At 40.7% G+C, this 206914-nt stretch overlaps 16 protein-coding genes and 2 long non-coding RNA genes across 21 annotated transcripts; 13 read left to right on the forward strand and 5 right to left on the reverse strand.

Annotated features, from left to right (window-relative positions):
* Nucleotides 1-6434: 6434 nt before the first annotated feature.
* On the reverse strand, nucleotides 6435-30223 carry LOC137198534 (zinc finger protein 850-like). Its single transcript, XM_067612419.1, has 5 exons — nucleotides 28231-30223; nucleotides 22631-23883; nucleotides 18458-18725; nucleotides 12949-14157; nucleotides 6435-10030 (listed from the first exon to the last, which is right to left on the reverse strand). The coding sequence occupies exons 1-5, from the start codon at nucleotides 28511-28513 to the stop codon at nucleotides 7956-7958; spliced, it is 5088 nt and encodes a 1695-aa protein (XP_067468520.1). The 5' UTR covers nucleotides 28514-30223; the 3' UTR covers nucleotides 6435-7955.
* Nucleotides 30224-30627: 404 nt separating this feature from the next.
* dnai2b (dynein, axonemal, intermediate chain 2b) lies at nucleotides 30628-37259 on the forward strand. Its single transcript, XM_067612912.1, has 12 exons — nucleotides 30628-30886; nucleotides 32041-32202; nucleotides 32365-32486; nucleotides 32574-32716; nucleotides 32801-32914; nucleotides 33210-33349; nucleotides 33474-33596; nucleotides 34270-34493; nucleotides 34617-34752; nucleotides 34850-34996; nucleotides 36418-36645; nucleotides 36951-37259. Exons 1-12 carry the CDS (start codon nucleotides 30704-30706, stop codon nucleotides 37008-37010), a joined length of 1782 nt encoding a protein of 593 aa, XP_067469013.1. The 5' UTR covers nucleotides 30628-30703; the 3' UTR covers nucleotides 37011-37259.
* Nucleotides 37260-37353: 94 nt separating this feature from the next.
* LOC137198939 (putative transcription factor ovo-like protein 3) lies at nucleotides 37354-39525 on the forward strand. The gene is made up of 2 exons (XM_067612964.1): nucleotides 37354-37670; nucleotides 38209-39525. Exons 1-2 carry the CDS (start codon nucleotides 37478-37480, stop codon nucleotides 38898-38900), a joined length of 885 nt encoding a protein of 294 aa, XP_067469065.1. The 5' UTR covers nucleotides 37354-37477; the 3' UTR covers nucleotides 38901-39525.
* Nucleotides 39526-40327: 802 nt separating this feature from the next.
* LOC137198941 (RNA/RNP complex-1-interacting phosphatase-like) lies at nucleotides 40328-43215 on the reverse strand. 2 transcript variants are annotated; one of them, XM_067612968.1, is made up of 3 exons: nucleotides 43005-43215; nucleotides 42705-42731; nucleotides 40328-41533 (listed from the first exon to the last, which is right to left on the reverse strand). In XM_067612968.1, exon 3 carries the CDS (start codon nucleotides 41493-41495, stop codon nucleotides 40656-40658), a length of 840 nt encoding a protein of 279 aa, XP_067469069.1. In that variant the 5' UTR covers nucleotides 41496-41533; nucleotides 42705-42731; nucleotides 43005-43215; the 3' UTR covers nucleotides 40328-40655. The 2 variants fall into 2 exon arrangements, with proteins under 2 accessions (XP_067469069.1, XP_067469068.1); XM_067612967.1 differs by lacking the exons at nucleotides 42705-42731; nucleotides 43005-43215 and adding an exon at nucleotides 42087-42245.
* Nucleotides 42352-49687, forward strand: LOC137198897 (zinc finger protein 271-like). 2 transcript variants are annotated; one of them, XR_010931702.1, is made up of 3 exons: nucleotides 42352-42631; nucleotides 45340-47747; nucleotides 47905-49687. XR_010931702.1 is itself a non-coding variant. In XM_067612905.1 (2 exons), the coding sequence occupies exons 1-2, from the start codon at nucleotides 42364-42366 to the stop codon at nucleotides 46986-46988; spliced, it is 1917 nt and encodes a 638-aa protein (XP_067469006.1). In that variant the 5' UTR covers nucleotides 42352-42363; the 3' UTR covers nucleotides 46989-49686. The 2 variants fall into 2 exon arrangements, 1 of the variants encoding a protein (XP_067469006.1); XM_067612905.1 differs by having other exon boundaries at nucleotides 45340-49686.
* A 2049-nt stretch (nucleotides 49688-51736) lies between these two features.
* LOC137198899 (gastrula zinc finger protein XlCGF57.1-like) lies at nucleotides 51737-57087 on the forward strand. The gene is made up of 2 exons (XM_067612907.1): nucleotides 51737-52430; nucleotides 54237-57087. The coding sequence occupies exons 1-2, from the start codon at nucleotides 52148-52150 to the stop codon at nucleotides 55739-55741; spliced, it is 1788 nt and encodes a 595-aa protein (XP_067469008.1). The 5' UTR covers nucleotides 51737-52147; the 3' UTR covers nucleotides 55742-57087.
* Nucleotides 57088-58060: 973 nt separating this feature from the next.
* Nucleotides 58061-62863, forward strand: LOC137198887 (zinc finger protein 26-like). Its single transcript, XM_067612892.1, has 2 exons — nucleotides 58061-58403; nucleotides 60404-62863. The coding sequence occupies exons 1-2, from the start codon at nucleotides 58106-58108 to the stop codon at nucleotides 62578-62580; spliced, it is 2475 nt and encodes an 824-aa protein (XP_067468993.1). The 5' UTR covers nucleotides 58061-58105; the 3' UTR covers nucleotides 62581-62863.
* LOC137198919 (zinc finger protein 391-like) lies at nucleotides 59809-72289 on the forward strand. The gene is made up of 4 exons (XM_067612935.1): nucleotides 59809-60023; nucleotides 63544-63952; nucleotides 69551-69862; nucleotides 70558-72289. Exons 2-4 carry the CDS (start codon nucleotides 63766-63768, stop codon nucleotides 71493-71495), a joined length of 1437 nt encoding a protein of 478 aa, XP_067469036.1. The 5' UTR covers nucleotides 59809-60023; nucleotides 63544-63765; the 3' UTR covers nucleotides 71496-72289.
* On the reverse strand, nucleotides 65449-67282 carry LOC137198907 (tripartite motif-containing protein 16-like). The gene is made up of 2 exons (XM_067612923.1): nucleotides 65678-67282; nucleotides 65449-65576 (listed from the first exon to the last, which is right to left on the reverse strand). Exons 1-2 carry the CDS (start codon nucleotides 67060-67062, stop codon nucleotides 65570-65572), a joined length of 1392 nt encoding a protein of 463 aa, XP_067469024.1. The 5' UTR covers nucleotides 67063-67282; the 3' UTR covers nucleotides 65449-65569.
* A 69-nt stretch (nucleotides 72290-72358) lies between the features above and the next one.
* LOC137198965 (uncharacterized) lies at nucleotides 72359-74232 on the forward strand. The gene is made up of 2 exons (XR_010931716.1): nucleotides 72359-72392; nucleotides 72739-74232. It is a non-coding gene; the product is annotated as an uncharacterized lncRNA (long non-coding RNA).
* A 3243-nt stretch (nucleotides 74233-77475) lies between these two features.
* npr1a (natriuretic peptide receptor 1a) lies at nucleotides 77476-119281 on the forward strand. The gene is made up of 22 exons (XM_067612882.1): nucleotides 77476-77747; nucleotides 84302-85038; nucleotides 90029-90219; nucleotides 90487-90600; nucleotides 92458-92635; nucleotides 103406-103500; nucleotides 103997-104132; nucleotides 104409-104493; nucleotides 107097-107217; nucleotides 107307-107381; nucleotides 107515-107592; nucleotides 107944-108048; nucleotides 110333-110404; nucleotides 110625-110784; nucleotides 111243-111398; nucleotides 114394-114562; nucleotides 114914-115060; nucleotides 115174-115297; nucleotides 116185-116253; nucleotides 116565-116739; nucleotides 117214-117312; nucleotides 118772-119281. Exons 2-22 carry the CDS (start codon nucleotides 84324-84326, stop codon nucleotides 118918-118920), a joined length of 3213 nt encoding a protein of 1070 aa, XP_067468983.1. The 5' UTR covers nucleotides 77476-77747; nucleotides 84302-84323; the 3' UTR covers nucleotides 118921-119281.
* Nucleotides 119282-120864: 1583 nt separating this feature from the next.
* Nucleotides 120865-139294, forward strand: ints3 (integrator complex subunit 3). Its single transcript, XM_067612884.1, has 29 exons — nucleotides 120865-121212; nucleotides 121828-121911; nucleotides 123227-123310; nucleotides 123398-123511; nucleotides 123611-123695; nucleotides 123781-123847; nucleotides 125133-125274; nucleotides 125390-125519; nucleotides 125722-125819; nucleotides 125907-126098; nucleotides 126185-126272; nucleotides 128398-128477; nucleotides 128608-128699; nucleotides 128784-128890; nucleotides 130094-130213; nucleotides 130773-130902; nucleotides 131329-131383; nucleotides 131550-131653; nucleotides 132094-132258; nucleotides 132626-132779; nucleotides 132860-132928; nucleotides 133043-133118; nucleotides 135018-135131; nucleotides 135308-135356; nucleotides 135457-135624; nucleotides 137338-137438; nucleotides 137522-137594; nucleotides 137685-137841; nucleotides 138632-139294. The coding sequence occupies exons 1-29, from the start codon at nucleotides 121129-121131 to the stop codon at nucleotides 138707-138709; spliced, it is 3060 nt and encodes a 1019-aa protein (XP_067468985.1). The 5' UTR covers nucleotides 120865-121128; the 3' UTR covers nucleotides 138710-139294.
* A 1846-nt stretch (nucleotides 139295-141140) lies between these two features.
* On the forward strand, nucleotides 141141-142579 carry LOC137198946 (C2 calcium-dependent domain-containing protein 4C-like). 2 transcript variants are annotated; one of them, XM_067612979.1, is made up of 2 exons: nucleotides 141141-141230; nucleotides 141824-142579. In XM_067612979.1, exon 2 carries the CDS (start codon nucleotides 141828-141830, stop codon nucleotides 142452-142454), a length of 627 nt encoding a protein of 208 aa, XP_067469080.1. In that variant the 5' UTR covers nucleotides 141141-141230; nucleotides 141824-141827; the 3' UTR covers nucleotides 142455-142579. The 2 variants fall into 2 exon arrangements, with proteins under 2 accessions (XP_067469080.1, XP_067469079.1); XM_067612978.1 differs by lacking the exon at nucleotides 141141-141230 and adding an exon at nucleotides 141235-141325.
* Nucleotides 142580-143822: 1243 nt separating this feature from the next.
* Nucleotides 143823-168278, forward strand: gon4la (gon-4 like a). The gene is made up of 26 exons (XM_067612875.1): nucleotides 143823-143912; nucleotides 149702-149988; nucleotides 150302-150528; nucleotides 150795-150869; nucleotides 150987-151037; nucleotides 151607-151660; nucleotides 152710-152805; nucleotides 152887-152979; nucleotides 153297-153458; nucleotides 154744-154984; nucleotides 155252-155353; nucleotides 155565-155605; nucleotides 156299-156414; nucleotides 156499-156688; nucleotides 157326-157412; nucleotides 158447-158624; nucleotides 159705-159855; nucleotides 160479-160626; nucleotides 161053-161169; nucleotides 162378-163202; nucleotides 163297-163389; nucleotides 164707-164904; nucleotides 164996-165139; nucleotides 165295-165566; nucleotides 166255-166357; nucleotides 166436-168278. Exons 2-26 carry the CDS (start codon nucleotides 149727-149729, stop codon nucleotides 166547-166549), a joined length of 4140 nt encoding a protein of 1379 aa, XP_067468976.1. The 5' UTR covers nucleotides 143823-143912; nucleotides 149702-149726; the 3' UTR covers nucleotides 166550-168278.
* A 1595-nt stretch (nucleotides 168279-169873) lies between these two features.
* On the forward strand, nucleotides 169874-177933 carry pdia8 (protein disulfide isomerase family A, member 8). Its single transcript, XM_067612933.1, has 13 exons — nucleotides 169874-170160; nucleotides 170476-170554; nucleotides 170834-170951; nucleotides 171056-171163; nucleotides 171767-171896; nucleotides 172449-172562; nucleotides 173089-173214; nucleotides 174035-174217; nucleotides 175679-175787; nucleotides 175911-176039; nucleotides 176318-176397; nucleotides 176476-176533; nucleotides 176737-177933. Exons 1-13 carry the CDS (start codon nucleotides 169997-169999, stop codon nucleotides 176824-176826), a joined length of 1488 nt encoding a protein of 495 aa, XP_067469034.1. The 5' UTR covers nucleotides 169874-169996; the 3' UTR covers nucleotides 176827-177933.
* A 1175-nt stretch (nucleotides 177934-179108) lies between these two features.
* On the reverse strand, nucleotides 179109-187825 carry LOC137198886 (NLR family CARD domain-containing protein 3-like). Its single transcript, XM_067612891.1, has 9 exons — nucleotides 187724-187825; nucleotides 185340-185447; nucleotides 184758-184845; nucleotides 184043-184271; nucleotides 182012-183809; nucleotides 181643-181816; nucleotides 181350-181522; nucleotides 181016-181185; nucleotides 179109-180917 (listed from the first exon to the last, which is right to left on the reverse strand). The coding sequence occupies exons 1-7, from the start codon at nucleotides 187765-187767 to the stop codon at nucleotides 181432-181434; spliced, it is 2532 nt and encodes an 843-aa protein (XP_067468992.1). The 5' UTR covers nucleotides 187768-187825; the 3' UTR covers nucleotides 179109-180917; nucleotides 181016-181185; nucleotides 181350-181431.
* A 1176-nt stretch (nucleotides 187826-189001) lies between these two features.
* On the reverse strand, nucleotides 189002-192887 carry LOC137198961 (uncharacterized). The gene is made up of 4 exons (XR_010931712.1): nucleotides 192828-192887; nucleotides 192383-192460; nucleotides 189215-189353; nucleotides 189002-189113 (listed from the first exon to the last, which is right to left on the reverse strand). It is a non-coding gene; the product is annotated as an uncharacterized lncRNA (long non-coding RNA).
* Nucleotides 192888-198305: 5418 nt separating this feature from the next.
* cct3 (chaperonin containing TCP1, subunit 3 (gamma)) lies at nucleotides 198306-206525 on the forward strand. Its single transcript, XM_067612926.1, has 14 exons — nucleotides 198306-198425; nucleotides 201235-201296; nucleotides 201719-201769; nucleotides 201906-201968; nucleotides 202062-202158; nucleotides 202291-202408; nucleotides 202836-203022; nucleotides 203121-203270; nucleotides 203940-204072; nucleotides 204169-204250; nucleotides 204330-204510; nucleotides 205618-205863; nucleotides 206062-206193; nucleotides 206277-206525. Exons 1-14 carry the CDS (start codon nucleotides 198398-198400, stop codon nucleotides 206367-206369), a joined length of 1623 nt encoding a protein of 540 aa, XP_067469027.1. The 5' UTR covers nucleotides 198306-198397; the 3' UTR covers nucleotides 206370-206525.
* Nucleotides 206526-206914: the final 389 nt, after the last annotated feature.

Consider the following 206914-nt stretch of genomic DNA (forward strand, 5'->3'; position numbering starts at 1 on the left):
CTGAACTAATATTTTTTATTCCCAAGAGAGGAAGACAGACCTTATAACCTTATAACTCTCTTTTTGGGTCCTGCTTATCTACTAATTTTCTACTAACTTCTAATTTTAGAGTACATTCCTGAGTGACTTGACATTGGTAGAGACCTTGTCAGCCTTTTCTTTAAACCAATGCCTGAATTTAATGTGAAGCAAGGACCTGATCCCTACTTGAACCAGATAATGGTGAATAGCCGAAGACTTCAAGAATAATTATATAACTTTGATAGGTGTATGATAATCTATTATTAATAGATATTAAAATTCAATATTATCACATTTTTCATCATATGACAACATTGCCTTGTCTTCTTAACACTAAAGAGTATGGGATGTTTCATGAACTGCATTCAAACTTTTGTAATTTTTGTGTTTTGAAGTAAAAGTTATGTGGAATTCATATTTGAAGCCATGTGGTCTGAATGTTTAGTCACTACAAAATGTTATGTTTACAGTCACCTACTCATTGTTTACTATAATATATTGTTTGACAGTTAAAAGCCCCCTTAGTGTTCAAATCACACTTCGAGGCACAATTTTCCAATGATTTAAAGTTCCTACTCTCATTTTTAAATTCCTTATTCTTATTTTGTTTTATTATTCCATTTATTATGGATTATTAGGATGTTTTGCTATGTTAATAAATGTTTTCATTTATCTTTAGTCATTGTGGTTTTTTTTGAGCGCAGCGGACAGAGGTCACTTTTGTTTTGAAAAGAGCTTACGATTGATCAATTAAACATCCTAACATGAGTTCAATTGAAGAATAAAAGTAGAGATTAAACCATACAATTTTAGTCATTGGACATCTGGATTTTAAACTTTTAGAGATATGAGTTGAGCAAATGGAAAAGCCGGGGCCCAGTGCGCTGGTAGCTTGCCCAATTCCTGTCTTGAAAGGTAACAGGGAAAGAATGGTGAATCAATCAATCAATCAATCAATCAATTTTTATTTATATAGCACCAAATCACAACAAAAGTCATCTCAGGGCACTTTTCACATAGAGCAGGTCTAGACCGTACTCTTAAATTTACAGAGACCCAACAATTCCCCCATGAGCAGCACTTGGCGACAGCAGTAAGGAAAAACTCCCCTTTTACGGGTAGAAACCTCAAGCAGACCCCGGCTCTTGGTGGGCGGCCATCTGCTTTGACTGGTTGGGTTGAGAGAGAGAAAGAAAGAGGGAACAATCATAACAGCAACAGCCAGGGAAGGATGCCAACAGGACTGTGAAGGACCGCGAAGGCTCAGCCCAGAACCCAGGATTTCCTGTGAGATGAGAAAGCACAAAAAAAATCTGGGGAAGAAGTAAAGTTAGTGACATGCATTGATGTTACATGAATGCATACAGATGGAGAGGAGGAGGAGGAGAGAGGAGCTCAGTGCATCATGGGAAGTCCCCCAGCAGTCTAGGCCTATAGCAGCATAACTAAGGGCTGATCCAAGATGAGCCTGGTCGGCCCTAACTATAAGCTTTATCAAAAAGGAAAGTTTTAAGCCTACTCTTAAACATAGAGAGGGTGTTTGCACCCCGGACCGAATCTGGAAGATGGAATTTTGATTCTTTTGAATATGTGGCTCTTCAGTTGAATTCCCCCCCTTGAGCTTTATTTCTAAATATCCACAGGCAACCTAAATACTGTGTTACCTTTTATTTTACCTAGTTATTGTTGGTGATTTTAACATCCATGTTGACAACCCCCAGGACTGAGGGGCTAAAGAACTGTATTATGTTCTTGATAACTATGGACTGATCCAGCATGTGACAGAGCTCACACACAACAAAGGGAAACACTCTGGACTTAATCATCTCCAAGGGTCTGAACATTTCTAAGGTTGTGGTGACTGATGTTCTCTTCCACACTCGCCCTCTCTTGGGTCTCAGTCAGTGATCTTGTAGATAATTTCCGTTCGAAAATTACAAATGTCCTCGATGCCATTGCACCCACTAAGGTGAAGGTTGTCTCTGGTAAGAAAAGATCTCCATGGAGAAACGCCACACCGGTCAGAATAGAGAAAAAGAGAGTGTTGAAAAGCTTCTACAGATTGTCAACACATCTCTTCTCTCAGGTGTCTTCCCACAGGCTCTGAAAACTGCTGTCATCAAACCACTCTTAAAAAGGAACAATCACAAATAATTGACAAAAAGCTACTTTTCAACAGCTGAACAACTTTGTGGCACTAAACGACCATTTTGATGTCTTCCAGTCACCACAGCACTGCGTCTGCTCTTGTTAAGGTCTTCAATGACATACACTTAAACACTGACAGTAGCAGAATTACAGTATTAGTATTACTGGATCTCAGTGCTGCATTTGACACAATCGACCACAACATATCACTAGACAGACTGGAAAACTGGGTGGTGCTTTCTGGCACAGTACTGAACTGGTTTGAATCCTACTTAAAGGACAGGGACTACTTTGGAAACCTCACTTTGAGTTTCTTACTATTACTTGAACCAAATATGTAAACATATCAGTTTGATTCAACCCAAATTGAGCTTTTATTTTGTTGTACTAAATGCTTTCGCTTTGCATTAAGAAAGAATGTTATTCATTGCTATCTGTTTTGGATTATGGTGCATCTGTGGATATACGTGCACTGATGTGCTAACGGGATCCTGTCTACCATTCATCTGTTTATCACATGTTCATCACTGTAATCTGTACAGGTTAACATGGTGGACCTCACTAAAAATATTGAGGAAAATTCATATGATTTCTGGTGGTTCCTCTGCGGATGACAATAAAACTTAAACTTTTACCCGTTTCATCTTTCTTGATAGATAGTTTTCCAACATTTGAACTTACAATTTAAAAGTTTAATGATGCATGTTGTTTGTTACTGACTTTGTCTTAAATACACAACAAAACTAGCTTTTTGTGATTGCAATGAGAGAGGGTGCGAGATGGAGAGGAGAAAGAAAAGAAGTCTCAGCTGTGACACTTGTCGTCAAATCTTTTACCCCAAACTGAGCATGTGCGAGAACGCAGCTTTTCTAGCTTATTGTGCTACATATCACAACCTCTTGACTTTGTACTGAAGTTCTTTGAGAGATTTATAATGTTGTACAAAGCCAAGAGGTTGTGATATGTAGCACAACAAGCTAGCAAAGCTGTAAACACATGTTCAGTGGCGTCTGCCTTACACAGAACTACTCTCTGGAGACTGAAAACGTGATGCTGTTATTAGTCTTTGGAGCCATTTCTAAACCGACTAACATGACCAAACTTCATTATAAAGAAACATGTCACCCAGTGCAGCAGTGTGACTCATTGACCTGTTTTTAATAGCTTTTGGACAGAGGAATAAGATATATCAGGCTTTGGATAAACACACAGTACTTGTTAAAATCAGTTCATTGTTGGTTTGGGTCCAAACATGAGATTTGTTGACAATACAAAAAATATAGAAAATCACCAAACTTATTCTTTAACATGCCACCTGTATCTGGATATGTTATCTGTATAAAGGATGTTAATGCACTGTGTGAAAGAATGAGTTGTGATCAGATCTCAGCAGAGTTTAAATGCCGTACAGCGTGATTACCTACCTCTGTCTCTTCCTGCTCAAGCTAACCACAGTGCCCGAGGATATAACTGCGATCCACGCATCACTAGCGTACCGTGATTCGGGCAGACAGGTGGAGGACCCAGATGCAGACTCTACGGACTGGCAGGTAAATGTGAAACTTTTAATGAGGAATCAAAAAACACAGGTGTACAGGTCATAATGGGGGCTCGGTCCGATTTCAGGAAAACAAAATCAGGCACGGGGAAGGCAAAGATGAGGTCCAGGAAAAGCAAAGCAAACAAAGGAAAACTACACACTAGAAAACAGGCTGGAACACTAGACACAGGTACTAAGACATACTGGCACTGACAGAGGGGAACACACAGACTAAATGCTGAAAAGGGAAGGATAACGAGGGACAGGCAGGAAACAGAAAAGGGCAGGAAGTGAGGTATCTAAAACGAGAGGTGAGTCTATCAAAAATAAAACAGGAAACGATGAATGAATGTCATGAAACAATGAAAAGCATTATCTAGGGAGTAGGTGCAATTACTGAGCGGGAACAGGTGAGCTGGTGGGTGTGGTAAGCAGTAAAGAAAGTCTGGGGGCATCTGGTGGACAGGTGGAGAAATTGCAGTTCTATTCCCGGCTCCTCCAGTCTGCATGTCGAAGTGTCGAAGTGTCCTTGGGCAAGACACTGAACCCCAAATTGCTCCTGATTGCTGTGACATCAGTGTGTAAATGTGTGTGAATGGTTAGTTCCCTCTGATGGGCATGGTAGCCCCTGTACCCATTCAGCGTATGTATGAATGTGTGTGAATGGGTGAATGTGGCTCGTAGTGTAAAAGCGCTTCAAGTGGTCGGAAGACTAGAGAGGCGCTATACAAGTATAGTCCATTTGCCATTTAAAATACATACAAATAAGCAAAACAAACCCAAAATGTGTATTGGAGCCTCAGCTTTGTCCAAACTCACAGCATTACAGTATTACAGTTCTTCCCATGGTGCTTTCAGAAGGTTTTGGATTTTAACCTAACAGAACTTTCCTGGTTTCCCTTCACAATCACTGTCAACACCATCTTTAATATCAGGTTCAAACATCTGTTCAGTTTGGCGTTGATGAAGCTGTGAGGACTCACCAACACACTTACGGTCTATGACGCTCTTCTTAATCTTCAGTCACAATAACTCCTGTGTGGATGTGGACTGTCATGTGGTATATTGGATACCGGTCCGGGTATCATCGGATAATTCGTAATTCATTTGTAATTCAAAAACCAAAAAACGGTAAATCTGTTATTTGTTTCAAAACAAAAAACAAAAAAAAACGTTTTAGGTGTCAGAATCAAATAATGAAAAAACAATCAAACGCGGCCCGTTTTTGGTTTCTGCCGAGTCGTTTTATCGTTTTTCCTTTTTGGATTGAATATCCAGCACGTCTGCGGACATCAAGCTAATTCGTTTTTGAGTTTGAAACCAAAAATGGAAGTCACATGGTTTTTTACTTTTTTCATTTTAAACCAAAAACGAAAAATGAAATCACGTGATCTATTCCTTTTTTGTTTCCCAACGAAAATCCAGAAAACCAAATTCAAAGGACCGGGCAATTTTGGTTTAGAAATCAAGTATTTTTGTATGATAGCGGAAGCGGCTACATTAGCCTACCCATGATCCTCAGCGACCGTTGCTATGGTGAAGACGCCGGCGACAGCCTTAACATATAGTCAGGATAACATTATGTAGTACTGCAGATTATTGGTTATGATCGGGATCAACGTACTTTACTGTACATTGAACTGTAAAGAAAATAATGTTGCTAAGGACAAAGAAACGAAGTGTATGAAATATATGAAGGTGACAAGAGAATAAATTAAACATAAATAATTAATAAATAATTACATGATGTAACAGTGGAGGTTGAATAAAATGCACAATCTAAAGTCCAGTTTGATGAAAATTACGAAAGTGAAAGTGTAGGGTTTAAATGAGGGATGTGACATGTAAAGTTCAGTTTTATCCCGTTTATACACACGCGCGGCTGTCGCTGGCGTCTTCACCATAGCAACGGTCGCTGAGGATCATGGGTAGGCTAATTTGGCTGCTTCCGCTATCGTACAAAACTGACAAAAATACTTGATTTCTAAACCAAAATGGCTCGGTCTTTTGAATTTTGTTTTCTGGATTTTCGTTTGGAAACAAAAAGGAATCGATCACGTGATTTTGTGATTTTTGGTTTAAAATGAAAAAACGAATTAGCTTGATGTCCGCAGACCTGCTCGATATTCAATCCAAAAAGGAACAACGATAAAACGACTCGGCAGAAACCAAAAACGGGCCGGGTTTGATTGTTTTCCTCTCCATCAGCTTCTGTTTCCATCTGTTCAATTTGTCTTTGATGAAGCTGTGAGGACTGAGGTTTCTCTTGGTCATCTTCAGTCTTCACAGTGACAGGAGTGAATGTGAAGTCTTCTTCTTCTTCTTCTTCTTCTTCTTCTTCTTCTTCTTCTTCTTCTTCTTGATATTTTTTTGGCAGTTGGCAAATAAAACAGTTCATTACCACCACCAACTGGAACGGAGACAGGCTCAGGGCTGTAACTACACTGTACCATATTCTACTAATAAGTAAACGAAATTATCATTATGTTATCATGCTCATACTATCAAGTTTGTTCCCCAAAGCTAATGAAAAGAAAAACTGAGAACACTGGTTTCTAGAACTTCTCTGTTAAAGATTGTGTAAAACTTTCTATAAATTAGAAATATAACCTCTGTCCAGATTAAAACAACAGATGTTGCTGTTGACTTTGACATCCCCAATAACACCAGTGTGATCAGCTGTGTTTGTTTTATTAATAAAGGAGAAATAGGAAACTCAACCAAGTTATTTTTCTAAAACAAACTTTACTGACAGCAACTTAAAACTTTAAGATATATAGTAAACTATATAGAACCACACACTGACTCGTTACAATGTAGATTCAACACATTCAAACATCTGTCAGGCCAACTGATATAATCTTATACAGGAAAAAACAAAATAAGTCACACACTCAACGAATTTAACTGGTAGAGAATTAAAAATATTCACCAAAACATAGAATCGAAAAGGTTTGAGAAGTTTCCATACCTGAATTGTGAATGTGTTTCTGCAACAATAACTGAAGTATATAAGGGCTGGGTGATATGATGTTATATACCACGAGACAACAGAAATGTTGTTCACCCTCAGACATTTTTACACTTTATTTTTATACCCTGGTATGTCTGGTGGTTTTGGTCCAGTGTGGCCAAATTAATGTGTATGACTTTTATTGCAGTTTTGGATTTATAGTACTGTTCTATCAGTGTGAAGGATTTGTCTGGCAATTTTCTACATTTTTCTTATCGTCAACAAATCTCACGTTTGAGATTGAAAACACATCAATGAGCCACACCACTTGGTGACACACTCCTTCGTCCCTAAAGAGAACACTTACCGTACTTTGTTTAAAAAACAAGATAGTATTCCTAAAAAGTTATCTTATCACTATTTTTACTCTTTGGAACCATTTCTAAACAAACTAACATGACCAAACTCTTCTGGATGCAAACATGAGATTTGTTGACAGGAAGAAAATAATAGAAAATCACCAGACTTATCCTTTAATTTGTTGTCATCTGGTTATTTTATCTATACATGTCATTTATACCATCCATCTCTACTTTTAAGTGGAAATATGGCAGTGCTATTGGTCAGTTCATCTGCAGAGCAGCCACCCCACACTAACTGCTAACAGGTAACAGCTACATGTCAAGTCTCATGTTTTACCTGTAAAGACTGATCATCAATGTGAAATCATCAGGTTTATACACAGTTAAAGAAATAAGTGTGTATCCTGGTCATAGTTTAGTAACACTGTGGAGCAAAAGCAAAGTGCCGATCCCTGGATTAATTTTGTATGTTAATTAAAACTAAGAAATGTGATATAGCAAACCATCCAACAATAACTGAAACTCCAATCACTGATTTTTTTTTTTTTCAGATTGTCTGAAAGTGTGTACCATTTTTAAATTGCAAGCTGAACACAGATACATAATATATGTTACACAGCAGTTAAATTAAAAGAAAGATTCAGCCATAAGATTCAATGTCTGTAAATGAGATTTTGACAATCGGTTAATATTTTTACATTATTAAAAAAAAAAAAAAACAGGCACTGTGGGAACATATTGTATGATCTGTGTGCAAAGAGTAAAAAATTGTGGCACTGAGAGCAGTTGCAATTTACTTGCAATAATCCCCAAATAGTAGAGGGAAAATTTGAAAAGTGAAATATCTAATATAACTAAACAAATACTTAAAAGAAACAAAATTCTTCCTTAAGAAGGGTTTGGCTTTCTTCCTGAATGTCACAATGTGTCTCTAGCTCATTTCTCTTGTTTCTTCTGTATGATATTTCATGTGATTATTGAAGCTTTGCCTCCAGGTAAAGCTTTTCCCACACACTGAACAACTGAATGGTTTCTCTCCTGTGTGTGTTCTCATGTGCACCTTCAGATGTCCACTTTCAGTAAAACGGTTACCGCACACCGAGCAAACAAAAGGTTTCTCTCCGGTGTGGATTCTCAGGTGTTTTCGTAGCGATCCACTGCATGAAAAATATTTCATACAAACTGAACAGCCGAAAGGTTTTTCTCCTGTATGAATTCTCATGTGTTCCTGCAGATTTTTCTTGCGGCGAAATCTTTTACCACACTCAGAGCAGCTGAATGGTCTCTCCTCAGCGTCACATGTACTTTTGCTTTCGTGGACGTCGTTTTCCTGTAGAGAGTCTGACTGAGGTTTCTTGGTCTCCTTGGAATCATCAGCAGTGACTTCAATCTGAAGTTTAGAGGAGTCTGAAGTTTGTGAGCTGCTGGCCGGCGGCTCTGCCTCTCTGTTCTTCAAGATTTGATTTGGATGGAGCTGGGAAGACTCACCAGCACACTTGTGCTTTTTGAGGTTGTAACGCCAAGCAAATCTTTTGCCGCAAACACAGTACAGGAAACGTTTCTCCTCTGTGTGGACGGACATGTGGTTGCTCAGATATCCCTTCTGTGTAAATCCTTTATCACAAAATGAGCAGCTAAATGGTTTCTCTCCTGCATGAGTTCTCATGTGTATCTTCAGATTTTCTTCACCAAAAAATGTTTTACCACACTCAGGACAAATATATGATTTATTTTCAGTGCTACGTCCCATTTCACTTAATGGAACTTTGTTATTTGTCTGAAAGTTTAAACCTGACTGAGGTTCACTGGTCTCCATCCAATCATCATCTTTGTCTTCAGCCTCAGAGGAGTCTGAAGTCTTGTCATCACTATCTGATTGTAAAGGTCTTTCTGGATGTGAGTTCCTGGCTGGTTCTGATCTTCCACAGTCTTCTCCATCTGCTTTTGTATTCATCTCTTCAGTAGAGCTGCTGGCTGGAGGCTCTGAACCTCTGTTCCCTTCAGTTTGGCTTTGATGAAGCTGTGAAGACTCACCGACACATTTGTGGTTCTTAAGCTCATGACGATAAACAAATTTTTTGTCACAAACACAGCACCGGAATCGTATCTTCCCTGTGTGACGTGCCATGTGTTGTATCAGATATCCCCTTTGGGTAAATTTTCTTGCACAAACTGAGCAACTAAAGAGATTCTCTTGTGTATGAGTTCCTGCGTCTGTCTTCAGATGATAACTGTAGCAAAGTCGTTTACCACACTCAGAGAAGTTCAACGATTTTCCACCAGTACTGCATCTCATACCACTTGCAGGTGAACTGATACACTTATGGCATTCGACTCCTGAGTGCCAAACAAATCTCTTGTTACAAACGCCACAACTGTGTCGTTTTTCCCCGATGTGGACCGCCATGTGTTGTATCAGATATCCCTTTTTTGTGTATTTTTTTCCACACACTGAGCAACTGAAGGGTTTCTCTCCAGTGTGGATTCTCATGTGTGTCTCCAGAAATCCATTTTTCGCAAACCTTTTACCACACTCAGAGCAGTTAAACGGTTTGTCAGGAGAATTACATATCATATCGCTTACGGGGGCTTCATTCTTTTCCCTGATGTCCTCCCAGTCATCACAACTGACTTCAATCTCAGCTACAGACATTTCTGAGGCCTTGTCATCAGTAACTGGTTGTAAATGTCTATCTGGATTTAAGTTCCTGGCTGGTTCCTCTCCATCAGCTTCTGTTTTCATCTCCTCAGCTTGTCTTTGATGAAGCTGTGAGGACTGAGGTTTCTCTTCATCATCTTCACTCTTCACAGGGACAGGAGTGAACATGAACTTGGTGATATCAGCCTCCTCCAGCCCTTGAAGCTGCTCTCCCTCCTGACTGGTCCAGAGTTCCTCCTGTTCCTCTTTAATGTGTGGGAGCTCTGGGTCCTCCTGGTCCAGACTGGAGCTCCACTCCTGCTGCTCAGGGGGAACCTCTTCTTTACTCTCCAACAGCTGCTGGACGTCTGCAGGACAGAATTAAATACAGACACATTGACATTTGATATGGAAAGCATTGTCACTCAACTGTGAAATCTCCTCCCTCAATCAAGTTGTGTTTATTAGATATCTAACAGATAGCAGGCTGACTACATTATGATCTTCACTTAATATTAGATCAGTAATAGTCTAAAATAGCACAAAACTGACCAACGATTTCTTCAAAATAAATGGGAGTTCAAGCCTATTTGAATATTCTCACATTCATTTTAATGGATTTTCAAAAGAAGAATATGAAACTAGAAGAGTGCGGCTCTCTGCCAGGGGTGTACGGTCAAGATGGTGGTGAAGATAACAAAAAACAGGGATTTATTCATCTCATATCAAACTTTAGTGGATTATAACAGGTATGGAATTAACCTGCAGATGCTCCAGTTCAAGATGAGACCTAACTTTTTTATGGATGTCAATTTTTGAGCAACGAAAAAGGCCAAAATGTGACCTGCAACAGACTAGGTAAGCCTTGTTCTTAGTCTAGCCGATTGCAGGAAACGCCTTTTGTTATGTCGTAACACATTTCGTAAAATGGCAAGGAGTGCTGAAAAGATGAAAGTTTAAGCTTTATGACATTTGGTACCGATTAATTTAAACGCACAATATGTGATTTCAGCCGCTAGGAGTCTCAATCAAAACAATCATTCGGGATGTTTTTACCTGCAGAAGTCTCCTCCTCTACAGAACAAATGGACCCGGAGATTACAGGTAAAAACACTGAATAAAGCTGTTTCACCTAAAAAAATCAGTGTTTCTCCGACGATGTACGGCGACCACCGGACGTCCGGTACGGGCTGTTAGCTGAGCTGCTGCTAACACTTGTTCGGTTTATTTCTCTTATAACTTTAGATCCAGACGTTCGGTCGGTTTCTCCTGGGAGCTGAATTATCCGCAGAGGTCTCCTCCTCTCCAAAAAACGTACACGCAGATTAAAATCGTTAAAATACTAATTAAAGCTGTTTTACCTAAAAAATCAATATTTCTCTGACGATGTTTGGTGACCACCGGACTTCCTGGAAGGGCTGTTAGCTGAGTTGCTGCTAACGTTTGTCCAGTTTATTTCTCTGATAACTTAAGATCCAGACGTCCAATGACTAAAATCCTTCTTCCAGCTAAAAGATATAGTTAAAAACCACCTAAATTTATCATGAAAATGTGGCTTAAAACTGAATAAAAGTCAATTTATAACTGTTTGTGTGGAACAACCACAACACTGATGTATTATCTTGTATGTGTGTAAGTTACTCTTTGATAGACGCCATTGTAGTGGACAAACACAGCACCGCCGTATGCATCTTGTGCATGTTTACTCTTTGGTAGAGGAGGTATGACGCCATTGACAGGCAACCAAATGAAACGGTCCGTTACTTTGATTAAATTACAGATTTCTCTGGGGTTGAAAATTGTTGGAAACATTTGGGATAATGTAAGTACACAACTCAACAACATATATAACATAGGTCTAGTTGTTTTTATACATTTTAATGTGGAATAATTACATATTATACCTTTAACACACAGCCAGGAGGGTTTTTTCTTGGACTTCACCTCTGGATAATAAACTTCAATAACTGTGAAAGTGGACTTTTCTCCAGTGGATTCAAGAAAAGCCCCAGTAGTACAAAGAAACATTTAAAGGATAAGGTTGGTACCATGTGCAGAGCAAAACCAATGATGAACTCCTCCTACTAACAAGCATTGAAATGAAGAACGCAGCACTGACATCTCATCATCAGTATCAGGTTGTAAATATCTATCTGCATCTAAGTTCCTGCCTCTCTGTTCTGTCGTCTACAGCCATGTTAGAGTCGTATGTTCTGAGTTAAGTCAATAGCTTTCCACTAGCAGACTTGTAGCAGAGGTTAACACTGCTAATGTTCCAATAACGACGGGACTTCACAACAAGATATGAACATTTTAAGGGCTTTTTCCCAGCAGAGCAGTTTTGAAATATTGCAGGTAAGAATGGTGAACAGCCAAAGTGAGCTGCTAGATTGAAAACTCCAGGCTCTTACTTACATCACGCCTTCAACACAACAACTAGGTAAACAATGCTTTTAATGTGTTGTTTGGAAAACTTCTTATAAACCAGTACATTTTCTGAAAAAGCTGGAGTAGATGTTCAGATGTTTAGAAGAAAGTAAAAGATGGATAAATGAAAGAAATTAAGAAACAGTTGAAGCATAATAATAATAATAATAATAGTAATATAGATTACTGTACATACTCAGGATCATAGTCTGTATGCATTTCCATTTATCTTATTGTATTATCTATGCTCTTTTCTTTTTCTTCTATCAATTGCACTTTTCCTGGACCTATTTGGCTTTCCTCTCTACTTTATATTTATTATTGTATGATTAGTAAATGCTGGTGTTGTCTCATCTTAAGAATTTCAAAGTACAGTTGACTGCTATATTGTTATATGTATATAACAATAAAAAAAAAATACTTTGAAACCTTGGTTCTGCTGTCTCATTAGTGTCACCATGCATTAAAAGGAACTAAAACACATCAATGTTCTAAAATAAATTCTATTAAAACTGTCAACCTAAATTACACACACAGAACCATAAAACTGACATTCATAATGATGATTTATCATTTTTATTTTTTTAGTTACACTGGATTCAACACATTCAAACACAGAATCTGATGCAGAAAAAAACTAATCAGATAAAATATATAAAATAAAAGCACTGTTATTCAGAACTGACAAAAAGAACGAAAACTACTTTTGCAAATGCTTTCACACCAGCTGTTGGATCTTGACCAGTTCACATATTTAAGTCATTACATTGATCACATTGATAACTGCTGTCTGATGCAGAATCATGTGACGTCTGACCAACTGACAACAACATGGATCATGAATCCACGGTTTGTATTTATCCCGTGAACGCCGCGGCTGAATGGTGTCTCCGCGTGTGGGTTTTCATGTGTCTCCCGACACCTCCTCTACATCTAAAATGTTTCTTACAAACTGAGCAGCTGAAAGGTTTTTCTCCCGTATGACATCTCATGTGATCCAGTAAATGCGCACGCTGAGCGAATCCTTTATGACAAACCGAGCAGCTGAACGGTTTCTCTCCTGTGTGAGTTCTCATGTGTACTTGCAGATTTCCTTTTTGAATAAAACCTTTACTGCACACCCAGCAGCTGAACGGTTTCTCTCCTGTGTGGATTTTCATGTGTTTGTGTAAACTGTCACTCCACGAAAAAGCTTTCTCACAAATCGAACAGCTGAAAGTCTTTTCTGCTGCCTGACGTTTTATGTGTTTCACCATTTTACCAAATGTGATGTCGCTAAATGAAGAGTCTGCAGCCTTGTCGTTAGTACCAGCTTGTAAATGTCTATCTGGGACTAAGTTTCTAGCTGGTCCTCCACAGTCCTTCCCATCAGCTTCTGTTTCACACTTGTGTCTTTTCACCCCTGAGAGCCAAGTGAAACTTCTGTCACAAACACTGCAATTGAATGGTTTCTCCCCTGTGTGGCGCCCCATGTGGTAGATCATATTCCACTTCTGTGTAAATCTTTTACCACAATATGAGCAAACAAACGGTTTCTCTCCCGTGTGAGTTCTCATGTGTCTCTTTTGAAGGTAGCTGTAGCTGAATGTTTTACCGCACTCAGAGCAGCTAAATGGTTTCTCACCTGCACTATCAGGAACTTCATCACTCTTGAGAGAGTTTAAACCTGACCGAGGTGTCTCCTTCCATTCATCATCGCTGTCTTCAGTCGCAGTCTCAGAGGAGTACAGAGAACTGTCATCACTAACTGGTTGTAAATGTCTATCTGGATCTGGTTCTGATCCTCCACAGTCCTCTTCATCAGCTTCTGTTTCCATCTGTTCAGTTTGTCTTTGATGAAGCTGTGAGGACTGAGGTTTCTCTTCATCGTCTTCACTCTTCACAGGGACAGGAGTGAATGTGAACTTGGTGATATCAGCCTCCTCCAGCCCTTGAAGCTGCTCTCCCTCCTGACTGGTCCAGAGTTCTTTCTGTTCCTCTTTGATGTGTGGGGGCTCTGGGTCCACATTGGAGCTCCAGTCCTGCTGCTCAGGAACCTCTTCTATACTCTCCGACAGCTGCTGGACGTCTGCAGGGGAGAGTAAAGAGGGCTTAAGAAATTTCATTTTGACTGCAGCTTCACAGCAGAAGGCGCCTACACTGACCTGTGATTGCTCTCCGGCTCGCTGTAGCAGCAAATGTGATGGTCTCCTTTCTTAACTAAGCTGCGCTTTGGGCTAAACACTGTTAGCTAAACCATGCTAATTTGATTAGCTCGTATAATGACTGATAGGGCTGTCACTTTTTCAAAAAGTCAACAAGTAATTCGTTTGAATTAATTGGAACACAACTCATTTACCGTAATGTGTCTGAGATACAATTTACTGTGACTGTCATCAGCATGTACGGCAGCGATGTCTTACCGTTCAATACAGTCTTTATATTTTCCTGTGTGATGTCAAACAGCTGCACTATGTGTGTTGAGATTGCACTGTGAGACGAGGTTGTAGAGTTGAAGTTGCTCCTCCGGTTTGACGCCTCCGCTGCCTCACTTGTGTGATAAGCTAGCTGCTGAGTCTTCAGATTTGATGTCACTGTAGAGTAAGGCAGCTGCTTTTTACAAAACAGCCCTATGTTTGCCTCCTAAATACCCTCAAAATATTTCTACACACTACTTCTCAGATACTGCGGTGACGTGATTATCCGATCAGCGCTGCTTTGTTCGCTACGGTCATCCTCTATGTTATTTATTATCTTAGTATACTGATAGGTTAAAGAGCAATAGGTCAAGCTCTGCTGGACTGCAAGGTAAACTGCTTCCAATGGTCTGTATAGTTTAAACAGGTCATTATAGTTCAAATATTTAATTTCAAATAAAAGCTTGGTGAACACAAAAGAGAAACCAGAGTTGAAAGAGCTTCTGATGTCTGGGAGAGTGGTAAATGGTAAACCGGTAAGTTAAAGCAACACTGAACGGAGGCTCGGACAGAAACCGTCCACCAATGTCGTTCAGCCAAAGTTGGAAACACAAACATGTTTAAACCATTTGTGAGGGCACAAATCCAACGTGTCCATTACCGGACTCAACGCCTGCTGTAACGTTGCCTCCCCGTGCAGTCAGTCCATCGCGCCTTCCCCCACGTGAATGAGCAGGACTTGCAGTCGTCCAGGAATTATCCAGTACCCGGGCAGCCGCTTGCACCGCTGATGAATGATGGATGAATTGATCTGACGGTCAAAAGCTGAACTTTCCAGTTAACTCCGCTCCTGCAGACTGGTCAAAAAGTCCCCCAGCGGATCATCGTCGTCATTTTTTGTGGTATTTCTGATTCAGTAGTTTTAGTTATGTTCGAGTATTTTTTATCTTACATTACTGGAGCTGCTTTTACCTTCTTGACGCTGGTCTAGTTTGTGTCTTTCAATTTTACATTTGTTTTCATTATATTTTGCTGCCTTATGAAGCATTTTTCTAAGCTGGGTTTGGAAAACTGCTCACTAAATGAAGTTACATGTTAGACATACTCATCTTCAACTGATGACCAAGTAAGGATATTAAATCCTATTGAAACTGAGCTGTAATAATATGACATTTCAGCTGAATCTGAATGTAAACTGATTATTTATTTGTCTTCACAATTTCAGTACAGGATTGTGGACCAAGTATCTACACATCCCTACTATCATCATTTTTAACCACATTATAACACAATATTTATGAATCAGGAAAGAAAAGAACACAAACTCACAGCTTTTAGAAGCTGGAACAAGCATATCTTTGGCATATTTTCTTAAATTAAAATTAATTATTGTGAGTTATTATAGTGAGCAGTGATCAGTGGCAGAGAACTTGGTTTTATTTGAAACCCCTGGTGAATGCAAACTCAACACTTCATGTTTACCTGCTGTCTTCATTAATTCAGTAAAACCATTCAGTGAATTCATAATATCAATTTCACACAACAGCTTTGTCCTGTCACACTCTTTCTCACATAAAACACAGTTTAGTACGGAGCCAAGGAAGGACCATGGAGAAAAAATAACTTATTTGTGCTCTTGATTTAATAACTCTAATAACTCCAGTGTACACCCTCACTGTGGATCACTTGGATTTAATAAGGTTTTATTTTGACCTTTGACTAAGATATGTGGATATACTCAAACATATTCTACAGGATTACAGACTTTTTTTTACTGTAAGAACTTCCTCTTCCTGCTGATGTCGTCTAGTTCATTAAAACTCAGCTTCAGGGTTCAGGATTGCTCACAAACCTGAAGTAAATCAAACAAGTTTTACTTTCTCTTCATTCAACAAGCATCATGTCTTCTTTGTTGCGTCCAGCTAACTGAATGTATCTGATTATTACTAATTATTAAATTGAGAGCACAGTTTAGTTTTTTGTCTCTGTCTTTCAGGTTTCAGCCATGCAGCGCAGCAACCAGTGCTGCTCATAGTGATGGTGAGTAGAAATCCAATACAGTCAGTTAAAAATGTGACAAAAATACATACGGAAAAAGAAAAGAAGCAGGAGGTCATACTTTGCAATCCAGAAAACTGTAGAAAAAGCAAAAAACAATTTTACCTGCATAAGAAAGGATGCAGTTGTAATAACCAGAATGAAGGTTAAGGCATAGTGGGCTCTGATTGGAAAACAGCCAGACGGTAAATGAGAGCGTGAAGGCCGAGAGTCAGGAAGGCGCATCTTCATCAAGCGCAAGAATTACTGACACCAAGAGGAGGAAACTGGAGAAACTGGTTTTACCCTGGATAACTGGAGTAAGATGGAGAAAGTGCTGGGATTTCTGTGCAGTGTTAAGATTATACAACAAAATATAAAGAATCGTCAAAAAGAAACAACCAATGGCAAACAGTAGAGGGCAGCATCTAGTCTGCCTAACACAAAGAAGAAGAAGAAGAAGAAGAAGTCATGTAGGGCTAATCTGCAGCTACGGTTAGTCCCGTTACTTTAGCTACCATCAGGCTTTGTGTTGGGAGGTTCATGGGAGTTGTGGCTATTTCCTGTGTAATGGTTTCTGCCTACAGATAACCGATACCTCCACCGACAGACGGCTGTCCTCTGACTCTGACCCAGATATCGAATGTAGTTCCCAAAATCTACAGACGCGTGACCATCCCAGCCTTGCTCAGGGAACCAGATTCAGCCTGGCTTCTATAATCACCAGCTGTCGTTGAACCGCTACTAGCGGGTCTATAGAGTCCAGTATGTCCTGACAGCCTGCGTCACAACGGAGTGTGTTGGTGCAAATAGGTGTTGGAGGTTTGAAAGTCAACCAAGATGGCCTCCTAACAGGACATCTCTGGAGGAGGTCCACTCTGTCGGTCGAGGGCACTCAGCTTCAGAGCCCTGATCCTAACGATGTAGCCAATTAAACCCCTAATTATAAAACACTCAACCTAATATTATACTGAAATCATACTTCTATCATATGTACAGCAATATATTAACCTCAGTGACTGACCCTGAGCCATTATCACTCTATTATTCAATTAACAGTTTTTACCTTTACAAAATTCAATAATTTATAATCTAAACAATTTCAAAACTAATATCAGCCTCTTAAAGGAACAGCAGAGGACCTCAGAGACGAGCACGAGTCAGCAACTTTGGTTGGAGTGTATAAAAATACAAACCAGTTTTATTTGGTTTAACAAAGCAAGCAATCTAAGACTACAAAAAGTTAAATACAAAAATCTTATGCAAAAAAATCAAAAGTGTAAACAGAGTCTCCGAGAGATCCATCAAAAGGCCCTCAGGAAGAAAGGAACCAACTCCCCGGAGCCTCTCTTAGCTTTACTTTTTATAACTCTACAACTTCCTCTTATTTGTATTACATATCGTCTATCTTCAGGACATCTGACAACTTCATGCTGATGTTACATGACTTTACAAAAAAGTGAACTTTTCTTTACCTGTCACCTGCATCAGAGTACATGGAACTTTTAAACTTCTTCTTATTCACATTTTGAGACAGTAAGTTAATGAATGGATGTCTGCAAGGTGCAGAAACACAAACACAGCTCCTCTGTTAAGTTTTTGATGTTTGTTAGTTCAGGACACGTTGCACAAATTGCATAAATTCCTCAGAAATGGTGCAAGACATTCAGTTATGTTAATTTGTCTCCAATTAAAATTAAATAAAATAGTTTGAAGTAGGCTTGAATGGAGTTTGTCCCAGTACACACAGTAATATCTGTTTTATTTACTACTAAAATAATGATGTTTTCACATTTTACTATCCAGAACAGAAGTTTAGAACAGATGATCTCAGATTATTGACAAAAAACTTTCTGGATGTCTGCGGGCTGATGCTAGCTATCGTTAGCATGTCTGATGTCTCCGGTGCTTCCGGTCCGGTGTGTCGGGACTGACCTGCTCTGAGCAGCTTGACTTCGGGCTTCAGCACGGCATCGAGCAGCCTCCTCTGGCGGCAGATCTCCCGCTCTGACCGCTCCACTCTGTCTTCGTACTCCGCCACGGTTTCCTCCAACAGACCGACGATCTCCTCCGCAGCCGCCGTTAGCCGCTCGGTGAGCAGCGCTCTCAGCGGGATTTCTGCCGTTTCTTTTCCTTTTTCCATCTGCAGCAGAAAGTCTTCAGCGGCAGCGCTGATCCGCTCATGTACCGACACCCGCAGCAGCTGCACGGCGCACATTTTCTCCTTTTCTGCGCACTTTCAGCCTTCCAGCGGACAGATAACCGGGAGGCGGTGAACAACAGTAAACAGACTTTACGATGGGTTCCGCGTCGATGACTGTTCGCTTCCTGCAGAGCGAAGCGGAGGAGGCGAACAGCGAACTCTACTGGACTGGAGAAATATGTTTCTGACTTAACTGAAAGATCATATCTGACTCAGATCCATCTAAGTATGCATAGTATATTTCTTCCGTCTTTCCTCTCCCATTAATCATCTCACGACCCCTCAGATTTATCTGCTGACCCTTTGGAGGGGCCCGACCCCTAGGTTTGGAACCACTGGACTAAACTAGCTAACTGTATATAAAGTAGTGTAAACTAGCTCCACCTCCAGCAGCTACAACAGTAACATGCTGCTCTAACACTGATGCTTCACTATTAATAATCTAATGATGTCATATATAATAATATATCAGTCAGAGGGACCAAACCACTACTTTTACTGCAATACTTTAACTACATCAAGCTCATAATACTTATGTACTTTTACTTCAGTAAAGGATCTCGGATACGCAGAGTGGTGAAAATGTAATATTGTGCGTTATGAAGGGATCTTCAGGAATGATGATGATGATGATGATGATGAATACAACAAGAGTTTCACTGTTCATTTAGGCTCCTGACTGTTGTTTTAATACAGATTTGAAACTGTGGGGTTTCTAGGGGTCCTAGAGGTTGTTTCAGGGGTTTTATTTTCCCACCATGTAACACTGAACTGAAATAAAAAAACTAGAAGAATATAGAATATCACCGGATTTACTGTATACTTTAATCTGCGGTTAGTTCAAGTGAAGTCGGCTTGTTCAAATAAAAACAGCAGAACAACTTCCTTCCAAACATGTTAATACCCAACAGTCTTTCTTTCCCCAGACATTGTCTTCTCAGGCAGAGAAACATTCAACTTCCAGCCAACTACTTTAAATGCTTTACATCTTTTACATCTTAAAATAAAGCTTCATACACAAAATCTTGAGATCATTTTTTGTTACTTTGTGTAATTACATGTTATGGTTGATGGTGAGGTCTTTAAACGTTTTATTCTTCTGACTTATAAATTTAACAGTTTTTGGCAATATAATGAATCATTTTCACAAAGAAGTTCTTGTCAGTCGTCGACAGTTGATCTTTGGGTTTGAGTCAAAGTAAACTGCTGCTCTTCTTCAAGTCCTCCAGCTGTTTGTTTGACACAGTTTCTTTATCATTTGGACAACTGTATTAACATCATGAGTCAACAGTTCTCCAGAATTTAGGAATGCTGCAAAGATGTCCTGATCTGTGACAAGTTCCAAAAAAAAAGGGCAGACAAATGTGCACAGAGGTGTTGAAATACAGAACCTTTGATATAAAGTCACAAGCTTCCTCAAAGACATTCTTTAGATCAAAACTTAAACTTCATGTGACCACTTTTGTCCGAGATGTAACTGCTCTGTCCACAAATCTGTGTTCAGTCTACAAAATTAATACACATACAGTGATTTTCCATTACTGGGGCTTAAAAGATAAGTCTGGTGATTTTCTATATTTTTCTTATTGTCAACCGATCTCATGTTTGGATGCAAACCAACAATAAACTGATCTTCTAACAAGTATTGTGTTTATGATATATCTTATTCCTCTGTTGTTGTCCAAAAACTATTAAAAACACGTCAGTGAGTCTCACCGCTGCACTGGGTGACATGTTCCTTCATTATGAAGACTTTGCTCATGTTAGTTTGTTTAGAAATGGCTCCAAAAACTAATAACAGTGACCACATTTTTAGTCTCAGGAGAGTAATTCTGTGTAAGGCAGATGCCACTGAGCATGTGCGAGAACGCAGCTTTGCTAACTTATTGTGCCACATATCACAACCTCTTGACATTGTACTGAGGTTCTTTGTTGTACAAAGCTGAGAGGTTGTGATATGTAGCACAACAAGCTAGCAAAGCTGTAAGCACATGCTTACACAGAACTACTCTCTGGAGACTGAAAACATGATGCTGTTATTAGTCTTTGGAGCCGTTTCTAAACAAACATGAACAAACTCTTCATGATGAAGGAACGTGTGACCCAGTGCAGCGATGTGGCTCATTGACATGTTTTTAATAGTTTTTGGACAACAATGGAGGAATAAGATATATCAGGCTTTGGATACACAAACAATACTTGTTAGTAGGTCAGGTCATTGTTGGTTAAGATCCAAACATGATATTTGTTGACAATAAGACAAACATAGAAAATCACCAGAATCATCCTTTAACGACCTGTAACATAAGTGGAACCTTTGAGAACTTGTTGGACTATGGTGGTCGGGTCAGATCATTGTAATTTGCATACCGGGAAGAATCAGATGACCTCATTCAAAAGACAGCAGCAGGACAAACATCATTTGTCCAAAATGTGTTCTCCATTATTCTTCATATTAAAAAGTTGATGTACACACAGAAGTTGTAGTTGTTGTAGTTGAGATAAAACAACAGAGCCAACAGAGAGTGATAGCTGCTTGGCCAATCAGAGATGAGAGCCCTGGGAGCACATCCCCTCCTACCGCAAGTACCTGCAACTTAATGTTGTACCACCTCCAGAAGGGTGCCAAAATTCAGCTCCTGGAACTTGTCTCCAAAGCGGGTGGAGGACAGTGGAAACAGCAGAAGTAAAGAGCATTAAGTTACAGGTTCCAGTAATGGAAACATACCTACAGTATGGTTACCAGTGGGGCAATAAACTTACAACAGCAATTATTTGGGTGCGTTGTAACTGTGACTGTGTTTTTTGCATTGCTAAACTCCCAACTGATCAATTCTGAGCTTTTTTTTATACTTCTTTGTTAAGGTGTTAGATGTGTAGCTACCAAAGCTACACTATAGCTAATGTGTCAAAAATTCAAATCCACGTTGGGATTTTAGCAGCTACAGAGATACCACATGGAGACAACAAGAGCTGTGATTGGTTAGCTACATTCATCTCATCTTCATGTCTTTGGACTGTGGGAGGAAACACAACCGGCAGCAGGTGGATCTGAATTAGTTATATTTAGTATTCATTAGTATTCATCATCGAAAATGAATTCATTACAACAGCAAGCCCAGCGTAGAGATAATATCTAGAGTTTATATCAGAGCAGTCCTTAAAGGTTACAGCAGTAGAATAATATACTGCTATGTTAGTAATATTTGCACTACGACAGCAGCACATGATCATATTTTATGATTTGGTTGCTATAAATGATCTTCAGCAGTAGGAGTAACCAGTGAATACTGTGTTAAACAAGGCCTTCAATAATTAATCTACTGGTGATACAAATGTGTGCACACCACAACCAAAGCCACTATTCCCATTGGCATGATTCATCGTGTCTCTCTTCTCTCTTCTACACAGTCTTCAAATGTGGCCGTTTAGAACAGTATAAACACCTTTGCCTTCAGATGTGGTGGGACGACACGTCACCTAGATTGTTTAAAGCAAACTGAAACCTCTACAAGTTCGGCTACCTGAACCCAACACACGACTACCTGGAAGAATCTTCTTTATTTGACCAGTATATTTCAGCACAGGGCCACCATGACGAAGGCCCAGCTGTTATTCTGATCTGGCTCTGGATACAAGAGGCACCACCGCAAAACCACAGCACTTTGTCTGGACGTTACACCACATATCTCATATTCTACATTAGCAATTAATGTATTTTGATCACTTAAATCACTGATAGCAGTCTTAATCTAAAACTGTTGGATAATGAACATCCCTAAATGAGGGAGGCCAGGCATGAGTCAGAGAAGCTTGATAAACATGAGCCCTGATGTGGCTGCATCCCTCACCACCTCACTGACTCAAAGGGTTTCATCTTTCCTCCTGAGTGGTGAAACACGTCATGACGTGTTCGCTGGTTCAACAGTCTCAACTTCATGATTTACTTTGGCTGAAATTGTATCCGAGGACTCGGTCACTTGACTGTCTGCTGTGTGCAGCTTCATGTGTCTCTTTAGATGTCCCGTCACAGTAAAACGTTTTCCGCAGACGGAGCAGCTGAACGGTTTCTCTCCTGTGTGGACTCTCATGTGAATCTTCAAGCTCCCCTTTTGAGCACAACTTTTACCGCAAATATTGCAGCTGAACGGCTTCTCTCCCGTGTGGACTCTCATGTGTTTGGTCAAGTCTCCTTTTTCAGCACAGCACTTTCCACAGAACGGACAACTGTACGGTTTCTCTCCAGTATGGACTCTCATGTGTTTCTTTAAGTCTGTTTTCTGAGCACAACCTTTACCACAGACAGAACAACTGAACGGTTTTTCCCCAGTATGATACTTCATGTGTCTGTTAAGGTGTTCTTTCACATGAAAACTTTTACTGCACACCGAGCAGGTGTATGGCTTCTCTCCTGTGTGGATTCTCATGTGTCTGGTCATGTTTCCCCTCCCACTGAAATTCTTCCCGCAGAATAAGCAACTGTACGGCTGCTCTCCGGTGTGACACCTCATGTGAGCCGTTAGTGATCCACTATCTTTAAATGATTTATCACAACCAGAACAAGGGAATGGTCTCTCGCCTGTGTGGTCTCTTATGTGTCTATTCAAATTTCCCTTAAGGCTAAATCTTTTACCACAATATGAGCAGGGAAAGGGTCGCTCCTTCACTGAAGATCCAATGTCACTCTCAGGGGCTTCACTGTTTTTTGGACTCTCAAAACCTGACTGAGCTTCATTTGTTTCTGTCCAATCACAATCACTGTCATCAGTTTCCGTAGAGTCTAGAGAGTTGTCTTCACTAACTGGTTGTAAATGTCTATCTGGATGCGAGTCCCTGTCTGGTTCTGATCCTCCACAGTCCTCTCCATCAGCTTCTGTTTCCATCTGTTCAGTTTGTCTTTGATGAAGCTGTGAGGACTGAGGTTTCTCTTCATCATCTTCACTCTTCACAGGGACAGGAGTGAATGTGATCTTGGTGATATCAGCCTCCTCCAGCCCTTGAAGCTGCTCTCCCTCCTGACTGGTCCAGAGTTCCTCCTGTTCCTCTTTAATGTGTGGGAGCTCTGGGTCCTCCTGGTCCAGACTGGAGCTCCACTCCTGCTGCTCAGGGGGAACCTCTTCTTTACTCTCCAACAGCTGCTGGACATCTGCGGGACACACTGAAATAAAAAATACAGCCACATTATGGAAAATGTAAGTCTGTTATCCAAAGCTACTGTAGATATAATATTTTATCAGGATTTCCCGAAGCCTTTTATAGACTAATCCAGCAAGTGATTTATGTCTTACATTCTAAAATGACATTCATGAGCTGCCAGAGCTCAACTGAACACATTTCCACAGCACTGAAAGCAGTCGGTCACTGGTTGGTCCTTTGTCAGCATGCTGGATTTACTGGATATTTCTGAAAGTCAAACAGATTTCATTGGGGCAGAGGCTTGCGGTCTCAGTTTGTTGTTGGAGGACTGATATAGGACTATTATCTTGTGTTTTTTGGGTGTTTAGTAATAATAAAAGGTATTTATTTGTATGTATTTGCTTACCGCTATCAAACAACTCGATAATTTTAATGTCATTTTATGAGGGTCTAAAAAAATCATAACAAAACGTATTAAACTTATTATTTTGTTACTTCTGTCTTATTACAGGTTAATGATCAAACAGGTATGTAACAGTAATGAACATTCTGGTCAAGAATCTTCGATCATGTGGGCATGCCCATGATGGGTATGGTACTAGCTAAAAAACCTTTTCTAAAAGACTGGAAGACACCAACTCCACCGTGCTTCAGAAACTGGTTGCATGAACTTGTTTTGGTTGTTCACATGGAGAACCCTAACCCTAACCCTAACTTAAAATGTCAACAGAAATGGGAAGAATCCTGGGGTCCCTTTTTGCAACATCTGGACTCAATTTGACTGTATCAGTATTCATATATAGATTGGGTTTGTGTTTTTATAATCATATATTTGATGGGTGGCAAGTAACAATCACGAGGTTTCGTGTCCTTGATCCATGGTTAAGATGAAATGAAGCTTTGGCGCAAGTTCAGTAAGGAAGATCTCTATCTTCACAATATCTTCAAATATCATGGGTGAACAGTTCTTTCTGTTCTATTTCTCAGTCACTTCTATTTTCCCATCCTTTCATTCTCAATTCTGACGTCACCATACCTGACAAATGATCTTTCTACCCGTGTTCCTTTAGCCAGTCAGAATCTTAGTGCTGCTCTTTAAATATCATTGGGGGCTCAGGAGGTAGAGCGGGTTGTCCACTAATCAGAAGATTGGCGGATTGATTCCCGGTCCAGTCCACATGTCAAAGTGTCCCTATACAAGATACTGCATCAGCACCCTGCATGGTAGCTTGCTGCCATCGGCGGGTGAATGTGACTTGTTATGTAAAAGCGCTTTGAGCAGTTGGAAGACTAAAAAGGCGCAATATAAGTGCAGTCCATTTACCATATTTCGGACCGACTATTGTGCAATGGTGCTATTGCATCTAAAAGACTCGTCAGCGCGCTCTGTTACCATTTCAGCATGTCCAATTCAGCTTTTGGTGGATGAGGCGGAGATCACTTAAGAAAATCCTGCTGATACTTTACACATCGTAGGAGGCATCAAAAGACGAGCTCTGCCTTTGCCCCTCTACAACTCTCCGCAAATCCTCCACACCAGCGCTGCCGACATCTAAATCTTGCAAAGCAAGCGATTGGCAAACGCTCTCCAGAAACCACTTCAAGGATTCATGTTCAGTCAGCCTCTCTGTGCCCCAAACTACTTTACAATTCTCGGCCCGCCGCCCCTCACAGCTCCTTCTCTGACTTTCCTTTCACCTGTTTGAGCATATAAGGGCTTCAGGTGCGCATGTAAACTACAGAATAATATAATAATACATGTAGCCTTGCGCATAAATATGTATTTAAAAAAAAAAAAATGCCAGTGGCAATTCAACCATCTCAGTGGCAAATCGGCATGAAGTCGAATTCAGTCAGTCAGGTTAAACTTTGGACGTAGCCTAGCCCACAGCGGCCCAGCATCCTGGTTCCCAAAGCTTTGGATGCTTTGTTGAACAACTTCCATCCAATAAAAAAATTGGTGAGTAGTTTCTCAGACGAAAAAATGCTTGGTCCCTCTAATCTGGATTTTCTGGGTAGTTATAAGGGGTGGAAGTATGAAAAATTAATTGATAAAAACGGGGGTGATGAAATGTATGTGAACTGAAAAATAGAGGGGTAAACATTGAAGTGAAATGAAAAATAGTGATAAATTATCAAGTGATTTGATGAACTTCAAGCTGATTAAAACAGTTGTGATATGATGAAAATAATATGAGCCATGTCTCATCATTTATCCCAATCTTACATTCATCATTCACAACACAAAATTGTTGTTTATCATTCAAGGAAAGTGGCCTCAAGGGAAGTGATGAAAATGCTTATCAATTAATAATGGAAGTGATGAAATCTATGTCTATGTCTTGATTGACATTTTATTTGAAACAGTGTTGCTCTTATAATCAACCGGGCTGTGTTCATCATTCACAATACCCAACTGCCATTTATCGTTTACAGCAAACGATTGTTATTACTTCTGCACAAAATGTCTATCAAAAACCCACAACCAGTGACTAACTAATGAGTTTGTGGCCCTCAACTTTCAGACATGACCTTCTGGTGAGCTTAGATATAGAAACTATGAGAGGTGCCTAAGCACAAATAGTGGGTTTTTACAAATATTTTAAAAATTACTGTTTTCGGGAAGAAAAAAAACATGTCAAATAACAGCATGCAGGTCAGGACTCGGAGCGTAGCGAGGTTACGTTGCTGTCTCCGTCTCTCTCTGTAAATAGCTGCCAGTCTTTCTGTCTGGCGCGGTCGACGTTTGGCTGAGTGGTCAGCGTAGTCGTCCGTAGTCTGGGAGACCTGGGTTCAAAACCTGGTGTGAGGATCCTTGTTCACTAAGTAGTTTATCGAAGAGCACTTATTTCAACACTTTAATATCCTAAAATTATAAGTGTAATAAAAACAAAAACAAGATTGTTACACCTGTAGTCTATTACACTCTCCATTATTCATAGAATGGTTTCTATTCTCCACATGGATTTTTACTTCCTGCATAGATGCATTTCTTGACTGCATACTTTATTGGCCTTTATGGGTTTCTAAGGAGTGGTGATTTTGCAGACTCTTCTAATTCATTTAATCACAAAATCAATGTTTCATTTTCTGACCTAACCTTTCCTCCTAAGTTCTACTGTTTATTTCCTAAGCATTACAAACATAAAGGTGCTTGATTCATTATCATTGCTCACACTGACTCTCCTTTCTGTCTTCATGTTGACATTTTAAAGCTCAGAAAATCCTGATCATCTCCTCTCTTTTAAATCCTGGTTTATTCCATAGACCGTATAGAAATAATGGACGCAGCCACTGTGACGTAACCCATTGGTTTGTGGACTCCTGTTTTGAAGCCTCAAGTTTGGCATTTTGACCATCGCCATCTTGGTTTTTTTGCTTCTTAAATGTGGTTTAAGCCCTCTGCAGTAATCAGGCCACTCCCTCAGGATAAGTGCTGCCACTTCCACAGCTATTCAGGGAATTTCACCCTCTTCTCTCCAACAAATGGGCAGCTGGTCATCTTCAGCGTACTCCACATACATTAGACCTGACTCCGATGTCATCCTCTTCGCTCAAAAATCCCTCAAGCCCTGAGACTTACGGGGTAAGTTGTGTATGTAGCAGGTGGTGGGTGCTCATTTACGATTTCATAATGAACTTCTATCCCTCTCCCCAGGTGTAAGTGCATGTGTGTGTTAGTTTAAGTTTTAAGTCTCCGTCATTGATTTTTGTGTAGTTTGTGTTTCTGTATAAAAAAGGAAAGTACCAGTACAGGAAACAAGGATAACAGATAAGACCTAGGAGTAATAAACACAACAATATAAGAACTCAAGTAAATGGAGTTCCATATATATACACGTTATAAACATTACAATACTTAGGCTGTATATGTGAGATGATTTGTGGGTTGTAAAAATTTTAAAAAGTTGTGCAAAATATGTGCAGAAGTAAAGGTTCTGGTGGGTGTAGCTGCAGTTATATATGTATGTTATATAGATAAAGTAATGAATGCTAAATATTAATAAAAGATGCATTAATGTTATCTACACAGGTCAGCTATATTTCTACATAATACCACTAATACTATTTGCACAATATGCCCAACATATGGTTAGTGCTTCAGCATGGACTGAAACATAGACTTTTTAACAAAATCAATCTTAAGAAGAAACAATTGACCTGCTGACAGAGAGTAATATGTGTTTTAATTAACTTACTATTAAAATAATCATGTTTTCACTGTCCTGAACAGAAGTTTAGAACAGATGATCTCAGATTATGGAGAGAAAACTTGAGAAAATGTTTCTGGATGTCTGCGGGCCGATGCTAGCTATCGTTAGCATGTCTGATGTCTCCGGTGCTTCCGGTCCGGTGTGTCGGGACTGACCTGCTCTGAGCAGCTTGACTTCGGGCTTCAGCACGGCATCGAGCAGCCTCCTCTGGCGGCAGATCTCCCGCTCTGACCGCTCCACTCTGTCTTCGTACTCCGCCACGGTTTCCTCCAACAGACCGACGATCTCCTCCGCAGCCGCCGTTAGCCGCTCGGTGAGCAGCGCTCTCAGCGGGATTTCTGCCGTTTCTTCTCCTTTTTCCACCTGCAGCAGAAAGTCTTCAGCGGCAGCGCTGATCCGCTCATGTACCGACACCCGCAGCAGCTGCACGGCGCACATTTTCTCCTTTTTTGCGCACTTTCAGCCTTCCAGCGAACAGAGAGAGCCGGCGAGGAAGTAAACAGGTAAAAACACCGCGAACAAAGAGAGCCAGCGGGGAGGTAAACAGGTAAACGCACAATGAAAAAAGAGAGCCAGAGAGGAGGTAAACAGGTAAACACACAGCGAACAAAGAGGGCCAGCGAGAAGGTAAACAGGTAAACACACAGCGAACAAAGAGAGCCAGCGGGAGTTCCGCGTCGACGACTGTTCGCTTCCTGCAGAGCGAAGTGGAGAAAGCGAACAGCGATCTCTGCTGGACTGGAGGACGAAGAATATTTTTTTTATTTACTGATGATTTGAGCTGTGTTTATTACATTGAACGAAGTAAAACAACAGCCAGATGCCCATATGAACACTGAAAGAGGTTTTCCTCGTTGTAATCATTAATTCATACAGGCTATTAAAAGATCCCCTTCAAATGTGCTTTCATAGGGTCAGAGTGGGCCAGGTTGCAACACTTTTTGCTGCGTTTTGCTCAATTACTCTGGGACTACTTACAGTAGACCACCACAATTTTAATATATTGAACCCATAGTTTTTATTTTACATCGTTAGTCTGAATATTTGAACTGTTTTAGTATTGAGTATTGTTTTCAACTATGCCAATATGTAGCAGCATTTTGACTGTTTTATAACACAAGGAAGAAAAATAACTTATTGTTCCTTTAAACCAGCATTAATATTTCTTCATCTATAAGGTTAATCAGGATTTAATCTTATTTGTGTTGTTGTTGTGTATCCCTGCTCCCACCAGCCATTTTAAACACAGTATACTAGATTGACACAAAAACCTTGATACATTCAGGAGTCAACAAAACAATGATTAAAATGATATCAAGATCGATTTTGTCACGTAAACAGTCAGGACAGTATAATAAGATAAATAAAAATACTTTCATACCTCCAAAACTTATTTTTGACAATGAGTCCAGAGGAAAAGGTTAGCTGCCCTCCTCCTGCTAGGAAGAAGGACTAACTGAATGAATGTATTGGTTCTAACACATTCCTGACTGGAGGAACTGGACACTGTTGCAACTGTCCCCATTATATCCTAAGTGATAGGGGCCAAAATCCACAGTGTGTCCACTAGAGATGTGCCAATATACCTTTTTTACGATATGCTGCAGTGAAACGTTCTGACCATATCAATACTGTCAGCCATTTTCATCACCATCATTATTGTCATTTTCAGAGGACACTGTGAACACAGAGCAGCTTTCCTGCCTTCATTACCAGTTTGATGTTGTTTAGCCACAAGGAAGGAGCTTTCTACTGCTTAAACAGATGCAGAATAACCAGAGCACCGATAACCGGGCTCCTGTCTGTCCAGCTCTAGCTGCTCTGGATATGACTCTCTATATTAACATGCACTGTAAGCCCACTGAGGCGCATTAACTTACAGGTGACAGCAAAACATAGCCTACAGAAAAACATGTTTCACTGTTCACTGTTGTTTTAAGACACACTTGAAACTTTGAACCTGTCCATTAATCCAGTTATTCTAGGGGTCCTAGGGGAGGTTTCAGTGGTTTTATTTTCTCACCATGCAACCAAAAACAGACGCTCACATGGTTTCATTTGAAGGGTTTTGAGGTGGAACTCGGAACATTTGCCTGAAAATTACCATCAGTTTGTAACTGTGATGTTTTTCTCTTTCTTACATGACACAAACTGGAGCTATTTTCCTACATCTTTTTATGTTTTCCCCTCAGGAAACCAGAACAACTTTGTAACATTCTGTTGTAAACTTTAACAGTTATTAACTATTGTACTGTTGTAAAATAAGGTTAGAAACCTTTTGTGTAATTAAAAACGCTAAATGCAGTCTGTTTAGTGTTTAGCTATAATGTTAGCTAACATTATTTTTAACACCAGCTAACTGACAATAAATGTCAAGAAACCGTCTTGTCAGCTTTTATTTAACTTTAAACTGATTTAACTTTCGAGTATAAACCGTGTCTCTGGGTGTTATCGTTTTTTTAAACAAAGTTTAAATCGTATCCTGTTGCTAGGATACAGTCAATACTTCCGCGTTCACAGCGTTGCTAGGATACGACAAACTGCACCGCGGTGTGTAAAAGTTTATTGAGTCCGTTCATAACGGTCACTCGGACGGTTTCCGGTGTTTAAACGGTTACCGGCAGCAGGATGGAGATCGTTCATGTTTACACGAAGCTCCGCGGTGAGTTTGGCCGACAGTGTCTGTTCTCTGACCGGCCTGCCGAGCTGCTGGTGGACGTCCCTCCGGACCCCAGCCTGGCTCTGCAGTTCATCCCGAAAAACCCCCGAGACCAGGCGCTGCAGAGCTGCCGGGACATGTCGGAGCACCAGGTGAGCTGTTCCCTGCAGCTGCCTTACTTTACATAATATTCAGCTATGTCACATATTATGTTAACTACACGGTTTATATACAGCTACATCCACGGTACATTACATTATTACGTTTACTTTCAGCTTCATTAGTACATCAGGTTAGTATACGTTTACGTATAAGATAATAATACATGTGCACTACTTTAATCTGCATACAATGCGTGACTTGACATTAAATACATGTAGTTTACCTTAAACTACTGTACAAACATAAACATGTACTTGTGTTTCTCTCATGTCGATCTCTGAGGTTACAGTGACGTCTTTTTGTTTAATTAGATGGCTGGTTTCAGTCAGGTCACGTGATGTTTTAATTAGTGGTTAACCTATGGCAGCGCCGTGATGTTACACCTGTATTAATGTCATAGCAGAAGTTTTCAGGAAACAGTCTCCATGCATAAAGATATTATATTATATAAACAACTACGCATCTAACAAATTTGTTTTTTAAATCAATCTTTATTGGAAACTCAGATATGTACAATGACAGAAACAGAGAGTATCAAGTCAGGAAACTAAACTAAATTACAGTTATACAAGTAAATAACAAAATAAAGTAAAGCCAGGGGGGTATTTAAATAAAAACACTAGTAGGACATTTATCAGTAAGAATGTATTTTTCATTCTGTATTTCTGCAGTGGAGCTGCAACAATTAGTCGATTTATTGATTAGTCGTCAACTATTAAATTACTCGTCAACTATTTTGATAATCAATTAATCGTTTTGAGTCGTTTTTTAAGAAAAAAAATCTCTGATTCTAGCTTCTTAAGTGTGAATTTTTTCTGGTTTCTTTAGTCTCTATGACAGTAAACTGAATATCTTTGAGTTGTGGACAAAACAAGACATTTGACATCTTGGTCTTTGGGAAACACTGATCAACAGTTTTCACCATTTTCTGATGTGTGAAGCAGACAATTAATCGATTAATCAAGAGAAGAATTGACAGATTAATTCATAATAAAAATAACTGTTAGTTGGAGCCATATTCTGCAGGTAAATGAACTAAAGTGCTTTTTATATTTCTCCCTCTAACCTTCAGAATTGTCCAGGAGCATGTTAACAAGATGAAGCTGTGATGTATCTCTGTAAGCTCAGGTGTTTGTGTCAGTAGGTGAACACGGTGCGATTTGAGTCGGAGAGCCGTGGGATAAACCACGTGGAGGGGGGATGGCCCAAAGATGTCAACCCCCATGAGATGGAACAGACCATCCGCTTCAGGAAGAAGGTGGAGAAAGACGAGAGCTACATCAACAGCATCCTGCAGCTGGGCAGCGTAAGATCCACTTTACCTCCGTCACATTCCGGTTCCTGATAAAGTGGTAAATAAATCCAATAAGCTGTTATGATCAGTGGGGTGTGTCTGCATCGTGGCCACGCCCCTCAGCTGTGAGGTGACCTGGTACTCTGTGATGTCATCTGTCTGTCTGTGGTCTAGGTCATGGAGCACTGCATCAGACAGAACAACGCTGTGGACATCTACCAGGAGTACTTTGAGGACGAGGAGGAGGTGGAGGAGAGTCAGGAACCACCGTCTGCCAAGACCATCAACGTGTTCAGGTACCTGACAACAAACAACAAACATGACAACATACAGCAACAATCCCCTATTGTATGAGTGTAAGTGTGTGTGTTGTGACTCTGCAGAGATCCTAACCAGGTGAAGCGCACCGTCACCTGTCTGTCGTGGCATCCTGACGGCGGCAGGAAGCTGGCGGCCGCCTACTCGTGCCTGCAGTTCCAGAAAACCTCCAAAGACATGAGCCTCGACTCCTACATCTGGGACATCGGTGGGTGAGACAGACAGAGAGACGGACAGATAGGTATGAAGACAGACAGGATGTGCTCAGAGGTGGATGTTTGTTTTGTTGCAGAGAACCCCAACAGACCAGAGATGACTCTGAAGCCGACGTCTCCACTCGTCTGTCTGGACTACAACCCCAAAGACTCTCACACGCTGGTGGGAGGAAGCTACAACGGACAGATTGGTGGGTTCAGACAGACAGACAGAGACATATACTACCCACAGGTTACAACTACCAAAAACGGCTTTGAAAACATGACTAATAACACCACCACCATGAAGACTGTCAGTCACCCGTGTATTCCTGCACTGACCATTAACACTGTGCTGATCTCTGTACATAGACACACTTACTGTACATACAGGACAGAGATCTTTAAAAACATTCATTAAAAATGTTGCAGTGTTTATATACAGAAGTTCTCAGACAGACAGGTGACCTCCTGTGTGTGATTAATTAAATTGTGTGTTTGTTTCAGCGTACTGGGACACCCGGAGAGGCAGCCAGCCAGTGGAGGTTTCCTCAGTGGAGCAGAGTCACAGAGACCCAGTCTACAAGATCATCTGGCTGCAGTCCAAGACTGGGACAGATGCCTTCTCTGCCTCCACTGACGGACAGGTAGACCTGATGATGTCATAGTGATGATGTCATAGTGACATCATCAGGCCACAGAAGACTTTTTCACCTTCGGGAACTTCAGGTGGAAAGACCCTTTAAAATAATGTTTTAACTCTTGTCTCAGGTTCTGTGGTGGGACGTCCGCAGGCTGAGCGAACCCACAGAGCGTCTGGTTCTGGACCCGGGTCGGGAGGGGAACCTGGACCGAGCGTTAGGAGCCATCTCTCTGGAGTTTGAGCCCACCATGGTGAGTTTCTGTCTGCAGGTGAACTTCATGCACGGGTTACACGACTGGGAGTTAGTGCTGCTGATCAAAACCCAAACACAACAGCCTGTAAAACAGCAAAATGTCATTTTTACGCTTTTGTTCAGATGAAACAAAGGAGATATAATGTGTTGATCAGTGAGCTTTAGCTACTGGGAGATGGATTTTATTACGTTTGGACAGAGCCAAGCTAGCTGTTTCCTTCTGTTTCCAGTCTTTATGCTAAGCTAAGCTAGCTGTTTATGCTAAGATAAGCTAGCTTTTTCTCCCTGCTTCCAGTCTTTATGCGAGGCTAAGCTAGTTTTTTTCCACCTGTTTCAAGCCTTTATGCTCAACTAGGCTAGCTGTTTATGCTAATCAAAGTTAGATATTTCCCCCCGTTTTCAGTTTTTATGTGAAGCTAAGCTAATCAGCTGCAGGTTGAAGCTTCATATTTAGTGTACAGACATGAGAGAGGAATCAATCTGAACATCTTAACTCCTAGAGAGAAAGAGAACAGTTTCCCAGAATGATGAACTATTCCTTTAAGAGTCGTCCTCTTTTCTTTCTTTATGCTAAGCTACACTAATTGTTTCCAGTCTTTAAGCTAAGCTAGGCTAACTGTAGTGGAACAGAATGTGGGACTGTCCCTTTAAGAGTCGTCCTGTGTCTGCAGCCAACTAAGTTCATGGTGGGGACGGAGCAGGGCGTCGTTGTGTCCTGTAACAGGAAGGCGAAGACTCCGACAGAGAAGATCGTGTGTACGTACGACGGTCACCACGGACCCGTGTACGCCCTGCAAAGGAACCCCTTCTTCCCCAAAAACTTCCTCACCGTGGGCGACTGGACGGCTCGCATCTGGTCTGAAGACATCAAGGAGTCATCCATCATGTGGACCAGGTGAGGACCAGATCGGTTGATCCACGTCGATATTAAAGATAAAATCGTCTAATTTAGTTCTGTCGCAACTTGTTTAATCTCATTTTAATCGTTTCATCTAGTTGCTGTTTTGGTATTTTTCAGATACCAGATGTCGTACCTGACGGACGCTTGCTGGAGTCCGGTCAGACCGTCTGTCTTCTTCACTGTAAAGATGGACGGCGTGCTGGACGTCTGGGACATCCTGTTCAAACAGAACGACCCCACGCTGAGCCTCAAGGTGCCCTGACGTCATCTTAAACCTGTTTCAGTCACATTTCCATGGAGATGCAAACATCTGCAGAGTTTCTGTTCCTGTGTGTGTGTGTTGTGTTCAGGTGTGTGATGAGGCTCTGTACAGCCTCCGGGTTCAGGATCATGGCCGCCTGGTGGCGTGCGGCTCTCAGCAGGGTGGAGCCACGCTGCTGGAGATCTGCTCCGGACTGTCAAGCCTCCAGAAGAATGAGAAGAGTCTGCTGGCTGCTGTGAGACCCACAAAAACTCAGACATTAACAGTAGAAATTACTGAGAGAGGAGATCATAAAACCATTAAATATAATTCATCTCATTAAAGATGAAGAAGTTGACATTTGGAGTAAAGAAGGAGAAAAAGAAGTGAAATCCTGCTACTATAGTTTGTTTACATAGCCTCCGGAGCCGGAGGAAGCTTCCTGAAAGCTGACCAATCAGAACAGAGTGGGCTCATCAGGAGCCTCAAACACACAATATGTCATTTCTGCCACTAGGGGTCTCTCAATAGAAACTATAACAAAATACGGAGTTTGATGACATTGTGAAGTAGCGTGGGATCATGGGAGTTGTCTGAATTGTTAAACCAGGTTCTCCTGGTTAGGATTCCTTCAGGATGTTTTTACTGGGAGCCGAATTATCCACAGAGGTCTCCTCCTCTCCAGAACAAACATACATGATGATTAAAACTGGAAAAAACACTCAATAAAGCAGTTTCGCATAAAAAAATCAGTGTTTCTCCGACACTGTTTGAGCTGCTGCTAATGTTTTGCTCAGCTTGTTTCTCTTAACATCCAGACGTCCAACATCCTTCATATGGTTTAAAGATATAGTTAAAAACAACCATGCCGATGTATTATCTTGTATGCGTGTGGTCTTGGGTAGAGGAGGCATGACGCAATTGGCAGGCGACCAAATTAAATGGACCGTTATCTTAATTAAAATTACGGGTTTCTGTGGGGTTGAAAATTGTTGGAAACATTTGGATAATGTAAGTACACAACTCAAATATAGAGCGTAGGTCTAATCGTTTTTAGACATTTTAAAGCAGAATAGTTACATATTATAGCTTTAAAGAGACAGGAGCTAAAACGACCTGTTTCAGACAGAGGCTGAACTGAGGGGCTGCATAAAGGACCAGTAGAAGATAAATAAGGAGTTTTTAACTGGAAATCATGCAAAGATATTCCAGTAGAGCCCCAGAATATAAATATAGAGCTGGAAATGTGCTGAATATGTGTCCTTTAAAGCCCTTTTCAGACCTGCATGTTTGGTTTAACAAATCATTCTCATGTCTGAATAAATACTTGAGTCACTTTAGCATAAAAGTCACAAGTCGATCTTCCTCAGTGGGAGCTGAAAAACTCTGACAGCAGCACAAACTCAAACATTTTTCACTGTAAAACATTTCATCCCTGATGCACGAAGAAAATCAAATTGAATAAACTATTAAAACACTGAAAGAGATTCTTCTCAGATCAGAATAGTTTATAAAAGCTGTATCATTTTCAAATTAATCTTCAGCTTTACATACAGGATGTAAGCTGACAGGACTGAAACTTCACCACCTCTCTTTATCATGAGAAAATGCTGCCAGTCTTTATTTAAGAAATCTAAACCGTACATGTGAACAGAGTCTCTGACTGCGTGTCTGCAGATGTTCGAGCGAGAGACAAAGCGGGAGAAGATCCTGGAGGCTCGTCAGAGAGAGATCCGTCTGAAGGAGAGGAGTCGCTCGGAGCAGAGCAGAGAGGAGGACGGAGGACGAGACGCGGATGGAGAGGAGAGTCCCGATCAGCTGATTGCTCGAGCTGAGAACGACTTCTACAGCGTGGTGGAGACGGAGCAGAGGAGGAGGAGGGAGAGGGAGGACGAGAGACACCGGGTGAGGACAGACCCCAGAACAACTGCTTTTATTCTGAAAAAATTATAATTGCAGATCTTGAGACATAAAGGAAAGGTTCACAATTTTTTCCAGTGGGTCTTAAACCAGCAGTCAGGTGTTTAACTTTCTCTAAAATGTTTTTTTGAGAAAAAAAAAATATAATAGGATGCTTCAAGTGTAAAATATCACATGTTCTGCTTACAGACTGATTGGATGACAGTGTGAGCTTTATTATTTCCTGACAGTCCATCGGCTCTTAAACATAACTTGTTTTATTTTAAACTTCTATGTTTGTTTGTTTTCAGGAGAAAGGTGTCTGTGAAGAAAAAGAAGTGAAAGAAGAAGCAGAAACTGAAACATCTTAGTGAAAAAAAAACATTTATTCTGCATTGTTTATTGTGAATGTTGTTGTGTTTCAACAGTCGTCAGCTGTCTTCTGACTGTACATTCTGTTCAATAGAAGGTTTCTGTAAAACGAACTTTATTTTAGTGTTTCTACATCACTTTTCAAAACAGAAGTTCTTTACAGGGAGAAAAAGAGAAATATATAAAACAAAGATAATAAACTGTAAAACCCACAAATTTCAAAAAATAAATTGTTTTTACAGATGTGACTGATTTGTTGCTGTTCACGTATTTTTTAATTAAACAGCACTTTTTGAGCAGCACTTTTCTATTTTATTTTGATAGTTTTCAGTGTGGGTAGGTTTCCAGGACTGCTTTTATTTCGAAGGATTGCGGAAACAGGAATCCTCGTGTCGGTATTGTTCTCTGTGCGGGAACAAACCGTAACAAACTCTCTCCCGGTTCGCTCCCGGCTCTCGGTGTGAACATGTCTCAGGTCCAGAGGCTCAGGCTGTTCGTCAGTCAGCGGCTGAACGCGGCGGTCGAAGAGATTTTGGGAGCTTTTGAGAAAATGATCGATAAATATGAACAGGAGGCGGCTCTGAGTCAGGAAGTGATCTCCCGGCAGCACGCGTTGCTCTGCGCGCTCCACAAACCCATCATGGAGCTTCCTCCCGCAGGTGAGTCGCGAGACAACACCTGAAACTGATCTGTGACGCCGTGTGACGTGTTACAGGTAATTAAAGCTGAATCAAAGCAACTGCGCTCAAAATTATTGACTGTTTCGAGGCATTTGATACAATGAAATGGCGCCATCTGCAGGAGAGCTACTGGTATTACATCTGTATGTAAACAGTCAGATTATAAATGGTTTTATTGCTTTATGATTGGTTTTTTTTGTTCAACACTGTCGCTGAGTGCTGCTCATGGGGGAATGTTGGGTCTAGACCTGCTGTATGTGAAAAGTGCCCTGAGATAATGCTGCTCTAACACTGATGCTTCAATATTAATAACCTAATGATGTCATATATAATAATATATCAGTCAGAGGGACCAAACCACTACTTTTACTGCAATACTTTAACTACATCAAGCTCATAATACTTTACTGCAGTAGGATTTTTCATGCAGGACTTTTACTTGTAATGGAGTATTTTTAAATGAATGTATTGGTACTTTTACTGCAGCATTCATATTAAATCTTTTTGTTTCTTGCAGTTGTCTTCACTCAGCAGCTGTCTGTTTGTAAAGTCGAGGTTCACCCTGAGCTGCAGAACCAGGAGGACCAACGCATCGAAGAGGAAGTGGTGGGAGAGCTGGACGAAGCTGACATCATCGAGTTCACCTACAGCTCAGGCCGTGCAGTTGCATCCTTGTCAGCTGCAGGGACAGAAACTCGAGCTCCGGACATCCAGGTGTTGTCGTCATCTGAAGCTGAGACTGAGGACAGCGAGGACTACAACCAGGACACAGCGGAGACCAGATCTGCTCCGGACCAGCAGAGAGCAGGTCTGTTCGGCTGCAGAGTCTGCAGCAGGACCTTCAGACTCCGCAGGATGTTATTCAGACATGTTCGAGCTCACCTGCAGGAGGCGGAGCCTGTCTGCGGCATGTGCGGCGAGCGACTTGAGGCTGCCGATAGTCTGGAGCTTCACCTGCAGACTCACCTGAGCATCCGGAAGAGGAGGAGGAGGAGGAAGACGAAGAAGAACCCGGAGCCAGAGAGCCAGAGCAGAGAGAGACCATTTCACCGTCGCTCACACCGCGACACAAACGCCAACACGAGCGAGAAAACGAACACCTGCGACGACTGTGGGAAGACGTTTCTCCAGGTGTGGAGGAAGACGAAGCATAGGTGTCGCCCCCGCAGGAGAAACCAGAACCAGCAGAGGAAGACTTCAACATCCTGAGTCAAGTTCTAGTTCTGTTTGTTTCTACGGCCTAATAAAATGATTCAGATCATTGTCTGTTTCCACCCGACTGATCGTTAATATGTGAGATCAGGAAGCATGAAGAAGAAATATTACAACTTTTTCCTGGTAAAGACTAAAACATCACGACTGATAATGACACCGATACTCATTTCTGTTGGTGTGAACATGTCGTGACCTCGCTGTGGTTTTGGGGTGAAATCAATTAAAGTATGAAGAGAAAGACTTATTCATTATTGTTTCCATGGTAACGCCTGATGGTTGACTCCACCTGCCCAACTTTTTAGATTTTCTGATTCTTTGTGTTTAGTATTTGTATTGTATCTGTTACCTCGGTTGTAAAGCTTTTGGTGAGTCACAGATTCTTTTGCAGCTTCCTGAGTTGATAGAAGACGTTATAGTTTCTGTGGATGAAGAGTTTCTCTGCAACAGTGTGAACTCACATGACCTCTAACGATGTGTTCAAGGACAAGAAGTCACAGCTGGTCAACAAAGTTAGTTTGAGTGACTGTTGTTTGTTGGTTCTGTTCATCCAGTTTCAGGTTCTGTATTCGGCTCTTGTTTCTGAATCCTAATAAAAACATTTTCTACTTTTCTAGACAAACCTGAGTTCTACTTTCATTCATCTTAAATCTTCACTGCAACTGTTGACATCAAATGTTTCTTGAAAACATGTGACTCATCAACACAGGAGGACGCTGTTTGTTAAAGGAAATATCAGACGACTGTTGAGCTTTGAGGTTCATTTAGTAGCTGTTCCGGAGCTCTCAGTTGGAGCTCTTCACTCAGCCGTTCAATGAAGCCAACATCCATAAAAGGCTCAGAAACAAGAAACAGAAAGGTGAACATCTGTAACTCAATGACAACTGGACAGCTAAGGAAGATCATGTCATATGACTGAAAGCTCAAGAGCAACTACTAAAGTGACCTTATGATGGGTTGATTTCTCACATAAAAAACACAGCGGAGATTCAGATTTTTAGCAAAAATGAATTTTAATGTCAGCTGGACTTAAAATGTATTATCTTTAAGATTTTCATGAACTCAAAGCACATTTTAAAAATGATGTTTGTCATATTTTCACACGTGGTTATTCAGTATATTTAAATCCAGTTATTACCTCTATAGGAATGTTTATCGTTCGTGGCCATTCAGACCAGACGTGTCATGTGAACCAGAGTTAGTTTGTAATTTGATCTGATTGATATCAGCTTCACTGTTTAATGTTCACTCTCCAGCAGCCAATCAGCTGTTAGCTTACTGCTAATGCTAACACATTTCCTGCTGCTGCTGCTTCACATTAAAAGACTGGCTTTTATTGTGAAGCAGCCACAGGAAACACAAAATGCGTCCACAGAAGAAGAATTGGTGTTTGTAAACGTATCGAGGGTCACAGAAGAAGAAGGTTTGAAGAAAGTGACCTTTTTATTAAATCTTTATGAAAACAACATCTGTGAACAGAAACATCAGCTGCTCAAACGGTGTTGAAGAACTATAACTAATAAATTAGCCACTTCTCAATCATCCAGACTTGGAACATAAAACTTTATCGGCTCCATCTGCAAAAGTTTAGCAAAGACACAAACCTGCCTGTCAGGTGGAGGCACCAGTCACTGACACTCTATCAATCAGGAAACACGTCACCGGCTGCTCACAGACTCACTTTGTGTCTCTGAGGTTTGTTAACACGACGGTTCCTGCCGCTCCAGGTGTTCCAAGGAAGTGAGCAGGGTATCACGAAGGGGCGGGGCTCCACTGGTAGGCGGACAGTGGAGGAGTGGGGAGGAGGCCGCTCTGTGGAGGCTTGTTGCCCCGACGATGCCGAGCTCCACGGCGACGGCGGTTGCCAGGTGGTCGTTTCTCACCTGGTGTCTGCGTCTCCTCTGTTGGGTCAGTTGGTGTCTCTGTGGGGGTGGGGCCTGACGGCGGTCTCTGGGTGGGGGCGGAGCCAGACACTCGCTCCACAGCGAGTCCTCTGGATGGCTCCTGCTCCAGCTGGTCGATGCCAGCGTTGCTCCTCTTGGCGCCTTGCTGCAGGTCCAGCAGGTAGTTCTGCCTCTCGATGCGATGCCCCCTGCAGGCATTGAAGAGCTCCACGGCTGCCTCAGGTTCCAGCCCGTCCACGTCGATGAGGTACCTGCAGACCAGGTATCCAGTGCGGTTCAGGCCATGTGTGCAGTGGACTCCGATCAGCTTGTCATTATCGCGGTTCTCGTTTAGGAAGTGTGTCACCACCTGCTTGAAGCTCAGGATGGTAGCATCGGGGGGCACTCGGCGACCTTCTGTGAGGATCTTGACGTAGCAGCAGGTCTGCGGGACGTCTGACAGTTGGTAGTATTTGGTGGTAAAGGTGAGATCGATGATCAGACCCAGCTCCTGGTTCTGACTTTGCACAGAGTCCAGAAGCTCCCACAGACTGAAGGAGTCAGACTCTGCAACACGAGAGTTCAGAGACGGTTTTAAAGGCACTTTGAAGGCGATGAAGCGAGTTCCTGGTATCCTGCGTCCTACAGGACAATAGTCCAGCCACCTGTCAGGTACGCCATTTTTCTTCTTCTTCTTCTTATGAGACATCTCAGTTGCTCTGATGTTTCTGTCTTTTCACCTTCAACCTGCAACATCACAAACAGAAACATGTTTGTCTCAACACCCTGTGTAATAAATATTAAATACTTCAGGAAAACTCACTTTATTGAAAAAACAAATACCGCTATACAATTCAGCATCAAAGTGATTCACAAACATCTATGAGAGTAAAATATAGATATGTATATATACATATTTATCTTTAAACAGAATACAGATGCAACATTTGTTCTTGTTAGAGACTTAATTAAGATGATTGTAATGTGAATAAACTTTATACAGTCCCCGATAAAGTTGAAAGGTGTTCATTTAGGTGATGAAAGCGATTTGACTTTTTATTAATACATAAATCACCTTCTTGTTCAAAAAGGGAACAGAGCACAAATATCTTCAAAAAAGCGCAAATTTATCACAAGAAAATGTTGGTTGGTGGAACAATAATAAGCCGAATTTACCAGAAGATATTATCAAATTAAAACAGGTATTATGACATGTTTCTGAGTGTATGTAACTCTACAGGTTAGTGAGGAAACATTTAACAAACAGAATTCTAAATAGAGTTTGGTTTACAGGTCGTACCGGTTAATGCACACGAAGCTGCGTTTTCTCAGCAAACAAAACGAAAAGTTAAAACTCCAAAACAGACGTCAAAACACATAAAATCCCGAAAAAACAAGGAACTGTCGGGTTTCTGGACTCAGTTAGCGGTTAGCGATCCTCGAACCACGTTCTCGCTGACGTGACATGTGAGCGTAATGTCACGTCGGCGTTTACGTAATGACGCAGGGTTGGAGACCCCGGAAGAGTCCTGGCATTGTTTACATTCTACTCTTTGTTCGGTGGAAATTCTGCCAGAATGTCCAAAAAACGGTCAAAAACGGCGGAGAGCCGCAGCCTGCGGGCGGTGGTCGACGCGCAGCTGGTGGCGGCCGCAGAGGAGATCTTCTGGCTGCTGAAGGAGCGCAGGCAGGCGGACATAGAGCAGCTAAAGCGGCTGGTGACGGAGCGGCTCACCGCGGCCGTGAACAACATCTTCACCGTGTTCGAAGCGACTCGAGCGGCCGAGAGAGAACCGGAGGAGCCCGGGCAGAAGCTGAGAGGCGACCCTGCAGCCGGCAGGACAGGTCAGTGTCCGGATACAGACAGAAACACGGTCAGTAGATCTGAGACAACAATCATACATCAGGGACTACTTACTGTGTTTATTGTAGAGCATCTCATGGTCTTCAGGTGGTGGTCAGCAGGTGGTTTGATTAAAACAAACAAACAAAAAACGTTAATGAGTTCGGTAAAGTTGGAAACATATTGACAGATTCGAACTTCGCGGATCGTTAACTTATAAGCGAAACGTCGTTAAAACACAAACGACGCCTCTTTCAGTCTTTACAGTCTTCGGTACTGAAACTATACAGGAAGTTTTCCTGTGTGGTCTCAGTACCGATGAGTGCGCACCTCAGGCAGTCCAACCACCTCAGACCGCTGGCCTTAACTTATCACCTGATGAAGACCATGGAAAGAACCGTACTCAACCACCTCCGACCCCCCTGGTGAGTTCAAAGCTGGACCCCTGCAGTTCGCCGATCAACCAGGCGCTGCGGTGGATGTCACAGATCCCTCCCACACCTCCAGAACCCTGAGAACACTACGGGTCATGTTCTTTGACTTTCCCAGTGTCTTCAACACAACACAGCCATCACGGCTCAGGGGGAAGCTAGAAGGAGCGGGAGTAGACTGCCACCTGGCTGCATGGACCATGGACTACCTCACCAACAGAGCACAGTATGTGAAGCTCAATCATCTTCACTTAAATGCCAGCAAGACAAAGGAGATGCTCCAGACTACACCGGTGAACACCCGGGGTTTGGATACTGAGAAGGTGGGAGTGAACAAATACCTCGCCGTTCATCTCAAAAACAAACTGGACTGGTTGGACGTCTTCATTTACTGAGGAGACTGAGGTCTTTGGAGTGTGCAGGACACTGTTAAGAACATTTTATGACACTATGGTGGCATCAGCAGTTTTTTTTACACCGTGGTCTGCTGGCGAGGTGGAAGCACGGAGACAACACGTCTCGTCCCCTGCGTGAGACCATGGAGGCTTTAAGCAGCTCCTCCAGCAACAGACAGCTACAGCTGCAGACGGAGCGCTGCAGCAGGTCCTTCATCCCGACAGCAGTCAGACTGTTTAGCAGCAGCGTACTGCACCACTGATGTTGTCTGATTTATTTCATGTTTCATCCTCGTGCAGTAAGATTTCAACATCAGTCTTCTTTTCCTGTTGTTCACTCATCTGTTCAATGCTACACATCATGTGTGTTTTACTACTGCACGTCATATCTGTGTATGTGACAGATAGTGTATATGTGTATATATAGTTTTTTATTGATCTTTTATCTTATTTATCTGACTTTTTCCTCTAATTTTGAGCTGCTGGAACATGTGAATTTCCTCTGCAGGGATCAATCAAGTTCATCCATTAATTCATTCATCTACAATGAAAAGACAATACAAAAAAAAGATTACTTACATATAATCATGTAACAGGGTTGGAGACACATTTTCAAAGGAACCCAAATGAATTACATTGAAAGATTTCTTTCTCCATCATAGTGGTTTTGCAGTAAATGCAGATTTATGATCACTGTAGGTGGAGCTTAATTGAAAGTTGCTCCTGATTGGCTAGTGACTATACATCCTTCATTTGATTGGTTTAAAGGCAGTGGCCATGAGATGATCTATTAGTAACCATATGAACATTCAAGAAAATTCAAATCCCCTAAATGATACAAAAACCTTTTTTTCTCAAACTAAATGTTGTAGTTTAACCAGCAGGAGACTGTTTGAAGTTATTGAATATTGTTGTAGCGCCTCTTTCTGATGTTGCACTTTTTTGATGGTCGCGGCACACTCGTCTCACAGCCGGCTGCACATGGAGAACTTTGGTGAAAATTAGGTTGTAGCTCATTGTCTGTCCGACTGTGTTAGGAAAGAGGCCTCGTTAGTGTTTTAACAATGTTTCGCTTATGAGTTATTGATCCAGGAAGTTCAAATCTGTGGATATATTTCCAACTTTACCAAACTCCATTAGTGATGGTTGAGTTGACAAAAACAAGTCAAAAAGTGAAAAGTTCAAAGAGATGAGACAAAACCTGAATGATGACAGATATAAACAATGTAAAAGATAACAGAGCAGCAACCATTAATCAATTAAATGATTACTTACCAACTATTTAATTAATTGGCTAATCTGTTTTGATAATTGGTTAATTGTTTAATGTCTCCCTCCACTCCAACATATGTTCTTCTTTTGTTCTTTCAGTTGGATGTTGTTCTCTTCTCTCTGCAGTTTGTTTTTACATTCATCTGCTGAAAGTTTCTCTGATTCTCTGCTCATTAAAAATCCAATTTTAATTGGCGGGCCTTCGAGCAGGATGTGTGACATCACAACTAGTTTGAAGCCATGAACTTACACGAGTGTGATGTGGAAACTTGAACACTGAGCGCACACAAACTCAGAAGCATTAAATGACTCTTTTTATTTATTATGATCTGACATTTCTTTAGTTTAAACTAAGTTTTGGGCAATTTATTTCATCTCAAGACAGCGATAGTGGAGAGATGACAGGAAATGAGTGACAGTGATGGCCGGACTCAAACAGGGATGTTGTCTTCATAAGTCAGAATTGTTTTTTTAGTTTCTTGTTCAGCTGCTTGAATTCAGACAAAATGAAGAACTGATGCTTTGATCAGTTTGTCTTCATTATCAGTTCATTGTGTATTTGAATAAGCAGTTTCTGTGTCATAAACTAGTATCATGTGATCTTCTCTGCAGAGTTGTGTCTGTCCGTCGGTGTCCAGAGTCTCTCTGAGGACAAACATCTGAAGCAGGAAGTCTCTGTGGACGACCAACTGAAGGAACCTCGTCCCAGCACTTCCTCCCGACCGGAGGACGTTTCAGACCCGAAGTCTCAGCCCAACTCTCCGGACCATCCGGCTGGAGAGGACGAAGAAGACGATGAGGAGGCGACTTCTCACTGCTGCAGAGTGTGTGGGAAGTCCTTTGACAGGAAAGGCTTTTTGATGAAACACGTGGAGAAACACTCGAAGGACGCAGACTGTCTGTGCGGTCTGTGCGGCGAGCATTTGGAGTCCATCGACAGTCTAAGGCTGCACCTTCAGACACACCGCGACAGCAGCCGGACCTGCGACATCTGCGGCAAGAAGTTCCCCTCAATCCGAGCTCAGGAGACGCATCTGAGGCTGCACACCGGAGAGAAACCCTTCAGCTGCCACGTCTGCGGAAAAGGTTTCAACCAGAAGGGCAACATGGTGACGCACATGAGGATCCACACAGCCGAGAAGCCGTTCAGGTGCACCATCTGCCGCAAAGAGTTCAGCCACACCGGCTCTCTGGAGCGACACATGAAGGCTCACGACGGACAATCGCCGTTCAGCTGCAACGTCTGCGGGAAAGGCTTCGGTAAGAGCGCCGAGCTGCGGCGACACGTCCGCAGCCACGAGTCTGACGAGCCACCGGCTACCAGGAGCCGACGCAGGAAACCGAGTCTGACTCCTTCACACTGCTGCAAGGTCTGCGGGAACGCCTTTCACAACAAAGGTAACTTTGTGCGGCATGCAGAGACTCATTTAAACGATCCCGTCAGTCGCTGTGGCGTCTGTGGGGAGCAGTCAGAGTCCTCGGAGAGTCTGCAGCTCCACATCCAGAGTCACAGAGAAACCAGCAGGATCTGTGACATCTGCGGCATCAGCTTCAGGGACATGGAGATCCACATGAGGACGCACACCGGACAGAAACCCTTCAGGTGCAAAGATTGCGGCAAAGACTTCCCCAGGAAGGGCTCTCTGGAGAGACACATGAAGCTGCACGCCGGCGAGAGACCGTTCATCTGCGAGTTCTGTGGGAAGACTTTCATCGAAAACACCGTCCTGAGGAGACACATTAAGAGCCACACAGGCGGGAAGCCGAGGATTTACTCCTGCGATGTCTGCGGCAAGAAGTTCACCATGAGCCAGCATCTGGACGTGCACAAGAGGATCCACACCGGGGAAAAACCGTACACCTGCAGGGTCTGTGGCAAGAACTTCCGCCAGATCGGCAACCTCGACTCACACATGAGGATCCACACGGGCGAGAAGCCGTTCATCTGCAGCCTCTGTGGGAAAAGATTCCGCCAGAAAATCTCACTGGAGACGCACGAGCGCTTCCACAAGAAGGAGAAACCGTTCAGCTGTCAGCTCTGCAGTAAGGGCTTTGTCCAGAAGATCGACCTGAAGAGACACATGCTGACGCACACCGGGGAGAAACCGTACAGCTGCAGCGTCTGCGGGAAGAGGTACCAGGAGAAACGCTCGGTGGACTCGCACATGAAGGTTCACTCTGGAGAACGAACCGTTAAAGACTCAGCCGCAAACGTGAACCTGAAACGACCGGAGGGGGGTCACGACTTCATCCAGCTGTGAGCTGCACACGAACTGAAACAGACTCCCATCAGTCACTCTGTAAGTCTGTGACGTTTACGTATTAAGAGTCACGCAGCAAAAAGTTCAGCTCACGTTTATCTTTCAGTCAGATTATTTTTAGCCGCTAAACTAAAACGTGACGACATTTCAGTTCAAACAGCTTCAAAAACTAAACTCAGGAGTCATCATCACAGGAACCTTTATAGAAACTCAGCTTCGTGTTCACGGCTCTTCAGAGTCGCTGGACAAACAGAAATTCACAGACTTTTAGTGTCAGGAGAGCTTTTCATTCATCTAAATGTCAGGTCAGATGTCACAACGTGTTTCTCTGTTTCAGCTCTCGGTCCTCATCAATAACGTTCCAGGAGAACCAGGAACCTTTTGAGGAACTGAAGTTAGTTCCTGTAGGAGATTTCCAGCTGTAAAAACAGTTCCTGCTCTGGGGGAGGTTTTACTTTGTAAAGATACAGGAAGTTTAGGGGCGGGGTTTGCAGGGATGCCTGTCACTGATTGGTCAAACACTGCAGCTGCTTCAACTTATGTCGCTTCATTCATAAAACAAGAACTTTAATGTTGATGTTACAGAAACGTTTCTTATCATTAATTAACAAAGTTAGAAGAGAGAAGTAAATCTTTATTTTATGATAGTTTCATGCTGTTACGTTCTAAAGTAGAAATAAATAATCATTAAATAATCATCCGTTTAAATTCACCTGCTGTCATTAAACTGTATTCTTTGATTTTATGACAAAGATGTAGGTTTGAGCTGATTGATCAGATCAACTATCAACAAGTGAAGAGACCGTTGTTGTGTTTTTAATGTTTATAGAAAATAATTATTTACAGGATGAAGATCTTAAATCTTCTGCTCCGTCCTTTTTCCATTTGATCCTGATGAAACCTTGTATCTCCATAGTCCTGCTCAGTAAAGCTTTGCTCTGAGCACCAACGTCCACAACACCACAGCTGCTGCCGATGAATGAAATAAAAACTCTCAGTCTCTGCCGCCTTAGATTCATTTATTTATTAAAGGTGGTGGTGAGGTGGAGAAGTGGTCCAGATCTGATCTGACAAACTCAGATTCGTTTGTTCAAGTCAATTGGAGGCAAAAAAAAAAAAAAGCCAAACAGATTTCCGCCACTCCAGCATGTGACGTGAACGTAGCCTTGATAACACGACCAAACCATAGACTGTATAAAAATATTAACGTAGTTACCGTGACGTCACTCGTTGGTTTCTGAAGAGCGGTTTTGAAGCTCAAAGCGAGCCGCTCCGGCCGTCGCCATCTTGGCAGTGCGTGACGTTGCCTAACTCCCAGCCAATCAAAAATAGGCAAAGAGGCGGGCCGAACGGCTGAAACAAGCCACCTAGCGGCTGGCGGACCTGTCACTCAAAGCAGCCATGTCCTTCATTATGCAGAACTTTACGGCTTAATAAAACTTAAACGGGTGAGTTATAAAAAAATTCACCCCCCGTACAGTTGTCATGAAAGAGGAAATTAGCTACAGAGACCAAAACCGTTGTTTGTACCAGACTGTAAACATGTTTATTTCTGCTGTAAAGTTGGACATTTTAACATGGGGGTCTATGGGGATTGACTCGCTTTTGGAGCCTCAAGTTAAAAAAAATAGATATAAATAATTATAATTAATATTTCTGAGTGAGCAGCATCACTGAACGTTGTTGAGCTGAGATACAAACAGACGTCTCAACATTTAAAATCTGCTGTATTTTAACCTCGATGCAAATCATCAAACACATTATTACTGATCAGACTGTGAGTTTACAGTCACGTCTCTGTGTCTTTGATCTATTTATGTTTGAAATCTTTATGTTTTTCATCTTCAGTTGCTGCTTCCTGCGTTTTATGTGTCAGATTAAAGCTGAACAAATCTATTTAAAATGTAGCTGCAGCCTGATACACATCATGACTCCATCACTGTATCCACTTTATCTACGTCCAGCGGATTAAAATCGAGGCTCTGCCTTTAATTGACTCGTTGCCATGGTGACTCGTAATATCGGATCCATGATGACGGCTGTTTTCATTCATGATGCTCACGGTTAACTCCGAGTGACTGAACCGACTCTGATCAGCTGTTGTTCATCATCTGTTTAGTGGATCAGACTCTGGTCAGGTGAATTCCTGCTGTTGTTACTCAGAGCTGCTTCACTGTGTGAATGTGTTTGACCATCAGTGACACTTGTAGGGGCTGAAATGATCCGTTTATCAATCAATCAATCAATCAAATGCAAGACCCGGTTTCACTGTTTGTTTTTCATCCTTTTATAAACTGAATCTGTTGGTTTGAATCAGTTTGGACTTTAAGAATAAAGATGAACGTTTAATTTACTCAACAGTTAATATAATGAAGTAGAAAATCTAAATGAAAAGAATCGTTAGCTGCAGCTTTATTTTTATTTTATTTTTTATTTAACCTTTATTTAACCAGGGAAGTCATTAAAACAAAATCTTATTTAGGACGGCGGCCTGACGAGGACACATCAGTCCTCAAATAAACTCTGAGTTTATCAGCTGTTCATCGTTTCACTGCAGTTTCCTGTTGTGAAATCATCACCGTCTTTCATTTCATGCAGAAGTCTGAATAATGATTTATTATTATTATTATTATTATGATTATTATTATTATTATTAATGATGATGATGATGATAATCTGTTTTTTAATTTGTGAGAAATCTAAATGTTTCTAAACTCTCGGTCATGTTTTTAGTGACATGAATCTGTTGAGATTCGACAGAGTTTGAAACTGTTTCCTGTTAATGTAAAAAAAAAAAAAAAAAAAAATTCTGATAATAAAAAACATTTCATATTTCCTGTTTGACTTCCTGCTGTTATTTCATAATCTGACTGAAGAAATGTTGATTTTGTCTTTTTGACAAATCACTGTTGAAGGGTTGAAGGGATTATTTTAGACTTTAAGAAGATAAATGAATAATTAAAACGTTTTAATAATACAAATAGAAACAGATGAGGGGAGGGGGGGGGGGGGGGGGGTCAGTTTGCTTTTTGTGTCTTTAACACAAAAGCAAACTGAGAAAAGATGTTAAAACATGCAGCTGTGAGCAGTGTGATGTTCAAATATGAACTTTAAGCTCAACAAAGGGAAGATCTTTGTTCTCTGCTTATTTCATGTTAATACTGGCAGATAACACGTTAATGCCAGACATCAGATATCAGAGGATAATATATCTTAAAGGATAGAATCACAACTGATACTTTCAATGGAAGTGATGGAGGCCAAAATCCACAGTGTGTCCACACAGTCATTTAAAGTCTGTGTGAAGCTTCTATTCAGCTTCAGCAGTCTGAGTTAGTCATATCAAGTGGATATCTGACACATTTACAGTCTTTTTAGCATCAAATTCCCTCTTTGTGTTTCCTCGGACAGTGTTTCCCTGTTGAGCTGCAGGTGGAAGTATAGTAACAAAAAGAGGAACTTTGACACTAAAAAGACTGTAACGTTGAAAGATATCTACTTGATTTGACTCATTTGGACGCTGAAGCTTCATATTAGCTTCAGATAAACTTTTAAATACATTTTTACACAGAAGGAGGACTGTGGATTTTATTTTGTAAGGTTATTATGAAGGGATCTTCTAATGGTCAGTATGAACAGGAGGAATGATTACAGCAAGAAAAACAGCTTTAATGTTCATTTGTGCTCCTGACTGTTGTTTAAAAAACTGTGAACTTGTCCTTTAAGCTTCATATAGAATACCAGACTCTTGCTGCATTGATAAATTGTGTATGTTCTCCAATCAGAAACAGAGATTCTGCACTTGTGCATCAACCTTTATTCAATAATCAGCTGCTGCTTTTCATCCACCAGCGACTGACAGAAGCAGTTTTTGTCTTTTTATGTCAGTTTTAAGACATTTAGATGATGTTGTTGTTTGTATTATTTTGCACATTTAAGTAAAAGCAGTTTCGTTCTGACGTTCGGCTGCTCACACGCATGACGATAAAGTTTATCTTGAATCGTCTGTCCCTTGAATGAAACAGTTTAATTAGCAGCTTGACAACATGAAAATGCTGCGGATTAAGTCACAACAGCTACTGGAGGACCATGTGATATGACTGAAAACAGAAAAAATAGTTAGTGGACCTTGAGTTGTTGTCAAACTACAATCCCCAAAGTCAAGAATGAACTTTGATGCTTTATTTAATCAGTGTTTCCCTTCTAAAAATGAAAAAAATCATCACAAAAAGACGAGAGAGACAGACAGGTGGAGCAGGTCACATATTCACCGACTGCTCCCATTGGTTGAGCCGGTCCATAAACAAATACCAGTCATGAGTTTCCTTTAAAGCCTTTAAACATTATCTGTTCATCTTTGTCTGTTTCAACACTTTGATGCTGAGCTGTACATGCTGGTAGGAGATGAGTCATCACTCATCATATCATGACTTCACTATGTGGTTTTATAAACGCTCCATCATTAAGTGTCTCGTATCACATGTACAGTATCACAGGCTGCAGGTTCAGTCTGAAGTCTATGCTGCCATCTGTGGATGATGTTTCTCAACATATTATCATGGGAGGAAAGAAAATATGTTTCATGTTCGATAGCAAATTACTCAATTACATTATTGATGATTCTCCTAACTTTTACCAAAACATAACATCTTTATATCAGCCAGCTGAGACATAGAACACACACAGACCTGAGAAATAAAATCCAACTCACTAAAAGAATATCATTCATGAATATTTTATTGGATATGTTTATATAGTGAAGAGTTGAGAGTTCAGGAATAAAAATGAACGTTTTTCTGAGGGTCAACAGTAAAGAAAATCTGCTTCAGACAGAAATGTGTCCCATATTCTACAAGAACAACATATTTTAGCATCAGAAAATAATGTTCTTTTCACTGTTAATGTTAATGAAAAAACACTCCTGTTTTACTTACTCATTAATCAACTGAATTATTTCAGGTACTGGTCCTTTAATCTGACTGTTCGCCCTCCAGTCCAGCAGACTTCGCTGTTCGCTTTCTCCGCTTCGCTCCGCAGGAAGCGAACAGTTGACGACGCGGAACTCAACGGTCTGTTCGCTGTGTTTACCTGTTTACCTCCTCGCTGTCTCTCTCTCTCTTTGTCCGCTGGAAGGCTGAAAGTGCGCAGAAAAGGAGAAAATGTGCGCCGTGCAGCTGCTGCGGGTGTCGGTACATGAGCGGATCAGCGCTGCCGCTGAAGACTTTCTGCTGCAGGTGGAAAAAGGAGAAGAAACGGCAGAAATCCCGCTGAGAGCGCTGCTCACCGAGCGGCTAACGGCGGCTGCGGAGGAGATCGTCGGTCTGTTGGAGGAAACCGTGGCGGAGTACGAAGACAGAGTGGAGCGGTCAGAGCGGGAGATCTGCCGCCAGAGGAGGCTGCTCGATGCCGTGCTGAAGCCCGAAGTCAAGCTGCTCAGAGCAGGTCAGTCCCGACACACCGGACCAATCAGATCACTGCAGGTCATTTCCTACACGACTGTGACATGAACACAAGTTCTGAGTTTAAATTAAAGAGCGACAGATGTTTTATCCGTGTCAGCAGCATCCGGGACACCTGACCATAACTTTTACATCATGAAAAGGTTTCTTCTCTCTGCTCCAGAGATCTAATCACTGGGTGTCTTTACTACCTGCTGGTTAACATCATTTTCCCCACAGTGACCAACACTAACGTCCACCCTACACAACCTTGCAAAACGCATGGATGTTTCCTAACATGCCTTCTGTCAGGAATCGTATTTAAATATTTACACAGATCAACAACCTTCTAACAGCTTAATAAAACACCATGTTAATAGAGTTGTTGTGTAGTTTTAGTGCCTGTATTAAAATATCTGTTAATCCTTTTATAGCAGGTTTCAATCTTGTGCTTTGACCTTTGTTAGCGGGGATGTCCTTTAGTTTACATGTTGCAAACAGGTTGTGACTTTAAAGGTGCAGTGTGTTGGATTTAGTGCCATCTAGTGGTGAGGTTGCAAATTGCTACAACTAAATAGCCTTCCCTTCTCAGCGTGTAGGAGAACCTGCGGTGGCTGCGAAACTCACAATAAACATGAAAGGTCCTATCTGGAGGTAGTGTTTGGTTTGTCCGTTCTGGGCTACTGTAGAAACATGGCGGTGCAACATGGCGGCTCCGTGGAAGAGGACACGCCCCCTCTGTAGATATAAAGGCTCATTCTAAGGTAACAGAAACACAACGATTCTTTTTTCAGGTGATTAAACACTAATTAAAACACACTTATGAATATTATATTCAGTTTCTGCCAAGTCCATTTTGCTAGATGCCACTAAATTCTGCACACTGCACCTTTAAATATTTACCAGTAATCACCTGACGCCTGGGCTGCTTCTGTGTGTTTCTCTTCTTCCTTAAACTTTTTTTCTTTCAATCTTGAATCAGTTGCATCTTCTTTACTCTCTCCTTGTTTTTCTGTCAACACCGTTACATCCTGCAATTTCTCCTTCATCTTCAGCGTGGAGGGTTTGTTTGTTTTAAACATCTGCGTAGCAGGAGCGGGTGGCGGTTTGTTGGTTGCTCCTTGTTAACAGTAAGAGCCTCGGTGTCTCATCGAGGATACGGTGTTCAAACGGAAAACAAAACGAGCGCTCCTAGAAGCTACAACCGAAACTGTGGTGGGAAGTCAGTCTGTTGTAAAGTGATGGAAGTTTGTGTAAACGATATTTCAGAATTTGAAAGATGGGTAAATCTCCACTACAGCCCTGTGTATAACTGTAAAATAAAAAAGGGAAATACGGGAGGTTTACTGGATATTATGAAACGGGAACGCGGTGAGAGAGGGGGTGAAAATACGGGAGAAACCCGGGAAATAAGTCAGCAGCTGAGCTCTGTGGAAGCTGATGTCTGTCAGATGGATTGTTGTGAAATTAGTTCCCCGCCGGATGAATTATAATATCTTTGATCCTCTGACTTTTCATCTGGCGCCCTCATCTGGTCTGATCAACATTTCTTTGGTTTATGACCAAATACCTGCAAAACTAATGACATTCATCAGCCTCAGCTGTGTTTAATGCTACTTAGCATGTTAGCATGCTAACACACTAAACCATCATGACTGCTGCTAAACATCAACATGTTTCCTAAAAGCATCTTCAGACTGAGAGGATCCTGGTCACTCTGTGAGTTGAGTATGAAGATGAAACAGACTGTTGATCACATGTTTCTGTAGAAAGTCATCAGTAATGAATTGTTGATCTGTTTTGTCCTCAGAGCCGCTGCAGTCGGTGATCCTGAACGACTCAAACCTGCAGCCTCCAGTCGACCCCGCAGACCTGAAACAGACTGAAACTGAACACAACGACAGCGATGTTTCCTGCCCTCCGACGCCTCGCTCCCCCTCACCTGCCGACTGTCAGCCCGTCTCACCAAGCGGCTCCGTCATCGACAGCGAAGGCGATCTGGACAGTGACTGGACGGAAGAGCGTCGCTCCAGGACACTGAGACATCTGAGGAAAAAGAAGAGAGGACGGCCGCCGCTTGGCCTTGCAAACAAACGGAAGCGGTCGTCTCCAACGCAGAGTTTCTGGTGTCAGGTGTGTGGACGCGCTCTGCAGGGTAAAGGCTTCCTGCTCAAACACGTCCTGCAGGTCTGCGCCAAAGACCCAGACTGTCGCTGTGGTTTCTGCGGTGAGCGTTTAGACTCGGCCGACGCCCTGACTGCTCACCTCCAAACCCACCAGGAGAAGAGTAAGACCTGCTCATTCTGTGGGAAGACCTTCCACTCCATCCTGGCGCAGGAGCTGCATGTCCGGCTGCACACTGGAGAGAAACCGTACAGCTGCGATGTTTGCGGCAAGAAGTTCAGCCAGAAGGGCAACATGACTTCACACATGCGCGTCCACGCCACAGAGAAACCCTTCCAATGCAAAGAGTGCAGCCGGGCGTTCTGTCACATGTCTTCTTTGGAGCGACACATGCTGGAGCACAGCAGCAAGGTGACGCTCAGCTGCAGCGTCTGCGGTCAGGAGTTCAGTAAGAGGAGACTCCTGCGCCAACACATGACGAGTCACCAGAAGGACGGCAGCGACAAACCCAAAAGATGCCGCAGCTCGGCGCCGTCGTTCCGCTGCAAAGTGTGCGGAGATGCCTTCGACAGGAAGAGCTTCTTAGTGAAGCACGTGGAGACTCACCTACAGGACCCGCGTTGTTGCTGCGGACTCTGTGGACACCAGTACGAGTCCGCCGACAGCCTCGCCGCTCACCTGCGCTCACACCGGGAGATCAGTAACACTTGCCACGTCTGCGGGAAGAGCTTCCCTGCTCATGGGGCGCTGGAGATGCACATGCGGATCCACACCGGAGAGAAACCTTACAGCTGCAGCTTCTGCGGAAAGGCCTTCAACCAGAGCGGCAACCTGAAGACGCACCTGAAGATCCACACAGGTGAGCGGGCGTTCTTCTGTAGCCTCTGTGGGAAGGGCTTCACCCAGAAACAGACTCTGGACACGCACGTCCGTTTCCACAACAAGGAGAGACGCTTCCTGTGCCAGGTGTGCGGGAAGGGCTTCATTCAGGACGTGGACCTGAAGAGACACATGCTGATCCACACCGGAGAGAAACCGTACAGCTGCAGGGTCTGTGGGAAGAGCTTCCAGGCCAAACGCTCGCTAAACGGACACCTCAAAGTCCACATGGTGGGGGAGGGGCCGGGCCCGGAGCAGGACCACAGCGCCGAGCAGAGGAGGCTCAACGCGTTCTGCTTCGCTCAGCTGTAGCTTGTACGTCAGCCTGAAACTAAAAACTCTTCTGGTGTAACTGTTGACTCGTAGAGCTGGACTCAAACCAACAACTTTGTTCTTCAGTTTCAAACAACTTTAATAACAGTTATAAGTGCTGATTAGGGATGCAGCGATTAACTGATTTCACTGTTAACTGCACTTTAAAATGTTACGGTTTTGTAACTGTAAAGGCGACACCGAGTGTTTCCGTTCTCACTCTGTGAGAAAATGCGACATTATGGTGCGTTATCTTTCTATGAACAACGATTGTACTGTGAGGAAAATTAAACAAAACTAGACAATTGTGTTTAAAAAAAAAACATGTTCAAACGCTTAAATGCTTAAAACACCAGTTCAGATACACTAAGTTACACGTGCTGTGACGAGAGCGACTCCCCTCGTTGATGTTTGACGGAGGGCAACGTTAGCTAAAGGAGACGAGATTTTGGATACATAAAGAAGGGACAGGTGGTTGTTTAATTGATCAGACACCTTGAACTTCATGCAACCTCTCAAGTTACTTAATGGAATTAAATGTGAAAGTGTCGCTTAAAATCTACTGAGTAGCAGCGAGTTAAGAGTCGGGCTTTCAGCGCAATTTAAATCACCAGCAGCAAAGCAGGAAAAGGAGCGTTACACCATTAAATGAACACTCACCTAAACGGCAGTAATCCCCTCGAGGATTCAGTGTGACCATTTACATCCTGTTTCTTCGTCCCGTCTGTTCTGATGAAATATGATATGAAATATGAAATATGCTAAAAGACTAACTGAACATTAGGATGTTGTAGACTTCCAGCATCATACTCTGGGATCTAATTAATTGCATTTCAGTGATTAATAACACTCTTTCTTTCATTTTTACTAATATTAAACTAATAATATTGTAAAGAGTATGTAGACCTGCTCTATATGAAAAGTGGGCTGAGATAAATCCTGATATGATTCGGCGCTATGTAAAACAAACAAAATGTGAATTATTAAAATAGATAATTTTAGAAACTGATAAGAAACTGTTAAAAGCCAAGAGAGAAATATTTTGGGAAAATAAAAACAACAAAACCTTTAATTAAAAATCATCCATCTGTAGTGTTGTGACATAAATTTTTGCATAATAATAATAATGAAACCCTGATTTTGTCCTCAGACTATAATCGTACCATTGAAATCTATAATCGTTGCATCCCGAGATCTGATTATCATCAACACGACAGAAATAAGTTCTCAGATGTTCAAAAGCAGTCGAACAAGATGTTTATGAATCTGAGCAGATATTTAATGTCGACGTTCAGTGTTCAGCTGATTTTCTGCGTCAGTGAGTCAAATAAACACGTCGAGTCAAACAGTGATTCAGTTCTGAATAAAAAGTTTCTGGTTCTGACTCTGTTGTTTGATGATGATGATGATGATGATGATGATGATGATGATCTCTAATCTGAGTGGCTTTTCACATCACGTCTCTCTTCAGTCCTCGGAGGATCAGAAGAAGCCGTCAGATTTTCATTTTTGTTTGTTTTTCTTGTTCTGTGATTATTTGTTTGTGTGAATGTTGTTTCATTTATTTATTTTCGTTTGTTTGTAAGGGATTATTTATATTACACATAAATGTTACCATTTGATGAACCATAATTAGTTTAAAGCTCATTTTCATGGCAGGTTACAATTAAAACACAGTAACAGACAAAGAAACAGAAACATACTGAATAGTAATAATAATAATAATAAAATTTATGTGTATCGAACCTTTCATACAAGAAATGCAGCTCAAAGTGCTTTACAATAAATAAATAAATATATATATATATAAAGCAAGTGCTTCACATGAAAATAGAATGAACATAAAACATATTTTTAAAAACATTAATGTAACATAAGATGGAAAATAAAACCATCTTCAAAAGAATAATAATAAAATTAAAGCAAAATTAAAAAATAGAATATATAGAATGTATAACATCGAGTGAAATACATTTTAAAAGAAGCGCAGCAGTGCAGAAGTGTGAATCAGGTCTGTATCTGGAGGGTCGCAGCTAGTTAAAGGCTCAAGTGAAAGAAATTTTTTGCTTTCTTTTTAAATTATTTAATAAACAATAATAATACTTATGACAAACTTTATTTATACAGCGCTTTTCTTAAAGTTACAAAATGCTTAACAGAGAAGAAAAAAGAATTAAGACAATTATAATCAAGAGAAAGCCAACAGATGATAGATTTGTCTGTCGGTGTGTGCTATAGTTGTGTCCTCCGGTCCAGCAGAGGGCAGAGCGGCTCTCTGTCCGCTCTCAGTCTGAACTCGTTGTCCCGGAAAACCACCGTGTTGTTGTCTTCCTGCTGGCCGGCGGGACAAAGCTCTCCTGCGGGATGTTTCTTGCTGGAGCCCCGCCGCGCTGCGGGCTGCGGGCCCTGACGGAGTCGGTGTCGGAGCTGCTGACCCGGGTCGGGGAGGAGGTCCTCGGGATGCTGGAGAAGCGGAGCGGCGGCTTCGGGGGCTCCGGGGGCCGCCTGCTCCGCCTGCTGCTCACCGAGCGGCTGGCGGCGGCGGCGGAGCGGATCGTCGGGCTGCTGGAGCGGGAGGTAGAGGAGTACCGGCGGCAGGTGGAGCGGCAGAGCCGGCTACTGGAAGCGGTGCTGAGCCCGGTGGTCCGACTGCACCGAGCAGGTGAGCTCAGGCCGCCATGTTGGAGCCACATCAACGGTCTGGCTGTTGCTAGGCAACCAGAGTGGTGAAACGCTCCTGTGTCTAAAAACGTGTTTAGATTTATGACTACTAAAGTGAATAGAGGCCACTTTAAAACACGTCATATCAACGTCATCAGTTCGCTGTTATGCTCTTCTTCTTCTACTCAGGTTTTAACTGCTGCGACTCCAAAAACTTTTCTTAATAAAAGTTGCTTCAAGGATTGAATCTGTTCTTCAGTACACATGATTCTGTTTTACTGATCACATTCTTTATAAACCATATTACGTCAAATGAATATAAATCTTTGTCTGTTAGAAGCGTCGCATTCAAAACAAGGAACAATATAACTGAAAACACAAAAAGCTTCTTTTCCTCTGGACGACATCACGAAGCACTTTTAAAGTTTTAACTTTAAATTGTAATTTATTTGTTGTGTTTTCTTATATTGCCTCTGTCTTCATGTGTCATTTCTCGGTCCTGGTTTGTCAATAAAGTTGTTAAAGTGTAACCAGAAACAGAGAAATCCCTCCGACTGAAGGTTTACTGAGGAAACATTTCAAGTTAAATCTGTTAAATAAGAATCAGACACTGCTGTGATCACATTGATTGACAGGTGATTAATATTGAAACTAACAGTCGTGTTTATTGATCAGTAATGTTTGTAGACTGATATTTTTTTAATATTTTTGCAGCGTTAATCAGCTGACAAACACAATATTTGAATACATCTGAAGGTTCTTTGTTCAGTTTGCTCTCAGATGAGAAAACAGATTTGATCACAGGATGACAAATAAACAACAAATTTTGCTGTGCGACCTTTCAATCATATGTTGAATAAATATTACTTGGTACTGAAGTGGAATTTGTGCCTCATAGAAATAAGTGAAATAAAATTACATTAAAAAAAAAAAAGAATAATTCTTTGTTGAAAAGTTGATGTTGTAACAGTTGAAATATGAGTCAAAGGAGATTCAGTTCAAGTGTAAACACTAAAGTTGAAGAGGTAATGTGAGCGTGAAAGAAGTTGTGTTTGTTTAGAGGAGCTGATTCTTTTGGTTAAGAGTCAAAACCTGAAGTGTCCAATGAAACTGAGATTTGGAGCTGAGATGTCAGTTGGTTATTATACTTTATCCTTCCACTCCACTACATCTCAGAGGGAAATATTGTACTTTCTACTCCACTACATTTATTTGACAGTTTTAGTTACTTTTCAGATGAAGATTTGACACAATGGATAATATAACAAGCTTTTAAAATACAACACATTGTTAAAGATGAAACCAGTGGTTTCCAACCTTTTTGGCTTTTGACGTCTTACAAAAAGCAGTGTGTAGTCGGGGTCACATTTCACATGTCTATGAGTTGTTAACAGCTCCACCAAATAGTGATTTTTCCCTCTAAACTTCTCACATGCTTTCATTTCAATAAATGTTCAAATGATCCAATATTTCAGCAAAAATCAAAGATTAGAGAAAAAGTCCAAAAACTGAAAACAGATTTGTGTATCAGAACTTTGTTTTTTCTTCTTTCCTCTCCCATTAATCATCTCCCCACCCCTCAGATTTATCTGCTGACCCTTTGGAGGGGCCCGACCCCTAGGTTGGGAACCACTGGACTAAACTAGCGAACTGTATATAAAGTAGTGTAAACTAGCTAGTGTAACTACATCAAGCTCATAATACTTATGTACTTTTACTGCAATACTTTAACTACATCAAGCTCATAATACTTATGTACTCATAGCTCATAGTACTTCTTCCACCACTAAAATTAACTCTCAGATAAAAAACAAGACATGAAAGCAGTGGAACTGTTCAGTTGAAGAGTAAAAATGAGCTCGTGTCAGTTGATTTAAAGGCCAAAATTAAAAATAATAAGTCTTTTTGCTTAAAATGTGACATTATGTGAGAGCAGACGAGTTAAATGATGGATGTGGGAGCATGAAGAGTTTGCTTTAAATGTCTTCTCTCTTATTTCAGACTCCGTCGGTTCATCCTCTCTCCGGACAGGTGACCCTGATGAAAGACAACCTCAGGTGTCAGAGGTTGACCCCGCCCCCCCAGCCTCGGCCCCGCCCAGCCCCAGCTCCTCCGACGTGTCAGCAGCCGACAGCGACGAGGACTGGCAAGGCAGCGATGACTCTTCTAACATTAAAGACACAAACAGGATGGGGACAGACGGAGGACAGTGCTCCGCCGGTCGGAGACGTAGAGCAACGGTCTCATCAGTGTGGCCGGCGGCTCAGCGCTGCGTCATCTGTGGAAAAACTTTCCGCCACAAAGGAAACCTGGTGAAACATGTGGAGAAGCACTCAGACGAGCCAGAGCATCTCTGTGGAGTCTGCGGAGGACGCTTTAAGTCCTCAGACGGTCTGATCGACCATCTCAGATCACACAGAGAGACCGCCAGCAGTGGCGGGACGTGTGAGATCTGCAGGAAGACGTTTCAAAACATGGAGACGCACATGAGGAGTCACACAGGAATCAAACCATTCAGCTGTGACGTCTGCAACAAGAGCTTCCCCCGACCCGGAGCGCTGAGGAGGCACAAAAAGATCCACAGCAGGAAGACGCTCGACGTCTGCCAGGTCTGTGGACAGACCTTCACCGAGAACCAGCTGCTCCAGGATCACCTGAAGACTCACGAAGAAGAAGACAACGGAAACGGCAACGAGGAGGAGGACGATGCCGATCAGTCAGAGACACTGAAACCAAAGAGAGACAAAAGACAAGCCCCCGGTCTGAAGTTGTCTCAGTCCATCTCGCTTTGCTGCAGAGTCTGTGGAGATTCCTTCCACAGCCGAGGATTCTTGAGGAAACACGCCGAGACGCACTGCAGAGAGTCTCCGAGCATCTGCGGCGTCTGTGGACAGCAGGTGGACTCGTCAGACAGTCTGCTGACTCACCTGCAGTCTCACCGAGAGACCGGCGGCACCTGCAGCATCTGCGGTAAAGGTTTCCAGAACATGGAGACGCACATGCGAAGCCACACAGGGATCAAACCGTACCGCTGTGCCATCTGCAACAAACGCTTCCCTCGAGCTGGTGCTCTGAGGCGCCACAAGAAAATCCACACAGGAGAGCGACCATACGTCTGCCAGCGCTGCGGGAAGACCTTCATTGAGAGCAGTGCCCTGAAGACACACAGCAGGAGTCACTCCTTGGAGATCCACGAGGGCAACGAGCCACCGCCGGACTGTACAAACTCTGAGACAGAGAAAAGTCCTGCCTTCAAAGAGAATGCCAAGACGTCCGCTCAGACGGCGTCTCACTGCTGTAAAGTCTGCAGAGAGTCTTTTCAGAATAAAGGTAGTTTGAGGAAACATGCTGAGAGCCACTCAGCAGAGTCTGTCTGTGGCGTCTGTGGCGAACGTTTGCTGCCATCAGAGACACTGACGGACCACCTGCAGACTCACAGAGACGCTGGCAAAATCTGTCACATCTGTGGTAAAACATACCAGAACATCGAGACTCACATGAGGAGTCACACGGGCGTCAAACCATACCGCTGCAGCATCTGCACTAAATCCTTCCCGCGGCCTGGTGCCCTGCGGCGCCACAAGAGGATCCACAGTGGGGAGCGACCATACATCTGTGAGTTCTGCGGAAAGACGTTCATCGACAATGGCGCTCTGACGACGCACATCAGGAATCACACCGGCGACAAACCAGCCAACCGCGTCTCCTGCGAGACCTGTGGGAAGAGCCTGGCATCGGTCCATGTCCTGGAGGTCCACAAGAGGATCCATACGGGCGAGAAGCCGTTCCAGTGCCGTGTCTGCGGGAAAGCCTTCAGGCAGGTAGGAGGGCTGAATGCCCATATGCTGACCCACACCGGGGAAAAGCCGTTCAGCTGCAGCCTTTGCAACAAGAGCTTCAGCACCAAAGGTTACCTGGAGACGCACATCCGCTTCCACAAGAAGGAGCGAGCGTTCAGCTGCCACCTGTGCTGGAAGGCCTTCGTCACCAAGAACGACCTGAAGAAACACCTGCTGACACACACAGGAGAGAAACCGTACAGCTGCAGAGTCTGCGGCAAGAGTTACCAGGAGAAACGCTCCAGAGACGTCCACATGAAGGTCCACCTGGATGTCCGGCTCAGCAAAGAGCCAATCAGGAGGCAGGACAGTGTGCAGCCAGACTTCATACAGCTGTAGCGGTCATACTGGTTTTACAAACTAGTTTGTTGGTTGTCAGCAGAGACACAAAACTGTTCATTTCTGAAATGACACCTGAAATAGAAAACAAAAAGTCCACTTAAAGTTCAGTTTACTGGTCATAATCTGTTTCACGCAGCTTTGATTTCTGTTTAAAATCTTTCTTAGAAGTTCAGCAGCTTCATGGAAGTGAAATACAAACAAAACTTCCTGATTTTTTTCACAGTACTGATTTGTTTTGCAGCGACATGAACGATGATGTGCAATAAATGCTCTAAAAATGTCTCTGAGTTTGTTGATTGTGGACTCAGCTGAGAGATGATATTAGAAGTCAAATCAATATCATAAATTGGTTTTATATCATGTTTGTCACAATGTGGCCTGTTAATAATCAAATTAATATTATTAAAGTCCCATAAATGTGTTACTGTCCGCGAGGTCGTTTGACAGTCCCTCAGTCACATGACTGGCGGTGTGAGGTCCTGTTTACAGGTTAAGTTCACTGAATTACTATGATTTCCGCTTAAAATTTCAGAATAAAAGCTCTAATATGACATTCATCAGAGTGTGATGATCTAATGAAAATGTATAAAGAAACTTAAAAACGTTCTTGAGGTCCATGGAGGAGTTCTTTGGATCTTTAAAAGGCATTGGTGGAAATAAGTACATTTACTCAAGTACTGTACTTAAGTACAGTTTTGAGGTACTTGTACTTGAGTATTTCCATGGTTCTTTATACTTCCACTCCACTACATTTCAGAGGGAAAAATACAATGCTTTAATTTCTATAAATGTTCAAATGATCCAATATTTCAGCAAAAATCAAAGATTAGAGAAAAAGTCCAAAAACTGAAAACAGATTTGTGTATCAGAACTTTGTTTTTTCTTCTTTCCTCTCCCATGAATCATCTCACCACCCCTCACATTTATCTGCTGACCCTTCGGAGGGGCCCCGACCCCTAGGTTGGGAACCACTGGACTAAACTATTGGTACTTTTACTGCAGTAAAGGATCCATAGACTGAGTACGTCTTCCTGTTAAAATGTCCCAATGTGATTTTATTGTGCAGACTTCCTGCCTGCTGCCGTGTAAAAGTGTGTACTTTAACTGTTTCTGCTCAGCCGACATTAAACCTGCAACAGCAGCTTCTTCCCTCTCTGAGTCTCTGAGTTTCATGGTGGAAACATGCTGAAGCTCGACGTGTTGCGGCTGTTTGTCGATCAGCGGCTGACGGCGGCGACAGACGACATTTTCCGGCTTTTTGCCAGAACGATCGCCGAGTATGAAGACGAAGTTCTCCGGTCAAAACAGGAGATCGACCGTCAAAGGAAGCTGCTGGAGGCGGCGGGACGACCGGGGGACACACCGCCAGGTCGGTGGACAGAAACGTCTCTCTGCTGTTTGTTTGGTTTGATGAGGAAAATGTCCGCTGAGTGTGTGACGGAGTGTCTGTTTCCCGCCAGATGTCGCTACTGCCGTTAGATAGATCCAAACAGTTTCATTCAAATATAAACAGAAACTTTACTGTAGTAAAAATACCAATACAGCAATAGAGCAATGTAAAATACTCCATTACAAGTGAAAGTCCCGCATGAAAAATCCTACTACAGTAAAAGTACATAAGTATTATGAGCTTGATGTAGTTAAAGTATTGCAGTAAAAGTACATAAGTATTATGAGCTTGATGTAGTTAAAGTATTGCAGTAAAAGTACATAAGTATTATGAGCTTGATGTAGTTAAAGTATTGCAGTAAAAGTAAATAAGTATTATGAGCTTGATGTAGTTAAAGTATTGCAGTAAAAGTAGTGGTTTGGTCCCTCTGACTGATATATTATTATATATGACATCATTAGATTATTAATAGTGAAGCATCAGTGTTAGAGCAGCATGTTACTGTTGTAGCTGCTGGAGGTGGAGCTAGTTTACACTACTTTATATACAGTTAGCTAGTTTAGTCCAGTGGTTCCCAACCTAGGGGTCGGGGCCCTCCAAAGGGTCAGCAGATAAATCTGAGGGGTGGTGAGATGATTAATGGGAGAGGAAAGAAGAAAAAACAAAGTTCTGATACACAAATCTGTTTTCAGTTTTTGGACTTTTTCTCTAATCTTTGATTTTTGCTGAAATATTGGATCATTTGAACATTTATTGAAATGAAAGCATGTGAGAAGTTTAGAGGGAAAATTCGCTAACTCTCATTTTAGTTTCACATTTTCTCCAGAAGCTTTGAATGAGACAGAAGAAAATACTTTGCTCACTCTTGAAAGAAAACATCTTTATTGATTATGTAAAGCTTCAGATTGTTCACACATCCAATCAGTAAAGTCTGTTAAATGACTCTTGTTCAATGATTTCATGTTCAGATTCACTTCATCCACACAATCAGTTAGTTTAACCCAGAATGTCAGCTATGTACAAGAACATAATAAATGATTATTATCATGATAATTACAGTTTAATTGTATGTTTCTTCATGAATTTACACAAATACATCAATACAAACATGAAACTAACATTTAGAACAAAGAGAAGTTTATATTTTCATCTGAAGAAGCGTCAGTGAAGGTAAAAGACGTCATCATGAGCAGCGATAGCCTCCATGGATAAAAACACACAGCAAAAAGTGACATTTAAAGAAACTGAAAACATCAACAGAACAACAAATGAAAAGAAAAAAGTGTTGATAATCCCAGTTTGATTGACAGCTGATCTCTGTGCAGTTCAGAAACACCACAGCAACGAGCTCTCAGAGACAATGGAGACAAAAACATGAAGAATTACAACAGAATCTGACACATGAAGTCTGAAATGACTTCTGTCTATTTGAGTTTACACAACTCAGCTGTGACTCGAAAATATAGCCCAAGTCCAGCATAGAGAGGCTGAGTGAATGTGGTCTGGACTCTGTAGAGGAGAGTCATGGTTTTAGAGACACTGTAGAAGGACAGAATACCTGCTGTGTGATCCAGGTACACTCCTACTCTGGAGGAATCAGGACCTGAGATGGGAGTTGAGATATCATTGAACCAAAATATAAAACTGTTCCTGTCACAATCTAAAGACCAAGATTTGCTATTACGTCCAAATCCAGAGTCGCACCCTGCTTTGCTGATATTCTTGTATGCGACTGCTACCTCAACACATCCCCCGCTCCACTCCACCTCCCAGTAACAACGTCCAGTCAGACTCTCGCTACTCAGGACCTGACACCCTCCAGTGAATCTGTCTGGGTGACTAAAATAAAGCTGGTGTTGTTTCATTCGTTCTGCTTTTCTGTTCCCATCAGATATTAACACCTTTGTGTTTGCTGTGTTTGGATCCAGGGTGATTTCACGTGAATATTTTAAGAATCCAGCTCTGGTCTTGGGTTCTGGTTGTGGCAGTAAAACCTCCACTTCGGTCCCTGTTGGTGAGATGTTTGTCCATTTCTCCCACAGGATGTCCAGTAGTTGATCTCTGAGCTCTGACACAGCTGCTGTCACATCCTCAAAGTGTCTCCGAGGACGGATATCGATGCTGGATGAGTCTGTAGATGCACTGAGTTGTGACAGTGAGGGGTAGTTGAGTAGAAACTGGTTGTGATCCTCTGTGTATGAAAGCTTCTTCAGTTCAGCGTCTTTCCTCTTCAGCTCAGTGATCTCCTGCTTCAGCTTCTCCTGAAGCTCTTTGACTGGACTCACTTCAGTTTCCTGCTGGGATCTGATCTGCTGCTTCACATCAGAGCTTCTTTTCTGGATGAGATGGATCAGCTCAGTGAAGATCTTCTCACTGTCCTCCACTGCTTTATCAGCAGAGCGACTGACGGCCTTCAACTCCCGTCGAAGCAGCTTCACATCTTTCTCTCTGTCCTGGATTCTCTGCTGGATTTGTTGTCGACTCACCTCGAGCTCTCTCTGCCTCTCAGTCCTTTCTGCTGCAGCTGAGACTGTGTCGTGGCCTTTATGTTCATCCACAGAGCAGAGATAACAGATACTCTGCTGATCAGTACGGCAGAACATCTTCATCACCTCATCATGACGAGAGCAGATGTTCTCCTGGAGCTTCTCCGAGGGGTCGACCAGCTTGTGTTTCTTTAATGGAGCTACATCATAATGAGGCTGGAGGTGATTCTCACAGTAAGAGACGAGACACACCAGACAGGACTTGAGGGCTTTCAGCTTCCTCCCAGTGCAGACATCACAGGCCACATCTTCAGGTCCAGCATAGCAGTGATCAGTAGGAGCAGCTTTGAGTCCAGGCTTCTTCAGCTGCTCCACTAAAGCTGCTAACATGGTGTTTTTCACCAGGACAGGCCTCGGTATGCAGGTGTGTTTGCACTGAGGGCAGCTGTAGATCTTCCTCTCATCCTCTTCATCCCAGAAGCTTTTAATACAGCCCATGCAGTAGCTGTGTCCACAGGGAATAGCCACCGGATCCTTCAGTAGATCCAGACAGATCGAACAAGAGAAGGTTTCTTGGTCCAGCTGGACTCCTTTTTGCGCCATGTCTGCTCTCAGTAGCAACAACTGTCTGAGTTTCACTTCCTGAGAAGTGAAAGAACTTTGAGCTCTGATCTGAACAACATGTGTTTCTGCAGTGAATGCAGCCTGCAGCTCTTACACTGCATCACATGTTGGTTACACCCATCTGCAAACTGTAGATCTGAAGGGGAGGGAACCAGGAAGTGGAGCTTGTTGTGTTTAAAGGGGCAGGGATGGTTATCAGGACGAGGAGCAGCACTGTGAATTAAAACTGTTTCCTCAGTTACAGTGAAGTCTCAGTTAAAACCTCATTAAAACATCATTAACATCATCCCAAAGGACATGAATGAAGCAGATCAACTGATGGAGTTCATTTGTTGATTAGTATGAATTGATGAATCTAGAAAGTGGATGTACTTTGTTTGTTTTTACATTTGATTAATATGAACCTTTCAGTTTTCTCAGAACTAATCAACAGACATCACACTCCAGTGTTTTATTTTCATCGTCCCAGTACAGTATTAAAGCTTTATTGATCATTGTGAAGAGCATGATTCACATTGGGGGACTAAAGAGCTGTGTTGTGTTCTTGATAACTGTGGACTGACTCAGCATGTGACGGAGTCCACACACAACAAGGGAAACACTCTGGACTTAATCATCTCCAAGAGTCTGAACATTTCTAAGGTTGTGGTGACTGATGTTGTGCTCTCTCTGATCATTCCTGTGCTTTCTTTGAGAGTGTTATCTCCGTGCACACAAATGTTCAGACAGAGGTAATCACAAAACTATATATCACTGAAAACACCAGTGAAATATTTATTCAGGCTTTCTCTTCCACACCCACCCTCTCTTGGGTCTCAGTCAATGATCTTGTAGATGATTTCAGTTCTAAAATTACCGATGTTATTGATGCCATTGCACCCACTAAGCTGAAGCTTGTCTCTGGTAGCTAAAGATCTCTATGGAGAAAAGCCACGCTGGTCAGAATAGTAGAAAGAGTGTCGAAAAGCTGGACACAGGTGGTGAAAAACATTATATTGTATTTGAATGTCTCTTTACGTTGCCTTGTGTTGCTTTTATATTCTGTCTTGATGCCTTTTAATCTCTATGTAAAGCACTTTAAAATGCCTTGTTGTGCTGTACAAATAAACTTGAAGCATCAACCTTAAATAAAAGCTGCTTCAAACACACCGTGTTCAACTTGAACTTCAGTAACTGTTAATACAAACTAAAATTACTGCAAAATAAACCAGAACACAGCGAAAACTAAAGTCAAAGCTCCAGTCAGTGAAGATCATAATCCAAACCACCAATAAAGACTTTAATAATAATCACTAATAAAGGCTTTAATTTCAGCTTTTTTATTTAAAAGATTCACCACAAGCTGCCGTTTTATCTCCTGTGTTGTTTTCTTTGAATACCAAAGAGTTTAAAATCCACAGACTCTCACTTTAACTGACTAAAGTCTGCTGAAAATACGGCACTGATGGCTTCTGTGTGAAGGCGACACTGCAACTCGTTTCTCTGCAGCAGTGCTGTTTGAAATAAAAGCAGGTAAAACCACAGAGTTCATCTTATCAACCTTTTAACAATCACATGATCCTCTGTAGAAACTGTCAGCAGCAGCGCTGGAAGAAGTACTGAGATCCTTTACTGCAGTAAAAGTACTGATACAGAATAAAAAATACTCCTTTACAAGTAAAGTCCTGCATGAAAAATCCTACTCAAGTTGTCCACGGGCCAAATTTGACTCATTTTCAAATGTTTTTATATCAGAAATATTGGTTTCTTCCATGTAATTGCCATAAAATAACATGGATGGTTCCATACTATGATCTTTGCAAATAAAATTAATAATCACTACTTTCTTTGAATTGTGGATGTTTATTCAAATTTATAGCATCTGTGGTCCTCCTGGGTCAAGTATGACCTGGCCACCACTAGGTGGTGCAATGGGTCACAGTATTATACTTTCCAACACACACACACACACACACTCTGACAGTTTTTCTGACACTAAAGACAACAAATCTCTTCAGTCATTTGCAGTACAGCAGCTGGACAGTCAAGAGGACGCTGTGTATTAAACTAAAACTGTAGGACAACAGTGGAGGAATGTATGTAGTAATAATAACAATAATAACAATAATAATAATAATAATAATAATAATAATGTTGTTTCAGTAGAGAATTGTCTGATTGTGACTGTTGGAAGTCAGAGATCATCAGAGTTTAATATCTGAACCAAAATGAACAGAAACTTTAATTTGATTCTCTTATAAAAACAACATGTTTCCACAGATTCACCAAGAAATCTAACAAACAAAAACACACAGATTCATAAAACATGAACAGAAACACAAATTAAAAACAAAATGTTCTGAATCAAACTGAAACATGAAACTGAATAAAAATAATAAAGTAAGAAATTTTTAAAAAATCAGTGAGTGTTGAAACTGTCTCATGTCTAATAAAACTCTCTAAATATCAGCTGTTTCCTCCTCTACAGCTGCTCTGCAGATTTTCACCACAGAAGAAGAGTGGCAGGTAAGGGGGCAGAGCCCCAGTTTACGCATTAAACAGGAAGAGGATGGAGCTGCAGCTGAACCTGAGATGGCAGACTCCAAGTTCACACCAAGTCCTGATTGGCAGAGGGAGACACCAGAGGAAAACCTGACTGCTTCGTCCAATCAGATCCAGTCTTGGACAGAGGCGGGGCCTGACAACACACAGGAAATGTTCAGTGTCAAACAGGAAGTGGTTGAGGATCACATGATGCTGGAGGCTGCAGTCCGAGCGGAGATCAGCTGCCAGCAGGAGGGTTGGTGGAGACAAAATTCTGTTATTTATTTCCTGTTCTGATGTCGGATATTAAACATGGTCAAAGTTCCAAAACTTGAGGTAAACATTTGTAGAAAAGCTGCCTGCAAGTCAATACTCAGGGCTTCAACCTAACAAGCTGACGTCAGCTCGTCACATATACTAGCCTTGGTTGCTAAGGTGTTTCCATGTGTTGTTAGTGTTGCCCACTCTTGAAAACTTTGAGAAGTTGACGTTTGGAGTAAAGAAGGAGAAAAAGAAGTGAAATCCTGCTACTATAGTTTGTTTACGTAGCCTCCTGAGCCGGAGGAAGCTTCCTGAAGCTGACCAATCAGAACAGAGTGGGCTCATCAGGAGGCGGGGCCTTAAAGAGACAGGAGCTAAAACGGCCTGTTTCAGACAGAGGCTGAACTGAGGGGCTGCATAAAGGACCAGTAGAAGATAAATAAGGAGTTTTTAACTGGAAATCATGCAAAGATATTCCAGTAGAGCCCCAGAATGTAAATATAGAGCTGGAAATGTGCAGAATATGTGTCCTTTAAAGTAAGGATGGAGTGGATGTCACTCGACAACTACAGAAACAAGTGACAGGAGTTTAAATGTCATCGGTGTCAAAATGTCAATCATTTATTTTTCTAATAAAAACATAAATCAGCAGTTTTTTTCAGTGTAAACTCAGTTGTTCTTCTTCTTCAGGTGTTCTGCAGATTTTCACCACAGAAGAAGAGCAGGAGGTGAGGGGGCGGAGCCTCATTCTGAATCACCTGCATGTTAAACAGGAAGAGGGCGGAGCTGAACCTGAGGAGTCGGACGCCAAGTTCACACCGAGTCTTGATTGGCTGGAGAGCGGCGGCGATGACGAGAGAGGCTCTTCATCCAATCAGACCCAGTCTCACAGAGGGGAGGAGCTTCTTCGCACCGAGGACGTCGTCCAATCAGAGTCGTCTGCTGAGGATGCCGACGCAGCTGCAGACCAACATACCAGCGCTCAGTCTGAACCAGGTCTACAGAGGACGAGGGGGGCGGGGCCTCCTGCCTGCAGCAGCTGTGGCAGAGAGTTCAGCTCTCAGAGGACGCTTAGAAAACACATCCGACGCAGCTCGTCTCAGAACCAGGACCAGATGACCTGCAGCCGCCGCAGACCCAACGCCCCCTTTGTGAGTCCGGTCAAGTCCTTCAGCTGCAGGATCTGCGGGACTTCCTTCTACACGCAGGGGATTCTGGTCCGGCATGCCGAGTCACACTGCAGGGAGCCGGAGAGCCGGTGCGGCGCCTGTGGGGACCATCTGGACTCGGCCGAGAGCCTCAGAGACCACCTGCGGTCCCACAAGGAGCTGGGCAGCACCTGCGACGTCTGCGGCAGGAAGTGCACTTCCATCAGGAGGATGGAAATCCACCGCCGGGTCCACACCGGGGAGAAACCTTACCGCTGTGCCTTCTGCAGCCGCGACTTCAGCAGGAAGGAGAGTCTGGAGAGACACCTGAAGGTCCACAGCGGGGAGAGACCGCACATATGTGGACTCTGCAGAAGCACCTTCACCAGGAGGGCGTACCTGATCCAGCACCTGAAGACCGGCCACCCTGAGAGACCAGGGGTCGAACCTACAGCAGGGATTTATTTAGGAGATTGTTGATTTTATATTACTGTCACGTATAACTGATGTCCTGAGCCAGAATCAAACCTGTGACGTTACAGTGACACAGTTTAAACCAGCATTTCTCTGCTGACCAGGAACTTATTTATTGAATATTAAAGAGCCAGTATATAAACAATAAACTGATGTTTGGGATGGATCAGGGTGATTTTGGAGCCTCCTGTGCTGTGAAATGACTCATTTCTATCTCCTCAGTCTTTTTAAGTTATTTGAAATGTTGAAATTTGCGGCTGCAGTGCGAGCAGCGTTGAGGCGGTGCTCATTACTACGTCACACCTGAAAGTCAAATCAAATCTGCAGGAAGCTTTAGCAGGAGTCTGCCCCCGGCACTACGCTGAGTGTTTACGTAACTTCTGTAGTCACAGTTTGCATCACAGCAGGATGACGAGCAAACACTGGAAGTGTTGCTGGTTGTTCAGCAGATAAAAAGTCTTACTGCCTGGTAAACATGCTACTGCTTTCATTAGGTCATATTCTGATTGGCTGGAGGTGTGGCCCGCACCTTCACCCCCAGCCAATAGGGTTAGGGTTAGGGTAGGAGGGTTAGGGTTAGGGTAGGAGGGTTAGGGTAGGAGGGTTAGGGTTAGAGTTAGGGTTAGGGTAGGAAGGTTAGGATTAGGGTAGCAGGGTTAGGGTTAGGGTTGGAGGGTTAGGGTTAGCATAGGAAGGTTAGGGTTAGGGTTGGAGGGTTAGGGTTAGCATAGGAAGGTTAGGGTTAGGGTAGGAAGGTTAGGGTTAGGGTAGGAAGGTTAGGGTTAGGGTAGGAGGGTTAGGGTAGGAGGGTTAGGATAGGAAGGTTAGGGTTAGGATAGGAAGGTTAGGGTTAGGGTAGGAGGGTTAGGGTAGGAGGGTTAGGGTTAGGGTAGGAAGGTTAGGGTAGGAGGGTTAGGGTAGGAGGGTTAGGATAGGAAGGTTAGGGTTAGGATAGGAAGGTTAGGGTTAGGGTAGGAGGGTTAGGGTAGGAGGGTTAGGATAGGAAGGTTAGGGTTAGGATAGGAAGGTTAGGGTTAGGATAGGAAGGTTAGGGTTAGGATAGGAAGGTTAGGGTTAGGGTAGGAGGGTTAGGGTAGGAGGGTTAGGGTTAGGGTAGGAGGGTTAGGATAGGAAGGTTAGGGTTAGGATAGGAAGGTTAGGGTTAGGATAGGAAGGTTAGGGTTAGGATAGGAAGGTTAGGGTTAGGGTAGGAGGGTTAGGGTAGGAGGGTTAGGGTTAGGGTAGGAAGGCTAGGGTTAGAGTAGGAGCTCATTTATAATACAGATTTTATGTAAATAGCTCCAGAAACAGCCTGCTGGAGGAGAGAGGGGAATCTTAGCTGTAAGGAAAGATGGGTTTAGAAAAATCTAAACAACGTTTGGTGAATAAAATGTCATAGATATGTTTAAAATAGACTCAGTATTCATAAAAATGCATCAAAAAAAGGCCATGATACCAGATTTTAAATACAAGATCAGATCCTGATTCTGTTCAAGTTTAACAGATTGAAAGAAATGTGGTGAATACTTGTTTCATCCACTGCCATTAAACCGTCGCAGAAGAAGAAGAAGAGACACAACGAGATTACGTCATTAAAAGAGCGACAGTCAAATATGACGTTTCTGTTGGTTTCATGTATTGATGTGAGGAAGGTTAAAGTTTCCTCATCATCGCTCCACACAGATCTGACGTTTAAGTCACATGATTCATGTATGTCATCGTTTATTCACTCAGTCTGTTTATATTTGATTTTCATCCGCGCAACTTTTTCCAGCGTTTACAGTGTTATTTTATGTATTAACAGGTGGACAATAAACAGCTAAAACACACAACATGCAACATACATTTTATTGTGTTGTTCCCAAAGAGTGAAAAGTTGCAGACAGTCTTTTCTCATTTATTTTATGTCTCATTACTCATTCAAGTCATTTTTGGACTCATATTTCTGTGTTAATCTGGGAGACTCATGGTTGCTGTTACAGAACAGCTCGTCCTCACAACAAAACAACAGTAAAGGTCTTAAACTCATGCTGGCAAAAACCACTTATGGTTATGTTTCATCATCATGTGTTATGACCCGGAGAAGAGACACTGTTCAGGTGACGTTTATATAAGGTGACTTCTCTCTCAGGAGGAGGCAGGACGGCAAAAAAGGCAAAAAGTGGCCTTTGCTGCAGGAGACGAGTGTTCGCCTCCTGCTTCCAACCAAGTGGCACCGCGAAAGACACGATGAGACACCACAGCTCGAGTGTTCAAACCACAATCTAACCCGAACCAAGTGGTTTTTGTCTCCATCTGTCCTCTAGAGGGCGATGAAAACACTCATGTAGGTCGTTTTGGGAGTCATTGGAAGTAGACCTACTCTGTGTTGTTATGTTCTTATTTATTAAATGTTGAGTCTAACAACAGTGAAGTTCATAACTTGATAAAAAACTGCTGTTTTTATGGGCAAACATCATATTCACAGAGTCAGATTTCTTTAGTTTCTTCCAAACAAAAACTTGTTTTATGTTGAAGTTCAGACGTTCTCTTCAGAAACACTGTGGACGACATTACCAGATGATGATTCTTATTCACTTTTTAAATTATATTTATTTATTTTTGTCTTTTAATTTCTGTGTTATGTGTTTTTTATATTGTACAGTTTTATTTCTGCTTGTGTCTTTGTGATCTGTTTATTTTATTTTTTCTCCATTGTTTTATAATATTACTGTGCTGGTAATTAAAAAAAAAATTAAAAATATATGTTTTTTAATTTTCAAAAAAAGACTTGCTTCCTGTGACGTCCTTTGGCGTGCTGCGTTCAAGTGCAACATTCACCGTCAGACAAGAGAAACAAAAACACACGAGTGTTTTTATTAACAAGAGAGTGGGAGGAGGAGTGTGTGTGTGTGTGTGTGTGTGTGTGTGTGTGTGTGTGTGTGTGTGTGTGTGTGTGTGTGAGTGTGTGTGTTTGTGTGTGTGTGTGTGTAGTAGGGTGGTGATCATTTCCAGGAAGAGGTACAGAGGGGGAGAGAATGTATGTGTGTGTTACTAAGTGACTTCCTGGTCCACCGGGTGTATCCTGTCAAAACACACTCACGACCCTCTGAGTGTGTGTGTGTGTGTGTGTGTGTGTGTGTGTGTGTGTTGTTCATTAACTTCATTTAATGTCTCAGAATGAAAACATTCAAAACTACAATCAGAAAAACAGATTTTATTACAGGGTCAAAGGTCAGACTGAGGCAGAAACTGAACATTTCACACATTAAACTTTAACAGCTGATTCAGCTTCAGCTCAGTTTAATCTTCATCATCATCTTCATCATCACAGGGTCTGTGTTGTTTTGGTTTCTCGTAGGTGATGTTAAATGTGGAGCTGAAACCTATTAATTCAATTATTTTGATAATCGCTTTGAGTCATTATTTTTAAAGAAAAATCAAAACAACTTTACAACTTAATTTAAATTTGTTACACAAAAGAATTTTTATTTATTTTGATTGTATTATTTATGTGACAGGGACGATGCATGCAGCCATTGTTACATTTATATTTGTAGCTTCAGCTTTTAATGGATGTAGAAAGTAGAAATTCATCTTCAATATCACATCATTCACATCATACATCACAAAAAGTAAAACATTTTACACTTTATTAGATGCAACTTCCTGAAAAGAAAGAAATAAATTGCTAGAAAGACCAATTGAAGAAGTAAATGCAGGAACACAAGACTCAAAACAACGTTGGCTTGTCTATTAATCACCGCTTTAACCGAATGATTTGTTTGTCCAAGTGTCCAAATTCTCTGATTCAGCTTCTTAAATGTGAATATTTTCTGGTTTCTTTAGTCTCTATGACAGTAAACTGAACATCTTTGTGTTGTGGACAAAACAAGACATTTAAGGACGTCATCTTGGATTTGATGGACCAAACAGCTAACCGATTAATCAATAAAATAATCGTTCGTTGCAGCTCTACGGTTTGTTCGGTTCTCATGAAACTGTCGTTCTGTTATTAACACTTTAAAGATTTCTCATTTGTGTTGTTTAAAAGTTGAGCTTCACAGTTTATCCTCGACTCCACAACGCCGTCCTACAAACACGATGACTGCGTTTGACTTTATAGGCGAGTATGAGGTCATGGAGGTCATGAGGTCATAGAGGTCATGAGGTCAGCAGCTCAATCCACAGCGAAATAACCTGAACATATAAATCACATCAGACATACTGTACAACTACTGTTCTCCTTCATAATAATAATAATAATAATAATATGATGATGATAATAATGTTTATTTATAGAGCACATTTCAAGGCAGCAAAATGAAACAGACAAATCATAAAATCAGCAGGTTTAAAAAAAACAATTCAAGATAAAAGAAAATATAAATAAATGTAATATTACTCTTTATGCCTAAATTTTACTTTTTGTTAAATATTAGACTTTTGAATGTTCTTTTAAATCACAAATGTATTTATTTTTAAATTAGAAATAATTCATTGTATTAATTTCAATATAAATGTTAATATCTAATATCCATGAGCTATAAATAATCAAATTGAAGTGTTAAAATAGAGCAACGAGCTGAACAAACATGTTGAGATATTAAATATTCAGCAGGTTTTTAGATGTTATGTTGTTTTATAGAATAATCTCCATAAAAAGACACCAAATTAAACTTTTCAGCCTCTCAGCCTGAAAACTTTAAACCTCTTTTCTCAACTGAAGACCATGCAATGTGGTTGAAAGCTCTGGACAAGATTTGGATATTTAAAGTTCTATGTGTGTAACAGTATTAAACAGCTGCTGCAGAGTTTAGATATTTATATGCTGAATAAACAATGAACTTGATGATCAACAGAAAAGAGTCTGAAGGACAAACTTTATCTTCACTTCATGAGGAAGAAAAACATCTTTACGTTTGTTCAGAGGACACGAGACGTCCTCACAAGTATAATAATCCACAAACACACACAGACTGAAATAGCAGCTCTAATCAGAGGAAGAAAGAAAAAAACCGACAGAACAATAGAAGAGGAAGAAAAGTCGACAGCAGCAAGAAAACTCACATCACTGATTCACTTATTTATTATAAGTTTATTAAAGTGAAACTACTAGAAAACTTTTGTCAGATTTATTTTGGAATAAAAAACCCCACAGAGAAGAGAAAGTGTGGAAGAAATACTCAGATACTTTACTGCAGTAAAAGTATCAAATACTCCATTACAAGTAAAAGTCCTGCATGAAAAACCCTACTACAGTAAAAGTACATAAGTATTATGAGCTTGATGTAGTTAAAGTATTGCAGTAAAAGTAGTGGTTTGGTCCCTCTGACTGATATATTATTATATATGACATCATTAGATTATTAATAGTGAAGCGAACCACTGGTTTCATCTTTAACAATGTGTTGTATTTTAAAAGCTTGTTATATTATCCATTGTGTCAAATCTTCATCTGAAAAGTAACTAAAGCTGTCAAATAAATGTAGTGGAGTAGAAAGTACAATATTTCCCTCTGAAATGTAGAAAGTAGCATCACATGGAAATACTCAAGTAAAGTACAAGTACCTCAAAACTGTAATTAAAAAACTGTAGTTACTTTCAACCACTTGTTATATATCTGTGTACATATTATATATTTTTTATGAGTTGTATTTTTATGCAAACAAACAAATCAATAAAAATAAATACACATCTTGTTAAATTAAAATGTTTTTCTTTTGGATTTGTGAACAAAGCTGAGGGCCCCTCCGCCACCAGGGGGCCCCAAAACCAGCTGGAGATTTTAACAGACGGAATGTCCCTTTAACAACAAAAACACGGACTGTCAGTTTTATTTATTTTAAGTGTGAAAATGTTCAAATAAATCAAACTCTTCCTCGTGAGTAACTGATTATTAACTCTGCACTCCCAGGGGACAGGCACGCGCACGGGCATGTCTACTAATACACACACACGCACGTAGCAGCCCACCAGAGCGGAGCGTGCATGTGAGCGCGTGCCCGCCTCTGCCTCGCGGTGTGTGCGCGTGCAGACAGACAGAGGCTGCAGCCGGAACCTCACCGGGACGTTTTTAAAGCCTTCGGTGTGCTGCAGTCACCGGGAGCAGAACCGGAAACGAACCGCAGATCGTTTTTTTCTTTCTTTTCATGTTGCCGTGGAAACATCTTCTTCTACTTCTTTTTCTTCTTCTTCTTCTTCTTCTTCTTCGTCTGTTTGTTTGTGTTCTGCTGAAACATGAAGCTGCAGGAAGCGACTGACTGAAGATCTGAGCAGGTAAAGAACAACAACTACCTGAGCGCGAGACACGCAGACATGAAACACACTGAAAATCACTGTTCACGTTGTTCTCAGACACTTTCACTGTTATTTCTATGATTTCATCAAACTAAAGCTTGTTCTAGTCTCTCCAGACTAACATGTCAGAACTTGTCACATTCACATCGATTTCTACAAGAAACGAAACAATTGTGACGATTTTTAGATTAAAGCTTGTTGTGTGTAACACTGGCTCAAATCAACTAATTAATACTGGTTAAACTGGGACAACTTTGAACCCAGTGTGCAGAGAACATTCAGTGTGTTTTGATGTACATAGATAGATTGATTGATAGATTGATAGATTGATAGATTGATTGATAGATTGATAGATTGATAGATTGATTGATAGATTGATAGATTGAGTACTTTTTTAGTTCCAAACGGATATTAAAAATCTAAATACAGGAACAGTGAGGTTGGAAAAAGAAACAAATGCAATTAAAGGCTAAATTAAATACCAAAACTAAATAGACTGAAAATAAATAGAATAACTAAAAATAGAATAGCGATTAGAGATATAACCATAGCTATAATATGCTATTTACTGTGTATACTCAGTTATTTATAGATTATTAGACATGAAAGTGACTCAGAAACAATAACAGACCTCACAGTGATGTTAATACTTCCAACATGGTTCTGGGTTAAAGGGCAGGATCCTAATTTTTCCAGTGTGTCCGTATGAGCAGTGAAAGAGGTTTTCCTCGCTGTAATCATTCCTCCTGTTCATACTGGATATTCAAAGATCCTTCAAATGTGCTTTCAATGGAAGTGATGGAGGCCAAAATCCACAGTGTGTCCACACAGTCATTTAAAAGTCTGTGTGAAGCTTCTATTCAGCTTCAGCAGTCTGAGTTAGTCATATCAAGTGGATATCTGACACATTTACAGTCTTTTTAGCATCAAATTCCCTCTTTGTGTTTCCTCGGACAGTGTTTCCCTGTTGAGCTGCAGGTGGAAGTATAGTAACAAAAAGAGGAACTTTGGCACTAAAAAGACTGTAACGTTGAAAGATATCTACTTGATTTGACTCATTTGGACGCTGAAGCTTCATATTAGCTTCAGATAAACTTTGAAATACATTTTTTTGCACAGAAGGAGGACTGTGGATTTACATTGTAAGGTCATTATGAAGGGATCTTCTAATGGTCAGTATGAACAGGAGGAATGATTACAGCAAGAAACACAGCTTTAATGTTCATTTAATGAGACCCAGAGAGAAAAGACAAATAACAGCCAGTATGTGTTACTGTTTATTCTACTGTTGGGTTATTTAGTCAAACTAAAGCTGGTTATAATCTGCTCTTTTGGTTATTGATCGTTGATAACTTGTGTGTCTTTTGAATGTCAGCTAACAATAAATCTACGACAGTTTCAGTAAAACTCGAGCTTTTTTTGGATCAAAATAACAGATGGATACTGAGGAAAGTGAAGCTGCTGTTATGTTGTTGCGACACTGAACTACACTGTAATTACAGTGTGTATAGATACATATACTGTATGTGTACATATATATATATACATATATATGTAGAGCTGCAACAAGTAGTAGATTAATCGATTAGTTGCCAACTATTCGATTCATTGTTTGGAGTCATTTTTGAAGTAAAATGAGAAAAACAAACTATTAATATAAAATATTGCAGATTAAATTCACAATAGAATAAATACAAATATAATGTTAGAAATAAGAATCTTCTAGATGATGAATATTCATGTTTTCTGTTGTAGAGACGTTATTATAGGATATTACTGGTTGTAGCTGTTTGAAGGAAAGTTGATTAAAATACTTTATTATGAATCATGTTTTATAAACTGATCATGTTTTGTTTGTAAAGTCACTATTAACTCCAGCTGATAAATACATGCAATAAGTACAATATATCCGTCTGAAATACAGAAATCTCAAATCTAAATACTCAAGTAAACACAAGTACAAGTGAATTACTGTGAAAAACTCATCAGAGACACTTTGAGTTTTAAAACAATGAACATGTTCACAGAATATTCCCATAAATATTACTAATTAGTCTTTATTCTATTTTAAAGGACCGTGCACGAAAAACATGAATCTCAAAATGAGAAGAGATGATTTTTGCCATATTTAGCTATTAGTTTATTTCCATAATCATATTCTTATAATATTCCCATAAGATCCCTTTAATATTCGTTAAATTATCCTTTTATACTCTGATAATATTCCCCTACTATTCCTATCATATTATTGTACTATTCTTATAATATTCTCATAATATTTCTGTAATATTCTTATCATTTCTTACAGTGTTCCCATGTTGTCTGTGATGTTTGAGCCTGTTTCTATAATCTTCTCTGTGTGGTTACAGTCAGCGTCCACTGTTGTGTGTTTACTGTGTGTTTGTGTGTATTATAATGTGTGTGTGTGTGTGTGTGTTTTGTGAGACTCTGCTGCTGTTTCGCAACAACACTTACATAATACTGAAGACCGCTGGAGAACAATAGCACACACACACAAACACACACACACACACACACACACACACACACACACACACAGTGAGTGAGTGTTTAGTGGAGGTGATGTGTCCATGTGTTCATGTGTTCATTCATTTAGTGCAGAGTAAAGACCTGATGCGTTCAATGACACTCTGACATCGGAGCTTCATTCTGTTTGATTGATGTTGATGCAGAATCAGATTATCTGTGTGTGTGTGTGTGTGTGTGTGTGTGTGCTTGTACATCTATCTTTGTGAGGACCAGTTTGGGTTTTAGACCTGGGGAGCACATTTGAAGGATCTTTTAATATCCAGTATGAACAGGAGGAATGATTACAGCGAGGAAAACCTCTTTCACTGCTCATACGGACACCTGACTGCTGTCTGAGGTTAGAATCAGGGTATAAGAGATGCATTATGTCAATGAGAGTCCTCACAAGTCTAAAAAGACAAACATATATGTGTGTGTGTGTGTGTGTGTGACATCACTCTATATGTCGTACGTCCCTGACAGTGACACTCGGCTGCTCTGACAGATGAAACTGTGAAATATGATTTCTGCAGGTTACACAGAGGACAACGATTGGGTGGGAGGGTGGGGGGGGGGTAAAGACATCTGTAATATAATAATAATATATAATATCAATATAACTTGAAGAAAAAATGCTGCTGAATTAAAAAATGCCTGCAGTAAAATGAGCGTACAAGGTGTTTCAGTAAAACAACATATATTTATGTGACACCAACCTTTTATTTATCTTTTTGTACAAACTGATAAAAAAAAACTTTAAAAACTCCACAAATGTAACATTTTAATTTACACAGCCCCTAATTTTATACTGATTTCCTGACTCCATTCATTGGAACGTTTCGGTACGCAGACCTTCATCAGGTTCTTTAAATAGGTTGGTTGACCGACGTGGACCAATCAGATCACACAACAGAATGACATCACTCATTTAATCAATCATCATTCAAAATCATCTTATGGCTCTCAATGTCGACAGGATAAATAGACCAAGAAATATAAAAGGCACATTATACATAGCCTAAACGGCACGCAGTCACGACCTAGAAAAGCTACCATTCAAAAGATAAACACCCAGTATTTTCAATAACGAATTAAAATCTGATAGGAGCTTAAAAAATGAGAAAGGATTAGAGGATTTTGCAGGTGTGCAAAAGTTCTACTCCTTGATACTGATTTCCTGGAAATGTTTTGAGTAATTTGCAGATATTTAACAGTTAAATTTTAGGACATTTGGTACAAATTATAAGAAAAAAACCGCAGACAGTGTTAAGTTTGTAAGCACTCGCTCATTATAGGCTATTTGGGTTCATATGAAGTCAAAACTTCCTGATAAAGTAGACTTTTTTTTTCTTTAACTGACAGAAATGACTCCGTTTTCAGTGTGTAGTTTTGTGTGCTAAACTTAGCATTAGCATATTAGGTTTTTTCCATACTTTCCTAAAATAAGTTGCTGTGTAACTGTTTATTCTTCTTCTTTCTTTGTAATTTGGGAAATTTGCTCATTATAGAGTTTCTAAGAAACAACTTAATATGCTAAAATGTAGTTTGACACTATTTAGAGTATTTTCTGTCAGTTAAAGAAAAATTACTAAAAAAATTATTAAAGTTTGATAAATTTTTTTATTTTACAGATTTTCCATGTGAAAAATGTATGTGTAACTGTGAATTACCATAAAATTTTAACTACGAAAATGTTGCTTTTTTCACATAAAAGGACTGTTAAAATGTTTGTATGTGTATTTCATATTAAAAAATGTCAGCGCTTCTGACAGAAACATGTTTTATAACAATAATTAGACATTTTTTAAAGGTGAATCCATTGTTTTTATAGATTATTACACCTTTTTAACATGAACAATCTATTAAATATACAAGATTTTCAAGTAAAATTGCACAAAAAACTCATATTACAATTGATATGATCTTAAAGTAAGTAGTTTGATAATTTTATAAATAATTATGAAGCTGATTACCTGTTTTATAACAGTATTTTTACTGGTATATCATTTTATTACATTAAATATAGATTGATTTTAAAAGATTTGATCTAATATTATGTAATTAAACTCAATTTAAAACAGCACATTTCTGTCATTTTTGTATTATAGCAGTGTTAGTCCATTTTTATAGGAAATTGAATTGTTTTAATAGGTGGAAATACCCCAATTATCATTAAAAACTAAAAATACAAAAGATTTCATGTAAAATTAAAACTATTAACTGTATTTTAATTATGTAAAATTACTATATATTTATGAGATGGTTATTTTCTGTTATGTTACAGTAATTTATTGGCGCCCCAGCTGCTAGCATTTTACTGTTTTTTACAGCGCAGAAAGTTGTTTCTTATAATTGGTACCAAATTGCACCACAGTCTCTGTAAAGTGTCCTAAAAATTAAATACCTGCAAATTACTCCAGGAAATGTTACTGAATATTTCCAGGAAATCAGTACAAAATTAAAAGACCTGTAAAATAAAGCACTACGCAATATTCTGTTTCAGACGATCTGATTGGTTGTCTCACACTAATTGAGATGTTCACAAAAGTCGAAGCTTCTGAAACCCTCCTAGTGATTCTGTTCTTCAGTTAAACTTTATTATTATTCATGTTTGCAGGTCGCTGTTGTTTAACCAGGTTTATCCTCTGTGCGTCCGCTCAGTCTGTTAGTTCCACATGACTGCCCTCACTCTCCCACATGGGGCCCACATGGAGCTACTGGACAGTTTATGGAGCCCACATGGACCTGCTGGCTGAGTTCCCAGAAATCCCAGCAGCTCCTGAAGGGGATGCACATTTTTTAAAAAGAAAAATATTGACTCAATGAAGCAACAGTTCCCAGAAAAAGATTTCATGTGAAGCTTCAAGTGTAGAAAATATTTGTTTTCAGTTTTTATAAATAAAGTTTCACCTGAAAGTTCATCAGCACGTCGTCGAGAAACGTTTAATGTAGTCCTGGTGACGTAGGGACGCTCTCAGGGCTGGTTGGTGTACTAAAAATCACTGGGTTCAGATACTGTGTTAATGTTGTTCCGAGCCAGTTTTAATGTTATTTTTTATTATTTACCCAAACTAAAGCTTGATATAATCTACTCTACTCTTTTTTTTTTTACTCTTTTTTTCCTCCCATGTCACAACTCTATTGGTCAACAGTAAAAACTCACATCTACTCACAGATCTACTGATCACAGTGATTCTGTAGTATCTGTAATATCAGACACAGCTTCATTAAACATGTCAGCCTTTTTAATCCAACTATTTATAATTTTTGGCAAATTCCATATACATAAAATGAAATGGACCAATAGAAAACCAAACGACCTTATTTCTAATTGATATTGAGCTCTGTTTCAACCAAGCGGCAACCTCTGGGGCTGTAAAATGAAGCCAATGTGGAAGTGCCAAAAACTGCAGTTCCTTGAACGGCCACTTGAGGCTCCAAAAGTGAATCAATCCCCATAGACCCCCATGTTAAAATGTCCAACTTTACAGCAGAAATTAACATGTTTACAGCCTGGTACAAACAACGGTTTTGGTCTCTGTAGCTAATTTCCCCTTTCATGACAACTGTACGGGAGGTGAATTTTTTTATAACTCACTCATTTAAATTTTATTAAACCGTAAAGTTATGCATAATGAAGGACATGGCTGCTTTGAGTGACAGGTCCGCCAGCCGCTAGGTGGCTTGTTTCAGCCATCCGGCCCCGCCTCTTTGCCCATTCCTGATTGGCTGGGAGTTAGGTGGCGTCACGCACTGCCAAAATGGCGACGGCCGTAGCGGCTCACTTTGAGCTTCAAAACCGCTCTTCAGAAACCAACGGGTGACGTCACGGTAACTACGTCCATATTTTTATACAGTCTATGGTTTCAACTTTCTACGTTGCTGCTTTTTGAGTTGAGAAAGAAAAAAAAAACTTTGCTCTTCCGTCATACAGAATAGAAAAAATAACTAAATGTAATCAAAAAAATTGTCCTCATGTCAGATGTGTGTCGTTTTCCCTGCAGCTCGTCTGACAGGCTCATCATTATGCTGTCCACGTGGCCCCGCTCCTCACCCCTCCTCTTGCTGCTGCTCGTCCAATCAGCTGTGTCCTCTCTGTCCGCTGACAACACTACAGAGGAGCTGCAGGAGGTGACTCTGGCAGCCATCTTGCCCCAGACGAACACGGACTATGCGTGGTCATGGCCTCGCGTGGCGCCGGCGCTGCAGCAGGCAGTGCGGCAGGTGAACTCTGACCCATGGCTGCTGCCGGGTCTGAAGCTGCGGCTTGTTCACGGCAGCTCAGAGAACCGCGACGGCTTCTGCTCCGACTCCATAGCGCCACTGGTCGCCGTCGACCTCAAGCTGTCCCATGACCCCTGGGCCTTCATCGGGCCCGGCTGCGATTACTCGTCCTCGCCAGTTGCCCGCTTCACCACGCACTGGGAGGTTCCCATGGTGACGGCTGGTGCCCGCGCCATCGGCTTTGAGATGTACACGGCGGTCACCAACACGGGCCCGACCCACAAGAAGCTGGGCGAGTTCGGCATCAAGATCCAGGAGACGTTTGGCTGGCGGCGGCACGCCATGCTCATCTTCAGCAACAACAAGGACGCCAACGACGACCGGCCCTGTTACTTTGCCGTTGAGGGGCTCTACACATTGCTAGGCAACCGCAACATCAGCATCCACGACTACGTCATCGAGGTCGACAATGTCGACTACAAGTTGATGATCCAAGATATCCGTGAGAACGGCCGAGGTCAGACACTGCTTCTACTGTTTCCTCTTCTTCCTCTTCTTCTCTTTCTTCTTCTTCTTCTTTCCTTCCTTCAATGGTTTGTCTTCCATTAGTTCAGGTGCTTCAACTGCTTTCACTTCTTTTTATTCTTCTTCTTCCCCTCCTACCTTTTCCCTCTGTTGTCCTTCCTTCTCTCCTTCTCTTTCCTCATTCTTCTCTCTTCTTCTCTTGATTACTGGCTTTCTCTTCCTTGCTTCCTTTCTCTTTCCTTTTTTTGATTCATCCTTCTTTCTTTTGTTTATTCCTCCCTTCCCTCCTTAATTCCTTCTTTTTCTTTTTTTTTAAAGTTTACTGCCCTCTCCCTCCTGCTGTTAAATGACGGTTAATTATTATTAGATTTTTTGCTTCAGTGAAACTCACTGAACTCTGTCAATGTGTGTGTGTGTGTGTGTGTGTGTGTGTGTGTGTGTGTGTGTGTGTGTTGTGCACACCTGTAAATAATCAATAAGAGGAATTTAGTGTAGAAGGAGGAAGAAGTGTATCTTTTCTTCATTCTTATTCCATGACATGTTCTCCTCTGAAACATGTAAAGACAGTAGAATATAACAGTAATTTTTGGACTCCACTCGAGTAGCTCTGCATGATTCAAAAGTTCAAAAAACTTTGTCCTTGTTTATCTCATACTGGCCCTTCATGCAGCCTCTCAGTATAAACTGTGTCTCTTTATAGTCCATCTTTAAGGCCCCCCTCCTGATGAGCCCACTCTGTTCTGATTGGCCAGCTTTAGGTATCAGAGTTGTGTTAAGTTACCGCTGATGCGAACCCAACATTTCTTGCTTTACTGTTTCAAATTAAAAGCTTTTAAACGACTAAATAATGGGAGACTTTTATGGTGGAAAATTTACAGGAAGTAAAAATGCGCATAAAACCGGTTGAAACAACAACCTATGGAGCTATTTGGAGCTATTTGTTCAGCGGATCAGTTAGAAATAACGCAGGGAGAAAGATTACAAGCAGAAACAGCCATAGTGATGATGATGTTTTATGAAGAGCTGCAGACAACCAGCACACCTCCAACAGGTAAACTACTTATTTTACTTTGCTGTGCTGTGTAACGGTGTCGTGGCTTAGCGTAACTACTCCCAGAGCAGAGCAGCAAACTCACCCGGTTTTCACGTAGCAGATGTCCATATAAAGAAATCCATCATGAGCTGACGTCAGCTCGGGCTGAAAGTAGAAAAAACCGTTGGAAACTGAGCGTTCAGAGCCTGAAGCTGCTGCTTTCTGCTCCCAGGGATTACTGCTACGTACGTTTACCTCGTTATTTGACACGTCAGCCACTTTTAACATGAATATCCAACATTGTGACATTATATATATATGTCTGAAAATAAGGAAAAGCATAACATATCCCTTTAAAGTGAAGCTTTTTTCTAACTGTGGAGGTGGATCAGGACTTCCTGTGTTCACGTCCTGGTGAAACGGCGTCTTTTACTTCTTCTGTGACGCGTACGTAACTGGAGTCTGTGGGCGTGGTTTAATCAGGAGAGGGATTTGATTGGATCACGTATAAATGGGCGTGGCTTTGTGTACTACTGTTGTACTGATGTTTGAATTTGTGACGTCATTTTTGTCCCAGAGGCAGATCAGTGGTTATCATTTGATATATTTCTTGTATATATTATATATGTTACACATGTTGTTTTCAAACTAAGGGGTCGATGTTTGTTCTCACTTCAGTGTGATAGTGATAGTAATGTCACTGTGACATCCTGCTCTTAAGCTAGTTGAACTGATGAAATTGTTTCTATATGAGCGTTGTTTGCTGATCTCTGGGGTTAACTAGAGATATCTCTGCCTTAAGCCAACTGTTTTAGAAACTGCGGGGATCATGAGGTACCTAGATGAGCTAAATTTGAAGGATGTCTTAGTTTGAAGTTATTGATTGATCATGAGGTGTCTGTTGGATCATCATATGACCATACTTTTTTGTATGAAGGTGTAACAGTTTGTGGAAGTGTCTGTTTAGGGACCTGACTGTTTTTAACTTTGCTGCTGGAGAGGTATAAAGCTTTCTGAACATCTCTCCAAAAATACAAGATAATTGTATTTTTGTTTTGTGTTTTTGTATGTGGACATTTGTGTAGTTGTTAGTGATGGTGTGATGGATTGTACAGTGTCTACAACTGCTTCAACAACTAACAATGTTTAATGCTTTCTTCATGTCTCTGTGTGGTTCTTGAGCAACGATGCAAACATTTCCACAACATGACATAAATGACTTCATGAACGTGAGCAATTCCTCATTTTAAAGCAATAATCTCGAAGATTTTTATTTACATAAATGTTAAGTCACTATCTGTCATCGACTGAGGCCTATGGTCCTCTGATGAAGCCCTCGCATTTGCAGTATTATGAACTGGGTGTCTGTGGCGGCATTCCTGGAAAAAATCACAAGCGTTGCTCAATCAGTTAATTGTTTTTCCATCAGCCAGCAGTGGTTGGTCCGCCAGAGAGGATAGGCGGAGCTAATGCTACAGGCTGCTTTGTTTTTTCTGGTCTCTGCTAGCGTTGCCAACTGACTGACATCACACAGACAAGACTGTTTGGATCTCAGGGAGGTGAGGTCCAATTACACACCTGCAATTACCGCTTATCGCCACAGGTGCCGCCAAAGAGAACAACACGGAGATCTTCAGAGTTTAATTAGCGAGTTAGCTACAGCTGATAAACTGTCAGTTTTTATTTCAGTGAAATTGATGTTCAAAAGTGAGAAATGAGAAGCTGTTTCTGTCCTTTTCTGTCTGAAATCAAATTCTTTTTAAATATTAACAAGACTATTGATGTAAATCTGCAGCTGTTGACGAGGATTTAAATATTACTTATTTGTTTATTTGGATTTCTTCCAGGGTTCATAGAAAACTAATGACTGCAACAAGTTTAATATGTGACTCTGAAGTTAGATTTCATACTTACTAACAGGTTAGCAACAGTAACTAACGAGGCTGAACGAAGGGTCAGTTTACTACACTGATCAATTGATTGCTGCGACTTCATTGAAGTGAATCAGTTTTAGATCAGAAATGTCTCAGTTATCAGTGATTCTGTGACCAGAATCTGCTAACAGCAGCCTTTATGGTTTGTTTATTTGTTTTAATTAATTTCAGAATATAATAGATTGATAACAGGTGTAATTATTTGCATTAGTAAGTGAATGCTAGCAGAGTTACAGCTTATTTTAATACTCATCTGGCTAAAAATGACTCATGCAAATATATATATGTTTGAGACAAGAGACGTTCTTTATTAAACACTGATACATCCTGCGTCTGATTCATTTATGGTTGATTGAAAGTTCTGATGAAACCTTAGAAACAAATCAAACACACCATTTCCGTTTGACGGCTGCCAACATGTGTTTGTGAAGAACAAACCTGTTCTGGTCGAATCGACTAAAGTTGTGGAATTAAGACATCACACATTAATGTCTGGTTGGTTAATTAGACTTAGATTCAGCGCTGTGCTTTGTTCAGATAACATGATGCAACCGCGGTATTAATGCCCGTCATCGTCTGTCGGCCGTTAGAATTAACAAGCTTATATTCACTGGAATTTTCATGAGCCTTCTTCTTCTATGAAAATTTTATAAAAGTTTTATTGTAAACTATGAAAGTCAAAACTTTCATCAGGGAGCCAAATATTTTCTCTGAAGGGCCAGATTTGGCCCACGGGTCACTATTTGCCCACCACGGCTATAGAGTAAACTCTTCTATGTTATACTCTTTATCCTGAGTAGTTCAGTATAAAAATACGTTATTTACCTTTTTCTTTTTCGTTTTAATTCTGGGTGAAATGGTCCTGACGATGCAGTGTTTCTCTGGTTGAAATTTAATTGATCATAGAGATAAAATCTGACAAATAAAAGATAATTGACAGCTTTATCTTCCCTCTTCATTAAAACTCTTTACTGAATGAACTAAATGTGAACGGGGAGAAAACAGTCACAAAGAAGCTAGCATGTTAGCGTTAGCGCACCAGCCTGCAGGAAGTTACGATGTCGCCAAACTAGAACCAAATATTTCACAAACACGTGTGGATTCATTTCACTGTGATGTGAAGCTGAACATGTGACGTTTGTCCCGCTGGTGGCGCTAGAGGAGGTTCAGGACCTACAGAAGCTGACATCATGGTGAACATGACGCGAGAGAGATTAAATCACACACACACCCACACACACACACACACACACACACACCCACATACTAAATGTTCTCATCATCCTCTAACTGAGGCCATCTGTTGCCGCTGGCGATGCTGGCTGGCACCGAGAGTAATTACCCCTGTTCTCCTGTGTGTGCATGTGTGTGTGTGTGTGTGTGTGCATGTGTGTGTGTGTGTGTGTGTGTGTGTGTGTGTGTGTGTGTGTGTGTGTGTGTATGTATGTATGTGTGTGTAAATTACAACATTAATCATTATTCATGTGTTAAGTTTTGTTCCATTAAACCTTCAGTCACACTGCAGGAAATAAAAACATGTGAAACTGTGTGAACATGATCCGTGAAAATTTGGAGGTCAGAACAGAAGACAAGTGTGTTTTTTACATTTTATTTTTGCTGTAATGTTTGTGGGAGAGAAAAGAGAGTTATTATCATCATTAATTAAAGAAATACACAATGTGCATACACTGTATTTGATATAAATATACGTTTTCATTGCCTTCTTTTTTTCTCTACTTGTGGAGTCATATTCAGTCAGTTCATGACAGAAGTGTCCAGTCAGTTCACATTAACAAAACCAATAAAACCAGCTGGACAAAGGAACTCAACCACAAACAACAACTTTCAAAACAAAGATGAAACTGCTCAGAGTTTCATTAAACCACAATCCACTGCATGAAGGAAACAGCTTTCTTCTCCCTCCTCACATCCCTTTTTTCTTCTTTTCCTCCTCTTCTCTTTGTCTGTGTTACAAAACAAAGTGACCGGCTTTTCTTCTTCTTCTTCTTCTTCAGTGGTATACGTGTGCTGCTCCTGGGACATATTCAGGACTCTGATGGTCAAGCTCTGGAACGAGGGGCTGGAGTTGGAGGACTACGTGTTCTTCTTCATTGATCTTTTTGCGGAGGGTTTGGGGCAGCAGGGTCCCGTCAGGCCGTGGCACCGGGGAGAGCCCGACGACTTCATCGCTCACCACGCCTTCAGAGTGAGACTTTATTCTGATGGTTCAAAAACAAAAAAGCTGCTTTAAACTCAAGTTTAGACTCTTTCAGATCCTTAACTGACGTATAAGTAGTAGTGCAACACTGCTACTCCATTACAAGTAAAAGTACCTCAGATCTGTACTGGATTTAAAATAACAATAACATAACATTGTAGAGTTTGTGATTTCTGATCTTGTTTAAATGTTGTTTTCATACAGACAGTAAAGACCTCAGAGGTGAAACGTGATATTTATTGTGTGTGTTCTCAGAGTGTGAAGGTGCTGACCTACCTGGAGCCGCAGAATCCAGAATATCTTCAGTTTGTTGAAACTCTGAAGAAAGACGCAAAGAAAATGTTCAACTTCACCATCAAAGACTCTCTGGTAGCACACACACACACTCACTGCCACACTCTTATTATCAATACTCAGATCATTGATCTGGTGATATTCTATATTTTTCTTCATGTTCAGAGCCAAACCAACAAGTACTGTGATATCTCACTGCTCTCTACAGATCTATTAAAAACACGTCAATGAGCCACACCGCTGCAACTACTGAGCCTTTTTAAAAATGAAACTATATATTTGTGAGCTGTTTTTTAAGATTTTCATCTTCAGTAGGAACTTAAAAATCCACTCCTAATTAAACTTCATCTACAGTAATTATTTCAACTAGCAGAAAATTGAGCTAATTTGGAGCGCTGTGGTAGGCGGATGGTTACAGCACAAACCACATAACCACAACGTCCCCATGTCACACTCCTCTCTCTCCCCCTTTGGTTCTTTGTTTCCTATCTGCTTCTCCACTATTGTGGACTGTAAAAATGCCCCAAAACATATCTTTAAAAAAATTAAAAAGGAATGTGGCTAATTTGTATAAAATGTCCCAAAATGACAAATGCTCCGGTCTGATTGGTGAGTCTTTGGTGTTTGGACCCAAGTGTATCTGCTTGCAGGTCTATTTCAAAAATGAAATTATATATCAGCGAGGTCTTTTTAACACATTATTGGTTATTATTATTTCTTTATACTGGATTTGATGATAATAAGAAACAACAATAATACAGAAAACCAGCAGAGTTTTACTTTAGAGATGTCAGATCAGAAACAACTCATCTGAATTGTTTGTGTACTTTTGAAGAGTGTTGTTTATGTGTGTGTGTGTGTGTGTGTGTGTGTGTGTGTATGTGAGGGACTTGACAGAGTCTGATGGATCACGGACAAATAAATGTTCATGTTACATACTACATATAGAGGACCAAGAACAGAACCCTGAGGAACCCCAAAAACTACTTACTGACAGTCAGTAGGATGATCATGTTGCAAAAAACTGTAACTAGGGCACCAAATATGGATTTATCCGCTGCTGAAAACAGTCACTATTTCCTCCTGTTTTTTAAATACGACAATGACCAGCTATTTTAGGAAATTACTGAACATTTTTAAACATGGAACTTTATATTTGGGAGCTGTTTTTAAGGATTTACGTCCTTAGGATCAGTAGGAATAAAGAGCTTTCTTTAGAGTAACATCATGTGTTTGGACCCCAGTACACCTGCCTGCAGGTCTAGTTTAAACATGAAACTATATATTTGTGAAGGGTTTTTAAAGATTTACGTCTTTAGTAAGAACCAATGAGCTCTGAGCTGAGAGCTACAGACAGAGATGGACTAACATGTTGGTGGATTTTAGTCTGAACAGGAGATTTAATGACAAGAACAAGAATATAGAATATAGAACAACAGCTGCAGTTTCTGCTCTTAAATCCAAACATCGTCTGACACACAATGAGATCTTATTAAATCAGCTGTTTGATATAAAACACTTCAAAAGTAGATTTTCTTTCAAAAAGTCAATAAAACAAAAAAGGCAAACATTTTTATTTCTATCTTGACTTGTCCTTGACTAAACATGTACATAAAATAATGATACACAGACTATAACTACAAAATGAAATTACAATACCAGAACACACAGTACAAAACAAATACAATCAGCTGTTTTGTTTTTATTGTAAGCTTGTACCATTTACCTTCGTAGAGACATTTCACTTATTTTCTAATGTCTATATTTGTTGTGTTTTGCTTTTTCTTGTTTTATTGTTTCTGTTGTTGTGTGGAGCTCAGGTAGAGATCACTGTGTGGAAGATGATAGATCCAACTAAAGAATGAAGAACAAAGCCGTTAGATGTCAGAGAGCTGTTTTGTAAAACTGAAACTGTGTCTGTGTCTCTGTCAGTATAACCTGATAGCTGGAGGTTTCCATGATGGAGTGATGCTGTACTCTCAGGCTCTGAATGAGACACTGAGCGAGCAGAACTGGAGAGGAGGAGGAGGAGGAGGAGGAGGAGGAGGAGCAGTCCAGAGGCCCAGAGGAGACGTGGTGACCAGGAAGATGTGGAACAGAACCTTCCCAGGTGAGAACAGAAACATATTTTCTCATGGGAAACATTTCAGAGTGTCACAGGGGAACATGCTGCTGGATGAGAAACTTCTGGCAGAAAACCACAAACAGAAATATACTGACAGCTACAAGAATATGTTCTCACATCCTGTAAAAAGAGAAACACTCGAAGTAAAAACACTCTGTCACATGTTAAAGTCCTGCATTCAACACTGTAAAAAAGAAAAAAAAAATGGACAAAGTCACAGTGATGTCATCCATTGGTTTCTGGACTGCCATTTTGAAGTCCCCAGTCTGGCAATTTGACCGTCACCATCTTGGATTTTTGGAGCCAGAAGTGACCATATTTGGACGAGAGGCTGGAGATGACCCTAGCGCTAGCTGCTAGCTTGGTTAGCAGGGTGCATTTACAGTCTATGGCTAACTGTGATAATGCTAATGATAATTTTTGCTAGCAAAAAACAGGCTTAAAACCCTTAAAACAAAATGTACTTACCAGAAAAACTGACCAGCCGACTCCTGAGGGGGTCTTTCAGTACAACCAAACGCTCAACAAGACTTTTGTAGGTGACCAAAATGTTACAATTAACTTTAATGAGCTGAAAACACACTGTGAAATAGCAGCAGCTACGCCTGTACTCTGTGAATCTGGGGTTACGCCATGGTTACGTTACGCAATCAACATTGTTGCTCAGGCAATCACGCGGTAGCCCCGCCCTAAAGCATACGCTGCTTTATCGTCTATTTTACTCTAAATGGGACCATAGTTTACAAAATGAACATCATGCTGTATTGAAGAAGACTTGAAACTAGCGATTGAGACCATAAACTCATTAGGAAAGTGTTTACTGAGGTAATAAATCAAGTGAGAAGTAGAGTTATTTTCTCATGGACTTCCATACAGTTGGCCAGTGGAGTCGCCCCCTGCTGGCCATTAGACAGAATGCAGGTTTAAGGCACTTCAGCATTGGCTTCACTTTTCAAACCCTGAGCTACCTGGTAAAAGCACAGAAATATTATAAGCTAAATGTAGTTAAAGTATCAAAAGGACAGTAGCTGTCTAATAAATGCAGTATAGAAGTATGAAGACAGAAAGAAGACACAAAATTCGGTATTTGATTTACTTTTCCTCATGTGTTACATGTGTGAAACATCTGTTTGTGTCCATACTGTGTCCTCACTAAGACGGTTAAATTTGAGAACACATATTTTTATCTAATTTTCAACCTTGTGTTCAGACTGAAATGGTGTTTTTCTTTTCCTAAATGTTCTGAAAACTGAACTTTACTGAACGATGACGTGAGCTGCACACTGAGACTCTAGGTGTCAGTAAAGCTTCAGAAAGAACCAACTTTCTCTGTGATTGATCAGTTTAAATATTGATAGCTGAATACAGAGCTGCTGGTGTCATTAATCAGTATTTATCAGCTGGCTGTCTGTCCCAGATGTGGCTGTGAAGCATTTTTGTTGTTTGTTAACTGAAAAGAGAAGAAGAAGAGGACATGGAAACCAGGCTAACTGTTTCCCCCTGCTTCCGGTCTTTATGCTAAGCTAAGCTAACCACATCCTGACACAGCTCTGAACATGATACTGAACATGAGCCTCAGCAGAGTTCAATCATCTCGGACTGACTGGCCAATCATAGTGCTCGCTGTAATTTTCCCGTCCTGGTTGTTGGTTTCAGTCCCAGACATCCTGTCTTCATGTTCCCAGTGTCAGACCGCCATGCTACGCTAACACGCTAACTCCCTGCTGAACCGTGAGAACATGTGTGTGTGAGAGAGAAAGCTTCAGTAGAAAAAGAAGAGAAGGGAAACCATCAGCGTCTCCTTCCCATGGTGATCTCACCAGGCGGTGCTGCCTCCTGACTGGCTGACTGGTCAGAGCTCATTTGATTGATGGAGAGCTGTGAGAAACATCAAACCAACTTCATGTTTTTATTATCACATGTTATACAGCGTCAAACAATATAATCAATAAAAATGCAACTTCTGTACATCCACAGGAGGTCTGATGATTTCCACTGTATGTTGCTCTGTTTTTAAAAACAGAGCAAAAAATAGTGAAGCTTGTCAAAACAGTGAAAATAGTGAAAAAATAGTGTGTCTGTGTGTAAATTAGTATTATTAGGTTATTCAGAGGTCAAAGTGAATTTTGGATCAAACAAACATTTTATTGATCATACATTTGGGTAAATACTCTTTCCTCAAAGACACATCTGAAAGAGTTCACAGGGATCCACCAATCAGATCATTGAACAGTTTCTGACCTGAAAAGTAAAAAACGTCAAACAGCAGCTTCTGACTGGATGAAAGAGAGTGAGACTGAGGTCACCACAGAGTTTAAATCCAAACAAAGAAAGACAAATAAAGCAGACAGACTGTGATTTAAACTCTATAAAAATGTCTCGGTCCGTCAACCGCTGTGTTGTTTCAAACATTAAATCATTCGTTTGGTTTTTAATAGAATCACTTTTTGTTTCTTTAGTTTGTGAAACATTCAAAGACAAACAGACGAGATGTTTCATCATGTCGATGGAAAAATCCAGAAACTGTGAAGCTGTAAAACTGTTAGAGACACTTCACTGAATGTCCTCAAACACTGAGACACAGAGAGAGAGGACAGGACAATAAATACCAGACAGGACGGGATAAGACTAGACAACAAAGACGTCACGAAACAGGACATTAAAAAAAAAAAAAAAGACAAGACAGGGACGTCCTGGTGGTGCTGGGTCCAACTATATTCAGGTTTTACAGGTCCCCCCTCATTTCCTGTCATCTTTCTGCCATCAAATGAAGACAAAATATTTCAACAAATCAAAAAAAGATAAAAAAGACAAAACAGGACATGAGAGGACCACAAGCCAACATTTTTGCCAGATGAAATTCCTTCCAGGTGTTCCTGAGATATTGTGTTCACAAAAGAATGGGACAGACATGAGATGACAGTGACCCTGGCATTTGGACCTTTGACCGCTACAATCTAATCAGTTCATCCTTGAGTCCAAGTGGACGTTTGTGCCAAATTTGAATAAATTCCATCACGGCATTCCTGAGATATGTTCATGAGAATGGGACAGACAGACGGACAACATGAAAACATGAAAACATGATGCATGAATGAATGAAACAAGTCAACACAACACAAAACTAGATAGGACGGAGAAGGACAACATAAGACAAGAAAGACAAGACAGGACAAGAAAGACCAGGGACAACAAGACGTTGGAAGAAAAGACTAAACAAAAAAGGACAAGGAAGACAGGAAAGAAAGAGACAAATGTAGACAGGACAAGACAAATCAGGACAAACGTAAAGAGAGACAAGAGATTTATAGCGTATTCCTGTAAACAGATTCATTTAAATCATGACATCATATTTCAGCTGACTGTAGCCCTACCCCTCGTCTTCCGTCCTGTCTCTGCTTTCAGTTACTCCTCATGTTATGGGGACATAAATCTGTTTACGCAGTCACGTGTGGGGACTCACATCCCCTTTGGTCTACAGGAAATGAATGTAAGTCAATGTAATGTCCTCTAAAGTGATGGAAACATGTGTGTGTGTGTGTGTGTGTGTGTGTTGGGGGGGTTCAGGTGTGGAAAACAAACGTCCTCAGGAAGTGACATGCTGACGGCGGGGCTCAGCTGCAGATGACTGACTAATGTGATCACACACACAGCTGAGAGAGTGTGTGTGTTTGTTTTTGTTATTAATGTTTCATAAAAACAAGTTAACATTTACATGATATACACTTTTATATTTAAATTTTCTGAACAAAAGAAATAATCGATAAACAGTGAAAACTGATCAATATGCAGCCTCAACTATTAGTTTGACAGAAATTTTTGAGTTTTGATAATTGAATAATCGTCATTTTTTTTAGCAAAAATGCCAAAACTCTGCTGGTTTCAGCTTCTCAGATGTGAAGATTTGAATCTTTTATGTGTCGTAAACTGAATATTTTTGGGTTTGGGACTGTTGGTCGACCAAAACGAGACATTTGAAGACGTCACCTTTGACCCTGGGAAATTATAACGACCATTTTTTCACTAGTTTTTTTACATTTTATAGTCAAAACAGTTAATCAATTAATTGAGAGAATAATCAGCAAATTAATCAATAATGAAAATAATCATTAGTTGCAACTCAGACTGGTGACACGACTAGAAAGACATCTTTATCATCATTATCAATAAACTTAATTAGGAAAAAATGCAACAAAATGAAAAAGTAAAATAAATAGTCATGTTTCAGTTGTCAGTCAGCTGTGTGTGATCAATAGTTATTGATCAGTAATAGTTACTGTGCAGTAATCGGACCTCAGTGTTTCAGTAGTCTGATGACCTGCGTTACCTTTGTGACATCTGAGAGGACGTACGTCCCTCCTGTGCACACTAACAGCTCCCTCACATTTTATTGTGAAGGGAGACGTTTTGTTTCCTGCAGCAGGAAACTGACGTCAACTTCCTGACATCCTGTCAGCAGGTCAAAGGTCAGAGTGCAGTGATGAGTCAGCAAAAAACACAACAACCTAACATCTGAGAAGTAAAGTTTGGTGTACCCCAGGGATCGATCCTTGGCCCGATGCTTTTGACATCATTTGCAAATATGGTATTAATTTTTACTGCTACGCTGACGATACACAGCTATATGTACCTGTAAAGCCAAATGACCTTTCCCAACTCCTCAATTCAGAGGCATGTTTATCAGAAAATAAAAAATGGATGGGTATGACCTTTTAGCTGTTAAATGCTGATAAAAAAGAGTTATTAGTTGTTGGACCAGCCATTTGTATGAGAACTTGAGTGTTGACATTGATGGCTGTATTATTTCTGAAACTTTTTCAGACTTTTTACTTTTTCTTTTTATTTCTGATTTTTGATTCTCGTCTGACATTCCAGTCTCATGTCAAGGCCATTACCAAGACAACATTTTTTCATCTTAGTAATATTGCCAAAATCCGGCCTATTTTATCACTGTGTGGTGCTGAAACTGTAATCCATGCATTTGTATCTTCCAGACTTGATTATTGTAATGTCCTTTTCTATGGTCTTCAGCTTGTTCAGAATGCTTGACAAAAACTAGAAAATTTGACCATATAACACCCAGTCTGGCCTCTTCACTGGTTACCAGTGCAAGCTAAAGCTGATTTTAAGGTTCTTCTTTTAACTTATAAGGTCGTGAATGGACCTGCACCACCTTACTGTACTTATCTGAGCTCATTACACCATATACACCTGCACCAGACTCTCTCGATGATGGTCTCCTGGTCCTTCCTTCAGTTTGCAAAAAATCTGTTCAGAGCATTTGCCTGCCGTGCTCCTTCTCTGGAAACGCCGTCCATTACATGTTAAAGAAGCACGTTCAGTTGAAATTTTAAATCAAAACTGAAAACCTACCATTATTCACGTCATTATGGCCTGCCCTAAAACTTTGTTGGGTTCAATCTTTTAACATGGATGTTTTTAATGTAGTGATTACTTTAACTGTTTGCTGCATGTTTTGTCCTATGTCTTCTCTTTAATTGTAAAGTGTGTTGGGACAATGCTGCATGCTGATTCTGCACTTTAAGTAAAAAAAGATTGATCGATTGAAACAAAGTAAACTGAACTGAAGGAATGTAGTGAAGGATTCCCACACAGACAATATATCAGATCAGAATAAGTATATCTAGGTGTATCCAGGTGTGTCCAGGTGTGTCCAGGTGTGTCCAGGTGTATCCAGGTGTGTCCAGGTGTGTCCAGGTGTATCCAGGTGTGTCCAGGTGACCTCTGACCACCTCTCTGCTGTCAGTTTCTGAAAAAGAACAAATGTAGTTTTATTTTTGAAACCAAGAGGTCACCTGCAGGTTCCAACCTGGGGCCCAGAGGGGCCCATTGATGACCCTCAGGGGCCTGGACGTCAGTCGGTGCTGCTGCTTTGTTTCATCTGATTTATACTTTTCTAATAAATTATTGATTGTTTCTGCAGTTTAACCTCTTGAACTGTGAACCGTCCATATTTACTGACTGACTCTTCAAACTCATACAACTTTATTTATAATCGGAGATCTGACAGTTTCCACAGATCTCAGATCTGTCAGGCTGAATATTGGTGACGTGTTTCTGACATGAGACATGAAACAGTTTCAGCAACATATATGATGCTGTCAGTGATTGCAGCTCTGCATATGTGCAGCTCTCATCAACATGAGTGAAACAAAATGATGAAGATATGCGACTCGATAATTAACCCTTGGCAACTCTCATTTACCCAGTTAAAGCTCACGTCATTGCTAAATTGTTAAAGACCTAAAATGCTCAAAGACGTTCTTTCTGTGCAGAAAGGAACTTATCACGTCTGTTCAACCAATCAAAGACTAAATGAAAGGTTTTTGTATTGAAATTAAAAAAAACAAAACATGCATATATGTGTTGCACAGCGAAAGCATTTTAAAGGTTTTTGAAGTGGAAAAGATGACACCCTGTGACGTCTGCTCATAAACGTTTATACACTAAAACTGGATCAAATATTCATTAGAAGGACAACTGACAGTTACACATGTACAGTATATCTGTATTATATACTGTATGTCCACACGTCTGCTAAAAAGCAAGTTAACTTTATTTGGATGATTCCAGTTTTATGTGCATGTTGCTGTTTTTGTTATCTGTCTGATGATTACTGGGAAGGAACAAGCTAGTCAGACCAGACTGGACCACACTGGTCTATATGAGGCCAGTTTGTTAGGAGAGACGACAACAGAGAACATGAGAGTGAGTGTGTGTGTGTGTGTGTGTGTTGATGCTGCTGATAAACAGGCTGCTCTATATTAGATTGTTCTGCTTTTATCCACCAACACACACTGAACACAGTCAGCGGTCATTAATCACTGAGCATGTGCGTCACAGGAGGAGGAGGGATGGATGGATTGATGGATGGAGGGCAGTAAACAAGTGTGAGTGATGGAGGGAGGGACAGGTGGAGACAAACATGATGCAAGACGAAGGAGAGAAGAGGACATTTTGACAGTTTAGATGATGAAGAGATGAAAAAAGAGAGAAGTTCAGATGTGTTTCACTCTTCAGCTGGGACGTCTCGTTTTGTCCAAAACTCTTATTCAGTTATTTGGTTTATGATCATAAAAAACAGAGAGATCGTTCTGTTCAAAAGACAAAAACAGTTTGCAGTTGGTTAAACTGTATGAGAAGTTCACAGAAAGTAAAAATATGTATTGATTGATTGATTATTTACTGCCTCACAGCTTTAAAAACTTCACAAATTAATGACTGTAAACACTCATGCAGACAGACAGCAGCAGATCTGTGATCTAATTATCTGAGAGAGACGACGCTTAGCTGGAAACAAAACTCTGAGCTTCAAACAGTCCAAGTTTCTGTGGATTCACAGAGAAAAACGTTGAAAGTGTCGAAAACACCAGAATCAACATCTACACTCAATCCTTTTTACCTTAAAAACACGTCTTCTTATAGAACAGAGAGATTTTATTGTTTCAGGGCAGATAGATCAGATAAAATAAACTTTATTGTCCTCTTCAGGCTTCACAGAGAATTTATCTCCAGACAGACGGAGCTGCATCTTTCAGATGTGAAAAAACTAAAATACTATACTCCTATAAACTGTAAACCTCTCTGTGACCCTGTAACGTTCCATCACCACAATATTTAACTGCTGCCGGTTAGCATCTTAAAGGACCAGTGTGTAGGATTTAGTGACATCTAGTGGTGAGGTTGCAGATTGCAACCAATTGAATATCCCCCTACGAGCCTACGGTGGCTGCGAAACTAAGGAAAGTCCCTCTCTACAGCCAATGTTTGGTTTGTCCATTCTGGGCTACTGTAGAAACATGGCAGTGGGCTCCGTGGAAGAGGACCCACTCCCTCTGAAGATATAAAGGGATATAAAGTCCGTTCCACTAGATACCACGAAATTCTACAAACTGCACCTCTAATGGATGATGGAACAAATGAGTTTTTACAACAGTTCAGTCTAAACTGTCTGTCAGAAGGTAAGCATTCAGAGCAGAAGATGATCATTTATCAGACGTCTCATATATAAACTGAACAGAATGTGTTCTGTCCTTCTTTAACCTCCATAACATTCAGGATAAGACCGGAGCTCAGACTGTGATTGGCACTGACAAGACCGTCCTGCCAAGAAAAGCAACACAATGGTCGTAATGTCAGTGGCCAAAAACAACCTATAGCCATAGTAACTGTGAGGGGGAGCAGTGGTGCAGTTCAGATGATGTATATATATGTGGATGGATTTCGTCATTCAGAGGAGGAGGATGGATGAACGCATTAACCCAACGGTGGACTTTGCCACAAGAGATGCTGTTTGTGCTACAATCGTCCCCTAACTTTAACCCCGTGGTTATTATTGTAGCCATGATGACAAAGGTGACCTAACTTTAAGGAAGTAATAACTTTAACCCACACCACATGTTTCTCTAACCTTAACAAAGTGATCATTTTAACTCAAACCATGATCTTTCCCTAAACCTAACCAGACATTAACCGCAGAGTTGTCACATCATAAAACATCATTATTGTTTAACAGTCATGTGTAACGGTTTTGGAAAGCACAGACAAATGATGTTATCCTGGCGACTACTGCCGATAGAGGTGCCAGATGAGAAAACGCTGCTATGTGTTGTTCTGGAGTCACATGATCTGGAGTTTAATTTGGAGGACTGGTTGGTACTAACGGGTTACTGATTAAACTCTGAAATTGACTGATAGAACAGAAACATGAGTCTCTGGTCATCACTGTCAAGTCTCAGCCTTCTGAAAAAAAGCAACGTCTGCTGTTGAACAAAGACTGTCAACATGTCAGGAAGAATGTCAGCGTACACCTGAAGGCAGCGTTTCACACTCCATATGTTAATGTTCACACCAAAACTAGCTGTTAGCTGTAATTATCTGCTTTGGCTTCTATGTTTAAGATCAAACTGCCCCTTCTCAGTAACTATCTACAACTGATGACACTTAATAACACTGTATTGCATTTAAAATCAATATTGAACAAGAAAATGTTAGTGAAAAGGTTTTAAACTCAGGGCTAACGTTAGCTGGTTAGCTAGCAGCACCATTGATTATTTAATGAAAAGAAAGCCCCCAAACATGTGACTGCTGTTTTTACTGATACTATTTAACTCTTGACTCTTTATAAAAATCTCTTTATCTCCATCTGCTGTTTTGCACGACACATTTCAGTGCGGCGAATTTGTTTTGACAAAAACAATAATTTAGCTGCTAATGATAGCATCAAGCTAACTCTGATGTTTATGTCTTGTGGGTTCTGGTTAAAACCACTGATGCTAAAGTCACTTTAAAAGGAAATTATGAAGCTCTGACTCATTTACAAATTCATTCAAGTCAAACAGTTTCATGTGATGAGCTGAGGTTGGTTGTTCGTACCTCACACTGCAGTTAATAGCGCTACGAGCTCCGCTGATACTACGTAGAGTTTTCTATCTGGAAGAAACCAAGTAGCCTAAACAGAGAGGGGGGGTTTGTGTGCAGCAGGCAGAGTTAAATACCAATAAAAACATACATAGAAGAGAATTTTGTTAATATGCTATGTTATTAAGGCTAATTAAAACAATTTATTGAATTTAACAATTTCTAAAATCATCTGATCTCAAATATATAAGAGGGCACATGTCTCTGTATGCGACGTATTTATAAGAACAAACCAACAGACAGCAGACAGAGGCAACAAAGGGTCCCAATTGAACTTGAACTGGAGACGTTGTGGCATCCAGCCTCTTTCTAGAACATTTTACTGAATACAGAAACCCGTAATTTAACACAATTATATCAAACTGCTGCTGAGTTTGAACGATCAATGATAATAATAATACATTTTCTTTATAGAGCATTTTTCAGAGATGCTTTACATGACAAAATGAATATTCAGTCTGTCAGGAGATTCAAGTGAACAGAAAACAGAACTGATCATTAATGTTCTTTAAAGAGTTCATATTGTTCTCTCTGTGGTTTTCTGTTATTTATATCCTGTTCTGATGTCGGATACTAAACATGTTCAAAATGTACGAAAACATAATGCAGAGAATGAAATGCTGCTAATGTGACCACACACACACATACACATACATACACGCTCAGTCCCTCAGGACTCGTGATGTATTTTTCTTGCCAGAGCGCTGATTGCACTGAGGTATTTGAGGTGAACAGGGTCGGTGTGTGTGTGTGTGTGTGTGTGTGTGTGCGATATTTTTTGTGAAATTCTTGGTTGTCATTTTCTTGGACGACTTCAATCAACAAAAACATCTGTGTTCATTCACTCATTTTCTGTGAATAATATGTTGTTGAAAATTACTGAGTCAGTCACATAACTCAGATAGAAAAAATAGAAAACAGACAATGAAAGAAAAAAGGAAAATATAAATAGATGCACATGTTTTCACGACTTAAAGCAGACGGTGTGACTGAATATAAACATTTTATATCAGATGTTAGATGTTTGTGAACTTAATATAACTTTAATAATTACCTGTTTGTTTGCTGCTCTGTGCTTTGTTGATATTAATTTTTAGAAGGTCATGTCAACGATTTATCAATAAGTGTGTATTGTTGTGCTTGTGTTGTTTGAGCTATTTTTACTTGTTTGTTTTTATTTATTTTTACTTTAATGTGTGGTAGATTAGCAACTGACTGGAGTCCAATAAAATGAACAAATATAAAATGAATAAGTATAATAAAACAGAAGAAAGAGAACCGTATGTTTTAAAAGCTGATGTTTTGTGTGTGCAGGAGTGATGGGAATGGTGGAGATGGACACGTTGGGAGACAGACAGATGGACTTTGCTGTCTGGGACATGACGGACTACGAGTCTGGAGAATTTCAGGTAAACACCTTTGACTCGTGATGTCATCACCTGAGAGAAAAACACACTGATGATGCTAAACAACAACATAAACTCATGTCAGCATTTTTTTTTGTTTGCACAGATTTTATTTTATCAAACTCTTTTCAGCTGTCGAGTCTCAGTTTTGTTTTGAACTCAACCTCGTAAACTCTCTTAAAATAAAGGCAACTGAACAATGCTGACTGGTGGATTTTCTCTCTGCAGACTGATTTTCATAAAAATAATGTAAAACTAAAGCTTGTCTCTAAAGAAGGAAATCAAATTAAAATGAATATCAGGACATGAAGTCAGCAGGATTTATAGTTAATGATCTGAAACATGAAAAAAGCAGAATTAGTCCTTATATGTAAGTTTGGTCTCAGGTTGGACTGATGTGAGTTCATTGCCATTAAATCAGACTAACATGAACCTGTAGACACATGGCAGGTTCAGTCCAGGTGTGACAGTGTGTGTGTGTGTGTGTGTGTGTGTGCAGGTGGTGTGTGTGTATAACAGCAGTAAGAACCAGCTGGTCATGCAGAGTGGGCGGAGCTTCCAGTGGCCCGGTGGCTCTCCACCTCCAGATATCCCCGAGTGTGGCTTCAAGAACGACAATCCAGCCTGCCTTACACGTATGATACACACACACACATTCATATTTGTATTTCCTCATTATGAAGACCCTCACAGACATCATTCATTTCCTACCCCCGACCCCTAACCTCCGACAGCCCTCTGAAGAGGGGCCCCCCATTTCCAAAAGATGTCCTCACTTTTAAAAAAGTCCCATTTCCAAAAATTGTCTTCCCTTTTAAAAGAGTGTCCCGCTGTAATTGTCCCTCACAAAATTACCCCCATGCACATTTACTGTACTAAGTATGTTCTAATGTCTACGTCTTTCTCTCCAGGTACAATTACAATGCATCAGATGGTTGCCATAGTGATCTGCTTCGTGTTTGTCATCATTGTTACCATCACCGTCTTTATCTACAGGTGAGACCCACACACGCACACATTTGTACATATGTATACTAGTGAGGACCCCTGTTGACATAATGCTTTCCCTACCCCTAACCTTAAACTGAATCTAAAACTAACTCTAACCTTAAAACCAACCTTTAACCCTCGGTGAAGGTTCAGCCCAAAGTGAGAACCAACCAAAATGTCCTCACTCACTCCCAGGGTCTAAAACTCAAATGAGTCCCCACAAAGATAGACGTACACGACTACAAACACACTTTTTGGTGATTTGAGCTCTCACCTCTCTCTTTGACTTTTCTGTTTTCTCTTTTCATTTCTCTTGTCTGTCGTTTATTCCTCGTCCCTCCCTTCAACCATCTCTCATCTCTATCTGTCTTTCTCTCTGTCTTCCCCTTTTCACACGTTCTCTCTCATATAATAGAGAGATGAGACAGAAGGGATGTGGTATGGATGTGTAGATAAAATGAAGCAAGATTCTTCAACAAAAAACAATTCAACTACTCACATAAACTGGGAAAATATTTAAAACTACTTTGTTGTGTTTTTGTATCACTCCAACAGTTTCCTGCAATGCTAAACAAACGATAAGCAGGGTCTGGCCCTTGTTCTCAATGTTCTCATTTTCCAAAAATCTGCTCACTTTGTAAGAATTATCCTCACTTTTAAAAAATGCCCAGACTTCCCAAAGAATGTTCACACTTTTTAAAAATCTGCACAAAAAACAATATTACAAATCAACAGTCAGTGACTTAAAGATAAAATAACAGTGGGCCCAGAATGGAGCCTTGTGGAACTCCGCTTAAATGGGTCACTTGTTCCCAAACTTTTTTCCTGACTTTTCTCTAATCTTTCTTCTTTATTGCAACATATTCAAATTAAGTGAGCCTGACCCTTTAAATCTAACGAGTCTGAGTCTGTCAGGTGAGGAAATAAAACTATAAGGTTTTAACTGTTTAGCTGAAACTGAAAATGTTCTCATATATGTAATACTACTTTTGTAGTTTTGGTGACTGGTGTTACAGCTGTTATAAATTGATTCTGTTTTGCATTTATACAATAGATTAGATTAAGTATTATCATCATATAAGTGAAAATGATGAAATAACTTCTGTATGATCTGAGTAGTTTAGAAATATTATTGTGTGTAGATTTAATCTGTTCTGTGTAACATTTTCCATCAATAAATCATCAACACTCTGTGACACAGCAGTCTAACAGGTTGATGCTGTTCATCCAGAGATAACAGAGCAGCAAATGGTTGAAAGGCCTGATGGGAAACATTAGTGCTTCTATTACAGCTGTGAGATGTTCTTGTTCTGGTTCTGGAGTCATTGAATCACAGTACCGATGATATATTGATTCATAAAATGATACACTGGCCAGGTAGTTGAGGATAACTGGTGTTTAGTTGGCCTGGTGTTTCTTCAGTTGTTCACGAAATGTTAATAAACTCAGCTGCAGAGAAAACTTTGATGACTATTGATTCAGCAGTCTGTGATCACAGGAGGTTGTTTTCTTCAGGTCTTGATATGGGAGGTAAACATGGTAAAGGTGCCAACACATCAGGTAACTCAAGATGGTAACTGCCAGTGTCACAACTAAGTTTAATTTACACATTGAATGAAGGTAGATGCCTCCTACCAGAGGAGTTCCTTACAGGGTCTGAGAGGAACCCCATGCTGTTACAACAGCTGGAGGAAGGGGAGGTAGCCCAGAAGTGAGATTTGTAGAGAGTTACTGGATTCTGAAGGACAAAGTACCATTGATCACTTCAGTCAGGACAATCTTATTCCTTTGTTCCAACATTTGAGCCTGCTGGGCTGCCATCCAGGTCAGGAATGGGAGGAAGTGATGGCCACAGGAAGTGATCAACCAACCAATTCATGGTTGTGGCACAGTGCGCCGTTTCCATGTGCAAAATAAAAACACAGATAAACATATAATAAATAGCAACAAAAAACATACACAAACAAAACCTTGCTTCATACATGTCAGGTAGCAGCAGCTATAGCATTATGTTTTTCTGTGTTGCTCTCTAGAGATGTCACCATTACTGCAGTGAGTCAAAGTGTAATTCAATGACTATATTTCAACATTTTTATTTTTTATTTATTTATTTAGATCCCCATTAGGTACTGTATTGCAACAGTGGCTACTCTTCCTGGGGTCCCCAGCAGGTAGCAGGTTCCACAGGACATACTGTATCTCCTGGTAAAATATGTACAGAAGTAATTAAAACACTGCACCATTATCTCACAGGTTTACCAGTCAGTAGCTTATTTACATCCATCTACAACCTGGAGTAATCAATTATACAGGGCATGTTCCAGGGCCCTGAAACATTTAGGGGTTTTCCACCATATTCCCACCCTTGGAATCTAACAGGGACCCCCTGGACTCTTTGTCTGTCTCTGTTTCTGTCTCGCTGCTCAACTCACTCGTCTGTTTCTTGTTTATCCTTTACCTCACCTCTCTCTCTCTGTTTCCCCTGCCCCACTTCTGTCATCACACACACTGACTCTACAAACACAAACACACATGATAATACATCCACTGTCCACCACAAACACACACACACACACACACACACACTCGTCTTCCTGTCTGTCCAACAGGAAGCTGAAGCTGGAGAGCGAGCTAGCAGCTCAGCTGTGGAGGGTTTCCTGGGATGATGTCCAGATGAGTAACCTGGATAAAGTCCTGCGGAGAGCCTGCAGCAGACTCACCATGTCTCTGGTAACAATCACACTGACTATTAAACATAATAAACATGGTTTCTACTCACTGCTGACTGATTAAAACAAATTTATTTGGTTTCTCTGCAGAAAGGATCCAACTACGGCTCTCTGATGACCATGGAGGGAAACTTCCAGATCTACACTAAAACTGGATACTATAAGGTCTGTAACCGCCTTACACCACCTAACAGCTAACACTGAACACACTCCTCTGACCACTAATAGTGCTGTAATGGAAAATAACAGTGTGGTTTTATGAGTAAAGTGGTAATCTTGCTGAATTTGTCTCCTGCAGGGAAACCTGGCAGCCATAAAGTATATCAACAAAAAACGCATGGAACTGACCAGGAACGTTCTGTTTGAACTAAAACATGTAAGAAATCTATCTATTTACTAACAACCTACCGATGGACCTACCTTACCTTACCTACCTAACTACCCACCATACAACCTACCGACCAACCTACCTACAGAACTACCTGACTCTCCAACCTACCTACCTACCTATCTACCTACTGACCAGCATACCTATCAATCGATCAACCTACCTACTGAAGGACCGAGCAACCTACCTTCTCTCAGAACTACTAACAGAACTACTGACCCATCTACTCTACCTAAGTTGACCACTGAGAATCAACGGTTGGGGTTTGGTGCCTTGCTTTGAAATAGCATGCCGATGTTCTTGGTGGGATTTGAACCAGCAGCCTTTGTCTTCCTGCAGATGCGTGATGTTCAGAATGAACACCTGACCCGCTTCATCGGCGCTTGCATCGACCCACCAAATATGTGCATCATCACAGAGTACTGTCCTAGAGGCAGCCTGCAGGTACAACAAGCCCAACTTTCTACACTCTATACCCGTCTTTACTCTTCTATCAACTTTATACCCTCTGTACCTGTCTATACTCATCTATACCCATATTTATCTGTCTTTACCCTCTATACCTGTCTATACCCCTTTTATCAAACCTCCATACCCCTCTTTACCCATTTTTACCTTCTGTACTCCTCTGTCAACTCTCTATACCCCTATAAAGGCTGATTTATGGTAGGTCAAGCGACACTTATCAAAATGATATTTTTTTGACAGAAAAGGTGACGCTTGACACTTTCCTTTCATGCTGCACACCTGGTCTATTTTGGTTTGTAACTTGTAACATCCTTGTTTAATGAGTCCCGGTCGGGATGATATAATATAACTAATCAAGCCGGCCGGAGTATAGTGTCTTGTTACCATGGAGACGGCTGAAACCTTTCGCTGAAGCATAAATTGCGCAACTCTTCAATTTCTGTTGAACAACACTTATCAAAAGTGTACAGCGACCTACCATAAATCAGCCTTAACCCCTTCTGTCAACTCTCTATCCTCTATGAACCCTTTATACATGTCTCTACCTTTATATTTACCCTTTATACCCCTCTATTAACCCTCTATATCCCTCTATAACATTTTATACCCATTCATCAACTCCCTATTACCTTCTATACCCCTCTATCAACCCTCTATATCCCTCTGTTTAGCCCTCTGACCTCTCTGTATCCTTAGATCTTATTCCTTTATGTATCCTCATCTTTAATATAATGTATCAGCTGTCTATCAGCTCCATGTATCTTTGCAGCAGTCCTCTAACATTCCTTCATACATCAGACGATCTCTCCACCTCTCAGTTCGTTATCTGTCAGCGCTGTAACCTAGCAACCTCTCAGCACGGTAACTTAGCAACATGGGAGCACATGTCAGGCTGCTGTAGGTTGATGTGAGCTGTGTGGGGTTTGGGCTGTTGCCAGATGACCGTCGAGTTATTTTATGCACTGAGAGGAGGAAGGATTCATCACAACAGACCAGAGAGGATAAAAGAAATACAGAAAAGTCTTGTTTACTGCTCCACAGACAGTGAAACCTCATTTAAATACTAAGATTACACTGTTTTATCTGCTGAAACCTTGTAGTGACAGTGATTACATTCACTAAATTTAAAATATACCTTCACATATATTTAATGACTGTTAGTTTAATGACTCTGCAGTTTTCTGTGTTCCTGGTAATCCGGTCTCTCTGAAGTTTCCTTTCTGTGGATGTTTCTCCTGACGAGGATCGGTCGATGCACACTCTGTTATTTCTAACAATATTGTTCTCAATGGTAAACTGCCAAATTTAAATAATCTGACTCTGATCCAACTCCAGCGTCTGCCAGCTCATGTTAGTATCAAAGGAGGCTGTAAGAAGTTTGTAGTTTCCTCCTTCAGAGAAAAGCAGCTGTGTTCAGTTAAAGAGGATTCCAGTGATTTTACTGCCTGCAGATTAAAGTATCGAAATATAAACAGAAGAACTGATACTTTTTGTGCAAACTAGTTATGGTTCTTGTGCACACAACATAATTTACTATAGATTAATATGTATGAAACATGTAACCCTTTATTAATGATTCATAATGCTGGGATTGCATTCACACTGGATAGGCTTTGTGTATATCCCTGAACAAAAGACCAAGTACACAATCATAAATCATCATAATAAATTATTATGAATAATTAATAAACATTTTCTAACTCATCAGGTCTGCAGTTATATTTAATAAGTCATTCATGAAAATAATTAAAGTCTGAAGTTATAAATTGTTAATGAATAGATTTCTTTCTTCCTTTATGTTCAAGAGCAGCAAAAATGTAATTGTATGAAATGCTGAGATGAAAAAATAACCTTATTAGTTGAGTTCTCTTCATTATATGGCGGCTGTGTGCATCTGAAATTGGCAGGCTGTATGTTAGAGACACATATGAATTTATAGTAAATTGTCTTGTTCACACAATACAAGATAAAAAAGAATCACCTCTCAGGACTTTGGGGGCTCTGTACTTTTACTTTATACAAAAATAATCTCTTCTGTGAAACACATCAAAGCTCTCAAACTGCTCGGTGAGAAAGATGTTTTTCTTCCAGACATCAGAGTGTATAAACCTGACAGAGAACAGATCACACACAGAAACAGAGATGCATGTATACACACACACACACCTGCACACTGACATCATAATGACACTGTATCGACTGTGTGTGTGTGTGTGTGTGTGTGTGTGTGTGTGTGTGTGTGTGTGTGTGTGTAATTCAGGACCTGATGGAGAGCGACAGCATCACACTGGATTGGATGTTCAGATACTCCCTCATCAATGACATTGTCAAGGTAACAGTGTGTGGCTGGGGTGGGGCTGTGACGGGCTGGGTTTACAGAGAACAGACATGTTTCTATGGAGACGATGCACTGACATCACCTTTTCATGTGGCCACCAGGGGACACTAAAGACTCCAAAATACCCCCCATCTCTTTGAAAACACACACTGAACTCAGGAATAAATACATTTAACCCAAATAAAAACAGTTTTGCTTTTTTTTTGTTATGTAGGGCATGGCGTTCCTCCACAACAGCGTCATTGTCTCCCACGGCAACCTGAAGTCATCAAACTGTGTGGTGGACAGTCGCTTCGTCCTGAAGATCACCGACTATGGTCTGGACAGTCTCCGAAACTCCAGCTGCCCCGAGGACACACACGCATACTACGCCCGTAAGACAAACACTTTTCTACTTTCACTGCTCCACTCCGCTAACATTATGGTGTTTTCCATTGTTTTGGGCGTAGTCACACGTTTCACTTCCTATAAATTCCTCACAATAAAAGTCTCCTGTTTTATTTAGTCATTTAAAAGCTGGCCAATCAGAACAGAGTGGGCTCATCAGGAGGGGGGCCTTAAAGATGGACTGTGAAGAGACACAGTGTATACTGAGGGGCTGCATTAAGGCCCAGTTCAAGTTAAATAAGGAGTTTTTTGAACTGTGAATTATGCAAAGCTACTAGTGGAGTAAAAAAAATAAAAATTTATGGCTGTAAATTAGCATAATAGGTTCTCTTTAAAAACTGTAAAATAAACTGTTATTGCTTTCGTGTTACCAAATTTTGATGGAACCATCTGTTTTGTGAAAGTGTTAATCAAGTAAATAAAACACACACACCTGTCTGTGCAGGTAAGCTCTGGACGGCACCAGAGCTGCTGAGGATGGACTGTCCTCCTCCCTGTGGGACTCAGAAAGGAGACGTTTACAGTTTCGGCATCATCCTGCAGGAAGTGGCTCTGCTGAGAGGAGTTTTCTACCTCGACACACACACTCTCACTCCCAAAGGTCAGACACTGTGTTCATGCTCTACTCACCATGTGGGGACATACGGCTGCTCAGTCACACCGTGCACACAGAATAATAAAGGTGCTAACTGGAACCAAAAACAGTTCTTCTGAGTGATGCCATACAAGAACCATTTTTGGTTCCACAAAGAACCTTTTGGAGAAGGGTTCATTGATGAACTATTTCTGTGGATGGTTCTTTAAAGAATACCCAAAGGTGCCTCAAAGAACCATCAAAAAATGGTTCTTTGAGGCACCTTTGGGGATATATGGTTCCCTAAAGAACCATAAATAAGTTATTTAAGGAACCATTTTCAAGAAAGTTCTTTGCAGAGCCAACTTGTTCAGTAAAGAACCCTTTTTTCTACAATGTGAATGATTCTTTGAGGATATTAAATTTAAATATTACATGTAGGGTGAAAATGAATGAATGATCTGTTAGCATTAGTTTAGTTTATTGATATTGCTATAAAAATCAAAGCATTTCAATTAGGGCATAACATTTGAAGTACAATACTGTTGAAAGTACAGATACCAGCAACACAAAAAATATGATTTACATACATACATATGAACATATCTGCAAACAAAAACTGAATTCGATTTAAATTTTCTGTATCTGAAAACCACATATCTGGACAAGTTAAAAAGGTAAAAAATTCTGAGCAAAACCTGTAATATCATCAGCATTACAAGACAATTGCACACATACATCATGTATGCAAATATGCAAAGGGTGATTACAGCTTGAAAAGGGCAACCCATCAACAATTAGAATAAATCAAGTAAAGAGAAGAAAAATGTCCACTTCAGATGAGCACAGAAGAGCCATGTAATGATGGACTTCATAGTCACGAACCCACATTGGCAGTCAAAGTATCAAGCCTCAAGATGAACACCTCTAAAAATGAAAACAGAACTTATGTGCACAGGATCCGGCTGCATTATGATCTCGTTGGAGATGATCACAGAGAGCAGGACGGTCTCCCTCCCTCCTCTCGGTTTCTCACCAATTACTAAACACGGAAAATTAGTTTTGCGGTATGTACTGAGAAAAAGTGAAATCAAATCAAATGGATCATAATTTTTTTATTTTATGTCATCACCTACCATCAAATAACTCAAATAAACATAAAGAACCTTTTCATACTACAAAGAACCATATGAAATACCTGAAGAACCATTCACTAAATGAAGTAGGTTCTTTATTCGGTCATGGTCCTTTGTAGAACTACAAAGCCTTTTGTAGAACTATTATTTTTCTGAGAGTGGGAACAAAAAGCAGATTCCTGCATATAAATCTACACAATTTAACATTAAGACTTAAGGTTTGAGTAGGTCACCAGTGTGTTTGTGTGTGTGTGATAACAGTGTAGAATCTGTTTATTTAAATTCCTCTGTGACAGCTCGATAACACGCTGCTGTCATCACACACACACACACACTCATCTATGTCAACATGTCAGTGATGTTCTCAGAGCAGCATTAACTCTGTCTGAGTTCCAGCAAACACTGATATGTTCACTTAAGTTTAGTCAAAACAATCAAATAAAGTAAATAAGTTTTCAGGTTAATGTTATTGTGATATATTTAATTTTATCTCCTCACAGATCTCTCAGTATCAGTGTATCTGTGGTCTGATCAGTAAATGTTGAAGATGTGTTTGAATTCATTTAAAAACAGTGACTCTTTTTTTGAGCTTTTTACACTGTAATATATCCCAAACACTACAGTAAATATCTATGTCACTGGTAAATCAGCTGATATATTATCTGATTTTTTTCTCATCTCGATATTTAAAATATAATATGAAAAGTAACAAAACCTGAAGTCACAAAGCTCAACAGCCAGTTTTTTCAGATGGATTTTGAACATCACATCAGATCTGCAAACACAACCTCATGTTGTTTACAAAATGTTAATTTTTGTTGTTATTTTGATGTTTGAAATGTGATTAATATACTAAAATAATTCATAACTTAAACCAAAAAGCAATATAAAAAACACAGAGTGAGGTTTATTATGTTGCCGTTACATTTAACAAGCAAAGATCTAATTTCAAAACTATGAATGTCATGAACTAAACTAACAGAGAGAATTTTATGAACTTTAGATTTCCTGCATCTAACAAGCTGCTCATAACATCTTGATATGGATTTATTATTAATGTAGTAACTGAGGCTGTTTGAAATGTGTTTATTTTACCAAAAAATATCATAAATGTAACACAGAATCAAAATCAATTTAAACAAAAAAGATAGATAGATAGATAGATAGATAGATAGATAGATAGATAGATAGATAGATAGATAGATAGATAGATAGATGGCACCCTCCAGTGGACAATGTGGTTGTTGGTGACGGTCAGAAACTCTTCACAAAGGTCGGATCATGTTACTCTGAATACTCTGGACTGAGCTCAGCAGCTTCAGTCAGCTGGATCTCGTATTGGAATCAGCACTTTGATGTTTTCAGAGTAACATGAGACAAGATCAGATCAAACTGCAGGAGCATCACTCAGAGAATTGATGACACAGTAATAACCCTGTACAGTCATCAGGACGGGGTCGTCATCATCATCATCATCATCACAGTGTGGTCTGGATGACAGGTCAGAGACCAAACATCTCAGAATGACTCTGAAAGTGAAACCAGAACTAAAACCTCAAAGACGTCACTGATTTAACACCAGAAATTTCTGTGTAATTATTATTACATGGAAAGTATAAATTATCATGTCATGTTGTAGTTTCATGACAACTGCAGTTTCAAATATAAAACCACTGAAAAACATTTTAAAAATAATTTGGCATGCACTGATATAAATAAATGTAAATGTAACTTTGTAGTCATTTAGAGTCTCCTTGTGGTTGTTCTTGTCTCTTTGTGGCCATTGTGGTGCTTTTGTGTTTCTTAAAGCAGTAATGCATCCTTACACAGACACCTTTCCATGAATAATAATGAAGAGGCTGTTTCTATCTGTCTTCCCCCTTCAGAGATTGTTCAGGCAGTGTGTCAGGGTGGTGTCCCCCCCCTCCGTCCCTCCCTCTGCTCCCACAGTCACAGTGAGGAACTCGGAGTCCTGGTCCAGCGCTGCTGGAGCGAAGAGCCGAGCGACCGACCCGACTTCAGCACCGTGAAAATACTGCTGAGGAAACAACACAGGTAGAGAGAGACAGACAGGATGAGATACTGCTGAGGAAACAACACAGGTAGAGAGAGACAGACAAGTGGAGATACTGCTGAGGAAACGACACAGGTAGAGAGAGACAGACAGGATGAGATACTGCTGAGGAAACAACACAGGTAGAGAGACAGACAGGTGATTCCTACAGAGAACAATGATGTGTTCTTTTAACTTTAGTAACTGAATTATCTTTCACATCAGAACTTTAGCTTCCTCACACAAAATAAGAAAACAAAATACTGGACTACATAGTAACAATTTACTTTTCTTTACTGCAAAACTAAAACACACACTCCCTCTTCTTCACCTGTCTGTCCATCTGTTGCCAGGGGTTACGGCTCCAACATCCTGGACAACCTGCTGTCTCGTATGGAGCAGTACGCCAACAACCTGGAGGAGCTGGTGGAGGAGCGAACACAGGCATACCACGAAGAGAAACGCAAAGCTGAAGCCCTGCTGTACCAGATACTACCACAGTAATTATACTGCAGTACTATGAGAGGCTTCCACAGTAACTATAATGCAGTACTACCACAGTAAATACTGCATATGAGTATTATTTGCAGTACTGTCACTGTCTGTGTTGCAGTTCGGTGGCCGAGCAGCTGAAACGAGGTGAGACGGTTCAGGCCGAAGCTTTCGACTCTGTGACGATCTACTTCAGCGACATCATCGGCTTCACTGCCCTGTCTGCTGAGAGCACGCCGCTGCAGGTCAGTAGAACCCAGTTACAGGTCAGCAGAACTCAGTAGAACCCAGTAGAACTCAGCTACAGGTCTGTAGAACTCAGTGGAACCCAGTTACAGGTCAGCAGAACTCAGTAGAACCCAGTAACAGGTCAGCAGAACTCAGTAAAACCCAGTAGAACTCAGCTACAGGTCTGTAGAACTCAGTGGAACCCAGTTACAGGTCAGCAGAACTCAGTAGAACCCAGTAGAACTTAGCTACAGGTCTGTAGAACTCAGTAGAACCCAGTTACAGGTCAGTAGAACTCAGTTACAGATCAGTAGAACTCAGTTACAGGTCAGTAGAACTCAGTTACAGATCAGTAGAACTCAGTTACAGGTCAGTAGAACTCAGTTACAGATCAGTAGAACTCAGTTACAGATTAGTAGAACTCAGTTACAGGTCGGTAAAACTCAGTTACAGATCAGTAGAACTCAGTTACAGATTAGTAGAACTCAGTTACAGGTCGGTAAAACTCAGTTACAGATCAGTAGAACTCAGTTACAGATTAGTAGAACTCAGTTACAGGTCAGTAGAACTCAGTTACAGATCAGTAGAACTCAGTTACAGGTCAGTAGAACTCAGTTACAGATCAGTAGAACTCAGTTACAGGTCAGTAGAACTCAGTTACAGATCAGTAGAACTCAGTTACAGGTCGGTAAAACTCAGTTACAGATCAGTAGAACTCAGTTACAGATTAGTAGAACTCAGTAGAGCACATGCAGTTCTTTAAAGCGTCACATCCTCTTGTTTACCTTTATTAACCTCTCTGGCTCCATCTAGTGGTTTGACTTGTTACTACATATTAAAATGGCAGATTTCATTCATTTTCATGTAAACATTCAGAGTTCATTTATTTATTTGTTACATGCAGGTTGTGAACTTGTTGAACGACCTCTACACCTGTTTTGATGCCATCATCGACAACTTTGATGTTTACAAGGTAAAAATACAGACGATTCCCCTGCTGTCTTTATGCTAAGCTAGGCTAATCATGTCCTGAACTTGTCTCTGTACCAGATACTGATAACCATCTGAAACATCAGGAGTCAACTCAGTTCTGTCTAGTTATCTGTTTATTTAGCAAAAAATCACACATTTACCTCAAAGGGTTTCACTGTATATATATATATATATATATATATATATATATATATAAACACACACATATATACACACACATATACATACATACACACACACACACATATATATATATATATATATATTTTTTTTTTTTTATTTGCACCTCAGGTGGAGACGATCGGCGACGCCTACATGGTGGTGTCGGGTCTGCCGGTGAGAAATGGGAAGCTGCATGGTCGGGAGGTCGCACGCATGTCGCTTGCCCTGCTGGATGCCGTCAAGAACTTCAAGATCCGACATCGACCAAACCAGCAGCTCAAACTGCGTATCGGCATACACAGCGGTCAGTGTGTGTGTGTGGTATAAAGCCTTTTATGTCTCCAGAGGGAGCTGATGATGTCACTGATGACGTTGGTCGGGGCTAAAGACTACAAGTTTGAAAAGTAAAAAAATCTGAGGGTGTGGCATTAGAAAGAAGTGAGTTTACCAGACCTCTGTAGCTCCTCATCTCTGCTCGAGGCTAGCAGCTACAGGCTACATTAGCCATTACTAGCAAAACACACCCCAACCTCCAGGTGCAATGTGGATAATGTAGACGCCAGGTTTTGACAGGATAAAAAAGCCAATATCCCTGGTTCTACTGCATCAATTTTCATCTTTAAAAAAAAACAGATATCATGAGTCTGATGATGTTACAGGATTGAAATGATAAATCTGTTGTGTTAACTCTTTAAACCTAATTTGTCTGTGTGTGTGTGTGTGTGTGTGTGTGTGTGTGTGTGTGTGTGTGTGTGTGTGTGTGTGTGTGTGTGTGTAGGTCCAGTGTGTACAGGTGTGGTTGGGCTGAAGATGCCCAGGTACTGTCTGTTTGGAGACACAGTCAACACGGCGTCACGCATGGAGTCCAACGGAGAAGGTAACAAACACACACTGTGCAAAAGTTTTAGCCACTAAAAGTAAAGTGAGGATGCCATGAATAGTTTTTATTGATCAGTTAACTTGATACAAAATTCAGTAAGCAGCAAAATCCTAAAGTAAATCAATATCTGCTGTGAGCAGCTTTGCCTTAAAACAGCAGCAGTTCTCCTCGGTTCACCTGCACACACAGTGTTTCAGGCACTTGGCAGGTCGGTTGTTCCTGCTTCTTGGAGAAGTTGCCACAGTTCTTCTTCTGTCTCTTCATGTTAATCCCAGACTGACTCCATGATGTTGAGATCAGAGACCATCTGTTGCAGGACTCCCTGTTCTTCTTGTTGCTGAAGATAGTTCTTTATGACTCTGGCTGGATGTTTGGGCTCGTTGTCCTGCTGCAGATGATCAGACGCCTCCCTGATGGTGTTGCAATATGGAGAAGAATCTAAACTTCTAAAGTGCCTAAAACCTTTGCACCGTACTGTATATCCAGATCAAAACAAAACAGAATAGAATACACTTTAATGTCCCTGTGAGGACATTTGTCTTCATCATCTACAATTCAGACATAAAACACCACAGAAGTCAAAGACTTGTACTAAGAGTACACCTGTACCTCACTGCAGCCAGGTGGGAAGTTAAAAATGTCAGTGTTAAGTTACTCTTTTAAGTTGCAATACATGATATTCAGCCACTAGATGTCGCACTATAGCACCAACCTCTCAGACCAAAACAAATGTGTGTCGATTATTTCCGGGGGAAAAAAGAAGAAAGCTGACAACTCATGAAACTCAGATCAAACTGTCAAACTAGACAGAGCTGATCGAATATGGATCAATACAATGTTACTGTGTTGCCTGTTTCTGCCTCAAATGTTTTCAGAAGCATTTTTTAGTGAACTGTTTAGCTGTAATTCGAGAAAGTTTGTGACGCAGCCGCCATCTTGGAAACGGACACGGAGGGACTAACACGCATGCGCAGCCAGCACAGCTACCAAAACAAAGAACAGAGAAGCTCGGATAAGAACACACAGAGAGAGTGTGACTTCATTCACTGCTCAGGTCGCCATTACTCTGTGATATCGCTACATAGCAAATAGTTGTTTTCTGACAGCTAATATGGCTAAATATCGTTTATTGTTGGAAACCACTGGTTTCATCTTTAACAATGTGTTGTATTTTAAAAGCTTGTTATATTATCCGTTGTGTCAAATCTTCATCTGAAAAGTAACTAAAGCTGTCAAATAAATGTAGTGGAGTAGAAAGTACAATATTTCCCTCTGAAATGTAGTGGAGTGAAAATATAAAGTAGCATCACATGGAAATACTCAAGTAAAGTACAAGTACCTCAACACTGTACCAAAGTTCAGTACTTGAGTAAATGTACTTAGTTACTTTCCAGCACTGCTGTGCAGCAAATGTTGAAGTGATGTTTCTCAGTTTGTTGATTTCGTCTCTCTGCAGCTCTGAAGATTCACTTGTCGGAGGCGACTCGGCTGGTCGTGGAGGAGTTCAGCTGCTTCCAGCTGCAGCTCAGAGGAGAGATTGAAGTGAAGGGCAAAGGTCGCATGAGGACGTACTGGCTGCTGGGAGAGAGCAACAGCAACAAGTGACCGAGAGAGAGATTTATCAGTGATGAGATGGAGAGAGGAAGAGTTAAAGGAAAGTTCAGAAAACATGTTTATTTGTTTGTGACAGAAAGAAACAAAGACAGAAAGATATCAGACAGATAGAAGGATGTTTGAGGTCAAAGGTCACACTAACACCAAACAGACTGATTGACTGACTGACAGGTCTTAAACACCTCCTCCTCTCTGATTGAACGTTTACCTCTGACATCATTTATCATGTTGACTTTGCAGAACTCAAACTAAAAAAACAGACAGACGAATGTTTTACTGTAAACTAAAACATCTGAAAACCAAAAGTTTAGTTAGTGTGTAAATACAGAAATAAACTGAGTGTGTTTTATTATCTGTGTGTTGTTATTGTTCAACCTGTAAACTGCAGACATTTTTATTTTCCTTCATTAAATTAAACAGGAGAGACTAAATGCTCTTGCTGGACCTGCGTCCTTGCAGTCTGACGAAGACACCCGAGGGCTGATTGGTTAGGGTTAGGGTTAAAAATATCAGGGTCAGAGCCAATCAGAGGCAGAGTAGGGGCGGGTCATACTTGGTATGCAAGCCCAGCAAGAGCATTTAGTCTCTCCCTGGAGACGACTCGTTTTCAGTTCCATAAATTCATGTCTAACAGAAACACAATGACTCTTTATTTCTGAAACGTCCACAGTGCTCTCACTTCATGCTCACTTGCTCTTATTCTAAACAACTGTTGGACACTTTTAGGTCGTTGTTGGTTTTTACATGATTTCTCTGAACATCTATAAGTCTGAATTCCATCTGACATTAAAAAATACTTGAAAATAAGAACTGCAAAGTAGAAAATTTCATTATATAGATAAAACAAAAAACTTTTGTTTCAGAAAGCAGATGAGGTAAAAACTGTCACAGACACTAAAAATGTGTGATATTGATAAAAATTTTATATATTTTTTTAATTATAAAGGAGTTATTAGTTAATGGTTTCCATGATCTTCAGTACAGACAGATTTTCTCTCCTGCTATTGGTTCATACTGACGCTGAAAACACACGTAAACACACGTTTAAGGAAAGTGATTGGTCAGACGTCTCCCTCACTGAGGATTTTGTTTTGTTTTGTCTGAAACTTTTAATGCTGCCATCTCAAAGAAACTTCACTGGGACTCACCTGGTTAAATAAAAATGCAACAATCAACAAAACTTTATTTGTAAAATTTTAAAAAATAAGTCTGTGAACTTGCTGATAAAATAGCTCAACGCTTGTTTTGCAGCTTTCCTCATACGGTTTATTTATTTATTCACTATATAAAAATGTGCTTTTTTGTTTTTATGATTTCTGCAGTTCGTAACAAAAGCACTTTTATATTATAAATATTTTATTGTACTAGAACAATTATAAAAAATGTCACAATTACAAAAAGTAAGTTTGTTGGTTTAGACTTTAAACAGTGAACATATCAAAAATAAAATAAGAATAAAGAAGAATATAAATATGTAATAAAGAATAAATCAGTGCAGAGCAGTGAGATAATTCACTATTTATTGTTTTTTGATTTGTGTAAATAAATAAATATTAATTTCTTCTCTCTCTCTCTCTCTCTCTCTCTCTCTCTCTCTCTATATATATATATATATATTTTCTGTATTTCTACATTTCTTCATTTATTTATTTATTTATTTATACTATAAGTCATTCTTCGTCCTCCATATGTTCAGACAGTAAAGGAACGAAAAAAGTCACAGACGGTAAAATAATAATGTCGGTGATATTTTGATGTGTCTTATTTATAAACTCGTTATTATAAATTAATGAGTTTCTATGCAGGTGGGCTTCAGTACAGCAGGCCGGTGATTGGCTACAGCTTGATCGGATTTTCTCTCCTGCCATTGGTTCGTACTTAGATCACTCAGACTTCTCAGGAGGATGATTGGCCCGCAGGCCCGGTAGTGTCCGCCCACGGACTCCGCGGATGTCCGTTATGCTGCTGCGGTCGGACAGTGACACGGAGCGGGACTGAGAGTGAGCGAAGCCCCAAAATAAGTTTTAAAAACACACATTTACCGTCTAAAGCGTCTCACACGGAGGCTCCGATACTGACAGAAGCACCAAACTCTCTGGTACACCGGCAGAAACATCTATAACCCCACTGAAGCCGGAGTCTCAGCGCCTCTGAGCTCCGCGGGGCCCGGCGAGGCGCGGCGAGGTGCGGCGGGAGCAGATGGAGCCTGCGCCGGCCAAAGCGAAGCCGCAGGGCCGGCTGCTGCTGTCCACCCAGCTGGACGCCAAAGACGAGCTGGAGGAGGTAGGCTGACCCGGGCTAACGGCGCAGATCACACCGATAACCTGGATAAACATGGCCAGGCTGCTCACAGGCTCCAGCAGTCTGAGAGCAGCTTGTGTTTTGAAAACAACCCGCGGATACAAAGAGACGCTACGGATCCATTTTTATCAGCTTGCACGGCGGCTAGCAGCTAGTTAGCATGGCTAGCATGTGGCTAGCGTCGTTAGCATAGCATAGCCGCACAGTGCTGTGTTGCAGCGGTGTTTCCGTTTAACAGCACCGTGCTGTACAGGTGACAGGTGTGTTTACGGTGTTTGTGTGCTCGGGAAGACGTCACGGCGCGGATAGAAAGTCACACACCTGACGGGTTGTTAGCCTAGCATGCTAATCCTACGTAAACATATGGATGAGACAGAAAAGTGACAGAAGCGCATGCGCAGTGTTTGTGTGTCACTTGTCAAGAAGTGTGTTGAAGTGTCTCATGTGCGTTTGTCTGTTTCCAATGTGTGTGTACCTGATGTGTGTGTGTGTGTGTGTGTGTGAATTTCTAATGTGTGTGTGTGTGTGTGCTGGCTTATCAGCTGTGAGAGTGTGTGTGTGTGTCTCTAATGGACCTGTGTTTTGTATTCTGTGCAGAGATTGGAGCGTTGTGTTGGGATCGTCCAGGCGTTGACCAATGGGCTGTCAGAGAGAGAAGCCAATGATGCGCTCACTGCCAACGTAAGAAATACTCTGTTTACTACAAGTAGTACTACAACTACTGTGACAGATCCTATTGTTACTGCCAGAGCCGTGCAGTTAATTTAAGTTACTAAAACTGACATTCTGACTCTAATGACCTAAATTCACTCACTTGTTTGATAAATGCATCCCTTCATAGAGGCTGCTGAGTGTTCAGAGTGAGCTGTTAAAAGACGAGTTCACTATTTGTCAAGTCTGTCTTAAAACAACAAAGTAATCATTCCTCCTGTTCATACTGACCATTAGAAGATCCCTTCATAATGCACTTACAATGGAAGTGATGGAGGACAAAATCCACAGCAAAAATGTATTTAAAAGTTTATCTGAAGCTAATATGAAGCTTCAGCGTCCAAATGAGTCAAATCAAGTAGATATCTTTCAACGTTACAGTCTTTTTAGTGCCAAAGTCCCTCTTTTTGTTACTATACTTCCACCTGCAGCTCAACAGGGAAACACTGTCCGAGGAAACACAAAGAGGGAATTTGATGCTAAAAAGACTGTAAATGTGTCAGATATCCACTTGATATGACTAACTCAGACTGATGAAGCTGAATAGAAGCTTCACACAGACTTTGAAATGACTGTGTGGACACACTGTGGATTTTGGCCTCCATCACATCCATTGAAAGCACATTTGAAGGGATTTCATGTTGGGATGGACCCTGTGAGGTTTTCAGTGAGGCAGGTCTGAGGTCTACAGATTCATATGTACGTATGTCCCAACAAATACCAAACAAAAAACCTAAAAGTAATCTTAAACACTATTCATTAATAATTAATATTTCAGTTCTGTACTGTTCAGTACAAGTAATTAATGAGAGCTCCACTGTGAGGACGGAGAATCTTGAGCTCATGTTTATAATAAGATATCTGAGATTAATGTAACAGTAATGATGTTGTTTACAGGTTTTATCTTCTAGCTGGAGTTACTGTTACAGGGCTGCTAGGGCTGTAATCAGTCTCCCCTAAAATCAATATTTTAAGAATGATGCAGATGTTTTCTCTTTAGTGAGATAATGAGGTTCTTAGATTTTAAATTTAGAAAAAAAGGGAGCGCTGATCAGATAATCAGAGTCTATGTGTCTGCAGCTCTAATATTCAGCGGTAAAAATCACAATTTCCTGGAGGGACTGATATTATCTCGTTCCATCTGCAAGATGTTTCGCACTCATGTCAATGTGCTGCTACTGCTTAAATAAGCCCTCCTGTAACCATGGCAACCACCAGTTTTCTTCATTACAACAAAGTTTCATGTTTTATTTTGTGTCTAACTTCCTGTTTACGTGTCCTGCAGGTGTGTAAAGGTCAGCAGCAGCATGAGGAGGTGTGTCTGGGTCTGTTCACTCTGGTCCTCACAGAGTCGGCCCAGGCCCAGAGGGTGAGATGACACTGCATCACTGTTAATGTCTGACATCACTGTGACATCACCGTGACATCACTGTGTGTGTGTGTGTGTGTGTGACAGTGTTACAGAGACCTGACGCTGCTCAACAGAGACGGGATGAACGTGATCCTGGTGAAGATCAACCAGATCCTGATGGAGAAGTTCCTCAAACTGCAGGACGTCCCCAGAACACAGGTAAACTGGCTCATACACACATGTATCTTGTAATGATGTCACAGAGGGACCAGTGGTATTAATCATTGTTTGTGTGTGTGTCTGTGTGTGTGCGTGCAGCTCGTGTGGCTGGTCAGAGAGCTGGTGAAGAGCGGAGTGATGGGAGCTGACGGCGTCGTCATGACGCTGCTGAAACAGATCGCAGGTCAGACACTCACACATACACTGATCAGATTGATTATGTAGAATATCAGCAGTAATCACAGGTTTGTCTTTGTGTCTGTATGCAGGAGGAGATATCTCCACTAAGAACCTGTGGTTGGCTGAGAGCGTCCTGGACATCCTGCTGGACCAAAAGTACGTCTCACTTCAAACACAGTTTTAAAAAATCTAATTTGGTCAAACAGCAGCTGACGGGCTTTTAGGCTGCATTCACACCAAATCAGGCGGTGCGGCGAAAATGCCAGTCGTCCCATTCATTTCAATGGGGGTAATGCGGCTCAGCTGCGGCCGTTTTGGCTGCTGCGGCGCCGCACTGGACTGCAGCCGTAAAGTTGAGCCAGAGTCAACTTTTGGAGAAACGCAACCCGACGTCACTGCGACTGAAGGCTGCAGTGGCCAATCACAGCGGGAGATCAGACTGACAAGAGTTGTAAACTCTGCCGTGAGGGAGGACAAAGACGTTACTAGGACGAGGGGAGGACCTTTCTCTTCGCTTGATAATGTTAGTAAAGTTAGACTTTGCTGTCGGCTTCCTGACTCATTTTAAAAAGACGAGAGAAAGAGAGAGAGAGAGAAGCAGTGGTCGAGCGAGCTAGAGAGTGAATGAAGAGAGGGAGCGCTGGTAGCGCGAAAGCCGGTGAATCAGATCAATAAAACGTTATTTTCTGATTGTTTCACAGGGGTTACATTGTAGAGCACAAATAAACATGCCCACAACCCCACCCCCACACACCTTCGCTCAACCCTGCGGCTGAACGCCGCACCGCCTGATTCGGTGTGAATGCAGCCTTACTATGAAGCAACCGGGGGTTTTTTGTTTGTTTTTTCCACCTATATTTGGCAATTATTAGTGCAGAGACAGACAGGAAACAAGGGGAGAGAGAAGGTTATGACATGTAACAAAGGTCCCTGGTGGGAATCGAACCGGGGACGTTGTGATTATGTGTCATGTGCAGTAACCATTCAGCTACCGGGACAGTCAGAGGGTTTTTACTGTGAAGCAGCTTTACTGTTTGATTCCACCGGACACGGCTGCGTCGCATTCCAGTTGCGATGTGGCCGCCAGAGCTGATCACAGCCACTATAGATGATTCTTTTGATCCCACCAGACGCGCCAAAGATTGTTTCAGAAGCGTCTCTTCCCTCCACTCCGCTAAAAAATGTGCGCCTAGTCTATTTTTGATGGAAGCTACACGGAGCAGATCGAGCCAGGCAGGAAGTCAGACACAGAAACAACATAAAGCATCTGGTCAATTTTCAAAATAAAATGCCCTGTGCAGACTCTCGGTCTGAGAAACCATTTAACTACGTAGCTGACTTACCCAGAGGAGGAGCACAAAAATCAAGGAAAATGAGATGAAATGAAAACCAAGCAGTCAGGGCTTTTTCTATGAAGCAGCTGAATCTTTCCTGTCTGTAGGGAGTGGGTGTTGAAGAGCGGGATGCTGATCGCAATGTCGGTCTACACCTACCTCCGCCTGATCGTCGACCATGGAACGCCGAACCTGCTGACTCTGCGCCAGAAAGAGGTCGACTTCTGCATCAGCATGCTTAGAGAGAAGGTGAGGAGGAGAGGAGGGAAGCCTTTATTCATCTTATGAAATATAATATTGACCAGGAAATAAACTGTTTCCGAACCTGGCTGGTTACACTGACGACGTCTCTCTGCCTCTGTAGTTTATGGAGTGTCTGATCATCGGCAGAGATCTGGTCCGTCTGCTGCAGAACGTGGCTCGAATCCCAGAGATGGAGCTGGTGTGGAAAGACCTGCTGCACAACCCACAAGTTCTCAGTCCGCAGTTCACTGGTAAACTACACTACCCACAATCCTCAGCTCATTGGTAAACTATGCTACTTGATGAACAACAGTTTGTTGAGTGTTTCTGTGCTGCAGTATCGCAGCTTGTTGGATAAATAAAAACAATCAGTATTTGTTTTTTTGTTTGTTTTTGGATGCATGCCGTCAGTCTGACAGGAAGTTAAATGTTGATCATGTGATCATGTCTCAGGTGTTCTCCAGCTGCTGACGGCTCGGACCTCCAGGAAGTTCCTGGCGTGCCGCCTCACACCTGACATGGAGACCAAGCTGCTGTTCATGACCTCCAGGGTACGGCGGCAGTTATCTTTGTCTGAATGAGTTCAGGTCTGATGTCTCCGATGATGAACTCACTCTGTGTTCCTCACCTGTGCTCAGGTACGTTTCGGGCAGCAAAAGCGTTACCAGGACTGGTTCCAGAGACAGTACCTGTCCACAGCAGAGAGTCAGTCCCTGCGCTGCGACCTGATTCGCTACATCTGCGGCGTGGTCCATCCGTCCAATGAGGTGCTGAGCTCTGACATCCTGCCGCGCTGGGCCATCATTGGCTGGCTGCTCACCACCTGCACGGTAAGGGGCGGGGTCTCAGACAGGAAGTCTACAGGACATCAACTATAACATCAACAACCAATCAAATGCTCTATTTGTGTCTCCAGTCAAACGTTGCTGCCTCCAACGCCAAGCTGGCTCTCTTCTATGATTGGCTGTTCTTCAACCCCGAGAAGGACAGCATCATGAACATAGGTGAGACACGCACGTTTGTCTTTCTATACATGTGAGGACCCTCATTGACATAATGCATCCCCAGCCCCTAACCTGGACCTGAACCTTAAAGTCTGAACCAACAGATATTTGAAAGTTTGTCCCAAAGTGACGACCGACCAAAATGTCCTCACTAGTAGGTCTGAATCTCCAGGTCCTCATTAAGATAGATATACAAGTATGTACACACACACACACACACACACAGTCAGTACACTTTCAATCATTTATTTGATTTTGAATTTTGAGGTGTTTCTAATTTTGCAAATGGCAACAACAGTTCCCAGTATAACTTAGTTAAACCACAGCCTCCAAAGTTAACATAAATTAAATCAACACTTCCTGTAAACACATGAAATAGAAACTGGACATCCTCCCTTCATCAACAATCTTTTTTTTATCAGTGTTTTCTTTAATAAACAAAGATTACACACAGAAAACAATGAATATAACTTACTATATACAAAGAATAATAACAGCAAAAGAAAAATAAACGTATTCTGTGTTGATAAATGAACAAGGAGCTACAACGTACGTTCAGTCAGTCTTCCTGGCTTCCATATTTTCTACAACTCATAGGAGTGGTTGCCAAGTATAAGTGAATTTATTTGTTGATCTCTTCAGAGAATATCAAATCTTTTCAAATTTGATTAAGAATCTTGATGAAAGGAGGATTTACTGCCGACTGCATTTGATCCGTCTGTATCTAATAAACTGGAAAGAAAAGAGCAACAACTGGACAGAACTGGACTTTATAGAACCAGTCACAACATTTGTTTACATACAGTTTAATGGCGCAGAGCAAAAATAAATGTTTACTGCTTTACTTGCTTAAACTGACAAAGAAGTGTATGTAAATAAGTATAAGCAGTAAGTAGTAAAAGTAATTAAAAGTAAATGAGTGAAGCAGTGGTCAGGCAGCTTCCCACTATGACAAAGGCGGCCACCAGTTAGTCCAACTGGCGGTGAGATGTGGTTTATCAAAGACACCAGCACAGCAACACAGTACATAAAATAAGCACAGCAAAAACATCAGATAGGTCGGACTGCTGTATTTAATTATATATATTTTAAAGTTTACAATTACAGCTGAAAATGACAAACAAAAATAAGCAAATATGCCGATTTCACATATCTACGCATTTCAAATCGACTGCCAGCTGTTGACCCGGAGGTGACTGTTGTTGTTAGTGCAACGTCACGTCGATACAAGACTGAAGAAGTTTTTTGTTGTTGTTATTACTCAGTGTTGAAAATCTTCCGCCAGGAGAGACTTAAAGGATCATTCTGGGGATTTTCTATATTATTCTTCATGTTTGGATCCAAACCAACAATGAACCGATCTACTAACAAGTACTGTGTGTGTATCAAAGCTGATATATCTGATTCCTCTGAGATGGAGACCTTAGAAACGGCTCCAAAGAGTAAAACCAGCAATAGACTGTAACCATCAGTACAGAGGTTCCTGGTACGGCAGACGCCACTGAGCATAGCATAGCTTCACTAGTGTTCACTGGCGAATAAATCTGATCTAATAAATAAATCTAACCTGTTGACTTTGTACTACATTATACATTTCTCATGAGGTTGTGATATGTAGCACAACAAGCTAGCGAAGCATATTAAGTTGAACTGCATTTCTGCGCATGGGCAGTGGCGGGTTTCTATCTGATCACTGTTATTAGTCTTTGGAGCCGCTTCTAAACAAACTAACATGAACAAACAACACAAGCACAACAAGCTAGTGAGGCTCTGTAGATAGAATAGTTCCTCGTACACAGAACTACTCTCCAGAGACTGAAAATGTAATTGTTGTTATTAGTCTTTGGAGCTGTTTCTAAGCAAACTAACGTCACCAAACTCTTCATAATGAAGGAACACCCACAGACTGACGTGTTTTTAATAGTTTCTGGACAACAACGGAGGAATAAGATATATCAGGCTTTAATACACACACAATACTTGTTAGTAGATCAGTTCATTGTTGGTTTGGATCCCTCTCCTCCTCCTCCTTCAGTCTTTAACATAAACGTCTTGAGTGTTGGACTGAAGTACCAACATGGAGTCAAGTCCTCACTGTGTGCTGTTTTCTTCTCGTCTGTCTCAGAACCGGCCATCCTGGTGATGCATCACTCCATGAAGCCTCATCCTGCCATCACCGCCACCCTGCTGGACTTCATGTGCAGGGTAACACACACACACTTCTCTGATTGGCTGAGCTTGATCATGTGGGAAAAACACAAACTGAATTGAGAATGAAATGATAATAAAACATCTATTTTCCATTTGGTTCCTCTGTTCGTTCTTTCCTCCTCAGATCATCCCTCACTTCTTTCCTCCGTTGGAGTCTCAGGTTCGTCAGGGCGTCTTCAACTCGCTCACCTTCATCATGGAGAAGAGAGTGCTGGCGTAAGAAACAAACACACACATTATCAGTCTCCAACATATTGATTATTGATTGATTGATTAATGATCTCTGTCTGTGTGTTTCAGTCACCTCGCTCCGCTGTTTGATAACCCAAAGTTGGACCGAGAGCTTCGATCGATGCTCAGAGAGAGATTCCCCGAATTCTGCAGCTCGCCCTCCCCCCCTACTGAAGGTACACACACAAACACACACTTCAACTTGAACATTAACTCTGTGATAAACGTACAACATGTAATTTCAGCCGCTAGAGGTCTCAATCAAAACAATAACAAAAGACGGAGTGCAATGATGGTGTGAAGTAGCAAAGGATCATGGGAGTTGTTGTCTTCGTTGTTAAATAACCAGCTTAATCGGGATAGGATAACTCAGCTTTAATTAAAATACTTATTAAAGCTGTTTTACCTAAAAAAAAAAACAACAAAAAAAACAGTCCATTACTTTGATTAAATTACAGATTTTTCTGAGTTTGAAAATTGTTGGGAACATTTGGGATAATGTAAGTACACAACTCAACAACATGTATAACATAGGTCTAGTTGTTTTTAGACATTTTAATGTGGAATAATTACATATTATAGCTTTAAGGCTGAGTAGGTCATGTGATTTAGAAGCATTTTATTATATTTGTTGAAATACCCTCTGATAATAAAAAGAAAAAAATCCGGTATCTGTGTCTGGCGCAGGCCTGTAATAAATCCGTCCAATCATTTCTGTCGGCCTGAATGAAATGATTGGACGGACTAACTGTTTACCTGCCTGTTCACCAGCGTGCGAGCGCTCTTTGTGCATGACACAGAAAGTTTTGAGGCAAGCGGCGGGATGCTGACGGATAGGAAGTGACGTGAGTGCTTGAATTGCAGAAGGACAGAGAGAAAAAAGATGAGAATATCAACAGAAAGCAGAATGAAAAGCAACGTGCAAACATCAGACTGTTGCTGTAGTTTTGGTGAAACTGAACATTGATAATCTGATCAATGACGCCGCAGCGAGAGACTTTCAGTGGAGGTGAACTCGACTCCCAGAAGGGAAACGTGACATCACTGGAATTCCAGCAAGGACACTCATTATTCTAGTTATGTCAAACTGGTGAGAGGCGTCCAGTTTACTGTTTAAAGGTTGTTGTGCCTTGAGAGGAAGTTCTGTGTGTGTGTTGCGTGCACATATGAAGCGTGTGCGTATGTCTGGTCTCGTCTGGTGGGAGAGAACAAGGACAGAAGCTTTTTTGTCTTTTCCAGATAACTGTCTACTCCCGTTTTAACTGAGTTAACGCTGAGACGACAAATTAAAGTAAATTCTAAAAGTTTAATCTGAATAATTAGGCATAATGTGTGTGTGTGTGTGTGTGTGTGTGTGTGTGTGTGTGTGTGTCCTGCAGTCAAAATGGAGGAGGCCGTTTCCTTGGAGATGGACAACCATGTGTTGGACAAGGAGGAGGGTTGTTACGACCACACAGAGGCTGCCTTCAGCGATGATGAGGAGGAGGTCAACAACAAAGGTGACGGCAAGAAACCAGTTTAAATCATTTTAACTGTTATAAACCAGTTTAAACCAGAATATAATAATAATAGTTTAAAGACACAGGTGAACTTCTGCAGCTCTAGTTAAACTGTGGATGTATAATTAGAGCTGGATACGGATATCGGCCCGTCGCCATATTGCAGTAGTAGACCACCATTATAAAAGAGACGTGTGTAAAACTGTAAATAAGGTCAATTATGACTCTTTCTATTATGAACTTTTGATCCATGAAGATTTTAGATTTGTAAAACTTTCTCAGATCCTAAAAAAAGCGATTTTTAAAATCTATGACGTCATCCCAGTGTAAAGTCTACGGGCTGAGCGGCAACTCGCAGGCGGGGCCAGCAGGGGAAACACATCTGAGCATGTGCAGTGAGCCGCTTACCCGGAAGTAAACCCAGACGCTAGAAACTTTTTTGGCTCATGTGCCAGGCAAGCAATTCTCATTGGATTGAATAGGCGCCATCTTTGAGTCTTAAACTGTGTCCATGACATCATTCCGCTGTCTGACCGTCTATCGACCAATCACTGTGCAGGAAAAAAGAGGGAGTTCAGGTTCCATCCAATCAAAGAGGCTGTGATCGAGGAGCCTGCTGACATCACACCCTGGGTGGACCAATTAGACGACACCATGAAGGAGAAGGTCCTGCAGCTGCAGAAGTCCACGTGAGTCCAAGTTGTGATCTATAAAAACAAAGTTGACGGGATGTGTGCACCTTTACTGAACCTCTGACCCACACGCACCAACATTTTAGAGACGAGAAACTGGCGACGCAGATGGTGAATTAAAGCCAGATTGCATAATAATCCTCATACATTTAATTTCACTTCAAATGTTAATTATAGATCCACTTTATCATAAACATTCAAATCATCAGTGTTATCTGTACTACTAATACTGTTACTAATACTAATACTGCTACTAATACTGTTACTAATACTAATACTGTTACTAATACTAATACTGTTACTAATACTGTTACTAATACTAATACTGTTACTAATACTAATACTGTTACTAATACTGTTACTAATACTACAATTGCTCATAATAGTAATGATGATGATGATAATCAGTTATCTTCTCCTCAGTGACACAGAGACTCAGTGTGAAGTCATGCAGGAGATTGTGGATCTGATCCTGGAGGTGAGTTTTCTCTGATACATGTTCTGGTTTTCTAATAGTTTCACCTCTACTTTATTCTACTGAGTTCTACTGAACCCTGGTTTACTCTACTATGTTTAACTTTATTCTACTGAGTTCTACTGAACCCTGGTTTACTCTACTGAGTCGTCCCGTGTTGTTCTTGCAGGAGGACTTTGACTCGGAGCAGATGTCGGCTTTGGCTTCGTGTCTGTCTGAACTGTTCAAAGATCATTTCAGAGGAGACGTCCTGCCAGAGGAGATCACTGAGGAGTAAGACTGTCTCTCTGATCACCTGTCTCTCTCTCTGGTTACCTGTCTCTCTCTCTGGTTACCTGTCTCTCTCTCTCTCTCTGGTTACCTGTCTCTCTCTCTCTCTCTGGTTACCTGTCTCTCTCTCTCTCTCTCTGGTTACCTGTCTCTCTCTCTCTCTCTCTGATCACCTGTCTCTCTCTCTCTCTCTGATCACCTGTCTCTCTCTCTGGGTTACCTGTCTCTCTCTCTGGTTACCTGTCTCTCTCTCTCTCTCTGGTTACCTGTCTCTCTCTCTCTCTCTGGTTACCTGTCTCTCTCTCTCTCTCTCTGGTTACCTGTCTCTCTCTCTCTCTCTCTGATCACCTGTCTCTCTCTCTCTCTCTCTTATTACCTGTTTGTCTCTCTCTCTCTGATCACCTGTCTGTCTCTCTCTCTCTGATCACCTGTCTGTCTCTCAGGTCCCTGGAGGAGTCGGTGTGTAAACCCGTCTGTCTGGTGTTCAGGAACCTGGTCACCATGCAGGAGGATAACAGCGGCTTCTCTGTGCTGCTCGACATGTTGGCTGAACTTTACCAGAAACAACCCAAGATCGGTTATCACCTGCTGTACTACCTCAAAGCCAGGTGAGTCCGGACTGTTCTCCAGTAGAACCTGTTTCTACCTGTTCAGAACGTCCACTCCGAGAAGATGAGTTTCATTCAAACGAGGCTCAAATATTAACTGAATCTCCAGAAAGTCATTAAAAGCAAATGTTGTTTGATGACATGAATCACCGTGGCAACAGAACAGACGGACGTTTATGGTAGAAAAAACCTCACAAAGTATTCAGAGCAGGTTGAAGCCCTGACTTTTGACTTGCAGGCAGTATTTCTACATATGTTCACTTAAAGTTTTGGAACTTTGACCATGTAAAATATCCAACATCAGAACAGAAAACCACTAAAAGCTGAATATAAAATGAAATGCGTGTGTGTGTGTGTGCGCGCGCAGTAAAGCGGCCAATGGGAAGATGATGCTGTACGAGTCGTTTGCTCAGGCGACAGCACTCGGTGACCTGCACACCTGTCTGATGATGGACATGAAGGCGTGTCAGGAGGATGACGTCAGACTGCTCTGCTACCTCACACCCTCCATCTACTCTGAGGTAAAAACACACACACATATTCACACATTCAAACATTCACACACACCTGACGTTTCATGAATGTCGTTGTTTTGGTTCAGTTTCCAGATGAGACGTTACGGAGTGGTGAGCTGCTCAACATGATCGTAGCCGTCATCGACTCCACACAGGTAAACTGACTGCAGAGAAACTGCAACACTTACTGCTGTTAAAACACGTCTGACTCCCTCTACATGCGTGTTTCTAAACATGTCACCTGTGTGTGTGTGTGTGTGTGTGTGCAGTTACAGGAGCTGATGTGTCATGTGATGATGGGGACCCTGGTGATGTTCAGGAAAGACTCCGTCCTCAACATCCTCAGTGAGAACACACACTCATACGAGTAGAGAGCTGAAGTCATGACATCACTTCCTGTTTTTCTCAGTCTTTCAAAAAAAAAATGAAGCGTGTTCTTGGAGTTTATTTTCCATATTCCTTAAAGCCCCTGGAAAGGCAAATCCATGATTGCTATTAATCATGTAATTTGGGATCTAATGTGCATATAGTAAACACCTAAAAAGTGTGAGAACATAGCCTTTGACATAGTGTATGTCTCTCTCCCTTCCCTTGTTACTGGGTTACAGTTAGGCAGGGCTAAACTAGGGAATTTATTACGTAATAAATACCTGCCCAATCATATTTAAGAGAAATATGATTGACGTGGCTATCTGGCCAAGCTGACTTCACAACACTTACTCTCATCTTCCTCATGAGAAAACAATGCAGTGCACTTTTCTTTGCTTTTAGCTAGAATGAGAAGTCAAATTAGCCTAACATGGTTTGAAAGTTACTGTGTTAAGCTAACTAGCAGACTTGGGTACACCATCCAAATCTGTATTAATCACAGAGTGGATAAGTAGCTCAAAAGTGTAGCATAGCAATACTAATGCTAACCGTTTCATGTAAGTGAATGAAAAATGCTAAAACACTTAGCTTCGTAGTCTGGAAGGTATAGTTCATTAAAAACAGATATGTGTGGTCTACTCTAGTCTGCTAGTTAGCCAATTAGTCAAGATAACTAGTAGACCACTGGAGTAGTTGATAATAAGCTCAAAAGGTTTGAATAGAAAAGCTAATTCTAACTGTTTCATGTAAGTGAATTGAAGATGCTAAAACGATTAGCGCCATACTCCAGGAGGTATAGTTAAATAAAAACACAGTTTCAGGTGGTCTAACCTAGTTTGTTAGTTAGTGGATTATTCAAGCTTTCAACCAGGTAGGGTCCATTTGATAGATTTGGTAGTTAATAGCAAAACGCTAAAGCTATGCTAACCTTTTCATGTACGTGAACGGAGAATGCTAAAACGATTAGCATCATACTCCGGGAGGTATAGTTAAATAAAAACAGTTTCAGGTGGTCTAACCTGTTTTGCTAGTTAGTCGATTAGTCAAATTTTCTAACCAAGTAGGGTCCATGTGATAGATTTGGTATTTTATTCCATATGAGCAAAACGTTTTAGTGAATTAATAGAAAATAAAACGGTACTTGAGCTGAAAGTGAGCTGTCAATCAAATGTGATCTGAACACGCCCACACAGTCCTGAGAACTGATTTGAGCAGCCAAATGAGCTGTTTTGAGCTCAGTTTTCTAATAGTTATGAATGTTTATTTTCATTCAGATTTTCGTGGATGCTTAATGAGACACTCAACTTTGATATCATATATGCATTTTTATGATTTAAAGCCACATTTCCAGAGGCTTTAAAACTTGGCTCCACTACAGCAGCTGCTGTCAGACATTTAAAACTTTATTTTAACAAAGTTAAACAACAGAAGAAACTACAACTCCCATTAAAAGAACCACAAGGCAGCGTAGGTATTTATGTCACTGTAACTTGGTTTTGTCCGTATCCATAAAACTCTCCTGTGCTGTTTCCTGCAGTCGTTGTTTCACTTTCAGACATGTCTGAACTCGCCGCCACACCTCCACCTCGCTCACTGACTCATGTCCTCTGTTTAGCCTGCAAACCTCTAGGACTTATGGGAAATGATGTTCGTTCAAGCATAAATACTGAATAAACAACAATATTATTTGATTTTTCTGAAAACTCCCGTCCTTATCTAAACATATGAACAACATACTGTTCTGAAGCTGGATTATTACACATTAATGAGATTTTTAATGAGGTTTTCCTGCTTCTGGAACAGAACCTGAAAGTTGTGGTTTGTATTGTGTTTGGACAGCAGGTGACTCTCTCTTTCTTGTTCATGTGTTGACAGTTCAGTCTCTGGACTGGGAGACCTTTGAGCAGTACAGCACCTGGCAGCTGTTTCTGGCTCACAGTATCCCGCTGGAAACCATCATCCCCATCCTGCAACACCTCAAATATAAAGGTGAATATCAATTGTTTCAGTCATTTATCAATAATAACATCCATATTTTCTCTGTTGTATTTCATTATAAACTGCATATCTTTGCGTTTTGGACTGAAAATAGTTCACTGTGTAGGAAACGGGGAGTGATTTTTGTTGGGTGTGATGAATCAGCTTCATTGTGTTTGTGTTTGCAGAGCATCCAGAGGCCTTATCCTGTCTGCTGCTGCAGCTACGCAGAGAGAAGTACGACACTCGCCATCAGGAAAATACATGATAGATTTAACTTCATGTTACAGGTTTATGTCTCCCTGCTTACGTCCCTGTCTGTGTGTCTGTGTTTCAGGCCCAGCGAGGAGATGGTGAAGATGGTCTTGAGTCGTCCCTGTCACCCAGAGGACCAGTTCACCACCAGCATCCTGAGACACTGGGCATCCAAATACGACGACACGCTGGGAGAACACATCAAAGCCCAGCTGATCAAGAACAACAACCAGCCCCGCAAGAGACAGAGGTGAGGACATGCCACTGTGCTGATCTCTGTACATAGACATACTGTACATACATACAGAACAGATATCTTTAAATACTGTATTTTCTCTAATTAAAAGCCGGGTCTCCAATAATGGCCGGGGGTGTGGTCAACACGAACTAATAAAGGCTGGCCCCAAATACAGGCAGGGGAGGGAAAAAACAAGGATGGATTGAGGCCGTGTTCAGACCAAATCAGGTGTTGCTGGGCTCCGCTGCATGGTTGTACGGTGGTGTGCGGGGGGGTGTGGGTGTGTTTATTTGTGCTCTAGAAAGTAACTGCTGTGAAACAATTGGATATTTTTTTTTATTGATCTGATTCACTGATTTCTTACCAGCTCCAGCTCTTCATTCACTCTCTAGCTCCCTCTCCCTCTTTTCCTCTCGTCTTTTTTTAAAATGAGTTGGGAAACCGACAGCAAAGCCCAACTTTACTTTTAACGTTATCAAATAAAAAGAAATATCCGCCCCACTCCTCTTGGTGCCTGTTACAATGTGACCGTGGTTTGTAGTAATGTACAAGTGCCACAAGATGGCGGTAGCTATAATTGAAGTACCATATAGGACCTGTGCAAGTGTCAGTGACTAGATTTTCCATAACACCAATGCTACAACACTGTAGAGAGCGAACATGGCACCCACCAGACAGAAGTTTGGCAGTATGCCAGTCTGAGTTTTGCAGTATGCAGAGGAAAATTAAGGAGCGAAAGCTGCAAGACATTTTGACACTGACCCGAAAAGAATCAGATGCTGGAAAAGACAAAAGCGTGAGCTGCTGTTAGCTGACAAGAGGAGAGCACGGCTGGCTGGAAGTGGGAGGAAGAAAGTTAGCATGGAGCTAGAGAGACAGCTGATTGATATTTGACTGTGCTGTTAACTGGCTATTAATGTTTATATCCAGCGTAACGTTACCTCAGATTTGTTAAGTTTTTAACTGACACTGGCCATATTTCCCCTCCCGTACTTGACTTCATACTTCACACAAGTTATATTGGAATGTTTCTGTAATGTTTCACAATAAAAGTCGGGGAATAAAGGCTTTTTTATTAATAGCATAATGCAGTAAAAAAAAATTTAACAGCGCAAACGGAAGCAGATCAGAAAACAGGGAGGCTTCGTACTAAAATATGAGCAAATATACTTATCAAACAGAGGGAATGAGGAATAAAGGCCTCTCTCTAATATAAGCCTGCTTCCAATAAAGACCTGGTACTCTCTGCAGTTGAGGTAAATAAAGGCCCCGGCCACTATTAGAGAAAATACGGTAGATTTCTTTAAAAAAATACATCTACAATTTTCTATTTTAAGTTATCTTTACTTATCTGTGTATATATATTTTTTAACAGCAAAATCACATTTCTTCTGTTTGTAATCTTAATTTTCTCTATTACTATTTATATATTTGACTACAATGTTCAATGTGACACATTCTGTTTACATATTTCTTTATTCTAGTAGATTTTTACTTATAATATGTACATTTTTGTTTTTATTTCACACTTGCTTTAGCAGTGTAAGCATATGTTTCCCCCTTTTTGAATTGAATTGAATGAAAGTGAAATAGGGACAGACACCCAGCCCTGCAAGAGACAGAGGAGGAGGCGGTCTGTAGAGGGACAACACGTCCACACAGACCCTGAGATAAAGACAGTTTCCTGGAATACTGATTAAACACATTTTATATCTCTGTCTTCAGTCTTCGTAGTTCCAGCAGTAAACTGGCTCAGCTGACTCTGGAACAGATCTTGGAGCACATGGACAACCTGAGACTGAGCCTGAGCAACACCAAGAACAGCTGTCAGTACACACACAGTTATTGATTTATTATTGGTGATGTATTGATGTGTTATATTGATTAATTAATTGTGTTTGCCTTTCAGTCTTCAGTCAGACTCCGATCCTTCAGGCTCTGCAGCACGTTCAGGCCAGCTGTGACGAAGCACACAAGATGAGGTACACACACACACACACACACACACACACACAAACACTGATGGATGACATCACACCAGGTGCTGATGACATCACTTCCTCCTCCTGCAGGTTTAGCGACCTGTTCGCCCTGGCGGAGGAGTACGAAGACTCGCAGTCGAAGCCTCTGAAGTCTCGCCGTAAGGCTCCGGCCACCTCGCCTCGCTCTCGCAAAGGAGCGGCTCCACCCACCAACAACGAGGAGGAGAGCGGCTCGAGCAGCGCCTCGGTACGTACCGCCGCCGCTGCCACAGGTTCAAGTCTAGGCATCACATACACATCCTGTCAGCTGCAGCACTTCAGTCTTCTGCAACACACAGAGGTCCGATGGAACCAGCAGAACTACGTCACCACACAAACTGAACCTGTGACGAGGAACCACTGAGAGCAATCTTCTTTCTGTGTTGCAAACTTGTTTTAACTGTTTAGAAAAGTGTTTTATGCTCAAATCTTTACTTACTTACTAAAACTGAGAACTGAACTCCCAGACTGCTGGCAATATTTGTGTAATTTCTCCTTCAAAGACTTATATTCTTACTTTGCAAAGACATCGGCACAAATATAAAATAACTCAGACCAACAGAATATGTCACAGAACACAAACACCAGAACTAAACATGTTTAACTTCTACCAGCTGATTGGCTGCAGGTTTAGTTGTATTAAACACACTGCAGTCAACTGGCAGCATTTAAAGGGCGAGTTCACAGTTTTTAAAGTCCATCTTAAACCAAAAATCAGGAGCCCAAATGAACACTGAATCATTCCTCCTGTTCATACTGACCATTAGAAGATCCCTTCATAATGCACTTACAATGGAAGTGATGGAGGACAAAATCCACAGTCCTCCTTCTGTGCAAAAATGTATTTAATTTATCTGAAGCTAATATGAAGCTTCAGTGTCCAAATGAGTCAAATCAAGTAGATATCTTTCAACGTTACAGTCTTTTTAGTGCCAATTGCTAATTGTTGCAGTCATGGAAACCTGGAATAGAACGTTGTGTCTGTCTCTGTGTTTCAGGAGGAGGAGGACTCGAAGCCCAAAGCTCCGAAGAGAAAGAGGAAAGGCTCGTCAGCCGTTGGCTCCGACAGCGACTGATGGACTCTAATCTTCCGACCAATCACACGCCAGCTGCCCCAGAGACCGTCGGCCAACCAGCAGCTCTGACTGCTGCAAGAGGCCCCGCCCCCTCCCAATGACACGCACTGAACGCCGCGGGAGGGGCGGGGCTCTGAGACACAGCAGACTTTTAATCCATGTGGTGAACGGACTTTGACATTATGAGACTGATCATGTTTCCATGGAGATAAGAACTGACCGCCAAACTGGCGGGTCTAAGGTCACCATGTGGCTGAATTCCCACAATGCACTGTGAGGAGAAAACCACAAACTCTGGGAACCAAAAGACTGATTTTAATACAGGGAACATGATGATGATGATGATATAATGATGATGAAGATGAGTGCGGTTGTTTGTGGGTACTTTTGTCTTTTTTTTCAGTTCTTTCCCTTTTTCTTTTTTTTTGAAGTGGGGGGGGGATTTTGGACTCTTATTGTGGAGGATCCTGACTTCCTGCTGTTTTTAGCAGCTCCTTCCTGTTTGTCTCGCTGCAGTAAAATCTTCATCTGTTGTGAACATCATGTTGGATAAAATCTTCATATAAAAACTGATGGTTTGTTTCAGGTTGTCATCAGTCTGTTTTGGGGGGGGGGGTTGGTGTGAGACGGTCCGTTTCTGTTCAGTTTCTCAGCAGCTCGTCTCTGAAATTATTCATCAAGAGAATATTAATCTGAAAACTTTTATAATCTATTCATCTTTTACAGGAACAGATTTTAACTATAATGTCTACATTTCCCAAAATTAAACTAAAGAATCACTTCATATGTTGATATTTTAGTCTTTAATTACAAAGAGCTGATGAAAATCTGCAAAAATGAACAGAAAGCAATCGTAACTGTACTCCCAGTAACAATAAAATCAATGAAAAACAGAAAAAAGAAATTATAAGCTGAAAATGATCACGTTTGTGAGTGTAAAAGTTGTTAAAATTTTATTTGTCGTGAATTTCACCTTGATCAAAAATGAAGGCCTTTTATTAGTATGTCAGTTAAAATATGAAAAATCTGAATAGTTTGGTGATAGTTTCTGTCAGCGTACATTTCTGTTCAGATTGTCAGCAGCTCATCTGAATTTTTTCATTTTTGGTGAAATGATTCAATGAGTCAATCAACAGAAAATTCATCTGACATTTTTTTATAATCAATTCATCTTTTACAGGAACAGATTTTAAGTAAATCCTTTTTTCTATTTTTAATAACTTGTGGAGTCCCTCAGGGACACATCCTGGGGCCTCTGATATTTCTATCAAACTTAATAAAGATAGAAAAGGCCCATTTTATAGTCAGATGAGAAGATGATGTGTTTGGTCTCTGGGTGTCCAGTACAGTTGAATAATAGGGCTCAAACCTGAGTGATTTATTAACTCTAATTAAGGGTGTTTAAGGGTAAAAACATGTACAAGTCACCTCTAAATTTACTCCTTAAAATGACCTTTGTTTTTTGAGTTAAGTTGCAAATTTCAGGATGATTTGCGCTTGTTCTGTTGAGCCCAGATTTGGTGTTAATTAATGGATTGAAGTTTTTTTAAACAAATCCTTTCAACATTTACCAAATAGCTTGAAAACCATCCATCAGTTTTCACCTTACCTGTATTACAGTGTGACAAAGTGAAAACATGAAAAATCCAAATGGAGTTCGGTGTGAGCAGGACAGTTTCTCTCCTCAGATCCTCAGCAGGTTGTCTCTTGAGTCTTTGCCTTTTTCAGTTGATCAATAGAAATTCGATCCAACAGTTTTGATAAATGATTCATGTTTTACTGGAACACATTTAGCTAAATCCACTTGTTCTCCAATTTTAATAAACCATGGCGTCCCTCAGGGCAGCATCCTTGGTCCTCTGTTCTTTCTATTAAACCCAGTGAATTTAAAGGAACACTTGAACATTTTGGTAAATCCTGTTGCTCTTTGTCCTTTTTAGAGTCAGATGAGATATCAGTTTCATATCACTTTGAAACATATTGTAATATATCAAGGTGTGCTGTAGTGGTAGAAACTCTTGAAAGGTGTTTTCACTAGTTTTTCTGATGAGACGTCTTCTCAGGGCTATGTGGGCATGCTCAAACTGCACCTTATTAAGATTTCCCCCTCCCTCACCCTTCGATCATTGCTAATGGTCCATAGAGTTTGATGATGTCACATCATGACCAGCTCCTGACTAGAAGTTACCACATCATCAATCCAAAATAAAACTCTGGGAAAAATCTAAATGGAAAAAAATTTAAAAATATAAAATATTTGTGGTTGGATTTAACATAAATTCTAAACATGTAGGCGTTTATGTAAAAGTCTGAGAGCTTTTTAAGGCTTAAAAACCTTTCAAATTTACTCAGCAGACTCAAAAAATCCCTGGGGTTTCACTTAATTGAACGCTCTTTAAAGGTTTGATGGATTTGGTCTGGATTGTTGTTGACTCTGCAGGACTGACATTTAATCAGACTGATTGACTTCACCTGCTGCTGATATAAACCAGGAGACCAGAGTCCAGCTGGTTCACAGCAGGTGAGACTTGGATTCAGGTGGACTTCATTGTTCCAGCTCATCTTTGTGGTTCAGTGTTTGATCAGGATTCTTTGGATCTAGAATCTGTTCAGACGGTAAAACGTTTTTTTTGTTCAAAGGGTTTGTTTTGTGTCTCTGAATGAAGTCACGTCTCTTCACTCACAAACTCAAAACTTCAACTATATGTACTTCAATACGTCTACGATTAATGTTCAGCAGATATTCATCAATAACAGTAACAGTTGTGATTGGCTGTAAACAGGAGCTTAAGTGTCCCTGAACTCAGTCAGCAATTAAACAGCTCAAATTTTAATCAGTTAATTTCAATATCAGAATCTTCTTTCAGTCCCTGAAGGCATCATAGAAATCTAGCTGGTGATGCGTTTAAAACTGATGAGCAAAATTTCAGTCTGAACCTTTAAACGTTTTTGAATCTCACCATGACGTCCATTTAGCAGCTGTTCCGGAGCTTTTGACCATGTAACACAACTGAAAGCTACATCTGCTGATAAAGGCTTGAAAGCTCCAAAACAGCCGCTAAATGGACCTTGATGCGAGACGTTCACTGTTTTTAAAATGTCTGTTCTCTGCAGCATTATGTCGGCTGTTAAATCCGGATCGACTCTGCGGGGTCTGGTTCTGACTCCAGAGCGGATCCCGAGCTTCTTCATCCCGTCGCCCAGTCCGCGCCTCTTCCTCTCTCCGCGGCTTCACCGGAGCTCACCGGACCGGACCCGGCTGCTGTCCGACCCTGACGACAGTCCGGGAGGGAGTCCCGAGAATCAGATCAACCCCGCGGCCTCCCCCCGCTTCCTGCTCCGCCTGCCTCCGCGGATCAGAGCTCCGCGCCGCGCCGCCGCTTCTGCGACAGAGGAGGCGGACACGGACCTGACGACGCGCGCGGCCATGTCGCTGCCGCACGTGGAGAAAGTGACTACGCCCTACGGATTCCGTGCCGTGCTAGCCGCGAGCCCGTGCACACGCCGGCGGGAGTCGCTGTTTCACCGGAACAAACCGGTGACAGTGACCGTTACAGAGCCGGATCAGCAGGACCCGAACCTGCAGGAACCAGTGGACCCTCCCCCGCCTGATAACGGTCCTAGCAGGTCCCGGATCCCGCGGCCCGTCAAAGCTCTCGGTCTGCAGGTGATGAAGGAGCTGAAGAAACCTGCAGCCGCTCTGAAGGCGCTGAGTCCCGCCGCGAGGAGGACCGACACCCGCTGACGTCACATGACTGACACACCTGACAGGTGGACTGAGTCTGTCTGAGTAGCTCTACTAATCTGTAGCTACATTAACTTATTTACATCAAGTTTTATACTATTTTAATAATAAAACTTTAAAATGTGCTTCACATGTTTCATGATCTGATTTAGATCCAGAAATAAAACATCTGTCTCTGTTCAAACGCCTGTAAATAATCTGCTATTCATGATTTCAGTCAGAGGAAAGTAACTAAGTACACTTACTCAAGTACTTGAGGTACTTGTACTTTACTTGAGTATTTCCATGTGATGCTACTTTCTACATTTCAGAGGGAAATATTGTACTTTCTACTCCACTACATTTATTTGACAGCTTTAGTTACTTTTCAGATGAAGATTTGACACAATGGATAATATAACAAGCTTTTAAAATACAACACATTGTTAAAGATGAAACCAGTGGTTTCCAACCTTTTTGGCTTATGACGTCTTACAAAAAGCAGTGTGTAGTCGGGGTCACATTTCACATGTCTATGAGTTGTTAACAGCTCCACCAAATAGTGATTTTTCCCTCTAAACTTCTCACATGCTTTCATTTCAATAAATGTTCAAATGATCCAATATTTCAGCAAAAATCAAAGATTAGAGAAAAAGTCCAAAAACTGAAAACAGATTTGTGTATCAGAACTTTGTTTTTTCTTCTTTCCTCTCCCATTAATCATCTCACCACCCCTCAGATTTATCTGCTGACCCTTTGGAGGGGCCCCGACCCCTAGGTTGGGAACCACTGGACTAAACTAGCTAACTGTATATAAAGTAGTGTAAACTAGCTCCACCTCCAGCAGCTACAACAGTAACATGCTGCTCTAACACTGATGCTTCACTATTAATAATCTAATGATGTCATATATAATAATATATCAGTCAGAGGGACCAAACCACTACTTTTACTGCAATACTTTAACTACATCAAGCTCATAATACTTATGTACTTTTACTGCAATACTTTAACTACATCAAGCTCATAATACTTATGTACTTTTACTTCAGTAGGGTTTTTCATGCAGAACTTTTACTTTCAAAACACAACAGTACATATACTGTACATCAGATACTGAACACAGTACACAGTAGCTACAGGAGAAACTAAATGAATTAATACAATTAGAAACAATGATATTAAGATAAGTTAAATGGTAAATTATTAAATGAATAAACATAAAAAAAAGACAGTTTATTTGACATCAGTGGTTTTATTAAATTTATTTCTTTAACATTTTGGAGAATATGTTGCTTTTTATAGTTTGTGAGAATTAATACTTTATATTATATTATAATATATAAACAAAATCACGTTTTAAAAGGAAAGTACTGTGACGTCTGCGCTCGCTGCAGAGTTGTTTACGTCACAGTTACGCCAAGACGCACCCCCGGAAATGTAGTTTTCAGAGGCGGATGCTTGTCGCTGTTGTGGCGGGTAAGTGTGTTGCTGCTTTAACGGAGCTTTCATGTAAAGGTTTATAAAGTCACCGGTACTGGCACCGAGCTGTTAGTGCTGCACCGGAGAGGCAGACCGACACCCGGACAGACTCACCGGGACAACTGTCTGCACCGGTTCATCATGCTAACGTTAGCCGGCTAGGTGCTAGTATGCTAACTCAATACACAGTAACTGCAGCCTGAGCTGCCGGTGAGGCGCTAACAGAAGCTAACTGCTAACTGACAGAGCTGACACACAGACAGACAGACCGGAGTGTTTCAGTGTGAATACCGCGTTAATCCCGCAGTTTGGACTGTTTTCATTCATTCAGACTGAAACTCAGCGTCATTTGCATTTGCAAATAAACAAATATTGTTTTTAACAACATGGATGTTGCAGCTGCTTCTGGTTTAGATAACATCTTATTATTGAGCTTTATTTTCAAAATGTTCCTTCACTTACCTGCCATGAGCCGGCTCAGAAAGTCACAATAAAAAGGGAGACCACACCATAGCAAACATTTAAACAAAGACACTATTACACAAAATAACCAAAGTGAATCAGATTATAGGTTCCAATAAACCGAATTAAAGAGGTGACAATTATTTCAAGTATGTCAGTGATGTCAGTACAGTGTGTGAGGTCTTAATGATGTGTGCGTGTTAATGTATCAGTGGCGGCTGATCATTCAAAAAATTGTGGAGGACAAGAGATAAACCAACCCACGGCTTTATTGTTTTATTTTGGCAGTTTAATAGTGATTTTAAGAGCACTTGGAAAAAACTAAATGGAGCTATGAATACTCTCCTTTTCTTTGGATCTTGTAAGGTAGGCAGAGGCAGAGCGGTTGTTGGCATCAGGACCCCAAACCAAGTTTATATGTGGTTAATAAATGAACGGCACACATACAGGAAGGCCAGAAATAAGAATCTGTTGTGGAAGTTACGTGGCAAACAATTTGTTATGGTTGTGAAGAGGAAATGAGGTGTCTCTGAAGTCTTAACAGCTTTCTTTGTTAATTTGGCATCTTTGCACCAAACAAAAAAATAAATAAAAAATCTTTAAAGAAAAATGAAAACCATCTAATTGCACCAGCTGCAACAATATTATTTATAATAATGATAATAATAATATAGAGGATTTAGCTTCTATATCAAGTACATTAAAATGTTGCTGCATCCTCTTCAGACCTTTATGTTTTAAAATTGATTTTTTTAAGCTGGTGGATTTCCATCCACATCAGCAACATTTGATCCATGCAGTCATTTGTGAAGCCCATTACGCCACATATCAGCATCCTCTCATCATGGAAGACGTCTCTGGATGTCTGTTTGTGTTCAGGCTACAGCAGGTTGAGATACTAGTCCTGAGGCAGCCGCTCGGAGTTCACTGACCTCAACTCTAATAGAGCAGGAAACGTGTGGAGACAATGAAGAGGACTGTCAACAATTACCAATCTGTTCCTTTCATTTAAATTCTTGGCATTTTATTTAGGACTTATTTTAGTTTGGTTTATTTGCAGCAATTTCTGACTGCCCTCCAAACTAAGAAAAAAGTTGCCAAGGAGTTGTTATATTTTGGCATGCGAACATTTGTAGGCTATCCCTGGATTAAATATGTGTGTTGTGGTTGATTGTAAAAAGTGTCTTTGCAAATATGAAGGGCTAAATTCATGTTTACAATTCATAAATTTTCTGTTATTGCGATAATATTCGATGAATTGTAATATGATTACAGTGGTATATCCCCTAATGGACCCTGGTAGTCCTTGGACCCAACCAGAAGTGGTGTTTAGTTTTACTTTTATCTAGTAAAGTTTAGGGATGGGAATCGAGAACCGTGAAGTATACTGTCAACTTTCTACGCCGTCACCGCAGAGCAGAGCAGCAAACTCCAGCAATAACAAATGAGATCAGACCAGCTGACCAACACACACTGCAGCATTAAACATATAAAACCAACACTGAGGTGTGTAAAAGAGAAGAGAATAGAAAATAAGAAGAAAATAACTCAGTGCTCAGTCTGTTTCACTTAAAAAACGCTGCGTCCGTTCAGCGTCTCGTACAACAATGTCTTTCTCCGGAGCAGCAGAGAGGCTGCTCACTGCTGGAGGCATGACGTTAATAACACAGCAGAGCAGAGAGGCTGCTCTCCACTGCTGGAGACATGACGTTAACACAGTGGAGCAGAGAGGCTGCTCTCTACTGCTGGAGACATGACATTAATAACACAGCGGAGCAGAGAGGCTGCTCTCTACTGCTGGAGACATGACGTTAACACAGTGGAGCAGAGAGGCTGCTATCCACTGCTGGAGACATGACGTTGTCACAGCGGAGCAGAGAGGCTGCTCTCTACTGCTGGAGACATGACGTTAACACAGTATAGCAGAGAGGCTGCTCTCTGCTGCTGGAGACATGACGTTAACACAGTGGAGCAGAGATGCTGCTCACTGCTGGAGACATGATGTTAACACAGCATAGCAGAGAGGCTGCTCTCTACTGCTGGAGACATGACGTTAATAACACAGCGGAGCAGAGATGCTGCTCTCTACTGCTGGAGACATGACGTTAACACAGTGGAGCAGAGATGCTGCTCACTGCTGGAGACATGACGTTAATAACACAGCGGAGCAGAGATGCTGCTCACTGCTGGAGACATGACGTTAACACAGCGGAGCAGAGATGCTGCTCTCTACTGCTGGAGACATGACGTTAACACAGTGGAGCAGAGATGCTGCTCACTGCTGGAGACATGACGTTAACACAGTGGAGCAGAGAGGCTGCTCTCCACTGCTGGAGACATGACGTTAACACAGCATAGCAGAGAGGCTGCTCTCTACTGCTGGAGACATGACGTTAACACAGTGGAGCAGAGATGCTGCTCACTGCTGGAGACATGACGTTAATAACACAGCGGAGCAGAGATGCTGCTCACTGCTGGAGACATGACGTTAATAACACAGCGGAGCAGAGATGCTGCTCACTGCTGGAGACATGACGTTAACACAGCATAGCAGAGAGGCTGCTCTCTACTGCTGGAGACATGACGTTAATAACACAGCGGAGCAGAGATGCTGCTCTCTACTGCAGGAGACATGACGTTAATAACACAGCGGAGCAGTCCACCTCCCTCAGTTTATTATTCTTATACAAGCAGGAGACTGTAAGATGCTTTCAAATGAATGAATTCATTAATTAACACAGTTAACTTTTGGTTGTGGACCATTTATCTCATCTACCAGTTATGTTTAATATATTCATCAGCATGCAAGGTCATTGATAACCAGTGGAAATAATAAAACAGTTGTTTGAACCGATAAAAAATCTAACCGATAGGCAGAATCAATAATGGCATCGGTATCAATAAAATCTTAGCAATTCCCATTACTAGTAAAGTGATCCCAAAATCCTTAAAATAACTTAAAAATCACAAATGGAACTAGAAAATAGTAATGCTGCTCACCATCGTTGTCCTTCGTTTGTGGGAGATGTTCCTTGCTTCCTCCTCTTTCTCATCGGCGTGGCGGATGAGGTGGAGGAGGAAGTGCTGTCATCATCAGTGACATCAGTACTCTGCTGCGGACTGTTCTGCCAGGTGTCACCAAGACCTCCGGTCTTACAATCGCAACACCTTTAGCAGTTGTTATTACAGTGAAATCTACATCCTGATGCCTTCCGATTAGCTCACTAATTTCATGATAAAACTAAAATTTCTTCGTACCTCTCCCTGTTGAGTTATTCTTATCTTCGACTTTTTTAAAGCCATCTAATAATGTACTCCACTTCCTGGATACCTTACCATGGTCAAATCTTTCACAGAGCTGGTCGGTGATCCTCTGGGCTTCATCTTACTCTGATTGACAACAAAACTAAAATAAGATCAGCAAACAGGTTCATACTTCACTTACCGGTCATAGTTATGCTCTGTTAACCTGCACTACACGTCCAAAACTTAACTTTACACTGCAAAACCAGTTTCAACACTGTGTAGAGGAATCATTAATGATGCCATTTCATTGTATTGAACATACCTGCTGCTGATTGGACAGAGGCAGTCTGGTACTCAGACGCTGTGCTTTAATTAAACCCAATCAATATTGGGTTTAATTTAATTGTTAGAGCTTCATCTACATAAAGCATGGGATCCTCTTCTCTTTTGTATAGAGAGGCTGATGGGTGAAACAGTTTGAAGCTTTATATTAGTGATTTTGTCCCAGACTTGTTGATGCACCAGTACATCCCCTACAATTACTGAAATATTACTTTACCTGACTTGTTATCAGGGTTTATGCTAATAAATAACTTTTCTAATTAATCCAGGTCATATTACATATTACAAATTACATGTGAGCAAAAAAAGTGATATGTGATACATGAATTAATAAAGAGTTTCTTACCATCAACCAAACATTAACTTTCGTCCACCATGTTTCTGCGTATAGGACGTCTAGTCGGTAAGTCGTGTACCATAATACGACTTTCTGAGTCGTTCCAACTTTAGGGGGCGTTCATGTTAATTTTCCCGGTTGGAAACTTGTTTTTCTGATTATTCCGACACTACATGAATGCAGGGTGATATGAGAGATCTGGACAGCAGGAGCATTTTAATCAGAATTTCAATAATGGATTTTTTTCCAAAGAAGAGAGAAAAATTATTTTATAAATGATATTTAGATTTGGTAATGGTTTATTTCAACCAATTAGTCTTTTTTTATATTTTGGTCTCCCTCTTGCCTCTGAGAACATCTTCTACATCTGTGGACGAGCTTCCTCTCAGTCGGTGTCGAAAGCAAAATAAATAACTAGCTGGAAGCAGAGAGAGTGAATGATGACAACCGTTACTGCAGGGGAGACACAGACACATTAGAAACAGATAGAAACTCCCAGATGGCACCACACCTGACTTAAATAATGATTAAAATATTAATTACAGCTGAAATGATGAGTTTATAAATTAATAACTTGATTGACAATAAAATAATCAGCCACTATTTAGAAAATTTAATGATCACTTTCTTTGTTTGTCTGTTTTATATCTTTGTAAACTGAATATTTTGGGGGTTTTAGACTGTTTATGTCACCAGAGCTGCAATGATTAATCAATTTGTTGCCAACTATTAAATTAATTGCCAACTATTTTGATAATTGATTAATCATTCTAGTAATTTTTTTTTAAAAAAAAATGTCCAAATTCTCTGATTCCAGCTTCTTAAATGTGAATTTTAGTCCTCTATGACAGTAAACTGAATATATTTGTTGAGGACAAAACAAGACATTTGAGGACGTTATCTTGGGTTTTTGGAAACAGTGATTGACGTTTTTCACCATTTTCTGACATCTTATAGACCAAACTATTAATTGAGAAAATAATTGACAGATAAATAGATAAGGAAAATAATCCTAATATAAGTTGCAGCCATAGATGTCACCTTGGACTCTGGAATCATCAATTGATCAAGAATATCATCTACAGATTCATCAATAATGAAAATGACTGTTAGTTGCAGCCCTAGCTAACATTCAGCTCATTGTGGTTTTAATTAAAAATGTTTAAATCATTCAAACAAGTGAAAAAGTTACAAATAACTTCAGGTAAATTAACAACAATAATAAACATTGTGAAACACCAAACGATTTATAGATTAATTGAGAAAGTAATTGGCAGATTTATCAATAATGAAAGTAATGGTTAGCTGCACTCGTTTCTTTCTCTCCATCATTTAAACGTGTTAAGAACGTATCATCAACACTTTGACTCACGTTGTTTTGATGATGTCACTGTTTCAGAGGTCAGAGGTCATGCTTCTCCACAATGAATTCGGTCCGCAAACGCCTCAAACTGGCCCCGTCCAGAACCCAGACTACTGTCACCAGCAACAACGCCAACAACCTTGTCGACCCCGGTGCACGGAGCATCCGAACGCCACGCTGCAGTCCTCAGGCTGTCTCCCATGATGCTTCGCTGTTGCCCCCACCTGCAGCTCCTGCAGGCGGCAGAGCTGAGGAGGAGGAGGAAGAGGGTTACCTGCTGGTGGAGGAAGACACCACCGACTCCAGCCTCGTCATCACCATGGGTAACGCAAACGCACACACACACAAACACACCTAGTGAGGTCACCTGTCTGTCCAGCTTCAGGTTTTATTTGTTTTTAAAGGACAGGTGTTTCTGATGGCCATAATGTGATAGTTTTACATTTCAGTTAAAAAGGTTTTAGTCACGTGGACGTTCTACAGATTTGGTTTCCACTCATTTCAGAGACTTGGAGTTTAATAAAAGTTCATTTGAATCAACGTTTGAAAAACAGTCAGCGCTTTAATACACACTGAAGTCATATAATAATAATTATAATAATAAACTTTGATTAATCATAAATGTCTGTCTCTCAGAGGACAGTCAGGTGGAGCTGAAGGCAGGAAGGAGGAGAGCAGTGAGGAAGAGGAAGAAGAAACTGACTGAGGAAGAGGAGGAGCAGAGGGGCGGAGCTTCAGAGAGCGAGGAGGAGGAGGAGGAGGTGGGAGTAGACGTGGAGATTGACAGGCAGCTGGACCAATCACTGGAGACAAAGTCCAAACAGCACAACTTGACCACTGTGAATGTCAAGAACATCATCCATGTGAGTCACACCTGCACAGGTGCTGCCTGTTACCCAGCATGCATTTCACATAAGCCAGCAGTGATGGAGGACTTATTAACTTATTAATTTATATTAAGCTGGTCGATCTTTATCTTTAATATTAACTTATTATTAGACAGCTGTTAGTGTCATTTAATAGTTTTTCATATGAGATGATAACATTAAGATTTTGAACATGTGTTTTATTTATTAAAATAATGCCAATAATAAATTAAGAAACCTTACCTTTGACCTTTGACTTGCAGGAAGTGATCACCAACGAACACGTGGTGGCCATGATGAAAGCTGCTATCAACGAGACCGAAGCCGTCCCTCCGTTTGTGAGTGTCTTTGCGTCTCTGGTGTCTCCGTCCAATCAGAGCGGAGGGGCGGAGCTCAGTGTTGTAAGTGTCTGAATCCACCTGCAGCTTCACAAACCTGTTTTCTGTTTTTTTTAGGAGCCCAAAATGACTCGATCGAAGTTTAAAGAAGTCGTGGAGAAGGGAGTGGTGAGACACCTGTCTGTCTGCCTGTCTGTCTGTTTGTCTGTCTGTCTGTCTGTCTGTCTGTCTGTCTGTCTGTCTGTCTCTCTCTCTCTCTCTCTCTCTCTCTGTCTCTCTCTCTCTCTCTCTCTCTCTCTCTCTGTCTCTCTCTCTCTCTCTCTCTCTCTCTCTCTCTCTCTCTCTCTCTCTCTCTCTCTCTCTCTCTCTCTCTCTCTCTCTGTCTCTCTCTCTGTCTGTCTGCCTGTCTGCCTGTCTGCCTGTCTGTCTGTCTGTCTCTGTCTCTCTCTCTCTCTCTCTCTCTCTGTCTGCCTCCCTCTCTCTCTCTGTCTCTCTCTCTCTCTCTCTCTGTCTGTCTGCCTGTCTGCCTGTCTGCCTGTCTGTCTGTCTGTCTCTCTCTCTCTCTCTCTCTCTCTCTCTCTGTCTGTCTGCCTATCTGTCTGTCTCTCTCTCTGTCTCTCTCTCTCTCTCTCTCTCTCTCTCTCTCTCTCTCTCTGTCTCTCTCTCTCTCTCTCTCTCTCTGTCTCTCTGTCTCTCTCTCTGTCTGTCTCACTCTCATCCTGTATATTTCCTGTCAGGTGATTCCAGCCTGGAACATCTCTCCCATCAAGAAAACCAGTGACGTCAACAAGGTAAAATGTCAGTTTCCTCCCAGCAACAAACATTTCATACAGGTCAAAGTTTTGTCATTAATTACCTCTGATGGTGTTCTTTTGTCACATTATGAACAAAATTTCAAAACATTGTCTAATACTTTAAACTCACGATGCACTGATACCAATACTGATATCAGATATCGGTCTGATACTGACTCAAATAGCTGGATTGGGTATCGGTGACATGGGGCCGATCTGGTATTGCATACCATAGCTTTAATAAATAACAATTCAGTAAATTTATATTGATGTTTTTATTTGTTATATTTTGTTTTACAAAGTTAGGAAAGCAATGTTTAAGTCAAACCTGATGTTGTCTTACACATAAAAGAATGATCCCAGTCTCCTCCACACAGTGAAGCAAACAGCATATTAATTAAACAAGCTTATTAATTATCAGATCGGTACTTGATATCAGCCGATACCCAAAGCTCAGGTATCCATATCAGGACTGAAAAAGTTGGATCGGTGAATCCCTTTAAACAATAGAAAAAGGAAAACTCTTTCTGACATTTTAACAAAATTTAAATATTTTATGCTTTTAAACATTAAAAATAAAATGTAAACAACTTCTAAGTAAAATCTATATATTTTAACCACTATTTTTTTAAAAACCTTTCTTATAACCTTTTAAAACTTTAAATAACATTGAAAAAACAAACTTTTTAAAAACATTATAAGCAGTTAAAAAAAATTTGCAACATTTTAAACAAATTTTAAAAATTTTAACATTTTTTACAACATATTTTAAAACAAGTTTTTAAATTTTTTAAACAAATTTTAAGCCCTTTTTAAAACTTTTCTTGTGTGTGTTTCAGGTTTAAACATTTTCATTTCTTTGACAATGAGGTCCATCTATCTATGGATAAATAAAACTGAAGCTCCCATGAAAGAGAGAAACAGATATAATTTAAGATGCAGGACACAATTAGGAAACATTGGGTTTTTGTTTGTTTTGTATATAAATTAAAGATAAAACGTTGATTAAGTTAAACTTAAAGCTCAGACTGTTTGTGTATCTTCAGGCTCCTCAGTTTGTCGACATCCCTCTGGCTGAGGAAGACTCCTCTGATGAAGAGTACCGTCCTGATGAGGAAGAGGAAGACGAGACAGCTGAAGATGTGAGGCTCTGCTCTGATTGGCTGCAGTAAGGTTTCATGCTGATGACTTACTTTGATTATTTATTGATTGATGTGTTGTAGACATTCCAGGAGAGCGACATGGAGAGCACGGCTTCGTCTCCCAGAGGAAGTCGACTGAACAAAGTGGATGAGGACAGCTGCAGCCCCTGGCAGGTAACTCTGTCAGGACGTTTTCTAACTAGAAGTAGTTTAAAATAGGGAGTTTAAAAGGCAGGAAACTATACTACCTCAACTTGCAGGTTGCAGTGACCCCTTGAAAGTCTCCCTTCTTTGGGAAGAAGGAACTGAAGGTGATCTATAGTTGGAATATTAAACTGCAGTTTGCTGTTAGTTTCTGTCCTGAATGTTCATCTCTCTATAGAAGCTCTAAACCTGCCTCCTCTCTGTTGTGCTTGGTCAGATCATGGTCACATGACAACACATTGATGTATTCATTAACATGAAGATTGTCTCTTGCCTCTCCCTGTTAGACTTCTCGCAGCCGATCCAGGCGTTTTAGGGCAGGGTCTGTCTCAATGGGCCCTCCTCCTCCTCCCAAAGCTCTGCCTCCCAAAGCAGTGCCTGACAGCACCTTCCTGGAGAAGCTTCATGCTGTGGAAGAGGAGCTGGCTGTGTGCATGGAGCCCTACCAGGTAACACCGAAAAACACATCTTCCACTAACACAACACCAGATGTTAAAACATGTTAGTAGGTCTGACATTTGATTTGATTAGATTTGATTTATTGATTGGGACAGTGTGCAGTTTTAAATATTAAAGATGCACTGCACCAGAGTTAGCCTGAAGCTAATTTGCAGCCGTAGTCCCCCACAATCAAAATATACAACAGCAGAGCAACAAACAAACAAAGCAAAAAAACAAACAAAAAAAAAAACAGAACACACCATACAAAATACAAAGCTACACACAATAGCACATCACATACACCCACAATGTCAATTAGAAATTAATATTTGGACCAATTGTTGGAGCTTTAGGAGCAGTTGGCGGAGCAGTTGGTAGAACTTTAGGACCATTCGCTAGAGCCTTAGGGCCAGTTGTTGGAGCTTTAGGACCAGTCTCTAGAGCTTTAGGACCAGTTTAAGTTGTGTTACATACATTTTTATGTAAATGACCACGCTTGTCACATTTGTAATGTTCTATATAGTCTCTCTGTTTGATAGGGGGATGTCTTCAATGTGGGTCCTGATTATTTGGACAGTAGACAGAATGTATGTACAGAGTTTGATGTTTTGTACAGGATGAGTTGTCGGTTATGGAGGGAACATGGTGAGTGGTGCTGGATCAGGCAGCTCTGGGTTCTTTTTAATTTCAGGTACAGTTCAGTTTTTGAACCTGTGAAATTTAGTGTGAAGGGTTTGCTTGTGTGGCGGCTGTTCTGACTTCCTGTCTCAGCTGGAGGATTGAACCAGACTGATAGACTGTGTGGCGGCTCTGCTGCTGCTGCTGCTGCTTTAGCGTGGTTAGCATGCGCTGGTACTGCCTATGGTTGTACTTCAGTAGCATTTTATTGAATCTGTTATATTTCTGCTCAGCTCTCAACATGATATCTACAGTGATATTGATAACTAAAACTCACAGATTCACTCTAGATCTTTTGTTGTGTGTGTCTCTGATGAATGTTTACAACCTGAAAATGAGCTGAGCAGCAGAAAATATGCTTCAGTTATTGATCTAATATTCTTCTGAAGCCTTGTTGGTCATTTAAGTCACTGACTACAGAGAGAACATTAAAATTAATGATCTCCAGCTGACATATTTGGTATTTTAACTGGCGAAAGTGACGGTCAGCCCTGAAGAAGCTGCTGTCTGAATATTTAGCACATCTGTGCTAATATATGAGAGTGAGGAGAGATTAGCAGTTGATAAAAGGTTTTGTATCCTTAGTTAGTAAATGTGTGTTTTTTTGTAAATGAGGAACTGGACGTAAAGCAGAACTGGAATCAGAACCAGACTGAGTCGGAGGACGAGGTCGGTCTGATGGCGTACCGGACTCGGTCGAAGCGTCCTCTACGCGATGTCCCGTTGGGCCAGCTGGAGGCGGAGCTCCGAGCCCCTGACATCACACCTGACATGTATGACTCCAGCTCTGCCCACGAGGACAGGGAGTGGACTGATTGGCTGAGAGGCCTGATGACCACAGAGATGGACAACGAAGGTCTGACTGAGTCGAGAGTGTGTGTTTCCTGTGTGTGTGTGTGTGTGTGTGTGTGTGTTTCCTGTGTATGTGTCTGTATGTTTCCTGTGTGCGTGTGAATATGTCTGTGTTTTTCGTGTGTATGCGTGTGTGTGTGTTTCCTGTGTGTGTGTGTCTGTGTGTTTCCTGTGTGTGTGTGTCTGTGTGTCTGTGTGTTTCCCATGTGTGTGTGTCTGTGTGTGTGTGTGTGTTTGTGTTGCTCACGCAGTGTGTCTGTCTCTCTTTCAGAGGAGTGTGATGATGAAGATGATCCAGAGTACAACTTTCTGGCTGACATCGATGAACCGGACCTGGAGGATTACCGTGACGACAAGGCTGTCCGCATCACCAGTCAGTACACACATACACACACACACACACACACACACACACACACACACACACACACACACACACACGGAGTTTGTTATCAATTGATTGATCGTGATTAAATGAACAAAATCTGATCAGAACACCTGTATTGAGTATTAATTATTATCTCTGGCTGATCAATAATCAGCAATGAGGGTGAGTTTCAGCTCTGATGTTCTTTGTCCTGCAGAGAAGGAGGTGAATGAACTGATGGAGGAGTTGTTTGAGACGGTGAGTCTCCTTAAACTTAATCACACGCATAGACGAACAGACCACATTTAGCAGAAAGCTGAAACTGCAGCGTGAGACTTAAACATGTGTCTGTATTCAGGAAGTAGTCTGGTCCCATTGTAGGTCTTTGATTTATAGTTCACTGCAGTGGTTCTTCTCGTGTCAGGCTTCCATTTTACAGATACAGATATTTTTAGCCACGTTAGCAGTGTAGATATCTAAATATCTCAAGTATGTGATGGATTTTCATGAAACTTGATTCACACATTCATGTTCCCCTCAGCATGAATTGTAATAACTTTGATTCTGTGACTTTTCATTTAGCGCGATCATCTGGTCAAAATTAATGTCTTCTTTCCTTTTCTCCCTTTGCTTTGTTCTGTTTTTGTGGGCTTGAACTTTGAATAGTATAAAAACACCCTAACAAGGCAGAAAGAATGGCTTGTTTTTCTTTTGATCCATTGAGATGCACAGTACTATTATTATTATGTTTCTATGTTTTGACTGTAATTCTCATTATTAAACTGACATTGTTTCCTCTTCTCATTCGCCATATTTCTTAATAAAAATATATATACAATAGAGCAGCATGTCTGTAAAAGGAAACACATCAGACTTTTGGGAAAGTAGAGAAAAACAGGCAGGAACTGTTCCTCTGTTTGTTTTGATGTTGGTTGTTTTGTGTGTTCTTAGTTAAAAGAGGATCTTGCAGGACAGGAAGTGGATGATGAAGGCCACGAAGAAGAGGAAGAGCTGCAAGAAGAAACACCAACTGTACAGACACAAACAACACAGGAGCAGCACAACACGTATGTAACACACGAACATACACACACACAAACACACACACACACACATGCTCCTGTCTCACACTGACTTTGGTTTCATCACAGACGACTGAGCAACGATGAGGCGGAGGACGGACCAATCACAGAGCTGCGTACAGTGAAGCAGCAGCTGGCGTTGATCAGGAAGAGACAGCAGACTCACACACACTATAACACACACACTCGCTGTCCTGAGCCATACACACTGAAATTGGACAAACTGCAGAAGAAGAGACTGCAGCAGCAGCTCCAGCAGGTACACACACACACACGAGGAAACAACAACGCAGATTTGTCCTGTTGTTGTTTGTATTTCCTGCTGCATGAGTTAGATGTAATGAATGAATGATGAATAATGTTTTATTTCTCTCATTCACCGGCTTTGTTCTCGCTACCACCGCTCCCTCTCTCCATTCACTCTGTAGCTCGCCCGACAACCACCGCCAGTCTGTCTCTCTTTATTTATTTATATATCTTTTGAAAGAGATGAGCCAGGAAGCTGACAACAAAGCCTAACTTCACTTTGAACGTTAACAAACAAAGAGAAATATCCTCCCCTCGTCCTAAATTAATACTAGAGTACTTCCTTGTTTTATGAATGAAGTGGCACACAAGTTGAAGCAGCTGTGTTGTCTGTGATGACCAGTCAGCAACAGTCCTCCCTGCAAACCCCGCCCCCAAAGTTCCTGTACTTGTGGAAAGTAAAAAAAAACCCCAGCAGGGACTTTCTGGGAGGTAAAACAATCTCCCCGAAGCTTCATTTAGATGCTGGTTCGTCTGGTGGAAAGGAGGTAGAGGAACTGAGTTCCTGCAGTTGAAATGCGACTTCTGACAGCAGACACACAGAGTCTAATTAAACTACCTGTCTGTCTGTCTGTCTTTCTGTCTGTCAGCACGTCCAGCTGTTGGTTCAGATTCACTTGTTGAGTTCACCTGTGGCCAAACTGCATAGTGAAGCTGAGACCACCAGACAGTTCCTGGTAACACAAACACACACACGCACACACAAGCAATCAATCAGTATTTTAATGAGTAGCGTTCAACTATTGTTTTCTCCACAGTATAATGAAGACTCCTGTTTCACTGTTACTTTCACGGTAGTGTAGGATTGTAGAAACAACCCCTCAGACACCAATATCTTATTTATTGACTTAACTGTTTAGTCATATTTGTTTTGTAGAAAAGGACTGCATTTTTCAAAGAAACTCCTGCAGAAATCAACAACAGCTTATAAACTCAACTAACTCTCCTCAAACTATCCATAATTTTCTAAAAGAAGCTGCTGTGTAACTGTGGTGGTTTGACACGCAAAACTCCACACTGAGAGTATTTTTATGTCAGTTAAAGAAAAAATACAAACTAAACCACCTTCACACTTTTTGAAGTTGTTTCTACCTGCAAATTACTCAGAACATTTATAATATATAAAATTAAAGGACCTTAAAATAAAGCGTCACTAAACAGAGACCAGAGATATAACCGTAACTATAACTATAAAATACTATTTGCTGAGTAAACACTGTTCAATGATGCTATAATACACTGTACATTAACACACACCAGGTGGATATTGAGTAGTAAGGTGCAGGATTGTCCATGGATGTCAAAATTAAGTGTTCAATTGTTTACAGGAGTATATTGTTCTTTCCAGGAAACCTTTTAGGAAATTACATACTTGTAAAATAAATAATTTCAAAATAAATCAATTCACATTTAAATTTCCTCTGTGTCCACATACACCACATTTCCCTTTCAAATATTTCTATTGTGAAGCATATGTACCGCAATGATACAGGCTTTTATAGTTGTATAACAACAAAAGATAAACAACACAATGGAGGGAAGAAAAAAAAGGCAAAACAAGACAAAAAACAAACAAAAACACACCATAGAGCATACAAATCAAGTAACGTAAATAATGTTCATCCACATCAGATTTAAACTGCCTGCTCCTCTCCGATTGGTCCAGCCTCCTGTGTTGCCATGACAACCTGTCTCTCTCTCTGTCTGTCAGTTTGAGTTGGACCTGTTGGCTCAGAGAGGTGAGCTGCTGATGTCACCAGGTGTTCCAGGTTTCTGCAGCTCCTTCAGAGCCTCCAACCTGCAGGAGGCGCTGCAGCTGCTGGAGGAGCTGCGACAGGCTCCCATCACCTACCTGCCGCACAAACGCACACCTGACGCCCGCGGACACAGTGAGTCTGCCTGCCGCTCGGAATCATGGGACGTCTGCGGAGTTCTGTCCTCTTAAAGGGGCAGTCCACACGTTTATTTACAAATCATCGTCAGCTTTTAGATTGATAGATAATTCTGTACACAGATTGTCAATACAGAGTGATCAGTTAGTCTGATTTATTTTAGTTTTGTGCCTTATTTTAATGCAGCTGAATCTCAGCTCCACTTGTTGGAGGATTTAAAGACATCCAGGGTTTGTACCTTTTCAGATGAAGATTTGACACAATGGATAATATAACAAGCTTTTAAAATACAACACATTGTTAAAGATGAAACCAGTGGTTTCCAACCTTTTTGGCTTTTGACGTCTTACAAAAAGCAGTGTGTAATCATCTCACGACCCCTTAGATTTATCTGCTGACCCTTTGGAGGGGCCCGACCCCTAGGTTGGGAACTACTGGACTAAATTAGCTAACTGTATATAAAGTAGTGTAAACTAGCTCCACCTCCAGCAGCTACAACAGTAACATGCTGCTCTAACACTGATGCTTCACTGTTAATAATCTAATGATGTTATATATAATAATATATCAGTCAGAGGGACCAAACCACTTCTTTTACTGCAATACTTAAACTACATCAAGCTCATAATACTTATGTACTTTTACTGCAATACTTTAACTACATCAAGCTCATAATACTTATGTACTTTTACTGTAGGAGGATTTTTCACGCAGGACTTGTAATTGAGTATTTTTACATTGCTGTATTGGTACTTTTACTGCAGTAAAGGATCTGAGTACTTCTTCTACCACTGCTCACAACAAGATGAACAGAATGAATCATTTATACCCCCACCTTCATCCTTCAACAAACTCTTTCTACCTTTTTCCTTTTGTTCTGTGTTTTATTATTAATGGATAATCATTGATGTAGAGTTCCGTAAAGACTTGTTTCCTTTGTTGACTGTATTTGTGTCTGTCTGTGTTTATCTGTGTATATATATATATATATATATATATATATATACACGTGTGTGTGTATATGTGTGTCTCTCTGTGTGATAACGTGTGTTAACATGTGTTTATGTGTGTGTTCAGTGCGATGTTTCCCCGTCATGCCGGCTGAACTGGCCTGGCTGTTTGCCACTCGTCCGGTCTTCCTCTACCCGGAGCTGCTGCCCTCTGTGAGCCTCGACCCCGCTCTGTACTGCCCCCGCCGGACGGCCGCATTCACTGTAGCTGAGGACTGGTAACCACACACACACGTTGGTCTCTCTATAGTTATGAGGGCTCTCACTGACATAATGCGTTCCCCTAACCCTTACCCTAATTCTAACCTTAACCCTGAAACTGGCAATTTTATATATTTTTCCTATTGTCATTAAATCTCATGTTTGGATCCAAACCAACAATGAACTGATCTACTAACAAGTATTCTGTGTGTATCAAAACCTGATATATGTTATTCTTAATATAGTGCAGCTGTTTGACTCAATGACGTGTTTTTAATAGTTTCTGGACAACAACGGAGGAATAAGATATATCAGCTTTGATACACACACAATACTTGTTAGTAGATCAGTTCATTATTGGCTTAGATCCAAACATGAAGATTTATTGACAATAAGAAAAATACAGAAAATCACCAGAATGATCCTTTAACTCTTAAAAAAAAGGTGAAGTTGTGATGGCCGCCCAAAATGTCCTCACTATGATGGTTTTAATAAAAATTCATCTACACAAACATAGAATGACATATAATCACACCCAGAAACACCTGCAACAATTGATTTAAATACCTGTTCTGTTTAACTGGATGTGTATGTTTATGTGTATGTTTATGTGTCTGTGTGTTTGTGTGTGTGTGTGCAGCCTGCTGGTTCTGGGTCTCAGGAACATGGAGGGGTCATGTGATCCGACCAAGCTGGTGTCTCAGTTCTTACTGAGGAAGACTCTGGTTCAGGTCCGACGGAGAATCCTGCAGTGCTGCAGACCCGGTTCCCCCGACAACATTGTCAAGGTAGCACACACACACATTCTGAATCTCCATATCTTAAAGTGTTTCCACTTTAACAGTTATGTAATTAGAGGGCTAATTAACACAAACTAAACTTGCTGAGTGAACCTTTACAAACATCTGAATCCTGACCTGACACTTTCCAGTGTACAGTATGGACTCTCCATTCCAGCACACAGCAGCTTCACTCCTGAATCCTGCAGGTTATTGTTATTCAGATGCAGCTCTCTCAGACTAGATGACTGGGAGCTGAGAACTGAGGACATGTCCTTGTGAGGGCTCTCCATTGACATCATGCATTCGTTAGACTCTTAAAACAGCCCTTTGAAGGTGTGAGAACAAGCCAAAATGTCCTCACAAAGAAAGACATACAAGTAAAGATACCTCAAACAGCTGATTTGAATGTGGGTTATGTGTGTGTGTGTGCAGGCGTTCAGGTATCAGCGTGTGTTGTGGTCGATGCCGGTGGCGTGTGGTGGTGTTGACGCAGCAGAGAGACGCCCTCCAGTGGAGAGAGAGGAGAGCGTCATGCCTCTGTGGCTGGTGGTAAGTTACAGACATCACACATCGACTGTAGCCTGTTTCTGTTCTCATGATCAATACCTGTGATCAGAAACACACTGCAAGAGACGACAAAGACACGTTTATATATTGAAGACTCTGTCACGTATATTCCTTCAGCACAGCTCAGCCTTTGCTCACTGAAAGCAAACAGCTGATTGATTAATTCATTTCTTGAGTAACTAAAGTTTGGCTGTTTACATTAAAATTAAGGCTGCAACTAACAATCTCTTTCTCAGATAATCAATTAATCTTTTGGTTCATTTCAAAGATGTTCAGTTTACTATCAAAGAAGGATATGAAAACCATAAAATATTCACATTTGAGAGGTTCATTACCCATCATTTATAACTACAGTTGTATTTACAGTAGAAGAGCAACCAGGTAGTGACAGATCTGAACAAACTATAACAGGCTAGTTAACAAGTTAACATTACCTTCACTCCTCTGGTCACATTTATAAAAGAATAAAAACTAAATCTGAGGCATAAACTGAAAGGCAAAATGTATAACTGAAGTTATAGTTAACAAATAAAACAACATTACATTAGACTGTGGCTACCAAGCATTTCAGCTGAGTCATTGTCATGATAATGAATAACAACAGCAGGGAGTATTGACAGTTGGGAGTATTGATTAGTTTAATAATGAACCTATGCTATTCTGCTGACTCGTTAGCTAGCTCTGAAATTTCCCAGGAACTAGTTTAGCAAAAGGTGGTTTAAGCCTCCAGATCCAAATTTAGTTAGTAACATTAGATGAAAACATAAATAATAATCACACTCATTAAATATATTAAAGATCTCCTCCAGACATGTATTAAGACATATAAGTACTCTGCTGAAACAATAATGTGTGTCTGATATTGTTTTTCCACAAAAAAATATAATTACCACTTTAAAATCCTTGAAATTACATCTACTGCTTCTCCCTCATTAAAAATCCCAGAATATATGGAATTGCAAATATATTTCATGTCATAAGTTTTCCTGCTGGACACCAGATGTCTCCTCCTTCACTGTAAAGTTCTCAGTGTTGTTGAAACTTGGAGCCAATGACAAACTTTCCACTTTCCGGCAGATGAATGAAAACAAAACAAACATCCAACTGAAGGAACTTTTATCAATTCAACATCAAAACATTTGGTATCTTATTTTGAAATAAATAAATACGTAATAAGTCTTTTCTTACAGAGGAGTCTTCCTGTCATCTACCCGACCATCAAACACTTCAACAGTCCCTCTGGCTCCGCCCCTGAGACCCCGCCCGCCTCAAGGTGTGTTCGAGCTCGTCAGAGTCACCTGACCTTCCTCCGTTCCGCCTCCAACACCTACAGCTTCCCTGCGGGGACACGCTACCCGCCCCGCCTGCCCCCCAACCTTGACTTCCGCCGCATCGGCTTCGTCCTGCTGCAGCAGCCCCTCCCCCCTCCCTCCTCCTCCTCCCCACCTCCTCCTCCCAGACCGCGCTGCACTCGAGCTCTCAGCCCTCCCCGAGTCCTCCTCCGCCACCTCCTCCTGAAGACTGAGGCTGACATCACCACCTCCACCGTCTCCATGACAACCAGAGAGCAAATCAGACGCCACTACCAAACCCTCGCCGGCCTGAGGAGGAGACGATTGGCTCTGCCTCCGGCAGAGAAATCCACCTTGAACGGAGGAGGAGCAAGGAGTGACGAAGAGGAAGCACTGACTCCACCTCCTATTCCTGAAGGCCCCGCCCCCTCTCAGGTGGAGCTGCAGCAGGGAGATGATGTCATCAATGTGGGAGGGGAGGAAGATGATGACGTTAAAGAAGAGGAGGACGAGGAGGAGGAGAGTGACGTCCTGCTGGCTCTGTCTGAATCCTCGTCCAGTGTCGCTCCCGATGATGACGTGCCTGACCCTGAGGAGGCGGAGTCAGACAGTGAACAGGAAGTTACTCTGACACCACAGAGAGCAGCAGCAGGAGAAGAAGAGGAAGATGAAGATGGAGGGATGTCTTCAGATGAATCCGGAGCGTCCATCCTGCAGCTGCAGGTGTGTTGACGTTTCCAAACAAAATTCTCAACCGAGACATGATGAAGATGTTTGTAATGACAACAAATGTGTGTGTGTATGTGTGTGTGTGTAGGAGAAACTGTCATCAGAGGGAACTGATGATGATGATGAAGATGATCAGAGGGAGTCGGAGGACGCAGCATTTGCTCAGGATTACCTCCTCAGAGTAAGAAAGAAACTTCACTCCCTCCAGGATTTTGCAGTTTTTGTGTGATTATTGCGGCCGAAATGTTTGATTTTGCAGCGGTTTTTGTCAAAAATTGTGATACAGTTTGTGATATTTTATCCGCTCTCTTTGCAGTAAAATTGCAGGAATTGGGGAAAAATTGCACTCAAAAGAAAATAATGCGATTTTTTTTAAAAATTACTAACAGTGAAGAGTCATGTAATCACTTCTCTAGATAAAAAGCATCCTGCATATCACAGAAAAACTATATTTCAGTGCCAATTTTTAAATGTATTTTCTTAACATGAGAACCATGGGCTCAAAGTTATATAAAAAGAAAAATACTGTACTTGAGTTCCATTTATAAGCCTTTATTAAAGGAGCAGTGTGTAGAATTTAGTGGCATCTAGCAGAACGGACTTGGCAGAAATGGAATATAATATTCATAAGTACGTTTTAATTAGTGTTTAATCACCTGAAATAATCATTGAAAGAATCGTTGTGTCTTCATTACCATAGAATGAGCCTTTATATCTGCAGAGGGAGCAGGTCCTCACCACTAGATGCCACTAAAGTCTACACACTGGTCCTTTAAATAAACTTTCAACACCAAATAAAATCAGCCAATAATACCATTAAAATAAATCCATTAACATAAAAATATAGTTTTATTTCCAAAGTGCTCATTTTTATGTTTGAGGTAGATTATGTCTAAACAACATCAGCTTGTTTTCTGAATGAAACCTCATTTGGAAACATGTTTCCTCCCCATAAAACATAAAAGGCATCAAGAGAAAATGTAAAAGCAACATAAGACAATATAAAAAGACATTTAAATACAATTAAAATGGGTTAAATAGATCTCTCTCACTGAACGTTACAACTAAACAGCCAGAAGTTAGTCACACTCAGTGGGTTGACAGCTCATGTTCATGTCCAGAGTAGCAGGAGAGCAGCTCTGTGTTCACGCTGCCCTCTGAAAACAACCATGATCACAATAATGGAAATGGTTGGCAGTCGTGATACTGTCAACTCGTTCCACCGCAGTTTATATTGAAAACAGCATATCAGCAAACGACTAATCTGATCCGGACCAAACCCTTAAACCAGTCAGCAGTGATGTCAAATTAACATTAAAATGTATTAAAAAGTCTAAAATTAGTGTTGATGAAACCTGCAGTACCTGAATATTTTCACCATATATCAAGGTGACATGCTGCATCCTGATCGGTCCAGAGAAGTGATGACCTGCTCCTGGATGTGATTCATGTACGGTAACGTGTTGGTGTTTGTCTGTGCTTCCTGTCTCCTGTGCAGGTGTGCGATGCAGTGCAGGTGTGTCCAGGTCGCGCTGAGCAGCTGCTGCAGCTGTTGGAGGAGTTTTCTGCAGCGGGGCCCCCGGGGGCCCCGGAGGGTCTGTATGACAGACTGAGCTGTGTGCTGCGGCCCTGGCCTCAGCTGCTCAGAGACTTTGCCGCCTTCCTGAACCAAGCTCAGGCTCGCCGCTGTGGACTGGTGAGTGACATCACTCTGACGCAGCCATGATGTACTCAGTACGGACCGAGCCCACCTTAATGCTTCTTCTTCTGTGGTTTCTCCCCATCAGCTGTTGGAGCAACAGATGTTTGAGCACAGTCGGCGGTTTCTACGGCGACTGGGGCAGAGCCTGGGAGAAGGCTCCGCCCTCTACAAGCAGGTGGTGTCAATGCTGCAGGGAAGCTCCACCCCCCCACCTGAGCACATGGAGCAGGTAAAATGATGACCTTTGACCCTTTCAGCAGTCACATGATCATCAGTTTTTAACAACATAAACAAACCTTTAGTTTAGTTAATTTAAAATAATATCAGGATCAATCACAGTATTGATCACTAAGCTCTTCTGATCAGCTCTCTGTCATCTTTCAGATCTCGTCTCTCCTCAAATGCCACCCCGACCTGCAGCAGGAATTCTCAGAGTTTTTCCAGCTGCTCCATGCCCAGTCGTCTCCTGCAGCAACCAGCTCGGAGACCACAGAGATGGACTGCGTTTCCCAGAATACTCCTGACAGAACCAGGAAGACGTCTGAAGAGAGCGAGACAAGAAGTGACAGACAGGAAGAGGAGGAGTCAGAGCGAGCAGTTTGTGCCAAAAACATCTCGATGAGCTCCAACGGAGAGAAAGTCGTCATCTGGACCCGGTCAGGACAACATTTAACATTTCAAACGTTTTAATTTGATAAAACTTAATTCACAGGTCCAATAGTTTCCTGCAGTCTCCTGGATCTGATCTGATCCGATCCAATCCAATCTGATCTGATCCAATCTGTGAGTGTAGATCTATAGGATGATTTGATATTAATAAGAAGAAATGTTAAGATGAGATAATAAGCTTCTCTGATCCTGACTCATCTAATCATGATTAATGTAGATAACACTCCGTCATCAGATATCTGACACTTCCTGTGTGAAACAGAATCTATGCTAGTTTTCCCTGCAGATTAAGTTTGTAAATGTTCCCATTTTAAACTCTGCTGACTACATTATTCATTAAGTGTATTTTATTGTTGTGTAAATCAGTTTCTTCCAGTCAGTTTAAAGTTGACTCAGAGACTTTTAGGTGGCAGCTCCATTTTACAGAAAGAGTTTTAAAATTAGTTTGAAAAAACAGATTTTCTTTTCTTTTCATCCTTTTTGTTGAGTTCAACTGTAACTGCTGCCAGAAAACTTCTAGACTTCTGAATAGACTGATTTCACATTTAATAAATTAAAGAAAAAATATCTAAAAAACATGTTCTTACTTTGTCATTATGGGATATTGTGTGTAGAATTATTTACCTTAAAAGTCAATTAAACTATATTTATGACCACGGATGTTTCCTGTTTCAGCGAGGCGGACCGTGCCATCCTGACCGCCTGTCAGCAGCGAGGAGCCAATAGGAAAACGTTCAGACACGTCTCTGCCCAGCTGGGAAATAAGACCGCCCAACAGGTGAGTGGAGGGGGCGGAGCTTCTGCAGCTTCTGCAGCTGACTTCGTCTTTGAATATTTACATGTCTGTTTCCTGTAGGTGAGCCTTCGTTTTCACGACCTGATGAATCTTTTCCACTCGGCATCCCAAAAATCCACTTCCTGTTCATCAGAATGCCAGCCAATCAGCAGGCAGGAAGCAGCTCCAGACTGAACGATCACAGCCAATCACAGACAAGACTTCAAAGCTGAGAATCTGATCCGGATTTTCTGATGATGTGGATCAAACCTGTGACGTTTCAGTTACAGACTCCACACAGAAAAACAAACAAACAAACAAACAGACGACAGGATTCATTCAAACTGTCTGTTGATTCCAGACTCTTCTTTGAGTCTAAAGTGAACAGTAAAATGGAATGAAAGGTCGACACTGTGAACGTCTCTAGAAGGACTCAGAATGTTCCGCAGGTCTTGAAGTGTTGTTAGAACGTGTCTAAAGTCTTTCTAGAGTTCTGCAGAAGGTTCAAAGGTTTCAGGTAAATCGTAGAATCTCAACTGAATTCAGTACAAAGACTCTTGAACAGATTCATTGTAAGTGAGTGTATGAATCACTACAAGTGTTCTGTATCCAGAACTGTGTTTGTTTCATAGATTCAGGTTTAATTTAGAGTCCAATGGAAGGAATCTAGAAATAATATGAATCACTCTGAACGTCTAGAAACATTGAGGACGATTGGACTCAGAACATCTGAATGTTCTGAAGAACTCCAGAATGACTTTAAACACATTTTATAAAGTCTAGATCTGTTGGTCTAAACTGGGGAAATTTTCACATCTGAGAAGTTGAAACCATCAAATGTTTTTGGTGTTTTTTGCTTGGTCGACCTAAACGATTAATCGATAATTTTCTGTTGATTGACGTATCGTTGCAGCTTTAGTTTGATCAGGATCCTTGAATCAGATCTGTTAGAGTGTGAAGATAAAACCTGTCAGCGTTCTCTGCTGGACAAACTGTTTCTGAATGAGCTCAAACACTTCTTTGATATTTATAGTTATTGATCAGACCACAGATATATTGATTCATCTGTGGATCTGTGGTTTGGATCCTTCCGAGCAGACAGACGTGTCCTGTTGAATCCTGTCAGCTGACTTTACTGCAGTAGTTTCTAACTTTGACAGGAAGGTGAAGCTCAGCGTGTTGGAGAGAAGTTTCGTTATCGATTATTCTGAACATTATTTTCAGGATGAAATCTGTAAAATGTCAAAAATGTCCAAAGTTTACTGAGATAGAAAAGAAAAAAGCAGAAAATCTTATTATTAATCTTATTTTTGCTTTGAATCATTGATTATTGAAATAGTTGCTGACTAATTTTCTTATTGGCTGGTCAATAAATCAGGTAATCACTGCAGCTTGAAGGAGTTTGTGTTTAAACGTGAAGGAAACAGCTGATTCTTCTGTAAAAGCGTTCTGTTGTAACGAAGCTGTCTCCTTGAAACATTAAAATATTGATCAGGTTTTAGAGTGAACTGATCAATCAGAGCCTTAAATCATTAAATTCTCTCTTAGTTTACCTGACAGACATCTGAAGGTCAGCTTGAGGAGAATATTGATCTTAAATCTGATCAGCTCTTCAGTCGATTTGTTCTGTAACACTTTACAGACAATGTCAAGCAGCAACTTTAACATTTAAGTTTTTTTAATGCTTCAAACACTTGAACTTTTCAGGATTTTTCCTGTTTGTGAATATTTTATTTTCTGACGGCAGCAGCAGGTTTCATCTTCCCGTGATGCACCAGAGTTAAACTAGAGGCCTTATGTGTGTTAGTAAAGGTTGTATAGATGTTCTGTGAAGGTTTTATACATGTTTGTTTATTCATATTGAATATGAATGCATGAAGGTCGATTGTTTGCTTCAATAAAACATTTTTACGTGTTTTTCAAACCGTTTTGATTGATTGATTGACTTAATTCAATACTTTGAAAAGAAAACATGCAGAGGCTAGCTTCTCATACACATTCTTACAAAGTTATCAAGGATAAAACACAATAAAGCTAGAAAGCATATTCCCAAACTGACTGTCAGATGTTTGTTTTATCAGATAAAGTGTCTGATTTAGCAGAAGTTTCCACACAGACTGTTCTGTAAAATCTTTACTTTAATCTCAGACGGATGGAGCTTTTTTCTCCAGAGGTGAACATGGATTGTGTTTTATAGATGATTTTTATGTAATTTTTTTTCTTCTTTTGACAAACTTTAAACTAAATACCACCTTTGTCAGTCAGTTATTGTTATTTACAAATTAAGGTTCCAGTTTGCTCTTATTGTTTCCCCCAAAAGAGAAAAAGATTGAAATAATAAAAACAGACAAAACATAAATTAAGACAGAACACCCTGCCTATTTTTGGGGTTCTTTTTTATACATTTTATTCTATATCTACTATAAATAGATTTGTGTGAATATCAAGGAATCAAGAAAAAAAAAGATGATTAAAACGATATCGTTTCAACCCAAACACATCCCACCTAATGAAAACACTATTAAAATAATCTCCATTGTCTTTTCAGTCAAATAAATTTTCATCCAGCATGCAAACACTGACTTTCTTCCCTTCAATCTGTTGTCCTGCACCTGGATATAGGACAGGATGTGCACACAGTTACCTTTCTATCAAATAAATAAAACATATGTAATATAAAGATATCACATGGACAAAACAACTAAGGAATGATTTAATTTGTTCAACAGGTGTGTTGAAGCACCTCACAAACACATTTTGAAAGAGCTTCAACTACAAAAGCAGTGTTATCGAACCAGCATCAGATTAAGACAATATTCTTTATATTCAATCCCACAATTTAATCCCACCTAAAAAGACATTCCTGTACCAAATATTACTGCACCACAATCTTGAAATTAAGCTCCTAAAATGAGAAAGAGTGAATAAAAATCTGCAGCCAAAGGTAAAATGTTCTCATTGACAGCTTCACAAAGTGTACAGATTAAACATTTTCACTCGGTTTTCACACTAAATGTATTTATTATTATTTTCACTAAATGTGTTTATTTTAGTTTTTTTTAAATCAGGTTTAAAATCCAGCTCGATATTGAAAAATATTTTGAGTTTAAACTAATAATATAGTTTATAAATCAAACTAACAGCTAATAAAATGCATTATATTCAGGCTGCGTGATTGACAGTTCATTGGACCAATGAGATGGTTACATCACATCGCCTCTAACCGCTCTGGACCAATCAGAGTGCCGCTTTCCGGTATTTTCTCTTTATGTCCCGCCTTTCAGTTGACAGCTGTGACGTCAAGTTATCTGCAGTTAGACTGGAAAGTACCGGAAATAGAGCTATCTAGCCTTCAGAATAAAAGCAGAAAGTATCAGCAGATGGTTATATGTTGTGTCAGGTGTGTGTGAGGGGCTAAATGTCAAGAATATTCGATTTTTTAATAATCTATATGTGTTTTGACAGTTTGATCATTTTATACTGAACATTTGTTACGCGTGAAGCTTTTATTGTGGAGGTTATGCCTGGAAACGTGTGTATATGCGCGTGCGCTTAACCTGAGCGGAGTGAGGGGTCTTTGCGCTGCTGCTCCGCTTTATATTTCTTATTTTTCGGTCTAAAATCGTTCATCTTCTCTCCATCATGGCGGCCGCTGTCCGCCTCTTTCCTGCCGTCACGTTGGCGCTGTTGTCTGTTTTTCCCGCCGCGGTGTCCTTGCGCAGAGACGTGCTCGAGCTCGGGGACGCGGACTTCGACTACCTGGCAACGGAGCACGAGACCATGCTGGTGAAATTCTACGCTCCATGGTAACGGAGCGGAGACGTTAGCGTTAGCTTAGCATAGCTTTTTAATATGTTTTTGTTGTGAAGCAGCTAATGGCAGAAAGATAACCTGTTTAAACATGTCCTCCTTCTTCTCCCTCCATCATTTCTTCCTCATCCTTCTCCTCTTTTCATCCTTGTCTCTTTATAATTCTGTCTATTAAATCTTCATTTCCCTCTTTACCAACTCCTTACATCCTCCTCATCCTCCCTTACCCCCTCATCCTCCTCTTCCTCACCTTCCTCCTCATCCTGCTCATCCTCACCTTCCTCCTCATCCTCCTCTTCCTCACCTCTCAGGTGTGGTCACTGTAAGAAATTAGCTCCAGAGTTCGAGAAAGCAGCAACCAGACTGAAGGGAAGCGTCCAGTTAGCAAAGGTAACATCATATTATTATTATTATTATTATTATTATTATTATACATTTCATTTAAGTCTAATTGTGTTTATTTATAATTATTTGTTAACTCATTATTAGTTTTTAATGAGTGTTTATGACATTTATTCTCTGTAGACATCACTGTCATCAGCTTTACTTTCTTTTATAGAAGTCTTTGAACGAAGTGTGTTCACATTGTAAAGGTCTGAAAGTGTCGAGCTGCTTCACCTGCAAACACACCTGTGTGTCTCACCTGTGTGTCTCACCTGTGTGTCTCAGGTGGACTGTACAGCTCACTCAGAGACGTGTGCTCGTTTCGGGGTGTCCGGTTATCCGACTCTGAAGATCTTCAGGAATGGAAGAGACTCTGCTCCCTACGACGGCCCTCGCTCCGCAGGTAAAAAAAAAACAAACAAACAAAAAACAAACAAACAAAAGAATAAAGTCAAAAGTTTTATATTTAAATCAGTGTGTGTGTGTGTGTGTGTGTATGTGTGTTAGATGGGATCTATCACCACATGAAGAAGCAGACTGGTCCAGATTCAGTTCACCTGAAAACTGATGAAGACCTACAGACCTTCATCCAACACTATGATGCCAGCATAGTTGGTACATTTATTTATGTGACATTATTCTTCTCACGTTATGTTCTGTCACAACATTTAACATGATGTTACACTACGTTACATTAGATTAATGTTTATATACGTTAGAACTAGACAGATAAATTAGTTGAAATATATCTGATCAGTAACAAGAATCTGCAGTAATGTCAAATGTCATGTTTAGAAGAGTTTGTCCACCAGAGAGCACTGACGAGTTTATTTACACTGTAAAGTGTCCTCAAATGTCTTGATTTGTCCAAAACTCAAAGATATTCAGTTTACTGTCATAGAGACTAAAGAAACCAGAAAATATTCACATTTAAAAAGCTGAAATCAGAGAATTTGGACTTTTTTTTCTAAATGGCTCCATAGAATTAATTGATTATCACATCTATTATCATTACTTGTTGCAGCTCTAATACTGTGTTACGTTACATTGTGGGACTTATCACGATACATGATTTTAGTTCATGTTACAGGATGTGACTTTACACTGCGTTTTTAATACTTTGTTATGTGATGTGACCTGATGTCACTCTACATTATGTCACCTGACATGATGTGACTCCTGTATGTGTGTGTGTATGTGTGTGTGTGTGTGTCTCAGGTGTGTTCTCAGGTGCAGACAGCTCTCGTCTGTCAGAGTTTCTGAAAGCTGCAGGTTTGCTGAGAGAACAGTTCAGATTCGCACACACTACTGATCTGAAGCTGGGAGAGCAGCACGGAGTTAACTCAGAGTGAGTTTACACACACACACATATACAGAGGTAGTTTGTAAAAGCGTTATTTCTCTGACCAGTATTGTGAGATTAATTTGAGTATTTTGTATGAATCAGTCTGCAGGTCTGTACAGGTGCTGTGGACACGATCAGGCTGATCAAACTGATCAAACTGTCTTTATTTATTTATCAACCAACCTGTAGTTATAGCTGGTAGGTTGGCTGAGCGCATGTGCTCTTTTACAGCAACAGCTTTGTTTACAGTTAATGAAATCACAAGCAAAGTTACACATTAATAAAACAGAAATGAGACACAGTACCATACAGAACGATTACTGAGACGGTTTGTGAAGTTACAGAGATGTAGACGTGTTGATGTTTTTAGGTGATTAGATTATGACGGGAAGCAGTCAGTTGACGCCTGCTGAGTTTCTTTCTCCAGGATTTAAATTCTATAGATGAACTTTACATCACTGTGATAAAAAGTGTACAAGTAACTTTTAAAGAACTAAATCGAAATCTGTTTGTGTGTGTGTGTGTGTGTGTGTGTGTGTGTGTGTGTGTTCTCAGGTGCGTGTTGTTGTTCAGACCTCCCAGACTGGCCAACAAGTTTGAGGACAGCGTTGTTGTCTTCAAAGATTATCTGACCATTGGATCTCTGAGACGCTTCATCAGAGATCACATGTAAGACTGATGCTCTGTGTGTGTGTGTGTGTGTGTGTGTGTGTGTGTGTGTGTGTGTGTGTGTGTGTGTGTGTGTGTGTGTGTGTTCACAGTATCTCAGCTCTCAGTCTGCTTCACATGAACCGGGTCATACATCGTGTGTCTGTCAGCCTCGTATTGTATGAATCTTCAGACAGTCTCTCCTGAGGTCAGTCATGATGTTTCTCTGTTGTTCTCTTGAAAAGTGACACAAATAGTTTGTGTGAAGAAAGAAAAAAGACAGAAGTTCGAACCCCGCCCACTGTCACACCTGTACTCACCTGACCAATCACAGTGAAGAGTGGGTGTGATGTCAGATCATCTGATTCAGAGATTTAAATACATTTGAGAGATCTGACAAGAAGCAAACTGAGAGCTGAAATCTCTCCAGACACCAGAAAAGAGCCTGTATAGAGCAGCACCTGGTGGACATCAAGGGAACTGCAGCCTCAGTCTGACTCTACCTGTCTCTGTCTACCTGTCTGTGTCTCTACCTGTCTACCTGTAGTTACGGTCTGTGTCCTCACTTGACTCTGGAGAACAGAGATCGTCTGAGAGTTCGTGACCTGCTGACAGCGTTCTACGACCTTGACTACCATCACAACATTCAAGGGTCCAACTACTGGAGGAACAGGTAACATACACACAGGTAACATACACACAGGTCAACACACATGTAACACACAGGTAACATACACACAGGTTAACACACAGGTAACATACACACAGGTCAACACACAGGTAACACACAGGTAACATACACACAGATTAACACACAGGTAACACACAGGTAACATACACACAGGTCAACACATAGGTAACATACATACTGGTTAACACACAGGTAACATACACATAGGTAACATACACACAGGTAACATACACACAGGTAACATACACACAGGTCAACACACATGTAACACACAGGTAACATACACACAGGTTAACACACAGGTAACATACACACAGGTCAACACACAGGTAACACACAGGTAACATACACACAGATTAACACACAGGTAACACACAGGTAACATACACACAGGTCAACACATAGGTAACACACAGGTAACATACACACAGGTCAACACATAGGTAACATACATACTGGTTAACACACAGGTAACATACACATAGGTAACACACACACAGGTTAACACACAGGTAACATACACACAGGTCAACACATAGGTAACATATATACAGGTTAACACACAGGTAACACACATACAGGTTAACACACAGGTAACATACACACAGGTCAACACATAGGTAACATATATACAGGTTAACACATAGGTAACACACACACAGGTTAACACACAGGTAACATACACACAGGTTAACACAGGGTCCAATTACTGGAAGAAGAGGCAACACACTTTTCACTTATAATCCCACCTGTTACCTTAGGACAGGTGTTGTTAAGCCCTGCCCTTGTGTCTTGTTGCCAGGGTGATGAAGGTGGCGTCTAAATACAGTGGGCGGGGCCTAACCTTCTCAGTAGCCAATAAGAAGGACTTCCTGTCTGAGCTGGAGGATGACTTCGGTTTGGGGACGTCAGATGGAGGAGAACTACCGTTCATCACCATCCGGACCCGCCTAGGTCACAAGTACACCATGAGAGAGGAGTTCACGTACGTATCTGAGCTGAACCAGGCTGAACCAGGCCAAACCAGGCTAATATAATATAACATGAGAGAGGAGTTCACGTACTTATCTGAGCTCAACCAGGCTAAACCAGGCCAAACCAGGCTGACATAATATAACATGAGAGAGGAGTTCACATACTTATCTGAGCTGAACCAGGCTGAACCAGGCCAAACCAGGCTAACATAATATAGGCTAACATGAGAGAGGAGTTCACGTACGTATCTGAACTAAACTAAGCCAAACCAGGCTAAACTAATACACTATTGGCCCATGTCAGTTGGCACTGCCGTGCTGAGTCAAACTATGCTGTGTTGATTTGCATTTCCATCACCATTTTAAATGCATGGAGTCGCTCCCAAGATGGACCATCTCTGAAGTCGGATCAAAGCTCACCCAACCTGCCTCCAAGCAGGTTGCAGTGACGTTAGATGGGCTTCATCATCAGTCCCTGACGATATCTATTGCCATTCTCTTCAAAAGTCGAATGGTAGCTCCCTCCTCTAGGTCCATTTCGTCATCCCGTCTCCGCTTTTCAAGCTGTAAGTGGTAGATGCCAAGCAAAATTGTAACAGCAGTCTGAAAATTCATGATGACAAGTAGCTGGCTACCAACAGCTGTTGCACAGTGCAATTGAAAACCACACAAAAGAGGAAACTACTTCAAAACATCATCAACACTAAGGCATCATCAGATAAAAACACACCTTCAAGCAAGCATCCCTGCTGTAATAGAGATGCAAATCTCTGCCGTGCGAGGCAGATGAGTTAAGCCAAGCCAGCACCCAGGTTATCTGTATTAGCCAACCAGGCTAATACACCATGGGATTCGTTCATGTACATGTCTTAGCCAAACCAGGCTAAAATCAGACACCAGTCTTCCTCTATGAAAAAGAGGAGCTAATGAGAGTTGAGCTCAACCAGGATATGTTTAGAGCACCATCTTCCCTCCCATACACCCGTGGTATCTGAACGAGAATTTCCCGCCAAATGTCAAACAGACGATGCTCCAGAGACCTGTGAGTCTCGTTCATCAAACAGAAAACAAAAGCAATTATCTGATCTTCCCGCCGTTTCCTGTCGATCACAACCAGTTATGCAAAACCAAACAACAGTTTCTTCCAACAAAACATTAAAAATTCTCCTGTAGAGTTCCTCTTTCTGCAAAAACTTACCTGGAAAATATACCGAAAGCAGGATGCCAGCATAGGTATTATCAGTTCTCCCCCAATTTCATTTCTGGAGGAGAAAAGTCTGCAAAAATTGGTGTCACATTCTCATGTTTTCATGATTTAATTTGTGTCATGCAACATCCAGCACTGGGCGGCTAGTTAACATTTTTAGTAATTCTGCTCATTCTTGCAATTCGTCCTGTTTCCAGACAGACATTGATCAGGCAGACATTCAGATCCTCTCACCTCACCTCTGCTGCTTCTGTATGTGTTACAGGAGGGACGGTCAGTCCTTGCAGAGGTTTCTGGACGATTACTTTGCAGGTAGACTGAAGCGTTTCATCAAATCAGAGCCTGTACCTGAGAGGAACACAGCAGCTGTGAAGGTGAGACTGAATCACAGTTCCTCGCCTTTTGCTCTTTAAAGTGTTTTTGGGGCATTTTCTGCCTTTTATAGATGAAGTGTGGTAGAGAAGGTTAGAGTTGTTGTGTGTGTATGTGCGCTGCAGGTGGTGGTGGCTGAGTCGTTCGATGACATTGTCAACGATCCAGATAAAGACGTCCTGATCCAGTTTTACTCTCCGTCCTGTCCTCATTGCAAGAAACTGGAGCCGGTTTACAGAGAGCTGGCTGACACGGTACACCTCATCTTCATCATCGTCAATATTATTATTATTACTACTATTGTTATTATCAATTATCCGCACCTTCATAATAATAATGATTATTAGTATCATAATAATGGCTCTGGTGTGTCTGTAGAATTTGAAACAGCAGATAGAATCACTATAGAAGAAAGTACTCTACAGTTCACCTGCTCATGTTTGAGAACGTTTTAAAAAGTCTTAAATTTCATTTGGTGACAACTTAGTAACTGCTGCTGATATACTGACCTGTCTGTCTGTCTGTATCTCAGCTGTACACGGATCCAAACATCGTCATCGCTAAGATGAACGCTGTTGATAACGATATCCCGACTGGCTACGATGTCCAAGGGTGAGAGAAAGAGACAGCAGAGCAGGACACATGCTGACCAGAGTTTAGTTGCTGTTTCACCTTTCTGTCTCTCTTCAGGTATCCGACCATCTACTTTGCTCCAGTGGGTAAAAAGAGCGAGCCGATACGATACAAGGTAACACACACAGCAGCTGACTATTAAAGAAAAGCTGATGCGTGTTTGCCAGATGAATCTCTTGACATGCGATTTTACAAAATGTCAATAAGGGGCCCTTGAGTAGCTGTACATCAATGCTCTCAGGGACTAGTAGTTAACTTCAGTGTGTGACCTCTGACCCTTTGTGGTCACATGTCTAATAGTCACATGATGTGTTGCAGGGTGGTCGGGAGCTCAAAGACTTCCTTCGGTTTCTGAAGCGGGAGGTGGGACACAGTCTGTTGCTTGGCGGCTCGAAGGACGAACTCTGACACATCTCATCCACCAATCAGAGATAACTACAGGGACGCCAGCTGGTCTCCATGACAACCTGAGTCACAGACAGGAAGGGATGTGTAGACAGCTGCAGGACAAACTCTGATAAACTGAGTCTAATCAGCTTTCTCTATATGTCATGATGTCACACAGCGTGTCACCAGCCCGCCTGCTGTCATGTGACCGTCATCTGAAGATTTTGTTTGTTTTGTTTGGTCAAAGGCATTCTGTATACAATGCATTTAATCCGCTTCATGTGACATTTGAAGCTTTTTATTTCACATAGTTTCAAATCTGATTTAGTTCAAACTGTTAGACGCCTCCAACTCCTTTGAGTCATAACTCAGTCAGATCTGAACACAGAGACATGAGACACATATTGATATCACTCAGTGTGACTTACACTTCCTGAGGATATCATTATCTCTGATGTCCATCACCAATAAACCTCCATAAATCCACTTAGAAATCAGAGAAAAAGGAGGCTGCAGAACCTGAGAATCAACACATTTTTAAGTTTTCTTCAGCATCAAAATGATTTGACAAGTAAAATATAGATTAAAAACTGGGCTCAAGTTGTAGCTCACAGCTATACTTCCTGTTTACATCCCCCAACGCATTATGGGAACTGTAGTTCCAAAACCGAGAGCATGATTATTCCCCAAAGCCCCCAAATAACGGGAGAGAAATCTATTACTGTAATTTGAACTTTTTTCAGTGTTTTTGTTCATTTGTGTTTCTCAAACACTGCAGGGAACGTTTCAGAGTAACAGACAAAATAACGTCATTTTATAATCTGAAATTGTTGTTTATTAAGTAGAAATGTTTATTTCTGCCATGGAAACTGGTTTTATTTATATTTATTTCATGCACAAAATAATGTGACTTATTTATTTATTTCGTCATCTCTGTGATTTATATTTTGTGTTGTTCAAGCACAACCTTTTAGTATTTATTTATTTATTTATTTATGTATTTGAAGTTGAGCAGAGACTCTTTGTACATGTTGCTGATAAAGAAATCTGTTCTGAGCCTTATAAACTGTCAGTTTGACTGAAGATGAGCTATAATGAAAGGATTTATTAAAACTCTATCAAACATTGTTTAACTCTTCTGATTCACTGATTTTCTGCCTTTTTTAGCTGCTAGTTTTGGTTTTATGGTACATTTTCTGTTTGGTTCAGTGTTTGAGCCTGGATGGACATCCAGCAGCTTAACAGAGCTCCGTGAAACAATAACACCAACCCTTAAATAATTCTTAATAGCAGCTCATGGGACAAATCTGGCCCTACAGCAAACATATTTTGCACCCTGTTAAAAGTTTTGACTTTCATTGTTTACATCGAAACTAAACAAATCTACTGCAGATAACAAATAAAGACAAGTCTCCTGTAAATTCAAATTATTGTAATAAAGCCTAGTTATATCTAATCCTGTGAGGTGAGGCATTAAAACTATGTCTAATTCTAATAAACTGACCAAAAATGAAAGTTTCATGTGTGAGTTCCACAACTTTAGCCTGTGCAACCAGAACAGATTTGTTCCTCACACAGATGTTTGGCAGTTGTAGAGAAATGTGTGATGGTGACATTTTCCCTCTCAGATACAATCCTTAACAGTGTCATAAATCTATTTTAAATTAATTAAAAGAAACAAACAAAAACATAAAGGCCTGCCTTTCCACTGCACCAGTTAACGGCCCCGCAATGAAAAATCCTGAAAAAACTGGCCCATGGTTGAACCTAATTGTTGATCTCTGGCTTAATATATCCCTGAAACACCAATACTATACTTAATATAAATGTATCTTTGGTGAAAATCAAAATTAAGCACTGCACACTGAGATGACTTTACTGTGACTTTACTAATTTACTAATCTGTGACTTTAATACTGGCTGTGCATGGGGAGTTCCCTTATTAATATATCTTTATAGATGTACAGCAAGTTTTCATAATAAATCCAATATACATCAAAAATATAACAATAAATGTAGCATTATTAATGTTACTTATATGCTTAATACATTAATAATATTTAGTTAAACTGTTTAAAAATATACTACCATTTCCTGTTTGAAATAATACATTTTATGTATTCATGTAGGTTCAACACTCTTGAATAACGTAGACAAGTTAGTCTCAGTAAGCACATTGAGATGAATGGCATTAATATTAAGAGGTTTAATAGTAAGACTATAAGAGAATTACTGAACAGGAAGTCTGCCCCAGCAGCTGTTCTTAAATGGGCCGCTCATCATGAGGCAAATTGGTACACAGCATGGGCAACACCACACCAATTATTTCTCACCAATAAAGTGGAAGAGGTCTCCTTCTCCATTAAGCATAGACACTAAGATGTCTCTTCCTTCCCTGTAAAGTCCATTCTCAGTGTTTGTGCACTGGAGGCTTCAAGTTTCCACATCACACTTGTGTCAGTTGCATACTGGACCACGATTGGCTCCAAACTAGTTGTGTCATAAATCCCGCAGGTATGTCCAGGTGTTAAACTGAGATTTAAGGTGAGCACAGAGAAACTTTGAAAACAAACTGCGCAGAGAAAAAGAACATCAGTCACTGGTTTTATTCTGGATGGAGACATTTGAGTGTCTTAAAACATGGCTGGATGCTGTGCATTGGATACTGACAGTAACAACAGAGTGAACTGAGACAAAACAACAGAAACATACAGAATTTAAATCAAAATGACACAAATGAATCCTTTTTTAATTGAGCCAGAGATTGATCTGCTTCACAGTGCAGAGTGTGTGATATGAAGTCTACATAGCAGAGACCCTACAGAGGACACAGAGACACGGAGGACCCAGGCTTGGACCTCAACCCAAAACCAAAACCAAACCCAGGATAAAGAGGCTGAGTGAATGTGGTGTTGAAGGTGTGGAGGTGGATCAGTGTGTCAGAAGAGACTGTAGAAGGACAGAGTGCCAGCAGGACAGTCCACATATACTGCTACTCTGTTAGAGACAGAGGAGGAGGAAGATGGATGTTCCTCTGTTATTGTAATAGACATAGTAACTGTTATCAGAGCACCCCAGACTCCAGGACTAATCATTTCCTCCAAACACACAGTCATCACCGTCTCCTTTCCTTCTGATTCTTCTTAGAGAAAACCAGAATCCATAATTTCTTAAAATGTTAATAGCTATTTCATTTAATTTTCACTCTGTGAATAATAGTAGACATAACTCAACAAACCAGAAGACAAAAGTTTGTACAAAAGGTTAACAGGTCTACATGAATCATTTCAAACATTTGTCACGAGTCTGAAAGTAAACACAGAAAGTAACAGCTTGTAGCAGTATTATGGCTTACTGTACATGGATATACTGTACATCTAGGGCAATGCATGTTAGTTTGTTTACATGTATGAAGCTGTGGTTAGCTTAGCGTGTGTTCATGCTAGAGAAGTAGACAAGATAAAATGGTTTGTGCCTGTAAGTTTCCTTTTCTACTAATTGCAAGAATGAAATGACAAGATCCATACTGAGCAGTATGAGCATCCCTCAAATAGTGCTTTAGGTTTTGTAAATGCATTTTACTGACCGAGTGGAGCTGAGTATTGAGTTGAGTTTCTGTGTTTACTTTGAACCTGACTTAGAGACAAATATTTGAAATGATTCGTGTAACAATTATGTTTATTTGGAGAGCTGTAGGAGGTTGTGGAGAATTAACTTTCTAATTTCTTTTTCTCTTTTGTTTTAACTGTGTCACTTAGATGACAAAACCTTTTTTGTACTCTATAGTGTTTTACTTCTTTTTACTGTCACCTTTTGTATAACCTCTTAATTTACGTTGCTGCTGAGAATTATTTGTTTGTAACAAGGTATAAAGTACCGTAGGAAACAAGGCCAGAGGCCAGTCCTCTCTGCTCTCTCCATGTTCTGATGGAGTCAGAAACATTTGGAGCAACCTTTTGTACAAATGTTTCATCTTGTTCTTAAAAATAAATTTTGCTTCCTAAAGAAGAGAGTTTTTGAATAATTTCCTTGACAATGCTCAGCAGTTTGTCCTGATACACTCACACTTCTTCAGACCAGTTTTCAGTCTCTGCAGTCCAGTATGGTCCACCCTGGAGGAAGAGACAAAGGCACAATCAACTTCATACACTTTCACTCATATCCAACATTAAACAAGAAGCATAGTTAATCAGTTAGTCAGAGTGTCCACCTGTTCATACCTGAGAGTGTCCAGTCTCCAGTGTGGATCCTCCAGTTCAGCAGACAGCAGCCTCTCCCCTCAGTCTCATGGATGATTGTAGCTCAGGTCCAGCTCTCTCAGAGCTCAGAGCTGAGGCTAGAGAAGCAAAGCCTTCCTCTGTGACCAGACAGCCTGTCAGACTAACACACACACACACACACACACACACACACACACACACACACATCTGATTCTCAATCTCCAGACCTTAAAGTGTTTCCACTTTAACAGTTGTGTAATTAGAAGGCTAATTAACACAAACTAAACTTGTTGAGTGAACCTTTACAAACATCTGAATCCTGACCTGACAGTTTCCAGTGTACAGTATGGACTCTCCATCCCAGCACACAGCAGCTTCACTCCTGAATCTTGCAGATTGTTGTTACTCAGTCCAGCTCTGTCAGACTAGAGGACTGGGAGCTGAGAACTGAGGACAGAACTGCACAGCTTCTCTGTGAGAGGTTACAACCATTCAGTCTGAAGAGACAATAAGGACAGATCACAGGGTATTATGATTGAAGACAGTGCTCTCCACCACCATCATAAAAACATCAAATGAGGGAATATCTTTTTTCTTCAAAAAGATGGTGATCTGACCTGAGAGTTTCCAGTGTACAGTGTGGACTCTCCAGTCCAGTAGATAGCAGCTTCACCCCTGAGTCCTGCAGGTTGTTGTTACTCAGTTCCAGCTCTCTCAGACTAGAGGATTGGGAGCTGAGAACTGAGGACAGAGCTGCACAGCTTCTCTCTGAGAGGTTACAGTCATTCAGTCTGAATAGTGAAATTATAAATGACATGATGAATGAATGATGAATGAAATGAAAGCAAATAAGCTTGTTTATTTTATAAGCACTGTAAGTATACTTTTACTACTTATACTTATATTACTTTTTCCACAAAGTTAAGTTAATAAATTCACATGTGTATGTATATGTATGTATTTCATCATATGATTCATTAACCTACAGAGCTTTGTTTGAGGCTTTGACTACTGGTAGCAGCCTCAGAAGAGCCTCCTCTGAAGCAGAGTATTTCTTTAGGTCAAACATGTCCAGATCTTCTTCTGATGACAGTAAGATGAAGACCAGAGCTGACCACTGAGCAGGAGACACTTTATCTGTGGAGAGACTTCCTGAACTCAGGTACTGTTGGATCTCCTCCTCTAGAGAACGATCATTCAGTTCATTCAGACAGTGGAACAGATTGATGCTTCTCTCTGCTGACAGATTCTCATTGATCTTCTTCTTGATGTACTCGACTGTTTTCTTCTTGGTCTGTAAGCTACTTCCTGTCTGTGTTAGCAGGCCTTGTAGGAGAGTCTGATTGGTCTGCAGTGAAAGACCCAGGAGGAAGCGAAGGAACAAGTCCAGATGTCCATTTGGACTCTGTAAGACCTCATCCACAGCACTCTGGTAGAAATGTGTTGTTTTGCATCCGAACACTTCAAACCACCAGGATGTTGTTTGTTCTTCTGTCAGCAGATTGACTCCAGAGTTGATGAATGTCAGATGGACATGAAGAGCAGCCAGAAACTCTTGAATGCTCAGATGGATGAAGCAGAACACCTTGTCCTCATACAGTCCTCTCTCCTCTGTAAAGATCTGTGTGAACACTCCTGAGTACACTGAAGCTGCTCTGATATTGATGCCACACTCTGTCAGGTCTGATTCATAGAAGATCAGATTGCCTTTCTGCAGCTGCTGAAAAGCCAGTTTTCCCAGAGACTCAATCATCTTTCTGCTCTCTGGATTCCAGTGTGGATCTGTCTCAGCTCCTCCATCATACTTGACATTCTTCAGTTTGGACTGCACCACCAGGAAGCGGATGTACATCTCAGTCAGGGTCTTGGGCAACTTTCCTCCCTCTCTGCTTTTCAACACATCCTCCAGAACTGTAGCAGTGATCCAGCAGAAGACTGGGATGTGGCACATGATTTGGAGGCTTCGTGATGTCTTGATGTGGGAGATGATTGTGCTGGCCTGCTCCTGATCTCTGAATCTCTTCCTGAAATACTCTTCCTTCTGTGAGTCAGTGAACCCTCTGACCTCTGTCACCATGCCGACACACTCAGGAGGGATCTGATTGGCTGCTGCAGGTCGTGTAGTTATCCAAAGGTGAGCAGAGGGAAGCAGTTTCCCCCTGATGAGGTTTGTCAGCAGCACATCAACTGAGGTGGACTCTGTAACATCAGTCAGGATCTCATTGTTATGGAAGTCCAGAGGAAGTCGACACTCATCCAGACCATCAAAGATGAACACAACCTGGAACTCTTCAAACCTGCAGATTCCTGCTTCTTTGGTTTCAGTAAAGAAGTGATGAACGAGTTCCACCAAACTGTACTTTTTCTCTTTCAGCACATTCAGCTCTCTGAAAGTGAATGGAAACGTGAACTGTATGTCCTGGTTGGCTTTGTCTTCAGCCCAGTCTAGAGTGAACTTCTGTGTTAAGACTGTTTTCCCAATGCCAGCCACTCCCTTTGTCATCACTATTCTTATTGGTTCATCTCTTCCAAGTGAAGCTTTAAAGATGTCTTCTTGTCTAATTGTTGTTTCTGCTCTGACTGGTTTCCTGGATGCTGTTTCAATCTGTCTGACCTCATGTTCATCATTGACCTCTGCAGTCCCTCCCTCTGTGATGTAGAGCTCTGTGTAGATCTGATTCAGAAGGGTTGGGTTTCCTGCTTTAGCAATCCCCTCAAACACACACTGGAACTTCTCCTTCAGGTTAGATTTGAGGTTACGTCGGCACTCTGCAGCACGAGTTCCTGAATGAACAAACAATAGATGAAATAAATTGCAGTTAAACATTAAGGTGCCATGAAATCTATTCAGCTCATCAGTTGTAGACAAACAGTTTCTGACTGTTTTTAGCTCAGACAAATTCATAGATCTGATGAAGATGTGTGCAGCATATTTACAGCAGAGTTTAAAATATAAACCTGTCCTTTGTTGCCTGCATTTCCTCTCCATCATATTAAATCTGTTTAAATCCTCTTACTGCTCTGCAGACAGTCAGCCAGCTCCTCCTGCTTCATTCTCCTCAGAAAGTGCAGTGTGATCTTCAGAAATGCCTCACTGCTGCTCCTCCTCTGCTCTTCCTCCTCATCGTCCAACACCTCCTCATCCTCCCTCTGACTCGCTAAGCATTCTGGGTAATCTGGATTTAGACCCCTCTGGACTCTCTTCAGCTCATTCTTCACAAAAGTGACAATGTTCTCCTCCAGCAGCTGGAACAGAAAGATAAACTGAATATTTAAACTGGTATAACACAACATGTGATTCATCTGTCAGTCTGAAAACAGACCAGCATGGACATTGTTAGGACCTGAATTGTACTTTAGTATTTAATAGTGAAAGGTGTTTATAGTCAAGTCAATTTTATTTGTATATCCCAATATCACAAATCATAAATTTGCCTCAGGGAGCTTCACAGTCTGTAAAGCAATACAACGTCCTCTGTCCTTAGACCCTGGATTCAAATAAGGAAAAACTCCCTAAAAAATCCCTTTAACAGGGAAAAAATGGAAGAAACTTAAGGAAAAGCAACAGAGGAGGGTTCTCTCTCCCAGGACAGACAAAAATGCAATAGATGTTGTGTATATAGAATAGAACAAGAAAGATAAAATACAGAAATACAGCATGGACAACAGGATGACAAAAATATAATGGATTTATCACATGCTGTACATTTACACACATGTACATGTACAAACCATAAATACAGAATCCAGGTCTTTTGGATGCTGCTGGGCAGACTGATCACTGGGAACCTCTGAGCTCTCCTGATGAACTCTCCACTCTCTGTGGAGAAAACATTTAAAAGTTTAAGAGAATTTAATGACCCAAATCTGCACACAATTTACTAAATGTGTTCTGTTTTGATGACAACATGGACACTACTGTAAAAGCTAATTTAATCACTGGATATTTAAAATAAGCAAAATAAACTTACAGAGTAGTAAATATGGTATTAAATAAGAACTATGCATGTCTTTTAAATTTTTTTCATTCTTTTGAAATTCTAACATACCGGGTAAACATGTCTTTCCATGCCACCAGTTTCTATCACAATATTTCTGTTACAAATTTGTTGCAATGATTGCTAATGATATTACTTCAGTAACTGTCTGAAACTTGACAAAGCTCTTCTTCATGACATCCTACAGTTTTGTGTATGTAGCCTCAAAACTGTGGGAGCAGTACCATGGGAGAGGAAGTTCAAGCATTTCAAAAGTTGTGCTATGCACCTTTGGTACTCACACAAATAACTAAACAAAAACATTCTGTTGACTTACTTTATTTTAGACTCATGTCCTTTAAAACAAAGAGGAAACTGCATGGACCAGTCACTCTTCATGGACACACAGCTGGGTCCAGGAGAGTCTGGTCTCGACTGCTGGATCCTGATACAAAGTAATGACAAATGAACCAAAAAACATTTGAAACCAAGCGTTCAGAGCAGTCTGAACCTGGTGCATTTTGCTCACAGGGTAACTTCTACATACGTTTACCTCATTATTTGACCAGTCGGCCACTTTTAACATGAACATTTGACATTGTGACATTAAATATATGACTGAAAATAAGGAAAACCATAATAGGTCCCCTTTAAAAATAAGACTGTTGCTTCCTGCTCTTTAGTTTTGTGTTGCTGAGCTGAGAGGTCCACTAAACTCACTTTGTAATGTGTCTTTTAAACTGTGTCTCTCTCTCCTATAGTCTGTGTCTGTGTGGTTTTTATGTAAATAAGGAGAAAAGCAAGCTGTTTAGTGCCTAAAAAGCTGCTGCAGAGTTGAAATCATCTCCTGATGTCTTAATGCAGAAACAGGCTGAATCATCTGTCAAATACAATTACTGCTGTCCCATTCCAGTGATGCAAGCACCTGAGTAGCCACAATTGGTTGAAGCTCTGGCACACTATCCTGCAATATTGGCCACATTATTCTTGTTGGCAATAAAATTCAAAGCAAAGCAGAGTATTTACTCCAGGTGGTGTCCTTGGATCAATTTTGGAGCAAAATGCCCCCCAAACAACTTTCTAGAAAGACTTCCACACACCGCCTACACTCAAGATGGCAATGCTACACTAACAGCTAACATTAACACTAGCTTTGAAGCTGACCCAAGGTTGACCAAAGCTCTCGAGGTAATGGTGGTAAATATTGCCACTATGCAGGACGGTTTTACAACTTCAGTGATTGTCAGATGGTGATGGATGCAGCCAGATGACTCAACATGCTGAGACATCATACAGCAAAGATGATGCGAATATGACCAAGTAAGGAGGAAGCTTGAGAGCATCGCTGAGACTCGCTATGCCATGATCTACCCTGCTTCCCTCAGGATCAGGGTGAATAATACTGTTAAAACATTCCACTCTCCAGAACAAGCCTCAGCATATGTTGACTCTCTCTAGAGGACCTACAATGTACAATTAAGGCTGGTAATATTTTCTTCTGTAGAGAGATGTGGCATAGGATGAGTGCTCCACCTTAAAGCACACTTCTCTGCTGAGAGACTCTTGAGTTGGCCTAGGATTTATCTTTAAAAACCCTATATGGATATCCTGGCATTTCTTATTTGGTATATTTATCATTTAGGGAAATGTAGTTAGTGTTTATTCATGCAATGTTTACTAATTACCAACCAGCCAAATTATGTCATTCATTGTGCTTACTTCTATAGAGGCTTGAGGCATATCTGTTAAGATATAGAGAGGAGGTTTGTGAATAGGGATGAAACTGACTTGCAACCGTTTCGTTCTGTCTTTCTTTAAATTTTATGATTATGCCATCAGAAATTATAACCTACCAAATGTTTTTCTTTTTTTTCTTACCTTCTCCTCTCTTTTATGAGATTCATTGTATTTTTGTTTTTTCCAGTGGTAGGGAGACTGTCTCATATGTTTCCAGTCACTGCTGCTTCAACTTATTGTGCCAGCTATGGTACAGTAAGTTGTATAAAAGTATGCTTGCATTTAGCATTAGGCAAAGAGTCTTCCACCCTAAAGGAGGGTTTGAATTTACTCTCCTGTTTGTTCTTAAGTTTAATGGTCCTGGTATGGCCTGTGAATGACCTAGTAAAAGTGTTTGTAAATAGTTTTGTTCACAGAATGGCCACTGTTTTGTTATATGTTCACAATGCGCTCAGTCTTATCAGTGTATTATTTTTGCTGTCCAGAGACTGATGTCCAGAGTGACAGAATAAAAATATTAGAAAGACAAAGACAAAGAATGTAGTTGAGTTTTGTCTATTAATTCCTACCCCTGATCTTCAGAGCAACATGGGTGAGGGAGATGTGGGTGGAGGCCAACAGTCCTCTACAGTTATGTATCGCTTTGTGTTTCCTAAGCCACACCAATGTTTGATCAATCCAATCAAATCTAAATGATCTGGTTTAAATCTCTCTTGTAACGATACCCTGCCCACATATTCTGTTTCACTCAGAAACATAACTAAAGATAATGACAGTCTAACTTTGATTTCACTGTGACTTTAAAAATAAGTGTTGTGTCAAAGGGAGGTCATCTTCTTGTCACCCGGACTTGATATATTCAAACCAATACATTATTTGACAGATATTTCCTTCGATCAACCGATGGATCAGTTGCAGAAATCCTGTGACACTGAGCTTGGAAGAATTTGTAGAGTTGAGAACAGCAACATTCTGTTGACTTACTTAACTTCAGACTCATGTCCTTGAAAACGAAGAGGAGAATCCATGGACCAGTCACTCTTCACAGGCACACAGCTGGGTCCAGGAGAGTCTGGTCCCAGCTGCTGGATCCTGATACAAAGTCATGACAAATGAAAAACAGTTTCAACCTGAAAAGAGCACAACTGGCCGTTTATATTTTACTTATATGTAGCATGTTTACATTTGTTTTCATTTACATTTCTAATCTGCCTCCCGACTACAAATGATTCCAGCAACCAGCTTGCTTGACGCACAGATCTGCAACATAAGTTGTTGAGATTTGGAAGGAGAGCACTGGCTCCTCTTCAACCTACATCTATCCATGAAACCTTCTTTGCATAGGTTTACAGAGACGTTTACGTGTGTCTTTGGAGAACCATAAATCCAGCTATAAGTTATTAGTGAAGGGGGGACGACGACCCCACCCACTCTGCCTGCCTCTTTTGTTCTGCTGTGTTTTTCCCAGCTTGTGGTGTGAGGGAAATTACTGTATGAATATATATAAATGTTTGTGTGGACTTGTGAAAGGTTAAAATGCTTGGTGACAGTTATAGAAACCATGTTCCCGAGTAGTAGTATGTTCCCAAGTGGAAGAGAAACAAAGAACATCTGTTCATGCTGAAGCATATCCTACCATGTCTGTTTGGTTATAACCATGCACAGATTAGTCACAACTCCTAGAGGTTGGTGAGAAAGACATAAAGGAGTATTCGCCTCACTCTTCAGTGCTCACTCCTCTGCAGCAGCTTGTATGTCTCTATCGAGTATGCTATTAAAGAAAGTGTGACAATACTGTATTGAGAATTGTTTCTTTCCTCATTGAAGTCAAGTGCAAGAGGTGAATGGCCACAATCGTAGTTGAAAGGTGGAGTTTGGTGGACTTTGCTTGAACCTGAAACATCTGTGCTCATCCTCTCAGTACACAAAGGACTGCCTTTCTGGGCTGCCTCTCTCCGTTTCTGGACTTTCCTCAACAACCCATACCTCCTTTGTCTGGTTAGCTGCACCAAACAACACACAATACACCAGTCTTACACTCATTCATACATTATAAACATTACTGACCTCCACTCTACTGACAAACCTCATATTTATGTTCAGTTATTTGGTTCAATAAATTACTTTTCATATGATAATTCTGTGTAAGGCCTCCCGTTTTGTTTCCAGCCTTGAGCCAGGTCATAACAGTGACTGATCACTTCAACTGGCAATGTTTCTGTGTGACACTTTACAGTTAACTTTTCTGTTGACCTACTTTGTTTTAGGCCCATGTCCTTTAAAATGAGGAGGAGGGTCCATGGTCCAGTTGGTCTTGATGGACACACAGTTGGGTTCAGGTTCACCAGAGTCTGGTCTGTGCTGCTGCTCTTGGCTTGGCTCAACACAACACACACAGAACTTTGAGTATGAATAATGATGGTGGAGTGATTTGAGTGGAGAACAGTTATGGATAGTTAGAGATCGTCACCTCACCTCTGAGGTTTGGGTCTGGCTGTCATGTTCCCCACACAGAGTGCTTCCAGAGGGAGGGACTTCCCCTTCTGTGTCCTCACACTGGCACACTGGCACACTGGCAATGTTCCCTTTGGAAGATGTTCACCCCTAAAAAACACTGAGGATGGACCAGGTTGCTTGTTCAGAGAGTTTGAAATCTCAGGTCTGGGTAGCATTGATCAACAGCAGTGCTTGAATGAAACTAAATACATTTACTCAAGTATTGTAATTCATTACAGATGTGAGATATTTCATAGGTCTGGTCAACAAAAGAATAATTAACAACTTTCTTCATTTAGTAGAAAGTGTTTTTCTTTTCAATATCTGTTTTGTCCCCCATTAACTTTTATTATGGATAAAATTAAAGTCAGAGAGAGTCTATCTGTCAGTAGGAAACACATTTTAAACACATTTATATTTTACATAATTTATCGTCATTTCTATTCATTCACATGTGAGGCTGAAAATTTCTGAGCATTGGGTTTGATATGAGTCACATCATTTCCATTTTCCCAGAAATATTTAGCCTAATAAATATTTCCCATCGTTTACAAGGCACTTTTATCATATTCTGGGTTATTAAATAATGAATGACAATCAGAATATCAATAAATACAGACGCAAATAATTAATAAATCATATAAATGCATTCTGCCCGTAGAAATGGTTCATGTGCCTTTGAGCAGGATATAGCACACAGAATGCAGGTTGTGCAAGTGTTTGTCAAACAGGCCTTACTGAGGTCTGTATTGACTGTTGTCCACTCATCTTTGTTGCTGGACTTCAGCCACTTCACTTGTGGTCTGTGGCTTTGAATCTTCTTCTCTGCATCTGGTTGGGGTCCAGATCAGATATTGTGTTTGAATTAATCTCCTCGGCCATTGGGGTACTGATGCTTGGTAGACTTTGAGTTGTGTCCTGCCGCTGTGCTTCATTCGACTGACTTGCCCTTTCTTTCAAGACAATGTGAGGTCCAGTCCTCATTTCCGTCAAGCACTGCATTTGGCCTTGATGTATTCTTAGGCCTCTGAGAGATGTTATCTTGGACCATTTGCAGCTACATGTACGGAGCAGTTGTCCAGAAGATGATGTCTCAAGTGCTATGCGTATCAGCGAATGCACAGATTTTCCTTTTTGGATTTTTCGTAGCCATGAGGGGTGACTCCTATACACCTATCAAAGTGATGTCATGGATAGTTAGTCCATGATAGTTCCGTTGGGGTCTTTTGCTCCTGTCAACTGTCTTTCCTCACCGTCACAAATTTCACTTTCCCTAGTTGTCAGCTGCACTTACAGAGCAGTCATTGGTTTTATCTAGTTCATCAGTTGAGCTCATAGGACTTGTTGTTACTATCCCTTATAATAATCAGCACTCCCTTGATTTCTTGAGTAGTGGTAGGGGTAATCACTTCATTGGGGTCATCAGGTGGGCACCCTCCCTCTCTGGTAATTCATTGATAAGCTCGCGATACCTCCAGAGGGCTCAACAGCAATATCTGGTGTCCTAGGAGTGGCCCCCTCCACTTTTACCCTTTCCTATAGGTTGATGGTCATGTTGCAGCCCAGATCAAGTCCCCTCTCTTCAGCCAAAGCCAGTTGCTGCTTGGGAGCTTCCAACAATGACCTGGTGGCTTGCTGTGGGGACTGACCTCAAACTTCCATCTCTTTCAGGAGCCCGGTGGATGATTTGGCCACAAAACCCCTGCAGTGATAACTGTGCAACTTTATTAATGTTAGCACAGTGCACATGTGTGGAGATACAAACTCCATCAGGAGTTGCTACAGCTGTTAAAGCCAATTGACAGCTGATCCAGCTGCGATCAACTGCTACCCTCATCAGAAACAGACATCGCTTACACATGACACTTCTCTAAAAACATAATTCCTTGTTTCCTCTCTCCTTGCATCTCCAGTGGAAGGGACTAAGATGCAAGGAAAAGATGTAAATGAGGGTACCATAGATGCAGTTAATGGAATTGAGTTGTACCCATGGTTCTTGTGTTGCCTGAGAGGAGGCTCTGTCTTTAAGATGAAAGTCAGGGAACAAAGGTCTAGGTGTGCAGAGTCCATAAATCTCATTGATTATAAAATTTATCATAAAACTATAAACCTTAAATAATCTTTACTATTGTAGCTACATGATTAAAAACAAGACCAATGCATGTTGACTGCACTCTAGTCACAGGTGATACTGTAATCACAGGCTTCATTCACACATCTGGTTTTATGTCTCTTAATTTTTTTCTTTGGTGGGGGTTCCTTTCCTTGTTAGCCTATATATTATTTAAAATAAATATGATGTATGTAAATTTGTACATGTAAATATGATGAGGCAGCAGGATGTTGCAGCGTAAATTCTCAGGTGTGTGATTGAAACTTGTATTTATAGTATCCACCTGTGTGTCTGTGTGTGACTCTTCGAGCCTGATGAAGAAAGGCATGTTTGTTTTTAATCATACAGCAACCGTAATAAACACAAAGCAGTGTGCCTTGTGTTTTTTGGGGGTATCCATTCCTTTACTTGTGGACAGCTCATAAAATACAGACATACATAAAACATGTATATATATATATATATATAGTTATTGTACATATATTATACAGTCATAATAATATTTTATCAGTGTACAATGGTATAACTGTACAAATGATATTTAAAATGACATAGTAACAGATATGAAACATAATAACAACAGCAAGGTGTGTAGTTTCATCATTCTGCCTTACCTTGGAATTCAATAATAATAACATATAATATAATATGTGTTTAATAATAAGAAATAGAACTAAAACTTTAGAGTATTTTCAGTAATAATTTTCAACCTGTTCTGTAACTGAGAGAGAAGGTCATGATGGCACTTCATTTATTGACAGTCCCTAAATACCAGAGCTTTTTTTTAAAGTATTTTGGTCCAAGTAGAAGTGAAGCCTCAAGTCAAAAACTAAGTCTTTTGGTCTATCAAGACTTAGTATGTAGATTACAATAGCACAGTCAAATCAAACAAAATACTTATTTTTTAATGGAAACAATTTTCATCTCAACACATTCCTGCGTGGTCACATTAAAACAAGGATCAGTGCTTAAGGGTATAATGATTAGGCAGCATCACGCAGTTAAAACTTCAAAACTTTTCCTCAGCTTTTTACCTTCAAGTCTCAAGTCAAGTTGAGTCTCGCAGCAGGGGAGTCCAAGTCCCAAGTCTCCAGCTCTGCTAAATTCTCACTCTGCCGGATAAAAGAGAAGCAAAAAGTCCCACGTCAAATATTCACATCAGACTGACTTCCACACGAAATCTGGTTCAATATAAGACATGAACACATAAAAGTTATTGATGTCATTGACATTGAAAACCAACAGATTCACACATTCACACACGTCATCATCATCTCTCCTGCTGTTGGAGCTGGTATTGATCCTTAACACAAACTGTTAACAGAGAGCTGAATCTGATCTGAGGACAAACAGAAAATTTTAACACACAAACACTTTCAACAACCAAGTGGCTCATTTCTGCTTCTTGACTGTCATTAAACTAACAGTGAGAGCAGAGAAGAGTCATTAAACACTGAAAACTGTTAGTTACAACCTTACCATATGGAGAAGAAACATCTGCGACATGTCGGTGAAGAAAACAAAAGTTAAATACTTCAAACACACTAACAGAGAGAGAGAGAGAGAGAAAGAGAGAGAGAGAGAGAGAGAGCGAGCAAGAGAGAGAGAGAGTGGGGGGAGGGGGTGGATCCACCTCAGCCCAGCTCAGCAGGTTGCTGACCCCCGCTACTAAACACACTGATCAACCAATAATTACTTTATTATTCATGGTGTGCTCCTTCATGTAAATACAATACATTTTGTATGAGAATATTGTAGCCTAATCATAGCTTTCATTGTAGAGATGGCAGACATCAAACTCATCATATGTGCATACTTAATTTTGTAAAAACAGTTGAAACATTGGACAAAATGTCTGTCTCCTGTGTGAATCTACAGCTCAGTGTGGACTCATGATGAATGTGTGAGGACAGTTTGTCACATGATCCTGACAGTGCTGAGAAGTCACACCACGAAACCATCAAATACAAGTCTGTCACATGACATTTCAGTATTTAACACATTTTATACCAGAGATGCCTAAACCAGCAACTGACTTTAAACTCTGTGTTTCAAAACATAAGTTATAGTTGATTAAGGAAACTGTGGTTTCTATTATATTTCCTCATTTGTCTCTGGGTCATAGTAAACCTGAAACTAACTCAACTCACCCACATCCTGCTGCTACGTGATATTTTGATCTGTTTACAACCAAAAGGCTTCCTGTAACTCCTCTCTGACTCTCTGTCACTGATGTTGTGAACAAGTTATTCAAGTAGCCCATTAATAATATTTAAACAATACTTTACCATTATATTCTCATAACTGGACTAATAGAATATTATGTTTTTATATATGTATATATGTTTTTGCATGTTAACAGCCTATAATTTGTGGGTTTTTGGACAGTTACACCACAGTGACATTTTTTAACTTTAGGCAAGAGACATTTATTTGTACAGCATATTTTGACAGCAAGGTAATTCAACGTACTTTACTTAAAACATAAAAGACATCTAGTCAAAATGTAAAAGAAACACATTATAAAAAGACATATAAATACAATTAAAAAGTAGTACATAGAAAATGAAAATAAGCTAAATTAGAGTAAGACAGATAATACAGGAGAATGAAAGTTACAGTGCAGTGCAAGATATGAATAAAAAAAAAAAATCAGATTTGATTCAATAAAAGGCAGCGGCAAACAGTAAAGTCTTCAGCCTTGATTTAAAAGAAGTGAGAGTTGCAGCAGACCTGCAGTTTTCTGGGACTTTTTCAGAAATGTGGAGCATAGAAACTGAAAGCTGCTTCTCCATGTTTAGTTTTGACTCAGGGGACAGAAAGCAGACCTGATCCAGACCGCCTGAGAGGTCTGGATTCTTCATAGAGTAGCAGCAGATCAGAAATGTATTTTAAACCATTCAGTGCTTTATAAACCAACAGAAGTATTGTGAAATCAATTTTGGACAGACAGGAAGCCAGTGTAAAGATCTGAGAACTGGAGTGATGTGATCCACCCTCCTGGTTTTAGTGAGGACTCTGAATCAGCTGCAGCTGTCTGATCGACCTGTAAAGACACTGTTACAGTAGTCGAGTCTACTGAAGATAAACAAATGGACAAGTTTTTCCAAATCCTGGTGAGACATAAGTCCTTTAATTCTTGATATATTCTTAAGGTGACAGAAGGCTGACTTTGTAATTATCTTAATGTGGCTGTTGAAATTCACGTCTGCAAGTGACTGAATTTCAATAGCTGTAGACTAAAACTATTAATGATGTACATCGCCTAGTTAAGCTAATTTAGAAAAAAAAAGAAAATATTTGAAAGTATTATTTAATTCAATTAACTTCAAATGTATTTTTATAACATCTCATACAAAACAGCTGTAGGAGAATGACAGTATCGGGTATCGGGAACAAGTCCCCACTATTTGAATAATGCCAATGATCCTGAGGATGACTCTGAGTATGGTGAGAAGATGGACACAGGTATTAAAGGGAAAAGTGTCGGAATGGAAAGGAGCCCGACAGGGGGGACTTGGACTTGATACCTGTTGATGGACTCAATGGACTGAATTATGTACCTTTAAGTCACAGTGTTGTCACCAATATCCTGAAACTAATGGTGTAATCAATTGTTACTGACATACACACTGTTATACACATACATATATACATGCAAACATATAACCACATACAGTCACAGCATATATTCTTGTGTAAGCACCAGTTGTAAGAATTACTGTACCATTACAGTATAAATTGTTTTATCATATCCATTTAATTTCATTAACCACTGTTTGAGTTATTATGAGAATGTGTTGCGTTGATGGTTCATGGTTCAGGGTGTGACTTGAGAAGTTGGCCACCGGTGGGGAAGGGGCCATGGGAGAATTTTTCCCTTTGAAAGGTTTTTCGCTCCCATACATCTCTGAGGTTGTGAGCTGTCTCATGCACTCATTATCACAGTAATGTTATACTCATGCGAATATCCTGAATACCATATCATTTTACTGTATCAGTTCTGCAATGTCTTATGTCATCCATCACTCATATTGAACACATATAGTCTAAATCACTATAGTGATTTCAGGGGGGATATGTAGGAGAATGACAGAGCCAGGCAACCGTGACCTAGAATGAGTGCCAGGTCGCAGTAACCTGTACCGATGCCGAACATGTCAGTCCACTGAACCAAAACAGGAGACATCTGGAGATATTGGGAAAGAGGCAGAATACCACACACACATAGTACAGAGACGCCCACTCAAATTTGGTTAAAGTCCAAAATTAAGTGAAACTGAGAAATGTCCCACCATTCTTCTTTAGAATTTGGATGAGACTTGTCACGCAACACAAACACATACACACACATAGCCTGTCTTCAGTATAAAAAGGCATGTCACGTTCTGTAATGTTGGAATTTTGTCTGTCTACATTGTTGGTGAGAGCCATTGTGAAATAAAAGAGATTCCCCATCTGACACCTGTGTCTCGACCATCTGATTCCTCTGTTGTCCACCTCTTTCTGCCACAACAGTACAAAGTGCTTTTCAGAAAAACAAAATAAAACAGCAAAAATGTGCAAATAAACAGAAACATCCATGCATACATAGAAAACACACATATAAAAACACATATACATACATACACACATACAAACATACTGTATAAATATGATGTGTTAATTTAAGAAAATATTCGAGTGAAAAGGAAGGTCTTTAGTTTGGTTTTGAAAGAACACAGTGTTGGAGCAAGTCAAGTTCAGCAGGCAAACTATTCTATTCTTTAGGTGCATTAATACTGAATGTCATCTCACCAGACTTTGAAAGTGCTCTCGGTACACGAAGGAGATTTCCAACTTGTGATCTCAGAGATCTGCTGAGGTTATAAACTGACAGCATGTCTGAGATGTACTGTTAAGCCAGACCAGTAAAAATTGTAATTTAAGGATTGTTTTGTTTGGAAGACCCATAAACTGATAACTGAAATAAACCAGCATGCTCATGACAAATACATGAGTTTATCTGAGTCAGATTGAGAAAGAAAGCCTCTGATTCTGGAAATGTTTCTGAGTTGGAAAAAGGCAACCTCGGTGATGCTGTGAATATGATCCTTAAAGCTGAGTTCACCATCCATGATTACTCCTGGGTTTTTAATCTGGTCACTTGTTTTTAGCGATCTGGACTCCAGGTACTCACAGACCAGCTGTCTCTGGGCTTTAGCATGTACAACCAAAATCTCAGGTTTCTCCCTGTTCAGCAGAAGGAAGTTTGCTGCCATCCAGTGGTTGATTCCTTCCAAGCAGCTTACTAGAGAGTTAATGGGTTGGAAGTCATTAGTAGACAGTGAGATGAGAAGCTGCATGTTATCAACATAATTATGGTAGCTGATGTTATGTTTGCTGATAATGTAACCAAGGGAGAGCAAATATAGGTTAAATAGAAGAGGACCCAGGATGGAGCCCTGCGGGACCCCGCACACTAATATGTGTCTGTTGGAGTGGAAGTCCCCAAGCGTGACAATGAAATTAGGTTAGGATTCAAACCGACAAGGAACCGTACTAGATAGACCCACCCAGTTTCTCAAATCTCAAATTCACTTTTTTGGCGGGAGTATTCTTGGAAGATACAACTCCATTACCTCACAACACCAATTCAACAGGCAAAATTCAATGATGAGATTACTCCAGAGTGCTGGAGGAACTGTGGGGACTACACTGCTTTCTCATATAGTATGGTTTTGCCTAGTATTAAAATCATTGTGGAAAGCAATACATAATGGAGTTTGGATGATACTGAAAGTAAATTTCCCACTGGACGTTAAGTACTACATGTTGGTATGAGCCCATTACATATTGTAGAAGAACAAGACAAATACATGGTAAGAATCTAGAACTATTGAAAGCAATCACACACAACTAGTGTCAAATATACAAGCCACAAATACAGACATGGAGGGATCTGATCAAGTGCAAAAAAGTGCAATATCCTGGCATCTGGGCCGCCAATAAAATATTGTAAAATAATGGAGAAACAACTAAATTTCCTATAAAAATGTACTGACACTACTATAAAATAGTAATAATCAGACTTAAAATTACAGAAATGTACTGTTATAAAATTAGTTTAATTACATAATTTTACATGAAAACTTCTATATCGATCTATATTTAATGTAATAAAATGATACCACTGATAAAACATTTGATTTATACACATTTGATTCACATTTTTTAAGAATAAGAATACTGTTGTAAAACAGGTAATCAGGTTTATAATTGCATCTATATAATTCAAGATCATATTAAGTGTAATACGAATGACACAATTTTCATGTTATTTTACATTTGACATGTAAATTCACACTATATTTTCATAATTTTATTGACATTTCATATGTTTTTGAAATATGTGAAAAATCTGTGAAATAAAAAAATCTGTATCTGCAGCCATGTGAACTAAAATATAATTTCAAATTTGGAGCATGTATTGATCATGATTGATGATATTGATCATCCTTGAGGTTGTTTTTGTTTTGTTTTTTTCCTTGAAGCGTCCAGTGCACAAACACTGCGAATGGACTTTACAGTGAAGTAGGAAATATCTTGTGTCCAGCAGGAAAACTTCTGAAATGAAATATATTTTCATATTTATAGATTCTGGATTTTTTAATGAGGGATGAAGGAGTAGATGTAATAGATGGATTTTAACAAGATAATTGAAGTTTTTGTTTAAATGGAAAACCATATCAGACACAATTTTTATTCAAAGTAAAGTATTTTATATACATCTTGAAACTTGTCAAGAGATCTTTAAATTGAAGACTACAGTGTAAAAATGCCGGTTTGTGAGCAGTTCTCACCATAAAAGGCTGCGCCTCCATCTCCACTAATCGCTTTATTTTGCCCTCCTCATTGATCCGATTGGTGAAAACGTGCGTCTGTCATATTGATGCTCTCAGCTTATTGGCCGGACCCGTGTTGGTTTTCCCGCCCCTGCCGTTGAACCCTCCCTCTCCTCGTGCCCCTCAGAAGCTTCCAGGCTCTGCTGTCCGGCGCGTGCTGCGAAAATGATCGGCCAGCAGGTTTTAGTGCTTAGTAAGTATCCCAAAACATTTAAATATAAAGTTTAACGTTTGTACTTTAACATGGAGGCTGCACATAATCGGTACCGTCTCCGATTTTAGCCGTTTATCGTCAGAGCGGCCCGGGTGCTTCTACACAAAGCGGGGACCGGCGGTTAGCTAGCGGTGGAGCATGCGCTAACCAGGCTAACAGCTAGCTAACAGTTAATATCGCCGTTGACAGACAGCGAGGTGAAGCTAGCCGGTGTTAGCATCTTTAGCTCGGCTCTCGTGTATCCTGAGGCAACGGGGAGCGTGACTTTATGCTATGCTATGCTAAGCTAAGCTAACTTAGCCTCGTTACTCAGCATGAAAACGACGCTGAAGTTAGCTTCCGATTCGGGGTTAAGGGGAACGTTAACAGGCATTTTCATTATTATCAGACATTTAACAAATAAATCAATCGATACAATAATAGCCGGATTATTTGATTATGAAAATAACGTTTAGTTGCAGCTCTGTTTATAATGTTTCATCATCACATAATAACCTGACAACTGGTGAAATTTATCAATAAATCATGACGCAGCTGCAGATCAGTGAGGGTGTGGCTGCTTCAACTAAACATCACTTAAACAGACTATTAGTATCTCAGACAGAGATGAAGATTATTATCCGCCCGGTTATAACTGACTAACCCGACGCTGAAGTTAGCTTCAAATTCAGGGATTAAGGGAAACATAAATGATGATATTTAGTGGCTGATGCTCCGTTTTTGCTCCACTCACACTTGTGAGAAAGTGTAGATATCGTAGAAAAATCCTTAACGCTGTTTAAACCCTCTTTCAGAATTGTGAAAGCGTAATTTTACTCATAAAAACAGAAAAAAGGCGATTTTATTGATTCAGTGAAGGAAAGAAAGCAGTGTCTGCATGCTGGATTTTAGCTCCCAAAAATGTATTTGACTGAAAAGACAATGCAGATTATTTTAACACTGTTTTCATCAGGCAGGATGTGTCAAATACAGTCAAATAATTTTTTTTAAGCTAAAATCCTCTTTTCCCTTCATTCCTTGATATTCACACAAATCTATCTATAGTAGATATAGAATAAAATCTGTATAAAAAAGAACAGTCACATTTAAAAAGAAAGGAATAGACAGGGTGTTGTGTGTCAGGTATGAGGTCTTAATTGATCTTTTGTCTGTCTGTGGAGCAGTTATTTCAATCATTTTGGGAGACAATAAGAGCAAACGTGAACCTTAATTTGTATATAATGTAGTAAATTTGACTGACAAAGGTTGTATTTAGTTTAAAGTTTGTCAAAAGAAGAAAAAAAATCTACATAAAGATCATCTATAAGACACAATCCACTTCACCTGGACCTGGTCTAATATGGTCTGGACAGGAAAAAGCAGCGAAATCGCCTTTTTTCTGTTTGTCATAAGCAAAATAAAGATTTCACAAATCTGAAAGTGGGTTTAAACAGTGTTAAGGCTTCTGCTACGATGTTTTAACACTTTCTCACCAGTGTAAGAGTGGAGAATCAGCTGCTAAATATCATTAATCATGTTTCTCTTAACTTTCCGCTTAACCCTGAATCAGAAGCTGACTTCAGCATCGCGTATGAGAAGATGATCAGCTGATCTGCTCTAAAGCTTCAGCTGTGATGCTACTGCAGTTTATTAAAGAAGGATATCAGAGTTATAACAGACTGATGATGATAATCTTCATCTCTGTCTGAGCTGCTAACAGCCTGTTTAAGTGATGTTTATTTGAAGCAGCTACGCCCTCATTGATCTGCAGCTGCGTCGTGATTATCGATAAATTACACCAATTATTACGTTACTATGTTATTTTCTTTAGTTATTCTGTGACGATAAAACATTATAATCAGAACCGTTATTTTCGTTATCAATTACTTCGATTATTATTGTATCGATTGATTAATTTGTAGATTAAATGTCTGTTAGAATTTCCCAGAATCAAAGGTGATGTCTGTAAATGTCTTTAAATATTCAGTTTATAATGATAGAAAATGACAAACAGAACATCTGAGACACTGAAGACTTTAGATTTAACTTTATTACAATGAAGTAATTATCACAAATGCTGACAATTATTCTTTTGTTGATTAATTATTCAATTAACAGATTGTGGCAACGTGATTATTAAGTTTGAGGGATTTGATAGTGATTATTAGCTGTTAAAATGTATTTGTGACCCAAAATGTTCATAAAAAGTCTAAATCCAGTTAAATATGCAGATTGATGAAAAAGTCTGTTATTGATCCCTGATCACATAGCTGATCAGCTCTGGAGCTGCAATGATTAATCGATTAATTGCCAACTATTAAATAAACACCCGTCGATTTTGATAATTTAATTCTCTGATTCCAGCTTCTTAAATGTGAATATTTTCTAGTTTCTTTAATCTCTATGACAGTAAACTGAATAGTTTAGACATTTGAAGACGTCATCTTAAGCTTTGGGAAACACTGATGCACATTTTCTGACATTTTATAGACCAAACAACTAATTGATTAATTGAAAAAATAATCGTTAGTTGCAGCTCTACCAGTATTTAAAGGGTCAGTTAACTTAAATCACCAACATTATTTATCCATTCAGATGTCTGAACATCAGTGTTTCTGTCTCATCGTGTTTCATCATGTTTTTTGTTTTTGGATGTTGGTCAGACTGAAGACAGTATAAAAATAATCCATGAATGATGTATTGATTATGTATTGATTAACTTCCCGAGTTTGTTGAAGCTCAGTTTATATCAGCTTCCAAATAAAAACGCTGAGTTTAACTTCCTGTTTGTCTGCTCTTTTCTCGGCAGACCAGAACGTGAAGAGAGAGTCAGGACGTAAAGTCCAGACTGGCAACATCAACGCTGCCAAGGTGAGTTTCTACTCTACTTACGCAGGTATTTAGCAGAGTCGCCCAGACAGACAGAAGAAGCCTTCACATGTTTAAACTGGCACTGAGAGGAAAACATGAATCATAATAATGTTTATTTACATGATACTTAACAGTTTAAGTATCATGTAAATAAATCTTTAGTCTGGTTCAGACTTCACGGCATCAGTGTCTGCACGCGTCTTCTTATTGATTTGTGATTATTGTGATGTTGTTGTTGCAGTAATTCCCTTTAACTGGGACACGTTTCTGCTGAGAGAGACAGTAAAAGTGACTCTGACCTCCATTTAAATGCAGCTTGTTTGTAGATCTGGTGTCACTGTGCTGACAGCAGAGAGTCACAAGCTGCTGACGTGTTTCTGTTGGTTCATGTGAATAATCTGTGACGTGTTTGTGTGTTTCAGACCATCGCAGATGTGATCAGAACCTGCCTCGGCCCTCGGGCCATGATGAAGGTGAGACACAGCTCCAACGTCCAATCACAACAGAGAAACACTTACAATCTTTAATAATGACAGAATAACATACTGACTGTGTGTGTGTGTGTGTGTGTGTGTGTGTGTGTGTGTGTGTGTGTGTGTGTGTGTGTAGATGCTGCTCGACCCCACAGGAGGCATCGTGATGACCAACGATGGAAACGCCATCCTCAGAGAGGTCAGCACATCATTTAGATTCTCATATAGAATTTCACGTGTGTGTGTGTCACAGTGGGTCACCACTAACATCCCCCCGTCTCCATGGTAACAGATCCAAGTTCAGCATCCTGCTGCCAAGTCCATGATCGAGATCAGCCGCACGCAGGATGAAGAGGTTGGAGACGGGACGACGTCAGTCATCATCCTCGGTGAGAAAACTCTGAAAATCTTGTAGAGATGATTAGGAGGAAACAACAGGAAACTGCTGACTGTGTGTGTTACTGTGTGTAATACTCGTGTGTGTGTGTGTGTGTGTGTGTGTGTGTGTGTGTGTGTGTTAGCCGGAGAGATGCTAGCTGTAGCAGAGCAGTTCCTGGAGCAGCAGATGCATCCGACCGTCGTCATCAGCGCCTACAGACAGGCTCTGGAGGACATGCTGGACACACTGAAGGAGATCAGGTATACACACACACACACACACAAGAACTGACTGACATTAAAAATTACAAATAAAACTAAGTTTGTATGTGTTATAATTTCTATCAAGCAAAGATGAGTATTTTAGACTCCGTTAACTAAAAATGAAACTGAAGAAAATAAACGTCACATCACAAAATGTTCTAAAAACATGAAACCGAGTGACGAAGTGTGAAGTGTTTGTCTGCATTTATAATCAATAAAGTCATTTATAGATTGTGAGAAAAGTTTCATCGAGACATGTCTTTTATTTTGAAGGTTGTAATGATTCAGGCGATTAATTGATCACTACTTATAAAGTTTACTGAGAGCAGAAGAATAAAGTCATGATGATCTGTGACCTCTGACAGACATTATTCAGATATTATTCAGTCAGGTTAATAAGCCCCGCCCCCTCCCCTCCTCTCAGCACCCCCGTGGACACGGCGGACCGCTCCATGATGCTGAAGATCGTCCACTCTGCCATCAACACCAAAGCTCTGAGCCGCTGGTCCGAGCTGGCGTGCGGCATCGCTCTGGACGCCGTGCGCACCGTGGAGCTGGAAGACGGTGGACGCAAAGAGATCGACATCAAGAAGTACGCCAAGGTGGAGAAGGTACGGATCATACCCGCCCTCTGTGACGTCATCACTGACACCGCTTTATTCTGCTCAGCCTACATTTCCCATGATGCCTCTTGTGATGATGTGCTCAGGTTCCAGGCGGGATCATCGAGGACTCGTGTGTGCTGCGAGGCGTGATGGTGAATAAAGACGTGACTCACCCGAGGATGAGACGGATGATCAAAGAGCCGAGAATCGTCCTGCTGGACTGTTCTCTGGAGTACAAGAAGGGCGAGAGCCAGGTAACACACACACGCACGCACACACACACACACACACACACACTTCACACTGACACACACTGAATAACACACTTTCAGTACGTTTATCCATCTCGAGACTGACGATCCTCCCGTGACACTGACCGAGTGCAACACTACTATATCGCCGTATTTAAACTATATCATCGGGTATCTCAGATACACCAGGTTACCAGGGCAACCGAAATTGTTTATATGCACTGTAATAACCTGAAAGTGATTTCTCTCCTATTGCTGAGATTATTTTGGAAGCGTGGTTTACTCATTCAGGCTGCTTTGTGTTTAAGTTTTATCAGACTTTGGACGCAATTATTTTAAATACGAGGATGCGTCGCTCCGTGTAACAACCTCCTTTCATCCTGCTGCTCCGCTGCGCTTCCTCTGTCTGCGCTCTTCTGTTTGTCACATGTGAAAAGGCGATTAGAAACCTGGTGACACGTTACATGATGATCCAGGAGGAATCGACCTGAGCAAATCAGGTTTCTGTAATACTGAACCGCGATTACAGAAGTTTACACGACGACAGAAATCAGCTGACTGATGTAAACACACTGAGTGATGCGCACAGTAACACACACTCTGCTGTGTATTCTTCAGGTGTGTAATGTGTTAACTGTGTGTGTGTGTGTGTGTGTGTGTGTGTGTTTTCAGACCGACATCGAGATCAGTAAGGAGGAGGACTTTGCCAGGATCCTGCAGATGGAGGAGGAATACATCCAGCAGATCTGTGAGGACATCATCCGCATAAAACCAGACCTGGTCTTCACTGAGAAGGGCATCTCAGGTACACAACAACACACACACACTGTAACTAATTTGTGGTTTATTATAATCAATAAATGTTATCAGAGCGTAACCCTGCTTCTCTGCGTCCTCTCAGATCTGGCTCAGCACTACCTGGTGAAGGCCAACATCACCGCCATCCGCCGAGTGAGGAAGACCGACAACAACCGCATCGCCAGGTAAGCCGACCTAATGCCTGCTCACCTGCAGCCAATCGGCAATCGGCGGGATGTGATGTCACTGCTCTCTGTCCGGCAGGGCGTGCGGGGCTCGTATCGTCAGTCGGACCGACGAGCTGCGTGAGGAAGACGTGGGTACTGGCGCGGGGCTGTTTGAGGTGAAGAAGATCGGAGACGAGTATTTCACCTTCGTCACCGAGTGCAAAGATCCTAAAGCTTGCACCATCCTGCTGAGAGGAGCCAGCAAGGAGATCCTGGCCGTGAGCTCATTATTGATTTATTATTGATTACTGATCGTTTCATAACTTCTAAAATATTCTATTTTTTTAAACCTCTTCACACTCGCTCATACTTCACTCAGAAACTTCATTCAAACTTCAAATGAGTCATCTATGAATATATCATCTGTAAATATACAGTACTGGTTAAAAGTTTCTCCCCTGAGAACTTTTAAGTGTGTCCAGACTTTTTATTGGTACTGTATTTATCTATAAATCAATATCATTTACCTGAGTTCAGCTTGTTCACACCTTTCTCAGTTTGTCTCAGTTTAAACTCATTTCAGAGATTCAAAGTGACTCTTTAAAGGATAACTATGATGATTTTGTACATTTTTCTTGTCAACAGATCTCATGTTTGGATCCAAACCAACAATGAACTGATCTACTAACAAGTATTGTGTGTAAAACTATTAAAAACACATCAATTAGCCACACCGCAGCGCTGGGTGACTTCATCCTTCATCCATGAAAACTGTGGCTACTGTAGTTTGTTTAGAAACGGCTCCAAAGACTAATAACATTGATAAGATAGTACCTCTTGACTTTATTTATTTATAATGTACATTATACAGTTTTCAAAGAACTTCAGTACAAATTCCAGACGTTATGATATGTAGCATAACAAGCTAGCGAAGCTGTAAACAGAACCACGTTTCTGCACATGCTCAGTGACCAAACTCTTCATGATGAAGGAACATGTTGCCCAGTGCAGCAGACAACAACGGAGGAATAAGATACATCAGGCTTTAATACACACACAATACTTGTTAGTAGATCAGTTCATTGTTGGTTTGGATCCAAACATGAAGAAAAATCACCAGAATGATCCTTTAACTTACTCTTGTTTTGACACTTAAACTGCTTTCAGTTCTGACACAGATTTTAATACTTCAGACAGTTTGACTGATTGTTTGTGAGTGTTTACACTGTAACTCCTTTCAGCCACTTCACCTTTTCAGTATTTTAACAGTTTCAGATGTTTAAACTGAAGCGATAGCCTTCATCATCCTCACTAGATGGATCCTGCTGTCAGTGAGGCGTTCAGGGCCCGTCCCTGCTGTCTGTAAAACTGAGTTCTGTGTTCAGGAGGTGGAGAGGAACCTGCAGGACGCCATGCAGGTGTGTCGTAATGTGCTTCTGGAGCCCTACCTGTTGCCGGGCGGCGGCGCCGTGGAGATGGCGGTGTCGAAACGTCTGACGGAGCGTTCCCGTGCTCTCACCGGCGTCGAACAGTGGCCGTACCGTGCTGTGGCCCAGTCACTGGAGGTCATCCCCCGAACCCTGATCCAGAACTGTGGAGCCTCCACCATCCGAGTGCTGACATCACTGAGGGTACAAAACTTTATTTATAACGGCAAAAACTTTAATTACAATCATCCAATGCTTATATTAAAGGATACAGAACTTTATATATACCATCAAAAACTTTATTTAAATCATCAGAGTGGTACAAAGCTTTGTATCCAACGTGTGAAACCCGTCTATTGTAGTTTTTTGTTATTGATCATTAATCGATCTGTCTGTCTGAAGGCCAAACACATTCAGGAGAACAGTGTGAATTGGGGAGTGGACGGTGAGACCGGCTGTCTGTCAGACATGACCTCTCTGGGCATCTGGGAACCGCTGGCTGTCAAAGCTCAGACCTACAAGACAGCTGTGGAGGTGAGAACCAGACTGATACTCTGACGTTCTGGTACTCTGACGTTCTGTTTGTCGGTTCTCACTGTGACTCTTCTGCTCCTCAGACGGCCATCTTGTTGCTGCGTATTGACGACATCGTCTCTGGTCACAAGAAGAAAGACAAAGACGAGCAGATGGGAGGACACGGAGCCGAGTAGATCTGCAGCGATCCACATGAACATCAGAGTCACTCCGTCACTGTTTGTGTGTGTGTGTGTCTGTGTGTATGTGTGTATGTTTGTGTGTGTGTGTGTGGGGACCAGACGACTCACTGAAACTTAAAAACCGTCAATAAAGTTAAAATTAGAAACGTTCCTGCATCTGTTTTCATTTATTCTTGTGTTTCTGGCGTCTTTACCTGTTGAACCTCATATCGGCTTCAGCTGAATCAACATTGTGAGAAAGTTACTGCTTTACTTTAGTATTTTAGTTTATGAACTTTGTGTCCATGTGTGGAGATGCGACACTGCAGGACTGAGACGAGATGTTGGTGGTTTTCCTCTGAATGACCAATCACATGCCAGTCCTCCTCACCTGCCTGAAACACATCCATCATCAGTAGACACCAGTCTGACAACAGATGAACGGCCCACACATTTATAAAAACATTCATCACTACAGTCAGCAGTTTCACTATCAAGTCACCCAAAAAACAGTGAAACTGTCCTTTAATCTTACGTATTACTTCAGTTGCAATTTCTTT

The sequence above is a fragment of the Thunnus thynnus genome, chromosome 15 (genome assembly GCF_963924715.1).
Source record: "Thunnus thynnus chromosome 15, fThuThy2.1, whole genome shotgun sequence".
Classification (NCBI taxonomy): Eukaryota; Metazoa; Chordata; class Actinopteri; order Scombriformes; family Scombridae; genus Thunnus; species Thunnus thynnus.

What these genes read in the sequence shown, in the direction of transcription:
- LOC137198887 (XM_067612892.1), top strand. Translation starts at nt 58,106, where the DNA reads ATGTTTCTTGCTGGAGCCCCGCCGCGCTGCGGGCTGCGGGCCCTGACG. An exon ending in GGTCCGACTGCACCGAGCAG is followed by an intron (nt 58,404 to 60,403) that starts GTGAGCTCAGGC and finishes CTCTTATTTCAG; the next exon opens with ACTCCGTCGGTTCATCCTCT.
- LOC137198886 (XM_067612891.1), bottom strand. Translation starts at nt 187,767, where the DNA reads ATGGATTCTCCTCTTCGTTTTCAAGGACATGAGTCTGAAGTTAA. An exon ending in ACCTGGATTCTGTATTTATG is followed by an intron (nt 184,272 to 184,757) that starts GTTTGTACATGT and finishes TTTCTGTTCCAG; the next exon opens with CTGCTGGAGGAGAACATTGT. An exon ending in GGCTGACTGTCTGCAGAGCA is followed by an intron (nt 183,810 to 184,042) that starts GTAAGAGGATTT and finishes TTGTTCATTCAG; the next exon opens with GAACTCGTGCTGCAGAGTGC.
- LOC137198897 (XM_067612905.1), top strand. Translation starts at nt 42,364, where the DNA reads ATGTCCAAAAAACGGTCAAAAACGGCGGAGAGCCGCAGCCTGCGGGCG. An exon ending in CCCTGCAGCCGGCAGGACAG is followed by an intron (nt 42,632 to 45,339) that starts GTCAGTGTCCGG and finishes TCTTCTCTGCAG; the next exon opens with AGTTGTGTCTGTCCGTCGGT.
- LOC137198899 (XM_067612907.1), top strand. Translation starts at nt 52,148, where the DNA reads ATGTGCGCCGTGCAGCTGCTGCGGGTGTCGGTACATGAGCGGATCAGC. An exon ending in AGTCAAGCTGCTCAGAGCAG is followed by an intron (nt 52,431 to 54,236) that starts GTCAGTCCCGAC and finishes TTTTGTCCTCAG; the next exon opens with AGCCGCTGCAGTCGGTGATC.
- LOC137198534 (XM_067612419.1), bottom strand. Translation starts at nt 28,513, where the DNA reads ATGTGCGCCGTGCAGCTGCTGCGGGTGTCGGTACATGAGCGGATCAGC. An exon ending in AGTCAAGCTGCTCAGAGCAG is followed by an intron (nt 23,884 to 28,230) that starts GTCAGTCCCGAC and finishes TTTTTATTTCAG; the next exon opens with TGTGTCCCGCAGATGTCCAG. An exon ending in TTGAACCAGCGAACACGTCA is followed by an intron (nt 18,726 to 22,630) that starts TGACGTGTTTCA and finishes TGCGCCGTGCAG; the next exon opens with CTGCTGCGGGTGTCGGTACA.
- cct3 (XM_067612926.1), top strand. Translation starts at nt 198,398, where the DNA reads ATGATCGGCCAGCAGGTTTTAGTGCTTA. An exon ending in AGTACGCCAAGGTGGAGAAG is followed by an intron (nt 203,023 to 203,120) that starts GTACGGATCATA and finishes TGATGTGCTCAG; the next exon opens with GTTCCAGGCGGGATCATCGA. An exon ending in CCAGCAAGGAGATCCTGGCC is followed by an intron (nt 204,511 to 205,617) that starts GTGAGCTCATTA and finishes TTCTGTGTTCAG; the next exon opens with GAGGTGGAGAGGAACCTGCA.
- LOC137198939 (XM_067612964.1), top strand. Translation starts at nt 37,478, where the DNA reads ATGTCTCAGGTCCAGAGGCTCAGGCTGTTCGTCAGTCAGCGGCTGAAC. An exon ending in CATGGAGCTTCCTCCCGCAG is followed by an intron (nt 37,671 to 38,208) that starts GTGAGTCGCGAG and finishes TGTTTCTTGCAG; the next exon opens with TTGTCTTCACTCAGCAGCTG.
- LOC137198907 (XM_067612923.1), bottom strand. Translation starts at nt 67,062, where the DNA reads ATGGCGCAAAAAGGAGTCCAGCTGGACCAAGAAACCTTCTCTTGTTCG.
- ints3 (XM_067612884.1), top strand. Translation starts at nt 121,129, where the DNA reads ATGGAGCCTGCGCCGGCCAAAGCGAAGCCGCAGGGCCGGCTGCTGCTG. An exon ending in ATGATGCGCTCACTGCCAAC is followed by an intron (nt 121,912 to 123,226) that starts GTAAGAAATACT and finishes CGTGTCCTGCAG; the next exon opens with GTGTGTAAAGGTCAGCAGCA. An exon ending in TGCTGGACTTCATGTGCAGG is followed by an intron (nt 128,478 to 128,607) that starts GTAACACACACA and finishes TTTCCTCCTCAG; the next exon opens with ATCATCCCTCACTTCTTTCC.
- LOC137198946 (XM_067612979.1), top strand. Translation starts at nt 141,828, where the DNA reads ATGTCGGCTGTTAAATCCGGATCGACTCTGCGGGGTCTGGTTCTGACT.
- pdia8 (XM_067612933.1), top strand. Translation starts at nt 169,997, where the DNA reads ATGGCGGCCGCTGTCCGCCTCTTTCCTGCCGTCACGTTGGCGCTGTTG. An exon ending in TCCAACTACTGGAGGAACAG is followed by an intron (nt 173,215 to 174,034) that starts GTAACATACACA and finishes TCTTGTTGCCAG; the next exon opens with GGTGATGAAGGTGGCGTCTA. An exon ending in ACAGAGAGCTGGCTGACACG is followed by an intron (nt 176,040 to 176,317) that starts GTACACCTCATC and finishes TCTGTATCTCAG; the next exon opens with CTGTACACGGATCCAAACAT.
- npr1a (XM_067612882.1), top strand. Translation starts at nt 84,324, where the DNA reads ATGCTGTCCACGTGGCCCCGCTCCTCACCCCTCCTCTTGCTGCTGCTC. An exon ending in TCATCAATGACATTGTCAAG is followed by an intron (nt 110,405 to 110,624) that starts GTAACAGTGTGT and finishes TTTGTTATGTAG; the next exon opens with GGCATGGCGTTCCTCCACAA. An exon ending in CTGCTGAGGAAACAACACAG is followed by an intron (nt 114,563 to 114,913) that starts GTAGAGAGAGAC and finishes ATCTGTTGCCAG; the next exon opens with GGGTTACGGCTCCAACATCC.
- dnai2b (XM_067612912.1), top strand. Translation starts at nt 30,704, where the DNA reads ATGGAGATCGTTCATGTTTACACGAAGCTCCGCGGTGAGTTTGGCCGA. An exon ending in GCATCCTGCAGCTGGGCAGC is followed by an intron (nt 32,203 to 32,364) that starts GTAAGATCCACT and finishes TCTGTGGTCTAG; the next exon opens with GTCATGGAGCACTGCATCAG. An exon ending in CTCCTACATCTGGGACATCG is followed by an intron (nt 32,717 to 32,800) that starts GTGGGTGAGACA and finishes GTTTTGTTGCAG; the next exon opens with AGAACCCCAACAGACCAGAG.
- LOC137198919 (XM_067612935.1), top strand. Translation starts at nt 63,766, where the DNA reads ATGCTGAAGCTCGACGTGTTGCGGCTGTTTGTCGATCAGCGGCTGACG. An exon ending in ACCGGGGGACACACCGCCAG is followed by an intron (nt 63,953 to 69,550) that starts GTCGGTGGACAG and finishes CCTCCTCTACAG; the next exon opens with CTGCTCTGCAGATTTTCACC. An exon ending in GATCAGCTGCCAGCAGGAGG is followed by an intron (nt 69,863 to 70,557) that starts GTTGGTGGAGAC and finishes CTTCTTCTTCAG; the next exon opens with GTGTTCTGCAGATTTTCACC.
- LOC137198941 (XM_067612968.1), bottom strand. Translation starts at nt 41,495, where the DNA reads ATGTCTCATAAGAAGAAGAAGAAGAAAAATGGCGTACCTGACAGGTGG.
- gon4la (XM_067612875.1), top strand. Translation starts at nt 149,727, where the DNA reads ATGAATTCGGTCCGCAAACGCCTCAAACTGGCCCCGTCCAGAACCCAG. An exon ending in AGACCACCAGACAGTTCCTG is followed by an intron (nt 157,413 to 158,446) that starts GTAACACAAACA and finishes TCTGTCTGTCAG; the next exon opens with TTTGAGTTGGACCTGTTGGC. An exon ending in AAAGTCGTCATCTGGACCCG is followed by an intron (nt 165,567 to 166,254) that starts GTCAGGACAACA and finishes TTCCTGTTTCAG; the next exon opens with CGAGGCGGACCGTGCCATCC.